Source organism: Apus apus, chromosome 10 (genome assembly GCF_020740795.1).
Source record: "Apus apus isolate bApuApu2 chromosome 10, bApuApu2.pri.cur, whole genome shotgun sequence".
NCBI classification, from domain to species: domain Eukaryota; kingdom Metazoa; phylum Chordata; class Aves; order Apodiformes; family Apodidae; genus Apus; species Apus apus.
The window spans coordinates 8076825-8331495 of record NC_067291.1 but is presented as its reverse complement, the minus strand read 5'-3'; the positions used below and the strand labels follow the sequence as shown (position 1 = coordinate 8331495).

General features: G+C 39.0%; 8 protein-coding genes across 19 annotated transcripts; 2 read left to right on the top strand and 6 right to left on the bottom strand.

The window, feature by feature from the left end:
- Window positions 1-53959: 53959 nt before the first annotated feature.
- RSL24D1 (ribosomal L24 domain containing 1) lies at window positions 53960-61380 on the bottom strand. Its single transcript, XM_051628449.1, has 6 exons — window positions 61258-61380; window positions 58872-58985; window positions 56366-56438; window positions 55857-55920; window positions 55301-55386; window positions 53960-54365 (listed from the first exon to the last, which is right to left on the bottom strand). Exons 1-6 carry the CDS (start codon window positions 61336-61338, stop codon window positions 54292-54294), a joined length of 492 nt encoding a protein of 163 aa, XP_051484409.1. The 5' UTR covers window positions 61339-61380; the 3' UTR covers window positions 53960-54291.
- A 4363-nt stretch (window positions 61381-65743) lies between these two features.
- Window positions 65744-95902, bottom strand: RAB27A (RAB27A, member RAS oncogene family). Of its 7 annotated transcripts, none has more exons than XM_051628813.1 (9): window positions 95792-95902; window positions 85484-85610; window positions 74272-74386; window positions 73848-73882; window positions 71868-72040; window positions 70686-70771; window positions 69871-69974; window positions 69030-69153; window positions 65744-68454 (listed from the first exon to the last, which is right to left on the bottom strand). In XM_051628813.1, the coding sequence occupies exons 5-9, from the start codon at window positions 72018-72020 to the stop codon at window positions 68256-68258; spliced, it is 666 nt and encodes a 221-aa protein (XP_051484773.1). In that variant the 5' UTR covers window positions 72021-72040; window positions 73848-73882; window positions 74272-74386; window positions 85484-85610; window positions 95792-95902; the 3' UTR covers window positions 65744-68255. The 7 variants fall into 7 exon arrangements, with proteins under 7 accessions (XP_051484773.1, XP_051484774.1, XP_051484776.1 ...); XM_051628814.1 differs by lacking the exon at window positions 95792-95902 and adding an exon at window positions 95021-95555; XM_051628816.1 differs by lacking the exon at window positions 74272-74386.
- Window positions 95903-97897: 1995 nt separating this feature from the next.
- Window positions 97898-107798, top strand: PIGB (phosphatidylinositol glycan anchor biosynthesis class B). 3 transcript variants are annotated; one of them, XM_051628810.1, is made up of 12 exons: window positions 97898-98034; window positions 98106-98241; window positions 98337-98454; window positions 99841-99945; window positions 100116-100246; window positions 100851-100991; window positions 101403-101454; window positions 101866-102077; window positions 103264-103328; window positions 105631-105841; window positions 106610-106790; window positions 107306-107798. In XM_051628810.1, exons 1-12 carry the CDS (start codon window positions 97926-97928, stop codon window positions 107420-107422), a joined length of 1578 nt encoding a protein of 525 aa, XP_051484770.1. In that variant the 5' UTR covers window positions 97898-97925; the 3' UTR covers window positions 107423-107798. The 3 variants fall into 3 exon arrangements, with proteins under 3 accessions (XP_051484770.1, XP_051484769.1, XP_051484771.1); XM_051628809.1 differs by having other exon boundaries at window positions 98106-98454; XM_051628811.1 differs by lacking the exons at window positions 103264-103328; window positions 106610-106790; window positions 107306-107798 and having other exon boundaries at window positions 98106-98454; window positions 105631-105921.
- On the bottom strand, window positions 102203-131447 carry CCPG1 (cell cycle progression 1). 4 transcript variants are annotated; one of them, XM_051628807.1, is made up of 11 exons: window positions 131349-131447; window positions 126759-126830; window positions 121994-122108; window positions 121144-121223; window positions 120746-120953; window positions 119665-119760; window positions 116373-116627; window positions 112891-113012; window positions 110446-111848; window positions 108463-108551; window positions 102203-104603 (listed from the first exon to the last, which is right to left on the bottom strand). In XM_051628807.1, exons 2-11 carry the CDS (start codon window positions 126816-126818, stop codon window positions 104587-104589), a joined length of 2445 nt encoding a protein of 814 aa, XP_051484767.1. In that variant the 5' UTR covers window positions 126819-126830; window positions 131349-131447; the 3' UTR covers window positions 102203-104586. The 4 variants fall into 4 exon arrangements, with proteins under 4 accessions (XP_051484767.1, XP_051484766.1, XP_051484765.1 ...); XM_051628806.1 differs by lacking the exon at window positions 102203-104603 and adding an exon at window positions 106025-107181; XM_051628805.1 differs by lacking the exon at window positions 102203-104603 and having other exon boundaries at window positions 106025-108551.
- A 145-nt stretch (window positions 131448-131592) lies between these two features.
- PIERCE2 (piercer of microtubule wall 2) lies at window positions 131593-133417 on the top strand. The gene is made up of 3 exons (XM_051628607.1): window positions 131593-131635; window positions 132099-132176; window positions 133050-133417. The coding sequence occupies exon 3, from the start codon at window positions 133062-133064 to the stop codon at window positions 133413-133415; it is 354 nt and encodes a 117-aa protein (XP_051484567.1). The 5' UTR covers window positions 131593-131635; window positions 132099-132176; window positions 133050-133061; the 3' UTR covers window positions 133416-133417.
- A 246-nt stretch (window positions 133418-133663) lies between these two features.
- On the bottom strand, window positions 133664-143016 carry DNAAF4 (dynein axonemal assembly factor 4). The gene is made up of 9 exons (XM_051628606.1): window positions 142862-143016; window positions 142153-142300; window positions 141610-141743; window positions 140164-140404; window positions 138837-138982; window positions 138085-138194; window positions 137232-137385; window positions 136158-136263; window positions 133664-135744 (listed from the first exon to the last, which is right to left on the bottom strand). The coding sequence occupies exons 1-9, from the start codon at window positions 142982-142984 to the stop codon at window positions 135635-135637; spliced, it is 1272 nt and encodes a 423-aa protein (XP_051484566.1). The 5' UTR covers window positions 142985-143016; the 3' UTR covers window positions 133664-135634.
- Window positions 143017-148824: 5808 nt separating this feature from the next.
- Window positions 148825-158182, bottom strand: PYGO1 (pygopus family PHD finger 1). Its single transcript, XM_051628610.1, has 3 exons — window positions 158068-158182; window positions 155006-155091; window positions 148825-153287 (listed from the first exon to the last, which is right to left on the bottom strand). The coding sequence occupies exons 1-3, from the start codon at window positions 158114-158116 to the stop codon at window positions 152166-152168; spliced, it is 1257 nt and encodes a 418-aa protein (XP_051484570.1). The 5' UTR covers window positions 158117-158182; the 3' UTR covers window positions 148825-152165.
- A 16899-nt stretch (window positions 158183-175081) lies between these two features.
- Window positions 175082-254317, bottom strand: PRTG (protogenin). The gene is given in 20 exon segments (XM_051628622.1): window positions 175082-175647; window positions 176711-176815; window positions 177728-177893; window positions 178817-178937; window positions 180035-180217; window positions 182982-183152; window positions 183909-184036; window positions 185588-185774; window positions 186338-186433; window positions 211104-211292; window positions 212463-212768; window positions 213716-213880; window positions 217699-217946; window positions 218558-218717; window positions 219332-219490; window positions 220619-220756; window positions 221083-221216; window positions 222206-222350; window positions 253224-253526; window positions 254242-254317. Coding segments are annotated over 20 exon segments (3570 nt in total). The 3' UTR covers window positions 175082-175257.
- Window positions 254318-254671: the final 354 nt, after the last annotated feature.

The following is a 254671-nucleotide window of genomic DNA, read 5'->3' as shown; positions in this document are numbered from 1 at the left end:
GAATTAGGCACTCCAACTTATCACAGCACTAATAAATGAAGATGACAAATTTCTCAGTTGTTTGCAGTTGTGCTTCACTAGATGCTCATTACCTCTTATGAGGCTGGACAAAATAGTTTTGGAAAGATCACATAGGTCAATATCTGATCTTTCCCTTGGGATGTTTCTGCTATTTAGTTTTGAGGCAATCCTCATACTTAATTACATTTGCCAGAAGACATTTAGATTGGTATACCTTAACCCATACATATTAAAAACATAAATAGGAAAACACTGCAGCATTCTCTGTGTCGTCCAGCCTCTTATGCCTCTTTATTGCCTTCTGTAATTCAGTATTTGCTACTGTTAAATGTTCCCATGTGGACTGCAGTTTTCCTCCTAAATATTCCAGCATCAACTAATGTCCTAGACTTTCAGTGGTTCATCCGCTGATGCTTGAATTAAATATAATTTATGTTTCTTAAAAGCACTTGCTTCATGGGAACATTCTTATTCTATAATTTCCAACACAGAAAGAAAAGCCAGTTCAAGAAAAACTTAGAAAGTTCAAAAAGCAAAATCCATCAGAAAAAACAAAACTGCATTTTGTACACAACCTGACAATAAGAATATAAAAGCTAAATATGAAACTTAAATAGTTCCTACATCATTATAGAATTATAGAATCATTTTTGTTGGAAATACTTTTAAGATCATCAAGTCCGGCCTTTAACCTAGCACACTGCCAAGTCTGTCACTAAACCACGTCCCTAAGCACTGTATCTACGAGACTTTTAAACACATTCGGGGATGGTGACTCCACCACCTCCCTGGGCAACTTGCTCCAGTGCCTGACAACCCTTTCAGTAAAGAATTTTTTCTTAATGTCTAATCTAAACCTCCCCTAGCACAACTTGAGGCCATTTTCTCTTGTTTTTTCACTTGTTACTTTGGAGAAGAGACTGACCCTCACCTCACTACAACCTCCTTTCAGGTAGTTGTAGAGGGTGATGAGGTCTCCCCTCAGCCTCCTTTTCTCAACTGAACCACCCCAGTTCCCTCAGACACTCCTCATAAGACTCTTTCTCCAGATGCTTCTGCAGCTTTGTTGCCCTTCTCTGGACATGCTTCAGCACCTTGTTCTCTTTCTTGTAGTGAGGGGCCCAAAACTGAACACAGTACAGAAGGTGTGGCCTCACGAGTGCAGAGCACAGGGGGACAATCACTTCCCTTGTCTTAGGGAACTTAGGGAATACTACTTAGAATTACTGAGTTTTATTGTTGAAGAAAATGGTCCATAAAACATGAATATGGATCATTAATTTCTCTCACATGGACTGTAGTTCTCATTATTATTTCTGATTCCCAGACAGGAACTATTACAGCAGTTGGGTATCAAGCTGCATGTAAAAATCCATGTCCATATTTGCCAGTCACAGCAAAATCTAGAGAAATTATAATTAATTGGTTTTGATGAATCAACAAATCAGTAACATTTCATGCAGCAGAACATTCCGGTTCACTGGTTGTTGGCACAAGATACCTGAACTAGGAAGCTGGAAAAGCAACTAAAGGTAATGTGGAAACTCCAGATAAACCAGACAAATACTTTCAATTATGTGTTTGAATTCTAGTTTGCTTACTGTCTCCAGAACTGGAAGTTAATGCCAGTGTTGTAGATGAAATAAACAGTGGCATATCTTAGCTGCTAAGCTAACTTCATTAAAGCCAATTAGTTAAACTAATCTGAGTTTGCTCCAAGGCTTTAGCACTCCAGTCTTGTCTTTTTTAATAAATCAAACATTATTAGAGAGAGAATCCATTGAAGTTACAGTGGGGTTATTTGGGATATATTTAAACAAACTTTGTGTGATACCAACAGGTAACAGCTCAGAAGTTTGCTCTTGCATTTTAAAAATGCATAAAATCCTCCAACCAATGAAATAGAGAAGAAAAAAGAAAGGATAATTTGCTACATTTATAAAATAGATTTTATGCACACAGTACTATGTGGAATTAAGATTATTGGATTAATTGAATTAGTTCACACAGCAAAAAAAGTTGTAAGGTTATGATTCTGAAAAACTTCAAAATATAAAGTATTAGTAAAATTAATATTTTTGTTCAGTCAGTTACAGACTGATTATTTCTATTCCTTCCCATACATTAAATAGGGGGAAAAAATCCACCTGAAAAAAATCACCTTGAAAATGACACAAACATTCAAATAGGTAGAACCTCCTGGAAGTATAATTCTCCCAGACTGAAGGGTGCTGAGCTGTTACTTCATATGCTTTCCTCTAGCAAAATTTTAGTGATGGGGGAGTGTTTGAAGATTATTTTGCAGATTCTATGCAGCAATAATAAATTTCCTTATGTACCACATCACCAATTATATAAACTGCTATTTCAGTTTGACAGTTTGGTTGACTCTTCAAACCTCACACCCACAAAAGGGATAACTAGAGAATGGTGTCTCTCCTCTGCTCCTTTTCCATGTCTCTGCAAGTAACTTGAGTACAGTCAGTGTGGACACAAATGGAAATCCTAACTAATGGTCATTAAAAGATTAACTGTCTTCAACTGTTATTTCTAAGTTTTAGTGAGATTTTCCAGTTCAAGTTTTTATTACTGTTCTTAAACTGTAAGAAATCAATTGAAAGGGAAAATTCAAACACAAGGTCTTTGACCCAAAATGCTTGAAAGTACTTAAGGTGCTTTGGATATCAAAAGTCCACAATAATGGACACAGTACTATTCCTTTCAAAGAGTACATGATGTTTGACATTGCTCACAGCTCTAACAGTGTGTGGACTCTAATACTGCTTTTAAGACTGCCATGCTTAGTACTATCATAGGAGCAGGCAGGGAGGATAGAGCTTAAATAAGCATTTAGTTGCAATGAATAGCAATGAGTTTGGTACCTCCTACAGACAGACAAGCTCATTAGTCAGAAGAGCTCAGCAAAGCAACGCTGTTTTGAAGTTCGGTGACTCTGAGGAATGGTCAAAGCAATGTGGAATCAGCACAATAACAAAGAAAGATGGCCTGATTTAAGCATGCCTAGACAACATTTTGAGGTTCTGAACCTCTTCTAGCTCACCCACCCGGACAAGCTAACTGCACTGCCAAGAGGCCCAAAGCTAGCCAAGGGCAGCAGCCTTTCCCACAGAGGGGCTGTTAAATATCTGCAGATCTAAGCATCTTAGCCCAAGCATTACTGATATTTTATTTCTTTTCTTCTGAAAACAACTGGAAGTTGGAATTACTTTGCTCATTAATTTATAACTTCTAGTAATGCCTTCAATTAAGATCTTTCATTTATAATAATTGTAGTTTTCATGCTCTCAACCCAGAGAATAAAATTGTGATTTCTTAGGAGCCATTTTCACCTCCATGTTTTCATTAACAGCCTCCATTGGGAGCAGAAAGTTTTCAGTAGATCTACTGTGAAAACAGGGTGTGGGCAACACTTTCCTCCTAATTATCTAAAACAGTTTCATGCAGGAGCCAAAACTAATATTATTAAAGTATAATAATATCTTTATCTGAATAGATTCTGTGTTTCCTATTTGCTCCCCATACAGGTACTCTTTTCCCACACCAATAGTTCCATAAGGATGCACATAATGCCATTCAGTGATGTCTCACTGTCCTTTCTTTCCTGCATTAACTTCTCCTAGTTTAGTCTGCATGTTCATATGCCAAAACACCGAGGAGATGTGCAGTAGTGACTATAAATAGCCATTTCCAATTATCCTTTCTCTGACCTTTCTGTCTTTCATTCTTGCCAATTGTCCCTCTCAGGGCAGCCAAATGACAATTTTGTCAGAAGTATTTTGGATGTGTACTCTCTTCTCTCACTTATACTCTTCTTTTTTTCCTATGCTGAAAACCTCAGTAAACCTTTCCAATTAAATTATACAGCTTTTTTTTCTTATCAAGAACTAGTGCTTCACACAGTTTTCAAATTACAGCTTTTATACACACCTACTGTATGCAGCCACACACAGTTCCTCCATCTTTGCTCTTTTTCCACCCTGCTACACTCTTATTTCCTACCTTCCTGTCCCTGACCACAAGAAATCCAAGACTCCTCTGTAACACTTTAAAGTTTAATTTCATTAACCACTGTTAGTTTATGCTGGGTTTTTTTTTAAATGTCCTCCACTTGGTTTTCTAAGAAAAAATACAAGTGCATAGGACCTGGAGTGCATTAAAAAAAAAAAATCAGTGAAAATCACTATCCCTCCAGCTCTTGCAAGACAATCTCGAGTAAGTAAAAGACCTGGAAACCATAGCTTGCAATTAGAAGTGTACTACTTGGAAAAATTCAGTACATAGAAAATCTTGAAATAAACCACTGTTTTCCACTGCAAGCACTGCCTGATCTGTTTTCTCACTTCAGCACAAATAAAAGTAACAATGCAATGTTCTTGAATAAGAGCGTAAGTTATTTGCAAATGTTTATACATCAAGCTATAAAGTGTAGCTCTTGCAAACGTAACCATCAAAACACGTCTCTGCTATAAAAATATAATACACACAGTCATCTTCTTTCATGGACAGCTTATTCAACATTTGAAGCATGAAGGAGACATCCATTTTGAACCACTTGATGTGTTTGGAACAGGCTAAGGAAGCAGAAGCCAGAAATATGCACTGTAGATTATACTGGGTGCAGACAACTGATGTGAGGATAAGGAAGCTTGCAGGTTTATCTTGGAAAAGTTGAGTAAAGATTTACTTAGTGATTCCCTCATTCTTTTATGAATCCATAAATGCTGCACACACTCATACAAACAACTGGTAAACATTCCTATCCATCCAATCAAGGATGGTATACATCCTAGAGAGGCTTCTGTAACCCTGAGGTTTTAATATTGTGGTCTGTGCACCCCTAGCAGTGGAGCAGAAAGCCCATTATCAGTAGGTTTAAAGTTGCAGTGCAAGAAACCAAAGTTGCACTTTAAAAACATAAGTGGTCCATACATGGAAAAAGGTTGGAAGTCACAAATACACTGGACAAGACTCACAACGTGGATTAAAATCCACCAAATATAACATTACTTTTTCCATTAATATTATGACCATAGCCTGTGAGGAGATAGTAGATTAGCATTTGACTACAAGATTGTCCTGATTCTTTGTCAATACGTGCTGAGCATCTCACATGACATCAACCACATCCTAGACTCTATTACTTTTCTTTAAATATTTATCTGCTCTGCAGACTGAATACATGATGTAGTTACCATACTTGTCATGCTTCTTAGAAGAAAAATTGCTTCTAGCATTATTCAGAGAGCATATTTTTTCCCCAAGGACCATAGAGAATAATGGATTATGACCTTTTTTACAGTAACACTGCACATCAAGTCTACTGGTAGAAGATACAACAGGAAATTCAGAAATGGCTTCTCTTCTCAGCTGATCAACAAATACAGCAGGCTGACAGTTTACAGAGCCACATTCTAGTGAACACCACAAGGATTTAAGCTTTCTGCAAAACTGTTCTAAGGCTACTTTATAATGAAGGCAACTCCCAGATTTCTTCACTTTTGCAAGACTTTTAAATTCACATAGCTTTCTTGTACACGTTTTTTTAAACATGAGTTCAAGTCCTATAGTAGTGAAATTATCCAAATGGGAGACCTTCCACAAAACCAGAGGTATTACAAGAGTTTAGGCTAGCAATAAATAGGAAAGGTCCCTTTTATTGGGAGAGCAAATAGCCCAACAAAACCTCCAGGAATACATACAAGAGATTACATTCTGCACAAGGAGTAAAGTCTGAGGCCTTGGCACATTTTCTCATCATGAAGATTTCATTGAGCCATTTGTAAAACTCAGGAACACCAGTCCGTGCATGCTGGCCTAGCTCCAAATTTTATAATTACTCCTTGACAGCTTAAATTCCCTTTGACTTTGAAATGTCTTTCTGTTCTTTGTGCAGAATCCTTATCACTTTCTCTTTGCTTAGTTTCTCTGCTTTTTGTGGAGCTTCAGCCATGTATACCTTGATTTCAAGATAAAAAATAAGCTTTTTTGCTTTGTATCCCTTTCTTTACTGAAAAATCATAATGTCTGTTATAACCTGCATAACCGGCTCTGGTTTCTCACTACAGGTTGGCCCATGGAGTGCCAATGAAACCAAAAGATGATCTGAGTCACACTCAGATTATTTCCATTAAAGCAGTGGATTTACTCCTAATATTTCAGTCCAGGGAAGCAGGACCCTAAACTGCTGATAAAAGAAGCCATAGGAAAACAAAGCATCTGAAATTTTTGAAGCTTAATTGCTAGAGCATGAACACATAGAAAGAAGGACTTGAGGACTTGGGCTCAAAAGCAGAAGGAGAAAGGACTGACCTTCTGTTCAGTCCCTGTCCACAATGATTCAAATGGGCTTGTAGAGAAGAAAATAATGTTCTAATAAATGTTAATAGGTGAACTCAAATTACAAATAATAGGTTACTAGTATAACCTGTAAGATTTTAATTTGCAGATAGTAAATTTGGAGCTGCTTAGCTTTGATGCTAAACACTCTACTGGTCAAACACTTCCACTGAGATCTGGAAGTCACCTTCTCCACACAGCAATAACCCACTGTGCTATAACAATAGCCCTTACAGTTATGAGATGTTCAGTTAATCTATAGCAACTTTGCCAAGGAAATAAATGTTTTACAGACAAAATTATAGTAAAATTAGTAAAGAACAAACTCCACAGTTTCTCATAGTTTGTAGAGTCTTCTCTGCAGTCATCAGAATTACTCCCAGCATAAGGAATAGTCTGAACTTGAGGCTGGCCAAGGTCATACAGGACACCTGTGACCAAAACAGGCAGACAGCCCAAACGTCTTCTAATGCCTGATTCCTATGCCTTAATTTTCGAACTGTGCCTCCCTATAACCTTCAAAGTCTTCAGAGCTCTTTAAAATATTGATAGAGTACATTAATTTATAATATTTGGGATAATGCATATTCTACAATGGTATGCATACAAAATATGAGTCATAACAAGAAGATAGAAAGGCCATTCACCGGGGCACTGGAGTTAGAAGCAGTAACACTGCATAACAAGTAGCTTTGTGTCACGGTTACCTTAGTGCTCTGCCAAGCCATTTGAACAAAAAAGTGAACTCCAGAAGGACTGCAGAGCATACAGCAAGGGTCCATGCAGCCTTCCCAGAAGCCTGGGAAACACAAACACATTCACAGGTACAGTATTTGCAATATGCAACTCAGGAGTCTCTGTACAGTCACAAATTAATTTTAAAGTGTCCTTGTCGACTTACTGTTTTCTCAGATGTATACATTTACAAAGAATGATAAAGACAAATCCTTAAATACTTTTTTAATGCTCCTTCTTGACCACACACTTTGGGGCTATCTAATGCTAGAAACATACTAACTTGTTCCCCCTGAAACACCAGTCTATCTATTGCAGTCTGATGCTTTGGCTGGTGACCAGAACGCTTCTGCCAGCTGCATCCACTGTTCACATTTCAGCTTTTCACCTTTTAGCTTCACTTCTTCTCCTGCACCAAGAACCTTAAACAACACTTTTTTCTGTGACATCTAATGCTGAAATAATCTTGAGCTTTCTTGCAACTTTTCACCTGGAGCAAGTATGTCCCACAGCACCTCACCTTTGATGCTGTTGGACAGCAACATCAAGGCAGAATTGTAACAGCCCAGATACCTGCTTCTGATCACTGCAGGCAAGAGGTAAAGACCTCACAAACAATGTATTTCTGTTCTGGGTGTACTGCTCACTTGATTTCATGTCCTATCTGCCCTTCTGACTCAACAAGATGAAGACAGTACCATGAGGCCCATCCCCACACAACAGCACATAAGACTGTGTATTTCAAGAACATCTCACTCAAGGACTTAGTTACCAGAAGTTATTTTCTTCTACAGCCTTATAGAGGTGACAATTTCTTTCAATTGAAGTCCAGTTAAAAGGTACAGTCTACATCAGTTTGTTTCTGTCTCAAATAGTGCATTCTAACATACAAACCAGAATAAAAGACAATATATCAGCGGCACTGACCAGCAGGACTGACAGAGGGAGGTATAACTAAAATAACACTGATTTGGTATTGTTAATTTTACTTACAAACATAATTGCAACTAATCAATTACACAGTGAATCAGATACCTTCACAACCAGGCTCAGTAAGGGTCCTCTTAATTATCTTTGGCATCTGCAGAAAACAGCTCTGCACTACGTGTTCCTCATTCCCGTCAGTGTAACCTTATATCCTTTTGGCCTTCATAAAACTAAAGTTACTAAGTCAGCATCTCTGTGAAGAACAAAGTGAGCTAGCTTGCAGCACCAGGAGACAAGAGTAAATCCTCCTGGAGACAGTGTCAGCAGGGTTCACTTCAGCCATGCAGCCAGCTCACCAGAGTGTCTCCCTTGATTACAACTGGTTTATTTCAGAAAATCGTCAATGGAGACTATTCTAACTCACTCGCTAAAAGAAAGTGCATTTAAAATAAATAAATAATGAAATCATGTATTTAATCATTATTCAGAACACAAAGAGAATCAAAAGTTCATTAAATTAAAATTGAATTTGGTTTCATTCTTCCATACAGAATACCCTGGTTGTTGGCTATGTTTAACATCACAATTCATTACACTCATTATTAATTTAATAAATTCCCAATAACAGTCTCAGAGTGGATAAAAGCCAGTAATTTAGCAACTAAATTTGAGCTACAATTAAGCAAAACAATGAAATGCCACAGTTCAGAGAAAAAGTCTGTCTGTCTTGCACTGAAGTGAACTCCCAGGGCTGGGCCAGACACCCTGCATTCTGGGAATGTCACCATGTGCCACTGCAGCTCACTCTCCTGCTGGCACAAACCCACCAGAAGGAACCTCGGGGGAAAATCCAGTCACGATGAACACACACGATCCCTAATTACATATTTTTTCTGTTGCAGACTTCTAGACCTTTGGAACATTATCACTCTTTTTGAGTAATCTGCAGTCTGCCACAGCATATTAAGGTATTGTAAGTTGAAGTAATTGTCCTCAGAAAATAGGCCTGTTTCTATTACTTTAATTTTCTTTTTGAATATTTATAACTTCGCCACTAGTGCACTGTAGTGCAGATGAATGATCTGTATTTCATATTGATCTTAGGAAACAGCAAAGGCTTTTTAGTCTATAATTAAAAATTAAAACCTTTAGGGGAGCTATTCATCTGACAGTCAGTTTTCTGCCTGCTGCCCTCTGCCAGTAATTAAGTCCTGCTAGCAATTTCAATTCTTATAAGGACTTGTTTTATTATAATTTTCTTAAATTTGTTGCCACAAAACACTAGAGGCTCATGTGACTACAGTTCCAATTTAAAAAAACCCTGTACAGTAATACTGATAATGCATTTAAAGTGTTAGGTGTTACCAAGCTGTATTCTATGAAAATCTGTACTGCATATCCACCTGTCTTTATGTTACACATATGACAGGTAAAAGCTACAGTCTGCAGAAAGACAAATTAACATTTCACCATTTTGAGTTCATTTTCGTAGCTTTAAACTGCCTGGTTTTACTTAGTAAATTCAATCTACCTGACTGGTAATGAGAAAGGACCAATACCACAAGACAACTCCTAGTTATCACTTTTCAGTCAGACATGGGCTGATCAAGTCTCAATTTGTTTTGTGCAAGAGTATTCCTTCTGTGCTGCTCCAGTGGCGTTAATGCTGATCTTTTTATTAACCACAACACTTTTCACCCAAAGAGCTCATAGCACTTGTCTAGGGCTGAGCATAACTGTCCCCATTTCCCAGGTGGGCCAAGCACTCCCACAACCAACCTGAGACCCAACTCTAAAGACACAAATATTTCTGTAGTTTTTGACCAAACCTTTTCACATTAGATTAGTTAATATGCAGAAACACCACCAGCAAAATGCCTCAGCAATGTCAAACAAGCAAGGTATTGAACCCTCTTGCTGCCTAAGAAATATTTTGCTTTCATCTCTGCTTGTCAAATCAGAAATCATTAGTTTACAATAGAGACATCTGGCACTGGGCACTTTCCTTATTAGAATGGGAGCTCAGGAGGAAAACATGGTAGGAACAGCTCTGCAGCAGCACTGCCCTGTGATTAGGATCATGGCATGTGGTGCTTTACACTTGCAAGTCTCGCTACAAGGGAAAACTACAAAGCAACTACCAGCCTTCCCCAAACCTGCCAGTAATTGTAACCACAGGACTTAAAAAATTAATAGTAAAGATTGGATCTGAATAACCTCCTGCTGTCTTACACAGTTTCTCCAAAAGCTTCTCAATCACTTGCCTGCAAATTCTATAGGAGAGACACAAATGATTTTAGTTAAACAGCCAGGGAAACAGAAAGATTCGTAGCTAAAGCAATCAAACCACTGCAGTGCTGCGCTTCACCGAGCATTTAGAATTTCAGCCCACACTACCTTTTCTTTTGTCAGTACAGATAAAGAAACATTAAGGAGTTTAGATTTTAGCCAGATTTAGAGTGTCAAACCCTGGAGCTAAAATGTTCACTGTCATCAACATTCTTCCCACTTCTATAACGTTTATTCAAATGCAAAGCAAAGCTAAAGGTTCTAACAGGCACTCAAGCAAAATACAGTAGGTATTTAGAAAAAGTCACTAGCATGCCTTTTCATTACATAATAAGAGGTTAAATAAATGTCCATGGGTACCATAATGAGTCAAAATAATTCTAATATAAAGTAGATCAATTTCTCTTTGATCTTAGCCAGAAGAACATGGAACTCAATGTGTGTTATCCAGAAGGGAAGGCTGTAAATTTAAAATGTGGGTGTGCGGAAGTAAAACTGATATATTTGGTGCCAGCATTACCCCCAGCAGTTACTTAGTTTATCAGTTCCAACTTTAAACCACACAGTTGTGAATATAATTAAAGACATTTGAATTTCTTATTAAATGAAATTAGAACATGCAAACAAAACAGCCAAGTAATCTCAGCACAAACCCAAATCCTGTGAAATATACGATGCCCTAAGGATCATGCCAATAGTTTATAAAAAAAAATCACATTTTTGCAGATACAGTGCTTCTCTGTTTTGAATCCTACCCTAGCATATTTAGGAAGTCCAAGGAGGAAATCAGGAATCTGCTTTATAGGACGGGAACAGGTAAATGGGGTACTGGGCCTGCTTAATTGATCTGGGATAGGAGGATTAAAGGAAAACATTCCAGTAATCTGACAGTCTGTGTTCACTGACTATTCGAGTTACAGTATTTAGACACATTTAACTTTCAAAAAAGAGAATTACATATGCCAAAACTCTGTTTCTATGGTTTTTCCCTCTGAGATCTCTTGCATTGTGCTACCTCTTATTTTTCCAAACTGAAGCAGTAAGACTGTCTTAGATCCTCCCACTAGCATATGCCAGAACAAAATTAGAAAGATGTTAGATATTTTGGTTGTTCGGGGCTTTTTACCAGAAGCTGTTTTTCTTCTTCATCATTCTTTTTTTCAAATGTGAATTTCTAAATTGCTGGGCATATTAGGATATATATTCTTCTCCTTTGATTGCCATATATGACAAGAACCAGAACTGGCCAGTACCTGAGGGTGGAACTGCTTCACCACTTTGAAGCCAAAAAGCACCAGAGGCTTCCAACATGCAAAGCCACGTTTCATTAAAATGAAACATATGGAAAACTATACCAAGGTTACCTTTTAATGCAAGAAAACATAGGCCTGCTGGGATGGACAAACTAAAATTAAATTACCTGAGAATAAATCTCTTTTTCCCTTACTACCTTGCATAACGCTTCTTTGCATAGCGTGCACTGTTTCCTGCAGGCTGTGCCTCTCACAGTGGCTGCTTGCCTGACTGGCCTGCATAAGCTCAGTCTCCTTTCCTCCACAACCCTGAACACCCTTCAGCACAGGGCCACAACAGGGTGGACAGGTTGCCCACTCCCTACCACCCAGCTGAAGCACCTGAGCAGAACAAAGTACCGCATCGTAAAAGGAGCTCCGACATTCCTCGCACCTTAAAAAAAGTATTAGCTCTTTTTGACCCAGCATATTCCCAAGTCATCCAGTGAAGGAGCCCTCTCTACCTGCTAAGATGCCAATAGAAAAGCTAAACTTACCCTCTGCACCCCTCATAGCTTTAGCCCAGGGAAGGGACCAGACCTGCACAGCCACATGAAAACATGCCACGCCGGAAAAGAAAGAAGGCAGCAACCAGTTCTGTACAGGCCACATGTTCACAAAGGAATTAACAAAAGCTGTGTAAAAGGCATTATTGCATCAAAAGCAATGCAGTCCTCAGCCTCAATTACAGCAAGCATCATTCTACTCTGCCAATTTATATTTACGCATGAAAAATGCACATTTCCATTTTTTGCTTTGTTTCAGTACCTGACCAAGCAGCCTTCATGAAGAAATTACACTGAAGCAGCAAAGGACAATGCATGTGTTGCCCTTGTGAATGAGAGGAAAGTAAATCTCCATGGTTTTCTTTTGCTTCTAGAGAATTTCTACATTCTTCTGCTTCAATGTCTCTTTGCATGACTCAATGCTTTTTGATCCCAAAGGGACAAAGTTTGGAAACTTTATTTTCTGTTGCTTCCTTGTTTTCTATTAGCTATTAGACATTGGATTTTTTCTTTGATCTGTCAGAAGAAAATCAATCTTTCTGAAGAAAAACAAGCGGAGAACTGTCTACAGACAGTCACTGTACATTTTACTTTTTCTTATTATTTGGGAGGCAGCAAATGCCTCATTCTACTGTAACACTACTTGTATTAATACCAAGTATTCTCCAAGGTTTTCCATTTTATTATTTAAGCTAGAAGATTTCTATTTCTGTTAGATCAGGCTCTGCAGTGGTCACACCATATGTGAAAGCAAATATTGCAGATTTTCTGTCCAGTGATTAAAACATGACTAAGCTATAAATCAAACTTCAGACAGAGTGGAGCAGAAAATCTTTATTAGAGAAAAGGTTTTAAAAAACAATAAACTTCAGAGTTGCATCTTTTTTCAAACTCGACCATTTGCACATCCCCCAGAATGGAATCTGACCCAGGAACCTGCTGTGACTATGTGGCACAGGTGAGCTGTGCATGGGCAGTAAATCCAATGTTTCTGATACGTACTGTGTTTGCTAGCTGGGCCCATATGGATGAGCAGGCCACTTTGGCAGAGCAGTGGGTTGTACAGCCTGTTGTTATGCTTGGAGCACAAATGGTTGAGAAATGAGCAGAGGAGACTCTCCTAAAATTCTAGCTTTCTGCTTTTTCCAAGCAAAGTTTTCAAATCTTCATTTTCTTCCTGTTAGATTGCTACTACTCATTAGTAAGCATTGTCAAATAAGTTAGAAAACACAGGAAAATATTTTCATCTGGTTAATAACTCAAATTTCAATTCAAAAATTTGGAAAATCATCTGAGGTAAAGTAAACCATGACATAAAAAAGTAATTTGCACTAGAAAATTTGCAGAAACCAATATATTGTCAGTAAGTGTCTTCACATGAATATGCAAAGCTCTTATTAAATTAAGGAGGGAGAAACAACATCAGCAACTAAGTCTATGAAGATTAGTTATATTCAATCATCATGGTATATATTTGCTTTTTCCCCCCATGGTTTAACCATAAAGTTGAACCTAAAATTTTGTTCATCTGTCTATTTTAAAAGGGTTCATCAAAAAAAACTTGATCTCCCTCAAATACAAACCCTTTTGGTAGGCTCTCTGAAGAGTAGAATGGAAGGCATTATAACTGACATGTCAACAATACTGGAAATGGCTTTTCATACTTCAGAATTGACAAGGATGTAATTGAAATTCCGTGCTTAAAAGACAAGATAAAGGAAGCAAGACAGCTGCTGTAACTAGATCTGATAAAAATAAATAAATAAGAGACAGACAGACAAACAAATAGAAGCAACTTTCCTGAGAAATGGGATGCACGACCGCACATGGCAAGAGGTGGCTTCTTTAATGGTGGCAACAGTGTTACAGAGAAGTTACAATGGCTACGGTTCAGGCATTTCCACAGTGAAGTCACAAAACATAAGCTCAACAAAATGGACCAATATATTAGTCTGTCTCTAGCTTAGTCCATTCAAGAACCAAGTGAGAATAGTTCTAGATTTTATAGTTGGGAAATGCTGAGACTACCCTAGTTTCCTGGAGTGGACTCCCAGGGTCTCGATGGAGGATACCACATTCCCTTCACTAAGGAGTCCATGTCAGAGACCACTGTGCTGCCCCACTGAAGCAGCCTGCCCTGACCCTGTAACCCTACTCTCCAAGGAGCATAGAAAGTGAGGTGACAAAACCAGCCTGGAAGGGAAAGTGATCTTTGTTCAAAGGTGGTTCTGTTCCTTAATAGATATAGACAAAAATTTTCCATCAGAAAAATGCCAATCCAGCAAAATTCTGCAAGGACAAGTCAGTTGAGTCAACTCTAATGAGTGAAGCTTTTTGGCTTCCTGCCCACTCCTCTGTCTCCTTGCCATCTCTTCTGTCCCAGCTCTTCCTAGTTTCCTGCAATAAAACTGGCAGCCTGGAAGTGCCACCCTGAGCTGAGACTCCCAGGGTGTCATCCCTGTAATGCTGCAAGAAGGGCAGACATCAGGGGGGGCATCTATTATTATTATTGTTCTTATTTTAATAGAAACATACTTTCAGAAGAGCCAATGAGGAGCACGCTGAGCATCCAGGTGTCTTCAGTAATGTTTCTGTCTCTCATTACATTAAAACCAAGAGTCCCAATATAAGCAGTCAAGGGAACAGGTCCCCTCATGAATATAATTTATTTCCTCATGAGACACATGTTTATAATTAGAAGACATGTTTACAGCCTAATTAGCTACTGTCAGGACTTCATAGAATCCTAGGAATCATAGAATCCTAGGGGTTGGAAGGGACCTCGAAAGATCATCTAGTCCAACCCCCTTCATTAACCACTGTCAAAAGCAAACACAGAAGTGTTTTGTAAAGTGATTTCTACATATTTTCTTTCATGGGAAAGAAACTTTTTTCCAGCTAGATGAGAAGGAGAAACACAACTGAATAAAAGGAGAGGATTTAATTCAGAGAAAGAAAGTAGAGCTTTTTGCCCCATAAATATACGTTTTATTATTGTCACAAGAATTAGGGCAGGTTTTACTACAGATACAATCTGTATGTTAACTTCATTCTACTTCAAGTAAGATTTTGCCTAGCAGTAGGAAATGAAGAATTTCACTGTGCCTCCTGTAAGAGCAGGGAATCAGGATGAAATGCAGCCAGAATAGAGCACTCTGGATGGCTGCGGCAGCTTACACAACTCCTTCCTCATTCTCAGCGGTGACTGATTAAAGGAAGAGTATTTTAAGTTCCTCTTAGCTAAGGTACTAGCTTGACAGTGAGACCATTTCACTGGTTTTCATTGTTACTCAGCTCATTACAGCCACAGATACCTGCTTTCACTCAGCTCTTCAGGCTTGGGGTCTCTGCACTGATGAGATAAAACTGACAGCTGATATTTTGACTTTCTGTACATTGTGCAAAACATCAAAACTGAAGAATATTCCAATACTTCCCTGCAAAATTTAAGACCTAATAATATTCAGTTCTTGTTGAATTCCAGCAGGAAAAAACTTTTGGAATCTATGACCTTCTGCAATAGAAAAATGTGTTTTGGAGAAAAGGTCTACATGTCTAGTTCACTTTCTTGCTTAAAGCAGGGCTAGCAGTAATGTGTTTGTTTTATTTCTTGAGACACTAACTTATATTAAATTACATAGGCACATATAACAAGGATGAAGTCCCCAGAAATGTCAGAAATGGGGAGAGGGCTGGGGGGGGGGGGAGGATGCATGTGAGAAATTAAACAAAACATACTTAAAGATCAGCTATTCAAGCATGAATATCCATATTTTCATGGAAATTAAATTATCCAGTTTACATAAATTTCCCTTTGAATACTAAGTTTGTTCTCCACAAGCACAGCTATGAGTAGTTGCTTTCCCTAAGGAGGATTTTTCCAGGAAAATAGGGTCTTGCATTGGAATTTCTTCTGAAAAAAAAAAAAAATCACACCATTTTATTAACTGTTCTTCCTCCAGTATGTAGGGAGATTAAAGCATGCTTTGATACAAAACCTAATTAGATAACTACATTAATAGAGCCACTTAGTCTCTCATTTCTTTCAGAAGCTGCTAATGTTTATAGCACTTCAGTGGTTGCACAAAATGTACAAAAAGGACCTAAGGATATTCTAGTGCAACTATTTATTTGCCTTGCTACAGACTTTCCATTACTTTGGGAAACTGATTTATGTTGAAAGGGCTATTTTCCTTGTAAGAACTGCAAACCCTCTGAGAGTAGCCAGGTTGTTTGTTCAGTGAATGAGATGCTGACAGCCTCACCAACATCAGGACCAAGATTTCTCTAGGAGTGAGAGCAGAACCCAGACTATTTAATCAAAAATAGTGCTATTATACTAGTGCAAGACAAACATCAATTGCAGTGATTTATAGAACGTCTATGCTGTCACCGTGCCTCTCACGAAAGAGACATCAATTACTCAATAGCAGTTTAAAAAAAATAACTTCTAGCTTAAATGCAAATACATGTTAAACATTCTCTGAATCCAGCCACTTGAAGCTTTCTAGCATAAATTTTCACTTAGTTAGTTTTTCATCTGATGATGAGAAATCAGTGTACAAACCTTAGTGTTTTCCCAACGCTGCTATAAGTTGAGTCTCATTATCACCTCACAAACATACGCTAATGAAGTAGCAGCAGCAAAGACTGAGGTCTAACACATCACCTGATTAAACATCAGTTTATTTGCAAGCACGATTGCTTCAGCATAAAAGAAGGCTCTTCTCCTGATTTATTATCAGGTTTCTCTCACTCATAGTAATTAAATATATTTTAAATTCTGCTTTTAATAGCTATTAAATCATAACAAATAAGGAAAATAAAATTTACAGCATTACTCTGTACTTTATATCTCAATTTAAGCCTTTTATCTTCAAGTTATCCAGACTGCAGAGCTTTATTTTTCATCTTCTCTCAAATATGAAACAACTTATAATTTATAGCAAAAAGCAACAGCTAAATATAAAATATTCAGTGCAAATATTAAATTCAATCCTTAGAAGAAATGGAGGAAATCCCCATAAATATTTCCAGCATTCTTAAAATTTTTAGTCACAGTTGTTTGCAGTTACATAATTTCAGAAGCACATCTTCAGTGGAAGATGAAAAGCTAATGTATATTGCACAGACAGGGACAACTAACATTTGTATAACACAGAGCTTAGCTCAGCAGATATGTATATACATATGTAAAACTCAAAAGAAAAGGCTCAAAGCAATAAGATCTGCAAGAGAGAGAACCACACAGTCCTCTCTGGATTTCACCATCTGGATTTTATCTGTATCCTCTTAAAAAGTAAAAGGCTTTTCCCCATCTGGGATTGCACAAGACTGTTCCATAACCGGCTTTTTAGAGAAATGTGTCTCTACTTGACAAAATAAACAAAACAAAAAAAAAAAAGTGAACCAAGTTGATTTTGTATTCATGTGATCTCAGTGAGATGCATGGTCCTTTAGGAAGAAGGGACTGGTGAAGCACTCTGGAGGAAGGGGGAGACAGGACAACAGAAGCAGAGTGATGTGTGGGGCAGGAGAATGGGTCAGAGGCCCAAGCAGAAGTACAGAAACAAACAGGGAAGAAAGCTGCTCAGGGTAAAGCTTCCCAGGGAGTAACAAGAACTGAGCTGAGTTTGCTGGCACGAGAATTTGTCGAGTCAGACAAAAAAAACTTTAGCACATAGCCTCACCTGCAAGGTCAGCGGGCTGGAGAACCATGTAGAACCTCTAACTCCTATGCCATCCTCTCTGAGTGTTTCGGATTTTTTGTTTTAAACATTAAATCTTTGAGTTTAATTTTAATAAAATGTTTTACAAGGGCATAGTTTACAACTTTTTGGGTGTTCTGGGCACCTCACTTATCAGACTCTCTACATCAGTCCACTTCAAAGCTCTGTCTGCATTGGTGCCAAATCACACTAAAAATGAAATAAAGTTGTCTTATTTTTCTTACTTGAATGTATATCTGCTAGTAAATGTAAATGAAGAATGTCAGTTTTATCAATATGTTGATTTTCAATATTTATTTATTCCTCACAAAGCCTTTTCTTCTTGACCCTCACTCTCCACAAACATAGCCCTTTTGGTGTGGCAGTTACAATCTGATGAGAAGAGTTTGCAGCCAGAAAAAGAGTTAGATAGGAAATGACAGCCAGGCCAACAGGGTACACATAAAGGAATTGGCCTTGCTGCTGTAAGGTGGTATTGATGGAAGCCAGAATGCAAGGAAAATTACTGAAGGAGAACTCAGAGCTGTAGCAGGTCACAGAAAAGTATTGGATTTGTTTAAGTTAGCCTGGCCCAGAGCCACTCTGCTAATTGTTACTTCTGTGAGCACCCACTATTTCTCCTATTACTGCTGTTTGGGAATAAAAGTCCAAGGCTGTGTGAACTGCAATCACAGCAGCTGCTCTGACCATTCAGAAAACGACACTAAAATATAGACTGGGGATCTGTCACAAACACTGACTTTTCCCTGAACTAGTTTTTATATCAACTTACAATTGTCAGTGCTGAATCTTTATGTTTATACAAGAATAATTTCAGATATTTAATATTACAAAAATTATGGCTTGCTGGAGTCCTTCATTCAAAATCACACCCCTGGCCAAAGCTGAGTTTTTTCTTCCTTAAAGCACAGTACCTAGCATTAGTACAGCCTGCATTATGTATAGCTGTCCCTAGCAACATTTTAGCCCAACTAGATACAGTCACAAGCTTGAAAAATACAGTAGAGAATTGTTTCAGAATTTAAATTTTAAGTGTTTGGGGTGGTGGATAAAAAGCTCTCTCTTGACTGTCATTCAATTAACCCCAAACTAAAACATCTATCATCTTCTTTGATTCCATTTACTTTTACATTCTGCTTCACCAGGGAAAAAAAAAAAAAAAAAAAAATCCTAACTGGTTTTAGTTGTTGGGGTTATGTCAGATTATTTGTAACTGATGTAATTTGACAAAATTGCAAACTAATAGCTGCAATTTGTATTGTGACTGAGCATTAGGAACTCCCTGGAGTACAAACTAGGTAAAGATCATTTGTGATAAGATACCTTTTCTGGAGTAGAAAAATTATTTTCATTTCATTCATTCTCTATCTTTGAGGGAAAATATAAAATCTCCTTGACTTTGTAGCATAATATTTATTTTCTTTTGCAATGGGAGAAAAGATGGAGAGGAAGAGCTCAAGGCTTAGGACTTCAGCATTTAACAAAATATGAACAAACACGTCACAACACATTGAAACTTTGGAGAGACCAAAGGAAAAATTTTTGAAGTGATTTGGGTGTCTCTGTCTCCACCCTTCAGCTAAACTGCTAGACTGCCATAGCCACTTACATAACAGCAGGCTATAACACCTGTTACTAACCTAAAGGAGGTGCAAAACAGTTCATCACTGAGGATGCTGATCCAACCAGACTGACCTCACTTTCATGCATACAATGCCCAGCTGGAGAAAAAGCACCTAAGAAAAATGAATTATTAGTCAATATGTAGTTCCAATGCTCCATCAGAAAAGACTGATTCACTGACGGCCTGCCTTCCAGGCAGCACAAAACATGTCTGTCTGCAGCTATTCAAAAGCTCGAGGAGATGTTATAATTACTGCACCCCTGGCCAAATCTCCATTTTTCACAGGCCAAATGAATTCCAGCACCAGTTTGGGCTCTCTTCTGCCATGAGTCATTACTTCAATCCATTACAGTAACAGTGGAATAAAGACATTATTTTGAGGTAACCAAAGGTTATAAAGTAAGAGTGTGTCATAAAATTGCGAGAAAACTTCAGCTGAGCTGAAATTTGTCCCTAAAAATTGTTACACATAAAGTAATTGTAGTTTACTGCAAAATGAACAAAGAGGAGTTATTTAAGTATTTGCTGTGCGACTCTCTCTGCTTATATTATGGTTTATGTAGAATTTTTCTCAAATGCACACTTTGAACCAGGTGAAAAAGAGATTCCCAAGCTCTGGGCTAGAGAGAAATGCCACACTGTAGAGAGCTTGCTGGTGTCTACTGAGAAATTATAGATTAGATTTGTTAGCTTCCCTATTTTGATCATAAACAGAACTAAAAAGCAGATATTGGAAAAAGTATTTAATTACTTTCTACACATAGAATTGCCAAAGTTGAAGTACAACTGAGAAAATGTCAGGAACTTCAAGAATGTGCAGCACAGCCTCTGAACTTCCTTTTCATATCATAACAGAAACACTGGGGAAACAAATCTCAGAAGGTTATTCAGTCAGATCTCACTGTCTGTATATATATATATATATAATTTTTTTTTTTTTTTTTGCTTGTTGTTGTTTTTTTTTTAATAAAATAGTAATACAAGCTTCATTCTCTTCAGGTCACACCTTTGTGGTTTCAGAAAAGCCTTCCTCCTTGTCTGAAGCTCTATTATTTAATCTTTTCTGGAAGTGACAAGATTATTGGAGATGCACATAAATGTCGTCATTGAATACTTTTGGGTTTAGTGTAGAAAGCCAAGTGGTTAACATATACATCTCAGAAATACCCTAAATCATTTAAAATGCAGCTACAGAAAGGAAGGGGTAAAGGCAAGTAAGCAAACAGCTTGACATTTTGTGTGGTTTTGAAAAGATTTGATAAGAGCAAATAGAGGTATTTTCCTAAACCTTACCAGATCACACTCAGTCTACAGTAACAGGATTTCTACTTAATAGTAGGAGCCAGCCTGCACCACATAGTAGCTAAGAAAGCTTTAGTAAATTTTAATTTGTTTAATTCACAACAGAAGGACAGAAACAAACTACAGTTCTGAATGCATTCCTTTATACTATAGTAAAGGGCAAATTACTAATTAGCTAACTATATACATCTTTATAAGGCTACTCTTGATGCAGCTCCCAAGATCACCATTGTAAATTCTTTCTTCAATATGAATTTCAATGCAAGACAAAATTATTTTCTTTCTAATTAGAATACCTATAAGCATCAGGAAAAGTAAGAATATTCTTGATAAAGTACACACAAATTCTGTTTACCCTGGTAGAAAATGCTGTGTACAAGGAACAGTGAAAGCTAAGGGTTACATGTGCAACTATAGATTAAATGATGTTAGACAATCAAATCTTTCAAAGACTCTGACATGGTCGAGCTGATTGGACTTAAAATTCAGTATACTTCAGAATAAAAGATAGAAAACTGAAGAAAACTTCAGTATAATACCATTAAGATTGGTAGGAGAAAAAAATTGGAATTTGTTTTGAAAAGAGAGAGAAAATTATATGTAAAAGTATCAGCTGCTTTTCACCTTATAAGGGTTTAAAAAATAAATTTAAACAAAACACCAAAGCTACAAGAAGCCAAGACAGAGGTTTTTCATTTCAACATTTTATGGATAAAAAAAATCCAGGATGTAATACACTACAAACTAGATTGCAGGAACTTCACATAAGGTGCATCAAATGCACTGGTTACCAGTCCTGCCCAGACTGTTGCTGCTTAGTAAATGCTTTAACAATCTGTGCTGGGTACTTGGAAATAGAAGTCTGAGATGAGATCAAGTTGGCCAGACCTTTCTGCTGGAACCAGTTATACCTTCAGGAAAGAAAAATCAACAAAGAGAAGACTCTTACACTAACAGATGGAACTCAACTCAGATGAGAAGACAAAGGATCTGCAGACAAGACTGCTCCTTTCCCTATCCTGGCAAGTGGTCTTTGTCTCTAGGCTTGCCACTTCACAAGTTTCTGAGCTGCAGCAAACTTCCCAGTTCTCTTTGGTCCCCAGGAAGCTCTGTCTGTCCTTTTCCTAGACCTGGCAGGTTGCTCCCTGCTCCTCCTTGCAGGTTCTTTGCACAAGGCACAGACATCCTGTTCCCAGCCATGCCTACTTCACCTGCTCTGCAGTCTCCAAAGCCACCTCTTCCCCAGGAAAAGGGCCAACAAGCCTCAAAGGTTATCATTTCCAAAAAAAATAGAGGCCAGAAAAATACAGATCAAGGACCCAGGCCATTACAACAGAACTGTTCAAATAGTCGTTTACTGATATTACTGCTAGTTTTTTCTTGATGGTCATACAAGCACTGTCCACGCTAGCATCAGTCTGCACACAATGTTTTATAAAGCACATTCCAAACCACAAAATCCATGGAAGGACTGAAAGGGAAGCTGTCATCATACTAACTTAAAGCTACTTAGTAAAATAAACTGTGAATATTTTTGCTGAATCTCTTAACAAGACTGTATGAATATATTGGATAAACATAGTTTCTTTCTGTACTCTCTAGATACGATTTATAAGTCAAAGCATTTGGAGTGACAGAAGAAGCAAATACATGAGGAAAGAGTCAGAACGTTGCATTTAAAGGTGAAGATTTCTAATTTGTAATTATGGCCTTGGACGAGACTAAATGAGCCAAACCTCGTGGAGAAAAAATAATAAATAATCATTGTAACAAGATTAATATTTTTCAGAGGCCTAGAGGAAATTGTGATCCCATGTGATTGCTATACACTCAGATGGTTTAGGAGCAAGCTGAGACAGATGCAAACAGCACATAGAAAACCAGAACCAGTCTCTGAAAATTGGGTTGCTCTGCATTTCTTTGTATGTCAGTTAGCAGAAAAGTAGTTGACAGACTAGTGCATACACCTCTAATTTGGTGCTACACTATCCATATTCCCAGCAGGTTTCTATACTGTTTGATATTTCAAAAAGTCACATTATACTCATGAGGTGAAATTTACTGTACTAAAAATCTCTTCAGAAAAGTAATGATCACTGTTTACTGAGACAGTCTCCCTCATGCAACAACACAGAAGAGATAAACATGTTTGCCTTCCTCTAATCTGCTTTAAATTGCCATGTAGTCAGCTGCATAAATTGAAACACCCTAACAGACAATAACTGGTTTTTACTTTAACATACAGAGAACGATGAATGCACAGCAGCCTTGTTACTGCTTATTAGGAGCACTATTTGCAGTACTACAGTTAAGAATCTCTCAGATAGTTCAGCAGAAAAACCTGTTTCCGGAGGTTTATAACTATATGGCAGAAATTGTCTTCAGGGTACAACACAGCATAAAAAGTTTCAGATGTGTTTTTTGGGGGCTTAAAATAAATAAAAATAATAATGATTTTTAAAAGAGCAAATAATTTTGCTGCATCAGAAACAGCATGATAACAGCTGAGTGTTCTGTCTTCACAAACTTTGGTATCTCAGACAAGGGCAGCAACCCAGAGTATTCATAATCGTTACAGATTCTATGGCATGTTATATTATGGTTTAAGAAGTGCTGATGTTGGTGACGTGCTCTGACATGCTCTAGTTCTGATCAAAGAAATTATTTCTTGCTCATACAATCTTTCTGGACAGTTTCATTTGGACAGAGTTCATCCTTACTTAGCATTGTGGACTTTATTAACAAGCCACAGTGGTGCACTCCAGAGACAGCTGCTCCTTAGCAAGTTAAATTATTTTTATATGTGGTTATTTTTAGAAAGCCATGGCAAATTTATCTGTCCTCTCCTGTTTCTACATTCAGATGAGAACACTGCACACAGAGGCTGTCCATACCACAGGACAGCTGACTGCCATTGACCTGGAGTATGGCCTCGGGGAAGAGCTGGGCAGGCAGAGACCTGTGCTAAAGTTTACAGGAGTCCTCAAGTGCTGCTAGATCCGGGGCAGTGGCATAAGCTACCTATAACTTGGTGTAGGAGAGTTTAATGAGAAAGCCTGCATGTCTTCACTTTAATCACAATGTGTACGTAGTGCAAGAGAAAGAATGTTCAAAAATAGGAGCACACCTGAATCTTGACTTGAGAGGACCAAAGGCAGCACAGACTGTTCAGGTAATTTAATCTTTAATATCTGTGCTGTCTTTGTCGGCCAGGATAGCAAACCACAGCAACTATGTGATAGGTTTTTTTTCAACTCCTCACTCACTCTGCTATCAGGGTGAGATGCTCTCTGGACTTAGCACAAAGCAAAACCAAATACACGTTATTGCCATTCAGGTCTCAGAGAGTAATTCCTTTCAGGCAATAGTCAGTGAGGGCTTTGAAAGGGCTATTGAAAAGCCCTTTCATTAAAGCCCTAGGTCATCTTCTGAGTGATCTGAACAAATGTGTCTTCTCCAAGTGCTTTAGTACTGCCTTGCCTTCTACCAGAGGTGAATTAAATGTGCTCTTTTGCAGGGGAAATGCAAAGCTTTGCAGAGTTCTTAGTCACCCATTCTGCAGAGCTGCTAATTCCTTTCCCTCTCACAATATCAAGCAGGAACTTGGAGACATAAAGCAGGCATGAAAGAGACAGGGTCCACAGACAGGAATAAAAAAAATAAAAAAATAATTTTAAAAAAGGACTTTTTGCATTTTCTTTGCTGCCATACTTGCTACTTCTACAATGCCAAAGGGCCTTTGGGTACTGCCAGGACCTATAGCCTTTTCCATGACTTTACAGCTCACCTTGCTCTAACTTAATTCTACAGATCAAGAACAGTTAGATAACATCATTTGGCATCACAGACAAAAATTGATTTTTCAGTATTTCAGATTTAATTTTTGTAACAATTTCTCCCTGTTCTGGCAAGCCTAGCCATGTGGTACTAAGGAAATCACTAGAGTCCCAATGCAAGTCCCAGTGAGCATGGAAGCAGAGAACCAAACTACAGACTTGGTATCAGGTCTCCTTGTTATTCAGATACTGGTGCCTCCCAGGTCCCTGCCGTACAATGATTAACATGTTTTTTAACACAATTTTCAAGTGCCAACTTGCAAGTCCCATCAGAAAATCAAAGTCCCCTTCACTAAGTAGTGCCAGCCCAATGAACCTTAGAAGACTTGAACAGAAACTATCTTCTGCCAAATAGATTTTCTTGATGGCTGAATAATTCTATTAAATCAGGGAAGAGGAATCTGTTTGCCTGTCTTGCATCCCCTTGATAGTAATGCATAAGGACAGTAGTGGTTTTTAAATGCTGAGTTGCAGGAGGGTCCGATCACATGGCACATATCAGCTTTCCTTCTGCACACTAGGAGGGGCTTTCAGATAGGTGCTAAGAGGTGAAGGAAGAAAGTTTGGCCACAAGCCTGAAAAATGAAAATCATTTGTAATCCTTTTAAAGCAAGATTTAAATTAAGATTACATAGCTTCTCTCAGACTGCCCTCTCTGCCCCCCCTGCACAGCACTACCTTTGCCTGATTTTGCAGATGGAAAAAACTGGTAAACTGCAGTGGAAATAGAAGGTGGCCAGACACAGAGCCTCTGGAATGCCTGTCTCACATATCACACAACATCCCCCAATTAGAGAATTAGAAAACAGATAGTTCAAGATACTAAAATCTTGAAGACCCAAGATAAAAATCAAGGCAAATTAGCATTTTAGTTTTTTAGCTGAGCACTTCACAAGCTGTGAAAGTCCTTGTCATTATTCCCCGTTCTCTATAAAGCATTGCTTTGTAACAAGGGCAAATCTTGAGATCTGTTTTATAGTCCAGCTCTCAAAACAAAAAATAAATAATTTGAAAGCAACAAGCCTTTTTGTGAACAAGGCATGTGAAGAGACTAAAATCAGATTTAGCATATAATAATACCTAAAAAAAATTACTATATTTCAGAAACAAAACTAAACACTAGTGAAAATGAAACTAGGAAGCAAATTCTATTACAATTACCTGCTGAAGAAAAACAAGACAGACTATTGCAATGCTGGGGCACCAGCTGGCTCAAAGAGAAATCCTTAATCTAAACAAAGATGTCAAGAAGACTTGAAATTTTTTGCAATACTTGTGGTCTGTATTTTAAAATCACTAAAACTTAACTTAAATCCACTTTGCAAGTACTCAGTGGGACAGAACATTTTGATGATCACCTTTCTATAACCATCAAAAGTACTCAACAGAGTTGAGCTACGCTTAATCTCTGGAAGACCACAGTCAACAGAAATTTCCATTCAGGAATCATGTTTTACAGTATTGTACCATCCTCCTGATGAGGAGGGAGAGCTCAGACCTAAAATCTGAGTCCTACTTTAGACAGATGGAAGTGAATTTTGCACACTTTCCATCAGTGTTTTTCAGACCTTCTGTTCTGACACGTGACAATTTCAGGATCTACCCTAATAAGTTTCAACATTAACTTCCCAAGCACTTGCACAGCTGAAATGTTCAGCTAATCACTGGTGAAGAAAGGAAGGCAAGGGCAAGAATTACATTGAAAACATGACATCATATTTCTGGTTTATACTCTTTCATCTCCAAGACATAAGAAACAGAGATTTTCATCCTTATGCCCAATCTGTAATTCCACTTGTCACTGCACAGATGAAAAAATATTTTTCTCATTGTAATCTTACCAAAATGCAGAAACCCAGAAAATCCTGCATCCTCATTGAGTCGGAAGGCTTTCAAATTCATCTAAGACAATGCAGTGCCCTCTGCGGGTTTTCCTCTTATATTACAACTCCAGGAAGTTGACGTCTTACAGCATCTTCACAACGGAAAAAGAAACTCGGTTTTTGTCATGAATTTCTGTCTGCTAATCTTTGAAAGAACAGTGTGAGCTGAAAAGAAGATATAAACTAAATAGAAATAGTATCTTCTTAAAATAATAATAATGCTGTTAATTTATCTAAAAACCTTGGAATTATAATATATGATAATATGCATTTCTAAATTTTTTGCTACTTATGTGACAGAACTGAATGAAAGCATAGAAAATACGTAACTGCTACCTAAGCATGTATTCTCAAGCAAAGTCTGCTAATAGCTTTTATAGGAATTCCACTTGTTTTAATTGTTATCCCTTGTAGCAGAAGTAATTACCATTACAAACTCAATCAGCACTTAGAAAGTCAGAAAGGAGATTAAATCCCACTGTACCAATTTCTATGAAGCTCTTCTTCCCTTAGAACCTGGACACATACAAGCTAAAATCTTAAAGCCATAGTCACTTTGGCCATTCAAATGGCCACTTAAACACACAGCCATAAACTCTGAGAAGGTAACATATGAAGCAGTAAAACTTACTGAACTTCAGTACTTACATTACAGATGTGCTACAGTAATATATCACAGTTAATTTTGCCAGGAAACAGACTGATGACAGTAAAACGAGTTAGTTTCTTTCTGGATGCTTAAAGTCCAGACAGAAAATCAGATGTTTTTATCTGAGGAAGCAAAGGAAAAGATTAATAACATTGTCCTTTTCCTTCCTTTGTATACAGTATGATTCAGTGGCATGAAAACCACTTTTAAATATGTTACTGAGCAAGGGGAAATGTCATAGCAATAAAATCTAATTTCAAGGCTGTAAAAATTATTTTTTGTAGAGGTAGCATCAGAAGCATGGCAAACAGACACATGAAACTTATACCTGTGTGCATGCACATGTAATAAACAAATATGTGATGGTCACTTTGCTTTGTGTAGCAATTTTGGGGGGCTATTGAAGAGCAAAATTCTAGATATACATGCAAACCATCTCACTAGAATTTCACAATTCAGGCAGACCACAGCAGATATCTGCTAGTTCGTCAGATATGACCACAAACAAAACAGACAACCTGACAAGCAACAGAGCAAAAGAGCACTAATAACCCAAGAGGCAGTGCTCCAGAAGCAAACCTGGTGAGTCTGTTTATAAACTCCCAAGAATATTAGCAGATTCTAGCTTTGTGGACAAGATTAAAGGAAATACTGTGGTTACTAATATGCAGTCTTTTGATGTTTTCAACACTAATAGGAATTATATTAATATTTTAGCCATCTAGATTTTTTCCCTAGTATGCAATAGCATTTTCTGCTAAGAGAAAACAACTGATTTTTCCACCTTTTCACCAAATACTTAATGCCCTCAGCAATCCTGGGTCTCTAGCAATCCATGGTTTATCTCCCTTGCCTTTGCTAATATGATGGGAAGAACAAGGAAGAAATCTTAAAGGATATCTCATCACTACCTGGGTGCTGCAAACTGCTCTGAGCATAAAAGTCTAAAAATTGTCAATGCCCCAAGACTCTGAGACACACCAGAAGTTCACCACTGATGACTAGTAGGGAAGCTGCAACCTCATTGTCTTTTGAGAGGACACGCAACCACACAAGAGTGTGTTATGAATACTGTATCACTTTTCTGGTGGCTGCCCTCGCTCAGCCAGAGTCAGCAGGAGAAGGGCAAGTCATGTCCATGACTGCACTCTGCTGCACAAAGCCAAAAAAAAAAAGAAAAAAAAAAAAAGAAAAAAAAAGAAAAGCAGCGTCAGCCTCATTATCCCACTGAATAAAATTATGCCAGGATGAGAGGAATGAGAAGAAAATTGCTAGCTCATGTGAGAGAATACACTTCTCACATGGTGTGTCCTCTTGAGAGGAGGCTGCAGCACAGGCTGGCCCTTTGCAGCTCTAAGAGGATTCAGCTTCAACAGCAAAATAAACCCAGGTTACACAGTGATGTGTCTGCAGTGCTGCTGATGAGGAGCAGGCTTCAGGCTGCATTACAGTAGAAAAGTGAGTGACACTTCACCCAAAACTTCCTGGTATAAAATGGCATGTTTTGATTTTAGCTATTCATTAAGCAGGAAGTTACCCATTACATAAATGAAACAGCGACACAGTTCAGCCTTCCTTCTGTGTTGCCATTGCTGCTTCCTGGCCTTCACCAGGTTATTTCAGGGTAGTAGCTGTCTTCTGTGATGACAGTTTACTGCAGGGGAGATACCTCGCAGGGAGTAAGTGACAAGGAGCAAGATTCAATAATTAAGCAACTATTCTGATGCTCAGGTTGATGCTTATAGGGAAGGCAGGTTTTCCTGCTTTACTTCAAAGCAGGCTTTCATTATTTTGTTAGCACAGCATGTATTGAGCTATGTGGCCCCAGGTCCTTGGCTTTCACTTCATAATGTAGTGTTAAAGAAAAACCAATATCTTACCCTCTAGCTTTCAAAATCTGGACACAGCAACCCAGATATACCTCAGGGAATTGCATTATTATGTTCCCACGAGTGTATGTCTATAATTAGAAGCACATTTCTGTAATTTACCAAGTGAATGGCTCAAAGTTGATTTCTCCATTGCAGCCAACTAATATTCTCAGCCAAGTCCCTGGTCACAGGAGGAATTTCAAAATTGTTGATCAGATAGCAGCCAAAAAATTACAATTAGTTGGGTTCCAAGTTCATCAGGAATTAGCCATGTTTTAGAAAACAGACCTAAATCCATTTGAAAATGAAATTAGTCCTTTAATTCCTGATTATCTGTGAAATCCAGTATTCTGTTGGAACTGCAGGTTTATGTGGGGTTTTTTATGCATCTTTGATGATCTCTGCATTGTTAATTGAGCACAGAGGTGCACAACCTCAGTGCAGCTGCTACAGATGCAACAGAGGCGACTGTTCCCTGTGGCCCACACTGTCTGCAGACTCTGGGTAAAGGCAGGTGAGCATCAGAGCACCTCAGTCCATCTGTCACAGCACTGACTTTGAGGGACTCTCCCAATATTGCCCTTCTCCATTTTTCTCCTCACAATAGACAAGAGCTGAACCCTTTCTCAAAACAAGCAGGACCTGACAGAGAAACACAACAGCCAGCACTCACATACCAATATCACACATTTAACAGAAACTCTTTTATCATAATAAGGCCAGTTTTCTTTGAGGCATCTTGACATACAAGCCACTTTTGCCTCTTTGAGACCATGAGTATTACCATTCCAAATTTTCCCAACAGGGAAAGAGAAAATTACTTTCCACCACCACTGAGCACCCAGTGTAAGGCAGAATGCCAGGAAGAGATCCCAACACTGCTCTACAGTTGCTGAAAACCTCACGGGCATGGTGACAAATGGTCCTGTCAATAATGCAGTGTGGGGATCACCACAATTCTGTTCAAAGCCTCCCTAGGGCTCTTCTTGCTTCTTTTGCTTGTTTTAAGTTTTCTCCATTCTATTTACCCTTCCCTCACTCCCTTGACTCTTTGCCAAATTCACACTAGATTTAAGCACACAGATTACATACTTTTCCTCTAGAATTTAGAATTAAAACAGTGCTCATTAGAAAAGCCATATGGCCTGTTGATATGCCTTCTGCAATGCCCACCAGCATGAAGTCATCTTGATCTTAAGTTTAAGACGAGCTTTTGAACAGAATCCACCTCATTATTATTTTTTTAAATCAAAATAAAGGAAACAGATTTTAAAAGGCTTCAATTACAGCTGCTTGTATTCTTCTTCCAGGCTACACATCAGGCAGTTGCTGGAAGTATTTCCTTTAGGGTACCATTCACTGATACTACAGGGACACAGACAGCATACAGCTGTGCATCATGCAAAACTTCTTACCATGTACTAGATGAAGCGTTCGATTAACATGTTATATAGGACTTGAGAAGCCAAACATTTAGTCTTTATGCTGATGAGACCCACATGCTCACTCATGTATCCAAGTTTTTTTTACTCCAGCGCTACTGTAACTCAAGAAGTATCTGAATGATTGAAAGGAAAAAGTATTTCTTCTAGATTTCACCTTGAAGATTTGTGCAGTCTCAAGTACTTTGTAGAAAGACCATTTTATCTTTTTGTGACACTGATGCCTGGAACGGGAAGGGCAGATGTAGCTGTCACAAGGAAATGAAATTGAGAGGAGCAAAGAAAATCATGGTATCGGAGGAGAGAGAAGTATGGAGACTTTGATCTAGAGATTGTAGAAATGCAGGTAAGGAGAAGGAGAGCTTCTTGCAAAATGCTTGAGCACAGAGAGCTTTGGTGAGCAGCCTGTCCAAGGAGTAGAATAGGGATGCACAAACTGCACCACAGTTACTAAAATCCAGCAATGACCACAAAGCAATACAGCAGCAAAGGATGTCATTTTTGTCTTATTCACTAGTGAAGATGGACATTGTGGAATATTAGTTAAGCTCAATATTTATAAGAAAAATGATCTTCAAATCTACACTATTATAAGACAGAGCTGCATCTCACTTCTACAATCTCCCAAGCAAAGGAAAATCCAGACTGAAGCCTGGAACTTTTGAAATTTTTTGGTGTAAATGGAGATTTGCTGCCTCACATGTGCCTGCTGAATCTGGATGTGGATAGGGAAAAACATAAAAAGCTAGTCTTTGAAATTACACTTTTAGTAAGCTGAATCACAGTTTCTTCTCTGTGTCAGAATGCAACAGACAGTCAGGCAGCAGTTGACATGCAAATACAAAAAGCAACTCAGAACAGCAAGACAAAGCAGAAGACAGCTTGCTTGTGTCTACACTGCTAAGGAAGCATAAAACAGGTAACTCACTCCCAGAATCCTGTCCTGCAACTCTGAGCTCTTCTATGCCACAATTACTCATAACACTTCTGTGCCTTAAGCAGCCAAGAGCTGAATGTCTCCAGGCACTCAGTATTTGAAATACAGGAATCCCATAAATGCCAGCATAAAGCAACTGCTGCAGTTTCCAGCCAAAACCAGCGGACTCTAAAGAAGAGTCTATGTTTATGCTTTCCTTTGGGTACACTCAACACCAGATTTTGAAGCCTGATTTTGCAATTGGATGCTGACAGCATCCACTGATAGGAAAGCAAATCCAAGTGCCCTCCTGAGAAGCACAGTGTTACTAGTTATTGATGAAAATCTGTTTTGCCCTGGCACAAAGTTGTATTTTGTGTGTACTGTTCACCAGTAACCACCTCTGAACCTAAACATGACATTTAGGCTAATGGCTGGTCCACAAAATGAGTCACACTATTCTAAAGTACATTAAATTATATTTTAACCAAGTTAATTATTTCAGTATAGAAGGATAAAAAGAGTTTAGTGTTCTTATTATTATTCAGATACAATTTTATTTTAGAAGTCAGTTAGGAATATGCTCATACTAAACTGAAAATGACAGTATCAAACAAAGGAGTTTCAACCAAATAAAATAAATCAAAGTAAGTTTATATATAGTTAGGCCTATAAAGGCCCAACTTAAGATAATAATTTACTTCAATTATTTTAGCAAAAGTAGCAATTTCACACTAACTATAGTTTTAGATGTACTTTAGAGGATCATGAATAGTTTATATTCAAGTGTTATTTATCCTACCCAAGGCCTGAATATTAGCAGAGTGACTCATGAAAAGCTTAATTAAATATCTTTTTCAGAAATTCACCATATTTTCTCACATACGAAACTTCATTTCATCTAAAAAATCAGATTTGCTTCTGCAGCTTTAATTATAAATTAAGCCCAAGTTGTAAGCTAAGGCAAATCTATTTTTAAGGCTAAGATCACTAGCACGCAGAAGAGCCCCTAGCCTGTCTCCCCAGGCAGATGAACACAGTTGATACTCTGCTTGTGACAAGTCGTTTCATAAACCCTCAATTTTTGGTTCAATGTGTTCCAATTAACACAGTATCCTGATATAATGAGAAGAGCACTTAGAATTTAAATAAATCATTCTTTAGTGTGTTATCAGGGGCAAAATGCTACTGCAACACTAAGGAGAAAAAAGCAACAAAAGCAGCCAGTTTGCTGACTCTTGGCTCTCTGAATGAGAAGAAAGCCATAAAATCCATATTTGAGTATTTCTTAGATGAAAATACCTAGGTCTACATCAAGAGTTCACATCTAACTAAAAGCATTTAATTTTTTTTCATTTAGTTTTAAATGCCAGAGTTAATATTCCAAAATTTTTCAACATATTAAAAAGTAGGTATCTCACCAGTCAGTGAAAAAGGGCTGATGAAAATCGCACATCCTTTTCCCAAAATTTAAATATTTATTTATTGTAAGGCAAGTAATTCCCTCTGCAGATTCCTGGTGTACTAACTAGCAAGAAGGGATAGAGATATATTCGTTGCTATTGGCTCCCATGTAGAAGTAACAACTTACGTTCACAAGATAGGAAAGCTTAACTCTTGAACAGCCTAAATCTTGCATCATAACATTTTCTCTTGTGATGACAACAGTCGGAATGTGATGGGACTCTTGTATGTTTTATGCAGCTTTCAACAGAAAATTTCTTTAGTTCCTGTTATTCCTCTCACTTTAGCAGTTCCATATGTAGTCATTTTCACAAGATATTAAAAGTTATCAGAAATTACAGGAAGCTTGAATTTCTGAACACCAGGTTAAAAGGTTGGTCTCTACTATCTACTGAGCATTTAATCAACACCAGAAAGAAATGTGTAGGGGGGAAATAAATTATTTGACAAAGAAACAAGTGAGAAAATTAAAATTTTCAAGATAGATAAAGACTTCATCAAATGGCTGAAACCAGGAGTGACACAAGTGAGAAGAGTTAGGCATTAGTACCATGGCGATGGTCTGTAGCACCCTCACATGCTTGATCCTGTTGTTTGGTCATGAGAAAACAAAAGATTTTGCCATAGACAATTACAGAGTATCTACTTTTCTACCACTAATGCCAAGAATGTCACCAGCAAGCTGTTAAAAAAGCAATCACAGTAGAATATCTTCTCTCCTTGCCAGAGCAATTTTAGCTGCTGGGGCAACCGCGTATGAATGTTGCCCTTTACTAAGAATGGTCATAACAGTGGCACGTCCCCCCAGATTGCAGGAGTACAGGCCCCCCTCAGCTGGAGAAGGCTTTAGCCAGATGTGGTTTGCAGCATCATGAAACATCATCCAAAGATGAACTTTTGTTCAGCTGTTCACCCAGATCGCTCATACTTTCCAACACACTCTTCACAATCATCAGATAATTTGAATTATTTGGATAACTAACCTTCACACAGCCTCATAAAGCATCACAAATTCAGAATAGAAAATGGGAAGTGTTTCTATATTTTTAATGATATTCTGATTTTGAAGTTAATCTTTAAGAAGGTGTTTAACTGTTTTCTCTGGATTTTTTCTATATTCACTACATAACAAAGAAAAATCATTACACTAACAGTACCAATGGTTGTTCCGTGGTTACTTTTTCTTTCCTTCTGTTACATTTACCCAGTCTGAGCTTACAAAAATGACCCAGAATAATTTGCAAATTAAGTGCACTGGACTGAGGTGCTTCCTGGTATCAACTCCAACAATTTGTTATCATGCTTACTTCAGAGAATAATTTCTTAAACTAAAAGACTTGCTCTTCAACTCCCCTTATGGTTTTGCTAGAGATACATTGTCCAAGAGTTTTCTTTTTCTGACAGTTAGGAACTTTACTTCCAGTCCAAATTTATTCACTGCCAGTTTATTCCCATTACTTGAACCAATACTTATGTTGCAAAACTCTTTCCCTGGAGTTTGTTCTTAAGGCATATATATACATATATATAGTAACACATCCATACTCACATTTTGCTTTCCTGAGCAACCAAAGCTTCCTCACAATATATTTTCTGTTCCCTGGTGAGCCTTGCAATTCCTACTGCACCTACTCCAGTCTGCACTGAAAGGGCCATACATACTTGCACTGTTAAGGGCTTAACAGGGCACTGAGCAATGGCCCTCAGAGCCACTTGCCCTCACTCTGGGTGAGAGGAGAAGCAGCAGCATAATGCCAGCCTGTGGGATGCTTGGACAGCACAGGAGCAGCAGGTGAGTATCCCACACCTGGGGCCCCACCATGGACATGAGCAGGGCTCTGCTGGAACTACACGCTGTTAGAGCACCCACACAATACCAGCTGGACATTGAGCCAGCTGGCATCCAGCAGAGCTGGCACTGGGCATAAAACTAAATCACTCACATCTGACTGGTTCACTTAGCTCAAACCTGCCATGGGAGTTGTATGGCCAAGTCCTGGCAAGGCAGGGCCACAGCTGACAGGCCCCATCAGGGCCAAGCTGGATCCATACAGTGCTCAGCCAGGCATTCCTGACAGTGTGACCCCAGCCACCTGCAGCTGAGGTGATTCATAAATAAATAACAGAAGGTCAGCTGCATGCCCCTCCAGAAACACCTCTGTATACATTTATGACTCCTTCACACAAATGCCTCATATCCTGGGCTGCTACAGTGCAGAAATCAAAACCAGTCATAGTCTGCATTTCCTGTGGGAGATGATCAGGGGTTCATTCCTTCATTGGTTTATCAATAGAGAGAAGGAAAAAAAAAAGAAAAAAAAAAGTAAGGTTTGTCAAAAAAACTCCCTTCTACTCAACTATTGATTCTTCAAGATGGTTGCTTCTGGACAGTAGGCAGCACCACAGGACAATGGCCAAAAAGGTTTGAGATGGGTGCCAGCAGGCACATCTTCCATGTCCCCTCTATACTGGAAATGGAAGAGTAGCACAGTTCAGCTGGAAGGAGACCTTCTCACTGCAATCCAAATCTGCTAGACTCCAAAAGTCTAATACAGTTATCTCAGTTATGTTCTTATGCTGTATCAATCATTGTCTGCCATTTGCACTGTCACAAATACAGACAATACACTACACAAGCTGCAGTCTGCAAGCCAGATTTTGAAACCCTTTAGCAGCTGCTTCAGTTGACAATAATGCCATCATGCACTGGGGTGTTGAAACATTGTGTGTACCTATATGTCCCTCTGGCAACACCCATCTGGTGTGACATTTGCTTGCTGCATCTTTCAGTCTAGGAGAAAAACCATTCACTCAGTCACACTGTGTGCAGTAAAAGCTGTGCTGCAGGAACTAAACCATCAGAGGCAAAAGGAAAGACAGAAAGTAAGAAGCTTAAACTAGCTACCTGCTGCACATAGCTCCTGGCCTTAACAAAAGTCACGAATAGAGTCTGCCCCTCTGCAGGGACAGATCAGTTGGAAGGTATCCTGGGTAAAGGAAGGAGGTAGCACCCCAGTGATGGAGGAGAGAGGAGAATACAGAAAGGAAACAGGAGAACTGGGACTCAGATAACAATAGGAAAAAATGAGGGGGAGGAAAGCAAAGAAAAGAACATGGAAGACAAAGAAAAATTACTTTACAAGCAAAGAGAATGAGTCAGAAAAGACTCCTGGTTTCATTTTCAGGCAGTTCATTTGAAGAATAATTGCTTACAAAGCTGAGCTGGTTTTAGCAGCTGTGCAGCTTGAGATCACAGGCCTCACAGGTGGCAAAGGGAACAGGAAACTTTGCATACTATTGAAACAAGGTGATGGAGATTTGCAAAAGGGGAGCTGAGACTCTATTCCACAGAGCTACATGCACTTGAGTTTCCCCCATTCCTGGGTGTAGTGGGGAAGAGATCCTTTGCCATGTCTCAAGAACAAGGCAACTTTTTTTATTTTATTTTTTTTTCAGGAAGAAAGTTGTGTTTGAAGAAGTCTCAAAATTCAGAAAATGAAAGTTGAGTGCAAAACCTCAGGAGGTTATCCAGGATCTGATCTGTGGAGTAAGATGTAGGTGCCTCACTGGAGATTTCACCTGCTTGACTTCTTCTGTCACAAACAAGTGGAGTGCAAACAAGAGGCTGTCTCTTGGGAAATCTTTCTATTTTTCCTACTGGTGGCATTTATCCTCTTGCTCTAATGACATTTGCAAATCAGTAAAAGAATTATACTATAAAGTATCTTAACTTTAACCCAGAGTTACCCAGAGAGTAAAACAAAATCATGTGATGAAGTATGTATTTACTTCAGAGCTGCATCACTACACAAAAGATGCAAACATGTCCCTAAACATATCACGATACTAAGTTCTGCTTTGCAATCAAACTCACTTTAAAACTGTGTTTCAGCTACACATGAGAATAACAGTTTGTACGTGAAATTGCCCACAGAACTGCAGTTTCCATCCCTCTCAAACCCCTCTCCATGAAAATGTTCATTCCTCTCCCTCTGTATTCTTCTGGCTGTGTTCTTACTCTTCCTTCAACAAGATTATCAGCATCTTTTTCTAAGGTGAGATAAATGAGAAGGATTGCTCTGTCCTAGAAAAGGTCCACCAGCAATCACACTATCTTTTAAATCAAAATCACCAGTCAACCAATGTGTGCTTCTAATGAAATTGCACTTTTCTTTGATAAACCTCTTTCTATTATTTTTAACGATGTTTTCCTCACAGCTGATTTTGGCTGATAGGCTTGTAACTGACAACTTGACAGAAGTCAGTGTCTCTTCTGAATACTAACCAGATGGTCTACTCCCTAGTTCCTTAGAAATGTACTGCTAAAAGCTAATTCTTTTTTTTCTCTCTCTCAAAACTCAGGAATATGGTGTCATGATTTTTAAGCCTGATTTGCAGCAGCAGTATTACTAATCTTCTCTAATCCTTACCTTAAGTAGGAAAATCACCCACCAGTATAGCCATGAGGGGGTAACACTGGATAGTTTTGGACAGCAGGACCAGGCTCCCAAAGATTACTCACATTTTCCACATTTACCATTAACTTACATCAATATTTTCTCTCAAGACACAAAAGAAATTGCTTTTTTTCTCTAGCTACTTGCCTTCTTGGCAGGTGAGATCACTCCTTATATGGGCAGAATTCCCAGGGTCAATGGAAGACTTTACAGAGCGTATGAAACCAGGTATCACTAAAGACAAAATATCAGAGCAGTTCGGGATTGCACATCCCCAGTTCCTATTTATCAGAGGATTGGTTCTCTCTTCTCATGCTGCAGTATACTTTCAGCAGTGTATTGTAAGCAACCAGCCAGGGCTTTTTTTTGGCTATGTAATTAGAAGCCATTGCTTCTCTGTTTAATTTCTCCTTCTGTAAGTATAGCTCCCAGTCATTACCAGATGGCTATTGTTACTCTTATTACTGACTCTGCTGTCTAGATGCCTACTTACACTTATTATCCTCTCTTGTGTTTCCAAATAGGGACCTTAATGGGGTCATTATCCCTACAAATGTGTATTAAATATTTCAACTTTAAAATTCAGATTGTAAGCAGTGAGAGAGCATATGTTCAGAAATATTTTTTAAAACATCTCCTTTATTTCATTGTCAAATGATTCAACCTAATGATATTTTTCTAGTCACTAGAATGCTGTAGCTTTATAACCTCTACCTTATTTATTTTTCAAGGTTTATTTCCTTGGATTTGCTCCAAAATAGCTTTTGGCTGTTCAACAAATTAAAAATATGTTGTTGGGGAAAAAAAAAAAAATCTTCAGCTTTTTCCTTAAAGTTTGTTATACCCCTTGACTATAATTAAAATTCTATACAAGCTGTATTTTTCTTCTCCTACAAGCTCCTCTTAAAGATTTCCTGATCTTTCTGTCATGGTAATGGGGATGCAGAGGATCCCAAACAAAACAAATCACCTCATTACTTTCAGTGTCCATGACTTCCATCCAAGTTGTTCCTGCTGTGTCAGCCAAAAGAAATGCAACATTTCTCCCCATGCACCAGCACCATCCATCCCCTTTCTGCCATGCTTGGTTTGTTTGCCTGTCCCTCTGGTAAACATTGCACTTCAGCATTTTAACAGCGGAAGGTGGCTCTGAAGAGCTTGATACTGAGCAAACCTACCAGGCAGCATGGCAGGAGGGCAGGTAAGGCAGCCCCTCAGCACACCCTGCTAGGACTGGGCCCTGCGTTGGGATGGCCCTGGGAGGCCATCCCCGTAGTCATACAGACACATACCTGATGAACAGAAGTGTCTGATCTTTCAGGGAAAAAACACTTCATTTAAGTGGATGATCTGCTTTTGTAGCAACTCACTACCAACTGTCATTCAACAATGCACCAACATGAGCTGAAAGCTGTAATTCTGTGTGTATTCTCAAAGCTCCGGACACAAAGCTCAAGACTACATAGCAAAAATGAGTGAGGTTTGTAGGGGCCATACTCACAAACATGCACAAGTTTTAGTGATATATAAAAGCATATCATTAACATGTGCACAGCCTGAATGAGTATGCTGTGCTAGTAATATGAATATTGGATATATCTAGGGAGGGGATTAATCATTTTTCTTCAATTCTTAAATCAGATATTCCTAGCAAAAAAAAACCATTCAACATATCCTGGCCTTTCATATACAGGGGAACATAACAGAAATACATTAAAATAACCAAATTGCATTTGTTACAGATTTCAGTCAGCAAGTACTAACAAGCACCATTTTCTGCTTTGCACAGAGCCTCCCCTCAGCGTTGGCCTGGAGAACTTGAGAGATAATTGATTTTCGTGTCGACCAGAGCCAACACTGGGATATTCTAATTAGTTATGAAGACACAAATGTCTAAGCCCTAGGATCACCTTGTACAGGCCACTGTACAGCAGAGTGAAATCACTTGAAGGCAGCTCATTTGAAACTTACATTAGCAACACAGATGAATCACACAATCATACAGTCGTATCGGCTGGAAAAGACCTTTAAGATCATTGAGCCTACCCATGAAAGTACAGACAACACTGTCAACGATGCCTGACATTATCCATGAAATTTACACTTCCACACTTCTAGAAGTGCACCACTTATTTTAGCTAAAAGTCACAATTCATCAGAATTGCACATTATCTCAAGACACCCTCAAATTCTCCTCCCACACCCCCATTTAACTTAAATTGCTTATATACTGTGCATCACTAGCAGCTACACAACTTCTGTATTTTTTTCTTCAGCAGCCAAGGTATTTACTAGCATCACACCAGGACATGCCATGAATACTTGTGAAAGATTTATTAACTTAAATAGGTACATTTATAGATAAATTTGTTTTTGTCAAAACAATTTGTACTGTTCATTCTAATTCCTAACCTGGATGACTCAGAAGCCTGCTTTTGCAATGCCTTTCCAACTGGTACCATGCTGAAAATGCATGTCTTGCATCAAAAACTGAAGAAAGGTCCCAAAACAATCAACTCCCCTAATTTTATTGACATTTCTCCAACAAGCTACCCTTGAATCAGCCAAGAACAGTGCTTTCACTGAGAATTAGCAAGTACGTTCCTATCTCAGTAGCATTGCAAAGATGCTCTCAGCTACAAAGCAAACAAGTCAGTAACAATCAGGGAATTTAAAGTACATGACGACTGGCTCTGACAACAGGGCTGTAATCAAGCAAGATTAGAGATCCGATGACTCAGCAAATTACATTTCCTTAAGGTTTTGGTTTCGTTGGCTATATTTACATGAAGAGAAGAGAAAATCTCAGAAGTCATAACATGGATTAGTGTAGCTTAATGAAGCACACAACAGAGGGTAAGTCAAGTGAACAGCACATCTTCTATTTTCCTTCTTTTAGCCAGTCATTTGATTAATCAGTGAGTCAACAGCATGCTTGGGAAAAATCATCAGGATGAAGTATTTGCACTGGGTGCACACACAGGAACTGCCATTGAACAGGAAGCCACACAGAGCAGAAGCCAACATGTGGGCAGCACACAAGGACTTTACAGGCTGCACTGACAAACACAGGGTATCAGTCGTGCTTTGGGACCAGGGCCTATCCCCACACCTCCAGCAGTTCCCTCAGGGTGCAGGAAACCAAGCATCTCCCTCCTCTTTGTGGGAGGCCCAGGGCAAGCAGCACCCACCAGGCATGCACAGAACACCTGCAGCCATCCCACAGCTCAGGCCGGGAAGAAAGTTGATTTACAGCTTCATTCAGAACCAGAAGTGGCAGAAATAAGATGAAAGGGAACACAAACTCAATTTTTTGTGCTATTTTTTAAATTTCTGCCATGATGCCATGGTACAAGTCCAAGTTCTTTAGAAAAAGACACCCCTGATTAAAAACACTCCAGTTAGGTGAGCCACGGCTGAAATGAAAAACACTAGCCAGGACAGTTTAAGACTTGTGAAAGGTTCCAGCTCATCAATCTAACCTCTTGCTAGAATGTCATGCCCAACTGAGTAATAGCCATGCTTCAAAAGCCAGAAGCAGAGCAATCCTCTTCCCCAAGCTCAGTGTATGGTGGTGGGGCTGTATCACCTTCCTGCAATTGAAGGCCCCCATCCTGAGCCAGTCCTGACAACGAGCAGCACTAGCAGCACTCTCAGGTGACCTGGACCCAGCAAGGGTGCTTACAAGCTGCCTTGTTGCCTAGAGATGGCATTGCCTCCTTATATATAAATCATTCTACACCCAGTTTGCTCACAGTAATTATAAGGGAAAAATAAATCCCCCATAGTCCACCTCCAGACTAGTCTTCAATTATGTAGTCACAAGGCTGTAAACAGGCTCTGCTCTTTGATCTTCTGTTTAGTGCTGCCATAGATGTTCTTAATCCCCCTTTTTTTTTATTCCAAGCACAGACATAAAGGGACAGAAAGGAGAATAAAGCAGAACGAGTTCCTGTTGAAGCTTAGGGCTTTTTTGTCCCAAACAAATAGCAGACCTGCTTTGGAGCTTCTGGGGCCTCTTCCCTCCTGTCTCCTTTGATGAAATGTGGAGACTGGATGAGCAAGCACCCAGCAACCTGTTGGTGCAAAATGGCCTGAAGATTGTCTGCATCTAACAGGCAGAGATTATATACACCTAATCTCTTCATTTTCAGTTTCAAAGTGCCCTATCCTGAATAATAATGAATGGAAAATAGAGGAAGCAATTATTTATATGGGCTTTCTCATTTATCAAAGCTAAAAGCTGAAGGTTCAGCACACATTAGGTCAGAAGGCAGACTGCAGGTAGCTTTCAGCTTCATCCAGCTACCAAACTCATCATCAGATTAACTCTCTGGCCACTCACACAGCTGGGCACCTATCAATCACAACCCTCTCCAGGATGTCCCCTTACCTCAGCTTATCTCTGAAGAGCAGTTATGCATGCACAACAGTAGCCACTTCTGGTAGACTGCATGCTGTTAGCAGCCTGAGAGACACAACCACTGTCTGAGCAATAATCACTCACAGTTCAGTCCCCCACCACTCCCATCCTGCCTGTATAATTAAAAATCTGTTACCTTCTCTGGGTTGGCTAGCAATTGGAAGCTTTCTCAAAATAGTGCTCAGCAGACATAGGGCTTTAACAGATGGAAAGACAATGACACTGTTCAAAATCTAAATGTGATGCCACAAGATCAGACCAGTACAGATTTGGTAACAAACAAAATTAAAAGCATGACAACTGTGGGATCAGTAAGACACAGATAAAAAAATAAATTAAATGCATGTCATACAGTAGGGAGTAGGTGTAATTTGTTGAAGGACAAAAATTACAAGCTTACTTTTATGGTATGTTGCAGTACCTGTAGAACCTCTTTATGTTTCCCGTTTCCCTACTAATGATGCAGCAAAGCAATATTAACCAACCAAAATAGCTCTTCATACTAAGCACCCAGGCACTGAGAATTAATAGATGTAGCAACAAGATTTCATTCAAGTAGTTATGCTGTACATCAGCTGTTTATTATTAAGGTAATGTACCACAACCAGAAATAAGGACTGAAACTGCCTTAAACATGCCCTGATTTTGTGCCTAACTGCTTTGCTGAAAGTAAAAGCATGTGTAAAAAGATAAAGTAATTGGATCTTCTGTTTTCATTTATCACCATCAATATTCAGAGAAAACAGGCTGAAACAAAGAGACTAGGGAACATCTGAGATCAAAATAGGATAACCCAAAAGAAATGCTAAAAATTGACATGAAAAAGAATGTCAAGAATTTCTTCTCTTATTTTTGATTTTGTTAACTTTTAGTCAAAAGAGTTTAAAATACCAGCATCTCACACCTGTGCTTCCTTTGTATCAACCTACATGAAATTATGACTTTGGTTCTTGAACATTTTGATAAACAACCGGTATACCACATGATGGATTAATACCTAAACACAATGTGAAAGATTCCCATAAAAACACAGAAAATACATTACATATTTCAGTACTTAAACCATATATCAGGCCTCCCCTTCATCTGAAATCGGAGGCAAAGAGCACCACAGCAATTATTTCACACCTTGGGGCCTACTGTGTTCTGCTGCTACCTGTCACCATCTGAGAGAGGCAATTAAATCATCCAGATCATGGAACAGTAAGAAAGTTATCATGTAGGATTTGTTACCTGGTGCCCTCTTAAGAGATTTCTGGGCTGCCAACATGTGAGGTAACTGAGTAAGACTGCAAATGTAGAGACACAGGTAAGTAGAGCACTGTGCCCTTGCCCCAGGGGAAAGACACAAATGTAATTTTAGGTAATTTTAGTTCATTCAGAAAATGAATATGCTTCCTTGGAATAAAAAATTCAGGTCAGGAATCTTGGACTTGTGTTTCACTTGAACACTTTACGTAGAGCTTCCAAAATGCAGCTGAAGTGTTGATTGTGTGATGCTATTTCCACTATGTGTTTATGATAACAGTGTCTATGGACGAAGAAAGGATCAGACACTGCCATGCAAGGGGACAAAGGACAAGTACGGAGCAAGCTGCAAGGGAAGATGTGCCATCATCCTTCACAAGAGAAAAAACTTACTGTTAATGCAGCCTACACAAAGGCTGCTGCAAAGTCAGTCTCCCTTGAATAAGGAATGCCCTCAGATCCAGTTTGCCTCTTTCTAGGCAAGGTACAATACATCCAAGACAGACTAGATGTTATCCTTGCAAAATATTAAGCTATAATATTACAGACAGAGGAACAGCAGCAGCAGCAAGGAATCCTTGTTGCACAGAAACCCTGCAGCTCCAGTGCTCAAGGTATCAAACAGCGCTTAACACCCCCTCCGTGTGCTTCCACACAAGCCCACTGATTCCAACCAAGAGTACTACTGATTTTCAGGATCTTGAAACTCATTTCAAAAAACTGATGGTGCCCCCGGAGGTACTGAGTTTAACCAGGCCACTCTGACTCACTTTAGGTCCATGCACTCTGAAGGATTTTATTAAGTTACATTGTATCTTCCCTATCTCCTTGCACCTGGACACCCAGATTCCCTCCCCAGGAAAATCAACCTTTGCCAGAGGATCCTTCTACAGCGCTGTAAACCCAGTTAAACTGCAGAACAAGTAATTGAAATAGATTCTTCAAAGCACTGAAAAATCAATCCTTAACTACAGATTGGCAACCTGAAAAAGGCACAAGATGGAGGAAGGTAAAACAGCCTCACTGAAAAGTCCTAAAAATATTAGAGGGGTAAAAAAAAAAATAAAAAAAAATTGGACTGGAAGAGATTCTGTCAAAATAGACCTAGATCCTCACAGAATAAAATCTAAGACAGTTGATGCTATAACTGCCTGTAGTTCATCAGGTATTGACTCTAGCTTTTTTGGAGCTCTTCATCCTCACATCCACCCATATTATGTCCAGAATTAAAATTTGTTCTGAAAACTCTACACCCATGGAACAAAAGTTTTTTCAGGGCATTATCCCAAACATATCACAAAGATGATTTGCATCCTCTTCCCTGCAGAATCCTTAGAAAATTACAAAGAATAAACTACAGAAAAAAAAAACAAATATGCATCTGATTAAAAAGAAAGGGGAATTCTTCATTAAGTTCCACATTCAAAAAAGCACCTAAATATGTGACTAAATTCAGGAGAAAAGAGGGACTTGAGTAGTGATTCCAAGTCTTCCCTGAATCGAGGTTCTGCACACACAGATTTCTTCTTCTTCCCTTTCAGAAGTTTAAGTGATTTTCTGAAGCTACATGAGCCTCTTTAAACAAGTATTCAGCAGAAAAGATTCTGATCACAAGACAAGATGAAATAGCATCAGTAAGCTCAAGCTTTTGATAATGTTTACCTCTATTTCATTTTCAAAGTACACAGAATGCCAAATGTTCCTTGCTTTTCATATGCAGTTAATCCCAACAAAATCCTTTGGGAATACTTCTGAAAATAAAATGAGCAGGATTTAGTTTATAATCCAACACCAACATGGAAAAAAATGATATAGTGTTTTATCCCTAACAAAGAACCCTGGCACTAAATCCTCACAGGCGAGTAGAGCGTCAGTGCATATTCCACAGCTAATCTGGCAACTGGGCAATTTCCTGTTTGTAATTTATATTTTTGTCCAAATGACTGTATAGAGACAGATGGTTACACCAAAGGAGAACAGTTCTGGAAAGAAATCTCCTTCCCTCTGGAATACTTCACAAGATCAGTTTGGGGACTGCCAAAGCAAGATCTTTTGCCAGGCAAAGAAAACACAATACACTGAGAACGTTCTTCAGGTTCTGGCCTCTGTATCAAATTCTGACCATGGAATAAATATAATGGTGAGGAAAGAACAGCAAAAATACATTTCCATGACTGGCTAGGGCTTTGAATGCTAATGACTGGATGTTGAGACTCAAGTTTTTATCATCCAAGAAAAGAAAGCTTTTCTGACTGCATTTTTTACATCCTTAGGAGTATGCCCTAGGTTACTGATTATCTGGGATCCCATCATCAAGTTTTCAAGAAAGATACTCATTCTCTTCAGGCTGCAATGGCCCAAGCAGATCAAGTTTCTAAAACATAGGCCATACAAATCTTAATTCAACCAAGGGCTTTATTCTCCTCCATCATTTCCTGACACCAAATTAACTTGTTGTGTTTTAGAGAGAAAACAGGGAATTCTAAGAATTATCTGTGAAAATACAGTTAGTATAGCAACCCTTATAATCTTCATTTGAGTGGTGAACCTGCCCTTCTCTGAATTTTCAACATGCCAGAAAGATTTTGATCATCAACTTCAGTTAAAAAACCTACAGGGTTGTCAGGTAGTAAGAGTGATTTTTTTGATATTGAGATTAAATCAAATGCTGCTGTGATCAACAAGCTGGAAAGTTGCTAGTTTTTATTTCATTTAACAGAAGTTTCAGAATTAAAACCAGATTTACAACAGTGGAAATCTGTCTCACCTATCTGTTTTGCTTGACTGCAGACTGAATAAGACATAACTTCTTTAAGGTATTCATACTTGGCTGAGATACATTCTTTATAAGCTTGAGGGCTAAGGAAAAAAATTGAAATTCCATTTTAAAATACTGGATTAAATTTCACGTTATAAACAATAAAATCTGCAACCCTGGGATCACAAAATACACGTGACTAAAGCCTTAGTGAATAGTTTAGGAATATTTCAGCTCTTTCATGCAGAGATTTCAGTGCTAAACTTGGTTACTTACTAGACTTATGCTGGTTTATTAGGATTTCCAAATTGCATCAGCAGAGTTTCTGAGGCACGACTTAAGGGACAATCATTATCGAGTACAAAGTGTTTCTAGACAGAAGAACTATTAGAGTTTCCCATTACTTATCTTCAGCAGAAGAAGCAGAAATAAGTAAGATGTCCCACACCCGTAGGCATTCATCTAGTAAAGTCAACATTTTGTTTACATGGGAACTTCTTTATTCCCAGTTGTCTGGAGGCAGACCAACAGAGTAATTACTGAATGGCACCATGTCTGACTCGTATCAGGGTAACAGTCCCATCTGACATCCACAGCAGCCACTAAAACTGTCTCGTGACTGAACACAGCCCTAGAAACCCCAGTTGGTGACACAAACCTATCAAAAAAAGAGATGGACAGGATGAATGAAAGGAACACTGTTTCAGAGCTGGGAAAGTAAGATTCTAATAACAAAAAATGTCCTGTACACGTCAAAAATAAAATTAACTGCTGGGCTAAGTCCAACTTCAGTCCCTTACTATGCATGAAAAAGTGGAAAGACAGGGAATGTACTCCTTGGGATCAGGTAGACCTTTTTAGACTAGACAGAAAAGCTGAGCAACTTGAATAAAATTACAGAGAAAAGCAGAACCAGGAACACAATTCAGGTCTGCTGACTTGTAGCTGTCTACTCACTGTTCAGTTATTGCATGTAATGTGTGGGAATGGAAACATCATACTGTATTTACTCCTATAATGGTAAATTATTCATAAAAATCCATACGAGTGAACACTTCCCTGCATTTATGATCAACAATGCTCAAGCGTTTAAGACAACAACATCACCATACACTTCCAAGTCATAGTTCTCATGAACAAAGAGCATCCAAGGTGATATTCTTGGCTTGCTAATAGCAGCAGATGCCCATCTGTTGAGATCTGTTTTGACACAGTTTAGTCCCTCTGCAGTTCTTCTTTGTGCACCTGTTTATTTTTTTATAATGTTGTCTATCTCTCTTCTGTTAAAAGCAAAATCCTAACCATGATGTCTGTGACATTCAGGTAGCCATGGACCTGTCTGGTCACTTAAGATTCAGAAAGATATAAACATAGTGAATCTAAGATTGCCTCCTGTGTTCACAGCTGTATGTTTTTAAGCAGAACCTGCATTCTTTATATCTGCTGTAGAAAGCCTTCAGCAGCCAGTAAGAGCAGTTCTCAGAGAGCCATCTCCTTCCCTTTTGAAACAAATGAATCTACATCAGCTGTGAGAAGTGAAAAACACATCCTGTCACCTTTGTATCACAGCTGACAGTGACAAAATCTGGCACACAAATCTCCTCCCAAGTCAACACCACACACGGAGGTAGATATCTATGGAGGAAAAAAGCACAAGTTCTTTAAAAGCAGCATTACAATTCCTGATATCCAGGGGGATCCTCTATATGAAACATCCCAAGCAGTGGCAAGGCCACGCCTTAAAGAAATCTGGTTTAGAGCATGCTTTGTACATAGATAACTCTAAATTTATCCCTAGCAACTAACCAAACTGAGAAGATGGGAGCAGCCCAGGGGGCCAGCCTGGCTGGTTCTTTCTGACTTCCAAACCCAGCACTAGTTTGTAAGGCTTGTTAGAAGAAAAAGCTGTCTGCACAGTTGTGTTTGAAGACTGCTGGGTTCAGGTCTGCCACCCTTATGGATCAAGCTAAACCTGTATGGCCTGTACTATTCTGTCCCCAAATTTTGTGTCAGGAAGCATATGCAAAGCCTGAATACATGGGGATTTGAAGTGCAATCTGAACTTGCTCAGTGATGGGAATGGCAGGAAACAGACATCATAAGAGAGAAAACTGTTTGGTCTTACTACTACTCACCTCACCCAGTACTGCTTTTTAGAGTCAATTTCTGCAGTCAGGCTAAAAGAACGAAAACATCACACTCAGCAACATCTTGCACAAACCAAGATACTATAACCAATGCTAACTTCAATACAAGAGAATTTCTGACAGCTTTTTATTTAGTCAAATACTAAGAAACATCTGAAATTCTCCACTCAGCAATAACTGCAGTCGAAGTGGATTACCAAAGCAATTCTCTTCATCAGCAAGTTTAACGCACAGTGGCACCTTACAGAAAACTGCTCATATAACTGTAAACAAGAATTTATTTTCAATTATGCAGAGACCCCTTCCTGCATTCCAGGTGATAAGCAGTGCACGCACGATACCAATGCCTTATAAATAACACTTCTATTTCCATTCAAGAGTCAGTTCCCTGCACTGAAACAAGCAAACCGCTTGTAAAGCGAGTATCAATATCCCCCTTTCCTCAGTACATACCTCTACTGCCGTATATATACAAAAAAATAAGAAAAACATTCTCTCTACACAAAACATCACTGCAAAATATACCTCAGTGCATGTCAGTATCAGGGATCATATCACACCTACAGCTCTCAAGCAGCGCTTATCATTGATAAACCACATATTGACAACTCAAATGAGCTGCACAGCAGCATATTGCATACGCTGAAACTTCAGAAGTGCAGGACGTTCATGAACCACCCAGCTCCAGCAAACAGCTGCTGAGAACCCACTTGCTATAAACATGTTTCTCACTGTTATACACATGCATTTCTCATTGTTCCTGCCAACTACAGGTGCCCTTCTCCACCAGCTTTCTGAAATCCATGGGAAAAGATAACAGCATGGATGTATGGCTTGAGACCATGTTGGGCACCATGAATCTGTCTCGGTTTTAACTCTGGGCCAGCAATTAAACAGATTGCTCTCCATTAATCCCCCTCCCTCACCTGATACAGAAGACAGGGAATAAGGGAGAGACACCCTTACAGGTTGGAACCAAAACCACACAACTTTAATGAAAATGTAGTGATGAGAAGGAAAAATAATGAAATATATACAAATATGCACAAAAGCACTATCACACTCTCCCCCCACCCACATCACCACTGAGGCTGTAGGGCAGGCCCTGGAAAAGTCTCAGACTCACAGACCTGAAGTCAGTGGCAGACAGGAGCTGGGGTGCAGGAACGCAGGGATCAGGATCAAAGGCAGATGAACGGACAGGATCCTCCCAGAACACCAGCCACAGACAAAGAGAGTGAGAGCTTAGCCCTCATGATCCCTCAAATTTATATGCAGTATCAGGTGCATGGGATGGGAGACTTCGTTTGGTTAATTTTGGCCACCTGTCTGATCCCCTCCTCCCCAGACTAGAGTCTCAGGTGTGACTCCTTTAGTCAATTCTGGTTCCAGAATATGAGAAATTTTTTTAGTATTTTTTTTTCCAGAACCAAGCAGTGGCCTTAGTTTTACATATAAACATCAAGTGTTATCAGTTCTAGAGGCAGACACTGACTGGAAAATATGCTGTTAATTTCAGCAACTGCAGCTAGTTAGAAGGGACATAACTGAAAAGTAAAAATCACAAAAAAGAAAATTAGTTCTATCCTGGCTCAAACCAGGACTGGCGAGAATCAGGCCAATTCAATTAGGTCACAATTAAGAAAAAAACTTCTTGTTTTCAGCAAACACCAAAGACTGATTATTACCGATACCAATAAAAATCTTAAGCATTCTCTGCATAAAGCCTTTTAAAAATGAGATCTAAAAATAGGGAAGACAACAAGCAGACTTAAACAATTTTATCTGTGGCTGATTTATTTCAGCTTTCTGCTTTCCCTGGTCGCAGTTCAGTGCAACCTATAAATAAGTTAGGCCGGTGAAGGAGATTGAATTTTTGAGGCCAGAACAGTAATTGAGGAGTTGAACAGCAATTGAGGAGTTGAACAGCCTGGAGGTTGAAATACCATCTCCTGGGACATAAGCCTTTGGACCTATTAGCAGCTATCTATATTGCTTTTCCAGCCATTGACACATATGACCATGTCAACATATTGAACTGATTTATGTTTCTTTGTGTCACAGGACAGATTGCATACATGTTCTGGGAAAATGTCAACATTTTCCTGCAAACTACAAGATTCCAGTCACCACCAAGTTTCTCTGAGGAGCTCTTTTTCAGTATTTAAAAGGCATTCAACTAAACCTAGTATTTAGAAGGCTAGAAAACAAATCTCAAAGATTTTTCCTTGTCAAGTGCTCAATAGTCAGATCTTTCAAAAACGTGGAAAGGCCCAATTTTCTGTAAAGAAAACCTGTACCGGTTCAGCACAGTTCAGTTATACAGAGCACAGTAATTTTTACTTTTTTCACACTGTATTTGTCAGCACTTGCAAAGACTGAAAGAGAAACCTAAGAATGTTTTTGCTTTTTTTTTTCTTCTTAAAAACAAACAAAACAAAAAACCCCACCACTTCTTTTCGGTTATTCTCTCAGGATCGTAATTTCACAAGAAAACAAGAGACTCCACAAACAACCGAAGAAACAAGCAATGGATTGCAAAACCAAGCCATGAACCAAAGACAGAGAAGTATTTCCAGGCCTTACTAGGTATGAAAAAGTGCAGATTACCTCAGCACAAGCGCAGACCAGCAGAAGGCACCTGAGCTCTCCGTGGGGCCCAGCGGCTGTCTCAGGGAAGCTGAGGAGGCTTTTTTACCTCAGGAAGGTGCCCTCAGGAAAGGGCAGCCACTCCCTCGCTGCTCCTCCATCCTGGCTACAAATGCACCTTTGAATCACAGATGGATAGGTGGAAATACGTGCTTCTTTCCCTCCCTTACTGATTTGGCATCTCACAAAACCCGAAGCCAACTTTCTAAGATGGCGTCGCTCAGCAGGGGCCGCAGGCCGCCCCGCGTGACAGAAATGGCCCAGAGAGCACCCCTGAGCAGCCGGGCTCTGGAGAGCTGTTCTGACAATCGCATGCCAAAAGAGAACGCAACTTGACAAAAGATCTACAAGGCATCCATCCCTGGGGTCTCAGGCACAGGCCTGCTCAGGGCTCTGCAGCGTGAGGTGAGGCAGCAGTGAAAACATGCAAGCACGAGGCTAACCTGAAAACAAAGCCAGTGTTGAACTTGAAATCCTTGAAGTGATGGATTAAAAAGGAAAAGGGGAAATATGATACAAACACTTCATAAATTACTATTAAAATCCACATTTCCACCTTTTGCAGTCTCTAAAAAAATTAAAAAATTAAAAAATACATCTCTTGTAAGAAAAGATGACAGCACCTAAAACTAAAAAGCATTTATTCAAAATAATCACATTTGTTCTGATCAAGCCCATTCTAGTTTGTTTTGAAGAAAGCCAAGTTTCTTGGATCTAGTAAGTGCCAAGCAACCTAGACTGTATACTGGAATAAAGCACTACCAGTTATTAATAAATACATTTTTTTCTCATCAAATATTTAATCAAATGGACACACTATCATCTGCCATGTAACAGACAGTATTTACAGCACCTTGTTCTCCACTCCTACAAGGTCTGGATACAGACAGGATCAGTGATTTGGGCATATGACACTACAACAGAGATCTCTAATTAATAAATATGTGTTTCTTATTAAATACTATCTCTCCAACTTGCTATTAAAGAGGGAGCTGATGGCACATCCCACCTTCCCTAAGGACTGGGCACTGCTCAGTCCCACGGTCAGGAGGCAGACGAGGGCTCACAGTTTGCAGTCCTCTGCAAGCCAGCGTCTCAGCTAGAGCTGTTCCAAGTGGAAAGAGAAATGCTTTTCCTTCCTGATACTTGGCAGTATTTCTCCATGATGACCAGACAGTTTCTCTCCAAGTCTTGTAAACAAAATACAAAATATAAAGGAATTTTCAGTCAGCTTTGGCTTGGTTGAAAATTTTCATCATAACCAAGCAAAGAGAACAACAGCTCTTCACCAAAATGTCTTTGAATAACCATTCCTATTAGAAATATGGTTTGACAGCCAGGCCCCAAAAAGAAAGAAAAATCACACTCCTCTACAGCTCAGCAGGCACTCCAGAAGGTCTCTGCATACAGTGGGGAGTGCAGACACATGTGGGATGGAAGATCACAAGCCTCATGTTGCTCTTTAGCTGCAGTTGTTCCCGCCTCACCATGTGCTGTCTCAGCAGCATCCTACTCCAGCTGACACAAAAAGGAGAACAGGACACCATAGTAGTTAATTTAAAAGGAAAAAAAAAAATAATAATCACAAGGGCACCTTTGGAACAAGTGCTGCAAGTATATTATAACTAGTTTTTAAAATCAACTACCTCCTATGTACTCAAAAGGTATACAAAACAGCAGGCTACAAGTCTGCTTCAGAAGGAAGCAGCACACCTGTGCAATGATGGACAACTTCAGTATTGATTTTGAAATTGCCCCTGCTTGCAATTAAGAGTATTACACAGAGTGCAAAGGAAAAGCAGCTCATACAACCGGCTGGATGTTTAGGATTTATGGTTTTAGTGTACTCCCGAAGGGCTCTTCTCAGCTGCTGCTTCACTTACAGACCCTCTACAGGAATGGGTTAAGAATCCCATGGAGAGACTTTCAGACAGGACCCAAACAACTTAAGAGTTGCAGTTCATTTAAAGATACGTGGACAGAAAACTACAGATACTATGTATTATATATTATTTAATGCTAAAAAAAACTCACATAAAGTAAGATTGTCTACAAATACTGCATAACACCCAATGGGACTGATCACCTTTCTCTTCTTTACATAGATTCACTCCATGGCTTTTAGAGAAAACTAAAACTTGGCACTCACTGAACACTGCATCTTGAAAACACAGTAAGCAAAAAAAAAAACTGTAATAAGATTTTTAGGGTTAAAGTATCCTATCTCAAGGATTAAATACTATGCAGAAGGCCAATCAAAAACCATATTCCCCGAGCTGAAATCCTGAGTTAACTTGTGTAGTCACTCATAAACCTACTAATTACCATTCCCTGAAGGTCTCCCATCACCAGGTCCAAGGATTATACTATAGCATCTTAATGATTTCATCTCATTGAAATATGTTTCCTGGTCAACCTAATGTGAGTTTTTGAGATATTACTTATATTACAGTTGACAGGGGAAATACTGATATTGTACATCTGAAATACTTACCAGCTATCACCTTATCAGCAAATTTTCAGTTATAGCTAAATTTTAATTTCATGAAAATATGAAATAATCACATATTTTTATTACTAGGATTCAGTTATTTTTATCTTACTAAAACATAATAGTTTTCTAAATATCTAAGCATAATTCATAAATCAAGAGCTGAAAAACTGAGTACAGTCTCTGTTTATTTCACACACTCCCCACTGTCCCTTTTTACATGTTCAAATATGACTCTTCCCTGAACCACACAGTACACATGTAGGTGGTAGGTATGATGGAGTTTTGCAGTGCTTGATACAGCACATACTCCTTTGGAATAGAACTAGAAAGTACTTTTTTTCTGAGTAACAGCACTGACACAAGCAAATACTATTTAAAATGCCTTTGAAGGCTTCTCTGATCACACGGTTGTAGATAAACTGCTGACAGTTTAAAAAAGCAGAGTACTAATCTTAGGACTGATGACACTTTGAATAAAGATAAAACCCACCACAATATGGAAAAAGCCTACACTTCAACCTGATCTTCTTTCTATCAAAATAATCCTGAGCATTAAGTAAAAACAGTCCAAAGTATGATTTATTGAGCATCTAAATCAGCCTGATTATATGTCAGATTTGACTGGCAGGTCCAACACCAGACTGGATATTATCACCATTACTATTCTCCAGCCAGCAATAGGTCCTACATCATTGTTAGCTTTGTCAGGCTTAGGTGTCAACTGGAACATAATCCCAGGGAAACTGACTTAAAAAGGAGATAAACCAAACACTGTAGGCAGAACAAACTGAAAATTTTTCCCTGTACTGAGAGTGAAAATAAGTCAGGACTGCAGTGGACTGAAGAGAAAGAACACATTCTGCACCACTTTGCAACCATTAAGAGACTTCGTTATCTGCTTCTACCAGCATAAAAGAACACTAGACAAAATAGCAAAAGCTCAGGGCCAACCTTGTTTTATTCCTTGAATTACCAGGGAAAAGTTATCCAGAAATAAAATATAACTTTCCAAGGAGAACAGTGTCTCAAACAACACGGCTTATTCTTCTCTCTGCTATCAAGGTTTTCTCAAATTACATCACTTAAATTACTGCCCAAACCAGTATCCACCTTACTATTTTTTTATAAAAAGCAAAGTATTCAAACAGTAAATGGCCACTATTCATTAAAATAGACTTTTCTTCAACTGTAAGCACAGTTCTGAATGATGTCAGGTGAGGCAATAAGTAACTGTTAACTGCTGAAAAGATATAAATAGAAAATAAAAGCTTTTTAAGAATCTTCTTCCATAGCCACATCCTCTTGTAGCTTCTGCACCATTTTCTCCTCCAGCTGTTTTGGTGTTCCTTCAAGGCAAACAAAAAATGAAATTCAAGATGTCTCTCTAAACCCAAATGATCCTTTTTCTTTGAACAACATATGCATCTATGCTAAGTAAAACAGCCTAAATATATTATTTAAAGGGTTTAGGAGAAAACTCATCAAGCTTACAAGTATTTATTACTAACCTTCATCACCACCTAGAACTACTGAAGAATTGTTTTAACAGAAAAGCTGATGCTGTTTTTATGCAAGATCTAAAATGCAGTCAACATATATTTTCAATAGTTTGAACTTTGACATAGGTGGTAATACCTAGCAAAACCTTGCAGAGGGCTATAAAAATGCATTACTCCCAACAGATCAGTGGCCTTCACACATGAATTTTCATGTAACAAGCCCTCCCGAATGTTGTGTTGGGGGGCAATAGGGCCAGGTCTCAATAAGACTACCAAAAAGAAAGAAAAAAAAAATTCCAGGATTGACATTTCACTCTGCTCTCTTTAAGGCCCAGCAGGAACTGCTAAAGACTGAAGAGGCAGCTGTTTCCATGTGGCTAACAAATTAAAAAAGTAGAGCTTAATTACTGTATTTCGTATCAATCAGTGGCACAGTCTGTTGAGTTCAAATAATCAATTCAAAGAGAGAACCTAGATAAATGTGTTGGTTAACAAACATGCAGTTCAGAGAGTACCAGGTATTGAGTGCAGTTTAAAATATTCAAATAAGGAAAAGGATGAATGCAGGACTAGATAAATAAAAATGTATCTTGGATTCAGAATAAAGATACTGTTTACATTTAGTGGCAAGAGCTACTATCCATTGAACAGACAAATTAACTGTAAGAAAAATATGCAGGACTATTGATCTGAAGAATTAGTCATACAAGAAAAAATCACTATTAATCATAAAATAGTATACACCATTTAATCTAAGCAGACCAGGCAAAGCAAGTTCTTACCTGCATGTGGAGCACGAAGAAGGTGGATATTCTGTTTGACTTCTTTGATGTCTTCTGCCTTCTGCAACTCTTTGCTCTTCTTTAATCTGGGGAGGAGGATAATTAAACTTAATTACCTTAAGAGAGAGGATGTATGTTTTCATTTTAATGCATGACACACATCTTTAGCTAAATATCTATAAACTGTAAGTAACTTTGATTATAAGGAAATGAAGGTTAAAGATATGTGAAAACTAATTCAAGAGAGACAAACCAGAAAAAAAGCCAGCACAATAACAACTTTTACCAGAAATTTAAATCTAAGACTCCGTATTACAAACAAGGAAATATAATTATTACCATTGAGTGTTCAAAAGACACATTTCATTGCACAGCCAATAAAGCACAGCAGTTTGGTAGCATAGTAGAACCCACACAAACCATTTTACCCCACTGCTTGGACAATTAGATATGTACAAAGCAATTAACTATTTAAAGCTTTTGATCTCTGCTTCTCTGGAAAGACTATCCAGCACAGATTTGCAAAAGCTCCCATAACAGAAATGCTTCTCCTCACCTGTTCATAATAAATCTAGCTTGTCGTTTTTGCTTTATTTCCTCCACTCTCTTCATTGCATCAACTGAAATAAAGCAGAAGTTGTTTTAAAATGTGCTTACATACCTACAGTTGAAAACGCAGGCTATTCTGCACAGCAACACTACCAGTATTCCATAATACCTCTATCTCAAAGGTAATTGTTACACTATCTAGAGGAACTTACTCCTTCTTCAAAGAACAGAGTAGGGGAATAATCTGTGTACAAATTATGATTAACTGTATTTTAAAACTTATTTAGGTTTTTGTGGAACTATCCAGTTCCTGAAAAGAAAATAATCAAGTGAAACTTCGCACTTGCTCACAACTCAAACCTCCTCCGCATGTAAGAATCTGGTCATGATTCCAGTTATTCAAACACAATCACTACAAAATGTCAGTATTGTAAGCAGTCTTCTGAAAACATGATCATGTAGAGTAAAAGTTTACTTTCAATAGACCACCTTTTTTTTTTTTCTGAAATTACTCACCAGTCTTGTTCCACAACTCTCTCTGATATTTCACTGGTTCATTTCTACGTTTTTCAAACTCAAATGAATTATCCTATATTAAGGAAAAGTAAACATAGATTATATAAAGAAGCATATTTAGATCAATACATTCTTACTGTATCACTCTTGTAACTTAATACTTTGTGATTTTTTTTTCCTTTTTAGAACCTCAGTTCCTACACTTTAAAAGCTTTTAGAGATTACTAAACTAGAAGGAAATAGAGTGGAGTGTTTGACCTCATAGTGTCAGAAGCCAGTGATTTGTCTGAAGAGAACAATTTACCAAAACATCTCCCTCAGCTATTTTCTTTTTAGCAAGACAAAATGAACAGAGAAGACCAATGTCACGTAGGAAATACAGAGTAGATTAGACAGGTGGAAGGCAAAATTGAAAACAAGTAGAGTCAAAAGCATTTAATGCAAGTCAATTAAGTTCTACTCAACAGCTTGTAATTCTGAAAAGGTTAAAAAAACAAAAACACAACACACAATATTTTATTTGAAGAATACTGAAACAATATAAAATTCTGATTCATGACATATTTCAGCTGATGACATTGTGGTGTTTGGGGCAGCTGGGAGTGTTAATTTTCATTGTTTTGTTGTTTGTCTTTTTTCCAACAGTTTAAGATATAAAAACCATTTCCTGGTTTGTTGTGGTTTTTTTCCTAGGAATACTTAGCTTTATACTGACTTTATCTGAGGACTTTTCCCAGCCCACAGATGTTTTCTTGTAGTGGTAAAGCACAGTTATTAGATCAGCTGCTCATCTTGGGTTCCAATAAGAAAAACTATATAGAATAGCAAGAAATGGAATGTAGCCACTCCCAAGCCATGCTACTCTGGCAGACAAGTATCAGTTTTTACCATGGGATACCATCAAGCAAAATACCCAAAACCCAAGCTGAAGAGCACACTGTATGAAAACATCTACATGCTATTCTTCACCTTAAAAAACAATCAAAAAAAAACCCTAAAATTCCTTTTTTGCCAAGGGTGACACAGCACCACATCAACTGACTACAGTTTATCCTAAACTGTGACTGCTTTTATGTATCTGTAATATACAGCATTGTTTTTTAACATGAAAACACACCGCAAACAGCAAAACAAAGTCTCCTGAGAGTACAGGTGCTCAAAGTGCCATAGTCTCCTAGCCTACATGCACAGGGATAAAACTGCAACTGCCTCATAATGGCCAACGGATCTTTCAGATTCCAAACATGAGGGAACAGAATGACCAACTCCTGTGTCACTCTGATTGAGAGAGTCAGACACTTCAGAAATAGCTTGTAAAAACCACCTAGGAAGATTATGTCCTTCTTAATTTTTTGTCATTTTATTAAAAAAACAAAAACAAAAAAAAAAAAAACCCCAAACCCAAAAGAACCACAAAACACCAATGATTTTGCACCCAGGAAAACAAGTAAATATATTTAACCTCTATCCAGTGTACCTGCTTAAAGCAGCAAGAACTGTCACTTTCTTACAAACTACAGTATTTCCCACTGTCACAAGCCTATTTAGATACTCTCCCCAGAGCTGGCTTATGAAAGAATGGTAACAACCAAACTGCAACAAAGCACTGTGTTTATATATAGGTTTAATACTTAACATAAGTAGATGTGTATCAAAGTAGGACCATATTGTCACCTATTTAGACATGCATAAAGGAATTTAAAATTAAGATCTTACATTATTTTCAAAATGGTAATTCAACTTAGCCAGAAACAATTTGAAAGCAAGAAATACAATTACAGAAGATGCTTATTAATCATGGCTTCCTAGAGTCAGATTAAAAAGTAAAATGAAATAAAATCATACATTTCCCCTTGGAAGATACACAGAAGGCAGCAAATCAGTGTGTCAAAATACTCCCTAAATTGTTAGCATTCTGTCAAAAAACAGGTAATTAAGTAAGCTGCAGTAATTCTTATTTAAGGACTGTTCCACCAACTATAAGCTTTTAGTATTTTTACACTGAAGTAACCTTGTCTTTAAATTGTCTGTAAGCTCTCATAGGCTATTTCTGAAACATTCCTATCTATGCCAGGACTCTTCCTGTATACCGTGTGCTTTGAGGTGACTTCAAAAGGTATCTATCTCATGTGTTTACACAGAGAGATTTCTTAGGATACCCAGATGATCTGCACAGGAATACAACTACCAAATGTTTATGTACAGAGAGCAAGAGATTTATAGACAGAGGAAAAAAAAATGCCTTGACAAGAGAACCATCATGTTTTACCAATGCAGACTCCTGATACACTGGTTGTAATCAATCTAATTAACAGCTTACTCTCCAGAAAACTCTCCCATCCTCTTCCACAATCCCTTTTCTCTACTTACCCCATCTCTCATATTCATTTAATTAAATGATAATGCATTAAGCTAGCTAACCTAGCCTGTTCTAGCTATTGGAAGTGGCCAGATTTCTGCCTCTTTAGTGAACTAATGTAAAGCATGAACCGGTTCAACCTCTTACCACTGTCAACTCCTTGCCAGCTGCTTTCCGGAATGCTTTGGTCCATCTCATCTTCCTGGGATTTCGTTTCTTTTTAAAGTTTCTGTGGCATTTTGACTTGCAGAATCGAAATATCTTAAAGAAAAAAGGAAAAAAAAGCTTAGTGTTAAATCATGTTAGTTCTGCTCCATTGCAAACATGATATCAAACCCTGAAGTTTCCCTAAGAGTGAACTAAAATATTGACATTTAAAAGATTTATGTCATTTTCAAATGTAGCTATTAACAAACAGAATTTGAAGCACTGTTCTTGTTTCTCGTTATAAAGTAATTTTCACAGCTGTCAGGGACATGCACAAATACAACTAAGGTGATTATAAATAAAATAAACTAGGGTTGTGAGAATTATCATCTGCAAAAATAACCATAAAACCAAAACTGCACTATGAATAAACAATTTGTTACACCTGTCAGCACTTTTTAGATACAGTGCCACCCTGACAACAACAAAAAATCCTCACACCTCTCATATAACATTTTCCAATGCAACACACATATTCCCCCACCAAAAAAAAAAGGACAATCTTCTGGAATGTGTCTTTCAGCCTTAAATGTTACCCTGCAGCAGGAGTCCTAAGCACATTACTTAAGTCCTGGACTGAATTTACTGAAAGCTGCTAAGGCACATACCAAAACATTCTAATTGAGCTTCCCCACATCATTTTTCTACACATTCTACAAAAAGCTGGACTGATTTAAGGCATCTGCCACTGCCAGCCACGGAAAAGCTCCATGTTCATCCAGGTGATGTTTTCAGACCCATTAGAGATGCAGAAAAGAAGTTTCACTATCCATACTTGAAAATTTTGTTTAATTAGTATTGGAATTATACGTCACTAACATCCAAGCTAAAGAACAAGCCCTGTCCCAAACTCTCCCAAATCCACAGACATTTTCCAGTCAAAATTACTATGCAGCAAGATGGCAGTAAGATGAAAAGGCAGTGAGAGAAGAGACATAATCCTATCCCTATCTACACCTCTTAATCTTCCCTAAATTTGTGCATCACCTTGAACTATCCTGGGCTGTGTAGTATTCAGAGCAGAGCTAAAACTTTGCATAAGAATATTCAAATTACATTTGTTATTCATTAGTTTTTGAAAACTCTAGTGTTTTCAAACCATACTCTCCTTGCCATCTAATACTAATTTCTAAAGAAAAATAATAGGTGGAAACTGTAGTAAAGATAATAATCTTCAAATATTTTCTTGTTTTATTTTTCTACCATGTTTTTTCACCTTAACTCAGCCAAATCTTCCACTGTATTTTGCTCTTTCATAGGTTATCTGTCACAACTAACGTGCCATTTTGCAACTTTAAAAAACAAAAACCCAACAAACAAACCTGCACAGACCTTGTGGCCATTTTCTAGTGAATGGAACTGTGCCAACCTACATCTACCTCTAAATTCCCAAAAGCTGTGACTCCGATGAACAATACAGTTGAGCCAGTACTTGTTTTGACATGTGAACATCAGAAGGAAGCTGAGCAAGCTTCATTTGACACCAGGGTCTCCAATGCCCTACAGGAGTGGTAAGGAGTACAGCAGAGGCTGGGAAACAACACACAATGTTTTATGTACAAAATTGTCACCATAAGGTAGAGCCCAGAGTGCTATGTACATCCTGTTATGACAGCCTCAATTGGGTAAGTCACATCAGATTTCTGAGTTACTACTTCTAGTAGGGTACCATGACAGACACAGACGATTAGCTTCACCATACAGTGTCTGTGACCCAGATTGTTCAAAGCTTTCCAGTCACCTGCCTTTAATCTGAAACCCCTACTTCTCCAAATCATAAAATTAAAAAATTAAAAAAATTTATTGCTCTGTAAGGAGCAGAATTTCTTAGCAACAACCGAAACCAAAGAATTCAGCCCATGCTTTTCCCAACAGCCAGAACAGTTGCCAAAGTACAGCAACACCCCCGTTAACGGCTCCCACACAGCAAACGAATCCGGGCGGCGGATGATGCCACCCAGCCCCACCTCCCGGCTGGCGGGCAGAGGCCCCGGGGCTCCAGCAGAACGAGGGGAAGGCTGCCTGCCGCCCCGCCGCGGCCCCAGGCCTGCCCAGCCCTCCCCAGACCGCAGGAAGCGGCTGCCCCAGCCCGGGACCGGGGCTCTCGGGCCTTGGCAACGTCTGTAACCGAACCGCGCGAGAAGCGGACACACGGTGCGCGGGGTAGAGCCTCCCACCCCCGCAGGGCAGGTGCCTTCGGGGCCCCCACGCCCCGCACACGGCCGGGCCAGGCCCAGCCGGGCAAGCTGCGAGCGGGCCCGGGCCCCGATCCCCGATCCCCGCCGCTGACAGGCGCCATCCGCGCCCTCCCCCCGGCGGCCGGTACCTTGCAGTCGTTCCGCACGAACATGACGCCGTGCCCCGGGTAGATGGGCCCGGAGCAGAAGTAGCACTTCTCGATGCGCATCGTCGGGCCGGGCCGCGCCGCAGGCCCCGCCGGAAGGGCGCGCTCAGCTGACCGGAGGCGGCGGCGCCGCGCCGGGGAGCGGCCACAGCGCCCCCTGCCGGCCCCGCCGCGCCCCAGCCCGCTGGCACCGCACCCGGAGGCGCCGCGCGGCGGGGTCCGCACGGGCTGTCACCTCCACCTCCGCACGGGCTGTCACCTCCGCACGGGGTGTCACCTCTGTCTCCTCACAGCGGTGTCACAGCTCCTCACCGGCTACTCGCTGGAAAACAGCGCTTCCAGTTGTACCCGGGGCTGGGGAAGCCCCTCCCCGCGCCCACCAGCAGTGCTGCAGGGTCACAGACTGCAGCCATACGAGACCCACCTGTGAAGAAGCCGGCAGCTCCAAATAAAAGGATACCCCCAAAGGTCTGTAAAGAGGGTCTCGTGAAGCCCACCTGAAAAACTAAGAGCTCCTTTTTCTGAGCACGGTTGAAGAGACCAGACGTTGCCCCTCCTTCTGATGGGGTCTCTGCCAGGCCAAACTGGAAATGGGAAAGGGCTCCAGCTGGACATAATCCCCTTTCAGCAGGACACGGGACTGACCCTCCACCTCACCAGAACAGGCATAGTCATTACCACAGTCCTTCCAAAGGAAAGTGATTCTTCCTTTGTGTCATTCTTCAGGAATTTGGGGTTGGTTTTAACTCTCAATAGTGGAGTAGCCTAAGTTTTTCAGATAGGTCTTCACTTCTTTGGCAGGCTGTAACCATCATGAAGTCAGGGAGGACCGTGACAGTTGTGTCTTAGCAAGATCTCGTAATAAAAATAAAACAGTTCAGTCATATAGAAAGAGTGGAGGAGATTATTGCTCCAAAAACGAGAAACTGGGCCACCAGGCCACCACATGAACAGTGCTGAGACTAGAGTCTATGTGGAAGTTCTCACTGCTGTACTTTGACACTCTAAGAAAGCTCCACTTATTGGCCGATTTGAGCCACAATTTCTAAATCATCACACAAACAGGTTACTGGGGGGAAAGGGTGAGAAGCCTATCTACAAAAGCAGTAGTATGCCAAAAAGCACAAACACACTACATTTACTCCCTGGATAGACACATCAGGTACACGCATGCTAACTGCAAACCATTATGTTAAGAGCATGATCTGTCCTTTAATTCTACCAGAGAGAATCCTGTTGAAAGCTGAGAGATACTCACACTCATAAAAGTATTTAAAAAAACCCCAAACCAACCAAAAACCAAAACAACAACCCATACACACAAAGTAGGAAGGAACTATTAGACAATACTGCATCTTCAAAAGCAAGCTGAATTCTCTCTGTTCCAAATGACTTTCTGCTTTCCCTGAAATATACATTCATATCTTAGTATGTAAATTTAATACAAATTAAAAGATTTCTGCGATGATCTTGTGTTTGATCCCCCCTGGCTTTTTGTTATAAATGTAAAATTTTGTTCTAAGTGTGAGAAAATGAATGAAGCTGAAATGGCTCAGTATTAACGTAAGGATAGAGACAGTAACCCAAGGAAAGGAAAGGGAGTCAGGCATAGGTTTTTAAATCTATAGTTGATGTGCTCTAGAATTCAGGCAAATCACTTTCTGCTCCACTACCATATTTGTAAGATCCAAGTTTTCTACAAGGGAATCAGTTTTTAAAGCAAAATGTGAAGTACTGTGTAAAACTGATGGGTCTGCACACATTACAGAACCTGATTACTCCTGTTCCTCCCCTCATCCCAAGTTAGCTGTTTATTGTGAAAGGACCTAACTGCCTGGCCCTGTACCTTCCTAAGTTGCTTGGAACTGGAGAGGGTCTTCTCCCTGTTTTTCAGTCTTCGGACGTCCCAGCTCAGAGTCTGAAATCTTCCTCATTAGATAAGGCTTTACCATCACAATTCCTGCTTCTCCATTTAAAAAAAAAAAATAATAAAAAGTTAACTGAGCATTTGGTGAGAAATTAGTGTGCTGAATTGCATTTGCCTTAGGACAGTTTTTGCTTTCTGGTTTCCAGAACAAGAAAAAAGGCAGTCAGCTCAGGGCTGTATTAAGATGAAACGAATAAAAAAAAACTGCTTTCACACAGTAGAGTCACTAACCTTATCAGCACAGAACTTGTCTCCAATCTTTTTATAAACCAGACCTCAGCCACATCCTATTGCAGGAGACACAGGCTGGAGCATAGGACGGGTGACTAGTAGTCACCACCAACAGCTCCTGACTCGACAGAGAGCAAGATGGGGCTGCACAGGGTGTTAGTCTCACGCTGCCTGCTGGAGGAAAGGCTCTGTGACTGCGACAGGAGATGGCAACCCAGGAAGCAGCAGACACACATACATAAAGCAATTTTATGAGGGAAGCTACGAAGACACCAAGTTTACAACTAGAGGCAAAATAAATAGTAAACAAGTTTGCTTAGGTCTAGGGCTGCTGTGCCTCAGCATATGCAATTGCAATCCTTCTTTTTCAGTTTTGTTACTTTGAGTTTCCTGCCCATGTGACATTTTTTTTCCCCACGGCAGTATTTATTTCACTGAAGACAGCTTTTTTTCCTGGCAGAGTACTATATTGTGAAGTCTTTGGTGGCTTCTACAATTCAAACAGTGTGGATTACAGACTGTCACCAACGCCTCCAGCAGACAGATGGGATGTGAGAGCAGCGATACTACAAGCATTTACAGTTGGATTTCTCCCCGGTCCTCTCCTTTTTTCATATCGAGGCATAATCTCTTCAAGTACAGGCCATTCTGCTGTGGATTTGAAGTGCTTATTCCTGATCTAAAAGGCAATATAGATTGAAGGTTCCTGGAGCCAGAATACCAATTATTATCAAAATAGAATATATACGTCTACTCCTTTAACAGTTATTCATGGACAGAATTAGGTATTCAGCTGAAAAACAGTCTTGCTGGAAGAAGAGGTTTTTGCAACAAACTGAGTAGCTCATTTGCTTGATTTTTTACACAGATTACCACAGCAAGAATTATTTCATCAAACAACTCAGTACCTTAAGCTCATAGCAAAGCTCTGATCTGCAAATATTCACACAATTGTACAAGTTTTCTAATAAAACAGAACTGTCATATACAGTTCATATAAGCTACCATATACAGTCATATAAAATGACTGTTGACATGACAACTGTTGGGCATGTGCATTTGTAGGATCAGGTTCATAGAGCATTTAATTGTATCGGTTGGAAAACACTTCTGGAAGTCCTCTAGGCCAAAGTTCTGCTCAAAGCAGGGTAGATTAACACCAGGTGACTCAGGACCACACCCAGTTGAGATTTTTTAGCATTTTCAAGAGATTCCCCAAAACCTTCCTTGGCTTATTCCAATTTCTGACCACTTGTTCAGGGATAATTTTTGCTGTGTCTATGCAGAATGTTCTATACTTTTCTCTGTTGCCTCTTTCCTATCCCTGTGCCTCTGAGAAGGGTTTGGCTCAATCTTTGGTATATCCTCCCATTAGATAGTTCAAGACAGCAGAAAACTCTTCCTTAGCTCTCTCTTCTTTACGCTAAACAAATCCAGTTCTCTCCTCTCCCTCATGCACCAGCCCTCTGATTTTGGTGGCATCTGCTGCACTCACTCCAGTGTGTCAATGTCTATGTCTTTCTTTTACTGGGGTGTCCAAAACAGGACACCACTCCAGATTCAACCTTATAACTACTCAATATAAGGGAAGACTTACTCCCTCAGTCTGCTGGGCTTCATTTTACTAATGCAGCCCCAGATGCAGATGGCCTTCTTTGCCAAAGGGGCACACTTCTGGCTCCTAGTCAACCTGCTTTTGAATAGGATACCCATCCCCTTTTCTGTAAAATATTTTTTCAGCCAGTACCACTGCATGGGGTTATCTGAACCCAAATGGAACTCCCAGTCATACTTGCCCTCCTTAAACTTTATGAGGTTTAGTTCAGCTCATTTCTCTTGCCCATCAAGGAACGTCTGAATAGCAGCTGTGTCCTCTAGTTTATCATAGCCTACCTGTTAATCTACACTGCTTTTGATGGAAGCAGCTATTCTGAAAAATCAGGCTCTTACCCTTGTAGAAGCAATAGACTTTACATGTATTGCTTGATTCACTTTGCTCTGAACATGCTACACACTACCATTAGCAACTTTCTGAATGTCTTAGGAGTACAGAAGTGTTGCCTCTATTTCCTTCTATAGGTTTGAGCTCCTTCTGGCATCACCCAGGAAGCATCAGGCCCCCATTTGACTGATTTGTTCAGTGCAAGAGTGGAACATCAAGAAGTACCTAGGCCACAGAAGAGAACTTAGACACAGTTGAACTAAAAACACCACAATGCACAAGGACAGTGCAGAAGGACAAAGACTGAATTGCACTGAGGCAAGAGGAAATGTTGCAAATCAGTTCAACAAATGCTGACAAGGTTCACATCAGGAATGTTTAACTGTTTTATATTAATAAGAAATCCTGGGACAAAACATCATAATGGAAATAATTTCCAAAACTTTGTTCCACGAGAGATCTACATTTTCATCTGACACTGGATGGAAACAATTCTTCTTGAAATAACAGTTTCTCATCACATGAGAATTCTCCTTTGTTTCTTTGTTAAAACTAGTGCTAGACTAATAAGAATAATATAATCCACTGTCAAGAAGCATTTCCCATGACTTCTCATGAGACCTAAAAAGGGAACAAAAGTTTTGCCACTGAATAATTCAAACAGATAAATCTTATGGCACATTTCAAAGGCTGACATCAAAGCAATTTTATGTAGACTCTCTTTATACAGTAAATAGTTACATATAATATGCATGACAAAAATATGACAGTTCCATTTAATATTTAATATCCAATCTAAACGTAAGTATTCAAAAGGAAGTATTTTCACACCATTTCAGTAGTCACTTAGCTCAGTAGCTGGCTGCAATAATCCTCACTGTTTGCAGGAACGGGATGGAGCACAAAAACTCCCATTAAAGTTAATGCTTTACAAAGTCCCACTGCAACCCCCTGGAAAGCAAAGAGTTACAGTAAAGAATTCGGACACCAAATTACATTGAAATGTATTGTGTCCTAGAGCAGAGTCTGATACTCTGCTGGTCAGAAACACCATGGGAACTTCAAAAGGCACTCTGAGTTAAACTACAGTAACTCCGGTCCACAACCAGTTTAGAATCTTGGTATTGTACAGTAGAAAAAACCCTATATTTATTGAATATAAATCATTTTAATCTCTGTCCTAGTCCCAGAGCAGTCAAATTATATTGCACTTGAAAAATATTCTGTATAGGCTGTGATAAAAATCTAGTATTTACATATTGTGTTTGTTTAAGAACAACGCATTACTTTGCAAAATCTTTTAAGAACCAAGTTTTAACACTTATTCTTGCATTATTAATATAACCAGAGTCTACATCAAATATATTTTTTGTTAGTGCCTATTTTAGAAACATTTTTGGTCCTTCAAAAAATTTGTTATGCTGCAATTCATGTCCACAAGTGCTATCTATCACTGTTTGCCTGAAATTGCAGTAGTTAGACTATTTAAATAAATAAATACATCATTTCTAAAGAAGTAAGAGCTTTGGAGTTTTGTAAACAAACTGCTGTGGAAAGTCTGTAAAAAGAATTAATTTGGCATGTTATTACTTCAATTGGCAATACTTTACAGTGACACAGTTTAGAAAATTGATTGGTAGGCACATCTTACAAATCAGTCTGGAAAAAAGACCCAAAAATACTGATTATTCCTTAGGTTGTTTGAATAAATAAAAATTACCAAAGAGTAACATGATCCACTGAAACCAAAACTGGCATTTAGGTGATCTGTAGAAGGAATAAAAGAGGAGCAACTCTATTCTTTTTTAAATACAACCTAAAGGAAATGAACAAGCCATAAATGAATATATGATAACTAAGATGAACAGGACACAAAGGCTGGCAGAATAAAATTAGCAATATAAATTTATAGAAATACTGATCTAGACAGAATTGGTATCTTAGCTGCATTTCATCAGAAGACAATCACAATTCATTTTTCAATCCAGGTTTGAAGAAACATTCCAAATCTGTGTTCAGTAAAGCAAATTCAGTGCAAAGCACTACCTCTGATGAAATTTTGCTGACATCTAAGTTGCCCTACATTCCTGTTAAAACGTGAGTGGTAACATAAAAGTAACACAACAACTGATGTACAGTTATGCCATTTACATATAAATACACACATATGCATGTTCTAGAAATTCAAATTATGTCAGGAGGTCTCAATGGCTGTGTTGGATATATTTTATATAGTACAGTTGTAGCTTACCTGTTCACTTTGATGACATATCCAAAGTGCCCTACATATGCACCCTTGTGTTTCTCTGTAGTTTTTTTATTCCATATAGAAAGGCTTTATTTTGGTTTTCATCTCTGAAAACTAATGGTTTGAGAGAGGAAGGAAAAGCTACATGCAGCCTTTTGTTGAAAACACAGGATTTGCTCTTCAAGATTGTTATTGATTGGTGAAATGATTAAATGTTTCTGTTCAAAACCAAGGACCATGCTGGTAAACTTGCTGTTAGTAGAGACTAACAGAAGTCCCAATATCTAATCTAAATGCCTAGTCTGTGTAGTTAATGGAGCCTTCAAAGGGCAATTGCCCATACAGAGAGATGCTTTAAATCTGGTATGACAATTCCTCCCCTTCCCTCCAAGGTAGAGAATTAGACGAATATCCAGTGCTACACCAAATTAGACTTCTGTCCCATCACTCATAAACTGCATACCTTGTAAGCAAAGGCCAATGCTGTTTGAGAGGAAAAAAACAAAGAATTAGTATCAAGAATGAATATAGCTCATTAAATAACTACAAAATGTGATTTGTCCGTAAGTTAAACAGTTAAGCTGCAACTGTACTATACTTTAGAATAGACACTAGATGTAATTGCAACTGAGCTAACAGCTGCATTTGCCTTTTTCTTGCTCCTCGTTCAGTTGCTCCGTAGAGCTGTGCCCGTTGGAGCGCACCACCCCTTCTGGGATCCAGGATTTATCCACACACCGCTCCATGCGCTTCATGATGAGATCAAGCAGGGTTTCAATGGCTTTGCTTACATTATTCCCATTGGCTGCACTGGTTTCAAAATATGGAATTCTGCAGAAGACAGAAACCACAAACTTGCATCACAGTTTATATTAACAGGAGCAAAACCAATACATGGTTACTGCCACTTAGAAATCACACAAATGCTGTTACTGCTACTTCACTAAGAAAGACACTGAGTGTCCAGAGGTTTGAAATGCAAAACAAATTAATGGAATGACTGACTCTGTAGGTAGGGCAGAAGGATAAGCTTTCATTTTCGTCATTGAGTCCACAATTTACAGAGGCACTTGTCAGAATGAGTTCCCAAAGTTATGCTCAGGCACAGGCAAGAGCACAGAATTAGACCTCCCTGCCTCTCCAGCTAAATTCTCTCTCTTTTCCAGACTGTTTACAAAAATCTACTTTCCTGCCAAGGAGAGAAGATTAACCAATCTCCAGTGAAAAATTATTGCAATACTAAGTAGGAATTTTTAGACAATGCAGAAAACATTAATCTCTAATCATACCAGACAGTTAAGCATTCTAAAATGCTTATTCTCACAGAAACCTTTCACTAAACAGAAAAGGCATTACATTCTGCTTTAAACACAGCAATAACTAGAAGGAAGTTGGAAGTTATGTACCCATATTTTTCTGCAAGTTCCTTAGCCTCTTCTTCTTTCACCACTCTTTGGTCTTCCAGATCACTCTTGTTTCCACATAATACAATGTCAGGGTTTTCACAATATGCATGCATTTGTAGCTGACCTGTCAGCAAGATGGAGAGGGGTCACAACTTATTGTCAAACACAAAGCTCACTAAGAATAATACCACCTTTCAGGGGACACAAACTCCTTCAGAACTTTGAAAGACAGAAAACAAGTATGTTCTCTGTTATCTCACAGAGGAGCCAGAGGACAGATGGACATCCACCATGATGTACCCAGGGAAAAAGCCAGGGGGGCAGAAGCCTGACAAAGCTAACACTGAAGCTGTGTACTTGTATCTTAAGGAATTATGCTCACCAAGCATCTTCAGTGATCTGCCAGGAAAGGATATACTTCCCTCTCCTGACAGAGAGTTTGGGAACTCCTTTGCCTAGATACACCAGCCTTGTAAGAGTTGCCTTCCATTACGTTTTGCTGAGAGAGCTTCAGGTGATTCAAAACAGAGTTTTGCATAGGCTTTCCACATGCATAAATTACTGCATATCACCAGAGCCAGGGATGGGATATGTCTTTCAGCTTGCCTTTATATAGGTTAAGATTCAAGTTCAGTAGGCAAAGCTGAATTTCAGCTAAGCAGTAGAAGCCACCACTAGCAGCTATTACGAGTGCAACATTTACTTCTTTTCCTGAGAAAGGTATTAAAAAACCCAGTATTTTCAGTTCTATTTCTCATCAAGACTCCCTACTTACAAATATAGCCCCTCCCTACCTGTGCAAGGAAAGAAAGGAAAAAGAAAAAGTAAAGAAATGTCATACTTATCCAGTTCCTGACGTTCAGAAAGCTTTGCTCATTTGTCAGATCAAAGAGTAGAAGAAACCCCATGGCATCTCTGAAGAAAGCTGTTGTCAAGCTGCGAAACCTAGGCCAGCAAAGTTAAATTAGTTGGCTCATCTGAAAAGTTACTTGGAAAATATAATTGCATACAGTCATAAAACTGAGGTAACTTAACTAGAATGAAATATTCATCAGAATTGTTTTGCTGATGCTAGGGACTGTATAACCAGAATTGCTAACATTACTATGGCCTACTCAAGGCTGAGGGAAGTCAAGGAGACATTTCACTCAAGCATGACAGTCTTCTGCTACAAAGCATGATTTGATCAAGATTTAGAAATTAAAGTAAAAATCAAATTCAACCCTTGAACAGAAATTTGTCCCCTTTTTGCATAATTTCTTCATTTTTAAGACTATCAACCACTAGATTGCTACTCTTTTGGTAGACAAATAGAAAAGAATCCTTTGAGGTGATTTCACTTGTCTGATTTTCCCAAGATCTCAACGTATTTATAGAAATGTAAGGAAAACTGAAAGAAGAAAAAGCTTTAAAAGCATCTATATGCATTATCTATTAAAAAAACAAATTGAAATATTCCAAAACACAAAAAGCCAGTTGTGATTTAATGGGTATTCATAGGAAACCTCACACCACTGTTAAAGTAAGCACATTTTCCTATCTTAAGTCATACAATTAAAATGCAGCAATCAATAAAAAGAATTCATGTACTTGGTTCCATTTGCATCTAAGCTTGACGACAACTACCTTACTTGCTAGGATGGGGGTGGAACATACCTTTCCTGCCCTGCAGTATCCCAGAGCTGAAGATGTATCCTCTGTCCTCTGCCACCAATGCCATCTGGCCCATTGGGTCTATACACCTGTAAAAGGTGAATTTGCAAGACTGAGTGTCAGCAGTCCAGCCTCTATAGAACATAAAATAACTGACATTTAAAGTCATTAAATACAACAGAACTAGTGTTGCAGATGCAAAGTTCCCAACAACAATTCAATTCTTCTGCTTTTTAAGACAAAAGTAATAGGGGTTGCATTTTAATTTTGCATTTGGTTGAATGTTTTGATTTTCTTCTTTTTGCTATTATCTTGTATCATGTTCAAATTAAAATATTACTATAAGAAAGCAGCAATCTGATCGTGCAATCTGGCAATATATTTGTACAACTAACAGAACCTTACTGGCAAACAATATACTCATAAAGATAGTGACATCTCTTCTTAGCTGCCAAAAGATTTCTGAAAAAAAATTGAGGGTAGATCTTATCATCTCATAGCTTAAAAAGCAGAAATTGGATGATAATAATAAAAGCTGAAGAGTTTACTCATAGTGAAAATATAGATAAGGACATCTGTTTTCTTTGGAAGGATCAGATAAAAATAGATTCACTAGTTCAGAATACTTCACATTAGATCATCATCTTTACCTTCAACTGTCATTGTACTGAGTATCAGAGTTACAAACATTATCTTTAGAGATGCACAAACTTGCTGAACTTGTGGGAGCCAGTTCAGCTCCATGTATCATTCCATCCCATTTCATTCACGTTTTAAAATAGCTTCAAATCAACATTGCAGTCTTTGTTCACTAGCCAAACAGCAAAAACGTTTTAGTACAGCCCAATCGTCCCTTGTGAAGAGTTCAACAAGAAAAGTGCTACTCCAGGTACCATGTGCATAACTCACGGAGAAGGTGCACTCATCAACATTTGCTAAGCAGTAAGAAATGGTTGCTTAGAATCAGCTCATCTTTCTTTAACTTTGGAGAAAATAGGGGGGACTCACAACAATGACAAAAATAACAAGGTAAAATGAGACCATTTCCTTGTCACCAGATTAAGTACACAGTAACTATTGACTGCATGCCTGTACACAAGGACCAGCAGGTCAGATTTTTAAAAAAACAGATTCTAGTCACCACCAAGACAGATACTATTTTGAAGTAGCACCACGAAGACTCACCACTCTCTTTTCCCGAAAGTCAATGCCCACTGTTGTGATAAATTTAGAATTAAATTTGCCATCCGTATATTGGTAAAGAAGGCTGGTCTTTCCTACTCCAGAATCACCAAGTGCTAGAAATTTTATGAGGTAATCATAGTCCCCATCAGACATAGTGAGAATTCAGGAGACACCTTAAAAAGCAAAGCAAAAAGGATTAGTTATTCAACAACTCTACCAAGGTTTCTTGGCTTCCTTTGACAAACGTTTAAAATACAAATCAGTATTTGAACTACAAAGCACGGGACCAGTTCTTCATTCTTTCACACTGGATTCACCTTAAACTCCCCATTATACCGATTTTCAATATCAAATTCAGCTGTGCCTGAAAAAAACTGCATAGTTAATTTTATTACATTCCTCTTACTAGAAAAAAGAAGGCAACGCAATTTTATCTTCTTCAGGAAAGACTGAAAATCAAGATGAAAGAATCTGGAACATGAACTGCAGAACTGTTTTTAATCTGCATTTAGGTCAGCAAAAGCCCACTGTATTTAGATAAAAACAATACTTTTCTATTAATAGCTATTTTTCAGTGTTGGAGAAGTGTTTTTTTTTTATGAGAAGGAAAAATAACCAAGTGACATTTGATTGATTTTGTTGCAATTTTTATTTTGTCCAGAGCACAATTTTTTAAAGTTTTTATCATTATGCTTGTTAATAATTTAAACTAAATCTTGACCCTTAATTGCCTTTAAACAACACATGTTTCCCAGTGGCCAGTACACACTGAATAAATTTCTCTCAGTTCTTTTTGAACCTTTGAAAAAATAACCGTATTAGATACAGCCTGACCAAAGTTCAGTAACTGCTGGGATGTGTAACAAAAATCACTGGCAAATTTCAGGTATACTAGAAAGGCTGATACAAGTGCACTGGTACTTTCCTGTTGAGTAGCTGCTGAGCCTCTCTTACCCCAAAACAAACAGTAAAGAGCCGCTTAATGTTGTGTTCAAAGACATGCACACACACACACAAGTTTAATATAACTATCCTAAAAGCAACACAAAACTGGCGTTAAATCACCTCCTATGAAGGAAGGAAATTGACATCAAATCACAAAAAATTAGATAGATTATGAAATATTTTTAAAAAGTTAAATCTTCTGTAGCTTGAACTAGGTAAGATTATTCATTTCAAGTCATGTGCTGCAGTAGTTTGCATCAATGGCAAAACACCAATTCATTTCTTGAATATCAACTCACAGCTTGATGTTTGGAACAAACTCGTACCTCAAGTATCTGGGCATAAATCACCACCATTAAGCTAAAACCGTAACTATCTTTAAAACTTCACCCTTATGCCAGTACTGCTCTTAGTTATAAGACAGAACTGTGATTATTTGACTCAGCCATAAGTCATGGACTTCCCATGATCAAACACAGACAATGGTAGATCAACACCCAGATACTCTCCGAGGAGGCAGTGGAAAGTATCTGACACTTTCTTGCTATTTCCAGTTTTGAAGTCTCCCTTTCCTCAGCCAACGCATATTCTACATGATGCCATCAAGGACAGTAAAACCTTGCAGGAAAAGGATTTTAGGTGACAGAGTTTACATTTACTGCCATGCTACAGCCAGCTAATTCATTTCCACTGTTGGGTTTTAATACAAAGTTTTGCAATAGAAGACTGAAACAAACAAACAAAGAGAAACACAGCACCCCACAGTAATAGTTATCAGTGAGCTTTTTACATAAACACACCACAACTGCAGGAATGCATCCACAAAGCAGGTCTCAAGGAGCAGCATATTCAAGTAAGCAAGTTCAACGGGCAGCCACACACTGACATAAAACATTTTTGGAAGAATTAAAAGCCCTGATCCATTAGACACAATCTCACATACCAGAAGAAGGCTTTTTTGGGTTTTGTTTTGTTTTTTAAATCCTCTCCCTCTTTGGAGAAGGGGGAAAAAAAAAGTAAAATCAGATTGCCTACCTTGTAGCTCTACAAAGCCTTTTCATTGAAATGCACTAGAAGAAAGGGAAAAATATTTTAAAAATCAAACAAGGAGGCTTTGATTTAAACTTCCATCTCGTATATGGTATTTCTTTTGCCCTCAGATTTTCTCCAAGGGCAAAGGGCTACATAAGCTCCCCCTCTACTCAAGTTCTTTCAGCTTAAATACCCCTAAATTAATTGTTGCTTAAAAGGCTTAAACGCAAATCTTAAAGCTAGTATATCATCAAAAGACAAGCTACCTTCATGTATTTTAGTCTCCCACCTGTACCGAAGTATTTGCCTTGTTGGCATTTTGTTAGCTAGCTATATAGGTACTTAGAACATATTTTTTAATAACAGCTACAAATGATAGTGCCACCTAATCACTGCTAAATTGTATTGTAAAAAGAAGCTAATTTACCTTGCCCTCTGTGCAAGACCTTACAGAGGAAGAAAGGGTGGTACAGCTTTCACTTGAAGCAGAAAGAAACTTATGCTTCAGCTGCACCTTTCCACTGGACAGAGCTGGGTGAGAGCTGGTTAAAACAGAAAGGTCAAGGTAAGACCTCAGGGCAGTAAAACCTAAAGGCATCCCTAGCATCATACCTGATTTGTAGAGTTGGACAAACATGTCACAGCATTTCAATTACTTAACCCTCAGTTTTCCATGTGGCTGATAAGAAATACAATTTGCAAGTGACCGATAGAGGACTAGGAGCCCAAAGGGAAGGGCACAAAAACGCCTTCTACAGGATTTGCTTAAGAAGGAAATTTTCTCCTTGGGCTTTTGAAATGCACACACCTTTCACTGCACCCCATAATGTCAATCTATTATTCAAGTATCTTGAGGGAGTGGCTCTTGTGAAACCCTGCACAGTTAACCTACCCTTGGAGACATGCAAAGGGCTATTTTCATAGCAGTTTCAAGCCTTGTCCTCCTCCCTGTACAAATATTTAAAAAGTGATCTCCACCCTCACTTCCAAGACCTGCAGTCCTAGTGACCAGACACATCCAGCTCCACACAACAGAAATAAAAATATATCCACAGCAAAGTATATTCATAGCTGTGCTGGTTTGGTTTTGGGGTCCTAACCCAACAATAGCAAAAGCTGCTGTGGCCTTTTTTAAAGACATAGCCCTGTTACTAAAATCCCATCCCATTTTTTCCTTCCAATTTTGCTTTTTTTATAAAAAACTAGGCTTTCTAGCTTCAAACCTTCCGTTCTAAACCTTGTATATAGAGAGAGTGGAAGGTAGAAAAGGAAGAATCAAGTGAAAATTTATGATACAATTAGAATTCATAAGGTCAACAAAAGAAAAATAATCTGAATTTTTTTCACAATGATCATTCCTAAATCTTGCTTGTAAGAGCAAGAGCTCCTTTGCTGAAGAAATTCACAGATGGACAGTTTCAAGCTCAAATCAAGCCCTAGAGGGTTTTTGCCTTTTGTAAACCTCCTTAAATCCCATTCCTCTTTAGCACTGCACTCTGCCTAGCATGCAGATGGACAGGGGCTATAAGCAAGTGCTGGGAAAACTCCACTGGCCTTTTCCTTTGCTGACAGGAGCCCCAGAGCCATCACTTCAGCTGTGCCTGTACAGCTGCCACTCTGGAGCCTCCACATACGCACAGGACCAGATCATGGCTTGCCAAGAAGGGATGCTCTGCTAAGCAAGTGAGGTTCTGGTTCTGTGGATTTCCTACTCTGAGGTACTTTCACATTAAAAGGCATCCAAGCATCAACATTAAAAGGTTTGTATTTTTGCCTCCAGGACATAAATATCACAACCCTGTTGTGTGATAAATAATTCAAGACTGTAGCAGCGTTGCTCCTGTATAAATTAAAAAAAAAATAAAATTACTTGGCATGCAGGATTTCCCCTGAGCAGCATGGGGACAGGGAGTATGTTTTCTGAACTGTCCTTTCTCAGGACTCGTGTGCTGCTACAGAGCTGATGGAAGGGAGAAGGAAAAATGCAGAAGGCACAAAGAGACAAATGAAAACACAAGCCAAAAAAAAAAAAAAGGACTGAGCTGTAAATAAAAATGTGTACAGACACACAAGCACAGTGTAAAATTCAGGAAATCTGAACATGCTCATAATCAGACAGTCCTCAAGCACATCAATTCAAAGTAAAGTATACCACTTACCCCAAACTTTGCTAAAGGAACAGGTAGGGCACACTGGAGGTAGTACTTCCAGTAGAAGTATTTTTCTAGCACCACCTCTTTAGCACACAGCCAAGAGGCTTACGTGTCACCTGTTTGCCTTCATGTTGATGGGTGCTCAGAGATAACAAGGAGTGCCTCCTATCTCCATGTCTAAGGAGGGTGCTGCCTGACATCATGGCTGGTAAGCAATTACACAGTTCACACATCCCCTTTATTCCTTAGATGCACACAGCTTTTTAGAAGAGATTTGTGCATGACCTACCTAGGAGCAAATCTAAAGTATCTGCTAAATCACCTACACACTTTAATACATGTAATTTTTCCTAACAAGTGCTTTCATACAAAAATTTATTAATGATGAAGTGAAGTGTATGGATCACAGGTGTATAGTTCTGTTCATAGCTTACATCCTTCTCTCTGGGGTGCCAGGAGGATACAGCAGTTTCTAATGCAAACTGCTCTTTTCTTTCATTCTTTCTCCTTTCCCCAGACTCAAGGACACTATGCTGCCCCATGGGTACCATGGTGAAAGCCATCTTCAGCACAGATTTCTAAAGAAGAGAAAAACTACTCTTTGGCAAAGACTAGAGCATCAGGTAATATGTCTGTCACGACTTCAGACCACACCTGCACCACCACCCATTTCACAGAGAAGCAATACATATTTAACAGAGGAAGCTTTTGAGGGGTGGGGAGAGTGGGCCAAAATACCACTGTTCTGTATGAAACTACTCAAATAAAATCATTTGTTTGGCTCAACCCACTCTTCCTCCTCATACCAAGTGAAATGACTCTCTGTACAACTCAGACATCACCCCAGCATCCTGGATCTGCAGTCTAGCCAGCAATAAAGCCAGTGATCAGCATGGTAGGATATACTACACAGCTATAAAGAAACATACTAATTCAAATTTGCCAAAACATAGATATTAGACCAATAATTAACTTGTATTTTAAGATACCACAGGTTGTCCTTTTGGGGATGGACAGCAGGTGCTCCAGTGTTACAGTTAATTTTAACAGTATGCATCTTCTATAGGTGTCACTTAGCTTTCAGGTAGATCTTACAAAGACAGATGAGTTGTCTTGGCTTTGCCTTCTTTGCTCAGGAGAACCAGACCCTACTGGAATAGTGGGACATTCACTAGGCTGTGTCCTAAAGGTAGGAGCCAAACAGCAGTTAAGTCTGCATATCCCCCTGCAATGGAGGCCCAGCCCTAAAGATGGAGGGAGCAACAGTGAACAGTTACACCCCTGTCACAGCAAGAGCAGTTTGTGATAGCCAAAACAGCTGGAATCTGCTTAAGAAGGTTCCACTGTATTAATATATAATAGAGCCATATTTGTAAATATACCATGAAAAACTCAGTGCTGCTTAGAGTTCAGAAATACTTTGCAAATGAAGGTTTCCCCAAATATGGCTTTATTTTTAAAAAGCAGTCGAGGCTGCATGCTTATGATTAAAGAGGGCATTGGAGGAAGAGAAATCAAAATCCAACACAGACAGAAAAGGAAGATACTGCAGGTCTCTTGATGGACAATGTGTAAATACAAGGTAATAATGCATTTGTGCAGGTTTGATCACTCTGCAAGTGCAAATAAATTCATACTAAATAAGCTTCTCACGTAGGCACTACAGAGACAAACTTCAATATCTGTTTTATGTGTCACCTGATCTGTTACAGCAGAAGCACTGAGAAAGTGATGTGGACCTCAGAGGAATACGTTCACTAATCCAGTCCTACCAGCATTCCCATCACACTGCAGCAATCCCCACGCTCCTGCCCAGCCTGAGGGAAGCGCAGAAAAAGGCCTCACCCTGCTCTGGGACTCCAGTAGCACCTCAGCGCTTGCAAAACTGGTCCCCCCCAGATGCTTGGCAGCTGTGTTGAAACAATGGACAGGGAGTTAAACACTGCTCCAACACAGTCAACACTTCATTAGAAGCGCTTTTGGATAAAAGCTGCCAGATATGTACAAATGTAATAGAAATAAATTATTACAACAATTTGTTATAAACTCAAGTAACTGCTACACTGAGGGAACAGAGTCAATAAATAAGCACTTTACTGAAGTATTCTGAGCTGCATTATTTTTTTCTGGGGAAAATATATTACCTGGCTTGCTTTAATTTTGGCCAAAATGACACTTTCCGTGACTTCCGAGACTTTTCTGTAACAAATAATAAGAAGGAAAATACCACTTCCTCTCACAAATAAGAGGAAGAGATTCAGTTGCTCTGAGCATTTATCTTTTGGTTAGTCTCACTGGCTTTACCTGATATCTCGCTGCTCTGACCTTTTTAGTTTCATTTATAGAGGAATTCTAAAGAACTGTAGGATTAACATCTAAGGATTGCTTCTTTCTTGGAAGGATCTAAGTCATTTTAAGGGTTCTCAAGATATGCGTAAGAGGCTTCAAAGATACAGGCAAGAAAAAGCAGTCTAGGAGGCTTTAGCTTCCAATAGCTGATGTCACTTCTGTCTCAGCTGAAGATGCTCTAGGACACTTTGTCAGCTGTCAGTATTACTAGAACTGCAGAATTTTGCAGAGCAAGAAGAAATGACAGGCACACAAAGCACTCATTCTCAGAGTTATAATGGGAGATGCCAGGCGTAAAATCATGATCCTACCCAGAAAGGCAGAACAAAAGGGGTAAGTGAAGCAACAGGTCTGCAGATGTGGTGACATCCTTGCACAACAGGCTGTGCAAGGTAACAGCAGATTCTGGATTTCATTTCCAAAAAGTTAGGAGAACACAGAAGCCAGGAAAGGAAACAACAGTTAGTTTTGCAACTAACTCTGCATTTCAACATGACCAAACCAATGAAAAGGAGGCTGAATTTCAAAGAATGACTCAGTTTCATAAGGGATGAAAGGCAGCACGGAACTGTAAAAAAAAAAAAAAAAAAAAGGAAAATAAAACCAGGAACGTTGCAGGCAATACTCCAACATCACACACATGGAAGGATCTCTACAATTTCAACTTCTCTGCAAAGGGAACATCACCATCTATACAGTTTCTAACATCTTCATACTTTGTGGTAAGAAAATACTGTAGATAAAGATTTGCAGTAGCATCTGATGAAAGCAGTTTAACTCTCTCAGAGGACCTGTCTCCCTCCTGGGAACGAGAGCTTTTGTCTCCCAAGTTACATCTTTGAATTCTAATCAGAAATTGCTTTTAAGTTGTAGCAGTGAAGCAAACATTTGTACCATGTGAATAAACTCCAGAGTAGACTGGGGAAATAATTATTATTATTGTTGTTGTTATTATTATTATTATTTTATTAAAAAAGCTCCATACTACTTACTCCTTCTTCAACCATTTAACTGTTCCTCTAATATAAATACATGAAGCCACAATGCCTTACAAGTTAACGTGCCATGCTTTTTCACCAGCTCATGAACAGGAACTTCAGAGTGATACCCAGCATCCTTCCTTGATGTGACAATTCTGACCACTTTGGGATGCAGCTCAAATCTTACCCACAGCCTGACCTTAACATCTGTAACAGTCCTGACAGTAGCATGGAATTATGAATGACAGTCATACACAGATTTACAGTTTCCAATGCTTTCAGTCAACACAAGAGTCACCAGAATTTCACTCAAAAAGCTGAAAGGCATTCAAAGAAGAAGGGAAATATTCAGAACTTTGCCCAATCACTCATTCAGCAACACTTCCAACTCCAGAAGGCTAAGGAAAGAGTATACTTCTATTTCTGCCCTCAGAAATAGCCAATGAAAGATAAAGGAAGAAATAATAAAAACCACATAGGATCATTAAGAATTGAGCATTTCTTTAAGGAATGGGTTGGTTTTCCTGGAGATAACAAAAATCTCCAGCTAGAGTAAGAAGACACATGAAAAGGAGGTAAAAAAAAATACTGAAAAACTGAAAAAAAGAAGCAATTTCATATATGCAGTTGGAATATGAGTGAAGTGACATGTCAAGGAAAACATGTGCATGCATTCATGCTAAAGAAAATATCATACTTTATGCTCTGCCTATGTGGACAATTCACTAGGCTACAATACACATTAGTCAAGCCAGGTTCTTTGTTTAAGCTCATTAAAGCACACACTATAAACTGCCAGAGAGAAAGATCTGCAACTTCTTTAAAAATACTTTTTTTTTTTTTTTTTTTCTTCTCTCCTCAAGGGCAAGAAATTTCTCAGCTGTTTTCTCCCTCATTTTGAAAAACATACACCTGGAACACAGATAACAATTCTCCAAAAGGTCACCACCAAGCTTATGAAGGACACAAGATACATGCCGCATTAGAGATAAATACTCTGGCAAAAAGAAATTTCCATGATTAGGTCAATTACAATTTATAGCGGTCTGGCTACAGACAACCTTAAGACACCTAGTTGCTACTAGATACAGGTGAAACTACCACAAGTATGATACAAATGGGACTATAAAAGTTCGTCTAACATGACGTAGGCAAGCAAACAAAGGGGTGAGGCCGGAAAGAATTTCAGTGCAGAATTTAATCCACCTTTTTATCCTTTTGATTGGGAAAGATCTGCTTCTCTTGCTTTTCATAGAAGGTAAACTCTGTTCCTTGCTAGCTCTGTTTTTTTAATTGGAAAATGCAATACAAGTTACATTTTTGCAGCCGCTACCATTCTTTAGCATTATTGCTTTCCTGTAATGTTATGATCTGTCATTTTTTGTGCAATTTACTTGATTTCGTTCAACAACAACTAATGGGGGAGAAAGGGAAAGTAGTACAGCATTTCTTACAGTTTGTTTTGGCTACTTATTCCTCAGGAAGTTACGTTTTCTGATTATTTAGATGACATTGGAATACCAAAGACTTTTAAGTTCATCAAAAATTAGTCTGTCTACATTGGCCAAGTGAAAACAGAGAACCACAAAGCAGCTTTTGGAGCAGGACTGGTGTGTGTGATCACATGTCCAGCCACCAGTGAAAACACCCTGTTCCTCCGAAAAATTCCTGGTCATTAAAGTTATTGACTGAAAAGCTAATCAACACCCACTTAAAGGAAGCTGGAAAAGCTCTATTATCCATAATTTTTTCTGGAAAAATTTAATTAGAAGGGTTTCTTAAATAGATCTAGTAAAAGGGCAAAATAAATTTATATTTATCTGTGGGAAAGCAAGGGAAACTGTCAGATGAGAAAAACCCTGTCCAGAACCTAGAAAGGTTATTCCTTCCTCTCCTTAATTTTTAATTCAATGTGATTGGACTTGAAATACTCATAAAATCTTGACAGAAGCTTCCTTGCAGGTGCTGATCTCACTAGGCCTGCTCTAAGTCATGCTGGCAAGCTCTGCAGTGTGGAGACAGTGAGAGCAGGGCAGGCTGGCAGCATGACACTTGAAAGAAATTCACATGGGTCAGTCATGAATAATCTGCTCTTAAGAGGTCTCAGAAAGGAACTGAGCCTTTGATTTCAGAGCCTGTAATAGCTACAGCCAGAGAGAGAGATTTTCAGCCAGTATCAGGCAGGATTTTTTAATAAACATGTCTGGAAACAGTAAGCATATGTGATGCTTCCATGTTTTATAACTGCTATGAAAAAGTAAGAAATAAGTTGCTGAGAATACTTTGGGCATGATTTAACTTGTCCATTACATGTGAAACCAACACTTTTGCCTGATATAGAGCCAGGAGTATTGAATAGGCCATGACCTGTTCTCTTCAGGAAGTTACTAACATGTGACAGCAAAGCAGAAATCTTGATGTGTGACATCAAGACACAGCCATTTTGGAGCATGCTTGTGGCTCAAAAGCATCACTCTCAAATTCTTCTAACAAAGCAAAGTTAAACCTCCAGGTGGGTTTGGGTTTTTTGCAAGAATTGAAAAATAAGCCCATACTTTCAACAACTCACCAAATCTTGCACTTGAACAGCTCCAGAACTGCACCATGTATTAATACAGTCCAGGCTTTCTGTCTGCAAAAATATTCAGACAGTGCTTTGGCAAAATGTTTGTTTCAATTTGTATCCTAGCACAGCTTCTTTTCTAGAGCCTCAGGGAAAGGATAATTCCAAAGAAGCATCGATTAAGCAGGATGAACTGCACCACACAAAGCTTCAATTCAAAAAGCCTGCTGTTTTTCAACATGAGTTGCCAACATTATTTATCTTACTGCCCTGTTCAGAATCCCATAAAACAGCATGAATTATAGTAAAATCTTGACATACAGCAAAGACTGCTCAGATAAATTGCACAGCAAACTAGAATTTCTGACACTAATTCTTGTCACGGAGGTATGCACAGCCCTGCAAGCCAAGCAAAAAGAATTGGAAGTCTAATGGCACAGTTTGCCCATACTATTAACTTTACTTATTCCTGGATTGAACAAGGGCCCCAGGATGGTTGTAGAGTAACACACATGGCTGAAACTTAGCAGCTGTTGCCAGCTTTTCATTCTGTAGATACCTTCCTACAGAATTCTCTCTTAACATTTCAAGCAGACATAGTGTCCTCAAGTTTCACTTCAACTGAACAACAATAAAAGGCAATATCCTATCTCCCCCTTCAGAAGTCTTCAATTGAAACTATTATTTAGAATGCTTCTGCTATAGCTAATAAATGATTTAGCAGCAGTGAGCTTACAGAACAACCACCTCTGTAACCCAAGTTCCAGAAAAAATATACAAAGTTCTAAGAAAATAAATTGCCAGTCAGACTGCTCTAATTGATCCAAGCAAGGCAAGTTCTCTGTAGAAAAATGCATCAAGGAAATGCATAAGTAGTTTCCATAACACAGTGGATTCAGATTGTGCTTTCTTGACTTAACATTAAATATAAAACTTGGCATAGTTGTGTGAAGAATCCAAAAATTTCATGCAAATTATCAAACCAATTTCATATGATTTGCAATTTTTTATGTCTACAGGACGACTGAGAAAGACGTCAAATCTCTGAAATGAAAAATGGGATATAAAGTGTAAGCAGATATGAAAGAATCTATGCAGCTACACACTTCTTGTGCACAAGTCACAAGAAGCTGGGAGTATGTAATGGTACTGCCCAACAAGAACTTCTATTTGACAAGGATCATTAAAGTAGGCACTGCTGTTTCATCTTCTATTAGAAGACAGAGTTTGGCTTGCAGTGATTGGTTTGATTTTAAACCAGTGCATATTTTTTCCTACAGAAGGAAATAAAAATCCAGTAATGAGATTCCAGTAAAAACAAAGTGACTATGTGAAAAAGGAAGATCTCAGTTAGTACTAATCAGTATAGCTGCAGTGACTACAGCGGAGCTGTGCTTACATACACCAACCTCACCACTCCCAGAGAATTCCCACCTCACCAAGATCCCAGTTCTGGTTGTGTTTATACCAACAGTTGCACCATAATGCATCAAAACAGAAAATTTAAAATAAACTTTATCGTTTATTTAAACTAAATCTGGAAGCAGAAACTATATTATTGCCTAGTTGGGAAGTAAAAACATTTTAGACCAAAGAAAAGTTACTCTTAACTTTTTCTCCTTAAAAAGTTATTTCTGCTTCCCTTTGACTAGAGCTTATTCCCCACATTTCACCAGGGTATGTTCAAAGTGTTTTTCCATTAACTGCTTTTAAGAGTTTTTTGGAGTTCATTCTTTAAGTTTTTAATAGTTTCAGAATTTTTGTTGGTCGTCTTCTTTTCATGTTTTTTTCCCAAGGCAGAAGAATGCTCAATTTCTCTTTTATGCCATTCTTAGTCACAGGTTGAAAGAATTCCAGCTGAATTACATTCCTAGTTTGTCTTTACCAGGATTAATTACTACGGGCGTTCTGTTTAAGATAGTATTGTAAATGATATACATGCTGGAAAAAAGCAAATATATCAAAACCCACTGGAAGTATGGTGAGGAAAAGGGGGGCAGCACTGCGTGCTAGAATATTGGTTTGGTCTATACAACAGAATCCCAACATTATCAAAATGTAATCCTCAAATAACTTAGGTTATTACAAATCACTACCCTAAAATGTGCTACAAAATATTTCCGTAACACATGCAAAATATGCACATAATGCAGTAATTGAAAACTATTATGTAACAGTAAATTACAATGAAGCAACTATGTCAACCAATCCATCCAGCACAGCACAGGAAAGAAAGACTAAATCAAGCCTCAAAGTTTACGAAAATCCTTTCTCCCAAATCTTTTCTATGAGCTTTTTCATACACTGAGGATGTGTATAAGAAAACAGCAGGAAAATATATTTAACTACATTTATGAATTTGTCACTTCTTTCTCATGAACACAAGTCAAGGGTGATGATCAGGACTATAAAAATCATCTTAAGATACTCTATAGTAGACATCAATTAAAACCCTGGGAAAGCCTTGTGACCTTCCCACAGAAATGGAAAAGAATACTGTTTTCCATTCTTTGAACAACTCCTCCTTGGTTATTTACAGTCTACAAAAACTGGAGTTTTGGTCCATGATTAGAAAAACACTGGCAGACACATGGGCTAGAAGAGTCGCCTGACTACAGGTTCATGCTTGGGGTGGCAAGGAATGTCTTAGTCAGATGAGCACATGCATTTCTGATTTCTCCAGAGGAGATACAAAGCACTGTAATGAGAACCCCACCCCCATATTGCCTTTACCAGCATTAATTTTAAGATTGAAAGCATTATTATGCAATTGAACAAGGAATGTGAACTAGATGAGCTCTTATGGCTCCTTGCAGTCCAATTTCTTTTGCTACTTAAAAATAACAGAGTGTGAAGCATACCATTTTTATTCCTTTTATCATCAATACATTTAGTAAACATGAGAGCAAACACATTGGTACACAAACCATTTAAAAAAACAAAAAGCAACCCACCACTCTAAAGGATTGTTTTAATAATTATAATTTATCTTTATATGTTAATGAGAACACCAGACTAAATAAAGGGGAGAAAAGTTCAAGCAATACAACATCTTAAAATACTGTGTTACTTTGTTCTGTATTATTGGACATTATTTGTGCAATAAATGTTACTATCAAAGGTCTAATTCTGCCTTCTAACTGTAGAACAAGTTTGACCTAACACAGAAGGAAATCCAGGCTGATGCCTTGAGACCAGAGAGGGCATCTTATGGTTACTGAACCCAGACACTGGCCAGTGCAGTCATTTAATCTTACTGATAAACTTAGCCAAGCTTGTTTTAAAATCTGACTGATTTCTTTGTAATAAGCAATGACCAAAGACGTACCTTAGAGCTGCAGTTTTGTCATTTAAACCCAAAGCCTATGTTTTACATAAACCAGTATACTTCCTAGTTTTATTTTTCCCTCTAGAACATGAGGATGCAGCCCTGCTGAACTGCCTCTCAAAATCTGAAATATTTCAAGCAGTTGTCAAATGCACTGCAACATTGTTTCAAAGCTCTTAACACAGCAACAGTTGGCACTCAACAACTCTCAGCTCAAGAAAACAATGTAATAAATCTTGTGGAAATAAATAAAAGTGTTTACATACCTATGATTAACAGCAGCAAATGGATCTGTAGTTTTCCAACGGTCCTTCAGTGACGAGATTCCTGACACAGCTCAGATCTCTTGAATATCATGGTCATGCAAAAAGAGCCATTTCTCATCTACAGGTACTATCAGCAAGAAAGAAAATAAACCCAAATAGCGTAGCTCAGAAAAATAGCTCTAAAATTCAAACTGACATGCAAAGCTGCCAGCCCCACACAACCACCCTGCCCACCTAATTACATTCAGCTGCTTGTCATGTGGTCTTGCTGACGGATCAAGTGATCTCTTTTCCTCCTTTTAAAACTAAGCAACGTAGTTAACTAGATCTCCCTAAACCAGGTAACAAACATCAAGCCTGTGCTTAAACTGCTGACCCTCCTTATTGTCATAGGAAGAGGAAGTTGCCATATGTTTCATTAAAGAAAAAAAAACCACCAACAACAAACAAAACAAAATAAACCACAGCAAACACAATAGGCTACTGTAACAAAACTCAGTGAGCAACAAACACTCCCAAAACCTAATGGAGAATTTCAGTCTTGAGCCTCGTTTTATTTTAAGCCTTTATAGATGGCAGAAAAAAAAGTTACTAATAACAAAATTGGAACAGACATGAGAGTGAAACCACGTGAGAAGGATTTGGTAGGGCAGTGGCAGCAGCAATACCTGGGGCTTTGTCGGCATCCACATCCAGCTCCTTCTGCTGAACCACTTCTAATGGCAACAAGCTCCAAGAAAAGACCAGAGTTAGGATGCTGCTAAAAACTTTCTGAACAATTGCAGCTAAATCTGCAAGTTTCTCCCCAGCCCAGTCCTGAGACACATGCAGACATTTTAAACATGTAAATATTTTCAAGGAAGTAAAGTTACAGATTTAACACGTAAAGCAATTTTTCTCAACAACGAGCCCGTTCATTGGGACTTGCTAAGCCAGGCACCCAACAGGCAGGATTCACGTGCCCAGCCGGCACATTGGTGTCTGCACCAAGGCCTTTGCTGGAGGGAGGTCCCTGTGCTGGGTCCAAGGATGACAGAGGAATTACACAGCCACCTGCAGTCACCACAAGGACTCACCCCCCTCTCACAGTGCCCTTGTCATTAGAAATGTCAACAGTAAAGGACTGAAAGGTGTGAACAAAGCGAGTTTTGCATGTAAGATTTAGCAGATGTGAGCTTTTACAGAAGGTGGCTCACCTTGCACAACCCTTTCTAGTCTCCATTTCGTTCTTCACAGTGTTTCAAGAGCAGAGAAGAAAGGAAATCAAGAAGGTTTATACTACTCTCCAGTCTTGTAATTTAAGAATTGATGCAGACGGCATGCTACAACATTTAACATATCCTTAATGTTTTTGTCTACCAGTAATGAAGACAATTCCACAAGCTCCTTCATTCACTTGTTCAGTGTTCAACTACCTTGTCTCCTTTCCTGTGAATCAAGGCAATTTTTATTGCCTGTTCTCCAGTGAACAACTAAATTCTGTTATACGTTGCTGACAAACAACTATCTGTGATGGAACACTTTATCATGCCCTGCCTTAGCATTTTTCCAGGTTTAACTAAAATCCATTTAAAATTTTGTTACAGGTTATAATTTTTAAAACTAGTCATTCTTGGCTCATTCCAATCTTCCATAAATTTCACCAGTCTCAGAAGAAGTCTCTTATTTGCTCCCATATGGAATAAAAACATTTGTGTTCCATCTATAGCAACATTAACATTTTTAATAACTGCTACCCTGATCGATACCAGCACATTTGTTCATTGTGAAGAAACACTCAAACCATAAACACCGGAGAATTTCCGGTAACTGCTCCAGAGTGCAGAAGGAGGAACAGGATAAGAAGTGTTGACAAAGCAACAACTCTTTTGCCGTGTTGCAAACAGCCCTCGGGAGTGGCTTCACATGCTGAACACAAACTGCCTGTCTGGAAGTCTCAACCAGCAATGCAAATTGAGTTCAAACTTTTCCATGCAGTCAGATTATTGCCATCATTAAGGAGAGAGCAATTAATACATAATTCCCAGGCTCCAGCTTTGGATTTCAGGATGAAGTGAGGCTGCTTAACTTTCCTCTTACACACTTGGTATGAGGTATACCAACTAGTTTTCCCTTCCCCAATCCCAGGAAAAAGTTTTATCCAAAACAGTAAGACTTTGCTAAGCAGGCAGAGCTGAAAAAAAGCTTCTTTTCTGAGGGTGAAGTGATATTGATTTCAAGCTGCAGAGTTAGGACCAAAACAGAGGACTTCAGTTTACAAACTGGGAGGACATAAATGTTTGATTATTTAAAGTCTCTGTTTTCAAGCAAACACATTTGCAGCTCTCAGCAAATGCTGCACAAACAGCTGGGCCAACCCTCCTGCGGTGGCAGGAAGCGCACGCAAACAGTGCAGCAGCAGCTGGAACAGGAACCACTGCAGCCAGCCCAAGGTAAGCCTTCCTCTCACTGCTACCCGAATCTCAGTGGCTCAGAAGAGCTTGGACATTTTGTAAGTTTATGCAGGGGATCAAAATTACACCAGTAAAGTCCTGAAACTGTGAAATGTAGTTTTGAAGCCAACCCACACTCAGAAGACTGGCTTTCACACCAGAAATGTAATAGCTGAACTTTGCCAGCATCAGCTTCAGTGATTAAAATGAAAGTAGGTCAGGGCAGGCCTTCCTGCTACTGAAAAGACATGTCTGCTAAACATTTAGTAATACTATTGATAAAAGTAAAACTTTCATGTTTTGTTCTTTGAACTATAAGCCAATATAGGCAGTTTCCAGCAATGGTACAAAGATGGAGTATTGGTATGTTTAAAGTCAGTAGCGTTTTACACAGAAAAAAGTTTCTTAAAAATAGTCCCCTTCAAGAGAAGCTCTAAATTACTAACTTGTAAGAGCTACCAGCTCTCTTCAACTATTAAAAAAGTTAACACCAACATAACTGGCAAATTAAAAGCATTGATTTTGTTTTCATGGAACACCATAGTGCTCAAAGACAAATTCTTCCCAACAACTGGGCAGTCACCATCAGCACTTGGGAAAACTTTAGACTGAACCCTGCCATCTTTTTCACAGGAAAAACAACAAAAGACTGCTTCCCCAAATAAAACTTACTTTTTTGAAGAAGCTGTTAGTATCTCAGAAAAGACTAGTAAAATTATCCCAAACAAGCAGAAAGAATTGGTTTGTCAGTTCTGCTGAACTATGAGTTTACTGCCTTCACATCACTCTCTATTAATGTCAGTGTAGGCACAGTTTATCCTTATGCAAGGCCAGGAGTGCAGGTGCTTGCCCAGTTCTGAATGAAAAGGCAAAGAAAAAAAAATAATTCCTGAATCAGGTTCTCTTTCTCTTATGAAAGTTCTGAAATATCAGAAAGGAAATAATAGGAAAAAACCCCACAGTATCCACATACAAGGTGCTAAGAGACCAAGAAATGGGGAATAAAAAATTCTGTATTTAAAACTGCAATAAAACGTACTAGTGTAAGAATGAACATGATTATTCATCAAATTAACAAATTTGGTCCTTTTGCATGTAAGAAAGGGTATTTTGGCAACATTCACACTATTTAAATTATATTACCTGTACTTGAAAGAGGAATATTTAGCCTAAAGATGGATTAATTACTCAAGATGCTACATCTCTTCCGGAAGACTTATGCTGGTTCCACATTTTCTGGAACAGCTGCACATTGCAATTGCACAAAGAGAGCACGTAGAACAGTAAGGCATGCAGATAGAAATGCCCCTGCATTTTGGTCAGAAGCTGTAAAAGCATGCTAATAATCTCATGTCTCTATCTTCAGTCTGAAGAGTTACAAATCTAATTTTAGATTAATGATCTTTATCTACATATTTAAAAGGTTGATGACTGAGTGTATTTTTTTCATTAAAAACATAGTAGCTTTGCAGGAAGCTGTTCCACCAATGTAAAGCAACATGTGCCCTACAGCTTCCTTACAAAGGATTTTCAGTGTTTTTACACTATAGTATAAATACAGTTTTGAAAGTTGCCTTGATATTTTTTATTCATGGTTAAGATTAACTGACATACATTTGTTCTCTGCACTCCCTGATCCAATATGTCATTGCCAAGTAAAAGACACTGCTTTTTAAAATGGATCTCAGTGGAGATCCAATTCGGACACAGATGGGTTTTCTTTCCAGCACAAGAAGACCCTGTTCACATCTTTTGTAAATTTACTTAAGAGGACAAGTGGTCCTTCATTCTCCTAAGCTGACAATCTTGTCTTTTACACTTTAAATTTGCTCTCAGGAGGAAAGATTGAAAAGCCACTTATTTGCACTGTTTGACAGATACAGAAGTATGCCTCTTCTGAGCCTCAACAAAGTATTCCTTGTGTCCTATAATATTGTTTGATCTCCCATGCAATGAAGCATATAAAACTAACTGAACACCAGTGATGCCTATTTTGATCCTCTACTATTTCTTAAACCATAAACATCATTAACATTAGAGCTCCTTCATTTTCACAATTATTCAGTGACTCTCTTAAGTACAACTAACCTGACCGGTTGGTCTTACTTCCTTCAGTGTGCAAGAGGAATGGCTGGGCTTATAAAGGTGGTGATTCTGGAGTAGCTGTTTCAGTTCCAACAACCTTGTTTCACTCCTGGTGTGACTTCCAATTACAAAAAATGTTACTGCTCCCATTCCTCATGATCTCTCAGGATGCTGGGTGGAAGAAAAATTCCCTAAGGCTCAACACACTACGCTTGAGATTGCGAGTGCACATCTCCAAATTTGCAATGCAAAAACCAAAGCTGAAATGAAGACATGCCTCTTAGCCTGTCTTCCCAAGGGAATAACGCTTGCTAGAGAGAGGGGCAGAGACAATGAATTTCTGTCATTTCTCCCCTCTGCCCCAGCATTAGAATCTGTTGATCAGTTTTAACATTCCTTCACAGAGGGGAAGAAGCCACAAAGATATGAAGTTCCCATACGCTTTGTGAAAAATTGGCAGCTGGATAAGGGAGAGAGTGAGATGCAAACCTCCATGGAAAGCTGGCAGTTACAGTTTTTCAGTTCTATAAGGGGCATCCACCAGCTGCCCAAGCTGTACACACATTGCTCCAGATTAGCTGCTGCACATACTGTGTCAATCATTCAATTTTACATTTACTTTCAATTTGAATTTAAAGACATTTTCTAGTAAAAAGCAAATTAAATTTAAGCACATCTATTATTAAAAACAAAAAGTTAACAGAATAAAAACTAGTTGAGTTGCACTCTACTAGCAGTTCAAATTTTGGGGGGTTTTGTGTTTTGGTTTGGTTTTAATCTACTAGAAAGGATGATTCTACTTGTGCAACATGTTGTTTTCAAAGCTCTTTCAAAGCCTCCACCTTTCTTCTACTCACATGCAGCAGGATCTCATGTCCATCCTGTGCACTGGGTGCCACATCCAAACAGTCCTAGAAAACTGTCAAATAAAGATTTATAGTCACCTCTTCTACTTCATAGCTAAATAACATTTAATAAATCCACTTTTTTAACTCCAACTTAGGGCTGCATTTATCCAAACTAAAATTATGGGAGCTTTGCTCTCAAATCCAAAATAAATACAATCAAACTCAGACAGTGCTGTCTTCAAACTTGGATGATATCATCCCTGTACAGAGATGTCTATCCAGACACCACTGTATTGCAGGAAAGAATATGGAAAAATTAAGTATAGCCAGACAGTTCATGCCCCAGCAGAAAAGACGCGTCAAGTTGAATCATTGTCAGGGGAGAAAGCCAGTGGAGCATGTGGTGTTATGTGCACAGGGTCTTAAAGTGTGGGATGAGAAACACTTTGTTGCAAATGGATGATACCAGCAGGGCTACAATTTAACCCAATACCTGTAATTTGGGTCACATTCAGTCATGCATAAAGTCTGGTTTGGAACAAACAAGAGGGGGAATTATGATTAACATTTGCAATTAAAAAAAAAAACTATCCTACTTTATGCCATAATCCACATCCTGAATGTTAGCTTGGCTTCAAAGTAGATTTGGAAAGCACCACCCCCTGGTAATAACTATAACAGCAATTCATCTCTAAAGCAAACCTTGCATAAAACAGTTTCACAGCAAAAGCAAGTCCCACAGCTACTAGCTTTGACTGATACCCTGAAGTTTTCAAAATGTATCACACCTACAAGACTGGCAGAGACACACAAGAAAACCAGAAAAGCTGCTTTTAAAAAAAAAAGAGAAATGAATCAACTTTTATTTCCCTGCTACCCAGCATACATGCTTTATTAGTCCTTACCAGTACTAGCAGCCCTCAGTCTAGTCCAAAACATCTCCATTCCCCAAGCATGTATTGGAAAGAATTATTTTCTTTCTTTTCAGTTCATAGAGTAACCTTCTTCCTTACAGCTCTTGGACTGAGCAGCCAAGGGAACCAAATAAAATACCCAACAGGTATGAAAATAGTGAGGTAGGCCCTCTGAGTGAAACTTGGTTGCCTCTGAAGAGCACATGCTGTTCACTTTCAGAGCTGTATTGCAGCTGCCATGACAGCACTGCCATTTTTAAGTGTTTCATTAGAAATGGGAGGATGCCTTTAAAACACTAGTATTTCTGCAAAAGAACCTTCATCACTTTCTAATGACATACACTGCCCTGTGGGTTAATGTTTAATAGAACTACTATAAAAATCACCTATCAATTATCTTCCCATTTTGTTTCATATTCTGCTGTTTCTAATTCAAACTGGAAAGCTGATCACAAACCTGGAAGCTCACTTGCCCTTCCCAACAACGTAAGTTGGTCTAATAAAAAGCATTACGTCTACCTATGGAGCCACCCTACCTGAAAGGAAAAAAAACCCTGAATCTTAAGTAATACTTAACTGGTTTGCTATTTGTTCCTCTATCACCTTTTCAACTGATAACCGTACACACAAGCAGTAAGATGGCCAGCCACAAAACTGAAATCACTAACTCCCAAGTTAATCTGGAATCAACAACTTGATGTGTGTAACAGTTGTCCTTATACTCATCCTGTGCTTTATTTGCATATAAAATATTTCAGCTAGGTATACTCCTTATAGTTCTTCCATTCACATACCTCCTTTACACGAAGAATCACTGTGGAAGTGTAGAGTGATTTTCAAAAGAGTACTTGCAAGCACCCATAAAGTTAGCTTTTAATTTAAAAACACTGCTCATGTATATACCAACTCCTTTTTTTCCACTGCAAACCACAAATTTCTGAAAAGCTGTACTTCTCTTCCTAAGTTTGTACCTTCACTGCTGCTTCCTGCCTCTTTCCTACCTTACTACCAGCCTTCACATTGCCTTCCAGAAGTGCCTTTAGCTAACATGGTCTAGTCTTACCCATTTCTCACAGAGAAAGGGAATAGCTAGGGAAAACGGGTTTGCAAATTCAGGAGAATAGCACTGCATTGATTTACACTTTGATATTATCTTCTGAGCTGTAAAAGCAAGGACATTTTTTCCTTTTTTTTTCCCTGCAGCAGCTTAGTAGTTTAAAATACTGAAGAACTTGTCACGTCAGCTCCAAATTGCTGACCAGTATATGAAAAGAATTCCAACACCCAGCACTATGCAAAACTGTCATACAAGTATCAGAGTATTTTCAACTCCTTGAAGCCACAGCAACATCACAGGTGCTGCTTATATGTCATATTTTCATTTATATGCCATAACTTAATCTTCAAAGCTTATTAGATTGGAAAACAAATCACAGACATTGAGACTACTGATTACAATAATCAAAAGTAAATTCTCTTGTATTATGTATGAAAACAAAATAATAAAAGGATGCTCCAGGAAACAAATTAGGGGCTAGGACTTCTCATTCACTATGGTTTTTTACCTTCACTGGAGATAAAAGGGTATGATCTCAGCTGCTTTAATGTGGTTCAAGTTAGTTGGGCCTCCTGAGAGGGATGCAGTTTTCAGACTAAGATGACCAAAAAAGAAATGAGGAAATGAAATCTAATAACCAGATGCTATTTCCAGAAGAAGTCTATTTGGGAATACATTTGTATAAATAGGGGGGGGGGGAAAAAAAAAAAAAAAGTGCTTCTGTTATCAAAAATCTGCCTTTTAGATAAGCATTTCTTAAACCATGCTGTACTCAGCCATGTCTGAAGTCATTTCTGTAAACATGATTGTATCTCCAGCATGAGTGGTACATGCAAGACAAGAGGAGCCACAGCAAGTTCCTGAGCACTTGACATGCCCAGCCTAGCAAATGCTTAGCTCCAAGTATGTCAGTAACCCTTTGAAATTACTGAAAACAAACTTAACTATCTGCAGGATCATACATGTGCAGTGGAGTGCAATAAAGCAACTTTAACACAGAAGAGAGTATTTGATTATTAACTATTTAAACTGTAAGTTTAATACAACTCAAAAGCACCTTGTTATAATTATTTGCTGAGACACTAACAGGGAAGAAAAAGAGTTGTCATTTCTTATATTCCATCTCTAGTGCTGATTTTGCCTGTTCAAAATTCAATTCTTACCAACCCACTGCTGACTATGACAAGACTGCTCTTAGTAATGGTATTGATTGGCAAGTCCAGGGTTATGCTGGGAACTGACACATTATGCCAGCACAGCAGATACCTAACAGTAACAGAGCAAGCAAGAGTCCAAAGAAGACACACAAGGATTAATGTTCATAATACTCATTTCTGTAAATCCCAGAAGCTACTTAAAAATTATTCTGTCTCACCAATCTTCTCTTAGAAAGAAGAGGAAATGTGTAGTCAAGTGATAAAATAATGTGTTCCCATGTTTAACGACAGTGGTGAAAACAAAGTTACAGTTTGGTTTTAGATATCTGGTTGCAGATGAGAAATTTTATTAACTGTAAAAATAAAACAGTGTAAATTGTAGCACATTTCCCCCACCCTGAACTCTTCTGTGCAAGAGACTAAGTAGATGTAAAGTTAGAACCCTGAACTAGAAACACAGGAACATGCTGTTCTTTTGTCCATCCTTTTAACCATGCTTTTGAGACATTCACTTAGCATCACAAATACTATTCCTAGAATTATGTATCAACATTTGAAATGCATATGGCATGATATACTTTTCCCTGGCTGGAAAGTATTTGGAACAGTCACAAAAGCAGTACAGGTGTATGAAAAGAAACAAGGGCTGAGAAGACAAGTTTCTGTAAGAATAAATTTCCAAGAAATGGCAGGCAGAATAGATTTTAGAAACAGATTAGTGCTGCTAATGCATTTTATGCATCAAAATCAATTAACTTTTTGTAGAGTTTCAATAAAAAGTAGAGAGAAACACTACCTTGCTAAAAACACCTAGCAGAACTCCTAACTCCAAACGTGTTATCCTGATGAAAAACTCACAAGCAATAATCAGGGGAAGTGTTTGGGGAGTCATATGATCAGAAAGTTGAAAATACAACTGATGCATCTCCAAGGAAAGATAAAAATTAAAGTTGGGTGGATCTGACAGCTCTAGGCATGTCCTTTATACTTGGCTAGCACCATAAAAAAATACTGCTTAGGTATTAATTCAGTCTCGTAACTTACAGAGCTAGAAAAGCCAAGATGTTTTGCAGATGGATCTAGCTTTCTTCAGATCCAAGATCATCAAAGCATTAGTTTAGCCCAAGCATTGCAAATCAGGTTGAAGAGACTTTCCTGAACCATCTCAGCAAGCAGACTGACAAACAACGCAGGCAGCGTTCAGGAAGAACCCACAGATCTGTCGATACTCAGAACACAAGATGTAAGTTCTGGCTAAACAGATAAAACTCACTTTATATTGCTCCCTCAACTATTTGCTATTTTGGAATTAATCTCCTTTTAAAACCAGACATGCAACCCCCTTTTTCACAAAAGAAACGCAGGTTTTGAGCTGTGGGAAACCTGCAGGTCCTACAGCTGCTACATGCAAAGGCTGAGAGGGATTAATAGTGAAGACGTGTTCACGGCAGCAGTGGTAAAGTTAAGCACATGCTTGGGCAGCTGCGGGGCCCAGGCTTTAGGCTTTTTTCCTTTTAATCTCCCGAAGGAGACCTCTTGTTAAAGCCTCAGGTAGCTGGACGAGGGCAGCGCCCGGGGGTTCCGAAGCCCACCGGCCCGCTGCCAGGCTCTGCAGCGCAGGAAAGCACCTTGCTTCCCAGGGTTTGGAGTCGCCTGCCCAAACCACTCGCCCCGAGATGAACGCCGCTCGCAGCGGAGACGTTCCATCCCCAGCCCTCCTCCCCCGCCGCGTCCCGCAGCTGCAGCCCCCTCGGAGGCCGACCGGGCAGAGACCCCGGCCCCGCCGCCCCTCGGCCCGGCTCGCCGCCCTCCTACCTGCTCGCTTCCCCCGGGGCTCCCGCCGCCGCGTCCCTCCGCACCTGCCCTTTTTTGGGCTGCAAGCGTGCGTTTTCCGTCAAGGCAACATCACTTCCCGTCAGGCGCAAGGCAGGGGCGGGCACGGCCCCTCCCGGCCCGGCCAGCACCGCCCCGGCCCCGGCTCCGCGCCGTGTTTAATTCAGCGGGCGGGCTCTTCAGCCCTTCTGAAAGAGCACGCACCGCTTGATGAAAATCCCTAGGAGGCAAAACAGGCTCTGAGGAGAAAACCGGCGGCGCCAGGGCCGCGGCGGATTTCCTGGGCGGTCTGTGCCGCCCGCTGGCTGCCTTCCCTCGCCGGGGGAAGGTACCTTCTGCTCTCCCGGCAGCTGCTCGGTGCTCCCACCTTAAATGCAGCGGTCTCCAGAACTCAGCAAGGACAGTCTTAAGCTCGGTCACATCAATAACCCCTCCTGGCTGCATCACTTCATACATCCTCTTTCTTGAGACTTTTCAAAATCGACTGCTGTTTTTATTGACAAGCTCCCAGCAACTATGCTTCCAAAGTTACTAGACTTCAGTTACACCTTTTTAAAAGCACCTTTTCAATAGATAATGGTCTTGTAAAGAAAGGAAGCTGCCGGAGATACCACAGTAGTCCTCCTGTGTTTGCACTCATCAGAGACAAAAGACAGAGGCATTTCCTCATGTCCAAACTAGACTTCATATGCATTCAGCTTCACTTCTCAGTCCATTTTCTAGTGCTATCCTCTAATCTTAGCTTCGGTACCCTAGCCACTGTCTCCAGCTGTCACATTGTTACTGGCTTTAAACAAGGCACATCCACGGAAAGGAATTCTCCCTGCACGCTGACCAAACAAGATTCTGTGTTAAAAGCCATAAAGTTCCTCCCAAGATGTGCAGGTTTGGGTTTCTTTTCAGATTTACTGAAGTTTTGAAATATCTACTGGTCTCGCTTCCCTGAGTCTGAGAGTCTGTTCTCATTGCCAGACTGATCCACACCCACTGCAAAATTAATCCTGTCCTGCTGAGCTACAGGCTGAAGCACTTCTCCAAGTACACCCTGACTGTCAGGCAACTTCAGTGATTAAAAAGCCTCATTCACTCTACCCGTATTCAGTCAGGGGTGAAAGGTGTGTGTGTGGTACGTGTGTGCATGTCTATACACACAGGTAGGAATACAAGCCAAGGACACCACAGGCAGGTGACGTTCCCTTCTCAGCCATCAGTCCAGCTGCATTCCCAAAAAAATGAGGTATTAACTGAAACCGTAATAAGTAGATATAAATTGTATTTATCACTTGGAGGATCAGATCAGAGGCAATCCAAGAAAACCACATGAAGAGTAACTGTACAACAACGACTTTCTCTTTTTCCAGCTCCCTGATGGGGACGTAAAGACACACCTTTAAACATCATTTTATACAAGTTTTAACATTCGCGCCCCTACAGGCTGGTGCCAAAGAAAGAGTTACATCTTCTGGCGGCGGATTGCTTCGGAGCAGGGCCCGGCTGCAGAGGAGGCCGCCGGGACCGCCACGCTGGGCCGGAGGGACCTTCCCGGGCAGGCGACGAACGCTCCGGCTTCGCGAGAGGTTTGGGCGCCATTTCCTCCGACGGGCGGCACGGAGGTCAGGTCTGCGAGGCGGCGCCGGGGAAAGGCGCCGGGGCAGCAGCGAGGCTTACAAGTGTCTCTCACAGCCTCTTCTCCGGCACGGCGCCCGCCGGCGGCCCCGCCGCGCCCTGGGGAGGCTGCTGGGGCGGCTGGAAGAGCGGCCGGTAGATGTAGAGGCCGCTGAACACGCCGAGCGCCACGGCCAGAGCCACCTGCGGCAGCGGCAGCCGCCCCGCCATGGCGAGAGGGGGCGCTGCCGCCCCGGCGCCCGCGGGAGGCGCCTTCAGCCCCGGCGGGCAGAGGGAGCGGGCAGGGGCGCGGCGCTCCTGCCGGGACAGCCTCGCCCCGCGGCCCGAGCAGCGCCCGCCGGGCCGGGCGCCCCTCACCTGCAGGACGGGAGATCACCCAGGGGACGGCTCCGGTTCCGCGCACCGACCGGAAGGAAGAGCGAGCGCTGCCGGGCGCGCATGCGCGGCCCCCCGAGTCCCGCCCCGCGGATGGGGGGGAGGGCAGGGCGGGATGGAGGCGGCCGCGGGGCTGCTGCGGGGGCCGCGGGCCGTGCGGCTGCGGCAGCGGCGGTCGGTGCTGTACAGCCAGCCCCGCGGGGCCGCCGGGCAGCGGGCCGCCGGTGAGCGGGGCGGGGCGGGGCGGGGGGTGGACCCTCCGGAGGGGCCCTGACCGACCTTGCCCGTCTCGCAGGCGCTGCCGCCGGGCCCGCCCCGCTGCTGGCGCTGAGCCTGGCGCTGCGGGCGCTCAACTGCTTCCTGGTCCAGACCAGCTTCGTCCCGGACGAGTACTGGCAGTCGCTGGAGGTGGCACACCGCATGGTCTTCCAATATCCTTGTCCGCGGCTGCCGTCCCCGCCCCGTTCAGGATCGGAAGCGGGGCCGTAACTTTCTGTTGTTCATGGTCTATCCTTAATGTTAATAATTATGGCTACCTGACCTGGGAATGGGCACATGGGCTACGGGGCTATTCCTACCCCCTGATCTTTGCAAGCATCTACAAAGCTTTACAGCTGCTGGCTAAGGATGATGTTCAGCTGCTGGTGAGTATAACCAAAGAATGTATCTGGTGCTAACATTCAGTTTAAAAGCACTGTATTTAGATGCAGTGTGTTTCTGTCATTGTCCACTCAAAGCCTTGTGTTTGGCAATTGGAGCTGTATGAGCAGAGACCTCACTGAGCATTGTGCGTGGGTGCAGGAGTCATTCATAGGTCCCCAGTCACAGTATCCTAGAATCACAGAATGTTGCAGGTTGAAAGGGACCTCTGGAGATCTTTCTAGAGCAGGAGCACCTAGGGCACGTCACTCAGAAACACAGCCAGGCAGGTCTTGAAAGTCTCCAGAGTAGGAGACTCCACAAGTGCTCTGAGCAGCCTGTTCCAGCGCTCTGTAACCTACAGTAGTTTTTCCTCATGTTGAGATGGAATTTCCTGTGCTCTAGTTTGCATCCACTACCCCTTGTCCTATGACAGGGCATGACTGAAAAGAGACTGGGCCCTCCTTGACACCCACTCTTAAGATATTTATAGACATCAATAAGATCCCCTCTCGGTCTTCTCTTCCCTAGACTAGACTTTCCTAGCCCCAGGCTTTTCTCCTAAGACAGGTGGTCCAGTCCCTTAATCATCCTCCTAGCCTCCGTTGGACTCTCTCCAGTAAATCCCTGTCCCTCTTGAACTGAGGAGCCCAGAACTGGACACAGTACTCCAGGTGGGATCTCACTAGGGCAGAGTAGAGTGGTAGGAAACTCCCTCAACCTGTTGGACATGCTCTTCTTACTGCACCCCAGGATACCATTGGCCTTCTTGGCCACAAGGGCACATCGCTCATCCATGGATAATGTGTTATTCACCAGGAGTGCAAGGTCATTCTCCATGGAACTGCCTGTAGAAGGTCAGCTCCTAATCTGTGCTGTGCAAGGTGTTATTCCTCCCCAGGTGTTATTCCTCCGCATTTATTCTTGTTGAACCTCATTAGGTTCCTGTTTGCCCAGCTCTCCAGTCTGTCCAAATCTTGTACTGATGCCCATGGCTGTGGAGGATTATTCTTGGCCTCCATCAGTCTTGAGTGTCATACTGATAGTGTTCGCCCCTACATCATCATTGCTCAGTGGGTCAGCTCTCTGAAGTGTTTAATAATATATATTTGTACTGAACTCAGTAGCAACAGCCCCTTTTGACTTTTGTTGGAGATAAATAGTAAAGAATTCTGCTTCCAATTTCTGAAAACTTTCAGTTGAACTTCAGAGAGTCTTTGTTTTGGCAAAAATATTAGACTTACCAAAGAACCTTATCTTAAAAAGCTATAGAGAATATTCACTAATTGGCTTACTTTTTTATGTCTAAAGTCACTAATTCAGCAGTGCTCTCTGGGAATTTGAAATATAACAGGCTTGTTTCAAGTAAAATTTTCTCTCTACTTACATAGATATGGGTCCCTAGACTTGCACAGGCAGTGCTGGCAGCTTTTGCTGATGTGAAACTTTACTCATTAGTGCAACACCTTGAAAATGCAGAAACAGCAAAGTGTGTGGTAAGTCTCGGCCTTTAAAAAATTATGCTTGTTAATAAACACTATTGCAGTGTAAATAACAGTAAAATGATAGTAAGTTACACACTGAATAATTAACACCTTCATTTAAAAGTACAGAATTTGCTTTCACTTTTCTCTCTGTGCATCCTGTTTTTCATCATTATTTTCAGTACTTCTGCCAGCTGTGTTCCTGGTTTACATGGTATTCCTGTACCAGAACTCTAACAAACACCATGGAAACTCTTCTTACCATTTTTGCTCTTTCCTACTATCCGATAAAAGGTTCCAAGATGGGGAGCAGGTGAGAAACTTTCTACTAACAGTACATGTTATTTTTTGGCTTGGGATAACACCAATCTACTGATATGGGTAAAAATACTAACTTTTACCTTAAAATAAAAGGCAATCAAAACCACCTCATTCATGTTTCAAGAGCTCCAGATCTTGGAAGGAACAGCATTGTGGTTATTTCCTCTAAATTTTTTTTTTAAGCCATGATATAGCTGGTATGATATATAAGCCATGATATATAGGTAGATAAAGTTACTATTCTCCAGTTCCCTTATGCAAAGTATCACTTTATGGGAAACTTTAGTTTAAACTTCAAAGGACTGGAATTTGTGGTCAACTAGGAAAAGATAATAAAAACTGATCTGGCTTCAGACATAAGTGAATTTGCAGATACAACTTTTTTACCAGCTATATATTTAAAAGCAAGTATGTGCTTCTAGTTAGCAGCTCCACTGCTAATAAAGCAGTTCCATAGTTGGCAGCTTTCCAGGCAAAACAGCATCTGCACTGAGAATCAAATTATCCGCAGTACAAAAAAAGTAAAAAAATGTCATTCTGCAAAGTAACTGACTGAACCTTTTCATAAACTCTTTCATTATGTTCCCTCATTCTAGCTGCAAATATTTAGCTTTGATAGCACTTGCAGTTGTTGTTCGTCCCACTGCTGTTATCCCATGGATACCTTTATTCTTTAGTCACTTTTTGCAAGAGCAGAGGAAAACAGACCTTATGCTACACCACTGCATTCCAATTGGGTAAGTTCTTTCTGAATTTGAACTATGACAGTTCATAGCTATATCTCAAGATTTATTTTACCACTGGAAAGGCAGAAAAGCCAAAAAAAACTGATTTCATGTCAAAACCAAGGAAAAAGTGAGTCCTTTTGCAAAGTTTAAAGAATGGGCATGCTTCCTTTAACATGCAGCAAAAAAGCACTAAGATTTCATGAGGATGAGACATGAACAGCATTCCATCTTAATCTGGGATTGTGCCAAGGATACTGGGTGATGGCAACTGGCCCCTGTAGAATGGCCATGATATGGATCATCTCAAAAAAGAACAGGACTACCTATTCAGGGAGTTTTGACAGCTGTTTGGAGAAGAACAGCATCTGATGCAAAAGCAATGCAGGCAATATCAGTGCAACCAACTTTCCATTTTTGCAGATTGGTCACAGTAGGAACATCTTTAATAATTGACCGTGTGTTTTTTGGTGAGGTAAGTTGCTTTAAACTTGACTTATGAGAAGAAGATTGGGTTTTAGCATTTCAACATGGATGGATGTTTCAGACTTCTCCAAATGCTGTTATTTCTGTGACTGTGTCCAGCCTATGATCTCTAAATAGGTCCTAAGCTATAAACCCTTCAACACTGACTTATCAGTTATTTTAAATTACAGATTGTTACTTAAAATCAGTATGCTCAGCTCTCAGTAAATCTCTAGTTATGAGCAAATGACAATACTTGCACACTTGTGTTTAATTGCTAAATATAAGAAGTCTGTGAGAAGTCTGAAAAAACATAAGAATGAATGAAGATGATGTATCATTTAAGGCCAGTCATTCAATTTAGCTGTTTTCACTTTGCATTTGTATTTAACTTTTTCTCCTCCTCCCCTAAATGTCCCAGTGGGTACTGGTTCAGCTGAACTTCTTGAAATTCAACGTGCTGCAAAATCTGGGGACATTTTATGGATCTCATCCTTGGCACTGGTACTTCACTCAGGGACTACCAGTCATCTTGGGTACCCATCTGCCTTTCTTTATTCATGGCTGTGTGCTGGCACCAAAAAGGTATCGCATCTTTCTAGTGGCAGTGATTTGGACAGTGCTGGTGTACAGGTAATTGCTCCTAAGTGTTACTGCTATCTTTCACTGGCTGTGTTCTTTTCAAAGCTTATATTCTCCTCTAGAACAAAGCAGCATAGTGTTACGTTTAAGTGATAGAAAACTTAAAACTATTCAGATCCAAGAAATACAGTAATTTTTACATGAGTTTTTATAATTTCAAGTAATACTTCTTGCATTGTTACCAAACATGTATTTTTCAAATTTATTAGACCCTTAAAGAACAAAATCGTTCAGCATGAAGTTCAATGGAAAATGGAAAAAAAAAAATCAAACAATCACCTAACAGGTGATTAAGCAATAATAAGTAGAAAACTGTTTACTAGATGTCTGTTAATGTTTGGTTCTTTAATACATCCCCAGTAAGAAGAGAGATTCTTAAAGCATCTAAAACTTGCACCATTCACAAGTCTATGTTCAGCTTTTTAACATTTATCATAGAACTACATGTCTCCTTTTTAAGTTAAGAAGTGGAAGAGAGGATAAATAGTTTCTAAAGCATCAGAATTAATGGTAGATTAAACAGGAGACACTTTCAGGCAAGACGTGGTACAGCAAATTAATAAATACTAAGTAATAAATTATATTGGACTACAGTAGTAACAATACAGCAAAACAGCAGTAAGACCACAAATACCATCCATTCTTTCAGTCCAGCTCAAAACTGGATGTAGCTCTATTGCTTTTAAGCCTTTTTTCTCTTCCTTAATCCTATAGGAACCTGTTTGGTGCCCATGACAAGCCTTGTAGTAAAAATGCCCCAAAAGTTGGCATGGGAAATTATGTGAAGCTGTATTAGCAAAGGTGAATGTTACTTTGGTGAATGTTACTTTGTTAGATACAAATGTGTACTTGAATGTTAGCTTACCACCTACACTTTTTATTGTGTTTTAGTACAGAACACAAATTGGTGAAGTACGACCTAAGTTACATTTATTAGTCATACAATCAGACCACTTAAATGCTAGATTAGTAGCCAGGTACTTTTATTAGTGCTTGGTTTAAACTTATAATCTTAATTCAAATGTACTTTCATTCTTAAAAAGTGACAATTTGCATTTTTACTCTAAACTGCTTAAATGCCAAAAGATTTTAGTACATGCAGGTGCTTTTCTTACAGGCCTCCATGCTCTAAAACATATTTTGTCAATAGAACTGATGCACTTCAATTTTATTGCAGCATGCTGAGCCATAAAGAATTCAGGTTCATCTATCCAGTATTGCCATTTTGCATGGTTTTTTGTGGTAAGCATCGATTTCAAATGTCTTGAAACCCTCCCTGGGTTTAATTTTTACCTAAAAGAGAGACTGCTAATAGTCAATGTAGGTATTTGACAAAGGATTCTTAGAACTGGCCTCACCTTTTCTTACCGCTGGGGGGGGTGGGGGGGGGGGGAAGTATGAGAAACAGCAAATTACTTAGAAATACAGATGGAGAATCCCTAGCATGGATAAAAGTACTTCCTGTAAAAAAATTATAATTGCCTCAATGGCTCCTAAACTTTTAGCAATGCCACCTTTACAGTGAATTTTGTTCCTTGGCTCCTTTGTATTATTTGTCCACCTGCATCTCTCAAATATGCCTGAGAAATGCCTTTGAGCATGCAACAAAAAAACCTGAAGTATCCAAAGCCTCAAATTATCCTTTTCTAGATTAAGGAGTGTTAGTAGATGATGCTAGCTTTCTGTCTGCTCTTGACCAACCATCAGCTGGAGAGCACTTCCCAGAGAAGTTTTAGAGCAGTTTATGTGGTAGCTTTTTCCTTCTGGCGTAGTAAGGTGAATTTGTTAAAAATGGATTAAAGTCCCTAAACTAATGTTATCTTAAAAACTAACTAAGGATAATCTGTCCACAGTTTAACCTGGAAAGTATACTGCTTTTGCTGACTAAAATGTCTCTGGTACTTTAACAAAAACTTGGAAGTATTAATTTATCTTTTTTCCCTGGTTTGTTTTTTCTTTTAAACACAGAAAAGAGCCTAAAATAAAGAAGTATTTCATCTTTTATAAAACTAGGTATTGGCTACACTAGAGTATCTATAGGAAAAGTAAAATAATGATGTAAAGTCCAGTATGCTGAAAAGTTACAAAGGAAAGATGGAAACTTCTGGAGCATGAAGCTGTATAGCTTTAGTTTAAATACAAGTTAAAACAGATGAATCAATGAAAATTGCAATTTTCTTTAACCTGTTTTACTAGTCTAAACAAAAGTAAATCTTATTTCAACAGTTTTTCTCTTTGCTGAGATGAATTAGGTGGTATGTCTTTAGTTCAATGTTCAGTTCAGTAGCAGATTTAAGATGAACCAGTTGTACCTCATGGGCAGAAAAATTCCAGTAAGACCACTGTTGTCTCTCAATATCCCTCTTAACTTTCATGTATGTAAGGGAATGAGATGATCTCAATTTATCAAAAGTTAATTATCATCTGGTTTAATACTTTAGTAAAGGAAAAAAAAAAAATAAAACTTATTTCTGGTAACTCAGTGATTACAAAGAGGTCTTTACATTGCTCCAAATACTGCAAATAAAAGCAGAAAAAAAAAAAAACACACATGAGTTTCAAAGTAATTTCCAAGCACATTGAAAGATAAGCTAAAAGCATTTCACAAAATCAGTAAAAAAAAATGCCTGTCATAGAATTTTTCCAGTTGTGTTTCAACCACAGACTAATTAGTGGACCTTGTTTTCATCTGAGATAAATATGTGCAATCTGTCAGAACAAGCCACCCAAAGACTAATTTAACTTACTTGTTACTGACTTCTGAAACAGGCCTATTCTAACTTGTTTCATCTGACTCAGTGAAGGTGGTCACAGAGCAAGGCTATATAAAGAATTTTTATCTCCTAATACTGACAAGTACTTAATAAGGGTTTCCAGACTGCTTGCAACGTGAAGCTGTCTTCAGTGCCAGGTTAATGTAAGTTGTGGTTGTGAGAAACAGGTTTATACAGCTATCTCCCAGCAGGAGAAATGTCTTCCTATTACTAGCCCCTTCAAGAAAAGATCAGAGATGAGAAAAGATGGGATGAGTAAGCTTTTCCATGGATAGTAGCTCAAAAATTAATAACAATAAGGGAATGCTGTAACTTTTAGCTTGTTGGAGAAAAAGAATACCACAGCCATACCAAAGCACTTGTGGTTACCATTTATTGTGGCTCCACTTGGACATGTGTGAATCAGAACACATCAGTAAGTCACCACATACCATTCATCCAGGCTACTGAACAGACTATTTTTTCCCACAAGAAATTAAAATTAAGCTCTAAAGATATAAAGCACTGGCTTTGAAATCCTACTTCTGTCCTTCAAAAGACAGGCATGGATTTAACATTTACACTGTTAAATCCAAAAGTAAATAAGGGCAAAGTCTAACCTTTCAATTTCCATTGAAAGAGCAAAGACTGAAAGAACACTGTACTAAATACCTCAAAGCAAGGTATTGTTATCAACTGAGTAATGATTTTCCAGGTGAGTTACAGTACTTTCAAAATTTCTGTGTGGAATTATTAGTATTTATCTCCAAATTTTACTCACATTTCTCTAGGGTATTCTTTGAAACACCTGAAAGCATGGAAGAAATCTGCAGCAAGTTTCCTGCTTATATCAAATTTGCTGCCAGCCCTGTACACAGGCTTGATTCACCAGCGAGGCTCTCTGGATGTTATGAGTCACATACAGCAGCTCTGTAGTAACTCTCATCAGTCACAAGCTTTTGTCTTCATCATGATGCCATGTCACTCTACTCCATTTTACAGGTATTAACATAGTTAACAGTGTACTATGTTAAAATCCATAAAATTCAACAAAAATTAAGATTTTTTTTTTTCCCTAGACTTAATAAATTGAGATGGGTAGATGTATATAGGAACAGTTTTGATTTTTCATGCTGTTAATATAGAATGAGTAGGGGAAATAAGCCAAATGCTTAAACCACAGAATAAAATTCAACCTCTAAACTTTATTCAGTTTTCTGTAAAACAGTTTTGTATGAGGATATGCAGCAAGAAGTCTTGTGACTTCTGAAACTAATTCTTCATTATGGTAACTTCTGTAGCAAAACGAAAAAGTAATTGTTACAGTCAAAAGGGATTAATTTTACCTTTACTTATGCTGCTAGAGAGTAAAGAAATGTAATTAAAACATACAGTGAAGTCACTATTCCAGAAAGTTTGCAATAGATTGTGGCCAGTAAACACAACATTAAAGCAGATATAAACTGTGACACTGATACAGAAAATTATCTTTTTAAGAAACTGGTGTTATGCTGATGGTATTTTTATTAATACAAATCTGCTTTCTGTGAACTGCTAACAAAATAGTCACAGCAGTTTGGAGCCAAAACCACTTGTTCTACTTTTGCTTTTATATGAAGTATAGAAGGGAAGAAAACATAACGGGGAGGGGGAGGCGGCAGAATTATTAAAATTTAGTTTTGACTGAGGTATCTTTTGAGTATTGAGTCATTACAAATCATAGATAGGAGTCAATTTATCCTGAAGTGTTTGTTTTGGTTTTCTCCCTAGCCATGTTCACTGTCCTCTAAAAATGAGATTCCTTGAGTGTCCCCCAGACCTAATGGGAAATGAGAGCTACACTGATGAAGCAGATCTGTTTTACTCTGATCCTCTTGGGTGGCTTAATAAGGAATTTTACAATGACACATTATTACCCAGTCACTTGATCTTCTTCAATGTGCTAGAACAGGTATGGTAACTGCATGATGACACAAACTGAATTTTTTTAAGTGTTGTCCATAACTTTTTTAAACGCAGCTTAACTGAAAGTTGAACCCCCCTAGTCAACAACGCAGTATAGATACCATTCCAGCCATACATGCTTAGGATTCATTTATGCCTCTGTGAATTCTACATGCCGTAAAGTAAATTCACCTTAAGCCGTATTAAAACAAATGCGCAGTCTGTCCCTGGAACCATACACTTTTAAGTAAGCAACAGTGACAAGCAAAAGTGCCTGCAGAGTGCCATTTCCTCTCAGTTCTGCTATGAAGTCCATGTATTCAAACAAGAGTGTCTGGTGAATATCGACTCCGGACAGGATCAAACAGGAGAGGTACCTCTTTTTCTAGCAGTCTTTCCTAGAATAAAGGATAAAGCTTCCAGGGGACAGTTGAACTGATAGTTTTCAGAAGACTTTGGAACTGTTCTGATCCTCCCAACTACACTTTCTGACTGTGGAAACTAATGTATGTTCACTTACAGGAAATATCATCATTTCTAGCTTCAAGGGGCTTTGAGAAAACAGCCACCGTCTTTCACACTCATCTACCTCAAGGACGAGTTGGAAGCCACATCTATGTCTACAGGAGAAAAACCTGAAATTAATCAAACCTGAAGATCAGTTTCTAGACTTAAGACCTAATGAGATCAGTTTTGCATAGCAGTACTATGCTTAGAAGACCTTATACTGCAGAAAGGAGATAGTAGAGAGTCTGAAACCGGGTAAGTCGAATGGGGAAGTCTGATTAGCCAGCCACTGGCTGTGTAACACACTAACTAACCTCTCCTGAGGGCAGCCTCAGTGGCCCTAAGGCAGGGTGGGGGTGTTGGCCTATCTTACAGCACTAGAAAATATCAGGAAGAAAAAAAAATTACCATACAACTACTTAATAAGAAATTAGACAAGACTGGACCATTTTTATAGAACTGTACACCTATGCTAGGTTTGTTTTGTAAATAAAGACTTTTACCCACAGTGGCTCTTTATTTTTCTTCTACAATATGCAGATATGCAAGACATTTCAAGTGCCCAAATCAGCAAGCTGATTAGAATGCAGCACAGCAAATTCTTCACAATTCAACAGGCTTTTGAACACACCCACCCCCCCACCTCCCCCAAAGACAAGAAGCAAGTATAAGATTACAAAACACTAACAAACACATTACCATAATGTAGACCTATTTTTTGAAGGCTGAGATGAAGTTAGTATATCAAACACTGGAATTAATTATTGGTACATTATGCCTGACTCCAGCTTGAACTACACTAATGGAATGCAATTAAGCATATTTTTCACACACAAGTCATTGCATGCCCAGTTTCTGCAATAATACTGCTGGCACCCAAACTATCATCACTTTCAAAGAACAGTTAAAGCAACAGTACAGAATATGCAAATTAGAAAGCTTGACCTTCTGCCTTTTAGTAAAAATGTGTAAAAATAAAATCAGAGGAAGAACTTGTATCTTGCTGCTTTGTTGGAAAACAATTAGTTTTCAGAGAGCATATGAATTATTAATTCTAATCTTATATTAACCATAAATTACTCAATATTTTGGATCAAAGGGCAACTGGCCTAGTTCTATTTCAAGATTTGCCATGTGTCTTCCATTAGTGCGACCATGTTTATGCCATTTACCTTCTCTTTTATTACGGTGGTGGTACTTCTGAGCTTGTTTTTCATGTCTGGAATTTTCAGTTTGTGTGAAAGGTGGCCTTTTAGGTCGACTGCAAGGAGTAAACAAAAGCTCATTACTTCTCTTAAAGCATCTCTCTAGAAGCATTTTGAAACACAATTACATTGTCAAGAACACCTTTTAGCATGCTAAGGTTGACTGAAAAGAACAAAATTGGTATTAAGTAGTAGTTCTTTCTTTTGTAAGCAAAATGGTGGGGTATTTGTTTAATCCATCAGTAAGATGGTATATTTAAAAGAAATCCTTTCTAAAAATAAAAATGCCCTGCAGCAAGTTGCCTAAAGTTCTTTTTAGAATAAAGCCAGGTAAACAGCTGTTTGATTATCCCTACTGTGACACTTTAATGAGGCCTCAATCTATTTTTCAGTTATTCTGTTACATTCTACTCTATAAAAACAGTGAAAAGTGTACAGACCCTTAGGGAAAGCATGCTTTGTGTCAACACAGGCACTTCAGAGGTTTTCATGTACAGTAAGTACATTTATACAGACAGAGGGGGCACTGACCTGTTGCTCACCTGTTGCAGTTTTTGATAGTCCCATTACACTACATGCTGTTATATGACTTGTGTCTCTATCCTGCAAAGCTAAGGCTATTTTCATCCTCAGTCTCATACAAACTTCTGTACAGTACTATCACTAAATGGATCTGAAGTTGTGCTTTTCTGCAAATGGAATTAAAGTGCTCAACAATTAAGTAATTAAAAATTAAGTTAATTTTAATAATAAATTATTAAGAAGTACTGGGACCATAAATAAAAACGTAAAATTTGTGTTTGCCAAAACTACACATGAAAAAAAACTATTTAGTAGGTGATAATAGGAGTATCATCCGCATGGTTCAACTTCGTAAGAGAAAGCACTACCTCACATAGTATTTAGTAACCCCAAGTATTCAGACTTGCTGCTGCAATGAAACACGAAATAATTAAAAAAATTTAAGTCCAAAAGAGCAATCTGACTGAAGAACTGCACCTTGATCTAAATACAAAATGTGCTTTGCACTGAAACCAGCACAGGGAAAAGTTCTGTTACATCTCCAAGGACAACTTCTTGTGTACTAGAAATTAGTTAATATATCACATTTTTTCTTACCTGATGGAGAATAAGACTTAGTACAAGAAACTATATAGCAAACTTACATTATATATTAAGACTGCTTACTTAATTTTCTTTCACGAAAGCCTCTGCAATAGAACCAGCCCACCGTATCTAGCTCCATGAGGCCAGCCAGGAGCAATACCACAACTGCCCTCTAGAAGCCCTGAGAACACTATGAGACACAGTAGTTATTGTAGGACCTTTATCCCAAGGACCTTGTAAGCAAGTCTGAAAAAAATGTAGCCACGATCAGGATTGGAACTACAGCCTGCCTTCTGAGAAGCTCTGCTCTGGGCATACAGACTAACTCAGTATTATCCTAAGCTACAAGACAGTGAAATTTCTGAAAGGCCAGCAGGGAATAAATACACCTGCTGGAACAGGACTTTGAGGCTGCTTAACTATAACCAAAAACTTTCTTATTCAGGGAAGGGCAACAAGTCCAAGTTAATGCTTCTTCTGAGCTAGTTGTTCATTCCATCAGAAAGGCAATCATAGGTGTTCAGTCCCAAGTAATCCTACTTACACAATTTTCTAAAGAACTCAGTAGAAATATTAGATAGTGCTATGTGCAGTGGATCTGTAATGCTTCTCAAACTAGCATCAGACACAGAGAACGTGCACATATAATTTATTAGAGATCCACTTTATATTACACAACCTAGTATTTCCATTCAGTCCTTCAGAAAGTCTACCTGTCTGCATGTACATACACACAGGTACATACATACATGGTAGATGACCACCCATTAGGACAAGGACTCTAGTTGTCTTTACAAAGACTACTTCATTGGGTTAAAATGTTCAGGAAACATGGAAACAAACCTGGGTCCATACTGGGGTGAATTATCATAATGAAAGTAGTATCTGTAGATGTATTTGTCCAAATCCTCAAAAACCTTTTCATTATTATTTTGGTATTCCTTCATATCTTCCAGGTAATCCTTGACATCATTAACAAAATCAGTGAACAGCATCTGGTCATGTATAAAAACTCCATTATGAAAAAATTTATCAATGAAATTTTCTAATTCTCTCCAGTGATGAAAGTTATGTACAACTTGTTGCAAATACTTTCTCATTAGCCGATTAAATTCATCCACCCTGATAGGATCTGATACTCTGTTAAAGAGACTAATGAATTCTTGATGAGCACATTCAAAAATACCAGAGCAGCCCTTTAAGACAAACGGATGTTTTCTATTACACGAAGGGTCATTGAGGCATTTCTGTGAATCTGTATCTTTTTCAAATGTTGTAAACTGAGGTTTTCTTCCATCTCTGAATTCTTTTCCCGTGTGAGGTCCCCTGTAATGCATGTGCTTCAGATTCTCGTAAGAGTTATGTTCTCGGTAAAAGGTTCGAGCTTTCTTGTTCGCCTCATGTCTTTTGTCATTTGCCTTCTCCTTTTCATCAAAAATGTTTTTTGTGGTATCTTTGAAGTGTCTGAATGTAGACTTTACAGAATCAGAAAATTTTTTCAGGTTTTCTTTCACTGCTTCCTTAGCCTGCTTAATCTTCTCTTTATGGTGTCTTACAAACTCTTTCGTGGAATTTTTCATAGCATCAAAAGTTTCTTTAACTGAACCAAAAAATGATTCCTTTGATTTCTTTTTAGTCCTACTTTGCCCTTTGGTGCCCTTTTTTTGTCCCTTTTCATTTATTTCTTGTTTTTCACTTTGGTCTTTTGCTTCAACATACAGCTTCTCCCATAAGTCAGAACGCTGCTGCTCAAAGTTTAGCTTTTTTTCTAGCTCTACTAGTCTTCCTCGCAGAGTTTCTATTTCTTCGTTCTCTCTTAACGTATCATCATCAGCAGCACTGTCAGATGTTTGATGAGAACTTAATTGTTCTAGTTCTTTTTTGAGAGCTTCTGTGACATGACGTTCTTTGTCCAGTTCTCTCCTTAACATCTGTGCCTCTGCAAAGAGTGTTTCCTTTTGCCTAAGAAAGTTGTGGTTTCTTTGTTTTTCCTCTTCCAAATGTTCTCTTAGTTTCTGATTTTCCATTACAATAGACTCAGTGCTAGTACCTTTATCTTCTAAGTTTCTAATTTGTTGTCTTAGCTTCCTTAATTCTTCCTGAAGTGAGGCCAAAGCTTTTTCTTCCTTCTCTAGAGATTCTCTTAAGTGCTGATTTTCTGCAGTAAGACTTTTTTTTTGAGATTCAAAGGATTTCTTCACCACTTCAGTAGAGGTCAGACACGTGGCAAGATCCCCCTTGAGTGACTAATGCAAACAAAAAGAAAACAAGCAAAAATACTGGAATTAAAATTGTTAAAATTTCAGCTAGAAAGATGAAAGACCAAGGTAGCCTTGGCAGAGCTTACTTGTCATTTTGGATGCAGTGACAAGTTGCAGCACGATGCAAAAATAGAGCAGGTTTATTTATTTCAGACACACAAACACTTTCTTGGCAACAAAGATCATGTGAGAGGCTGCCCTTCCAACCAGAGGTCATCACCTCACTTGTGTTGGTTTAACTAGCTGCAGGATAGTAAACTGGGTACATTAACTGATCCATCTTAAAAATAAATTAAAATGTCTGGGTTTGCTGTTGATTTATGTTCAGCAAACTGTGTTTACAGGTTACAAACCCAAATACATTAGCAGAAGCAAGGGCATTCAACAGCTGGGGCAGAAATTCAGGAACTGATTTTTAACCAAAATTTGTTACTGAAAATGTGTTCATGTAACTATATCCTAACACAAAAGAATCTCCCCAGTCTCTAGGCATCCTTTACAAACTAGAATTAAATTGAATTGTGTGTAAAATCAGCAACATAAAATTTTACAAAAACCAAAGGAAGACACATGCACAATAAGCACTCCCTCATCTTCTCTCTGTATCATCTAACAGTAAAAAACTAAAAGGACAGATTAAGTATTTAAAAAAATTAATAACCACTGTCAATTTAGAAAGCAAATTCACAAAACCTGTAGGTCCAGCCTGTAATCAGTTTATACCAACATATTCTACTTCAGTTGTCTTCATTCATTACGAGCTTGCACTATGTCATAGGAGAGAGTCTGTGTCCAGGTAACTCCTAGTCTATATATAAAAATCAGTATGTTTGAACACATTTCAAAACCAAATTTGATCAAAATACAAAAAAATCAAAAATTCAAGGGAAAGAAAAATTACATTCCCAGAAAGAACTTAGTAAATAAAAATTAAAAATTAATGATATTGTGATAAATTAATTTCACTTTGTGTAAACTATACACATGACAGAGTAATCCAAAGACTCACAGCTAAACTCCTACCTACCCCCACTTTATGTTGCACTTTATCTCCTTGCTCTTGTTGGCACTGGTAAAGGTCATCTTTCATATCCTTTAATTCACGTGTCTTTGTCACCAGCTGCTGACGTTTCTGGATCTGTATTGTACCTACAAAAAAACCAAAACAAAACCCCACAACCTTATTTTGATAGTCTGACTTACATTAAGTAGTTAGAGGAACAAATGAACTTAAAGACCATCTTAATTTTCTCTGCAAAATCAAAAGCATTCCTACCTTGCAATTTCTGCCCAGTACTTACTAGCAGCTGTTTAGCTGTTACAAAATAAAAGATTATAAAACCAGATTGTTACATTTTTATTCAATTTCTTCCCATAAGAAGCTATTTCTCAAACAGATTTAAAAATTTTGCCATTACAGTCTTTCATTTCATGATAACAAATGAAGGAATTTTGGAACACCACTCAGAAATTAGAAATTAATCAACAAAAGTTACACAAGAAAGGATATGTGTGATTTTTGTTGGTTTTTTTTAGTAACATGCAAGTCAATCAGGATAAAAGGGAGACCATTAGTCCATGTATTATTCATTTTAGAACTACAACTTCTGCTGTTAACTTACACGAATAAGAGGATATTAGCACAGTACTTAAATTTTCATGCAGAAATACAATTCACACTGCTCACAAAGCAACAAACACCTGCAGGCCCTATCTTGTCATTCTTATCCTTGAGGGAAGGCTGAAAAGTAAGCAAATATCCTATCTTTCATTGTCAGATAAAGGCTGAGACACACTTTTTTCCTGAAAAAATATCTTCACTGAATTAGCCACCAATCTTTTCTTTCAAGTGAGACTTCTTTTCTGGTATTTCCCTACCTATACACTGTAAATCATAACACATCGTTTTTGTTTCTACAAATACTATTAAAATTCTACAAATACTATTAAACTGAGCAATTTCTTGTGCCGTCAATTTCTATTTAATTTATTGTCAAGTATGAAGTTAAAGGCACAGTGCTTTTGTAAACCAAGTTGAATTTCAATAATTCAGTTCAGCTAAGGGAAAGCAATGCTTTTACAGCAATGATTTAAGTTTGCAGAGTTTTGCACTTACTGAAGTATAGATCCTTGCATAAGTGGATTCAAGTGTACTGACAGTAAATTTGGTTTTTATCTTTATATTTTATAGACACTTATGAAGAAATCCATTGATCCAAAGAAGCTGAAGATTGCCTTGAAAAATCATCATTTAGTGTAAAGGGCTCATGTTTAGAGGAACCTGAATTACAGAAAAACTGTTTTTTAAAACTTGAGAGCTATTTCTCTCCTTACCAAGAATCCTAAGTTAGATACAGTAAGCAAAAATTATGTTTAGTAAGACAAAAACGGTAGCAAAGACACTGAAAATGCATGTGATGAGGTACTATTCCTCAGTACTACTCCTGTTTCCAGCTTTTAAGATGCTCTTAAATCACAGTATCCTTCAGATTCTTTAAGTAATCTATCCAAAACCCTAGCTACCTCAATATTCCCTTCTACAGATACTGGTTAAAGAAAAAATTAAATATCTGTATGTCAATAAGGAGACACTGCTGGCAAGGGCTTCCTAACTTCAGCTTTTTCAATTACCTGTTTTCCTGGAAAGCTTGCCCTCTTTCAGAGCTCCTTCCTAGAGCATCATAAAGCCAGCTAATTCAGTTTAATACTGATTAGGATACAGTTACTGATTAAAATCTAATCCTAGCTGCTTTATACACCTTGAGAAGTCTCAAAGGGGTCCTCAAGCCCTAGCTAAAGGAAAAATGCTATCCTAATATTGACACCACTTCCTTCCTAACACCATCCCCCCTCTCCCTCCAAAAAAAAAAAAAAAGTTATTTCACTAAAAGTAACCCCTCCCAGTCCTCTCACACAATTAGTCTAGCATTGGAAGACTGCTGTGGAAAACATCCATCCCAAGCTGTTCCACAAAAATGCACAATAGTCCTTTAGGGAGATGGATTTCTCACTACAAATTTGAGCTTAAAAGAAACAAAAACCAGGAAGATGGAAAGCAGGGTTTGATTTCCTTCCTAGCGGTAGAAAGATTAGTTATCACACAGCAAAACCTGAAGGCACATAGAGCTGCCTTCTTTCTGCTGACAATGCTGCCATCACTGTCATCAATAACAACAACTTCCATTTAGATTCAATGAATGAACAAATCAAAGTGAATCCCTTGATAAAGATATGACCCTGAGTACACTTCCAAAACTATTTCTCATCCACAGATCTCAAAGTTCTTTAAAAGGACAGTATTTATCACTGACCCCAATTTAAACACAGTAAAATGATTAACAGAATTGAAACCTCAAGTTACCACCACAAAGCACTACCAAAGATTGGTCTAGTCATCATGTTCCTTCCTCTCTGCCTCTAGCATGTCAATTGGTATCAATTCATTTTTACACCAGCTACTACCAGCAGCAGCTGCTAAATGAAAAATATTTTACACTACTGGGTTAGTCCTCCCTATAATCCTATGTACATTAAAAAAATTAAGTCTTAAGAATTACTAATATAAGTATGAATACATATATGGACATGTGTACATGCACACAATTTAAAAAGGGAATCTGACTGCAAGCACAGCACCCACCATACATTACTCAAGGGTCTTACCTTCAGGTATTCCTAAGACCAAAAAAAAAAAAAATCAGGGTCAAGTGAAAATCAGTACAAATCTTAAATGTCAAAATTTAGACCCCTAACAATTAGTCAAAATCAAATTCAACTAGAGTAATATTCCCAGTCTCAACTGAATCACAAGTCTCCTTATGAGGGCACATCTTCATATAAAACAAGAATTGTGCAGGAAACATTACTGTTAAAAATAAATGCCCTCTATCATTTTTATCATAACACATGTATTTCAGAAGATCAGGATGGCATTATGTAGATTTAGAACTGTAATGAGTTCTGCTGTTTTGTGGTAATGATCTATGTAATGTTTTACTTCAGGCAATGCACAGAAAATCTGCTGCTACCCTTAATTCTCTAAACCACTCTGGAATTGCAAGGACAACTACAGTGTATTTTTCTCCACTAGAGAGAGAAAACTATTGATACTATGAATTCATGTAAAAAATATGCCTGTCTGTTACATTAACTGGATAAGTACATACGAACAGAAGCCTGAAATAACTCTGAATGCTGTTGGGAATGAAAAGCACTACCACAAATTTATATCAAAAGAAAGGAGGCGGAAAAGGAAGGGGACAATTTCTACCCGGTAGGGCAATGAAAAATTTGTTTCTTTTTTTATTTAATTTTGCAGTAGGGTGTATTAAATACAACTGCAGTTCTGAAGGGCCTCCCTGTATTACCCACGTATTCACAGTTGCTTTTTCTCTTGTATAGGCCCAGATTGTCAGCAGAGAGCAAGGAAAAAAAAAAAATCAGTCACAATAAAACTGGTTTTGAGATGCAAGATGTTGATTCTATGTATTTTCTTTTCTATAAACTCACCATAGAAATGGCCAAAGCCCATGCTGATTGCAATCACCAAAGCCAGTATGATGCATCTGTTAAGGCCACTGCTGAACTGGCGCTTGAGCTGCTCTTCTCGGGGCGGTTCCGACTCCGGCTCAGCAGGTGACCCACCCTCAGCCTCGGAGCCAGACGTCACCCTCTTCTTAGCCCGACGTTTTCGTACTGTAGGACTGGACTGACTGCTGGTTTCATCACTACTTGATTCATCATTGCTAGCCTGAGATGAAAAAACTGAAAACCAACAAAGAGCAGTCTTAAAAAATGCGTGAGTTGTTGCTTTAAAAATCAATTTGAGTATCAAAATCCATCCTTATTATGCAAAATGTATTTGGCATTTATCTTTGAGAACACTGATAAAACACAATAAAAATTCTCAAGGTGACAGCTTATGCTGGATAGCAGGTAAGGAATGCTTGACCTCCAAAGTTAAAAAAAATATTTTTTTAAAAGAAAAGATATAGTATCAAGAAATCCTCAGCAAAAAAATGTACAGCACCTCCCACACCTTATCATGCACTCATCAGGAAGCATTTCTTACAGCCAGCCCTGCCATGTTACTGTCTCTGCAAATGCTTGTGATGTAGAACGGTTAAGAATTTAGTTTTCCTTCTCTTACAGATATTGAAATTTAACAACAAAAGAGCGATAAAAAGGCTTGCTACAAGGAATGATGCTAATAGAAAGCCTCCTCAAACACATGGATTTATTGTATTCTCTCAAAAAACTTCATTTTGGGACATACACGTAGCTGCAGACAAAATTCCATTGAAGTTCCACTAATATAGGCATTATAGATACCCAAAGAAAGCTTAACATCTTTGCATAAATTTATTTACATATGTAATTTTGTTTAGTTTCAGTACCTACCCTATACTACTTATTAACATCTTTACCCACCTTTCAAAGACATTGTTTTCAACCACTACTGCAGAAGAAAAGACAAGGACTCCTGTGTTTAACCCTTCCTAACACTCTGAACCCAAAACACTTCTATTAGCTGACTGATGTTTTGGAAAATTGAATCAGGCAAGATCTGAAAACCATAAAAAAATATCTTTGATAGTATTTTTGTAAAATGGTATTTATGATACCATTTGTATGTTCATGTTCCTATGTCCCAAAAGCCATATATTATAAGTGGGAAAATAACAACCGGAGCTGTAAATGCTTCTTCTATTAGCAGTACAAATGCTCACTGCACGTACTGTGAATACATTTCTATTATCCAGTATATAAGTAATGATTATTTAAGCTGCCTCCTTTGGAAGCATAATTTTCAAGTGTAGGACAAATATCACAGGGGAAGCAGCAGCAGGGTGAAAAAGCAGCTCTCCAATACCTATATTAATGTACCAAATTCATATGCCTGAAATAGATTCGATGTGATCAATGAAGCCTGCAGCACACGGCAAAGTGTTCCTGCTCAGACACTAAATTTGATGCCTGCAATTAAATGATGCTAATGCCCCTTCTAGAAATACGGTTGTTCATTTTTGTATCAGAGATCATCACTCAAATATAAGAATATAAATACAGAGTTACTGTACTTGAACATTTCACAACTGAAAACCATTTGAGCCAAGCCATGCACACATCACTGAACAGACAAGAATGCCAAGCAGTGCTAGCCATTATCTATAAAAAGCATTGCCAATTAAGAGTCTTTCCTGAAAATAAATTTCAACTTAACAGAAGTCATTTCATCAACCCCCAAACCATCACCAATTAGTATCTGGAATACATGTCTATTTTCTGACTCCATGGACAAGCAATGTATCAGATAATAAAGGATAACTTCCCTTCTTACTAAAAACATCATTTTTAGTCAATTAGTCAAACCAGACTGACCAAGCAGACACTGCAATAAAGACAAGTAACTTTAACAGCTATCTGACATGCAGATTCTTAAATTAATTTATATAACTTGGCAGAAAAGGACACTATTTTAGAATCAGTCATTTAAGCAGATGCGTAACTCCCCAAACCTGGACAATAAAGAGAAGCATTCAGAAATTAGTCAGGAGAGATCTGTTATTACAATAACATGAAGGTCAGACATTATAAGGGATTATACAGGACATACTTCACACGACAGGTATTATTACTTATTTGTGGTTTTTCAAGGATTCAAGAAGCTTACACATAGGGAATACTGAAGTGTTTAAGGAAGAAGCTGCTTCTAGCCAAATGGGCAATTTTTTTTTTATACACTGGACAAAGATATATAGGAAAGGAAAAAAAAAAAGAGACTATCATAAAGCAAAGGGGAAAAGCTGTAAGACAGTTTGAGACATTCATAAGCACTTAATGGGAAGTTGTTAACAGCACTATACTTTCAGGCAAGAATGACATTGCCTTACAGTTGCTGTAAGAACTGGGTACAAAGCTGTACTTTAACATTCACAGGATGAAAAGGAGTATAAACGAGACAAAGTGTGACCACAGCAGCAGTCCAAAATGCTAGCTTCTCCTATGATTTTGAACTGTCAGATCTGCACTAGAAACCAGACCAAGTAACAACATCAGTTAAGAATGTGATTTTCTTCCACATTTCTGCAGACATATCTCAAGCAGACGTGTAGTTTATTTCAGTATATGAGCACTTCTCCTACTTAACTGGATTCACGAGGCCATTCTCAAATGTTTCTGTTGGCATAGTGAACACAGTCTAGGCAGGAATTGGTTTGCAAGTAAGAGTGGCAGAAAATCCTTGAAGAATGTTTTAGTATCTACATTAGGAAAATCTGAAGCTCATCTGTTTCCAACACAACAGAAAACTCAAAAAGAAGTAGATGGTAAACATTTCCATTGCAAATAAGTGGTATGGAAATTTTGACTGCTAAAACTTTGGCATTTAAAAAAATGCAAAAGTACTCCAGACATTTCCTATAATACTTGGTCAAACAAATGTGCAGCACTAAAGATCATGCTGAAACCAGCCTCCGTTAGAAGGAAGAAATTTTTTTTTGCTAGTCACATGTATATTTGGAATCCAACAAGAACCATCCATTTAAATGGTCAAGCATACATATTAAAACATATCACAAAGCTTACTGACGCCTACTCCAAATTTACATGCGAGTTTAACATTTCTCAAAAAAAATGCTGAAAAGCTTAGCCAAATTCTTCAATAAGGACTGGCTTTCAGTATCTGTTTGGAACACCACTACCAAAAGATCAGATCAGATGGCTACTGAATTTGAAGAACACTCCATGCAAGCCATAAGCAATCAGCTTTACACAAGCTGATCAAGTTTAATCACACCACCTTGGAAAGGAAGACTGCGAGAGACATGCTCTTTCACCTCATTTCCCCATCCCCTTACACAATCAGGAATCTTCCTCAGCTTCTCCAGCCAACTGACTATTGCATACAAAAACATGAGGGAAGAAAAAACAAAACATTTTTAGAACCCAGCCCGAAAAGAAAAAAAAGTGTCAACTAAATTTTAATTTAAAAATCAAGTCAAGTAGTCCAGAAGACAAAGAAGGCAACAGCTTTGTACAAATCACCACTGATCATAATTCGGTGCTAGCTGTCATTTTCTGATTCCAGTGGATACTGTACAGATACATGAAGCTTTAACAATGCTTTATTCCATTTCTAAGACAAAAAACAGCATTTTAAGAAAAATCCTGCTTTTGCAATAAACTTACTGAAAGGTAAAAATCACTTACACAACAGTGTTGTAGAGAATAAAGAGAAAAGATGCAGCCAAATGAGCGGCCAAAAAGAATTTAAAAGACTAGAGAAATAGAGTAACACAACAGCAAGGTTTTTTTGTTTGCATTTGTTGGCTTTTTGTCTATTGTGGGGTTTTTTAATTGGCCAAATATTAATATCCTTCCTTCTGAATATCACGTGATGCACTTCTGCAAAGTACTGGGAGTATCTTAAAAATATATATATTCTACATAGCTACGAAGGTAAGCAAAAAAGTTACTCTAGTGATGATGCCCCAAAAAACAATGCTCTCCCAGTTGCTAGTTGTTTCTGCAGATTCTGTAATAGCAAAAGAAAATAAGGAAGAGAAAACCTACAATTTTTCTGTCAACTAAAATTCATTTTGATTCTCAAAAATATGCTAGAAATTTGTATTTAAAACTAGTGAAAACTTAATCGGAGAGAACACTTTCAAATAAAAAGACTGCAGGCATAATTTTAGACAATGTTTCTTAGGACAATCAGAGTCGTCCTAGAGACTGCATATACTTGGACACGTACTCCACAAGACCAATTTTTTTTCCCCACTTTCCACACTAAGAAGATTCCCTACGCAAAGATTTCCCCCCCCGCCCCCCCCGGTGACATTTTTGCACACAGTCTCTTAGCAATTAATCGTTCTTACCAGTTTCTACATGGGAAAATGCATATTGACTGCTAGAAGAGGAACCCATGTTAAAATCCTCTGAACTTGGAGCTTCTTCACCATCAGCTGGAGGTTCCTCCTGATTTTGAGTTTCCTCTGGTTTTGGAGCTTCAAGAGTAACAATGTCAGAATCATCACTAATAGTTCCAATACAGGACCCATCATCAGGGATTTTTTCTTTCTTTCCCTGGGGAAATGGACAAGGTAAAAATCATTCAGATACATGCAATATGAAGTAATTTTTTAAAATAGCAAGAATTTATAATGCCTTTAAAAAAGGGAAAAAAACAGTATATTAATTTTAATGCCTTCAAAACACTGCTTGACATTGTCAAACAGGCCTTACAGAAGCTTCCGAATAAGGTAACATCATTTACCTCTGGAACTGTCTGTGCTTCCTCAAAAGCAGAGAGAGTACTGTCTACCTCTGGTATGTCTCCATCACTGTTGCACTGAGCTATATAAATAAAAAGAGGAAAAAACAAACCAGTGTGGGATTAAAACAGTTCCACAAGATTAAAATCAGTAACTCCACAAATTATGCCCATTCCCATATAATATTAAAATATATATAATTGTGACAGATTTCTGTTATCTACTCATAAAAGGGAAGGTTTTCTAAAAATACACTGAATCTCAATTTGTCATTATGTAATACAATGAGAAGTTATGAATTTGAAAACACTGCTAAATTCAAATATAGTCAACTGCACACTGAACCTGTCAAGTTCTCATACCAGTATTAATAAACCAAGTGTTAAATTTAGTAATTAAAATAAGTTGAAGGATTTTCATTCATTGAGTGTGCACCAGACTTCCAACTCCAGAAATGCTAACACGGTGCCACAACGTTATTTTTAGGTGTAAAAGCATTTATTGTTTCTCCCAAAATTACTCTTGATCAAGAACGTGATTAAGGAATGTTTAATATAGTAAAAATATTTTATCAATAGCACTTCTCTAAACTATCTTCTGGCAACACCTGTGCATACTATTCTAATAACAATTCCAAAGTATTGACAAAATTAAGGCTTTCTACTAATTTTACATATTTCAAGGAAAAATACTTTTATAAAGTTGAAGACTGGATATTTTCCATAATACTGATGAAGCAAGTGCTTTGATTGAGACCTTCAAAATATACAAACTCTATTAAAAATACTAATTTTGTGCCAATCCTGCAACAGACACCTATTTTATGGAACTGCTCCTCTTTTAATATCTTACCTTGCAAATCAATTGGTTGCTCCTCTTCTTGCAAAGAAACATACTCTTCTGAAACAAACTCAGGGTTACCATTTGTGCTTCCGTTTTCTGAAGTCACTGTCTCTATGTCAGAACCCTGGAGTTGAAGAATTTGAAATTAAAATTACAGGTAGAGTTTTCAGAAGTAAAACAGAGGGAAAGGGTTATAAAAGAGTCAGAACATTAATAATAAAAACAGAGGAATAATAATCTTTAAAAAACAAAGATTTTAAGTGAAGAAAAGCAAGAGAACTACCAAGTAACTAATGAGAAGGAAACGACTACTAGTGTTTAATATTTATGACCATGATTGAAAAAAGGCAGAGGAGGATGAGTCTAGGAGAAAAATAAAAAGCATTTCAGGCATTAATTAACACCTATGCTAAGTATTTTAAACAATCATATTAGCTTTATTACACCTAAATATTAAACAGAATTTAGAGAAACAGAGGTTCTAAATGAGTTTTGAAAACGGATTCCAATTCTTGCACACATGTCCATGTATTGTATGTAAATACACACACACTTCCAAAAAGTGGAGATTCAAGAGTACCACCATAAACTCTAATCAGTACAAGTACCAGGAAAAAAATATGTAAAAATCTACCCCATCTCAATTTCTGTCAGCAAATTTGAATGGCTGTTCTCACAGTACATCATTGATACCAGGAAAACAAATATTTACACAAACTCTAAATTGGATTTCTACTTTAATCCAGAAAGGGGCCTTAGTTATTAGTCAGCTGCCACTCTGGAACAAAACAGGAACTGAAGACAAACAAGGCTCAGAGGCTGCAGGGCACTGCAGGCAAGGAATATGGTTCACAAGTTAAAATATTTAAACTTTATATTGTAATGTTTGTTGAAAAGAATTGATAGAACACAAGTAAGGTTATTACAAAACTAAAAACGTGCAAAACATGACTGAAAAATACTAAGTCATTCTGATCCATAAATAACTTGAGCTGTTTTTGTAAACAGAGATAGTTATTTTTACAACAGCAAGTGTGAAATTACAGTAGTAGTAATACTTCCAGATCAGTTTCCCTAGATGCCTCATCTCAGGACTTGAGCAATCATGTATGCTTTTGTTTTTAAGATGAGACTGTACTTCAGGAATATTAGACACCTCAAAAAGAGTTGTATAAGCTATGTTCTACAATCACATTACAAAGTGATTACAAAGTAAAAGGCTAAAAAAATTAACTGCTTTAGTACCTTGATAAATATTTTGCATTTCCTTTCCTTTTGACTACAAAAGTGTCATAATTTTCATCTCCAATGTTTTGCAAAAATTTGTCACTCAATTGTATGCAACTTCCTAAAATTTTAGTGAAATATCAGGAAAGAAATCACAAAATTATTTGAGTTTTTTGGCTTGGTTGGGTTTTATAGGTAGGTATATAGATTTATTATGTGACAATTGTTATCTCGTGTGATAGAACCATTACTTTAATTTCTTCAGTTGTGAAGAAAAAGAGTAACAAAAATTAGTTTGCTCAGGCTCTACAACAAGGCAAACATCAGGGATACACCTTAAAGCAGATTAAAACCTTAGCGAAAATACCAAGAAAGTGGACTAGCTGAGTACCAGGTGAGCCACCCTTTTTTAAACATGTGCTGTCTGGTGTGGATGTCTAAACTGACTTTGATTCACTTCACCTGTTGCCAGACCTCCGTCACCCTTCCACGCCACCAACAGCAAAGAGGTTAAGAAACTACACTCCTACACAAAAATAAATTGTTCTGTAAACATCAATACAGGTCACAGTCACAAATGGGAAAGTAATACTACACTATTCCAAACTGGTCTAATCCTTAGCTCTATCCCTTTCTTAAATACCCAAATCACTTCCCCAAAGTATACAGTAGTCTACATGTCACCCCTTCCCTGGAGAATGAGTATTTGAAGGCTATCAAGCCATCCCACTCATTTTACTTTCTTCATGCTCAGATTCAAAGCTGTCTTGTCATAAGAAAGTCAATAATGGGAGCTCTTAAACACCAGTGTTTTCCCACCTCTAACAGAATTATTTTATTTCCTTTTATCAGGGAATAGTAACTGGGAACAGAAATTCTCTACACCACAGAAATCTGTTCTGCTTTAGCCAGACAAAAATTCCTGTCTTCCTATAATCTTGTAGAATGTTAATTTATTTAGACTGTGTAACACATTTTCAGTTACAGTGTAAAATAACCATCCCAAGTATGAAAATAAAGTCTGCAATTCACATCTGGGTAATCCAGCTGCTGTAGCCAGCTCCTAAATCCTTTAACTTTTAGTAGAAGTCTAAAGTCCAGCAGCTCATGCACCCCTGTACCCCTCTTGGTCTTGAGGACTGGAGTGGGTGCGTTTTCTGTTTCGCTTTTGGTGACAGGATTCCTGACTTGTCATCCAACCCAAAACAAGGAAAAGAAGCTTTGATTATCTCTTAAATACCATCTTGCTGCCAACAGCAGTGAAATCATGGCCCAGCATTTATAAGCCATAAACTGTATTTCTTGCTTTTGAAATTTAATGGAACTTTCAAAACTTGAGTACAATCACAAGCTTGCAATGGTTTGCCTTTCAAATTACCCAGATTTTAATTACAATCTGCAGATAGAGGAGTGTGCAGTGAAGAAACAGCTGATCGCTACCCATAATTTCTTCCCATTATTTCCTGTTTTCCTCCTATGAATGAAATAACTCAAGCACTGTGCCCTGAAAATGTTTTGGGACAACAAGATGACACAGCCAGCCAATATGTAATTGTCATTCCAGGAAAATAGTTAACACATTTGCCCTGAGGATTGTGGCCCAATAACCTGTTCAGTTTACAAAACAAGGCTAAATACTTAAAAAGCAAAACAAACAAGCAAAACCCCCACATACTACAGCAATACACCAACCTAGAAACCAACATCAGATTCAGACACCTACTCTGCAGGCACCTAGGCAGCAACAAATCCCAGCCCAACAGAACTGCAACTGCTTCACTTTTTGTTTTCCTTTGTCTCAAGCTTTACTCTACTAAGAATTAAAAGTTAGGGTTTTTTTAATAAAGCAATTGTCACTTTACACAACTAGTCAAACGTCAGCATAGGAACACAAACAAATTAAACTAGGGCTACACAGACATAATAGTGACTTTACAAATATCTACACCCCAAGACTTGACCAAAGAATGAGGGAATTCTGGCATTTCATCCCCAATAAAAGTATGCCTAATATATTAAGCTAAATCAGGGTTCAAAAGATGACCAAAGAAACAGAACTGAAGCCATACAAATTTGACAAAGCTCCACACATCAAATTAATAGGTTTTAAAAGACAAATATTTTGAAACAAGAACAGGTTTTTTGCCTTGCACACAGTCTGCTAGCTCCTTCCATCTGCTGCCACACAACCTACCATCAGAACTTCTTTAACAACTACTAGGTTGCTTTTGCTTATTTCCTTAGGGAAGATACCTCTTTGGTGACAGTTTACCTAACTGAAAAAAAAAACCAACCACAACATTCTCGTTTGCTGCCACTAGCTGAGTCCTGCACTGCCACATTAATTCCTCCTCCCTAAGGTGCCAATATCCAGGTTATTTATACATATTTTATGCCTTGTGCTCTCCTGCCTGAACAACAGGAAACCCAGAATTCCAGCACAAATTGCAAAGAATTCATGTTACAAGCTGCTCTGAGTCCCTGGAAAACACAAAAGAAAGTCACTTCAAAACTCAAACCTCCTCACTGAGGATGTCTTACCATCCTCAAGGTTCTTTCAGGCTGTATAGATTTTAAGATCCTCCAAGCTAGGTATGGCAGCCCTCCCCAGTCATCACTTCAAGCTCCGGGAAGTTTACATTTCTCATTTCTGACCTTACAAAACAGATGTATGGAGAGCTGTCCTGCCCTCCCACCACCTTCATTTCCTAATTAACCTAAGAAAATGTTGGCATTCCTTTATTCACTGCAGTTTCTCCCAGATTTCACTCGAGGCAAGACAGCTTGGGAAAACTTCAGCATCTTGGGTATGGAATATACAGTTACACACTCTCTGGAACATAACCCTCTCCGAGGGATTTCCAACCAGTCTTAACAACACTGTTGACTTCTGGCAACCCCAGACCTTCTCAACACCTCACACATCTGTCCTTCTCAATGCAGAACAGCATTCCACACAAATGAAAATGCTTAAAAGTGTGCAGACAAGACCCAGCAGGCCTAGGCACATTTTTCTCCAAACTGGGCATTCTGTAAGCAGAGTGAGGCAATACAGAAGACTAGAGGCAGCTCAGCCTCCTGAGTTCAGAGGCTCAAATTAAAGATAGATCAACCCAGTTAGCAACAAAACTACACGACCCTTGAAAATGTCTTCTGCTAATGTTCTAGTAACTGAGCACAAACTTGTCTCTATCCTGTTATTCATAGTAAAGAAGAAATATATAGCAATGCAGACAAGTTACATAGAAAGTCAATGTTTCCAGAAAAGCAGGAACAAATGAGAATCTCAGCAAAATTCTAGAAATTCTTAAAAGAAAAATCTTTGAAGAAAAATAAGATTTTACATAACACAACTTGTATCAGCTATAGTAAAGGATGCACATATTTAAATAGCAGTTTCCTGTTTTCTTATTTATAAATCTCTCTTCTGTATGCTCTGCTGATATACAGTATCATCACAAAACAGAAATTATAAAGTTGAAGTAACAATTTACTGCATATGGCTAGTCTTAAATTGACAGAACTTTATTAATTTGAGAATGGGTACCTCATGATTGATGACGGTCCAGCCACAAGATGAATCACTGTCACTGGAATTTTCAGACATTTTCAAAGCACACTGCAAGTAAAAGTGGACTTTTTAACATGCAAGATAAGCAATTTCACCGCTTTCTTGAAAAAAAATAAAGGAAACAGAAGAATCCAAATCCTGATGTCACAGACCACACTAAATCACAAATTGTTATTCTGGGGAGGGGCGGGGGCGAAGACTGAATAAAAGTTTAGAGAGAAAGTATATTAATTTGTACATATTTCTTATTATCTTTTTTATACTTGGAGCACATAGGGCTTTGCTAGGTACGTACCTCTTTTAGCCAGCCAAAAAGCTCTTGGGCTACCCAAAACCACACACAGAAGACTAGCCAACAAACCATAATTAAATATAAAATTTGTCTGTAGCATCATTTTAAGTTTAAGTCATGTTTCAGTAGGTGAAGTCATTTCTGAATTGAGGCATGCACATGAACCAGTTTGCTCAAGAAAAACACTTTTTTTTGAAGACACAAATTTGGACCTTTTCCCCATTTCTTCCACTCCTTTCAAGTACTCTTAAAAATACTGTGAAAATTAAGAATTAAAAGAGCACTTGAAAAGTACAAAAACCAAATGAAAAAACCTGAAGTACAAATTTTACTTGTTACAATACTAACAGATGCCTTTGGTAGTTATTTTCAAAAGAGAGTTCAGTTGCCTGTTTATTTTTTTCCTGTACCAGGAATACAGAGTTCATTATTGTTACATATTCAGATTACTTTTTTTAATTCCTAACTAACAGAAAGACTTTTACAAGAAATAGAATGCATTTCTTGTTCCTTAAAATAAAATTATATCAAGTTGTTAAATAATATAAATTTATATTGGTGAAAAAAAAACTTCCCAGAAATTGCAAATTTTCCATTAATTGTGCATTATGTTATGCATCCAATGCAATAAACCAGCAAAATAAATTATGGTTCAAAAAAACCTGTTAATATGAATGTCATTTTACAGAAAAGTAGAGTTCTGAGAGCTCCAGACATCTGCCTTATTTCCCACACTTAAGTACTTTCGGTAAGAACACAAAGAAAATAACCTATTTGTTTAAAATTATTTACTCTCTACTTTATCATCAACCCTGTCTTTACTCCCTGTTTTTTAACACAGAAAATATACACAAACCTTGAATTAGAACATCTACATAGGCCAGCGTGGCTAGAAATCTGCACAACAGAATATATAAATTCTAATTCCGTTTAGGTTTCTTTAAAAATACAGTAAACACTTGTCTGATATCTCTGCATTATGGCAGTTAACATATGTTTTTCTAATATGATACTTTTTCCTTGTCATCCTCAACTATTTTATGTGGGGTTCCTCTGTAAAAAAGGCAGTGGTGAGAATTACAACCACAGTTTATAAAGCAAAAAAAACTGACTAAGAATCAACTTGGATATCAAACGTAGAGAAACTTGATTTCCATTTATCATAAAGCCTTACTTTGAATATGGTTGTCATTTTCCTTAGATCTTTTTCTTCCTTCATTAGTGCTCTTCCTGGAATCTCAGGTAGGAAACACCAGGGCATGTTTTATTTTGGGTTGGTTGATTTTGTTGGATTTTTTAGAATCATATTCAATCAACATTTTTTTATTTTATTGTGTTTTTTTTTTAATCATACTTCTTCAATCATCAAAATAACCAGTGCACAAATGGCAAAGACTGCATTCCAAAGTTCTCATAATACAGTCACATCTGCTTGCTGTCATTAAATTATTTTTAATTTGAGCAGGCATTTAGCAGCAGCATTCCTTTCAGAGGAGGGTTAACTACCAGCACCAGAACTTGCCATCTATCAGAAACCTGGCCACCTTGCAAAAATTGTACTGGTGATCTGAAACTGTCTTTTAAGAATTCTCTTCAGTATAAAAACATTCTCATTTATTTTTCTACAGTTCAGTGAGGAGAAAGATAAGAGTATCAAACTTACTGTCAGTGAAAACCAAACATTTTGTGTAACCACAAAAAATACAGTTTGGGGCAAATATAGAACAGGCTACTCAGTCCTTTCTAATGAGCCTGATCTCCACTGTGGAAGAAATTCAGGCTGTGGTTTCATAACATGGAAATTCCAGTTTTAGTGCTAGAGATGAAAACAATGAAGTCACATAATGCAAATCCTTTAACAGCCTAGAAAAAAATAATCTGTTGATTCAAGTGCATTTTCAAATTTTGAAAGGGCAAGTTTTAACAGCAGACTCTGTGCTGGACATGGTAACATCTGTCCTCCTCCAGCTAACTCAGCATTTCATCATGGCTAACAGCATCAACACTACTGTGCTCTCCATCTAGACCAGAGAGGGACAGGTAACTGAGCACTGCTAAAACCAACCAAGGCCCCACAGAGAACCAAACGTCTGCCCTTCCCAAACAAAAGCTTCAGGACCCAACTATCTGAGTACTCGCATAATCAAAAAATATTTTTAAAAAACACCACATAGAAACAAGCAGACCAACAATCATCATTTTCTGTTACTTGTGGGCCTCGATAAATGGCCTTGAGTTACAAGTGACTTACATAGTATTCAACTAGAATATTATACTAATTGATCATAAAAGTTCTTAATATAAAGAAAAATAATGGAATAAAAAAGAATAATTATAAAATCATTTAGGTTGATGGGTAGAACCGCTAAATTAACTGAAATTATTAAAAATTGATAGATAGCATGACATCAGAATGAAGGGCACTTCCAGGGTTGCTAGACCCCTCCGGCACATTCAGCAAACATACGTGTATAAAACATGTATGAGAGTAAAGCATGTTATTAATTACAAACAGCTAGCTCTAAAAGAGCAAAAAAACACCTAGGTACAGTGTTCCTAAACCTCAATCATCAGCTACAGTAAACAGCTTATTTCTATTAAAGATTACTAAAACACATATAGTCATAACTAAATCTGGGGTCAGATCCAATCCCATAAGTAAAAGTGAAACAGGGAAGAGTAACTTGAGCACAATGGCAATACTGACCTACTCAAAAAAAAAAAACAAACAACAACCTTCACTGGCTTGTGTTATCCACCACCAAATGACAAAGACCAACTAAGAATCAGTACACTTCTACCAGCCCCAAGGTGCTGGATATGGCTGGCACATTCTTCCCAAATGCAAGCTATCTTAAAAATGTAGCTGTGGGCAGGAATCAGGCACGAAGCCTGCAGACCTCCCAATGCATCGAGATGATGTGAACGGGTGCTAGGCCTGTAACAGCAGAGGTAACTGGAGGATAGAGTATTCCACAGCTCCTGTATGTCAGGCCAAGGTGGAAGGATAAAAACAGTCCCCACACACAGCTTCACTGGTTTGGCTTCTCACTAAATGCCTTAATCACCACTGTTTTCCAAAAGAAAGTTACAGTTCTTCTATACTCCAGTTTAAACTATGAAACTGATTTGAGGCCCAAAAATGTCCTACACTCTCGGTGATGTCAACTTTTAGCTTTATATTTAGACAAAATAAATACTCATTATATTCAGGGTTCAACCTCTATGCATTTTTGTTGGGTCAGGGCAGGGGAACAGAGAATCAGAAGTGTGAACTACTTTTCTAACTTTAGTGAAATGCAAATCAGAAGCGTAAGGTGTAAAAGTTTACAGCCCATATGCATTGTTAATGATGTAATACCATGTTATCCTATATAGCCATATAAAAATAAAGGACATGCCACATCATATTTATCTGCTGTGAGGCAGAATAAACACCAGTGTCAGAAAAAATAACCATTCCAGCCTAAACAAACCCCTAACAGCTTCCAACCCCCTAAAGAGGATTTCCTAAACTACAAAAAAAAACCTCAGTAAGCGCCGACAAAGAAAAAAAGATTAATAACAAAGCACCACTAAGAATTAGTGTTCTCTACAGTTTGTTGTGCAGTCATTCCAAGTACAAACTCATAGTTCCCTTCTACAGTAGCTTCTTTGTTGCTCAGCAGAAATAAAACTATGCTGAAGTGGTATCACACTTTGGGGTTGTCATGCAAGTTTTTTATTTCTACTAAGCAGTGTCATTTCCTCCCCAAAATAAGGTTCTTTTCACGACTGTATTTCGCAGCCCCTGAAGCCCATTCCCTCGCTGTCACTTCCAGCAGGGCAGAAGCGGCTCCCAAGAGGCAGCAAAGCCCAGCCCAGCGCCCGCTGCTCCTCACAGGTGTGACGGGATCACCTGCAGCTGCCCGCGGCGCGGAGCCAGCACAGCCAGAGCCACAAGAGCACCGTTTATGAAACCCAGCACCTTGCATCAGCCACAGCAACACGGGCAGACGATGGCAGAGAAGGAAGTTGGCACCCGCCGGCGCCCAGGGCCAGGGCCGGCGCGGCGGGGCACGCTGCCCGCTCGGCCCCCGCACAGGCGCGGCCGCCCCGCAGCGCCCGGGGACTCGCTCCGTGCGACCAACAGCGGCTGCCCCGACCCCCGCGGGCTCTGCCGCGCTCCGGGCAGCCCCTCCGCGCCCCCCGCGAGGCTGGCACCGGGAGCCTGGCACCGGGAGGCGGGCACCGGGAGGCGGGCAGTCCCCCCGCGGGCCGGTCCCGCCGCCTACCTGAGCGCGGCCCCGGACGGGGCCCGGCACAGACGAGGGGCCGCCGGCTGCAGCCGCCCGTGACGCCGTCAAAAACAACACCGACCGACCCGCCCGGGCCGGCGCCTGCGCGCGGCGCCCCGCCCCGCAGCACCCTGGGCAGCGCAGTCCGGCCCCGCCGCGGCCCCTGGGCCCGAGCGCCCGGCGAACTACAGGGCCCGGCCTGCACCGCGGGGAGGCCCGGCCCGCCGCCCCGGCTCCCGCTGCCATGGCAACCGCACCGCCGGGACCGGGCCCAGCGGCAGCGGGTAGGGCCGGGCCGGGCCGGGCCGGGCCGGGCCGGGCTTGGGCCGGCGCGGAGGGAGCGCTGAGGGAGGAGGCGGCTGGAGAGGGGCGAGGGCAGCAGGGCGGGCTTGCGGGCCGCCCGGTCCTGCTGTTGGTCCTGGGGAGGGATCGCGGGGGCACCTGCTGCAGGGGGAGCGTTCGTTAGATGTAATCCCGGGATAACCAGGCAGAGCGACAGCCCGCTCTGCCTTTATTACGTGCGAAAATTGCCCGAACTAAGGTTAGGAAACGAACAGCAAAAGGAAAACCAACCAACCAGCAACCCACACACAAAGAGGCCCAGCACAGAACACCCCGCCAACCAGACTGAAAAAAAGCACAGAACCACACAGTATGTGGACTGGAAATAATGGATCCTTCTAGTCTTGGGCAGGTGGAAAAACACAGATACCTGTGAATTAACTAATTTGGAAAGTCTCCCCACAGCACAGGCTTGGACTAGGACACCTGCGGCCACGCGGCTCCGGGAGCGGCTGCCCCCCAGAGCCACCTGCAGCGGGGCAGGTAAGGCAGCTCCCCCCGCCACACACCCAGACCCCAGCTCATCCCTGGGCACAGGACAGAGCTGATCCTAAAGCCCAGCAATTAAGGCCTCGGCAGGGCTCTCATATTGGCGCAAGACCCGAAAGGCAGACAACAGGCCTCGTTAATAAACAACGTAAAGGAAAAGTCAGAATTTCTTACTTTAATTTTATCTAAGCTAGCAATTTAAATGTTGTTTTCATTGCTTACATGACTGAGAAACAAAAAAGATTTCATGGCACCCCTGAGGAACAGCAGGCTTTGAATGGCCTCCTGAGGGAGGTACTTTGCTCAGTGCAGTTGCCCTACATGCTCATCAATGCAGTATTAGAGCACTTTCCATTAACGTGCTAAAAAGTATCTGTCATATGTTAATTCACTCCCTACCAAAATTAGGAAAAATGCATGCACGTGAACATGAGCAAGGAAGTATAGTCATATGGAGGTTTGTTCAGGGCTTTGTTTTAGCATACATGTTTCTATATATTAGAAAAGTCAAAACCAGTTCAAACCATCTACAAAGCCTTGCTATATTCTTACTTTCATATTTTTATTATCCATACCAATTAGTTCTGCTGCACATAAAGATACTTTCTATGCTCAAGATTATCGCTAATGCAGAAGTTGATGCAAATTCCATTTTTTACTATACTTCATAGACAACATGAGTCCATTTATCACTGTCCACAGTTTACTAAATAAGGTCAAAAGTCAGCAGTGTTCAGTTCCTCACTCTCCACTGTGCACGTATTTCAATAAGTCTTGAGCAACATTTGCTCTGACCACAAACACTTAACAACTTTGAAATACTTTGCCCTGTTACTTAAAAGACCGAATTAAAACCCATGTCCTTAGCAGGGAAAGAAGATGACTTCTGCTGAGGACCTGCCATCAAGTCTGACCACTGAGCAAAACCCATCTCCTCCTCTGCCACTCTGCGCAAATCCTGGCAATCCAGTGTTCTCCTGTATGCTGGACCCCAAAACACTCATGACCAATGGTTCTGTGACAAAGCCTCAGGTTTTACTGTTTAAAACAACTTCAAGTGAATATGGTGCTATACCAGTTGTCTCACAGATGGTACCCTGTACTTACCATCCAGTGAATCACACCTTTTCAAAACACTTACTCACTTGTGGGTTTTTTGAAAATAACTCTTTAAACACTGCCATTGACAGAAACAGGGTATGTGATGACATGAATTTCCAGAACACTCTGTAAAAGTGCATGTCCATCTTTTTGTCATAGACCTAGACTAGACACGTAGCTGTAAGAAAACAAATCTGACTGACTTCAGTCATTTTGGGAATAACTGCCAATATCCGATTTATTTTGGTTTTGCTGGTTTGAATAAGATGTATCAAAAAGGATGTAGTCCATTTGATGATACAGTTTTCTCAATCAGACCTAAGCCCATAAAAATAAAACTTTTGGAACTGGTATCATAAATGTGGATCTCTAATTTTATTGAAAGAGTTAAGCGCAAGAGGTGTTGACATGAATGTTTCTTTGGTTTAAAGTATTTTCTGGTTTTAAAACTTAAAGTCAGTTGCCACATTTCTATTTCTCAGGACACTAATGCCAACATAATGCATATGACTTTGTATGGTGTACACACCATCAGCTCAGGTCAGAAGTTTAACATCCATTTGCTCCCAACATAATCAGATGAAACAGGCAGATACTGTTCATGCCACCGAGCACATTTAGTTCCCTACCCTTTAAAGAAAGCACTGTTTCTATTTCATAGCAGGAGAAAAAGGTGTTTGTCTACATCAAAAAGAGCCTTAATTAGCTGTAACAAATCAGTCCAACACAAATAGCATATATAGATGTATACAGATTGTTCTGGATCCAAAACAGAAGATCAGAAACTTCAAAGGAGTGTCTGCTTCTTCGCATTTACTTTTTCCCATTGCCAGTGTCTCTCCTCCTTAGCCCTCACTTCCCCTCACTAATTACATTAAAGAAAATAGCCATATTTTGGCAAGTACACCATTACACTCAACTGAGGCACTAAAGCTCCTGCACTGTCCTTCTTCCAGCTGCTATAAAGGAAGCATTTTCACCCCCTTCCATTGCAAAGCAGTAGGTATCTGTAGGAAAGAAGGAACATTTCTGACTCACCTCAGCACTCTAGGCTCTAAGGAAAAGCAAGTGGAAGCAACACCTGCCACCTTCTCCCTGTTTCAACAGTGTAAAATTTACACAGAATAACATATACCTGCATAACACATTTTCTGCTAAAGACAGAAATCAGTCATAAATGGTATTTAGTGCTACTGAAAGGAGTGTAGTTGAAACGGTCCCAATTTGGATAGAATGCTCAACAAAACAGAACCACTTCAAGTCCAGTGTTTCAGACTGTCACAGTAACACAAAGGCTAACACATCTCTACAAACAATACAATTCTAAATTACATTTTTCCGCTATTCAAAACGGGCAGGACTTCAAAGCATGGTGTCATGTTTCATGTAATTTTACAACATTTGTAACCTTACCAGGATGTTCCCTTTTCTGAGACTCTTTAATCACAACAACATCCCCGAGATACAGCCGATATCAACGAAGCACAAATTAAAATACTAGCTCAAGAAAAAAATATATTCTCAAGTAAGTAACAATTGTTTTTGTTTTAGAATATGCTTTCCAGTTACAGTTTAAGATTGCTAATTGTAGTAAGATGGAAGAAGTCATATTCATTGATAGGACAATTTTTCACAGGATTAATTTACTACTATACTACAATACAACACTAAAAATGTATAATTTTTCCAATGACCTTGTTTGGTCAGCCGAAAAGTTGCTTCAAAGTAGTCTGAAAATATTCAATGTACATCACTTAATGTTAAAAAGCATGTTCTGCTTGACATAAAACCTACCTCTATGCTCCCAGGTGGAGGTTTTCCAAATTAGATGCCTGAATTAGAGTATCTAAATTCCCTGTCTTAGTTTCAGATGTGCCAAACACTATGAACAACAGGAAGAAAGCATATAACCATAACCATGCAACACACAACTGTTCCAGCTTTAGTGGAGAACAGAATGATAAGAAGTTAACAGATGTTGACTATATGGAGCTACTGAAGTTGTTTGAAAGCCATTATCTAGATTCAGTAGATATTTCCAGAAAAATATTTAATTTAGCTATGAGTAACTTTAAATCAAGTACCAAAAGCATTTTAATATTCAACTCACTAGTATTTCACAGAAAGCAAAAATGTATCAAATACATATAAAACATATTTAATCTTATTTGTTATAATACTGTACTTTCAAAAAATAGTTATTCATATATCCAGACTTTTACCAATTCTGTAGGTGTTCTGAATGAAACAGAAAAATGTCTAGTTAACAACATACTGAAGAGAACTCACATTCTTTCTCATACCCTCCAAAAAGCCTCCCTGTCAAAATGTTCCTTTTCTTTTAATACATATTAAGAATCTTGTTTTGTTCCACGAAGTAGGTGTCGAATCTTCTCAGCATCTTTTTCTATAGTTTTATTTTTAGGATCAATCTTGAGAGCTGCTTCATAATCCTGGAGACCTATTATAGATACATTAATAACAATGTCAATCAATAATGCAAGAGCATCTTCTTCAGCAACTAACTGCAAAGAACTGCTCCCTTGTCAAATGCATAAGTTATTGATCTTGAGTTTTACTGTTGGGCAAGATGGAATGAGAATTACACTAGGTTTAACTTCTGACAGTAAATAAATTTAAATTTTGTTTCTGTTATTTTATGAGACATTTTAGTGGAAACACCCTGCTGCACAAACATTTCCAGGTGCTGAAACATGAAAACAGAGCCTCTTCATTCACATACGCACACACACACTTACATATGTGTGTGTGCATGAGGGGAGTGTTCAAAGTGTGCTGCAGAACAGCTAAATAGAAATTACTTGCATGTCACTATAAATCCATGTGCATTTTTTCACAAAATCAAGGTCTCACCTTCAGTATATAATTCCAGCTGACAAAATGCTGTTCCTCGTCTTACATATGCTTTTACTCGAGCACTCTCGTTATCAGGAACTGGTGGTGTCAGCAGTTCTAGTGCCTTTACAAATGAAAACACCCAAAATACTCAGAGGCAGATTTTCCAAAACTGTTTTTTTCTCATTTAAACACAATTATCTTACCTAATTACTATTACTATACAGTAACATAATAACTATTCAAATAGAAATAGAAAACAACTCTTCACATTTAACTATACGGTCTGCACGTCAAGTCATTAAGAATTGTATCTGTCACCCCATGGTTTGCTAAATACAGTTTAATTGCCATAGCAAAAAACTTACAAATACTATTTTAAATATTTATTGCAGTCAAATATTAAATTCTGTCTTCATACATATTACATACCATGCTACCAAAAAAAAAAAAAAAAGCAGCCCTAAAAGAGCACATATGTTGTAGCAGGAGCTACTAGAAAAAACAAGTTTCAAGCTTCAAGTACTTAATAGATCAAAAAATAATAATTCTGGGAAGACTTTCTCCAGATTATTCAGGTGCCATACTTCTCTCTCACTGCACAAAAAATGGCTACTAAAACATGTCTGGTTTGATGGGTGCTTTTTTTAAGGCATCCTCCTCATCAATATAAACGTGTTTGGTTTTTTCTTTCCTATCAAATGAAAAACACCCAAACATACACAAAAGGTATCTGTGTATTTTTTTTTTTTTTTCTGCTAGAAGTTATCTTTTTCTCAAGTGTATATATTGCTGCAATATTTTACCTGTCAACAAACATGTCCTGAGTTAACATATTTGTCCCAAATGTGTGGGAGCATGGTTTGAGCTGGTTTTGGTTGTTGTTTTGTTTTTTATCTAAATTTCTGGAAGTTCATTAATCAACCACTGTCAAATCTTAATATTTCACTAAAGCTTCATTATATCAATTTTGAATTTAAAATTTTTGAATCACTCTAATAATTATTTACAGATCTGCTTGAAACAGAAGCATGACAGTTACAAATCACACTCATGTACAAGACGACAGTCTGAGAACCTATAGACTTATACCTTTGAGGAATCTTCAATAGCTTTATGTAAGTTTCTCAGTTTGAGGTGGCAAGCAGCACGATTCAGATACAGCAGGGGAAGCTGATTGTTTAGCTGCACTGCAAGGTTGTAAGCATTTACAGCAGCAAGATAGTTTCCTGTTGCAAACATTTTGCTAAGGAGAAAACAAAAAGTGAAACACGCACTTTAAACAAGGTAATATGTCACAACATCAGCATCTACTTACTGTTAACAATTCATTCTCAAATTTTTGAAGTTTTAGCAGCTTTTCCTTGGAAATTGCCATTTCTAGCCTTTTCTGAGAACAACATAGCTGCAGTTCAGTCAAAGTTTATGCTGACAACATAGCACACAGACACACAACAAAACCAGCCACTGCTTAAAAACAATGAAGAACAGTAAGAGTGGACACATCTGTGCAAGACAGGACTAACTGAAAGCTATGTATCTGGTTATGACTGCCTCATCAAACCTTTCTGTGTAACACAGCTATATAAAGTACCAATAATTTTATTAAACTTCCTAAGTTTGTTTTAGACAGATATTTAACCTCTCAATAAGAAGTACAAATGAAAGAAAATCCACTTAGGTATAACACTGCACTGACTTAACTGTCCTCATACAAGAATATGCGTTATGTGTTGACAATGATTTTGTCTATCAAGAGCTTCAGCAGTTACATCTCATGACTTGATCAGATTCAAACCCTGTGAGCTGTCAATAAATTCTCTGCTATGTAGACATTCACCATCTGCTTTGAGGATAAACAGAAAATATCAAAACTAAACAAATGACACACACTATATAACTAATATTTCATTTTAAATACACATTCAAGTGGAATCTGTCTTACTTTCCTTTGTCCTTTAACCAATCTGGGTTCTTCTCCTCTTCTTTTAAATCTTCCAGCTCAGATAAATCAGCACTTAAGGTTCTTCGAGCTTCTGCTTGTTTACGTAGCCACTGTAAATACACAATGTGCAAGTACTCTTTCTGAAGGAAAACTCAAATCCAAAAAAGGATTTTGCTTTCATATCATCACTCACCCCTACCAAAAGAATTCTATTTGCCACTTATTTTGGACAGAGAGAAATATTTAATAATGTCAAATATAAAGAACTTCCAAGTTTCCCCAAGTATTTTATTACTATGTGAGAAGTAAGGTTACTGCATGACTAATACATTTTTGTTTGATTTGGAACTCCCCAAATTACTCTGTGTGTTCATTTAATAGAGCTCAAAAGAGCTAACTGTGAACTTCTTTTTAAGAAGACAGAACTTAAAGAATCTTAAATATAAGAGTAAAGACATTTCAAATTAGGTACTTCAGGGAAAAAAATTAATATTGCTGCTTTGTTTTGTTTTGTTTTCTCTCCCAAAAAAAGGAACATGCCATTTATTACTTTGCACAATCACATGCTTGGTGAAAATAATTTTTATAAGTGCTTATTTAAATCTTAATTTAAATAAGACTGCCTTACTTGGAAGATAAAAGTATTGTACAGGTTACATTCCTTGGACAGGTAACATTCAGGTAACTGAATACACAGTAAATAATAGGAAGCCAGTTAGAAGCATGATACTAAAACAGGGAGCAATCCTTACCTCCTCCTCTTCTGCAACACGAGATTCTCGCAGAGCTGTAGGAAAAACTCGTGCTGTAAAGTTGACTTCAATTGTAGCAGCAGATCGAGGAGCTGGTAACTGTTCTTCCTTTAAATTGTCTGAAAACATGCTGCAGGAACCATGACCTGGGAAAATAATTGGAGTACTGGAAATGAAAAATGAAGCAAAAGAGATTTTTCTGGCTTTCTACCAAAGTCCAAAGTATACCTAACTTAGAAATTCTGCACATTAGAACTAAGGCTCTAACAGCTCAAGAAATGTTTAGACTTGTTCTTTTGAAGGGGACATTCAAGAAAATGTTTGTTCCTGCTGTATCATGTCATCTTTTTACTGGGTACATTATCATCTGTCACAAATTAACTTAAGCTCCTCTTGCACCACCATCTCTGTCACTTACATGATTCTCTGACAAGGCGACTGCAAAAGCTAAAAATAACCTTACCAAAACAAACAAACAAAACAAAAATGAAGTATTTTCTGATGGTTTAGTCCCCGGAATTTTGTCTCTGTGGAGCCAAGTCATGGGATAGAGGGAGCAAAAGGAGAGGGCAGATTTCTAGGAAATCCAGCAGTTAGATTACCTCAGGTAACATGAACTCCACCCTCAAAGAGTCTGCATTACACCGTCAGAAAGGCTTTCTGGTTTACTTTTCTAAAGCTTAGAAAAAAACCTGCCCTTGTGTTTCCGAAGACTTCAAACAAGGGCTAAGTACTCACTTGCTTTAGCTCAATAAAGTGCCTGAAAATAAAGACACAAAAATAACTGCAAACTAAAATAATCAATTTAGTATTATGAGGAAAGACTAAGAGACCTGGGGCTTTTCAGTCTAGAGAGAAGAAGACTGAGGGGGAATCTAATTAATCTCTATAAATACATGAGGGCTTCAAGAAGGCAGGGACAAGCTCTTTTCACTTATGCGCTGTGATAGGACAAGGGGCAATGGACTTAAACTTGAGAACAGGAAGTTACATCTCAACATGAGGAAGAACTTCTCTACTGTGAGGGTTACAGAGCACTGGAACAGGTTCCCCTGAGAGTTTGTGGAGTCTCCTTCTCTGGAGACTTTCAAGACCTGTCTGGATGCCTTTCTGAGTGACCTGACCTTTTTGGTTGGTTTGTTTGGTTTGGTTTTGGTTTTGGTCCTGCTCTGGCAGGGGTGTTAGACTCAATGATTTCGGAGGTCCCTTCCAACCCCTAATATTCTGTGATTCTGTGAAAGAATGATAAATGATGAATTAGAAACATCCAGGAATAAAGTTAGACCCACACTTCCAAGAATTACAAAATATACTCCAATAATACAACCTTTAGTATGTTTAAGCCTGGTCTTAGAAGTTCCTTCATTAGGAATCCTAGTTTCATTATTTTTTTCCTTTTTCTTCTCCTTCAATTGCTCTACTTCTTGATGCAGTTCCTCTTCTTTTTGTACTCTCTTTTGTTTCTCAGCATCTTTTTGCTTTTTTTCCCATAACTCCAACTCCTCAGTGACCTTCTGCCGCTCCTTTTCTTTCAGAGCTTCAATTCTTCTTCTTTCTGCTTCTTCTAGCTGTTTGAATTATAAACCAATGAGATATGTAACATCTGACAATAACAGGATGACTAAGTAAAAGTTACCCTTACCAGTTTCATGTCCCAAGCATAGTGTCATCATTAATGTGATTGAACGGAGTTAGTAAAGATGCTTAAAAATGATGGGGAGAGTAAAGATTTCTGATGAGTTTTAGAAGTCATCTCTTGTAACCATCTTGCTACCACTACCCAGGTATGATCCAGACACATTCAGAAATAAATTTTACATGTAAACAGTGAAAATCCTAGCCATATTCCAATCCAGATCTCTGCAATATACAGAAATGTAAAGTATATGGCTTAATTTTAATACACTGTTTCATATTTCCCCTCTTCGAGACTGAATGGATACAACAGTGCTACTAAAAGTCAATCACTACAGCTCATTTTGGTCCAAATTTTTGCAATCTTAAAATATCACTGTACTTTTAAAAAAACCTTTTAAAGAAAAATGAAGTGACCAGACTATACACATCAAAATGTTGAAGAATGTATCTCAAAATACACATAAAGGGCAGAACGACAAAGATACACACACACAGAAGGCAACACAGCAAGTCTAATGCAAAATATAACTATGAATATGTCAGAATATTTTTTTATAAATCAGTTATTTTGACAGTGCCAAATGACTAAACACGTGCACTGATGCAAAGGCCACAAAAATTTAGTTCTGCAACATTAATGTAGTTTCCTTTCAACTGACAAAAATCTGAGTTCCTCACCAAAAAAAATAAATTGTTAGTATTACTAATGGAAAATAGCAATTTGTAAGTAATAGAATTGAATCATAGAATCATCCTGGTTGGAAGGGACCTTGAAGATCACCAAGTCCAACCATACGCTAAATCCCCCTACCATAACCTAATTTACAGGTTCAGTGCTTAAATCATGTCACTAAGCACTATATCTACATTGCTATTAAACACTTCCAGGGATGGTAACTCCACCACCTCCCTGGGCAGCCTGTTCCGCTGTCCAACCACTCATTTTTCTGTATCATTCTCATATTTGGTAGTAGGTATGTTTTAAGTTCAAAGAAATAACAATGTTCAGCACCACTGTAAAAAAAAAAAAAAATGGTACTTTTCATATTTTTAAGGGACATCTAGCTAAGCAGCTGCCAGATTAGTTGGTCATTGCTTACATGTATGTGTCTTGTAGAGTTCCTTCTACACTTACCTTCATTGTGGCCTCCAAGGCATATTTTCTGTGTTTCTGTCTTGTAACTTGTTTTGCTTCTGCCTCCTCTTTTGCCTTTTCATGGGCTTTTAAAACAGCATTCTCTCTTATACATTGCAGTTCCTCCTTGCTAGCTTAAAAAACAAGTTATAACTATTTTAATGATTTAGGCCTGAAGTTCTACAGTTATGTACCATATTAAAAAAAAAAACGATTCCTTTTGTTACTTTGCCTGGGAAAATGCAACACAGTTCAAATTCCATAAAACAGTCCCTATCAAGCCCATCTTTACAAAAGAAAAACTAAGATTTGCTTACACAAAAAACATAAGTTTCACAAGAAACATTGTTTTCTTTTGTGCCCACTACAGCACCTAGTTGTTCTTTGTTTTCATACACTTTCTATTTTTGGCAATGAACAACAAGATTTAATTTAGCAGATATTAAGCAGTAGAAGTTTCTCATTCCCTATAATAGTTTGCAAAGTTTCTGGCACAGTTTGGGTTTCTTCCATGCAACCTACTTTTCACAGGAGAGAACTTACCATTCACTAGAGTTAGGGAATCCCACATGGCCACTTCTTTTTTATACAAGGTGAAGAAAATGATTCCATTTTCAATCTTTGCTGTGCTATTTGTGTCATCAATAGGTGCATATAAAATGGCTTCAAATAAATAGGGAGGGATGCTTACCTATAAAAATATAATTCATGCTTACTAATATTTACCATTTGAAATTAAATCTTATCTGTTCAAAATGCTCAGAACCAGGACACAGTAAGCCTCATAAACACATGCTACTGATAAAACTAATTTGCTTATTATGCAGTATGGAGGTCATATATTTTATTAGACCAGATAAAAGCAATTGAAAAAGTTGGTTTTTCAGCACTGCAACAGACACCGTGGGCCTCAAATTTATAATTATTATGTATCAGGAGATGTGTATAATTCAGGCAGTTTATGAGAGAAGAGGCAGCTGGCACCTACTGAGCAGCAAGGGCATTAGTACCAAGAAGAACGAACCGTGGCAAAGCTGTTATCTCTAGTGCGACAGGTATTTAACAACCTGCAGTGTACAAAGGGAGATTATAGATTAAATATTATAAAAGATAACAAACTTGACAGCGCTGCCGGGGTGTATTAGGCGTGGGATTTAACAGAGCTATCAAATAAGGCCCAGCCACAGGCCCGGGGCCCAACACCGCCCTCACGGCGGCGACACAAGCGCGGCGAGACAAGCGAGGGCCCCACCTTCAAGTACCGTTCGGTGCAGAAGATGTTGGCGGGGGTGGCCCGCAGGCCGCGCAGCGGCAGCGAGAGGTAGAGGGCGGCGGGGCTCTGCCGCCAGCTGCAGCCCCGCAGCCACACCGGCATCGCCGTTGCCACGGCCGCTCACGGGTTGCTAGGGGCCGCGCCGCTTCCGGTGCCCTCTCGCCACACTTCCGGCCCCGCTGCCCCCGGAGCTGCAGCGGCAGGAAGGGGTGCCCACCGGTCTGGGAGCTTCTAGTAAGAACTGTTACAGTTGTGGAGTAATTTAGCGACACACCGAAACCTGCAAATCTCCTCTAAAAGCAGTAAGGTCCTACTGGCAGCTTCACGCCTTTGCCTCGCAATACAGTCCGCTTTGTTGCCAGAACTCGGGAGGCAGCTGCACGTGGCTGCTCCGCCTTCCGCAAACACACGGATCTGCCCCCGTAGAGTCCAGTGTACAGAAAGCAACTGCTTCCAGGGAATATGGATTGAAAGGCAAGCCCAACACATCTGGATAAACGCTGAGGTACATTTAAGCTCCTCAAAAGTATATATATATATATATATATAATTACTTAGAACTATCTGGAAAAAATCCTGAACCAGAAAGTCTAGTTTTACTCCTTTTCTTTCTTTTAAAATATAATAGAGAAGAAAGAGTTGAACATCACACACATTAGCTAAGATTTCTGATGTGTACCACTGAAGATGTAATTTTCATGTTCTACTATCTAGATTGCAAAGTAATGTTCAAATAGCAGTGGTTACTAGGTTACTATTAAGGTGTGTGTGTATATGTACATATGTGTGTCTGTATATATAGATATATGAGTAGATACCACAGAGGTTTAAAACTTTCAAAGCAAGATATCCATCATAACTGACAGGATTTGATTTCTGGGTTATTCTCCACACTCAGTCACCCACACCAGCACCATCTGGATAAATGCTTGCATGGACTGGGATCTAAGAACTGAATTAAATTCCTCATTCCAAGAGCATTCAAACGTCCAAGTGGAAAGAGATTTAACTGAAAGTCAAAAATGTGTTAGGGATTTTTAGCATGTGTAACTACTTTTTTTTAAATAAAAACACAAAGCAGGATTGATATTTGCAGACTTACAGTGGGATCTGCACCATGGCATGAGGAGTGTTGCTGTCAGTGGCGGCAGGCGAGACCTCTGTGGTTTATAGCTCTGAACCTGGACTGAAACCATGATGTCTCCATACACAGACTATTAGTCTAAGAAACTAAGAGAAAATAAAAATGCAAAAAAAATAAACCTGAGGAAAGATTCTCCTGTGAGAACACAACTGTTTGTTTTGAACCTGTCTTATGTTACCTCAATTTAGTATCTTTTAGTTGTCCATACTGAAGACAAACTTCACTCAAGTGCAGACAAGGATAAAACAAGGAAGTTAAAAGCACCCTTCTGTGCCATTCCATTTTGTATAGACCTTTCTCCATACCAAGATACATTCTTTTTTTTCCTAGAAAGACTCTTAGCTTACTTACATTTATTTTACATACCTTTATCTCCCTTGCTGACCTTTGAAGCTTTCCCACTTCTACTATATTGAAAAGGAGAGGCTGAAGCTACACACAGTAGTCAAAATCCTATTTGCCTGCTTCCTAGATGAAATAATAGAAGAGTTGGGGGTTGGAAGGGGTTGTGTTTTGGTTTAAATCAGGAGTTAGAATGGCAGCATTACATAACAGTAACTCAAATCCTACCAATCCAGAGTGCAGCTGGTGTCATCCAGAATACATCCTTCACTTTTGGAGAGGTCATTCCTGGACACTAAAAGCCTTAGATTTTTTGAGTGCTGGTCTTCTGCTAATGCCTTGGTCATCCAGGTGTCATTTTTAATTTAATCACAGAGAATATACTGAAATGAAGCAGCTTATTATTTATTCCTGCCAGAACATACTATGTGTACACACTTTACAAGACAGGACACAGTTCTGGTTACTTGTATTTGGTGTTCTCAAGTTACACAAAATAGCTCCAACACATTAACAAAAAAGTCTTATTTACTTAAAAGCTAGAGCTCCAATGGAAAGGTATGTATTTAACTTGCAAAAGACACAGTAAATGTCACTAACATTTCTCTAAGTCAAAGTAGGAGATTTAGCTGCTGAAAGACACAGAAGGAACCGAGCAAGGTCTTGGGTCAACTTTAAAGGTGTGGTACTAACATGTATCTGCAGAACACCACCTGTGCCACACACATTCCATGCTGCTAGCTTCCTTGGACAAATGAGTGAGCTCTCACTATGACACTTTTGCAAAATAAACCGGCAGAGAGGTCCACTCAGGATCCTTCTTTTGTTGGCACTAACTTATCAGTCAAAAGTGCAAGAAACTTTGTACTGAAAGTGGAGAATATTTTCACTGGAAAACTTTATTAATAAACTATTACCTCCTGTACTACAAAGGATGGAGATTCATATTTCAGTCAAATCTTAATAATACTTCTAATACTCTGGACCTTCCAGTTGTTAATACATACATATATCTCTTCCAGGGGTTATTTTATTTCCAATGGCTTCAGAGGAGGGAAAACAATCCTTTAAATAGTTTACATTTTCTTATCTTTAACATAATAACCTTTTTTTCTCCCATCCTGTCTAAATTCTCCTTCATTTCTCTCATTCCTCTGTATTTTTTAGGAAGAGCAGGAACAATTTATGAGATGCTACTTATTCCAACAAACTGTTCTGCATGTGTGGATTGGGATCACCCACATCAGTGGCTTTTAAAAATTACTGTTAAGGCACTGATTTGGTATTGGTTATTTCTAGCATTTCAACACACAGGAATAGCTTAGTAATAATCCTATAAATTAGAATAAATAATTCTTTGCACAATCTCTTTCCAAGTGCAGAAAGCTCTTAAAAATAATGCATACAAATACCTGTTCAGCCAAATGGTGCCTGACCCTTCCCTCCCATCCTGTATGCAAGAAATGTGGTTTATGTGCAAGACCTCTTCTAATCTGCTTTTAAGTTACTTCAGGCTGATGCCCTTACAGAACAGAGGACCTCTCCAAAAGAGCCAGGAGCTGTCTTTTCTGATCAACACAACCTCATACTGTTTCTTGCAGGATTATGCTTATCCATGGCATTCTCACAGGCAAAACATTAGAAGAGTGAATCTAGACATTCTAACATCTTCATAAAATGAACAGGCAACTTCCCCACAAAAATTATCTTTATTTTAAAATAAACTGAAACCAGACAACAGAAAGCAACAAAGTTACATACAGTACTGGACAAAATCTACCATACACATTTTCCAGGAACACTTGAATCAGATTCTGATATATGTTCTTCTAAAAAGTAAAATATCACATTGTTATTAACAAAAAAAAAGTAAATGTCAACAATCTTAATCAGCTTATATTTTGCATTGCTTGGATGGCAATAGATTGGTAACTTGGCTCTTTAGACTCATCTTTACACTGAAAGGAGAATGTGGGCAAAAATTCCAGGTCAGAAGGCCCTAAAAACACAGTGTCTGTTTTAAAGGCCATATACAAAAGCTTGGAGAAGAGACTGGCTTTTAAGTAAAAATTCATCAACTCCATATTATTTCAAATAAAAAAAAAAAAAAAAAAGGCAAAAAAGAGAATAAATATACTAAAAGCTTGCCCTCCTTAAATTATATGGAAGTTCAGACTTAGACCATCCTTCAGAAGTTGAGCATCTAGGAACCAACACAACCACCTCTCATGACTCCAATCCCAAACTGTCCTCAACACAGCAATTCCTGAATTACAGTGCACAAACCTCAGAGTAAAAAGGTGGTGTTGGATCACAGAGCATTTTGAGACAGAAAGTTTTTTTGACCATGAAAAGGAAAATTAATCGCATAGGGCAAACAATACAAAAATAGGTATTCCCTGTGACGTTGGGATAAGCCATTTCTGAACCAGGAAATTAAGGGCAACATTGAAGACTTTAAGCTATAGGCAGCACCTCTAAGGGGCTGAACACCATTCAGAATTAATTACCCCAGAACTGATGACACGTAACACTAGGACACTAAAGGGTCCTTTTATTTCCATATAAAGCATAAACCAACAAGAAATCTGAGGAGTTCCATACAAAGAAGTGAATGTGCGTAACTCAAGATGTAGTGTAGGATAGTTATATTGCCTTAAGAGTTCTGCTAAGTACACTTAGTTTTCCAGTTTTAAGGAAGAGTCTATTCTAATATAGAAAGCTTCAGACAAAACTCAGTAACTGCAGAATAACTTTAAAATACATCCAGTTCTACATCCTTCTGCATGTATCTAATCACATTCAATAGATAAAAAAGTTCCATGTTTTGTAAACCAAGCAAAGAGCGTTAGGATAGAATTTTCACACCCATGAGCTTATTATCAGATGTTCAACCATTTGTCAGTGGATAATATTAATAAATTCATACTAACAGTTATGGCAACAGGATGACAATGCACGTAAGTGCTGTGTGTTCTAAAAGATCGTAATTTTTAATTACCATTAATTGCTACCATCTATCATAGCTCATTCTATGCAAGATACCACAGCAGCTACCAATCCATAAACAATAATGTTTCATATACTTCATAGAGTAGCTTAAAACACATCATGATATGAAATAATTTGTATTACATAGTAATTTAATCCCTGGCCACAGGGTTAATGTTGGACAAAGTCTGGAAACTTTTTTCCAATTTGAATTACATACATTAACTTTGCCACACACCACAGCACCAATGCATGTATTACTTCAGACATGCTCTAATTTAAAAGCTAAACAAAAAGAGTTGTTGCAAAAATACATGTCACCAATGTGGAACACATTCAAGATTGTATAAAAAGTACTGAACTGATATCCCAAAACAGGTATATTTAAGCAGTACATAAGGAAAGATTAGTTTTAATATGAAACAGTCATTTAAGTCACATACAACATGATAAGAAGCATGACTTCTTTTTTTTTTTAAATGTTACACCAATACTTTTACTGGCAGGCAATGTTTATTTATAAAATGAAAGGGTTATTTTAATGCAGATGTGTTATTGTACTAAGCTGGCATAAAGACAAATGTTAAAAAGGTGCTACATTTGAACACCATCGACTTTGTAAAAATCTCAAACCATAAAAAGCATTTCACTTGCAAACATCATAGGCCCCAAACTGCAAACACTTTGAAAGGATCTTGACTGTGTGCTTGAAGTTCCACTGACTTTGTTAATTCTCACAGGCTTGAAGTTAAGCCTGAAAAATGTGATTACGAAACTGGTTCTTAGAAGAAAAAATCCAGAGGTCACAAAGTAAATTATTCTTTTAGCAGGCCCTACAATCATAATTTTGTTTTAAATACAGGAAACTATTACTTTCCTTTATTTTAATCTGAAGGTCTCAAATAATAACTAAACTTCTAAATACCCTTGGAAAGTAAGTGTTAGTTTGATCACCTGAAAGAAGAGATTGTGGCACAGTTAACCTCCTTGTCTCAAGTTGCAGAAGGGATCAGTAAAGAGCCAGAAACAGGATTCTTGATACCCAGCCTCTAGCCTATATGCAGCACTGTCACCCTGACACAAGTAAAACAAGTATTTTAAAGAGAAAATTACATACTTCCTCATTAAAACTGGTCTCTGGCAAAAAAAAAAACAACAAAACCACTAAGTATTAAGGTCAGTTCTATACAGTATATACCTATTTATTTCAGCCTAGGGGGGGAAAAGAAAAAAAAGAATAAAAGGAGCTATTTAAAAAGGACAAAAGGACACAGCCATCTCCCACAAAACCGTTAAGGTTTGTAAGATTTACAAAATCTTTGCAATATTTTTGGTGTGCAGCACCAGTACAGTCTAAATCACTAGTAATGAAAGAAGCACGTGATAGTTCAATACAAATTGGTTTATGTAGAGTACTACAAAAAACCTCACCTATTCTAATCAACCCTCCCTCCCACCCACCTTCTATAACTAATTTCTAAATCTAACCAGCTGATATTTTCCTAGTAGCTCACTAACAAGACATGATTGTTGTTCTTCCTGTGCATACTTGAACTACTACTACTCAACACATTCAGAGAAAAACAAAGTATAACCCTCTCTCTAGATAAAGAGTCCAGGTATGCCAAGAGCATAGGGCAAGCATATTGGCTGGGTGATTTTCTGAGATCCTAATTAGTCATATCTCTATGACCAGTGTGATAACATTTGGTTTTGTTGTTAATTTGTTTTTATTTGATACAACTGACATTTGCTGATGCCTTGAATATGTAGATTAATAAAAGTAGAAAAATTACTAGGCTACAAACCAAACATAGTACCAGTTTAGAAAAACTGAAATACATTGTTAGAGTAAGTTTCACAAATACACAATTGAAGGCCTTAAAAAATGATACTCCAGTTGATTTTAAGTTTGTAAGAACACAAATTCTGATGTCTTGCTAATATAAAAAGCACTTGGCTAACTTCATGTAGGGTTGAGGAAGAGACTAAGAAATACGTGGCTATATTAAATACAACAACTGCTCCAAAATATTAAAACATTCGCTGGACTTCTGAGAACAAATGCCCCCAACACCTTCTCACAACAGAAAGAGGGTGTGGGAGTGGGAAAGCTATTGTGAAGAGCACATCTGGGTAACAGTATCATCATTGGAGCTTTTGTTGAATTTTCACCAAGCAAAATTTTTTATTTAACTTATGTTGCTCCAAGTCTCAATCAGCTCCACTACCTTCACAGTGCAAATTGTTGCAAGGATGAAATTGATTCCTAGAGGAACAAATCTATCTCAACAAGGTTTGGTATAATTTCTACTTTAGAGACCAAAAGCAAATTCTAATAGTCAGTCGTTAGGAAAACTACTGAATAATAAATCTCTCTAACAGAGGTTGTTGCTTAGCTATTTTTTTGTTGTTTGTTTTTAAATATCACATGTCTAACAAAACAATAATAGAATCATAGAATGTCTTGTGTTGGAAGGGACCTCTAAAGGTCATCTAGTCCAACCTCCCTACAATAAGCAGGGACATCTCACACTAGACCAGACTGCTCAGAGCCCCATCAAGCCTGACCTTGAATGTGTCCAGGGATGGGGTCTCCACCGCCTCTCTAGGCAACCTGTTCCAGTGATTCACCACCCTCATATTAAATAACTTTTTCCTCATGTCCAACCTAAATCTACCCTTTTCTAGCTTAAAACCATTAGCCCTCGTCCTATCATTACATGCACTTGTGAACAGATCTTCCCCAGCCTTCTTACAGGCCTCTTTCAGGTACTGGAAAACAAGATTAAGTTCAGTCTCTGTACTAAATAAAGCAAATAGTGATGAAAACAAAAGACCTGGATCTGCCTTAGACTTTCTCCACATCTCCATACAGGAAATCCTCAAGATATGAACTGTGTCTTTTACACTTAAGATATTATTTCCTTTTTCCTGATGAGAGGCAAGACAAAAAACCTGGGCAACACAGGACTTTTTCAGTAAAGAAGTCTATCAAACTTTTAAAACATGGACAGTTACGTAGATCTGCACAGTATTTTCTAGGGAAGTATGACAGTAGAGCACACTTAAAACCCAATGCAATGGTGAACTAGCAAACAGGCCTTACTTTTTATTCATTAGCATAGCTTACCGTAAAAACAACCTCTTTATATAAATTACTGTAGCCTATATAGGCCCCTACATCACTCATCACCACAGACCTGAACAATTTATCATATTAAGGAACATGACTATTACCTACAATGCGTGACATATGATTTCATTGCTGATCAAGAACTAAGTTTCCATCACAGTGGTATTACAAACAGAATCTGTTATTGCAGTGCCACCTTTTATTAAAACACTTCTCTCTGCAGAAACACTAATTTTCAGTTGCATATGCAACTTTATCACATTGCTAAGGCTGAAGTCTTCAAGGCTAGATGTTTCCCCACATTAAAAAAAGGGGAGGATTATTTCTAAGATAAAGAGGAAATTAGCCATATTATAACAGATTTCTTAGCATCACACATGAAGCTCTAGTACCATTCATATTTGTCAGTAGGATAAAAAGGTTAGCAAAAAAGCTAAACTTCTGATCACTTGCTCCTGTTCTGAGCTAAATTTAACTGATGTGAGAGCTATGTTTTTCTTCACCCTAGACTTCTCATGCCCTCACTGCAAGGCTGGCTGAGGTGGAAATTCAGTTTTAAGACTTTGTTGGCCAAAATTAACTTGCAATTCAGAGCTTGTGCTGAGTATCCTCCATTGCCTTGCACCCTCCTCCATGCCAAGCAGACTGTGTAAACTCAGGAGGATCGAGCAGGCTCTAGTTGAGAGCCCCAGAAGATGGGCATGGCTTTCCCTCCACGGGGTCATTCCCAATTCCCAGGCAGCACTGAGGCAGGAGGCTAGAACATCAGTGAGACAGGATGAGAAGTGCAGGACTGCACAACCGTGACAGAAGCAGGGACTGTATCCTAATGTATGTGCTAAGATAAATGAATTAAGGTTACATATCCAACCCTACTTTTGGTATTCTCTAGATTTAAAAGCACTGGACTTCATAAACTGGATGTATTCTTTCTCCAATGTAGTAACATTTTGTAACTATCTCTAAGTATTGCAAAGACCTAAAAGTCTTCAGGAAGTAAGCATCTGCTAAGAAGTCAAAAGAGATCATTGCCTTTTCAAGGAAATATAGATGTGTCAGAGTTAGCGGGTTTCATTGTGTTACTAAGCATGAAGTCATCAATTCTTGAATAGTGTGCTAATGCTTTACTTCAAGAATGGGAAAAAGCACATGTTAAATCCTCTGCATTTACCCTAAAATAAACACTATTAGTGCTGCACATTGCTCCATGTCATCTCCATTATATTCAAAGAAAGGACAGCAAGAACATCAGTAATGGATATTCACCCAAAAAATAAAAATGTAATGAGTACTTGCAAATATAGTACCATTAAAAAAGAGCACTAAATGCTAGTGTTAGCTAACACATTAACACTAGCAAATCAGGGGCTATTCATGCAGGCACATTTTTGCCTTCAATAACATTGTCAATGTACATCCTACTTCTGACCAGTTGTCAGCTATGATTTGCAGTTTAATCAGAAAAATAATTAATCCATCCTGTAAAACATTTGCACAGATAACACTAAGAGTACAAAAGCTGAGATGGAAGTTCATGAATGAAAACAGATTATGGAAAAACAAAGATGACAGCAATCAAACACAACTGATTGTCTGCAGAAAGTGAAGTACTCAATTTGTAAGCAGATCTTGATAGCAAGTATTTCAGCCACCACGACCAATCCAGGTAGTTAGCCATCCGTATTCAAGGCAGGTGGTCCTGCAGTCTCTCTGGTACGCATTAACTGGACATCTTTGTCAGCCATGCAGGTATCACAACCCCACACTGCTGATGCTTCTGCTGTAAGAAGGCCATAAGCTGACTCAGTCATGCCTGTACAGATCCGATGAAACCACTTTTGACAAGAGGCTTCACACAGGATGGCATCCTGGTCATCATTAACTTCATGTGTACAAATTCCACATGGATAGACAGGTTCAGAGGACGAGTGACCATGGCGACTGGGATGAAGGGGTATTTTGCTGCTCTTTTCAGAGTTGCATCCTTCAGCAGTACCTCGAGGCTGGCGGGACTTACTCTGAGTCCCATTTGAATGACCAGCATTTGTGTTTTCAGCACTATTAGAATGGCTGTTATCCTGATTTACCACATTGTTTCGAGAAACATTTTTTAGGTCACTGTTACCTTGACTCACAATGTCCTCTGTCCTGTGATGATGCTGATGAGCAGCAGTGTTCTGGCTGGATGCTTTGATTGCACCTTGACTAAAGTCTTGCTTTTGTGCTGATGATTTCATCTGGTTGTACGTGTTTGGTGGAGGAACAAAAGAATGGTTTGACTCTAGCTGAGAACTTGGGAAATTGGGATTGTTTCCAGGACCAAAGTTAGATGGCACATCAGGGTGAGGTATCTGACCAGAATGACCAAAGTTCTCACCCGGATTTGGTCTAAAGTGCTGACCAGGCATATTGACATTTTGATTTATTTGACCGCTACTATAAGGTGGTTGATTCCCAAAAGCTGGGTTATCATGTGGACCAAAACTGAAAGAGTGAGGTCGACTAAAACCCATTCCCACGGGGTTTTGAGGAATTGGATGCGGCTGATTTCTGAGGGAATAAGAACCACCATATGGCGAGGACACTCTGGGCAGCATGTGAGGTGGCATTCTAAAAGTGTTATAACCTCCAAAGCCAGGATAACCAGGATTACTAAAATATGGATTTCCTGAAGGTAGTGGTTTATAAGACACAGTATTATAGTTGTCATCAAATGGGTTTGCAGCTACAAGGTGGTCAGAGCTTGGATTCGGTGGTGGAGCATATTCAGACGGAGGAGGAAATGATGATCCCTAAAAATATTTTAAATACAACATTTAAATTAGTTTTTGTATTTCCCTGCAAGACAGACCAACCACAAAGGTCCTGGATTAGTAGCACTACTGCTAAAAGAATTGCTCAGCTGTTGTGTAAAGATCACCCCCTGTACCGTGCCAGGCTGTCTGAAATTTCAGTACAGAGGCAAGAGAGGAGTCTGGGCTCCAGATAACACGGTGACTTATAGTAATCCCAGTGTTTTAAAAACTGCAGTTGCACAACCATGCTTCTGAAAATACTACCTGATATGAGACTTGACTTCTATTTCTTAGGAAAAGCAATAAAACAGAAAGCCATGTGTCACTTCAACACGTGCACAAAGTATTTCCAAATGTTGAAAAGCAGATCCTAAGCATTTCCTTAGATTCCTTTTGGGTTCATTTTAATGAATATACATCTCTTAAGACACCCACTTCTATGAGGATATATAAACCTAATCTTACTATAACGCTGACAAACGGTATATAAAACATAGGAGCTGTCATGTAGGAATCTTGCATATTCTCTACCAAAACAGAAATGTCCCTTATTAGCATTCAGTGACTGTGGACAGTCTGCAAAGCACAGCCATTAGGTACAAAACACAAGGATTTCTGGTTACAGAGCATAATCAAGTGTTTAATGGAGCCCAGAGGCTGTTTAAATGCCATCTGAGTGGCTATACAATTGAATTGCATCCTAGACTGGCCTGTAGGGAGCATACAGCTGGTTCACACTCATGCTAACTGTGCCCAAAGACAGCATTTCTTCCTAAATACTAATAAACTTAGACTGAACAATTAAAAAAAAAAAAATATTTTTGCTGTGCTGCAGATTTTGAACCTTGTAAGAAAAGAGAATAAACTCTTCTGCATACCCTCGACAGTTACCACCATTCTAGAACACAAGGAAAGCTCCACCAAGAAAGAGGTCTGAAACCCTTAACAAAATATTTCTCAGAGCAAGCTTCACCGTACCTACTTTAAAACAAAACAAAAATTAAGAAAACCAATACACATCTCAATGGAATCTGGACAGGCCTAATGGAGAGTGACTGTTTGACCTGCATAAATAAAACTACTCTCACTGGGCAGTACCAAATTAACAGATAACTCTCATTCAAAGCTGGATGAACACACAAAGAAAAATTCTGCAATACAGATACTTAAATGCTTTAAATGCTTTGTATTCAGGCTTTCTTTTCTGGAAACAGAAACTGTATAGAAATGTCAAATTTCAGGGATTCACTGGAAAGGAGCCAAACCTGCCTCACAGCTTTTGCCTGAAAATCACTTGGGGAATATGCCACGAGTTTGGTCAAAGCATTAACAAACTGTACTGATCCAACAGCCCACAAACTTACACACATAAGACTAATATTAAGAAGAAAAGTAGTCTCATAGAAACTGCTCATGCTGTACAGATTTCTAACAATGGCTACAAAGTCATTAAGAGAAAGTCTGTCTCAGAATCAAATCCATATGGTAAAATACCTCTTTATAGGTCTTTGGCAAGCTACAGAGTTCAAAGTAACTTCAATGAGAGTAACTAGCATTATGAAGATTTCAGCCTCGCAGTACAACTGAAATATTTTTATGTAGCTGCTATTTGTGAGAGTAGATTAATATTCTGAGCAATGCAAGATAGTCATAACAGCAAACAACATCTGAGTGTGTTATTTATTTAGAAATCAAAGGAACCAAAGGGAATTTACCTGTGTATTTGCTTTGCGCTTTTTCTTATCAGGACTTCCAAGTTGTACTCCTGGTCCTCCTAACCCATCCAATCCACTGTCACCACCTAAAAAATTTCAATCAGTGCAATACTGCATTAATTTTCTTACAGATTGTATTTTAAGTTTGCCTCTATCTGTCATAGCAACAGGTGACTGTTAAAAATACTTCTGGTCCCTTACATTGCAAGTCCTTAATGAGCACATAGTTGATATACAGCTATCTTTCCCTATTACCACCTTAATGTCCAATTCATGCTCATTACAGTTGGAATAAACATTTCCATTTATTTTATCTTTATCTGTCCCTTGGTTTGTAACATCTCTACTTCACCAGTTAGAAGTATTTCTTGCTTGCGTAATGCATAAAACTTTCAAAATAACTGCTTAAAACAATGCCCAAGATTCACCTTCTATTTAACTTACACAGACACAGCTTTTATCAAACACTCTGTACCAATATAAAACAGTACATTACAATATGCCATGAAAGAAAAAGCAAACAGGAGTAGATCCATGATGAAAACCACTGAAAACCTGCCATGATGTTTAGACAGATTTCCAGGTTATCAGACCTCCATTTCACTAAATGCAAGACTTAATCAAACAAAAATACACCTGCCAAAAATGAGAGGAGTTCTAAGTGAACCTGCCCTACTCTGTGTAATGCTCACAAAATAACTGAGCACAGCTGCTCGGGCACAAAGAGACATCAAGAATGTTCATTTTATTGATCACTCAGACTTTATTCTGATCAATACAAAGACACACCTCTGATCATGGTCCTGTATTCTTAATACATAAACATCATTAACCACTGATATATTACAAATATCCAGATTTCTTTTAATAAAGTCAACAATTAGCAGCACCTATTAGTAACCCTGAGATCAAGTAGACTACTGATGATCATACACAAGTACTGTTTTAGTGTAGCATAAGATAAACTTTATAAAATTATGTATAAATTCCCTCTTTGGGATACCAGTCTTCAAAAACATAAGCATATGGGTATCAGAATTCCAGTAACAAGTTCCACCAATTTCTGTGTGAATTAATCAGAGGTGAAGCCATTCATATGCCTAGGTTTGCAGGACTGAGTCATACATCTGGAAAGGTACAAAGCTTTTATATTTTCAGTTCTCACTGTGTGAGGCCAATGACTTAATTTAGCCCTACGAATTTGTATTTTCCATGTGGAATTTATAATGATTTAATTTATACATGAAAGGAAACAGAACGTTAGTCCTAGCATACCTCCAAAAAAACATGAATAAGGGTCATTTTCAAGCAGCCAAAATAAACTTTCCTGAAAGTCACTTTTGCTACCTACCACATAGACTTTCATTAAAAGGTGTACTAAGAATTTTGGAACATTGCACTGAGGGTGCAAAAATTATTTCATTGCTTCAGACTAATTATCCAGGGAAAAATACAATCCTTTTGACTGGGACATCATATATGTAATGGATCTAGAGATACAAATACATATCTGATAATCTATTCCCTTATTAAATATCAGATAAAAGTATTTCAGCCATTTACATTTATGAAAAGAAGAGATAACTTCTGTATTCTTTTTTACATCACACTTACACAAGATAGACATTTTCAGTGTTAGGAGAACTCCAACTCGTAGTTTGGTTTCTACCTTAAGGGATTATGACCTTGCATGTAATTTATGCCATACAAGATACTGCAAATACACTATGGATTATTTCCATACTCACTGATACATCTATGTCTAGGTTTTTGCAGGATGAATGCCAGAGTCTTTTTAAACAGTGCTTTAATTCAGTAAAAAAAAAAAAAAACACGTTTTCCCAATAAACCTAAGTGGCTGGATAAACTTTTCATTATGGACAGAAAACAAAAAAGAGTCTAATTTCAACCAGATCTGGTGAGCCTATTCTGTAGCCCTGATACTGTAAACAGCTTTGGTATTAAGCAGTAATCACATGGAACTCAGTGGGTAACTCAGGCATGTGAAACTGTATGTACTTAAATATTTGCAGAAACAGGGATTGAGAGTGAGGGAGTCTAATGAATCCCAGTGTCCTTTGTAACATTGCTGCATATTTTGATTCTCAAGGTTGCAATCCAGCTGTTACTAGAGCAGTTTTGGAAAAGCACACTGTAAATCAATGACAATCTGCAAAGCAGAATCCACACTTTACCCCACTTACCCAACCATAAAAAAAGCTTAAAACATCAAGAACAATAGAATTCCAGGGGCAAATCAGGAGATGAAGAAAAGAGATGCAATAAACGGAAGATCTTTTTATTCTGCCGTGTTTTTCACCCAACTTGGTCACCCTACTGTCTTCCATTATTTCATTCAGAAACACATTTCTGTTTTTAAGGACTACAAGGGCACAAGCACCGCTGCACAGACTGATGTGCTACTGCCATTGAAGTCAGCCGCGCAGCCCAAGTCAGAAGCGATTTCTATCCTTCTCCTTACACATTTCAAAGCAAAGCACACTTCAGACCTCACTAAAGCCATGCAACGGTGCTAGTATTAAACAATATTTCGACAGATTTTTCATCTCCCAGAAAAACAAACCCCAAACTAGAATCAAGCACAAGAGCAAGACCAGGAGTAGAAGAGTGAACACTCAAGTGTAATTTATGGGCTCCGCATCAACACTTCACTCGGACATGTGGCATTGCCGACGTCTTCCCTTGCACCAACAGTATGCACGCTGCATACTAATGGGCAGCACATCCAGAAAAACACAACAGGCATAACCACGCACCCGCACGCCTCCACTCGCGGGCCACATCTGCGCGCAGAGCGAGCCCCGAGTTTTGCCGTATCAAGGCCCGGAGGCTGCGGGAGCCCGCGGGGCCCGGCCGGGCCTCACCCTGCAAACTTCAGGCGGCCCCCGCACCGCCCGAGCCCGCCGCAGCCGCAGGGAGAGACGGCGGCGGGGCCCGGGCTGGCTGGGAGCCCGGCGGGCAGCGCATCCCGCGGCGCCGCCCGCTCCCCTCCCGGGGGTTAGGCCCCGGCAGCGGCACCCCCAGCCCAGCCTCGGCCGTACCTCGGGATCTCTTCAGCGCGATCGGGTCCTTCTCTTGTTCCGCTGACATTACAGACAGCAGAGCATGGCTCCCAGGGCGACAGGAATCGGGGCTCTTTGATGCTGCTGCCGCCGCCGCCGCCGGCCCGCACCCCGCCCCCTCCGCCCCCGCCTCCTCCGCCGCCGCCCCCGCCCGCTGCCGCCGTAGCCGCCGCCGCCGCCCCAGCCGCGGAGCTGCCAGACTTTGCAAAGTTTGGGCGCGGGAGGGTTCCGCGGCGGCCCGCGGCGGGGGCCTGGCGAGGCGGGCCCCGGCGAGCGGAGAACCGCTGCCCGGGAGCTGCCCGGGGGCCCGCGGAGCGCCGAGCCGCGCCGGGCAGAGCCCCCCTGGGTTGCGGGCGCCCGCCTCGCTCGGCGCCCGCCGGCGGGGCTGCCAGGCCCCGCGGCCCCGCACAGCGCCCCCCCCGGCCACCAGCGCCGCTCACCGCGCCGTGCCCCGGCCGCCCGTGCCCGCCGGCTCCCAGACCCCCAGCGGCAGCGGCTCCCGTGGCGGCGGGACGCTCTGCGCACCTCCCGGCGCTCCCGCCATCCGCGCGCTGGGGCGCGGCCCTTCCCGCGGGCCTCCCGGCCGCGCCCCCGGCCGGCGGCTGCCGTCGGGAACAAAGACGCCGGCGCCGGGGCGGGCTCCGCCGCCGCCTCCCGCGGGCGGGCCGGGTCTGGCCCGGGACAGCGCGGGAGCGGGGTCGGGCTGAGGGGCCGCGAGGCCGTCGCGCGCGCGGCCGTTGGGCCGTTATGGCACGTGGGGGCGGGAGGCAGCGCACGAGCCGCCTCTGTCCTGACAGGACCGGGCGGGAGCGACCGCTGCGGGCGGCGCGCGGCGGCCCCCTCGGAGCCCGGTCACCTCAGGAGCCCTGAGGTACCTGCTGCTCAGATCGCGGCCTGGGCTGTGCCCCCCGGGCGTTCAGTGGCTTCTTCGCTTACCTCTCATGCGACACGTGCTCAGCGCCTTCTCATCCCCAGGCGGCAGCTGCAGTTCCAGCCCACACGGGCATTTATCTGGAGTGCTGAAGCGCCGTGCACCAGCGGCTCGCTGGCAGGTAGGACCCTCTTGGAGGAGGGTGACACCTCCAAGCCGGTGCCACCCTCCAGCCTGGTCCCGGCCCTGAGGGCCGTATAGAGGAGACACAGCCCGCTGGGCCCCGCTGGTGGCCCTCGCGCTGTCAGTTAATCCTGCTGAACCCTTGAAAAGCACAAGATGATGGGTAAATAGTCACTGCCAGTGTCACTGATTTTGTGGAAACACGCATTCTGCCTCAGTGACCTGTCCTCTGAAATGGCTGCATTTCAAAGGTGTTACATGTGAGAGTCCCAGTCCTTGATCAGAACTGCTAATTAGCTGTATTAAAAATAATTATATTTTCAATAAGGATTTATTCTCCTTTAAGTGGAATAAAGATGTCCAGCAGTAAGATACAGATATTGCTTACCTGCCTTATTTCACAATACCTGGCAGTGCTATTTCTCTACATACCTTCTTGTTAGATGTTTGTACTTTTCTAGTATGTGGAACAGTTCTGAGGGGAAAAAAATATTTTTGTGTAAAGGATAGGATATTACTATGTTTTTTGCTTTTAGGTTTTGCATGTCTAAATAAAATAAAGTCATTCCATTTTTATGTTGATTTCTGTCCTTCCCTATACCTAATTTTTATTTGTCCCCAGTCTCTTCTTTGCAGTAAGTATACCTTGAAGTATACAATATTGTCAATATTCTTGTGGGATCTGCTTGTTAATTTTATGTAATCTTGCTCAAGAGGAGATTAGCCTGTTATTAGCAGGGTGGGTGTGAGCTAGTCTGTATTTAGAGGAAGATGTGTCTTCTCTGTGAATAGATCTGCATTTTCTCTGATGGAGCTCACTGTAGGCCTAGGTGATTCTCCCAGGACTGCATGAGCTTTTGTGCCAGGCTGCCTTGTAATAGCACGTAGACTGTAATTATGGATGTGCAGATTGATGTCACTGGGTCTATAAAGGTTCCTAGGGGGAGACTGTCTGCATCAGAAATGTGAGCAGGGAATTCAGATTTAACCCAGTGCTCTAGTTGCAAAAAAATCGTTTGTTTTGCTGTTCTTCCAAATTCAGCTTTCCCTTGTACTCCGGTCTTTAGCGAGTGGTCTGTGAGAATCCTGTTGGACTGACTTTGCACTTTTAATCCTACATTGGAAATGGATGATGCCATGCCTGAAGGGAATTCAGGTTGTTGTTCAGGTGCCCATACCAGCATCTCAAATATTACCAAAAAGTCTCTGAAACTCCACATTATCACACACCATTCAACACCTCATAGCCTCACTGCTCATTGCTTGTCCTTAAAATTGCTCCCAGTGTTTCTTCCTCTGAAAAGCTGGCATTAATAAAGAAAGCTTAGGGGTACCTAGTAGCAACCTTCCAGCACCTAAGTGGAGGTTACAAAGAAGAGAGAGACAGGTTTGTTACTGAAGTGCATAACAGGAAAATGAGACTCAGTTTGAAACAAGGTTCCAAACGGCTACGATGGGCAGGGTGGAAGGAATTGTTCTGAGGCTAAGGAAGCACTGTCCATTTTGACAACTTATGAACATATGCAAATATGCTAATGGAAAAAACATAAAGCCTCTGAGAAAATATACTGACACTTAAGGGATTCACAAAAGGAAAAAAGTGAAGTATTTGTCCTGTGTGATTTTATGGGGGCCAAGATTTCATCCTAGAGAAATAAAAATAGGAAGGAAATAAGAAAGCATAACATCAGAAAGAAAAAAGCTGGAAGCTGGCTGAACTGTGTAACCTCTGCCACTTTTAGTACCAGGGAGAAATACAAAAGTTTTTTTCTCATGTAAGCTGTAAATAAAGCACACACAGCTTCAACCTGTCGAGTTAGTGCAATTTCTCAACTCATCACAGATTTCTTAGACAGGGAGGCAGAAATGAATCCCTGTGCCATGGACATGGGCCCAAGAGTCCAGCAGGCTCATGGGCAGTACATCTATCCTGGATGGCACCCACCATGCTCCAGCAGCAACTATGTAGGTTTTCTGGCATGTGGACACAGAAGCCAAGCAGTCAGTAGTCTTTGTCCCACCTGGACAGAAAGTGTTGAGCTAGAAAAAAGGGATACATAGAAGGCAGTTTGGCTTGTGATAACCTCAGCTCATAACAGTCTTCTAGCATTAGTACATTTGATTGCCCCACCTGCTATGAGGGAAAAAAATAAAATCAATAATTCATTTTGCTAAAAGGCCCTTTTTCATGTTATACAAAATAAAGTGCTAGTTCTACAAACTTGTACATGTTTCACAATACTACTGTGATAAATAGGACTATTTATCAAGGCTAAAGGGAGTTTCTGTCAGGCCCGAGACAACACAAAATATCTGGTTTTGTTGTTATGCTAGTTACATCTCTTCCTCCTGACTCGTTTTTCTCCTCTGCATCACCCTGTTTCAGGATAGTAAAACTAAACGTGCATGTTTCTAAGTTACAGAGATATGCCTTTTTAGTTTACCTGGTATGCAGCTGGTCTTGTTCTGAAAAATGTTGACCAGGTCCCTTCTGGATGTATCAGATGTAGAGCATTTCTCTGCCAATCTTGGGCGTTGTAACTGTAACTGAAACACTTTGAGCACAAGTCATTGAGTGCAAGCTGTTTGCCTACTGGTGAATGCTACATCTGTTATGGTGATGTAAACCAGGTCTCATGAGCCCACATCTGTTTCATTTCTGCTTTTCATCAGCAAAAATTAAGACTGTCTAAACTTCCCCATTAACCATTAATCTACATATGATAAAGTACAAAACAAAAAATCATTGTCTGTTCATGTTTCAACTTTAATCTGAAATTAATACAAAATTACTTATAGGGGAAAAGTGTAGAACAGATTGCTTTACAGGTTAGTCCATGAAAGAATGTAAGATTTGTTTTCTGTAGTCCATTGCAGTATTCTTCCATAAGATGCTTGATATGTCTTGAAACCAAGTAAAAAGCCTGAGAATGATGATGCCTTTGTCTAATCACGTAGCAAATCATTGGCTGATGAAACACGTTTCTAAATTTTACAAGACAAGTTATTAGTGAACCAATCAAAAACTGTCTCAGAAATGTGTACAAAGGGTACTCTAGTGTCATATCTATACTGGGACAAAATTTTTAAAGTTCAAAGCAAGCTCCTAGTTCTGAAAATCAGCAAGACTAATTGATTTATTTGAGTGCACACTTACCTTTTCAACTTACAGTTAAAATTCAGCCTTGCTCAAGTATTTCAAGGAAGAAAAAACTTTGACGCACTCAGATACTCTTGTCAACACGACTTACAAAGTTTAAACCTACAATTTGCCAAGAGTTTTAAACTATAAAATTTTATAGCTGATACGTAAAAAAAGTATAGCACCTAAACATTTAAAATATGAAGCCGATTATCTAGGAACTTAAGTTTAATTATGGTATTTATTTATATACCAAACTACTAAAGTTTTTATAAGAAAACCAATGTGTGTGTATACATATGCATTAAAAACCCCTAATTTGATCTTCAAGTCACGAAGATATATAAGATTTCTTTCCACTTTATCTCTAAGCTAAAGAAAATAGAACTTTCAGTTTGCCATGTTAACATTATCAATATAATAAACGTTTAAAGGAGACAAATATGTGTCTAACAAACCTTTGTGGGCTCCTCTGCAAAATGGACTACTACTTACTGGAAGTGATTGCCTGTTGAGCAGTGAGTAGTGAAATGGGGACACTCTGTGGGGAAATGAAAGAAACGCAATTTCTTGTGCATTGTGGCTTATCATGTTTCATCCTTTAGCTTTTCCTGTTTATCATTATTTGACTAAAAGAGAGGCAAGCATTTAGTTCCTGCACTTACTCAGTTCTCTCAAGAGCCCTTTATAGTTTTCTGCAAAGGCCACACTGATCTTCACAGTAATTGGTTATGAATCTGCTTTTGGATCCAGACCATCAATGACTTTGCTGAGAGTCAAAGTTAAAAAGTCTGTATGCTGTAAAAACCTGAGAAAGCCTTGTTCCAGGCTGTTCTATGCATAACTGCATTCGTAATTAAGTAATTACATTTAGGCAAAGACTCTTTTGGGATTTGCATTGCAGAATTGCCAAAGTGAAATCTTTGCCATAAAACTAAAGGAGTGGTAACACTAACGCTAGAGGTAACAGAGCCTCTCACAGAAAAAACTCCAGGCTTAGAGCAGGTGCATGGATATTGTCTCATCTCACCCCTGTGCCTCAGGAGGAGCCTTGGGCAGGCACAGAGCTTCCTGACCACACCTACCTGTCTGCTGGCACTAAAGCCACTCTTCCTGGATACACTGACAATTTCTTTACATAGTTCTGCAAGTCATATTCATTTGACAAGATCTATGTATCATAGAAACTTACACACACAAAAATGCATTTGTTTTGGTTTATGGTCTGCTTTTTATGGCTTTGGAGAGTGTAGATCAAAGGGCACTGGCTCTGGCATGGATCAGACCTATTGAACATTGCCAAATGAAGTCTTTGAATTTCAAGCACTAGAACCGCTTGTCCAGTCACAGTTAAGTAGATGTGGAAACTGCAGCACAGAGAGATGGGCAGAGTACCTGAGAGAACAACAGAGCTTCCCTCAGTACCTCTGTAGACTGTTCTGGATAACATGATACAAATATATGCTACTTCCAGCCACCCCATAGTTTCTCTAGCCCTGGTTACAGATGGATAAATAACAGTTTTCTGCTCTAAGAGAATCAGTACCTCATTGCTATAGTCAAAGAGCACATAAAAGAATAAATAGAACCAATTGTATTAGTAGTGAGACAAAATACAGATGCTCAGCTTGTGGCTACCAAACTCCCAAGTCAGATTTAGAGGCCAGCTGGTTTTTATGTTACTGTACTAGTTTCTCTTTGGAAGACTCTTTGGGCCTATGGTGTATATCTGATGTCTCTAGGAAGCTTATGGATATAGCCAAGAACAGGAACAGATTTTAGCAAGAATATATCTGTCAAGAGAAACAATTAATTTTACAGACATCTCTGTCAAATTATATCACTTGCCCTTCCCTCCATCCAGATCAGTAGCTGAGTTTTTCAACTATAATTATGTTTCTTTGAAATTAAGAGTAGAATGCTTGGAAGCCAGGTCTATATTGAACAGTAAGCAGGACCAAAATCTTAGTACAAGCATATCATTAATGTTTGTATTGCGTGTAGGTGGCATGGTTTTGGTAGCAGGGGGAGCTACAGTGGTGGTCTCTGTGAGAACAGACCAGGACCAATAAATGAATCTTCCCCAAGTCTTTATCTTGACCCATGAGCTTTTTCATTTTATTTTCTCCCCATTCTGTTGAGGAGGGGGAGTGAGAGAGCAGGTTGGTGGGCATCTGGCAGCTAGCCAAGATTAACCCACCATAATGTCACAGAGCTTCTTACAGTAAGACCTCATGTATTTGCAGCAATTACCAAGCATTTCCACAATTAGCAAGTAACAAGGAAATGTAGTTACAAGACAATCAAGGGGCTGCTTACATGACAGGATGTACTATGTTTTGGTTTTTGTGGAGTTTTTTGGCAACTGCAGCTTACTCTTAATTTTTTAAGGAACATATTTACTGGAATGCAGTAACAAAACTTCTATTTTGAACAAGCAATTATGTCTGAGTAACAGATCTGCCGAGAAGCAGGAACCAATTAGTGCCTGAATTTGGGGGTTTGTTGACTTGGAACGGAAAATGTGGCTGAAGAAGCAAGGAAAAAATAAAAATGAAAGAAAAGATATCACAAACATACCACTGTTAGTAAATGCCATAAAAAACCCCACTATGACATTTCAGAATTCTGCCATTCTGTAAGAGGAGATAACAAATCAAACTTAGTTACATCTTTTATTGTGCAACAAAAGTAGGGAAGAACACAAAAAAAGAAAACTAAATATGCCCAAGTACACTGTGACCTAGTTACATAGATGCTGCACCCACCCATTACATCTGAGAGCAGCTTCCCTCATCCCCAGGCTAAAATTCACATGAAATCCAGGATTTCAATAAAAGAATGTGGAACTAATTATTTTAAATATATGCACTATCTGTCCGCAAACACCATGATGGATTAAATTGCTTGACATGTATTATGCTAGAGGGTAGATTGAAAATCTGAAATTTACAGAGAGATGTTTTAGGGTGCTATACATCTGCAACTGCAGGGCTTGGCCGTAAATTTTGGCCCAGCTGAGCTACAGAAGAGAAACATCTTCACAAACTCATAAAACCCTTTTGAATACTAAACCAAGTTGTGGAGTGCTCCTATTAAAAGACTGTTTCCAGTCAACCCAACTACAAATGGCAACCTTGTCAGTCAGGCTGAGACTTTTGAATACTCGGATATGATCCAAGCCAGCAGTCTGATGGGTGCCAGGGTGCTTATTCCTTCTCTAGCCAGTTCTCAAGAGCTAATAACAGAGGTAGTCCAGGCTCACATGAACCTCTGAGCCTTTACAACAGTAGAAGTGGACTTTTTGGGTATTGGCAGTGATTCTAGGCTGTGCTACAATGTCTTCTAATATGCAGGCCATTTTCAGTGATTTTATCTTATGTAGATTGCAAAGCTAGAGATGCAGCATATAAAAAAGAATAGGGTGTTTCCCTCTTTAATATAGCCACTTTTCTATAAAATGCTCCAAAACCCAGTATGAGAATTCTTTCCCATTATTAAGAGGTTGCCTTGCTTTTTATTTTTATTTAATTTTAAGAATTTTAATTGAAATACTTAGAACTTAAGCTTGGAGTTAACTTCTACTTTTAAGCTGGCAATCTTGGTCTCAAGGGATTCATTCTGCTTTGACTGTGGGTTTTGTGTAAAGCAAAGCCATATTGTTTTATTTGGTAGAAACCAAGCAAGCTGTTACTGACCTTTAAATATTCAGGATCTATTCCAAAGCATGACGGTTGCTAACATGAATTATATAATTTTTAATGGAAATTAATTTTATTTTTATTTTACAGTCTGTGCTGTAAACTGTCTTACTTCCAGTTTCAATTGCATGACATAATATAAGAAAGGTTATGAGCAAGTATTTCAGTGGGACTGTTTAAGCTAACATGACTGATAGGTAGGGAAAGGCAGAGAGAATAAAGGAGAGAGACTTTCCAGATTGAAAACTAAACTAGACAGCTTTAATTAAATATTAATGATAAAAGAAATATGTACAAATATATTCAAGTATGTGCAAGAATGTGCAAAACCTTATTGCCCCCCCCCCCCACCCAGCAACTCCCACAGCATTTCCTGAGTTGTGAGCATTTCTGAAATGTCCCAGACTGCTGGAGATAGTGGCAGATCAGACAGGGACTGAGGGGAGAGTTACAAGGGTCAGGAATGGGCCTAGGGATCAACAGTGATGGATAGACAAGAGTCCTCCCCAGAAGCTGGCCCTGTACAAAAGAGAAGAAGCAGGATGGGGTTTGACTTCTGTGATCCCTGACTTTTACCAAGTCTTACGTGTATATATGTATGGAACATCTCTGGCTGATCTTGCCGTCCGTCTAGTCAGCTCCTCCCTACAGGAGGGTTGCAGATACGACTCTTCTGCTCCTTTAGCATCTGAAACTGAAGCAGAGCAAAGTGTCCTTGGTCTCTCAGCAGTAACATAAACATTCCAGGGTTATCAGTCCACTAGCTGGAAAACTTGCTGCTTAAAAGAGCACCAAAGCAAAAAAAAAAATCAGTAAAAAGGAAAGTGACTTCATCCTGGCTCAAACCAGGACAATTACACTCTGCCACTCCTCCCCTGGTGACAGCTTTCAGCAAACCAGAGGGCTTAATTTACTAGACCAGCACACCAAAATGCAAACTGTTAAAGGCTGTAGTGAGCTATGGTGTGAGCAACACTTTTCCTGCCTTTGTGTGGTGCAACAACTGCCTGGCAGCCTAGCCAGAAACTGCTGGTTTCCTCACTAAAGTCTCTTTTTTCCCAGTGTATTGCCATACAGATAAAAGGAAATACAAAACCATTCTATTACCATGATCTCTGGGGAGCCCCCAGTCTACTAAAGCAGAATCCAGTGTTTTGGGCACTGATATAAAATTTCCCATGGAGCAGTATAATAAGAAACATACCTTCAATTGCCCACAGAAATGAACTTTCATCTTTCAGAACTTCAGATGATTACATTATCTTGCATCCCCTGGACTCACCTGGTATTTTGGTCAACTTCCAGTGATGCTTGAGCCATGTATCCAGAGAACCCCTGAGGAACTTGGACCACTTTGCAGCACTGCCAGAAAACCATCTCCAGTCAATCCTACTGGTATGAAATGCTATGCATCCCCAAAGAGAAAACTCAACTGGATTTCCTTGTAAAGACAAATAACTTAAGGAATGAACGGAAGGAAAGCACCTGTATTAACCAGCAGTAATGTAATCAGGAACTGCAGCTGGTTTCTGTTCTTGTCTATAGAAAGAACAGCATCTTCTGGTGGACTATATTGGTAGAACTTTTGTATCATTGGATACGCCAAGACTCACTGCTCCCTAAGTATTTGAAATTATTTGTTATCTTTAAAAATGTATTTACAATACTTAAGATTTATTATTTTTTTGCAAATACTCTGTAATAATACTTATCTTTCAGCATTAGTCTAATTTTCAAGAATAACAAGATTTTACTGTTCCTATAGTTAAACATAAGGAATAAAGAATTTGGGATTAGAGTTTGTTTTCTAAATAGTCACCACAGCTGGTGCTCCAGTACTCCCAGGGATAAATGTTGCATAAGTTACCCAATTAGGCAGAACTGTTTGAAAAGCAGACTCTGCAGGTAAGAACAGCTATGGTTCATAAAGAAGCATGATGAGGCTTTTCAGACTTCCTTTGTCTTCTAAGAACTCAAAAGGAAAGAAAGACACTATGGTTCTCTGCTGTAGAACCCAGGCAACCTGATTCATCAGCACCAGATGCTGCTAGAGCAGAAGGGCTCTGTCTCCTAGGGGTGTACACAGTGTGCCCTCTCTCTTAGGGGTGCCTGTAAGTGACAGGGCACTTGCCTCAGACAGGGTCAAAATCAGAAGTAAAAATAATTGTATTCTGAAGTAGTCATTTCCTGGACATAGAAAGAAGTTAATGAACATTTACTGCAAGTCTTCAATTCTCACTACTGTGATTTCAAAGCTTTGAAATACCTGTGAAATATCTTTTCTTTCCCATTAAGTATATTCAGTGCCAGTGAAGAGTTCCAGTCTTTTAGGGAACAATGTAGATGAAAAACCAAAGTCAAACCTACCTAAGTATTGTGAGAGTTCAGATTCCATTGCTGTTTTGTTTTTATTCTCCCTAGAGACCCTGTGAACAACAGCAGTAATTACTGTTTCCAGTAGTGTAAGATTTGCATAGGCACCGCTACTCTAAATCCAACTGTACTACCACCTGGCCAGTTGCTTTCAGTGATGATCAATAATTGAACTGCTAGCAATAAAAACCTTTTATTCCCTATAGATCATAATTCCCTCACTAAGTAACCTTGACTGACTTTCATCTAGAATGTTGTCCTTTGTAAGAACAGCAGTCTTCCTTTCACAGAATCACAAAATCATTCTGGTTGGAAAAGACCTTTAGCATCAAGTCCAGCCATAACCTAGCTCTACCAACCATGGACCTAACTCTACCAAGTCCAGTGCTTAAACCATATTCCTAAGCACCACATCAGTATGTCTGTTAAACACCTCCAGGGATGGTAATTCAACACCTCCCTGGGCAGCCTGTTCCAGTGTTTAATGATCTTTTCAAGTGAAGAAGTTTCTTCTAATATCCAAGCTAAACTTCCCCTGGCACAACTTGAGCCCATTTGCTCTTGTTCTGTTGCTTGTCTCTAGGGAGACGAGATGGACATCCACCCCACCTGGCTACAACCTCCTTTCAGGTAGTTGTAGAGAGTGATAATGTCTCCCCTCAGCCTCCTTTTCTCCAGACTGAACAACCCAAGTTCCCTCAGACGCACCTCATAAGTCTTGCACTCTAGACCCTTCTACAACTTTGTTGCCCAACAGCAACTGCATTTTCATAGTCTTGTTATACTTGAAGTATCAGGTTCAACAATTAACAGGTGTAAAAATGCTGAAAAAAACTGTCTTGTAGCCTTGTCAGCAGCATTCCAGACTCTTGAGAACAACTGTGCTGAGAACTGCATCTTCAACACCCAATGAAAATAAACCAAAACAGAAATCTCACATAGGTGTTTGACAGCAGTGGGACACAGAGGGTAGTTGTTAGGTGGGAAATAATTCCAGGAACATAAATGATATATGAATAAATGTTTGGGAAAGTTCTGTGACTTTCAGTGAACAGCATGGGCAGTTTACTGTCTACCTCTTTTTATGACTTGAAGTGCCATCATCTCCCCAGCCTGAAATGAGACACTGTAACTGGATCATCCTGTTTTAAGCCACTCATTGGAGACACCAAAAAGAAAGTATTTTTCGAGTAGTACTTTTACTAAGGAAAACTTTTATTTCAACTGTGCAATCAATCAGTATTTAGACAGCAGTTTCATAAACATTTGGCATTTAAACTTCTATTACTTTTTTGGCATGACCTTGGGATAGTATATAAACAACCCTGGAGGGGAAAAATGAACCAACACACTAGGTAACATTTACTAGAATGCTAGAAAAACAAATCCACATTATTAAACAAAATAGTTTAAAAAAAACATTAAAAAGTTACATTCAAATCAGGGCAAACATTAGCTTCCCTCATGCAATGGAATTCACAGAGCTGATCCCCTGAGACAAATATAAAATTAATACAATTCAGCTCCATCCTCCATTAGCCAGTCAGCCATTGCTGCCCTTAGAAGAAAATGGCACACGGAGTGAAAGGATCCAGAACACCACAATATGAGATACACACCTGGCTCCCACACTGGCAATTCATTCACTTTGAAAAAAACCAAAAGCCAAACAATCAAAAAGCAACATCTGTGTAAGTCAGATTTTCATATACAGTCAGTCTTTACTGAAAACACGTCAGGCAGATGCAATGTGGGTGTATGCAACTATGAAAAGATGAAAACTTCCAGGAGGAGCACAGCTCGCAATGGAATGAGGGGGCCCAACACAGCAAAACCTTAACATTACGTTTACATCCCTTTTGAGTCAGTTAGGACCGGTCTCGGTTTATATACAGGAATTCCAAAGAAATAAACATGCTCATTTGAGCCAAGTTGAATTTGTGTTCTTATCATATGGGCATCTATTAACAGAAAGTGATTGGGTTTTGGACTTGTATTGAAGAACAGTGTTTTGTGAGACATGTGTTCCAAAATACAGTTGCATAAAGAATATATCTTTAACTTCTGTTATTACAGAAAGTATCAGTATTTCCTGCAGATTCCTCCAGTTCAGAAGCTGCTTGCTATTAGAGAGATGCAGCTGCAGAAACTACTAAGTGTGTAACAATTGTTCAACCTGAGAACAACCTCTTCAGCAATTACTAGGCGTAATTCTGCTTTCAATTTTACCAGAATAACTTCAGTAAATTGATTTATATGAAACACCATCAGAGTTACACCTGTGTAGCTCTCTATCCAGTTTTGGCTAAATATGGAGAGCCCTACAAAACCTACCAACTTTCCCCATGCTAGGAGACAGGGTTTTCCCTGCATGAACTTCGTTCTGTAAGAAACAAAATGAGCAAGAGCTCCTGGTCTTGGGGCTTCAAGTTTGCTCAGAGTAACATGTCACTGAGATCCAGAAAACCATGGTAACTATTCTTGTGTATACTCAGGTTGCAGTAAATGGTAAGTCATTCAAGTTGATTTAGTTTGCAATGAAAAGAGGTAAACTGATATGAAATACTCAGTACTTACTACAGGCTGATACTGGGAGCATGGAGAGTGGCAGTGGACCTCTCTGATGCATGGTAAATTACTGCTTTACAGAAACCCATTTGCCAGTGGGAGTTTTTACCACATAAGAATCCTGTCAAAAAAAACACTGTAAGGATTTTTAAAATGAACAAAAAAGTGCTGATTTTGTCCATCCAGACCATGCAAACTGAAATCAAAATTAATTCTCCCATTGACTTAAAAATAAACAGGATGAGGACCCTGATTTGACTAAGGCAAACGAGATTTACTTCATAGTCTAAAAGCAATGGAATAAAACCAGAGGTAATGAACTATGAAAAATAATTAAAAACAGGTAAATAAATCTCTTGATACTCCTGTTAAAATCTCATCATTTATGCAGAAAATGCACAGGCACTACAGGAAATTATTTATGTGTAGATTTTTCAAGCTTCTTTCACAAAATCAGAGCTATTAAAAAAAATAACCAACTGATAGGCCCTGTTTTTTTTTTTTTCCAATTCTCCCAAGTAACTCCTGAAATACGATAATACTTTCTATTTGTTAAATATAAAGAAAGTACACAAGTGTAAAGGTGGGCAGATCAAGCGTTTGGTTTTGGACCCAGGTCCTGCAGAACAGGCTTTGCTATTGCAACTGAAAAACAGAGTCCTCATTTGGAAATAGAACTAGCACGGTCAGCCAGTTTCAGTATTACTTCAGTAAATTTTGATGCTTTTCAAGTCACAACTGTAATATTTTTGCTTTTTTGGTAAAGTACAAGGGTTGCATATACACTCATTACACCAGCCATGGCTCTTTAGTTCTTAATACACTTAAAACAAAAATCAATTTACATAGTGTAACACTAAATTCCACATTTATGTTCATCTTCCAGAACATATTTGATAAAATTCATAATTAAAAAATTATTTTTTTTTTTTCTCCAGGACCCAGTTTCTACAGACACATCCAAGAATAAAAAAACACTGGAAAACTCAAAACTATTCTGCCAGCTCTTTCTAGGCAAATGGAATGAACAAAGTTTACATATGAAAAACTTACTTCCTTAGAAAGCCACACATATGAACCTTTAAGAAAATTAGTATCTGTAATTACATACATTGGCTTCGACGTTAGGAAGCATATAAACTTTGAGCTCAATTTTGCACTGTTAAAACCATGAAGAATTGACTCTGCTATTGAGTTCAACATAGAAAGTATCCACTTCTACAGAATTTTTCTGGAGCTTCCTTTGCTTCCAGTGGTAGAGTTTTCAATCATAAGACAAATTTTCTCTCACAAAATGTTGTGACATGACTAATAGACCATGAATTTTGACGAGAATCTATTTTTTGTTCCATAGTAATCATGACTATGTGGCAAAGTAAAGGAAAGCACATGAATGTAGACTAGGTTCTGGAGAAATATTTTATTTGGTTAACATAAAAATAAAGAAAAAGACAGAATAATTAATGTCTAACTAAGTTTGCTTATATGCTGAGGTAACCTTAAATATCTTTGGTTTTCTTTATTTGCTGATAAAAAGTACCTTAATAAAACATTAAGTGATGAATAGAATTCTGGATGCACTGCTCTCTAATACACTGATTTTAATCTCTTTGGTTATTGAAGTTAGATCATCTATATTAGACTGACAAGTTTTATATGAAGTCTCTTTTTCTCATATTATCCATGGGTTAAACTATGGAGTGGGTCTCTGGAAGAAGAAGTTTAGGATTTAAATTATTTTTCTGTAATGAAGGTCATGAAATTACTTTTGATTATCAGTACTTACAGCAAATAAGTCTTTGGAGAAGCAGTTACCATCTGCATATCAGCTCTTTCTGAATGAAACTAAGAAAAGAGGCTACTCTGAAAGATGAAGTGTGAAACTTCATGCTACAGTTACACATTCTTAATCTAGTTTTGATTAATTCACACTTTACCTAACTAGAAACAGTACTCTGCTGTACACTAAACATTCTGCCTGCCTAGACCAAAAATAAATCTTTGGTGAAAAGGTTCTCTTTTTCTTCAGCAAGTAGATAAAAAACTGTTAAAAAATATTTTTTTAATACTGTATTGTTGATCAACTACATGCTGGAGAAAAAAATTACACTTGGAAGTCTTTGGAGATACCTGCTGGTAGTATTATAACTTTCTTTAAAGGCTCTTGTAAGAACAAGGTAGTTAAAATTGTAGAAGCGTACAACTCATCTATGCAATTAACTACTACAATCAAGAAGCCCTATTGTTTTTTGTTAGTAACTACTTATACAACAAAATGTATTCAGCTCTTCAAACCTATAGCTTTTAACTAGTTCAATTCTTTTGGGTCAGTATGTGGCTTCCTTCTCTTCTACAGAAAAATCTTTGGTACAAGATAATTTTTTAAGCATTTGAATCAACACTGTTATGAAAAGGTGAATGTGTACTGTCTGGTTCAGAACTAGCAAACAGTTACAAGGTAAAGAACAGTAGGTGATTCATCAACACAAAACAGACAGAACAGTAGGGCTTACTGATGACTTCTGACCACCTTTTGATACATAAGGAACAATACAAAAGTCAGCCTGGCCTACCTTAAGTGTGACACCTTGGCCCCAGTCAAGTCCGCGGGAGTTCTGACAGACTTAAGTAGAGCCAGGCGTTCCTATGGTTGCTTTCTCACAACATGACATTTTAAACTTCTTTTTTTTTTCAGTAAAAACATATGCCTTTTTTTTTCTTTTTTCCTTTTTTTAAAGTAAAACAGGGAAAGAAGAGAAGTGGAGGACTGGATATAGATACAGGCAAGCTTATAATATTGGATGATTCCAACCTCCTCCCTCTTTCTCCTATTAAAAAACAAAACACGATACCCTGTCAGTTTGCTTCACATTTCCGTGAGGCAGCTCAAAAGTAACAAACTGTTCCCTGAGTACAGGAAAAAACAACAACAACAAACCCCAAAAAAACACTAGAATAACTTTTAAAGGAGGTAGTATAAAACAGGAATTGCATGGGTTCAAGGCAGTAGCAGTACTCACCTCTTTCAACAGACTCTTCAACTAAAGCTCTGGCTTGTTTATTTGTCATGGTAGCCCAATCAGAGTTTCAGACTGGCATGTGGGTGAAGTCACTCCCTGAGCTAAAATTCCTGGCTAATAGCACACTAGGCAAAGGCAAGGAGCAGGGCTGCATCCTAACAACAGTTGAGACATACTACCATGCTAGCAGTGCTTATCAGCACTAAGCTCGGTAAAAATGAACTATAAACTCATGACACAGTTTATTTATAACACCTAAGAAGCATTTAAGGCATCCTTCTGTACTCCAAAGCAACTTTATGAATACTAAAAAGGCATAAGGCAAATCAGTAATTTCATAATACATAATGCAAGGCACCATTGCTAAGAAGTACTGTGATATGGGGATACTCAGCATTATTATCTATTCCATGACTCTCCGGCAGAGCCAAACTGTTTGGAAATGCTGAATACTTTTTCATTATGCCATGCTTTTTAGCATTAACTGTCAACAAAGGGACTACATTTGTCACTGTGGGGAACCCAACATGTCCCAGAGCCCTAAGGATATAGCATATATCCTGTTCACAGTCACTGGCACAAGTTTCTGGGGGAAAGGCACTGTCCTAGGCTTAATGGGGTTATGAGAAATCAAGAGGTACAAAAGATTTCATGTGGTTGTATACATGGAGGCACCAACTCCAGTTTTCAACATCCTCTGTGTCAACCACATTAAATCATTACATTTTATACTCTGAGGTTTCCTTCTTTTTATAAGACAGAGCTTCAGCTAAACAATCTTGTTCACCTACCATACAACTCCCTGATCACTGCGCATACACACATGCACACAAACACACATACACACACATATTCTACACACAACTGAAAACAAACCCAAAAAAAGAAACCCAGAATAAAACAACACTACTAGGAAGTATCATCAGTTCCATAGCTGAGACCAACTAGAACACAAATGAGGTAAAGCAGTCGTCATTCAGAGTTCACCACTCGGCAAACTGAGGTAGATAGTCAGCAAAAGGGCCAACAGCCTTCCCTTTGCTCCAGTGACACATTTTTAACTTTAGTCAGAAATCTTCACTGTCCTTTCACATCTGTTGACCACTGGACATTCAAAATGAGTGAGTTTTTTAAAAAAACAATCAAACCAAACAAACAAAAGAAAAAAAAAGAAAAAAAAAAAACATTCAACAGAAATATGGGATCACCTGCTAGGTTAGTCAGGCTTTCCACAATAAAACTTTGGCTCCCTGTTCATTGTCCTTCGAACAGACATACGCTGCAAGAATGTCTGGCACGGCCCTAAGGATGTCAGTTTTGCACAGCAGAGTGTATCTGGAGAGGTGAGGTACGAGTCTGGTCAGTAGCAAACGGCAGAGGAGGCTCTGTGCAGTTACTTACAGCAGTGCTCACCATGTTCATACCCAAGTCACTGCTTACAAAAGGACTGGCAGTGGGAGGGGTGCCACTTGTCACAGAGGAGAGGAGTATCTCGTCGTTGGACTCGTGAGAAAATCTTCCAGAATCACCAGTCTCGTGGCTTCCTTCACTGTTGGCTGAATGCTCCGTATCAGCAACGACACTGAAAGGCACCTGGAAATTAGACTGCTGGCCAGGAGAGCTGGGGGAGTCATCCTCACTGATCAGCACAGTGGTGCCTGGCTGGTACAGACACACTGCCTGGGCAAATCTTCTCTGAGGCTACATAAAAAGCAGAGAGAAAAAAGTGGTTCAGCCTCTGCAAAGCTGAGCCATAATTTGAATTTTTACAGCATTTCCTATCTCTGGTTCCACCAGAGTGCCCCTAACAGCATTGGCTCAGAACAATCTGAGGCTTCTCAAGTCTTGCTCATACTTTTCCATAACAGATGAAATAATCCCTTCTAGCTAAGCATGGCTAATCAAGAATGATTTCACAGGGAGACCTGAATGGTATTTTAAATACATGCTTGGTAAAGCTCTCTCCTATGCATATTCTTTATGCATATTCATGCATATTCTTTAAGCATTACTCCTTGAGTGGTAGCAAATATTTTGCTTATAGAAGCATCAGAAATATGCAGCTGCTTCTGGAAATATTTTGGAATTTACAATGTGGATATCAAGACTTCTTATTCTTGAAATATACAAAAGCACAATACAAGTTACAATGCAATAAACATTAGTTAGATGCCACATAGGTATAAATTTGCATGATAATGTTCAGGATTTGGTTGAACACTTCAGTTTTAAACTGTTATTTTTCTCATCCAAATAGGAAATGTTCCCAGAGAAACAATTTCAGAAGACAGACAGTTCTAGCTCAGATCCTTAATTTCTTCACTACTTTGGGCAAATAATTTTATTTTGGTTTCTCTTCAGCAAACAAGATTTTAGCTGTCAGGGTAGGAGGGAATTATTTGTATTTTTATATTACTGTTATTTATAAATACATATTTAATTTGTATTTATATCTATACAAAGTCTCTGCAGATGTAGTACTGTAGATGTTATGCACAGACCCACAGAAATTCTTTTGCTCACAGATAAAAGGGCACAGCCTAGAAAGCAATCCAATAACTGTAAAGAGTTACAGTATCTGACAACTTGGGATGGAAAATAAAACTTACAGGAAACTTGACTACAAGGTAGAACACCATCAACCTTAACACAACTGAAACTATCCAATTAAAACTAATTATGCTTTTCCATAAATAGGAAACTACTTATCTTTCTTCGCAAAAACAGGGTAAGATTGTGCATCTCTGCACATTAGACCAGTTACCTCCTCAGTCTTCATCTTCTTAGTATCTTGGAAGAACAGCCACCTTTTCTTGCAGTTAGCCTTTGTGACAGGCCCATAGCTGTTAATGATCAGATCAGAACCCCCCTATAATAGAGGAAGAGACACAGACATTTATTTTAACTCAATTTCTAAGATATTTGGGCTCCATATGGAAAAGGAAGACAAATGAAATCTTAAAGATCAGTCATGGTTTTGTGGTCTGCTATTGATCTGCTGCTTGAAACAAGTCAAGACCAGATCCACCAAATCTGTTGAGCCCAGAGGCCAAACCCAACAGCTACTGCAAACACACAGCAAAATATTTCAGCCACTGCTCTTGCTCTACTACTTTGAATGTGACCATTCACAGCCATAGTGTCTGTGCCTGTACTGGGGTCCATTTCCCATAGAGAGCAGCTCCATGCAAGTCTGCAGGGTGTACAGAACAAGCCTTTATTTAGCACGTCCACATGTGGAAGTTAAGACCAATGTGGTTTTGTCACACCCCACTCCTGAACTGTTAAGACTCCACACATCCACTGATACATCCTGCAATCTAGATTAATTTATAAATTGACCAAATATGAGTTTGTAAAATTTGACATTGTCCTACCATAAATGTAAGATTTTCTTTAATAGCTGCTTACTATCATACTTGACTAGACCATGCACAGGCACTGACTGAACTAGGTGCTGACAGGGACTCTCCTACCTCCTTGGACAAGCAGAGGCTGCCTGGCAGCCCTAACTCTATGGAGCTTTTGACCTTTGATGCTGTGCCAGAGACAAACTGCAGACTACAGTGTAATAAAAGTATATTGAATCAGATCTCTAGGTAAACTTTAAGATAAATCTTGAAAATATGATCCTGGATTGCCAAACCTGTGCTTGTCCCATTAAAAATAAACCTGCTGTGGATTTGTAGTATACATATTTTACTTTTGATAAGGACTCAGATGTTATAGCAATGAATTCTAAAGAGACTTCTTTTTTGGGAGTGAGTAAAGCTCACAGTACCTTAGCATCAATGAAGCTGTTTCCCACTATCACTGGCAATAAGGTTTCTTCATTCTCTGCAATTCCTTCAATACTCTTCTCCACCTCATTAGCACTGGCTAATGAGATGCTAGTATGTGACAGTTGGTCAGTACTTTGCTGCACAGGTTTAGGAGCAGATGTTTTCCTACACAATGTTAGAGAAGGAATAAAATTCACCCACAGGAAGAAAATTATAATTTAAAAAAAGGATAAATTTCAAAGCTATTGTTAATCAAGTACTGGTATATTCTCGGCATTTACATTTTGTTATATGATACTCCTACCTTTCATGGAATTTACATATTATTTGTGATAAAAATAACATCTGCTTCCAGTTAATCATACACAGTGGGCTGCAAGCTTATGGGCAGACAGGAATTGTCATCGTTAGTAATCTTACTTGGAGGAAGTGACCACTAATGATATTAAGACCTTTCTACCATGCTACACAGGGCCTGTCTCCAAATCCGTATTTTTTTCTGCATATATGCTAAAATGCCCTTGTTACTAAAATGTATTTTCAGACAGTTTTTTAATTAATTATTTCAAGTAACTTATGTTTGTTCTGATCCCAAAGTTATGGGCAGAGTCACTGGGTCAATTCACACCCCTTAGCAGCTGATGACATGACAGACAGCTGGTGTCTTACACCACTGCAAAGAAACTGCATAATGAAACTGCTTTACGTCAGAGTTCCTCTTGTCCAGCAATAGCAGAGTGTTAAAGCCTTGGAAACCAGGTCTGGACAGACTGGAAGATGAAGCAGGAAGATCAGATGATGTAGAGCAGCACATTTATCTGATTCAAAAAGATCTTTTGATTTGGAAACACACCTCTTGCTTAGTTGTCAAAGCACCACTGACTTACTCTGTGGGTTCTTCCTTCTTTTTAACGGAGAAGAGCCTCAGGTAGAGTAGGAAGAACCAACAAATTGCTTTGTTTCCACTGTTGGTAGGAACAGGTGAAGAGCCAGAGTACTTCAGAGAACTTAGCACTCTTTGAGAAGAAGGTATGTCCCAAGAATCAGTGCACTGAGAAAGAGCTCAGTCTTTACGAACAAAAACATACCTGGCTTTACTGCGATAAATTAAGATCAGGATGCAGATAAGGATGCAGGTCAAAGCAATGCAAACCCCAACAACAATGCCAGTCATAGATTTCTGGTCCAGATGGTAATAGTCAGAATAAGCTAAAGCACAAAAAGAACACAGAAAGGCTCAGTAAAGGAGAGTCACTCCCTGTTCCTATCAAGAAATTAACAGAGTTACAATCACAACCACAAATGCTTCCTTTTAATGAGATTCCCAGACCTTCTCTGTCATACATTTTGACACTTTTGAAAATAAAACTTGTAGACACCACAGCCTCTTGGGTGATCTACAGCATGAAGCAGAGGAGTTCTCTCCAACCCTTTCCTTAAAGGGTGCTCGTAGACAACAAAGGGAAAAGGCTTGGAGAATTCCAGCTTTGGTTTATGCTTTTACCTCGTATGTCTGTTAACCTAATCCTGAGGGCATAAGTCTATTTGCTTATTCAGACGTAAAATATAACTGAATTCCAGGAAGGGAGAAAATGCGTGCACAAAAAATCCCTACGTTTTAATCACAACTCAATATGTAGGAACAAGGAAAGGTTAAAAGGTTCCTGTACCTGAATACTAGCTCTTGGCTGCCCAAATAACTTTAAAAGCTGTAACAAGTCGCAAAGATAAAACATCTTCTATTGCAGACAATGTGTTTTTCTATTCAAACCACTGATGTTACCTTAATTTCTGCAAGGTAACACATTTTCCCGAAAGAGCTGCAGTTGGGACTGACTTCTTTGGTGAAAATATATGCTGGTATATCACTGACAGGTTGATTGGGTTGCTGGAATACCAGGAACCAGCAAATTTCAACAGATTTATTCAAGATACCATCTCATCTCTGCTGGGCTGTCTGGTTCTATCTGACCCAGGGCTACTGGTATCTCAAGCCAAACAAAAGACTTAAGGGAACTGCCTTAAAAGAGTGGCTGCAAAGTTGATATTGGTGTAAAATTCAAATAGTTATGTATTCTCCTTTGAAAGGCAAACTTCCAACTTCCGAGCAAAAGAATTAAAACTGTTCTGAGTTTAACTGAGGTAAAAATACCAAAATTGTTTCATTTAGAAGAAAACTCTACCCTGTTAGGACTGCCCCACATAAAACAGAATGGTTTACCCAGAAAGCAGTTACCAGCTATAACACACAGAGATCTTTTTTCCTGGTACTTGTGACAGCAGTAATCAAAAACATTGCTACTTGCCTGTGGAATCTCCCGAATCCAAGCGTTTAGGTCTCTGATTGGACTCTGATGTCTCCTTTGACAGAACGGCTAGTTCTACTGCATTTGAGAAGGGTCCTTCTCCCACTTCATTGGAGGCTGCTATTTTGACCAAGTAGACATTTCCTGCTACAAGGTTTTCCAGCAAAGCCATGGTCATTGCTCCTATAAAAAGATTTTATAAACAGTTCCAGTTAGACAAAATCTGTGGTAACAGACTGAGATTTAGTCATTGGGACCTACACTTTCTTTCCAATCTTTTTTGCAGACTGTGATCACTTTCATACATTCTAACCTGTATATACAGGGTGCAGAATCAACGCTGGGGTTGCCTGCTTGTCCCTTCTGTCCTTTCTCTCCATACTGCTTGAACACAGCATGCTGTGAAGTCTCAGTATAGTTCAAAACCAAGAGCCAAGGACTGGCTATGATGCACAGCATAATTCTAAATCTAGTGCTGGCTGCATTCCAGCATGATGGAGTTTTGTTACGATCCTATCTGTGAGAAGAGGCTCCAAGCATTAACCAGACCTCCAGGCAGAGAAAGCGGTGTTAGGCCTCTCTCATAAACTAATCTATGTGTTACACTAATCGTGTAACAACCCTCTCCTAGACCCACTGCACCATAAATGTGAATGAAAATTGTCATAGCAAAGTAATTCAGATTATGTTTATCACATTTCAGGTCTAGTTGGTAAAATGAACAGGACAGATTTGGAAGAGTACCTTATACCATGCTTTAAAAATAAAGTTAAATCCTATTTAGACCTGTGTAGGCTTCCTTGATTACTGTGCATCTAAGCTGTGCTACTGAAAATATTACAGAAAATGTCTCTCTCACATGCTAAGGAATCATTTCCTAAGGTCCCTGAAGGCAGAAAAAACAGATTAAAAACATAAATAGGATTCACTTGCATCACCCTTAGACAGGAAAAACTCCTATCAAAGTCAATGAGAGCTTTGCCAGTCCAGGGACTACAGACTGCTGCTTAAAATTCAATTCCTTTCTAAAATGCCTGTGTTTCTTCCTACCATAGAAATATATTGTTTTTCTTTCCCTAAGTAGTGGCAGTTACAGGATGAAATCTATGCCGTGTTCTCTTTCACATATTCCATTCATTTTCTCAGACTGAAGTCTAAATTTCAACCTTTCAAATCAGTTTCATAAGTCAGAATTTACAGTATCATGGAAGCATAAAAAATATGTTGTTGTGTTGACAGAAAAGATTATACATTTGGCAAAAGAGGAGCTACTTCAAAAGCTATTTCAGCTCTTCCATAAAAAGCACCCGTTAGCTGAAAGCATTTGAAGTAAAATGTGAGGAATCTGTAAGCAAAGGAGCTACAATATTTGGCACCAGCAAGGGCAAAAGGTCACATTTCAATATTACAGGCTCTTTTCCACCAGCTCCTTTCAAATCTGCTGCATCACTGAAGCAAGAAAGCACTTTGTGCTGATTTACTGCACAGCAAGTGTGTAAAGGCTGTAACTTCTGTGATCCACCTGAAGAGAAGTAGGGAGATGAGGGGAGGTGGCTGGAAGATAACCCTAACCATGAGCCAGCAACAAACTGCAGTTGTATTTTCTAATTCTGCATGGATAACAAAAGCTCAGTAAAATGACAGGGATGTGTTTTAAGTTGATGGATGGGTAGAAATTTACATGCATAGATTAAAGTCCATGCAAGGACTTCTATAGGTGGTAGGGTTGGCTTGTGGCTTTTGGTTTGGTGGGGTTTTAATCTTTTCAACTATTTTTTTTTGGGAGGTGTCCTGGGAGGAAGTATGGGAAAGGAACAAGTTTCTTCTGCAGAACAAGTTTAAATGTCAAGACAAAACAATGCTATTTATTGCATTGGGTTAGCTAACCTCATCAGAATGAATGCATAAAAAACCCCAAACCCTGCTCCTGCATCACATCACCTATAAAAGGACTGTCATGGGACTATCACAGTATTTGCCCAGTTTTACCTGTACATACTCATTTTCTTTCATGGGCCTTTTCATCTGTACTTTAACTAAGAGCACTACAGATTGTCCTAACATGTCAAGATGCTGAATCTAATACCATGCTTCAAACCTCAATATTTCTGTCAAAATTCAAAATTAGTGATTCTAACATTGATGGGACACTGTAATACACTGAGATTTATACCCCTCCATTTCCTTATTTTCTCCAGCACTTTCAGTATGGGAACACATGAGAATGTTTACAGTTACTAACCCAAATACTTATGATAAAAGATGCTCTTCAGTTTCAGAGTCATGGCTGAGCTGAAGTGCACACCTGAAAGCAATGCAGTCACTTTGCTGTATACCACAAATACAGCCTATTCTTACCAGAATGAGGAGATCTATTCTTCAAATAGAAGCCCTCTGAAAATTTAAAATCGCTGGGTTTTTTAGTAAGTAAAAATTAATATTAAATTGGTCCTTAATATTACAACTTTACATCACTGATTCTTTCAGCTATTTAATGGTTCAACTTAGTATGACTGATTCCTAACTGGATTGGCAATGATTGAAAGAAACATATAAACCCACATAGCCACATTTAAAGTTTATTTCTGGAGAGAGAGGCATCTTTGAGACTGAAGATTTGAAAGAGTGCATTTACAAAATGAAACCCTCACATTCATGGTTACAACACAACTAAGACAGATGTATTTAGATTTATGAGACATTTTGGTTCACATGCACACACTGAGCTCCAGAGCTACACAGACAGTCCCTCTCCCCTCACCTTTGGATTGTTTTTTAACATATTTTCATCACAACCATGAGAATAATTCTATAATAATAATAACTTTTATGTGAACATTTATACAAATTTATTTCTTATTGTAGTCCAAGGGAGCTGAAAGTAACAAAGTATTTTATGAGTAGCATCACTGTTTGTCCAGTTCACTGGTTTATGATTTTAGTTTACCTTCTCTGTGCAACACTTGCCATTCTCCAGCAATCCAAGACTTCCTGGATGCATAGAGGATAGTGTATCGTGTAACAACTGTTTCAGGACCATCAGGTGGCTTCCAGGAAACCAAAGCAGTATCATCCTCTATCAAAGTCACCTTCACCCCTACTGGAGGGCCAGATGGTGCTGTGAGAACAGTAACACAATGCTATTAGGCTAACCTAATTTACATGCAATTACATTGCTCTGAAAGAAACTGATGTGCAGTCCTAATGGCTACTGCTACATCCTAGATAAACAACATATAAATAAACACATATTGCTCCTCTAGAACAAAATCTCCTCTTAGCTCTGATCTTGTCAATAGCTTAGATTTTGTAAAAGCAGATTTCATATTTTTCCTTCAACTCCAGAAGGAAACAGTTACTGACAAAACCCCACATCATTACCCTGTGAAAACCTACATCCCAAACACTGTAATGCTGAGACCATGAAACTGAAGGTTTTTTATTTTCATTGACCACACTGACAAAAAAGCAAACCAGCAGCTAGGGCAGTAGATGTGTAATATTCTTGCAGTTTCTAAAAGTTCTAGCTTTGAAAAGATGTTTTCATAATGTCTGTGAATCAAGCATGCCTCTTCAATACATATTTAATTTTTTATTTCCGTTCAGTGGTTGTTTATGATTTGAGTATAATAATATTTTATATTAAAATTCTCACTGATTTTAGATAGATTTTGAAAAATAATTTCAAAGTTCCAAATGAAAGACCTTCCTGACAGCATTTTTCTGCTTCTCAACAAGAAGAGTAAGATCTGTATCTCAGAGGAAAGTATTTCTCTCTCCTACAGTCAGCTTAAAATTAATAAGCAATTTTTCAGGCCATTTGGTTTTCAGAGCCTTCCTTTTAGAACCCTGTGGTCTTCTCCTAGTGGCTTACCTTCTGGAAGGGTAGTATGGTAGACTACGGGACTCCAGGGACTGGAGAGCTGGTCCACATGCAGCCGAACTGCAAATTCATACATGGTTTTTGGCTCAAGACCTTGAACTAACATGTGAGTCTCTGACCTGTAGAGATGAATAAATAAAATACATTTCACAGCAGCAGTTGACTTGAAGATCCCAAACTGTCTCTCAGTCACTGTGAGTAAATCCTCACTGTCAGTTCAACAGAATACAAACTGGTTCAAGCCCAGACACATGGTCCATCTGCACTGTCTACCTGAAAATGTAATTGCACTAACCCTGGAGCTGGCTGGAAGATATTCTGTCTGCTGTCAGTTGACTTGAGCTCAAGTTTTTATTAAGGTTGTTTGGACAGGTGATGCACAAGCAAGTCCAAGAATATTATTGCCCAGATCACCAGTATGTATCCCAAACTCAGCTCTTTCCACATTTGTCCATAGGACACTATGCTTCCAGCTGGAGTAACACTTAAACTACAACCAGCACCACAGCTGAAAAGCACATGTTGTTGGCTCCATGGGCTTTTCCTGGACCTGATTCTCCATCCACAGAACAGACACAGGTTATGAGTGCAACTTCCCCTTCCACTTATGGCCTCTATCACCTCACGTTTAGGGGATCTCTGTAGAATATGAATGTCCCCTACTTATCTTGTAGTAGTATTTGGTAATTTATGAAATTTAAATTTCATTATATGAATTATAATATTGGAATTTACTATTAGATCACCAAGTCAATTGTAGACATTCTGCTTTATTTTGATTCTGGGGTGGGTATCTTTCATATATACCATGGTTAATGCCAGGTGATAATACCTGAGCTGAGATTAAATCTCAATTTAACATGGGGTTACCCTTCAGATTCTGCTTTATGAAATCTCATTTAGTATTCAATCTATACTGCAAAGGCAGTCACCGATATTTGCAATAGTTTCATCCTATCACGGAAAGCAAAACCATCAATATTAGGATGGAAACTATCTTTCAAGACAGCATTTTTCTTACTTAGAAGGCTTGAGTAAACCCAAGTATCGAGGGAGCTGCGCATGTATGGATGTGCTCAACAGCACCACGGGCAGTCACAATGGAGCAAAGTCTGCTCCTACACCACCTGGCAGAGGGTTGACCACCAAACCCAGGCAGAATTTCTTCCCTGTCCTGCTATTATGTGGCTCATGTATTTCTTCTCTGAAAAGCAGGCTGTACTACTCAGCTTTCTCTCCACAGGGGGCCACACACTCAGGAATGTGGCATGCCCAGCACAACATGTTCAGTCCCTCAAAACTCAAACATTTTTGTTTCCAGTCTTAAAATCAGACACTGGACTAAGTCTCATCTTTGCCCAGACAAGAGGTAGAAAATTTATTTTGTTTGGCTGAAGAAGAGCTTAAAATTAAATTCAACTTAGCTAAAAAGCCATTAAAAATTCAAGATCTTGTCTAGGGATTCAGCATAAGATCAGAGGTAGAAAATTATGCAGACACATCTTAAATAACCCAAGAAACAGAATTAGCAGCCACTGGGCAAAACACACAGTCCTCTAAAGGAGACAAAATCTGTTACAGTTAAGAGAGGGCAGGAAGAATAGAGTAGAAACTGAGTGGGAAGGATCTGGAAATGAGAAACCAATACTCATGAGTAGAGCTGCACTTACGTTTGAAGGTAGAGCACCAGAGAAGCATTCTGCAGCCCCACTGGGTTGCAGCGGACTGTGTAGTTGATGAGCTGTGCAGATGTGAAGGCAGGCTTTCCCCAGTGCAGGTAGATAGAAGATGAGGTGTTTGCTTTGGCATAGAGGTGGTGAGGGGGTGGTGGCGGTGGCACCATGCGATCACGGACAGCTGTTTCAAGCAAAAAAGGAGCATTAATTATTTAATGAACTGTATACAGATCCTGGCAAGATTAAGCGACAGGTCTGAGCACACAGGTTTAGATTCAAATCTGCCCCTACCCAGCACAACCTGGTAGTCAGACCCAGGAATATGGTTCAAGCTATTAAGATCCCTTCTAACCCAACACATATTACACATTAGTTCTGTAGTCACACTCGTTTAGTCAAAAACAAAGTCAACACTATAAACAGAGACCAGGGAGAGAGATAAATCTCTCATAAGGTACATGATACGTTGTCACTGGCTGGATGATGCAGACAATCCAATAGAGGAGGAAAACATGCTTGGTAACTATCTTGCTTCCTGAGCTGCAGTTCATGAACACAGGAGACTGTATAAGATGTGGGATGACCAGATATTAGATGTGACCGTACTTGCCACAGATATGATCTTTCTGGTTCTCTGTTTTACACTGAATTAATTCATTATTTATAGGTTTAAAAATACAGAGCTGCTGGGACCTTGAAACAGCTCAGCTCTTAGTAAATTCTTTGTGCACCTACAACACTTACAGACACATCCTGGAGTGCTGACTGTTTGGTCTGCCTGATAACCTTCTTCCATACTGTTATATGCCAGCAGCCTTACATGATACTTTCTTCTAGGATCTGCAAAAAGAGAAAAGGAATAATTAGACTCAAGAAAAAAAATAAGGTTTTTCAGACTTCCACAGATTGAGAGAGAACTTGATTCTCCTGCAAGTTTGGTGCAAATATTGTCCACTACAATCATAGAATGTCTTGGGTTAGAAGGGACCTCTCAAGGTTATCTAGTCCATCCCACCTACAGTAAGCAGGGATGTGTCACACTAGACCAAATTGCTCAGAGCTCCATCAAGCCCGACCTTGAATGTCTCCAGGAATGGGGCCCCCACCACCTCTCTAGGCAACTTGTTCCAGTGATCCACCACCCACACATTAAAGAACCTGGAAGCCTGTTTTTTCTCCAGCCCTGTGAATTTCCATGAATCTTTGCCCAAAGTGCAATACAATCAGTAACGTATCTCCCTGTCTTGCTTCCTATAGCCTGAAAGAGAATTTTTTAACAGAAATCAGTGGGAAAGAACAAATATCACATTTCTATCTGTAATTAAATCACACCTTCACAGCTAGCTTTAATAGTATTATTCACAGTGTTGAAAGTGCTTTCAGTCTCTAATAAAGACTTGTTAAAACAAACAGCATGAGGTCCACAGAAATCAGTATTTATTTCTGGATAAGCAGACTGTAATGAAACAGGTTAATCAAAGCAAAGTAGAAAGAGAAGATCCAGCAAAGAGATGGGAAATATTTTGAGTCCAGGTTCCTAGAGGAGATACACTGTGAAACTATGGTTAATAATGCCCTTGCCTAACTTCCACTTCCATGAATTTCTTGAAAGCTGGTTCTGACACTCCTAAAAGGGTCACAGTTCCTACCTGAGGGGTCTCCCTATTTCCCTTTTTCTGGCCATGTCTTTGGGGACCCATATTGTAGTTTGCTGCTTCTCTCAGTCCTGTCAACAACATGCTGGCCTTGATCCAAGTGAAAAATCATTAACGAGAAATGAGTTAGAAAGGGACCTTAAGCTTTCCTGTAAGTGGAGATGGTGTGGGGTGCTCACAAGAGTGCAGACCACCAGGACAGCTGCACTGCTGCTCTGCAGTACCCTCCCTTGCCATGGTATTTGCAACAAATCCCTTCCATGCAATGATGATTTGCAAGGCAGTAGTGTTCACTACAGGTGCATATGAGCTCTTCTGGGTTCAGCTAAACTACACCCCAGTACTCATGTAGGTATTAGGACATTTTCCTCATCTATTAGCATGAAGCTATTCTTTCTATTAAGCTTTTCAGAAGGTCTAGATAGATGTTTTAGAACTGGGCTGATCTTTCTTTGTTTCCTTGCCCTAAAATAAAACAGTATCATCCCTTCTCAAAATAAGCTACTCTTTCTCATTTTAGCTGAGATTTGACATGGCCTCTCTCAGGAAATAAACAGGAACACAAATCCCTGAGTTTCTTCACCACAAACAGGACTTCAGTTTACATCAGATCATGAGCTCCCTCTGCAGTCTCGGCACCAGCGATACAATCTTAACTGATGATTCCATAAAAACAGCATAGTCATTTCATAATAATGCAATTTGTAACATCTTCTCACATTTATTTTGAAATAGATGATCTTTCTGCACTGTAGTTACCAACATCAACTTTAAATGAGGCAACATTAGGAAGAGCTTACTCCTCTATGTACATTTATTTTTAAGAGACTGTTTCACCAAAATCTAAGTATAAAGAAAAAGGGGCTCTTAAATTTTGTATTAGAGTATTTTTTTGATGAGTTTAATACTAATGGTAGAATAGGCAGAAGGAGCCCATTTCCATTTTTCAAATAGACTCAACATCACAAGCAGACAATATAAGTAACAAAATGTCAAAAAATGAATTTTTTATTAGAGTAAAATTCGCATTTGCTTTTAAGGTTTTTTTTTCACTTTACAATATCACTTTAACAACAAACATTAGTTGTTCCTACCCAACAAAATATAATTATAGAAAAGAAGGGAGATGGACACAAACACACAGAATAACCTGAAGCATGTGATAAAAGAAAATACTGAATTTTAATATTGAAAATTCAGAAGGCTAGTAAGATATAAGTAAATCATTGCAATCTCTTAAAAACCTATAAAAAACAAAAGACATGTGAAGGGAAGATACATTTTAAAATACTGAGTCCAACCAAAAAGATAATTGCACTTCAAAAGTACCACGTGATTTGAACACACCAAAATCAAGTTATGGTGACTTGCTGAGGTGGATTACAGCAGGCACCTCAGAAAAGCAGAAATACATACCTTCCCAGGCTTCTTAACCTGTGGTCAGAATACATATGGTCAGTGTAAAACTGAAATGTTCAAAAACAAAGCCAAAATTTACAGAAGAGGCCACCAAGACATCTTTAAGATCTCATTAGGATTATGCTTTGGAGGCTGTTACAGTAATCAATTCTCCCATCCATTTCTAGAAAAAAAGCTTGAGTTCAGGTACCATTTCACGACCCCTGAACAGATTCCACACACACAGTCAGCATCCAACCAGCCAAGTGTCACAGTCCATCTTTTTCTTTACAAGTCCCTCCAGAAGAGACCCCCGCTGCACTTCCGCAGGCACAGGATGACAGACACAGCCATTTATCATCCTGCCAAGCACCTTCAAAAACTCCGTGCCCTTTGAAAGTGGTCACCCAGAACTCATCATCTTCACTGTGAAATGAAGAATAGCTAAGGTCTAGTGCCCTGCTGAGCTGAATGAGGAGCCTGTGAGGTCTGTTTATCCTCATGGCTTTTTTCTTTTCTTTTTTTTTTTTTTTTTTTTTAAACCTGAATTCCTCATTAACACTTGATTGGGGAGGAAAGAATAATGGGATGTGGAAGAAACGCAAAAATGTAACTCCCACAAGAAACAAAACAGAAACAACCAAAAAAACTCAAAAAAACCAAACCTGCAACATCTTTGCAAAAAAACACATTTTAAAAATCTTATTTTTAAGTGTCTTTAACACTCTACATTTAGAAATATCAAATACCATTCATCTTACTCTTGTTTCATGCAAGATGTTTTAAAAATAATTGTCTTTATATAGAAGACCCTGTTTAAAAATGAAGTGTCTCACCTAGCCTCTACCATCTTAAACAAGGTTATTTCCAATCCAGGACACAACCAGTTAGTTCAATCAAAATGTGACATTGGAACTTTTAAGCTCTCACACTTTACTGCTTCTGTGGTTGAAAAACCATCTGCTGGCATCTGTAATTGAAACAGCAAGTGAGGAGGGCTGCATCATGTACTGACCTAGAAAAGCCTAAATGTTAAAAGTAATCTAAAAAGAAGAATACAGAAGAATTTTCAAGACAGTAGATTTTGAGAAGAGATGAATGTGAAACTTGCTTCACAGATGACATGTATAACAGTAGCAAAGACCAATTCAAAATACCTACTGAGATGCTGTTCCATGTTGATCAGAGCTTCATCATACACAAAACAAGCTAACCAACAACCAAAGATCTGCCTCCAGTTCTAAAAGATACTTGTACACTATTTGTTTTCTGAAGTGGTGAAAAATACTGTTCTGTCCCAAGAAGGGTCTGTTTAGAGCATTTTAAACAATTTTTAGTTTCGTTTACAAACTTATATTGTGACTTACTCCTCAACAGCTATCCCAGTACAAACATGGCATACACTCTTTCATCTAGCAGTTCATTTGCTGGACCAAACATTCAAAGCCAGACATATCCTTGGAGAGAAAAACTTCAGGAACTTTCTTATCTTTAGGTACTCTGAATAACTCACACATAAATCACTGATAAAAGATGGGGGATGGCATGGCCACCTGGGGGGCTGACAGTCTCACATTCAGCGTACGCCATCCCAGCCCTGGAGGCTGGAGAGCCTCAGAAATCAGGGAAGTGAGGACTGAAGTCATCAGTCATGCTCTGAACAGACCCAGGAGTAACACATCTTTCCACAGGAGATCACTGCTATTCAGAAACAAATTAGGCACAGTGATTAACTCAACCTATTAAACACATAAATTCTGTTTAAGTAAAAAAACTTCACATCAAGATTTCACCTCTGCATTTTCAAAATTTCTCTGAACAGCTGGTAACACTGAGTCCTTTCAATTCATTCTACTGCAACTGCAGTTGCCAGCATTTGGGTAGTGGCTGAAGGCTTGTTCCCAGACCTAAGGTAAATTTTGTAGCCTATTTACCAACTAACTATTCTTTAATGTTAATTTGCTTCTGGTGAATGCAGTTTAGTTTGGTTTGGTTTTTTTCAGTGCTGCTGGTATTAGGTTGTTGTAAAATTATCACAGCACCTACTGCTTTTAATGGGCATTTTTATTGTTTTTACTTGAATCAGCTGGTGGAAAGGACATAAAAACTACACTGTTTATACAAATCAAGAGGCTGGCTCTGATGTTGATATAAACATGCTAGAACTAATTAATAAATCTTATTACAAGAGTGCCTCTGGAGTACACACAGACTGCCTGAAAAGACATTATAGGCTGGATGTGATAAGCTTCACACAGTACCATTTTTATATAACCAAAACCTACTAAAACCACGAGTAATAGTTCACTCAAAGGCACAAGTTTCACTTCTGACAATTATACTCCTATAAAACAAAGTAGGAAACGCTAAATCTGCCTTATATTAATTTCCATTTATCAAAATAGATAGTATCCCAAAAGTCACTGTTTTTCAGTTTATGTAGGATCAGTCTCATTTTCCTATGGCAGTTTTTGTAGGGAGGTCACGGCTCCCTGGTGATTCTCCTCTGGAATCCCATATCCTGTCACTCACTCTCCCGTAAAAACCTGCAGTGAGCCCAGCAGATTCACCCCGATTGGTCTCTCAGCAGCAAGACACACGGGGGAGCCTTCTCTTTGTTTTGCCAGCCCATTTATAGGTTCTACACCTTACAGTAAAACTATGGCAAAGCTAAATACTGCAAGCATGAGCAAAACAATTAGGTTGAACTATCATGTAAAACATGGATTGTAACTTAGAAAAAACACTATATAATTCAGAAGCTGGAGCTTGGTAAGAGTTCAGATGACCATGATTTACTTGTGTATTTTTCTGTCTTACTACATCCCTGAGATATAATTTTAGAGATTATGCCCAGCTTCTCAGCAGACAGGAAGCTCATAGCAGTTACTGGTGTTAATGCTGTAAAAACAGATTTTTCAAAAAAAAACCATTACAGTGCACTCAGATGCCTGAACCCTGTTTTTTTGACAAGTAATTTGATTTCCCAGCATAGAGCTAGAACCACAGCTGTTTATCTGTCTGGACACGAGAACCTGAGAGAAGCTGCAAAAAAACCACAAAGAATTCAGACATGACTTATTAGCAGTTCTATTGCTCTACAGTTCATTGGAACATCCACATTTTATTGCACCAGCTCAGAGTTATTCAGTATCCTTGACTACTGCCATTAGCCTTGCTTCTACATAAATCTTCCATTTCTCTTTCAGTAAGCTACTACTACAAAGCAGCTGTCAGTCAGAAATACTCATATTCAGATTTTTCCTCTTTCTCTTCCAAAACTTGAAATTGTAATATGTTCAAGTTATATCTATTTATTAGTTAAATATGGATTGAACATACAGAGCCCAGTTTCCAAAGCTCACAAAAATTTAAATGACCTAGTAAATACATACACAATGGTAGGCAAAAGCAACTGCAGAGTTGGTATCTTCTCACACCAGAATGTATGTTCCTGTATTCCATGGCATTCCATTGAGCTAATGTCTCAAACTCAGTTCTTCTAAAACATTGAGACAAATACATGAAACCATCTGGCATTGTTCCACAATAGAGTAAATGGTGCTTCTGTTGACCTTTACTGGTTTCTGAAATATATCCACTGAAAACCTGGGTTTTGTTGGGATGACTGTTGTAGCAGTGACCATTATTTGGAGGAAGGGGGAGGGGGAAATGTCCTCTGTTTTGAAGACATTTCCCTAGTGAAAAAGGTGGCATGGGGAGAGGAAGGAGCATCCCTCCAACTAACGCGGGTTAGTTAGTTCCATCTGGTATTGTTATACCTCATTACTGCCAGATGGTGTCCTCATGCACTTCCAATGAACACAGTTGGAAAAACTACAGGCATCAAGGACTCAATGCCTGTATTAGAAGTTAAACAACTAGTAACAAAAATGTGCTTCTAATCACTTGGCAGCTGGCGAAGTACTTTTTAATGCAACTACCTCCTTCTTCAATGACAAAGATTGCAGAAACTGAACTTCTAGGAAATGTTACTAAGAACTAAAAAGTCATTTCCAGTCACACTGGAACAAAAATTCCATTCTCAATCCATTCTATCACATAACTAAAACCCTCTAAGCTTAAGGCAGCACAACATCAACAACATAGCCAATGGAAAATCCTAATCCGTATATAATTTCATCCTCTCATCTCAAATGAATACACAGAAATGCATATGTCCTGATTACTTTTTAATACTATGTTCAAATCAGTTTTCTGTGCTACACCAAACTGTGTTGATCCCATTCAGATTTTGGTAATTTGTCTTCATAAGATTCTTCTGTTCCAGGTGAATTCATAGCTTTACAGATAAATTTAAAACCAGTAACAGCAGGTTCCATGACCACATTGTACACACAAGACATGCTAGAACTGTTAATTCAGCCAAAGCTTATACTGAATACAAAATGAAGAGTCCTAAATTAAGAGTGTTACAGAGCCATGTTTGCTGATTCCAACATAGCCAAAATTTTTGTTTTCTGGCAAATGCTTCATAGAAAGCATCTGTTTACAGGCTACTTAGCCAAGGTTACAAGAGAGTGTAATATTGCAACCTCTAAAAGCCCTGTCATTGTTTCTTTCAGCTGCTGCATGTTTGTGAAGCTCCAAAGGCCTTGAAAGGAGCCAGAGCAGAGCCAACAGGTCAGGGCTAGATAAAATTAAGAAAGAATCTGAGGTCAGACCATGAAAGAACTTTTTTTTCCCCCACCCCTCCAGAAGAGTGAGCCCACCTCCAGCAGCCTTTCATTTAGTCCTGATAAGAAGAGACAGCACCCCAAAATCTAAATTTCAGACTTTCTAAAACCTCTTTGGGGAGAGGAAAAGATAAGGAAGCCCAAAGAAAATGGACATTTTATTATCTACTGGTGACTCATTAAGTCTGGATAATGAACATACTTTCATACCTGTTTTGAACATCCCCATTCTCAGTACTTTAGAAGGAGAATATTGATAGAAACACAAGTACTGGGAGGGTTATTCTTGTTTCTAAAAGAACTAGGATTACACAGAATTTCTAGAACAAAAAAAAAGTTCAGTGGTTTGATGTTCTGAGTTGAGTTCAGCAACCAAAAACATAGAAACAACTTCTGAACCTACATCCAGTATGATGATTCTAACAGTTGGGAGAAGGGGATAAGAAAGATATTTCAGTTTTATTCTAGCTTACAAAATTGTAAATAATACATTCTTCCTTTCAATTCAAGGTATCAAAACCACACTATACTGAGAAGGCTGGAAAAAAAATGGTTGTTTTAAGGACAAAACTCCTGTGGCCAAATGTCCATTTTTAATTTAATCTTTTGTGGTGTTGGATTTTTTGTGTAACCTATGGGTCCATTGTTGGGTTGTGGTCCGGCTGGATAGCTCATTGGTCTGGTTTGCCAGGGTGACTGCGCTGCCCCCAAGCCCGTCCCCTCAACACAATAAACTCCAGATAATTATTCAAAGCAGAGGCCAGCAGCATGGGCTGCTCTGACATCAGGTCATGGCCTTTGACATCGAATCTGGGGCTAGCCAAAGTCTGCTCCAAGCAACAGAGGTCCAGGGGAATTATTAAGGGGGAAGGGTGGGAAAGGAAGAGCACTGAGAAATACTATCCTTAAAAATGTACTTTTGAAGCAATGTAATGTAAATACAGCAGAAACTTATTAGGAAAATAAGCAAATACATTTCAAATATACTAGACAAAAGAGACAGAGAAGTGCATCAAGCCAAACAGCAACATAAAGCTGGGAAGCAGAAAGATGATATCCAGGTCTGTTCCTCTCAAAAGCAGGTATTCCCACTCAGATTTTCAGTTCTGGGTTTTATTTCTCTTTTCTAAAAGTGTCCTTTTACCTTGCTCAAGTACATATGATTAGGCAAATAAACACATTTTGGCAATCCTGTTCTACTATTGTTTTAAAATCTTGTCAAGGATCTGGATATGTAATTTCTAAGCATTCTGACTAGCTTCAGATAATAATATTTAATTATTTCTGTTTTTAAAGGAGTTGGCATTTCAATTGATCGCACATTTTAAATAACAACCTTGGTTAATATTAGACTAAAATAGTTTGAGGCAGCAAATTGCCAACATTTTACATCTCATGGTCTCTTTTTCACTGTAAAGGTAACTTTGAACAGTTAGGTGGAACAAAGACTGCCTGTGATACTCATGTTTTCCTTTGCAAACCAAATAACTGAAGTAGAAACTAAGCAATTTGTTCTTTGTACAACATTGTAAAAGTTTATTTTGGTAGAAACTAGAACATATGACATATGTGAACTGATCCAGCTAAATGGTCTGGCTTTCCACGGCTTTGGATGGCTCTGGCTTATTTGTCTAAATCTGAAAAGGGTCTGTATCCCTTTTGTAGCTTTGCACTATCCCCTTGGAGGGCCCCAGGACAAACAACACCTCACACCCCCTTGCAGTAAAAACATCACCTCTCCTACTGCCCACCATCAGCAAGAGCAGCTTTATACAAAAAAAAAAAAAAGGGTGGGGGTGGGGAGGTCTGGAGGGGCAGGATGAATTCCCAGCAGTTTGGCCTTTTGGAGACAACTGAAACGGGAGAACTACCTAAATGTCTCTAATCTTTTTTGAAGAAGTGAAGCAAATCCCCAGGATTTTAAGTTTGCTTGATTTCCTTAATCGTAACTATGCCTGAAACGTTTTCAATCAGTCCCTGTTTCTCTTGCTCTTTAGGGAAATGTTAAATTGCACACAGAAAACACTCTCTTCCAATATTATTCTAACATCACACTCTAAAACTAGCAGACACCCTTATGTTAACTAGCCTGGCTCACCACTTTCCAAGTGAGCTCTCCAAAGCTATCTTGAAAGCAATACCAGAGGCCTGGACAAACACATAATTTTGATCTTTTGTGTTGGTCTTTTCTTCTGAGGGACCTTTTCTTTTGTTGCTGCCCAGTGGAAAGCACATAGCTCATTGGTCCTGCTTTGAAAGATGAGAGCACTGCCCCTCAGCCCACCCCTCACAGCACAATCACTTTAATGGAATTATGTAGAGAGGCCATCTCTGGAAGAAGAAAGGGAGAGCGAGGGGGGAGGGAAAGAGTGTCGGAAGGAGCCGGTAGAGCCCTTTAATTACCCCAGTTACTAACACAGATATGTCCACTGAGAATTCACGCAGTGGTCCAAATAGATGTGCCACCACACGAGGTGCCAGCCCATGTAAGGTTCCCTTACATACAGCAGCTGGCCCCATGCACGAGTGACAGAAAACAGTTAGTAAATCAAACATTACAGTAAAGGATAAAGGGGGGGGGGACACCACAGCAAAAAAAGGAAATAAAAACCCCAAAACCACTCAAATGCTGCTGTTATCCTCAAAACAGGAGTGTGCTATAAAGGGTTATTTTCTGTAAGATGGAAGAGACTAAATAGATGATCTAGTCAGTAAAGACCAGTATTTCTGGGTTGCAGATAGGAAGAAGTTCAGACAGTTTGTCTCACCTTCATGCTAAGATGAATGCTTCCAGAAAAATGCATCTAAACACAATGCAACGAACACTCTATCAAGTTTGGTTTAACATCTGTTTAGGTATCAAGCCCTATCATACATTAGCACTGACTGCCTGACGTCCAGCATCACCTCACAAACAACACATTTTTACACAATGACAAAAGCAATCTGTTCACAGCACCTAAACTTTCCCCTGAAGCTATGAAATAAATTTTCTTTCAGAACCAACATTTTCTGCTGGTCTGTCATGGACTCCCCATGCCATTTTGACCCTTTCGTGCAGCAAAATGAAAACAATATCTATCATTACTGGCACTACAGTGACTTTCTAGAAGGTGCACAATTTCATTGCAAAAACATCTGTGGTTGGTGACTCTTCTCAGATCTCAGGCTTTAGGAGTTGTGCTGTTGCAAGCATGACTGCAAGATGCAAAGGTTTCAGGTAGGGCAACTAACCAGTCTGTCTCTCTCCTCCTTGAAAGGGCAACAAGGAATTGCACTAAAACACGTTCAAATTGCTAGATGTAAAACAAGTCAGTCCTGACAGGAAAACAAACAAAGTACATGCAAGTAGAAACCACCACTGTATTTTTCTTAAGGCAAGTGTTGGCTACGTAGCTTATATCCAGCTGCATCTATAATTAGGGCCCAAACTTCAGTGGGACATTCTGTTATTGCAGGTGTTATGGGCCACATGTGCTCCTGCTCACACAGCAATCCCTTTTTTGTCAGACACCAGGTTGTGGTGGTGCACCTACTAGACAGAGACGCTGCACACCCTGTGTCCACAGGCTTGCTGGCATGCAGAGCTGTATGAGCGCTGAACTATTATTATCAGACACTTTGCAGATGTAAATAAAGTGACTGCTTAATGAAGCTCAAAATTTGGCACTCATTTGTTGAATACTGGGTGGAGGGTCAGTTAACCTTGCAGGCTGGTAAGTTTTTCAGTGAATCTACTAAACTGACATTTGCCTTAGTCTGCCAGTTAGTCTGATACATATTTACTGCTTCTAACATGAAAACTCTCATACTTAATCTGCTGAAGTTAAATCCAGATTCATTAAAAAGGCTGGCATCAAGTTTCCTTTGTACACTACTTGTCATGCAAAGCATTCATTGAAAACTCATCATATTCCAATTGCACAGGTTAATGAACCAGAAAACAGGGAAAACAGCAAACAGCCCTTGTAAAGAGTTAAATTCAAATGCCTGAGCTAAGCAGGTAATTTCACCTGAAGTGTGGTTGCATGAGGACACAGGTCTCTTCATCTTCATGCATGAAAAGCATTGCAGTATCTCTCTCCACACATGAATGTGATGTTAATTTTCCCTCACTGTCTTCTTAGATGCCCCATTCTCTACAGCCTCGCTGACTGGTTGTATATCTGTGACATTTAGCTAAGGTTTTCAATTTAACTACATTTAGCTTATGCTGAAAAACCTCCCTAGGGGTTTGGTAGAGCAGTGTTATTTTTAGTCTTTACATTTTCATGCAGAACAGGCTGCCCAGAGAGGTTGTGGAGTCTCCTCCTCTGGAAACTTTCAAGACCTGTCTGGATGCGTTTCTGACCTGCCCTAGGTGGTCCTGCTGTGGCAGGAGGGTTGGACTGGATGATCTCTAGAGGTCTGTTCCAACCCCTAACATTCTATGATTCTATGATACTCCTAAGCCATGCCCTAAAGAAAACTTCCATTTCTAATGATAATAAAAATATCTGGGACCCTACAACATCCTTTGCTCTAATATGCACTGCTGTGATACTCAGTGGCACACTGGCATTAACTGTTCCTAATGAGTTTTGTGGTAGGAATTTGCACAGAAAAGTTTATTAAAAGAACATAGTAAGTGATGGTTTGTCACCAGGCAATGAAGCCTGATATGCTACATACTTATATTCCATCTTGAATGCTTTCAGTGAGGTTAAATTTGGTACAAATACCCATCTAGAAGGCCAGGAGAATTTGCTTCTCTGTCAAAATTTTACCAGCTTTTCATCTCCTCACTGATTCCACCTAAGGCCTTATCTCAGTGGCATCTTGTGTTTGTGCCTTTCCAGGCCAGGACTCTGCTCTTTTCAGATAATTCACCAGAAGGATTACCCAGACTCTATTAGTGCCAGCAGCTGTGCAAGTTAATGTTGTTATTGCTTTTAGTTAAATAGATGTTAAGGGCTGATTTGAAGACTACTTAATTAAGACCAAATTTCTGGAACTGTATTCTTGAAAACACCATAGACAGACCCTGCAGGTGATGTAAAAGAGGCCAACATGTGCAATCTGAATTTGGACCTAATACACTCAGGAGCTCAAATCCTTTATTCAGCGTAATTCTTCATGTTCTGAGCACTAATGCCCTTCCACAGAAATGCTGTTTCATGTCCATACAAAGAAGCACCTAAGCAGGAAGAGCAGCTTGAAAGATTTCAGGCTTCCTGAAACTTCTGAAAATCTTAAGCTCTTCTGGCTGACACCTACTATTTCTTTTACTTTTGTGGTGTTTTGTAAAACAGAAGTGTATTTTTACTCCCACTTGGAAATGGATTACAACATTTTTTACTGTAAATACTACTTACTAAAGGTAAATCCTATGCACCTTAAAGGATGCTCAGAATAGCACAGAATAGCAATAACAATGTGGAAAAGTAAATTACAACTTTGCAGAACATGGGATAGAATTTCACAGATTGTCTCCCTTTTTCCAAGAATGCTTTTTATGAGTGTAAAGTATTTTCCACAATTCTATAAATGGGAATTTGGTCTGGCTTAAAATTTTCTTTCAAAATATTTTTCTTTAACTTCTTTATTAATGAACAAAATCACTCCACATGGGTAGCTATGCTGCTGTTGTCAAAATGTTTGACCACAGAGCAGTTTAAATTTCAATCCTTCACCATACCTGCTGTATTTTTAATTAGTTTTGTAAAGAACAAGCATTGGATATATGTCAAACATTGTATTAACAAGCTGAAAGGTACAGAGTAAATACAGGAGGTTACTCATAATCAAGGCTATTTTTGTTATCTTTCTTAGTGCATTCAAGATTTAAATCCAAGCTATATTACTATCTTGATTGAAAAAGGGAGAACAAAATTATCTTGATGTAAATCCTCTGCATATGAAGTTTATACAACACTTAGAAAATGGAAAGCAGTCTGACTGATTGATTACTTAAGTAAAATAAACACACAGCTACTTAACTCTTAGCTAGCTATCTTCCTTTGTACAATTAAAAGGGTTTCCCACCATTAACTCAGTTTTACAAATGCTATGTTGAGCCTGCAGTCTGATGAGCATTTTAAACCAGCATGAGCCAACACTGCTGCCGAAGGCAGCCAGCCTGCTTCCCCTCACCCTGCAGCAGCTCCCTCCTGCTACAACCTTCCTTTGCCGAGTTATTTTTCATCCAGGCCAACCTCCCACTCTGTCCCTGGGCAACCACACAAGTGTTAATGCAAGCCCAGAGAGGAACAGCACCCAGCAGAGGCACACAAGGAATGTGACGTGCTTTCTTCTACAAGTGCCAATTTTTGCTACTTTACTGTGCTCCAAGTGGCACTTGGATGAACTCTGGGACCCAAAGGACATTCCAAGGTGACAGAGCAAGCTGCTGGCAGAACCAGCTAGTGATTCCCAGCTGTGGCCAGCTGGTTAGGACACAACACAGCACCACAGGTTTGTTTCATCTCATGCAGTCTGCTGAAATAATGAACCTCAAACCTATCCACACAAAACCGCCACTGACAGAACAGTGATGTTAAGGATTTATTAATAAAAGAGGTTTCCCTCAAGGGGGAGCTGTTTTCTAATAGACTGAATGAAAACTGGAAATGTGCAGCTCCGATCCCTCACCCACTTGTGGGATATCATAACACACTTGATCTAAACCATCAGTACCTCAGCAACTCCATGAAATGGCCCTTCTCTTCCTTACATTTCAGGCACCCAGTTTGTAAGGTGGGCAGTGAACACTTCCACCTGCAAAACTCATTGGAATGACAAACAACTGAAAGAATGCAGCATGTGTTATTAGCAGAAATAACAAACGAAAGTGGAAATATGAATAAAGTGGATTTTCGTTGCAGCACTCCAAGCAGCATGCTTCAGGGAAAAGACAGGCTCTGGAGTCCCACTGGGGAGACTCCTCCTGGCTTCAACAAGAGGGAAGATGACCATCCAGAGGCAGATCTTCCAACAGGGAGGCTCAAGCAAAAGAGAGAGGTATAGGCACTGCTGGGCCAGCCGGAGTACTCTGGACTCATGCCTGTCCTCTGAATCATGCTAAGCAATTAGCTTTTCTGTCCCACAACCTGACAGTACTTTGGTGCTTTTATTCAGGTACTTTATTGGGTTGATTGAAAGTATGATCTGGTTCTCATTTCTGAAGGACAAGGATGATTATCATGGCATAAATGACAGGGCTCTGCCAGTCACAGCGTATGCATACCTATCTGCTCTGCCTGGATAACGTACACAGATTTAATACATTCCAGCCACCCCTGAGCGAAGTTTTCCAGCACAAGTAACTGGTAGGGAGTGCTACAGCTATGGGTTTTCCAAGCAAAGTGTCTCTGAGGCATCAAGGACTAACAGTAAGAGGTATGCATCTCATAGAGAAATTCTGGACCAAGACAAAGAGCATCATGAAGCCAGAAGATACCCTGTTTTTCTCCCAACAGCTTCTATATACACATGTAAATATAGACACACAGATACAGAACTAGGCAACAGGCTGTGAGCACATCTGTCCCTGCATCTTAAATATACAAAGAAAAAGTGGGGAGTTGATGGCTAAACGGACACAAGGCACAGCAGTGAAACATCTACCCATCTGCCTCTCTTCCCCTATACCCTGTACTACCCTGCTGCTTCTAAACATCTCCAGTTCAACTGCCTTAAAAAAAAAGACCTGGGATCTGATAGACAGCCCACATTTCCAGTATGTATTTGCATACAGTATTTTATGTCTCCTTTGTCTGAATATACAAATGTGTCAGTTGCACAAAGAGCCACAGTAAGCACAACCAGATACAGTCAACAGGCAGAAATCATCTTAAACTGATCTACCAAACAGCATCAAGAATTTATTTCTCTGTCCCAGCTTCTACAACCATGATCAGTAACAAGTATTTTTGTTTAGTGATGATAACCAGCTTGAGTCAGGGTACAACATTCAGCTGTGATAATGGTAAAAACACCATGAAAGCCAGTATAAATGCTGGAATACACTTTTCATGCAAAACTTATTTCTACTAAACTTTTTTTCTCAGATGCAAAAAAATGTCACAAGTTTGGAGGAGAAATTTCACAGCACAAGCTGCTTCTCCCAACACAAGATTGGCTTCCTCCCTGTGTCCCACATGCCCTCCCCTTCATTTGCCACAAAAATGTGACTCCAGGCAGCCTGGGGAGGACAAAAAAAAAAAAAGTCTTTTCCTCAATTGCATCTTTTCCCAAAATAGAAAAATGCTTCTGTTAGCAACAATGCCTTCATGGCAAATGTGTAACCAAGGTGTTACTCAAGGCAGAAAAGCTACCAGAAAACATGTTAGCTCAGCTTTAGAAGTGCATTTACTTATCACTAACACAGAATTTGCAAAGAGCCCCTCTATTACCTTTCCCATACAACTATCACAAGTGGTAACATGATCCCAAAAATGCTAATTTAAAAAAACTCAGGAGAAATTAGGTTAACATTTTGATCACAAAATCTGGATTGTTATTTAACAAAGGAAGAAAATAATAAGATTTATTTTTAAAAAAAAAAAAAGGGGGGGGGGGGAGGGGGAAGAAATGTAACTAGCCCTGTACAGCAAATGTTTTCTTCTGTCCACTCTGAAGTCTCTTTCATGTGCTAATGGTGGCATTTTTTTAAACTCTTCCCCTTTGACTTACTCAGACCTTTAAGGACCTCACACATCTAATGGTTCCTCACATTTACCAAGAACAATCGAGAGAGGTCTGGGGGTTGACATGCAGTATGATTAATGGACAATGTTGATTTAATTTCCTACAACAGGAGTTTTCTCTAAGCTTTCTCCAAGGAGCAGTTTCTTTGCAATCCAGGACCTAAGTATTTTACTAATGAAGTCCAATAAATAGCAAATCAAATAATGCTGTCTCCCAGAGACAAATTCTCTCATTTCAGGAAAAAAGACGAAAAAAACCAACCCAAACCAACAATCACCCTATTTAAAGTTCTGTTTAAATATTAAAAAAGGTTGTATAGCAGAAATTGAAATAGTTTTGCAGTGTTTAGGTGGGTTTTTTTGTTGTTTATTTTGTTGTTTTGTTTAAGAAACTTGAACAATTATCTGGTCATTCCTGCACTGCTTGTTCTTTTTTCCCTCTTTTAAACAGGAGTACACATTTAGCTTAATTTCCACCTCCAAGAAATTAGTCTGTATTCACTCTTACATTATAGCTATTACATGTATAATACTACTACGTAGTCCTTGAAATACTTATAAACATTTCAAAAGCAACTTTGAGGAGTTTTATTTTAAATAATTTACAACTTTCTTGATGTAAAGAGTGATCAGTATGTCCTTTTCATGAAGCAAATTTTAACCTTCAGCTCCAGCAAATGAACAATGAAACACTATTTGTATACATCTTAACTGTTACTCAATCAACATGACACAATCTCCCAACTGAATTCCCACACAGGTTTAAGCTTTAAATGGTGGAATTTCTGCCCTGAGAACGCAGAGCAGCAGAGGGCACTTCCTGCAAGATTCTAATTACTTTCCCACCACTGAAAATTTTACCTTTAGACACTTGAAGATGACACATTTTGCCTTACTATAGGCTGGCAAGTTATCTTGCCACAGTTCAAAAAAACCTCCTCCTACTTCCAAGGCTTTGCAGCACCCTTGATTCCAGTTCTTCAAATTGCGACACAAGGAGTCTGATGCTCCAAAAGAAACATCGGCATTTGAGTTATGAGAGTTGATAGAGAGACAGAAAGTCTCTAAAAAACAGTCAACAACTCTCCATGATACTCAAGTGGACTCATGAAACATAATCTCTCCTGTTGCCTTAGTAAAGCCTGTATCTTTACATTTTTACATCCAAAATTGCTACAAGGCATTGTCCCATGAAATAATGAAACTTCCCTCATCCTGACAGCTCCCACTATTGCTTTAGAGAGCCAGGCTTAACTGGTTTTAGCACTCTATTTTTTTAAGTATTTCAGTCTTTATTGAATCTTTATCATTCAATCTTTATTCTGCACTTGGGTATCTCCTCCCTTACACCATATCCTTCCTCTTTAAAGAGCCACTAGCTTGGGAACTTAGAACAAATTACTGCAAAAGTCAGGGCATGTTTAAATGAGGATGTCAGGACGATTTTCCCAGATAAACGGGTTCAAACTGGAACAGTTCAGAGAGCATGTTCAAGAAGGTTACATGAAAATATACTGGACAATCCTCCCAACACACCATCTACCTGTTCCTGAAAGATCCTGACTAAGAGAGCAAGAATGCATCCTTCTGATACATGATTAAGTGCTTAGCACATAGAGAAATTAGTATTTTACCATTATTTTTAGAACCATTTCATGACTCTGCAGTTAATTCAAAGAAAGCCTAGAGATTCCTCTTCAAGTGTCTGTCATATGGAACATTTTAATCAACAGCAAAACCAGCTATGCAGCTAATGCAGATGTTACAATTTCAGTATTCTGGCACCTACTGAAGTTGATTACTGGCTAAATCAGTAATCTATTGAGAGGCCTAATGGCAAAATTCAAAATTTACAAATATGTTAAGCATTAATTAAAGCTTTCCACTACAAATGAACATCTACTTTAAAAAAAAAAAAAAAAAAAAGGAAAACATGGACAGAAGCCACTGTGATGTTACTTTAAAAAGAATTGACAAATCCAGTTTCTTTAATAGAGGCAAATTTAAATGCTGTCAGAAATAATAGATTACTTAGTAATTTTTTTTAAAGAACAAAAATAAAAGTGAAAATATGTAATTATGATACAAATCTGCAACATCGCACAGTGCAAGAGAAAAAACTGCAGAACTACACAGGAAGGAAAGCACTACATTTTTAGAGATGTGGCACTTGAACTGCATAATAACTGTGTGGCATTAGCAGCTGATAGTTCACTGGCCTCTCCTCGGCAAATCTGCTCTGAACAAGCTGATATTTATCTCGGATTCCCGCTCAGTCGTGTGTAAGAGTGCTTAAATAAAGCAGAGCCAAAGACACAGTTGCTGGAATGGATGCCATGCTAATAAGCACCAACAAAGGGCCACAGTTCAATTCCAGCTTCAGTTTTTCTCAGTAAGAATTCAATTTACAACCTGAGTGAATCAACCTTTCAGAGCAGTGTAGTATTTTTCTTCCATAAGGGAGGCATGAACCAGTGGGTGAGTCTGCAAATCAGTTTCTCTGGTCAGCTCATGTCAGTATATTTGCACTGTGCATCCTCCTGATAGCCTCTGCTGGCTTGTCCTGGTACACATCAAGCTGCACATGGACCCACAAGTGCATAATCAGAAATGCTGGACAAGACAGAAGTTTGATTCCTCTCCTGACCCTGCCACCCAACCTAGTTCTTGCACAAGCAAGAACAGGAAATCCGAATCTAAAAGGAGCTCTCTGCTACAAACATAAATGGAGAAATTACTAGCACTGACATATATTTGAAACAAAACGTGACAGTTTGTAACGTCCAACAACAAAACAGAACAAAAATCAGTTTGATCTCTATTTACACTTACAGGCTGTAAAAGCAATAAGGTTTCTTATATAAAAGTGGTAAAAGTTTATAAAAAGCAGCATTTGCTTTGATATTTTGCAGGTAAAATAAGCCTCAGAGTAATAAAGCCCCCTCCTTTCTCTCTTTTAATCTACAAGGGCTTCTCCCCTTCCAGTTTTAAACCCTGAAAGAAAAAAAACAAGGAAAACAAGATATGCAGAGATGCCACATCTGGATTTGGCAGACAGGCTCATTCAGAGTGATCACAGGTCTGCCTTTCGTGATTATGAAGCAAGGAATGTGTGTCTCTTGTTTATTGACATGTAGTAGAAGCAGACTATCCTATCAGGACTAGGCAAGAGCTGGGGTTGTTAAATACAAATATACATAAACTGCCATGTCTGCAAAAGAGAAAGAGGTCACAGTTGGCTGAGGAAGAGCTTGCTTTTAAACATGCCCAGCCTGCTTCTAACGGGCTTGGGTTTATTAGTGTGCAATATGACCAATTCCTCCTCCCCTCTCTCAGCAAATCCCTCATGTTTTGGCTGATAAGTAGTAGTAGCAAGCCTGTTCCACACAATCAGGAGAACTGACAGATAAGAGGTTTAGTTTAAGGATGTAATCAGCATGAGTAAACACTAGACTGACCCAGCTGTAAACAGTGGAAATAAATGATAATATTTGTCCTGGTCACCTACTGAGCTATTAGACACTTTTCACCATGTTACAATGTAAATATAATGGCTACAGTATATACAGCATACAGTGCTATCCTCTGGTTTTCCAGGCTAGAAAACTGGGTTTAGTTGACCTTTATCAAGAACTAAAGCAATTTCTGATTTATTTTTTTAAACATAGATGAGGTTTGTTGAAATCAACATTTCATTAACTGTGAACATCTGATCTGATATAAAATACCTCAAACAGAAATTAAGTGTACCTGTAATACTGGATTGTATTTTATTGAATGCCATTAGAGAACAGTTAACTATGATATAAAATTTTTAAAAAGAGCGTTGAGAAAGAAAATCTGTGTTTCTTTCACAACATTTCATGAAACTGTAAGAATGCCTGGCTCTTGAATCTGTATGGGAATCCCAAGCTATATTTCAATAGTAACTTATAACCAAAAACCAGTATTAATTCCCACAATCACAATTTTGGACAATTATGAGAGACTACATTTTGACACCAACAAAACCTGAGATAAAACTGAAATTACAGCCCAAGCTATCAGAAATAACTCCATTAACACATTTAATGCTCTTACACTATTCCTTCTCAATATTGCACCATTTGCAATTCTTAATGACAAAGATGTCATCAAAGCTGTCAAAGATGTCATTAAGTTTTTAAAATTTACATTTTTCTAGCACATCCACTTGCAATATGGTGCAAATGATACCACTGTGTCGTGTCTGACTGTCATATATACTGCTTTATGAAACTTCATAAGCACTTCTACAGAATTACTAGAAAATACTTCAGTGACATGCATCAGGCAGTTTAATTGGAGAAATTCTTTGCATTGACTCTTCCTACACACCTTTATTCAATTTCTATTGACTGTAGAATCACCTTGTCATCTTTGCTGCCCTGGTCTGAAGCTTTGCTATAATCATGGTTGTAAAGCAACATAAATAGATCCAAGGGAATTTAAATGACTGAAGGCCAAGTCTCTGGGGAAATGCTAAGTGTGGCAGGTACTCAGCTAATTCTTCAGTGCAAGCCCTCATTTCAGAGGAGAGGGCCATGCAGGGCCACAAAATATGTCTGTGTCATTTAGACTTTGACTAATTCTTCACCTTGCCAAAGTCAAGGAGAGCAGGGAAATGCACTTTTCATTATTTCTCCTCTCACAAACTGGAAAGAGGCAGGACATGGAAGAGCTTTCAGGCAGGGGATTTTTTCTGATTAAGATCAAACTTTTTGGAGTAAATCATAAAAATGAGTCTGACAGAATTTCATTATTTTTTCAAAAGAAATAGACTGTGGGAGGGAAAATGCCACTGAGCAATGTAAAAGTGGAACACCTGGAGAAGCAGCAAGGGCTTGTGATGCCCCTCATGCTGAACAGCTTAGATGACCCTAATCAGCATAGAAGCAGATTTTTCAGAGCTTCAGCAGAATAACCAACCTTTTTAAAAAAAAAAAAAATTATTTAGTTTTTTAAATTTTTGAAGCAGATGCACTCCATTTCATGGCCACCAAATTACTTCTGCCCAGTGCCCTGCAGCCTCCAAGTGCCCCAGGGCCTGGGGAGCCTTCAGTGCTCCTGAGGGCTACAGGCTCTCTCGGGGAGGGGCCTCCACCAGGGAAAGGCCAAGGTCTGTGGGCTCCCACGCTCAAGGCCTCAAGGCCTTCTCACCAAAGCTAACAGACCAGTTTTTCCATCCCCTGAGGTGTCTGCTTATTTACTGCAGTATCATCTTGTATGCAACAGAAACGAAGAGCACCTAAAGGGCACACATCCCTGCCACAGCCTGCTTGCCTCAGGGCTTCGTGTGCACTTACGGAGACCCCAGGTTAGCCCTGTCATCCAAGTGCATCCTCACTGTAACTACCATCGCTCAAGGTGGTACAACTCCCAACAGCAGTTATCACAGGGTGAATTAAGAGAGTGAATTCTTGCCTTCTTCCCTTCCTCCAAGTGTAGAAGGTGTTAATGGCACAATAACATATTGCAAGAAGCAGTGGAACTCATTTAATTAATTACTAGCATGATAAGAACTGAAAAGAAAAAGAAGTTCAGATTTGGAGCCTTCCAGGTAGCTTGAAGAACAGTGGTCTTGTGCTACAGCCTCAGAATCGATCATGCTTTCTTGAGTTTGTTAACCAAGAAGCTGAATTTTATTTTATTCTCCCTAGATGCAGATTCCAGGTGAGATTACAGGCATTACAACCAAGTTATGAAGAGTTCCTGGCTGTGAGAAGCCAGGTGGCAGACTGCTGAGTTGCTGCCCTTCTTGCATAGGTTCAACCTTCCTACCTGCCATGTAGCTGCAAACAGTGAGCTGTGACAGGCAAACAGTCCACCTAGCACAGCACTGAGTACCAGCAACACTGAGGCAGAGATGCGTATGTGCATGCGTAAAATACTCGCTTATTCTGAAACATTGGAGAATCAGAACCTGAATCAGCAGACTCAACAAATCTCACAATGAAAGACTTTCTTTTGGGAAAACCTTCTAGAGCAGGAGGAAGCAAAGGAAGAATTAAAAATAGAGGCAAAAATGCATGGTATGCACCCAAGGGTCTGTTCCTGTGGCAAATTCAAGTGATAATGGAATTTTACACTGGACTAGGAAACTGCCTGCTGTTGAAAAATAAATGCCAAGACCTTTAACACAAACAAGTGTCTATGTGAAACTGTGGATATTTGTTTTGAGAATGGCAGTCCTGACTCCAAACGGATAATTTAATTCTATTTACATAGTGAATATCATGCTAAATAGCCCAGTTTAAAAATACACAGAAGTAACTGTGTAGACCAACACTGAAGGGGCCAGTTTTCAAAAAACAAGTAGTAACAAGAGATTAGTATTTATCTTGCTGTATGTCATGTTCAGTTACTGCAACCTATTTTACACTAGCATTGCTGATTCTGCTTCACCTATCACACGTGCCTTCATCAAGTCCCAACAACACTTGCAAATCATTAACTGTAGTTATATCCATGCTATCAACAACCAATGCAATCAACAGTTCTTATAATATCAATGCTAATGTTCTCTTTGATTAAAGAGTATTATAAATTCTTATTTTGTCACGCACTTCAATTGCTACAGAGTAAGTGAACTGTCTTCTTTAAATACACAGATTGTGCACAATTGGCAGTTGTACCAACATCTGCAGAAAATTCCATGGAGAGATGTCACTAGAAGTCTATTTGCAGTTTATCACTATGCAAGAGAACAGGGAATGGTCCAACAGCCTTAGGTCACGACAAACTAAGACATGATGAGGGAGTGTTTGGAAGTCATGTAACTTCCATGACAACCAATAATGCTTGAGAAACTACTCCTTTGCCACTGGGAAGTACCTAATACTGTTAGCGTATTCTTCCAAATTAGGAATAACCTTTTCATTTGACCATTTTATCCAACATATATGAAACCAAAAATCTTAAAACACACCTTTCCACTTCAGGTTTCATACCTGCAGTATTCTACTAATTCCTGTAGCTTATAATGAAGACATTTATTTTAAAGAGGCTGTCAATAAATCAGTAGTTTAGTGTTCTCAGGAGAGGCAGATGGATGGCAGAACATTAGTCCACAAAGCTTCTCTCCAGTTTATGAAGACTGTTTACCAGAGTCACAACACTTAAGAGTGGTGGCTCATCTATAAGAAGTAATTTAGCATGCACAAATATTTCAGACAGGCAGCTTCTCAATAGGCAAACAGAGCAGTCAGACAGATACTGTCACTACAAAAAGTCTATATGAACTTTCCAGGCTTCAACATATGTAATCTTAGCAGTGGAAAATCATGACCTAATCAAATTTTTCTGTGCCAAGGGAGGTTTTTTTTGTACCTGTAGCAATGAATGCCTTTTTCTGTAAATGTTACAAAGCACACAAAAATAAGAAACCTACAAAGGAAAACTTCCCATATTTGATATACACTTAAAATAACTTAATACAAAAAATGTTAAAATAAATAAATTTAGTTCTACTGAAGTTATTTGAAAAAAATACACTTCAGTGGATTTAACCTATGGCAGTAGAAATTGGCAGTGTATGGGAAAAATAGAAGTTATGGAAATTAGATTATATGGAAGAAATCATGTTTTGGTCACCATATGTAGATACTCAGAATTTGTGATAAAGAACAAACACTGAACACATCAGGTGCACCCATGACTGAATGTTTAACTCAAGCACATTAATTCTTCCATGCCCGCACTTGTCATTCAGCTAGCAAAGTGACCCTGTGAAAGTTGTGATTTCCCAAACTCACTTTGCTTTTGTTTTCTCCTCTGTCCACATGCTGCCTGGAAATACAAACTGAAAAAACCACACAGATAATATACATTCAAACAAAATTTGGTAAAATAGTGTTTTATTCTGAAGAGGATTAATGTATTGAGAGCATCCACATAACGTGGATCACACAGTTAATAAGTTAGTAAGTTTGCATGTATCTGAAATTACCACTTTTCAACTGCATAACAAGAAGCCAAAAAAAAAAAAAAAAATAAAAGCACTTATGTCCTAGGACACAGACACCACATCCTTTCAACCCACTGCTCTTTTGTCTCACAGCTCTGTTAAACAGTTGGCTGCTGCCAGATGCTCTGCCTAGAAATGGTCACAGATGGTCAGTTGTCCAGTTAACAGACCAGAATGCTCTCCTCAAATCTCCCCTAAAATAGTATCTCAACTGTATGCAGCAGATGAGAAAAGCTGAGCATGGTCAAGAGGCCATTCGACCTAGTTAAGATGGCAGGTCAATGTTGATAATTTGGTCAAGATTAATTCTCCACACTACCCCTAAGTAAACTATCTCAACACACTTCAAACACTACATGTCAAGTCCTATATTACTTTTGCTGATTACATTATAGATCACATCTTTCAATGCAATAAATTCTCCATTCTATACATAAACACCTTCCACCTTGGGATGACATCAGCACACTTGCACTGCTACACAACAGAAGAGCTACAGGAAGGAACAGAGTCAGGTGATCAGTGAAAAGACTCCAGTGAGACTCAGCAAGTTATGTGCCCTTATGTTTGTGATCAGTCCTCACCAGCATTTCTGAAAAGTATTAACAGGATAACAACATGAACAAGGGCTATTTGCTACTACAGTGAGCAAGCAGTGCTTTTTGTGCAATATAGCTGTGACAAAGACTACAAATAACAGAAACAGGCTAGAAATATTAGAGACAAACCTTTGGTATTTTGTATTAATATTTCACAGTTACAAGATCAGGCATAAACATAGAAAAGCTGAAAAAACTGCATATTTATACTTGCAGTATTTACTAGCCATAAGTTCTGTATCTTGTCATAAGCAGTTGGGAGTCCTTTTTCAAACTTACTCAAGACAGACAAGATCTGGTTATCTAAGTGTTGTGCAACACATATTTTGGGAGAGGATTATGCCATCAGCAGCATTACTCAAGCTTGCAAAGCTTATTGCTGACAAAATGGATGGGCAAACCTAACATTGCTGCCCTACAGGCAGCTCTCCAAGATGTCTTTTGACTTTGCTATGTTCCAGAACAGTTAAGAAGTATTTTATATACTCACCTAAACCACTGACAGTGTACTCAAGATCACTGGCATCCAACAGAATTGGTCCACTCTCCTGCTGGCCTTCTTCCTTGTAATACAGCTTGTACCCTTGAATAGCTGCAGTGTCCTCAGAGTCCTGCTGCCACTGTACTGTGATGGTTGTGCAGTTTATTGGCTCCAAATGCAGCTCAGGAGACTTTGGTGCTGGTTTTAGAGAAATACATAGAATATTCTTATGTTCTAGAAACAACTAATTTTCACGCAAAAATCTGTGTGCCCATCAGGCAAAGTTCACTCAAGACTTTGATTCTAGCTCATCTGTGTACTCACATAATTGTTTCTTTATTATGACTCCCCCCTATAAGCTAATCAAACAAGTTAATTTAGGATAAATCAGAAATGAAACACTTTTTAATTCTGCACCTTAATAAAGAAATTAATTGTACACAGAAGTTATTTTCAAAGAAAAATTTAAATCCTCCAAAGACAGTTTTAGATTTACCTCCTTTTTTTTAAAGTGAGCCACAGCAAATGTTATTAACAGTAACACCACACTTCATCAAGTGCTAATAATTCACTCTAGTAGTCAAAACTGAATGAAATCTAAAGTGGATGGACATGGATTACAGCTAAGAGATAAAGTTACGAATTCAAATCTACATATTTTTCAAGATACTAATGCACAGTTGAATCCTTTGCTGCATGATATTACTAAATAATAATGAAATCCAAAGTTCAATTATAACAACATAAATAAGACTTCAAATATCAAGTCAATTTGCATATTCAAAATGCGCATTTTGTTTCTAATCAGACACACATGCATCAACACAGATCCCTTAAGTACTTGTACACACTGCTAATGTGTAACATCCCACTTAGCAGAAAGGTATTTTACAATGGGATTTAGGGTTGGTGGATTTTTGAAAAATTACATAGAAAATAATACAACTTATCATTGGAAACAAGCCCAGAAGATAAAACATTTGAGCAGCTCACAAAATGAATTAGTTTTCTGCCACCATGTGAAATACGTCAAAATCAACACATGGAAACAATCAAAGACTGACACCAGAATAATTAGCTTTTCCTTCTGCTTTCACATATAAGGCCTTTCATGAGACAGATTAGGTCATCTTCAACTTTTGAGCCTGAAACTATGTATTATCTGCATTTAATTTATTAAAGGAATCATAAGGTTTTGAAGATTATGCACAAAAATATGTTTATTTTCTAAATTAGAAGAAGAACAAGAACACATAATGGGAAAACCTATTTCATATCCTTGCACTACCTGTCAGAAAAAAACCTGTAGCTTTCTGCTGAAGCCTGCAACTGACCCCATCTCCAGCTGATGGTAATGTTAAGAATTACCTTTCACACTTGTAGCTTTGGGAGTCCGGTGGGAAGTCCACAAAGATGCCTCTCCCCAGCCAATCCTTGTTGCAGCAGTGATACGAACCAAGTACACACTGTCAGGTCTCAAGCCTTCGAGGAGATACTCATCTGAAGTCCCTGGAAGCTCCAAGACTTGAATTTTGGTCTCTGTGCTGAGGCGGAAGGACAGGCGGTACAGCACCACCTGACCTCTCCTGTACTTGGCAGGAATTGGTAGCCAAGAAATGAGAATATCTGTGGGACTCTTGCTTGTCAAACTAATTTCAGGAGCTCTCAAGGGAACTAAAATGGAAAAGACAAAGCTTTTTTGCTCAGGGAAGAGAGATAGAAAATTCTCATCTGACACCTTAGCCTATGATGAGTAAATCATCCACCACGCTTTGTAGGTTGTTTATTTTAAGGGTAACCTGACACTGCTCATACTTCCCACCTCTTACATGCAGTACAGCCTTAACATGCTCCTTTCTGCAAGGCCCTCAAAGTCTTCTCTTATTGCTGCCAGCAGTAATCAAAGGCAGTCAGCACCTTACTGTCTGATAAACTGATAGCACATCAAGATAGATGCAGCAGCTTAAACTGAGAGTCTAGACAACAACCTGTGCTGTTGAGGACTCAGTGCATGTTTTCTTCTGCCCATTATGTAATAAGGGTTGCAACTCCTGGCAAAGTGACAGGCAGACAACTGGAACTGGCAATGTTCCATGCTGCCAAAGCTTAACCCTGTCAGGATTTATTTATCAGTCCTAATGAACTACACTAAACAGTTTGTTGTTGCCATGATGTTCAGTTCAATTAAATCACTGCACAGAAATAAGTCAGTAGGGTCTTTTTTTTCTCCAAAATTTGAAAAAGATGCAGTAGGTGTGCAGTTCAATTCACATTTCAGATGCCCAAGATAAAGTCATAGAGACTGAATCCTAAATCCTAGGCTATCATCAAAATCTCAACACTGAGGAAGTTCTTAAAAGATCTGGAATAGTTATTTACAAGAGTTAATGAAACATCTTTCAACAGAGAAAGACACCATGTAATATACAATTTTACCTTGTCAGAATGTTATTTGATTCTCATACTTTCATTATCTGGCTCAGTCTTACATTGCATATATCCAGAAGTCTCACTGATGACAATGGAAATTTGGGATCCTCAAAAGCTGTTAGCACTGGGACCGCACGCTTCCATTCAGTGCAAATAAAAACGTTCACCTAAACCAGAGGTATTTGTCTTACCATCTTCAAGGGTGTGCTGAGTCACGTGATCTGACATCTGACTGGCTCCCAGGGGCATATAAGCTACAATATAGAAGGTGTAGTTGCTGGCTGGTTCCAAGTCATCAATAATGTAATGGGTTGTATCATTTCCAATAACCACTTGGTACTCTTCGTTATTTAAACCTGACATAAAACAAAGGTTAGACAAACAAAATTTCCTGGCAATCCCTAAACATAACAGTATCTTGGCTTTAAGATTTTACAAAGTTATTTCATGCTCTTCCTCAGCCTACCTCTATTTCTTCAGCCCTAAGTAAAAGCTCTTTCATGCACAGGAGTAACTGTGTCTTGCTGTGGTGCAGATTATGGTATTTCAGGATTTTCCTGAATAACGGATGCTGAATGCAATTCTAAACCCTATTTAGAATTAGTCACAACAAACTGTGCCCAATGTACAGTAACACAACAGACAAGCTCTAATAGCCTTATCATTCATACTGAGCTCCTAAATCTATTTGTTTAGAGACAGGAAGGTTTTTTCCAAAACCTATTTACAGAGCCTTTCTATAGCAGACTGCAAGGAATGCGAGAACTCCACTCCATTAAAAACAAAACAAACACCCCCAAAAAAAGAAACAAACAGAAAGAATTTATTCAGCAAAAGGATCTCATTTTAGCCCTGTGAATTCTATTACATTTGATTGACACGTTTTTTTCTTTAATTTGGAGAAAGGCCAATAAGAACAGACCAGAATAAGCTTCAAAAATGTTTGGGTCCTTAGTGAGCTGTTAAAAATAAAAAAATAAAAAAAAAATTCAGCAATTCACATTAAAATATGCATAGCAATGCATGCAGCAGTCCTTGTCTTTGTTGTGCTTTATTCCTATAGAGGAAGGCTATAAAGTGGAATAAGTTTGGTGAAAGCTGCTGTGTTAACGAACAATTCACTCCAAGTGCATGTCAACTTAATCAAAACTCTGTAAGAGCCAGCTCCTTCTCTTCACAACTGAATTTATAAACAAAACGAAAGGCAAATTCCACCATTAAGTTTTCCCACATTTATGAATTAACTTGATAGCATTTTAATTAGACAAGATTACGAGCATCTCACAACAGACTAGTTAATGGCTTGTTAATTAGGAATTGCAAGGCACGATTTCTGACCTGCTAAACAAGATCCTTGGGCTCAAATTAAAAGGACTTGTTCTCTCATTGAATGGATTGCTAGGCCTCATGCAGAGGCCCTAATGAAACAGCCATAATAGAGAACAAGGCTTGCCTTCCACCACAATCAGTGTTCCCTTTGTGCCTTTTCTAAATCACTAACAAGGAATTAACACACTCCAGCATGCACGCTCATCAGACCCTTATTCTTCTTGCTACTATGACCCCGATTTGAATGTAAAGTATTCTGCTTAAAGAAACAAAAAACAAAAACACAAAAACCCCACCTGTTAGTTTCTTCAACTAACTTGATTAAAACACTAACCTTTTTTTTTTTTTTTTTTTTTTTATAGTACAGAAGAGGACCTGAACCTGTTTTTACAGTGAAACATCAGAATACTCAAGTTGTGAAATTAAACAAGGAGTGCTGGAATCTTTTGTATTCAAAGCACCTACCACATTGTGAAGCCTAACGGAAAAAAATCTACAAAACTGCATAGGATTACTATGTAGTTTTAGTATTATCCCATTTTCCTTTCTGTTTAAAGTTTAAGGAATCATAAACATCAGTATCACTTAGGAGACTTAGAAAGCCCTGTTTTTCTTTAGAAATAAAACGTTCCTTACTCACTCTCAGAAATGTGGTTCCAAACTAAAATAGGAGAGCAAAATATTATCATAAATGTATAAAGTAAAAGGTTACACATGATAAGCTTGAATCAGGTCAGATATACTCTTGCTAAGTCAGACACATCTGAGGTAATTTTCATTAGGGTCTGAAACAGAATGTGAGGGTGGACTGGGTAAATACAGGCCGGAAAGAATAATGAAAGCAAAACATTAATACAATTTACATTAATACATAATTATCCAGAAGTCTTATACGGTAAACAAGGTGTTAACAATGCCAACAGTCTATGTTAGCATCTCTGTGGCCTCATATGGTGTGAAATGTCATCAAAAGACTTTCCTTAATATTTAATTTGCATTTATTTAAATATAGTTGTTGCTATATTTAATTAGACTGTGATGTGATACTTTCTCACAAAGGCATTTTCTTAGGTTTTTAATAATGCCTCTGATACGTGGGCAACATCCTCAGGAAGGTTTACAAACTATCAGTCAGAAAGCAATTCTTTTTACAGAAGTGCAGTCCACCAGCTTTGAAACTTAACATTTTTCTACAAAATTAGACATAAGTATTTTATGTCTTGACATAGATCTTCTGATAATTCCCAATCGTGTTATCAAAGAAAAAATGCACACAGAGCATCTACTTTTTTATTCCCACCACTGTAATTATTCCTCTCAGCACAGCCCTCTCTACTTTCCCTGAGTGGATTTCTTCACTAATGAGCAAGGATGCACAACAGCATCACATTAAATAAATAATACAAAACAGTCTGGAAAGATGAAAAAAATGGGTATTTTTGAAAGCAAGGTCAAATAAATAAGTTTTTTGGTTGCTTAATTTTCTTTTGTTTTGGTTTTTAAAACAAGACAAGCTACAATCTCCTTTCACAAGATAAAACCTTTGCATAAGCAAGTAAATGAAGCAGATTGCAAAACAGTTTTGCAGATAACACATTTCAGAAAATACCTCCTTTCACTAGTGTGCAAGGGTATTTCCTGCACAATTACACACTTCCCTAGGGACACTTTTCTTTGAAGTTACCCAGTCTCTGCTCTCTACACTGACACTGGACATGCAATTACCCAGATAACTTATCTATGGTGACTTTATTCGTATTAGCTTTAGGAAGGGGCTGTGAGCACAATACCTCAGTGACTCAAAGTGTAAGGGGTAATTTCCCATACCTCTTGTCCTCATTATCTTTTAAAACTCCTGCCTTCCTTCAGACAAAATTCTCTAGTGTCCTGAAATACCCCACTTACAACAGCAAAGGCAGCTATTCCTGCATCAGTATTAGAGTAATAAGCTGTCCTTCCTGGCTTCTGCTGAGCAGATGGCAGACTGTTATTCCACACAGAGCTGAGCATCTGCAGTCCTGTCCTTGAATAAACCACTTACTGAATAAAAATGGAAAAAGAAATCACTCCTAGCAAAGAGAGCTGCATTGCAGCTTCGTTTAAGCCATGCACCTAACAAACTTGCAAGTCATTTGGCAATTTCTGCTGCTTATGAAAAATTCCTGTTTTCTACCACATTAACAATTACCTTAACTTAAAGCAATTTCATAATACTAGGGGGGTTTTAAATGCCTGATTACTAATTTTTATTCTAACTATCCATTCCCCTTTATATATTATTTATATATCATTTATATATCATTTCAGAGACTAGGCTAAACCATTCATGGCTAGTTTGACTGTACTTTATAGGAGACCAAGAGCAGATTTTACCATTCAGCCAACATTCGTTCCAATGAAGTATCAGCTATTCTACTCCAAAATATAAGGAAGCCACTAAAGTCACAAGAATTTGAGGATCTAGACAAAAGAGCTGTCTCTGGTGAAAAGTTCAACCCTGTAGCCCTCCAGGATCCTTTTGTTTGCTGTATTCTTCCCTGCCAAGCCACCCAAGGAAGAGAGTAGGCAGAAGCTCCTGCTGAGGACAGAGGTAAACCCAGAGAGCTCTTACGGAGGCCCAGGTTTTAAAGTCCATTCCTAACTCCAAAGTCAGTCCCACAAATGAGATGATGAGGCAAAAGCATTTCTCCCCAAGCATACCTGTTGATCACGATATGCATTTATATGCTGGTATGCTCTGATGCAGCCCTGCTTATGAACCATTAAAATCTGGCAGTCTTTGCAAGGGCATTCAAGTTCTTAGCAGACAGAAGTAATTAAGTAGTATTTAAAATAAACTGCTTACCTTCTGCCTTCATGTAATGCACGGAGTATGCAATCACTTTGTCTGAATTATACAGTGGCCTCTCCCATGCTAGCAGGATCGCTGAGCTTGACATGGTTTCAGCATGAACATTGTAAGGTGCACTGGGTCTGTCTTCTGACATAACTACAGTAAGTCTGGCCCTGGAGAGAATAGATCCCTGGCTATTCTCAGCCATGCACTGATAAATGGCATCATCTTCAGGAATGATCTGGTTAATCACCAATTTACTGAATCCAAAAAGAAAGAAAAGGAGAAAAAAAGTTTAACTTGGATACATTTTGCTCAACTTAATGCAACAACAGTTGCTTGCCTCTGCTTCATGAGTTTAGTATTACACACCAACTCTAATAGAAGAGTGGATGTGGAAATGGAGCTATGAAAGTTGGCAACTAGAAGTGTTCCTCAAAACCTGACACCTTTATGTTTTTGCCTGCAAATCCAGGCACAGTGAAAACAATCCTGTAAATCTATTCCCTGCCTGCAAAAACCAAAACTTTAGGGTTGTAATTTATTAACCACCTCTTTAAGATGATCTGTTCACTCTACAGTACTGACACTGAGCCTCAAACAACTAGCAAGATTCTGGTCTCTGCTACACTACTGTAAATCTAGAGCAACTCCTCCCCAGGTAAGGTAGTGATCTCAAAAGCTTGGCTGAGGATTTTAAGTCCTGACTAATCTGCATTCCTACTGCCAAAGAAATGTCCATAACTACATTTAACATCCAATTTCATGTTTACTTTACAAGCTATCTTGCTTGGCTATATTTAGTTACTGGAATGTCATCCTTTGGTAGCACATCACTAGCACAGCTCTCATACAGCAATTGTACTCTTACCTGTTGTACATTTTTATTCTACCATTGGAGTGTATTCTCCTTCCATTTTTTAACCATGAAATTTTGGGGGCAGGATTTCCTTCTGCCTGACAGGCAAAACGAGCAGTACCAGCTCTAGGCCTGGTTAAACTTTCTGGCCATTCCACAAATGAAGGTGGAGCTACAGAAAAGTAACAAGGGGAAAGAAAAAAGAAAAACAAACAAAAAAATCAAGCCTCCAAAAACGCAAGGATGGTGAGAATAATAGTGATTTTTCCAAACAGAAACCTCTCTCCTTAGGCCACTCAAATACACACCCATGCAGAGAGCAAGTTCCATGTAAACAAAGCACACCCGTTTAAAGATACATGCTGTTTCCACAGATAGCAACATTTCTATACATCGTTGTTCATGCATTATATGAATATAAACAAATCCTAAACTTCAGCCTATGGCATACCACTCACAATATACATATGTGTTACATATTTCTACTTTGTTCCAGGTCTCTTTTCTACGTTGAAAGCCTACCTTCTCAGAGCAAACACTGCACCCGGAAATCTCCAAGTTCAAATGAACCTCTAGTTTATAACTCAAACGTTGAGTATCTGACACTTCTCATCTAAGTCAACAGACAGAAGAAGCAGCCACAGTTCTGTGACCTGTTTCGTCCTTGCAATCTCCCCACAGCCCTTGGTGCACTACGTTTGAGACCAACATTCAGCCCAGCGCACAGAACAGCTCACAACTGACCCAAGACACTAAAACCCACAGTGAAAGTCAAAGCAAGCTCACCCAGCACCGTGAGAGTTGCCATTGCTACCGTGAAGTTTCGTGTGCCTGGAATAGTGGCCCGACAGACGTACACGCCTGCGTGCTGCGCCTTTATGTCCGAGATCATGAGGTTCCCATTGCCCAGGACACGGGTATTGAAGACATCAATGGACTTATGGTCTGTTTGAGAGCAGGAGAAGAGTGGTTACATGGCTGATCAATGTGTTTAAATAACTTATCTAAACAGGGTTGCCTAGGCAGTAATGGCATAGATTAGAGTTTAAAAGTCAAAAGATGAAAGGGAAATCACAGATGAGCTTTCAGAGGTTCCCATTTTGCATTTGCTTTGCTCTTCACTCCAGTTATCTGACCATTCAGATGGCTGGGTCTCACCACTTGGTAAATTTCAGATACAAACCACTTACCATCCCAGCTTAAAAACTAAGGCCATTTTCCCAGTTAGCCTCCCCAGTTGCCTTGCACTGTGATTCAGTTAATCACTACCAACATCCACACCATCTCTACAAACAGGGATCATCTATCTCCTTCTGAATTATGCTGTGGGTAAAATGAGAATATTTGATTTCCATAGATTTTCTTCTATTTTCATAGCAAAAGCTCTATAGCTGTTAGGTAACTTTTTTCTTACGTGTTTGTCTATAACAGTTGCTGAATCAACAAAGAAAGGTATGCTTGGCTTCTCCCACTTTTAGAAATAAAAATTTAGGAAAACTTCTCATTGTTTGCTTTTACCAGTACAGTCCTGACTTTTGTATTTATGTACGTGTCAGAATAAAAACAGAAGTAGTTTTCATGGAAAGATGTGATGCACTGATAAATATTATTAGTCTTACTGCATTCTCTCTCTTCTCTCCTTCCAGGCAGACTATACCTATCCATAGTCCAAAGGGCCCATTAATACAAGGTCCAAATTACATTCACATTCTGCTTCTAATAAGCAGGGAGAAACATTTACAGGATGGTTTCATAGGATGCAACCACTCCAGCCTGCCCTAATTCACCACTGACTCTCCTCCGAGTCACAGATCCCTGGAGATGACCACCCTACCAGGCAGTGTGGGACTGACAGAAGGAGTGAAGAGTCCACAGCCTCAGAAAACCTGAGGGCTTCTCAACAGCAGTGTGGAAGTATGCAACTGAAAGTGTTTCACTTATCCTACCTAACCTTCTAATCGTTACCCATTACATGAAGCCTCAGAACAGCAACCTAATTGCTGAAATCCTTTCCTTCCAGTTTCACTTCCTCTCCACAGGCTGAAGGTCATATGCTGTAATTTTAAGACCTACCTAACCGGCTCCATGAGATGATTGGCTTTGGATTCCCTGTGGCTACACACTCCAGTATGACAGTTTGATGAAGAGATGCTGTAATGTTCTGAGGACCAGCTATTATAGATGGCTTGTGAAAAGGCTTCAAATCTGAGGCTTTGGAGGGGAAAAAAAAAAAGGGGGGGGGGGGGGGGGGGAAGAAAAATTAAACAAAAACTCAATTAAATACAAAATAAAACATGACTTTCTTTTAAGGATGCTTAAATTAAATTTACATCAAAGCCTTATTTCAGTTACTGTAGAAAATTACATTGAACAATATTTTAGGCACAAGATACAAGCAAGCAAAATTATTATTTGGATGAGTGGTTCAGAGGACAGTTACAGCTCTTCAACTTCTGTAACTCTGTTTTTGATATAATGTAAAATGAAAACAAAACCAAAACCCAACAACAATGCCACTGGAAAAAATCTCAGAGTACCTGGAATGACACTCAGCACTGCCTCAGTGCTCTTCCGTCTGTTGGCTATTGTTGTGGCAACACATCGGTAACTCCCAGCATCCTTCTGTTCAACACCGTAAATTTGAAGGACTCCTGTAGGCAGAGCAGTTATCCTGTCACAGGAACAAAAAAAAAGAAATGTAGATAAAACTTTCATTCGGTGAACACCATCATGGATTTAACTACTTGATTTACAAACAGCCATTGCTGCACTGACCTAGGAACAGCAGGCTGGAAGCTCAGAAACATTCCCTACACGTGACTCATCTCCCTGCATTTCTGAACCACATGCAAGATTCCCCCCAGCACCACAATGAGAGCTGAGGAATTTACTTTCAACAAGCAGACCTTTCTCACCCTCAGAAGCAACCATCCCAAGCTTCTTTAGCCAGCTACTACATTCACTGTTGAGGTTGGCAGCAATATCTGATATACTGGCATAACTAGCATATGGTTCCCAGAAACAAACATATGCTTTCAATTTTTATGTTTCTCCTTTTACCCTCCTTTGCATGCTAGCTATCTTAGATATGTTGAACAAAAGTTTTATGTCAAGAAGGATAGGAGTAGGTTCAACAAACACAACTTGGACATGGAAAGAATCTAGCAGGAAGCCTAGACTTCAAATTAATCAATTTAAGAGACAAGTCCCCCTGTGCACAATTTCCTTAGCATAAAGTGTTTTAACCCACTTGTCTGTACATATAATTCTTTATTGGCCCTCTAAAGAAAAGCAAGTTCAGCATAAATTCTTCTGTGAAAGAAATCCCGCTAGTTCAAACCACCCCCACAGTCAAAGCCTATCTATTCTCTATCCCACAGCAATTTCCGTTCCTGAAGATGACTTGCATACAAAATTCACCAATAACAATTCATAGGTCAGTGATTACAGTGTAGACAGCAGTGGGTGATTCTGGTCTGGACTCATAACACCTATTTAAAAATCATTAATGACTATTACTAGCTATTTTAATACTTAACATATTATACACATGGAATCTTATTTATGTAATAGCATTGCAAGTGCTCAGATTTTCTTCTTGTAGCAGGCTCAAAATTATCACAGGAAATAAATTACATTCTAAAATGTGTACCTACATACCTGTCCATGACTAAAGGTAAAGTTGTTCGATTCACTTCCCATGTCACAGTGGCAGGAGGGTTTGCTGTTATTTTACAGGCAAATCGAGCTACTCCACCTTCTTGGACCTCTGTTGAAAGTGGCTGGACTTCAAATGAAGAAATGGCTAAAGATACGAGAACATTGAATTTAAAAGACTGAAGTAAGGAAAAATTCCTCGCTAAACCAAACTCCAGATCATAGATCAACTTGGAAAAACACCCAGAAATACTCCAAATAGTCTAATGACCTTATCAGCTTTGCTCGATAGCATGGTTTTGTTGGTTGAATTCTTACTTAAAATAACTTTGCTTTAACCTAATTCAGCAAAAAAAAGTTTCAATGAAAATTACACTCTCAAATAGAATTAAGTGTCTGGGATGCAGCTGGAAAGCATGTCGATTACTAAACTAAAGCAGTTCATGTTAATTCAACTACTTTGGGACTAGCCCCACAATACTTTAAAACCCCAACTGACTGCAACAGAAAACTTCCAAAACAACATTTGGTTCCTGACAGTCATGTTTTAGTAAAAGCATTTGCAGATTTGTACAAATTCATGTTTGGTAAGAAAAATAAATGAAAAACAAACAAAAAAACCCTCAAAATAATGTTAATCATGTAAGAACACTTCCATCCCAACAGTCTGAGCGGTCACCAAGCAAATGCCTGATGCACAGAGCTTCAAGATAATTTTGAGCATTTACAACTTAAGGAGTTCACAAACACAAGCCAACTGAAGTGGCAGATGAATAAATACCTTCCACCTAACAGACACCTAAGAAATTGATCAGTACTTGGATTCCTTTGCCCAGAAAATCAAAGCCAAAGGAATACAAAACTCTCTGCCCCATGCCACTGACAAAATAATTAACCAAAAGAACAACTCTTCAGAGGCAATTCCTTTTGGATAACTCACAACACAAATAAGAAATCCACACACATTTCCACCCCTGAAACTGCAAAGGGATACAATCTCTGCATGAAGTCAATGGTGTGGACTTGTATTAAAAAAAATCAGATCTCAAATATATTTCTACTCTTGTATAAATTTTACAGAAACATGTTTTCAATAGATAAACCAGTATTAGTAAGTTAAACATCTCTCAACATTCAGGTTTTGTGTTAAAATAATTCCTCTATTTTACTTGTTTATTAACTGAAATATTTTTTTATCCTATTTACTCTAACATGTTCTCAACAATGCCCTCCTGCATCAACGACACGTGCAGTACTGATGTACACTCCCCTCTGTCACTTTAATACTTACTACTGCACAGCACCAACACATTAATATTGGAGTGGGAAGGAAATGTGACATCACCTGGCTGCTTTCCCCTCCACACACAAATTAATTCCTAACACAGGCCTAACTACATTACTTAAGATTTCTTTTACTCGTATACCTATTTCACTTCCTTTGTCAGAATAAATCCTCTTTTTGCACTGCATTCCTGTAGGTGCACCAGCACTGCAGGAATGAGGCTCCTAATCATACCAGCAGAGTTCAAGTGTTGCAGCTTTGTGAACAGACCTCCCAAAGCATAGACAAAGGCACAGACAGTAAGAAAAACACAAATCAAGCTAACCTGAGTTTTAGAGCCACCACATGGCACAGCTGCACCACACAGCCAGTGGCATAAGAAAGGACGTTTTACCAAGGCAGAAAGGTAACCATACAGTCCTATGTGTGCTCTTGCACATATTTAAGTTTCATTTCCATAGGAACTATAAAATCACACCTATAATTTTCTTACACAGGTATGATTATTTAAAGGAACAAGAGTGAGACAACAAAACCACAATCTTTGGTCTTCATCTATGTTTATAAAAAAGAATTATGTGTAAGCTGCTTCGCAGTTCTACAATGAAATTGAGGGAAACTGATCATTCATAGAACACAAAATGTCATAATAATAGCAAGCAAGAATGGATTCAAGCAAATCACTTAGAAAATCCAGTGCAAATTTTTAACTGAGGTTGGTATTTAAAGCACATCTTTCCAGCCAAGCAGGAACAACGTATTTCCTCAGAAAATTAATCTTTCAAGATAGTTGAAGTCAGAACTATGAAGAACTGCACAAAATCTTCAGAAAAACTCATTAACGTCACTAAATACAATTTTAAAAACAAATTTTTCCCATTCATCTAAATTTATACATTGCTTGCCAGTTTAGCTGAATACTTTCTTCTTCTGTATCTTGCTTCTTTACTCAAATCTCTGGCTTCTTCTTAATTCTGACTATGTGTTCCAGTAAAATCTGTTTTTACAAGTCTATTGCTGTCTCGTGAAACCTGACCTCTTTGTAACAGGCTTGTTTTCATGGCAAGCACTGATACCAGCTCAGAACCCCAAGAACAAGTCTTTAAAGCAGTGCTGTTAAGAGGTCAGAGCTCCATAAAATGGATAAGAAACAAAGTCTCAAGAGACGTACCTTGTTCCTGAAAACAACCCTGCAAAACACAATAAATGTAAGTGCCTTTTTATTTGAGTTATCCCTCTCTTCTCCAGTCCATTTAATTATTTTGCTTCCAGATTTGTAGCCAAAATAAATTAATGTTACTCTAAGAAGCTGCTACTCCCACCCTTTTTAATTTGCATGACAGCAAACACTGATCACAGAAGAAAAAAACAGCTAAAAAACATATTTACTTTCATAATTCCTGCAATTTATGTGATGGGAACATGTGTTTGCATAGATACTTCTGAGTATTAATACCTTTGACAGCATAAAACCCACAATTCTGTCCAATAGAGTTATCTATGCAGAGAGAAATCAGAGTTCAGTTCTGGTATGAGTTCCTTCATTTACCATTCAGGTAAATATCCACAGGCTCAAAATTCAAATTATTACTTGCTGTGACACACTGATTAAACATTAGAGAAACCCAGTTGGTGTCTTCTGCACCATACATACTTTGAACACTTTCCTGCATGCATGCAAAAATTTGTGTGCCTAAACTGCTTTACCTAGCTTTAAGTGCTAGGATACAAAAAAGTCTAACTTAAAAAGTTTGCTCCTCATGCCTTTTTGTTTTGTTTGTTTAAATACAACAGCAGTCTTTTACTCACTTTAATTAAAAAATAAATGAGAGAGAAACAAACAACTCCACAACACACCTACTTCATACCTGAAATGAAGTCCTGAAGCTTGTTCACATATCCAGGTGACTTGTTCCCTTACATGCTGCACTTTCTACTCATACACTGTGTTATTAAGTGATATTCTGAATGAGCTTGAGAAGCAAAAGAAATTCCAACAACCTACATGCTTATTATTGTTAAAGTTTGCTGGTTTCATCACAGCTGACACTAGGCAAAGACTGGACTGCAACTGTATAATAAAAATCCTGAAAGAATGTATGATAAAACCCCTGATCTGAAATCACTCCCTGAACTGAAACAGTAGCACATAATTGAGTTTCATCTAACCAGAATGAAGCAAATATTGGGAAACTATCCAGCACATGATACTGGCCTCTTAAGTATTTCTCAAGAGATAATGGCCTCTCAGAGAGATGAACTGCTCAGGTGGAAAGAACAAAAGTGCACCATGCCATTTGTAGAGCCTACGTGTTAATGCTCTTGAGAATTAAACAATAGCCCAAACCCTTCAAATGAAACAAAGATTCTCTTCTTTTTAATTCTCAGGTGAAGAGGTTTCACCTGAGAAAAGTAATCATGTTTGTTAAAGAAAAGCTATGTGTTGTTTTTTTTCCAAAGAACTGGATTTCAGGACAGTGCATGACAAATGTAATATTGAATTTCTCATCATAATTTAGTTTTCATTATGCTGTCTCTCTCTGAAGCAGTATTTTAAAAGGCAACAAATATATGTTCTAGATTTTGGCACCAAAGCCAACTTGCACATATTTTCCTTGAGTTTAAAGCAATTTTTCAGTCCTTGCAGGAGCAAGTCTTAACACAGATTATGGGAGGAGTTCTGCCATGCTTTTTGTTTATATGGACACCTCTTTCCAAATGATTTGCTACTCAAATGACATGCTCTGGTGTGGATCTCTATTGGGAATAACCTTTACATGAGAACTGACAGATCCAGACATGCAGCCAGACTACAGACACATAGCTATTCTCCCCAAATCTGGTTAAGCAGTTGGAGTACACAGAGCTGGAGCTGTCACCAAGTGATCTAATGGGTGGATCTTTGCCGAGTTTCCCAGGAGATGACAGCAAAAATTACAGTATTTCAGAGCTCAGGATCTGCTTAGTACATACAGTTCAGAGGTGAGTGTCACAAACGGAGCAACATGGGTAACATTTTTCATAACAATAAGTGAAAAGGGGTTACTCTGAATTTATGTTCTGTATGTGCTACCACAAGCACAGTGATTTCCTTAAAAAAAAATTTTATCAAGTGTTGTTTGACCTACAATTTTTATTTTTTTTTTTAAATGTGAGGTATAAAAATGAGAAAAATGAGAGGAAACACTGAAAATCTCTCCAGACAACTGTGAAGGCTTTCTAGGATTTCTAGGATGCTGGTAGACAACAGCTCTCGAAGCATTTAAAATGCCATGGTTTTAGTAAGCAGCTAAGGAAGGAAGATTACACATCAGTTCATGCAGAAGCACACTACTGAATTTCTTCCAGTGTCTAACTTTAAATCTTTCCTCTTCCAGTTTGGTGGGGTCTCACAAGAGCCAAGTAAAAGGGGAGAATCACCTCCCTTGTCCTGCTGGCCACTATTCTGTTGATGCAGCCCAGTACACAGTTTGCTTTCTGGGCTGCAGGTGCACATTACTGGCTCATGTTGAGCTTCTCATCAACCAGCACCTTCCAACCCAAATCATTACCTGATTCTATGATATGATTCTCCAGCTTTTCTTTGAAATGCAAGAGTACATGTTAGCTTGGGAACAAAACATTATTCCTCAAGTCTTCTTGACCACACCAGGGATCAGAAAGATTTGGTTTGGAACTACCGGCCTTTGGTAGTTCAGCTCATAAATGCAAGCATCTGCAAAGACTTTCTCTTCCTTCAGTCTCACTCATTATCTGCACTGGTATTTTCCACCTGCTAATGGCTACTATTTAAGGCAAACAACTGAGTTTGAGACAGAACTGAGTTCCATCTGTAAGAGGAAGTGATATCATCCAAAACACATTTGGCTCTTTCAGGCACAAAGGAAAAGTGTCAGTTCATTCTGACTCTTAGAGTGAAGAGAAAAAGACTGTAATTCAAACATCATACTGGTAATAGCATTCTTGTAAATCAGCAGAAATTCAGCTCTTCTAGTAAAATGCAAGGGTAGCTTTTTCCATAAAGCCAGCTGTTACTTAAATTTTTTGCCAGAGTGGTTGGAAAAATAAGCTTAAATAAAATACACTTTTTCCATATGCTTGCATTTTAAATAAATATTCTGCAATTGCATAATTTTATACTACTATTGCTTAAAATTTTAGTTTACTTGTTTTTTATTTATAACCAAGGATGTGTACAGTGCCAAAAGCCTGATACTTAAACTCAGCTGGAACAAAATTAGTCTTTTTTTTGTTTCCCAAAAAATCACGAGCACCACAAAATACATAAATAAAATAATCTAATAAATCATGCAAGCTGCTGACATCACTACCAAGATATTTAGAATCCCATGAAGATTCTAGATAAATGTTATCACACATTGGCATATTAATGAGCTGAGATAGCCCAGCAAAAAGCAACTGGCACCAACAGAACAACTAACCCATAGTTCTCCACAAATTCTAAAAAACAGGGAGGGGAATGTAGTATTCATGAGCTCATCCTATGTTTCTCCTCAGATTAATGAATTCATAAATTAGGGCTCTCAAGATAGTTGTTCTTCTCACTTGCACGCTTAAAAACACCTGTAGTAAGAAAGGGAGGAGTAAGAAAGGAAATGCTGTCTCAACTTCTCATACACATTGCATATGTTGCATATCCCTGCATACCTGCAGGTGAGATGAGCAAAATATTGCACATTATCCTTATCTAACACACAAGTAAGTCTTAATTACAGGTTGAATCTCTAACATTAGTATCCACAGATTTTTATGTCCTTGAACTAAGCTAAGCCTAACCACACCTTCATTCCAAGAAAAGCAGTATGGACCTACAAGTCCAACTGCCTTTCTTAATATCTAAAAAAAACCTTTACAGACCCTTTCACTCCCAAGGATAACATACATTGCAAAGGATTACTGAACCAGATCATCACGATTTTAAAATCCATACAGGTGTGTATGTATGTGTATATATATATATAGTATAACTAGGACAGTTAGAGAAAGCACAGTCTTTGAGCAGTCCCACTTTGTATCACTGGTATGTCAGGAATAGCTTTTCTAGAATGGCACCTTGCGCCCTCTAATCCCAAATTACACTAATTAACTTTAACGTGCAACAAGGAGAGTGTTGCTATTAGTCCCTGGATTTCAATGAAATACTAACACTGAACTATTAGACATGACTTAAAAATCAGTATTCATTTCAATTGTCTGGAAATGTGGTCATCCCAGTAAAAGAGCATTCATTTTACATTTCTGTTCTACTTTGCACCTTCATATTTTACCTTTAATTTCTGCCTCTCCTCTGTTCTATCAGGCTGGTTAAAAATTCACTCTTAGAAAGAAGACAGGATACAGACCTGAGATTACATCATAAACACACTAGTTTGCCATTAGTATGACATTTAATTTCTCAATATGAAAAATAAAACAATTTTCCTGGAAAACCTAGAGAACGCACATCAAAGATGGGGGAAGTGGAGGGAGAGGGGGAATAATAATAAAAAAAAAAAGGACCTAATTCAAATATCACATAACAGAAAAAAAATATTCTAAGGAAGAAAGAAAAACAAGGGAGAGATGGAATGGAACAAACATCAGTGATAAAAAGCAAGGCTTGGTTGGCACCTAAATTACTGTTTCTACATACAGAAACATTTCAGTACATTTCAGATTCTTTGTTAATACCTTGCTCCAGAAACAACTGAACATGCAAGTCAATAGCTAGCAGTGAGTCTTTTCACAAAACAAAAAAAAGCCCACATATCTACAAAACTATCATGCTGGAAGGATGAAAATTCTACAGAAAAACATAACTGCACATTTAGCCCTGTATCTCTACTGCCAATACCTCAGAAAATTTAGGAACTTTTCCTCCATAATACTTTTGAAAAATGCTTCTATAATCACTCCAAGTGACACTGCAACTTCCTTTATGTCTTGACTTACTGAAATTAAATCTGAGGAAGAAAAATCTTCCCTTTAGTAACTAAGAAAAAGGTTTAAGTTTAAATTCATCAAAACTTTTTCCATGAGAAACACTAGTCTGAGACAAAAATACGAATCTGGTAAAGAGTCATGTTTACTTTAGTCTACACTGAAATGAAAATTAGTCACAGAAGTGCAAATAATGATCCTCTTCCTAATAAATTCTGTGTTGTTCAGGAACACACAGATCAAAACCCCACAGCCTCCAGGGTATACTGAAACTAACAGCAAGCAGGATAACATTCAGTCTATCACTATGCTATTTGTGAAATAGATTACACTGTATTTTCACAGACACTTGAGTTAAATACATTTCTAGGATAAACCTAACACATTGTTCTCTTCCTAAAATTAAAACAAAAAGATAAAAAATGTTCCTCTATTATTTTACCAATATGAAGAAATTACTAGATTGTGACAGTATAAACATCATAGCAGCAGTTTTGAAGATGATAGTTCAGAATTGTATTGAACAAGGAAACAATCCCAGGTTATTACCTTAGAGCATAACAACTAAACAATCGGGAAGTTAAAGGAGACTGAAACTGTTGCATTTATTTGACACTTTCTAATAATTGATATGAGATACCTATGAATCTGTCTATTCCAACAATTCTTCTTAACCATTTGCCATTTAGAATCTCCTGGCAGGTATTTTAACATTTTAAAGAAGGTACACTGGAATTACAGCTTGCACAAAATGCAGTCATATTCTACAGTGATCATTATTATTATGATGCTTTGGAAAACCCTGCACAGTGAGAAATAACAGAGCTGCATTATTAGGAGCCACTAACCTAGCACTACAACTTGGCTTCCTCTTCCCTTCTTACCTTTTTTTCCCTAAGCCAAAGGATAGATTTTATCAAAATGGGATGACAGTTTGGGAGCTACTGGCATAGCTTATTGGCATCTTCATATTCACAAATCCAGAGAGTCTGAGAGACAGACATTTAAGACTTCAAATACATACTGCTTTATTTTTTCCAACCTGTTGACAAGTAGAAGTCTTACTTTGCATTTCAACAGGCTTTGAGTCAGGGCCTTACCTAGAGAGACAGGAGACCCATTATTGAGAAAATACTGTGCTTCCTCAATTCTCTAGATAATGTGTGTATTGCTACAGAACACTGGCATATGTTGGGGTCAGAAGGAGGGAAGAAGCAAGACTGGAAAAGAAGGGAGTTGTTCTGGTTTATTTTACTAATCCTTACAATTTTTTTTTTTTATATGAGTGTGAAATATGCCAATATTTCAACTGAAAACACTAACCTAAACAATAAAAAAAGGTATTTTTTAAAGGTCCAAATACTGCAAAAAGCAAACAAGATTAGAAACTCCATCTCTACAATGTGAAAGACATGTAAGCACACAGAATGAGCCACGTTTGCCCAAGAAATTCATCATTCCCTATAGACAAAACTGATTCTTCACACTATGTGCACCTCACGTTTCAGTTCACAGAACAGTACTGGCAGGTTGTAGGCAAGGAGCAAATCTTCCTGAGGCATTAGTGTGTGAGACGCTCTCAAAAATTTTGAGTTTTGGAGGCACCAGAAACTGTACTGCACATAGGGGTAATAACTGAAAGCTTTCACTGATAAATACTAAGGAGACCCCAGATGAGATAACGAGTGAGGATTCGAGCCATCTGCTCTTTCTGCTGTCCTCAATTCATTATCTCTGCTACAGACAAATCTTCTCCAGAGCACTGACTGCTAAAGCTGAAGAGTGAGGTCCTTTGCAGTGCTTACTGCAGTTTTGCCTCCAACAAACTGCCAGTCAATTATATCTGAGAAACAATCTGCTCTGCTAAAACTTACAGTCATCTTATTGCAAGAACATGTACTTGTAGCCTTTCATATACTTAGTTCCACCACTAAAAGTAAACAAAGAGAGGGAGTTGCAATAGATAATGGAATGGAAAAAGGCAGAAACAATGGTATATTTTAATTTTTCCTTTTCTCTCTTGTATTTTTGCCAACCTGCTGACAGATATCTAAGTAGTGCAATTTTTAGACAATTATTTCCAAACTAAGATGTAATTCATTAGGAATTATTCTCCAACCTCCAATAAGAAGATAGAAACTTAAATAAATAATTAGCTTCATATATAAAACCCACAATTCTAAAATACAAAACTATTGTGCATTAAAATCATGGCACCGCCATGTCAATGGCTGCCTCACGGGTAGCATTTGCCCAGTCACAAACTAGCCACTACTTTTTGGGTACTGAAGAATGCTATAATCTAAAGGCAATGAAATGGAGAAGCAAAGAGGTCAACAGCCTGAGCACCCTTGAACAAAAGTTCCCTTGGAGATGCCAGCTGCAATCTCATTTGTTTCCTCAAACACTTGCAGGTCTCCCTGATCCCTTCTGTAAAGCTCCTAATTCAGTGGCTGACAAATGATCTCTTTAAAAATCTCTGTGCAGGAATAACCAAGTCTGGATATGTGCCCAGAAGATCACTAAGCTCTCCATCATTTGGGTTGGGATTAGATTCTGTAAAAGAGCTTCTGGGCACACACACACTCATGCACACAAAGACATAGTTTTCACCACCAGCTTCTTGAAGTTAAGATCAGTCTGAAGTTTCATACGTAGCATTTTCTCTTCCTGAAAACTTGGAAGTAAAGTAAACTATCCTGGACTAGGTTTTTTGGGAAATGTACTTTCTTTCCTACAGTATCCTCAAAGTAGGGAAGTATATTGTCTTCTGCACACAGAGAATGAAAAATATTGAGAAGGAGTTTCTGATACATCCCAGTAAACAAAGTCAAGAAAAGAGGAGCACTCAAATGGATGCATGCTGAAAACAGCTGACAGGAAAGAAGAAACTTGACAAGATAAAGAAAAATTTTCCCCCTCCCAGGAAGAACTGAAATCAACCATTTCCTTGCACATCCTGACTTTCCCAAGTTTGTTTTTGTTTTCATTAAAAACAAAATAAAACTTTATTTCTCTCCTACAAGAGCTCTTTACAAGTGCAAAGTCTGAAGATGGGGTCTCAAAGATACGGTATCATATTTGGCTGCTCCAGAGAAAAAGCAACAGAAAAAAACCCAAATGACATGCATGGTTCTGAACAGCCTCCCTTTGGTGAAGCAGCAGAGGAAACACAATCCATTCCTATACTCACGGATACCATGGAAGGCAGAAGCAAGTCCTACCACTGCCATTTAACTACTGTCTCAAAGTTTTCAGACCTGTGAATGTTTGATTTTGAGGCACAGGATACATCAAATAGCATACCAGGCTCTCAACATTTAAATATGTGGCTGCCTGTCTAAGATTTCCTTCATGGCTAAAACTGTCAATTCAAAATTCTTAAAAGCATGACAATACACCAGAAGTCTCTATGATACTGATCCATTTTCTCAAGGATAACAGCAACCACTTCATCTCAAAATACGTACTTTATAAAGATGCTCTTTCCTTTTGCTAAACAGGCAACGTGTTTATTGTGTATTCTGGAAAGTGTTAACTTTAGCAACAGGAAGAAATTCATAATTAGCATGTCAGCTGTATGTTAAGAAAAAACATTAAAACAGAGAAAACTGGCTTCTCAGAAGGGGATAATCACCCTTCCAAAAGTTATCTTAAAGGCAGAAACATGCATTCAGGAACAGAAAGTACAACACCAAGTACAGAGACACCTTGACAGACTAGAGAGGTGGGACAGTGCCAACCTCATGAAGTTCAACAAGGCAAAGTGCAAGGTCCTGCATCTGGGTTGGCACAACCCCAGGCACAAATACAGGCTGGGGGAAGAATGGCTGGAGAGCAGCCCTGAGGAGATGGACTTGGAGGTGGTAGTTGATGAGAAGCTCGACATGAGCTACCAGTGTGTGCTGGAGCCCAGAGGGCCAACTGCATCTTGGGCTGCATCAAAAGAAGTGTGGCCTGCAGGGCCAGGGCGGGGATTCTGCCCCTCTACTCTGCTCTGGTGAGACCATACCTGGAATACTGTGTACAGTTCTGGGGCCCCCAGCACAAGAAAGATATGGACCTTCTTGGAAAGGGTCCAGAGAAGAGCCACCAAGATGATCAAATGCCTGGAGCACCTCTGCTATGAAGACAGGCTGAGAGAGTTGGGGCTGTTCAGCCTAGAGAAAAGAAGACTCCAGGAAAACTTACAGCACCTTCCAGTGCTTGAAAGGGGCCTACAGGAAAGCTGGGGAGGGGCTTTTCATCAGAGGAGATGGTGATAGGACAAGGGGAATAGTTTTAAACTGAGAGAGGGGAAATTTAGGTTAGATATTAGGAAGAAATTCTTCACTGTAAGGGTGGTGAGGAACTAGAATGGGTTGTCCAGGGAGGTTGTTGATGCCCCATCCCTGGAGGTTTTTAAGGCCAGGTTGGACACGGCTTTGTGCAACATGATCTAGTGGTAGGGTTCCCTGCTCATGGCAGGGGTGTTGGAACTTGATGATCTTTAAGGTCCTTTCCAACCTTAATGATTCTATGATTCTAAGATTCTAATTTGATAAGGTGACTATTAGACTGTACTGTGTCCTACTCACTTCTTTAGACCACTGGAACAGACACACAGCTTGTTACTCATGACATATTAAACATAACTGTGAAAATAGATGGAATCCTAGGCAGCACCAGTGTGCTAGAGAAAATAACAGGAAGATCCTAACTAGCAGAGGATGACCAACCCATGAGCGTCTTATTTTACTGTTCCTTCTCGGGCCCATCAGGTGCTCTTAGAGGCACACTGAGATTACAACCCAGGAGAACTGCAGTGCAGGGTCATGCATCAAAATTCCCAATCTGTGAAGGAAGAAAATACAGGATAATACACCCAAGTCTTTCTATTTTCTTTGGTATAAGCAGTTAATGATATTCTAACAACGGCACTTTCCAGCTCTTGCAGCTATGTGTAAGCTATTCAAATACGCACACATATTGCCTTACTACAACTCAGTAATTTAATAGGTGGCAAAAAATACACCACTACAACCCATCCCAATGAAAGCAGGGATACATACCACCTCAGGAACTACCAGTAGCACTATTTTAAAGGAAATAAAGGACCGAGGCTTAGAAATATGTGGTTCTATACATTTAGCCATTCACTGATGGTGTAACTAACTTAACCTACTGAATCATGTAACAAGCATGAGAGATTTGATCTTTTCACTTTTGAAGGTATTCCAGCTGGGGTTTTCTCTTCTCAGTCTATCTATCAGGTAAAAGTGTGTGGCCACAAAAGTGCACAATAAATGTTAATGCACTTACCTAGGAATTCCCCTCTGCTTTTCAGCAGACAAGAAATGTAGGAAATAGTACAGAAAAGGCACAGAGTAAGCCACATTAAGCAGCTTCAAAGCTGTTCTGCTTCTGTGGCTGCATGCATTCAGGAGAAAGAACACTCCCTTGCAAGGACCGCTTTCCTTCAGCAGTTTGCCAAGTGATTGCCTTCTGGTATCTATGCTCAATCCTACAGATGCCTTTCTTCGGACTTGTTGCCATTCTGTGAAGAATTAGTTCTGCTTAATAGCCCAATTGCTGCATGGGAAACATCCAGCACAGTTTTGCACTTTATAACTTGAAGAGAAGGATCAGAACACAAGCAGGATTGTGCAACAAAAATTGTATCCCTTCACAACTATCCTAATTTGGCATCCAAAAAAAATCAGAAATAAAAAATTAAAGATTGACTGCTATGACTCTAAGATTCCTCAATGAATGACCCCAAAATAAACAACGAAAATGTAATAATCACTCAGTGCCACACAGAAAAGACAATTTCAGAACCGTGCAACAAGAGCCTCCAGCACTGTAAGTGCTAAACCTGTCCCATTCTGATCAATGAATTTCACTGCAGATGCCAGCTGAAGGGCAAGACCTCTATTTATCAGTCATGTACCTTTAAAAATAAGTAAGTGCTACTCCTGGCTAAAACAAAACAAGATCCTAAGCTGGATGCAATACCCACTCTTCCCCTCACCCTGCCCAGCTCATCAATCAGAGGAAGCTCTGCAGAGCGCATCCTGGGACAGGGCCGGGGCCCCACACATTCCTCTGCCTGCCGCCCTCACATCTAGGAGGAGGCGGAGGAAGGGGTTTTGTTTCACCCAGTGGCAAACTGACACCATCCACACAGGAACGAGCGTGAGCTGATATGGCAGAGCTGTGAGTCTTCAGACTGCCAGAAATGCCATCCCTGAGAGACGAAAGCACTCTCCACTTTTTGCTCAGTGTTTCAGAATCAGCATCCTAGGATGAAAGACACAATTTCACTGCAAAACGCTGCGGAGAGGCGCTGGCAATTCAAGCCCTTCAGCCCCCTCTCCAAACGTGAACATTTTGACATTTCCATGGGGAAAGGAAAGAAGAGATGCCTCTGCTCTCAAGGGCCAAATGCCTGCAGCTCATTTCCCTGCCACCAAATGCCCCCCTACTGCATCACACAGGCCAGACATCTCTCCTTTCTTTCTACTGATGGTAGGAACTAACAGCAAAATTCTGAATGTCTTAAAGTTTGAGAGCAGCAGGCAGAAAAACAGAAACAAAATTGACACAAAAAACAAGTAACAATAGGCATTGTGAGTACTACATTATTATTATTATTATTATTATTATTATTATTATTATTATTATTATTATTATTATTATTATTATTATTACTGAAATATTCTAATTGGATGTTACTCTGAAAATTTCTGGAGATAAGGGAGGAGCACGAATTTACTACTCTTGCAATTCTCACACAAAACACATCAAAAGTGTGGCTTCCAGAAAAAATCATCTTGCCTTCAATGTCATCAAAATCCCTGTATTTCTCCCTAGGTATTTTTCTCTCACTCCCTTATGTATCTGGAAAATATCCTGCAAATTTATTCTGAACACACCATAAAAGCCTACACATCAAAGACAAAGTGAAGAAACCACAAATTTTTGTCTTTAGAGGCTGTTGACTGCTGGATGGAAGGCAACAGTTGGAATTCCAGTTTGCACAGTCATAGTGCAAGCAAATAACCATGTTCTACTAAGCAGGTAATATCTCTGGTTAGTAGATTACTACTATTCTCTAATACACAATGACAACCCAGTTTCCTCTTCTATCCTTTTGAAAAGTTAATAATTTATCTCCAGCTCAAGGCTGTGAACCAAAGGCACCAGGAAGGCACCAAGGGAAGCATTATCAGGAAAACAGAGAAACTGAAACTCCCATCTCAGACATCATGCTCCAGCTTGAAACAAGCAAGCTCTGAGAAAGGGGACTAATCCCCAGGAAATGTAACTGCAGACATGGAAAGGATACCACCAGGCCTCCATGAAAGAAGGAGGCCTATTCAACAGGTGTTGTATTTATCCTAGATTTTTGACACATGCATTGAGGTACAGTACAGAGAAGAGTTAAGCAAGGTTAGATTATCCCAGACTTCCTGCTTGTCATATGCTCTTAAAATAGTTAAACCACTCATTTATCTCAACAAATACAAAATTCTCACTTTTCCCTCCAAGAGAGGGAGAGAGAAGAATACAACAGGCCAAGTCTCACTGCATTTTCTTCTAAATGATGCACTTGTACTGCCATCTGCAGAAGTGTAACACCTTGGCCTGAAGCCAATCAGAAATCCCTCATAATGCGTTGAGTAAGCCAAATCAAAACAATACACAGCTTATGAGAGTGGGGTAAAGAAACTTGGCGGTCATATTTCATGTGGTGCAGCTCATCATGTTCATTCAAATGGAGGCACAAGGTTAACTGGCGGGATCTGCTCTTTAATGCCTGTTATTTCCAGTGGAAGGAGCTAAGCAACAACATTCTTTCCTCAGTACTTCACGAAGAGGATCAGCAAAAAAATTCTAATGCTAAGGGAACACAGCCCAGTTGAAGGGAAAGACGGAGACAGGACCCTGCCAACACAATGAAAAGGAAGCTCGTCCCCCTAGCGCAACTCAAAGTTTCTGGAGGCATTCATTATAAAATGGAAAACATTATTCAAGTTTCATAAAGCATGGAAACACCTTCCTCTTCTTTTAGAAAAAGGGATTCTAAACCAGTAGAAATATGGACAGATAGCACTCTTGTACATTTGGAAAATGCTGGGTTTGTGCAACAAACTTTTGTTCATCAAGTGAAAATGGGGACCGGAAAAAAAACACTACGTTCTACCCTTAGCTCTACAACAGTCTGTGCTGTCTGTAGGAAAGTAATTTATTCGTTTGATCCTGTAGAATTTATTCTCTTCTCAGTTTTCTCCACATCTAAAAGAGACGTAAACTACCAATCTTTTACTTACTCTAGGCTTTTCTGGATTGCTTAACAACATATATGAGAGCTAGTAGGAGCATTAATATTAATTTATCACACATTAAAACCAAAAGTGATATTAATACAAATTAATATTCTTAACACCCCATCATATCAACTAATCACAAAAATCTATGGATTTATTGGCAAGAAAATGGGGCAGGGGGGACAAATAATAGAAAGGAGGGGGCGAAACAACAAAAAACCCACAAAACAAAACAGCCCTATTGGACTGATGGAATTGAAATGATCTGTCCCTCTTCATGAGCACCACACTGTGCTGATAAACTAAATCTCTCTTTGATTGAAGGCCGAATTAAAACAGAGCAATGCAGGAACTCTTCTGACCCAAAAGTAATCCACTCAATCATATAATGCATCCCTTTCCTTTTAGTAAAATGAATAGCCCTCCACAGAACCTTTTTCTTCCTTGACAAGTCCTTGACAGAAGAATGTGAATCTGGACAGTTAAATGAATCAATCACCAGCTGCTAGTCTAGGGCCAAGATGGTGAGCCGAGGGGCCTGCCAGAGTTCACTGACCACTGGTCAAAGCAGGACAAAGGCTTTGCCTCTATGAATAGCCTGCTTCTGGGATCCAAAGGTCACTTAGCTGCCTTGGAAACGGTCCCCTTTGGTTATTTAAAGTTCTCAGGCTATTCTGCTGCAGATATTGTTTCAGGTGGTCACCATCTTTCCTCCTCACAAGTTTGTGAAAGGCCAGGCAACCATTATTTAGGTAAACACAAGACAATGGTGAACAACTAAATAGTAAGGAAAGGAACAATTACAATAAGTACAAACAACTCTTTACACTTCCTTGTAATTCGAGCTCCTAAATACGCCTGTGAAACATCCTCAGAGAAGGAAGCTCCCAGCATCCAGAGGACCCAACAAGATCCAGGTGCTTACCTTGCAGTGAAAGGAGGTGTTGAACACTTCACTGCCTTTGAGGTTCTTTATATAAAATGTGTCAGGAAAGAGAACAAAAAAAAAAGTATCAGGGATTTTCTCTAGTCATGACTGCTGGGCTGTATCTTCAGAAAGCTGTCCTTGTGCAAGGCAAGACCAAGAGCCTAACAAGGAAGTGGCACTCTAGGCTATGTGCTGGAGTAAACAAGTGAGAATAGACACAGAACAGATGAAGAAGGAGGTGAAACCCACAGATGCTCACTTCTCTGCCACACTGGAGCCCACAGCCTGCCCTGGCACCTACCTAATACCATACACCACAAAAAAACTCCTCTCCTGCAAACCACAATAAACCAAATCTCCTTTCAGTCAAGTCACAAAGACAGTGAAGTTTGCACTGACAAAACACAGAGAGTGTACAGATGAAAACTCACCTAAGCCCTGTCCACACACAAGCTTAAAATTGCTGTCAAAATATAAATTAAATGTGGGGTTTGTTAGTACTATGCTAAAATGGTTTCCTAAATCAGATTATGTCCTAACACTAACAACAGTTTTATAAATGTTGCTGCAGACCTTTACAGTATTATCACTGGTCAGTAAACCTTCACATACATAAAAAAAACAAATGATGATTATGATGATGATGATTATTATTATTATTATTGTTGTTGTTGTTGTTATTATTATATTGTTGTTGTTATGTTAAAGCTATTGCTAGATACCTACTTAGACAACTGCCCGTTTTGGTTTAATCAAAAAGCTCTGCTAAAGTTATCTAACCTGTCTGCAAAGTTGCTAGTGTTGCTCTGTTACAACTCCTTTTTTCCTGAGACCTTGCCTATATCAAAGTCTTAATACTTTCAAGCATATTTATTGCATTTTTTGCTGCATTACATAGATCATTAGATAAATGAAGCTAACCCCTATATCCTCCCACTAACACAGCATTCTGTATATCTACCTCCTACATGTGTGTATACACACACGAGACAAAAATTTCCAAACCTAAACGCTGAGAAGTTAGGAAATGGGAAAAATGCAGCTGATTATGTAACTGATTTGCTCTGTTTACTCACATGCATCAGGAAACAACCCAACTGCACAATCACACTTCCCTCACTATTCATAGTGCCAAATGAATGGTGCCCACATAATGAGCATCTACTTAATATTTTGTTTTCTCTTCTCTGTTAGTGTGTGGCCTCACGCCTTATTTATTACACTCTATTAAGCAGTGCCCTGCAGACAGAGTTATTAACTTCCCTACGGCTTTTCTGCAGGGTTCTGCACTACAGTTCTTCAAAAATGCAAATGCATTTACTCTCACAATACCTTAAGATGATATTCCATAATGTAATTATTTTAAATTTTACTGTTGGGTATTGTTGGGACAAGCAGTTGGATGGTGGCCCAAAACATTCACTAAATTTAGGTGTCCAAGATAAGACACAGATCGTTCATGGCACTCCATGTGTTGCAACCACAGCTCCAATTGCTCAAAACCTCATATCAAACACTGAGACCATAAGAAACATGTAAACACAGACTTCCCATGAAAAGTAAGGCCAACCTGACTAGTGTCACATATTGTAGAAGCTTCTGGCTGAAGCAGTGATGTAATTTGAATCCTCCAAAGCTCCTCTGACTGAGAGGTTAGTCTTTGTCCTTTCTAAGTTCCCACAGGAAATCCAGGACTCCTGAGTCCACGTTTAATGCCCTGAAAGATCAGCTGCTCTGATGGGCACACTCTTGAGTCAGTCTTTGCCAGCCCCTTGGTCCTCTCCAACTCCCAGCTTGTACTCATGGCAATCTCCAAACCGAGCCAATTCCAGATCTCATTCCACAAGCTTTTCCTTAGTACTAGCTGCTTCCCACCAACGCATTTTCTTTCCCTTCCTGACCTCTAGACACATGAAACCACTCACACCTCCACCTCACCGACTTCCCCTCCCAAACTTCCTCTCCAGGTAATTAGACCATTGTTTTCACTTACTTCAGCTTTCTTTCAATGCCAGCTGGTTTCTCCAGGCAGTGTTAGATCACACTTCAGCTCCTCATTAATTCAGAACAAGAAAAAAAGGCAAGTCCACAGCTGCCTAGGACTGCTCAGAGGGAAAGCCCAGCTCAGTATTCACAAGCAACATGGTCAGCACAAACATCTTGTGTGTCTCTAGCTAGTCAAGCTGAGAAAGTATGTGCTGAGCACGTGTCAACAACAAAAAGTTTTATATTTTTCCTCAAAACTTACAGGACAACCAAATTTGCAAATATATTCATAGCAACAGCAAAAGCTTCTACCAGACACAAAGAGTGCTTTCCCCAAAAATCCCCTCTCTGTTCCCTAAGTAGACATTCCAATGCTATTCTAGTGAAAAACACAAATACAGAAAGAGCAGTTCCATCTTGAGATTTGTTCTAGAGAACAGGATAAACAGTCCCACAGCAGTATACTGTCATTAAAAATAAATAAATAAATAAATAAAAATCTAAAAGCAGAGATGGATAATGACAAGCAGAACAGAAGTCTACCACTGGTATTTTTTGCAAGTATCATGATTAAAAGCATCAAAAGGCTTCATCCCTACTATGTAAAAATCAAATTTGGCAGCCAGTTCTCCTTGGGGTGGGTGATGGAAAGACTTTTTACATCTCAGAACAATCATAGGTTTTTTTCCCATTGATACAATCTCAGGCTTTCCTATTCCTTCAGAAACAGTCCTGCTAGCAGGACTATAGCCAGGCCCTGCTAACAGTTCAAACCTATTGCACCTAGAACAAATGTGTATTATTTTAAATCAATGTAACACTTGAGTGAAGACACCTTTACACTGATGTTTCTTGAGATGGTCAGAGCTAATCTACCAGTTAGTAGCTGCTAAGAAGTGAAGACAAATTCTTCCCATGTTGTTCCAAATCCCCACTACTCTTGCCTACCTACCTTCAGAGAGCTCTAGCACTTGTCAGATAATACAGAAAGCCAGTTCAAATCATCACCACTGAACTGCATTAGTTAGGTAACTATCTGGCTAAATAAAAAAAGCAACTTTTTCTTCCAGGCTATCAGAGATGGGCACAGATTGTGCAAGGGATATGGCATTAACTGCATTCTATTCTGCATCTTATTCTACATTTCCTAAATTTCAGAACTCCTTTCAGCCACTTTATTGCCCTCTTTTTGCAAACTAGTGGACGTATTAATCTTCTTTATATTCTACTGCAGTTTCTTCTTTAATAGCTTCATGTTTATGTCATCAGTGGACTTTCATATCTAGTATGCACCAAAAATCCCACAGGCTAATATTAATGAAGGGCATTAAAGAAAATTACAACATTATTAATGTTCATGTAAACACAAAGCACAGATTTTGAATGTGCTTCATTCTCTCAGTAGGATCTACTTCCAGTAATACCTCTGGTGCACACAGCATCATATACCTTTGGCAGCTCTAAAAGGAAAGAAATACTATTTCTAAATTGAGGTGTAATCAAATTATTCCTGAGAAATGTTACATTATTAAAACTGACCATTTTCAATAAAATCTGACCATAAAGAGCCTAATATACTACCCTGTATCTCACAATGATACCTATTACCAGATTAGATATGTCACCTTTTGTGCAGTTTCCTCCAGTTATTGAATTATTATAGTATGGGGGGGTATGGGTTGTGTTAATATTTTTATTATTGTTATTTATCTTAAATAAAGTCATGCAAACAGTAATTGTACTGGGAGGGAGGGAGAATAAGACACTGTGTGGATTTCAGGGACTCACCATCTAAAAGCTTTTATTCTTCCACAGTGAAGGAAAGTTATGACCTTTGACATGTGACCATGGTGCCAAAGAAACTGCTCATAAATGTGTGTCAGTAAAGAAGCAGAAATCAATAAATTCATTTAATCCAGTGAACTATTATGTACTGAGACACAATATATTTTAAAGAGCCACATGCTCTACTCTTTCGCTCAAAAGACAAAAATTTTATGCAATGGATTTCTGGATGTTCAATTTTTGAAGGGTTTTATAATCTGAACATTATCTTTGACCCACTAATAAGTATTTTAGTAAATTATGCCACAATTGTTTAAACATGTTCATTCCTGTTTCAAAGATCCCTAATACAGTTGGATTCAGGTAGCACAACAGGAACACAAGCAGGTGGGCAAATATCCTATTAACAACCTCTATCATTATTAGAGAGAGCTGTCCACAGGAATCAAACACAGGCAGGTGTTAAAAGTGCGTATTTTTTTTCCACAGTGGGTGCTCAAAAGCAGGACGGATGAGACATTTTTCATCTTTCCAAACGTAGTTTTAAAAGACCAAGCAAATCATGGTCTACAACATATATTATAAAGCCTTTCAACAAAGCATTTGGTCCTCTACCATATGTTTTATGAAAATCAGCAATAAGAAAAACCATGTAAAGATGATGACCATTAAAAACAAGAACTAAATGCCTTCTACTGGAAGCGTCACAGAACTCCCATCAATGGTTCCAAGAATTACAAAATTAATGTATTGTATGCTGTATCAATGCTTATCTCTCCTAGTGTTTAGTACAGTCAAGAATTCCAAATACAAGAAAACATCACTATTGCTAGAAATAAAGTTCACAAGCTCAAAAGGAAAAAGAAAAGAAAGCCAACCAATAAAACCATAACCAATTATATCTCCACTTCTTAAATAAATAAATAATTATTTTAAGAACATAGGATAATGCATCTGAATACAAACTCAGATGTACCTGCTCCACAAGCTACTGTGAACAGCACCATGGATCTGTGTTATGATAATTTTTACAATAGTTTGTTCATGTGATAAAATTGAGCTGCCTTCCTGGCCCAGACTGACTGAACTAATAAAGCAATATCCACTTGCAACCACTATTGAAGATCAATGATAAATCTGCTTGCAAACTGTGGGCCACAGGGTTGTTTGCATAAATAAGCATTTAAAGCAAGATGACAAAAGAGCTGGTCACATGCTCAGTTAGGCTTTTGGGGAGAGAGAGGAGAAGGAAGTTTCACCCCTGTGATCTGGGACACGCTGTGTAGAAAGTTTCTCTCTCCTCAGGCAAAATGAGAGTCATGCCAGAACTCCTAGAAAATATTTCCAGTTAACATCAATTTGCTGGATGTTACAGACAAGTTTAATGAACAAAATTATAAATGTCTGTCAATGGCTTTATAAAGTCAACGAATTCTCATTACAAAGAACATACATAATGCACAGATCTGCCTGAGGCACATGTTACAGTTATTAGAGGTTTACTAGATAACTTGATATGGACAATGAAATGGTAATTTAACAATTTACACTAGTTAATTTGCTGGTAAGTTATTTAAACTGTTATTAATATGCTAAAGATTGTACGAGGAGTAAGCAAAAATAATTTATTTAAGACTCTTCTGCATGTTCAAAGACCTTAAGATTATTTTTAAATTTTCCTTGAAAATAAAGTGTCTTATTTGAAAACTTCCAGTTGTAAAAAGCTGCAAAACAAAAAACAATACTGTATAACACTGAGCTGGTTTTATTGTACACTGTCATGGCTATCAAAACAGTTTTTTCATCATCATAATTATTATTTGATTTTGAAGTGACAGACCACTTGAGACAAGATGGCTGAATCACCTCTGTTGAATCATTTTTACCTCATCTAAATTTGGGGTCAAAACTGACATCAAAGTATGATACTTCCCTCCTTTGCCACAGCTGTGAAAATAAGCTCCACTAGAAAACAGTACCTCCTTCCAGTCATCAAGACAGGAATAAGAAAGGGGGGTCACCAGAAGCAGTTTTGCAAATCCAAAACAATTATATAACATACATGTGACAATTTATAATGAGAAAAAGGGAAAAAACCACAACTGACTACATGCAGCAAAATCAGTCTACACCTGACATGAGGAAGGAACATGGAAGAGGACACTAACGATGAGAAAATTTGAATATTAGAACAGATCAGCTAATAAATAAAAAGTTAATTCTGTTTAATGTCCCCCTCTCCATTTTATGATGTACAGGAAGTTAATGTCTCCCAATATGACTTAAAAGAACAGATAATCCCACTTAGTCAACAGGCTGATAAATGACTTATTTGATTCAAGTGGGAGAAGGCTGATCATTGCTACTCTCCACAAGAAACTCATGTTGCAAAGGCTGAGAAGAAATAGAAGAGTAAATTATTTTTGTAATCCTGTCATATGTTGTTTTGTCTTTAGTCTGAAATGGCCTAAAGCAGAATTAAAAAAAAAAAAAAAGAAAAAAATCAAAACTGAAAACCCTCCTAACTGGAAGAGAGAGATCTTTGATGTAAAGCAACATTTTAAAAGTGAGTCAGGTATCTATCAGGGTGTCCAAAGATGAGCTAGTGCAGATGTGGTAAAAGTACACTGATCAATTAAAAACCCAATTTTTTTTCTACTTTGATACCACTATGATACCAAGGTTGCACGAGAAATTCTGATCTTCTGAAATAAGACAACAATGTAACCAAGCAATATGAACAGGATTACTACCTGAAGATGCTGAAAATCAAATCTGAAGATACAGAGTTGCTTCTGTTCGCAGAATCCCCTCCAGTTTCCAACATTCATGCATCACTATACACAAGATACACATCACAAGCTGTAAAGACTTAGTCTAACTGCCCCCTAGCTATGTATTAAAAGAACATCAGATGACATGTCTAATGCTTGTAATAACTTTTACGTACCCCTTGCCCCTGCACCAACTCAGGTGATTATTTCTTTCAAAACTGTCTCTCATATGCAAGTCATTTAAAAATTAATTACTACACCTCAGAGCTGAAGAGAAATGTTCATCACATATACTTCTAAGACAAAGTAAATAATTTATATTATTTAATTCAGAATCATAATTTTAGCATGTTCTGAAGCTAGAGGACTAGGATAAGGCAAGTTTTGCTGCTTTGCCATCACTATATGACTCAGTGTAGGCTGTAAATAGAGGAAAACTGTAAGGTCTTGAGAGTAAAAGTGTTGATCATTATTGTCTATGGAAGGAACTGCAGAGATTTTTATTATCTTCTTTTTTCTTAATATTGAGCAGATGGCTCAACTGAATTTTCTCATGTAGCAATGTCCTTTAAAATGGCCATCAACAAAACAGTTTCATGTCTACTGAAGTATCCACACTTGCAGATTATTAAACATTGTACATTCATTAGTTTGAGTCAATGTCCAGATTTAGTGACAGGAAGAAATATCCCAGGTGAAAATATTAAAAGTTGCATTTCTTTTCTACTTTCATTTCTCAAGATCACCTGAGATAATTTTCATCAAACAAATCCCTTACAACCACAGAGTTGTAGGATGTGGGTGGAGCCTTGTGCCCTCACCCTCTTTTTCCACATGAACACCCTAGACAGTAAGGACAGGTTTCTAGAAGGAGCTGGTTCAGAGTGCACCCCATCCTGTGAGTGCCCCAAGCCTCCACACCCATGACTGCAGGAAACTCTACTCAATGAGGTTCCTACCTGTTTCCTAGTTTTATAAAAAACAGTTATGTCCTCAATTTTACTAAATGTTACTCAATTTGAAATCTTTAACCCACAAAATGCAAAGATTGCACTTCTGCCACTTTTGGGTTATGACAATAAGAATCTAAGTGAATTTCATGAGGATACAGCCGACGTATGTGTATCTGGGGGGATGTGATACCTAGATCCTGTTCCCCCAAGCTGCAGATGCACTGATGCATAAGAAACCTCCTACCAGTAGTGCAATGGAGATGGGCAATTGAGAAACAAGCACTTTGGAAAAGGGCCTTCAGATAGTAATTGTATTATCCAGATGCCACTTAGTTTATTTTGCATTTGTGAGTGTTCATGTTGTTAAAAAAAAACAACAAAAACACAACTTCCCCTTACCTAAGAAGATTAAATTGCATTTCACTGAGAAGAAGAAAAAAACCTAACCAGAATTACTGTTGAGTTATGAAACAAAATAAAACCAATAAAGTACATCTGTCTAGTACTGCTTACTGACATTTTCTTCTAGTATACTAGGAAGTCAACCTCCTTCCACAACTTTTACATAAAAAAAAAAGCAACACAGAAGAGGAGGTGACCATAATTTCATACAGTAAGTCAGACAAACTCTTCACACTCCAGTGGTTACACAACCATCTCCTTCTTATATCTGCTGTTTATCTCCACCTATTAAAAAAGCGACAATTTCATCCATAAAAACATAAAATGTTTCCAGTATAGATGTCGGTTTTGGAAGGCTGCCAGATTGATTTCTAACTCCCAACACAAACAATCTAGTGCTTTTCTTTCTTCTCTTCTAACTCAATTGCTGAGATAATCAACTGTAAAATGTAGATGCTCCTTGAAATGCAGCTGTAAAATGTAGATGCTGCTTAAAAGCTACATAGAGGTTGACCCTAGTAACTAATGTTGACCATACAACCCACACTTACTCAACAAAATGTGGAGACTTGACATTGTTGATTACTTTTTCACTTAGGTGGTGATTACCAGTTATAAAGACTGGAAGTAATCAATCCCAATTTAACAGCTGGGCCTATTGATGAAACAAAACGAAACAAAACAATAACAATGCAAAACTAAACAAAAGATTATGTACAAAATTCTGGAGATAGAATGTTGGAAAATATAAAAACCTGAGGAAAACACACCAAAACTAATCCCAAATTTGTCCAGCAACAGAAATTACCATATTTCTGTAGGAAAATGCTTAGTAACTTTTAAATTCTTCCTCCAAGACTCTCTTTTGTCATTGTCTTAAATTGTTCTGCAAAACATCAATAGCCACAGCTGTTAAATTGTGAAGACGTGACAACAAGTCTCTAGGCAAACAACTGCTCAGAGTGAGATCCTTTTCTTTAGGATAATCAGAGCTGGCTGACAAAAGGGGGCCTTGCTGAATGCCCTTTCAACAATTTCTACACCAAGAAATTCAGAGAGTGAGGGAGCTGAAAGAAAGGTGGGAGGGGGCAGGGAGCACCACACTGCAAGAACAGAACAGCATCCTTAGCAATCCTACACTGCTTTACAAATAGAAAATAAATCTCAATAGTTGAGTGCACAAACCTCACATAGAACTTGCACCAGGTAAGAACTGAATGCCTCTGAACAACAGCCCTGAACGAATTCTAGCATTGTACCATGTTCTCCTTCAACATGTCTCACATAGGGGAAGGTTTTATTAGCTAGAGTATACTGCCAATAAGACCAAGAATTCCTTTAAAAAAAGAAGCTGGTAAAAACTTCATACATTATAAAGTTAGGGTGTCAAAAACTAGTAAAAACCATAACAGCTTTGGCCTTACTATCTAGGGAGAAATGCAAGGGCTCAAAATGCCTCCACTTTGGCATTATGCTTGACACAAATTTGAAACTGAGGTGTTGAGGAAACCCATAAAAAGCTCACTTCTCTAGTGACATGGTAACGGAAACAAATACCATTCGTGTGCACTAAGTAAAGCTTTCTACATTTTTTTGTCCTGGCAATAACACAGAAGCCCAACCCTTACTCTGTGGAAGAGTTCTTACAAGCGCAGACCAGTGCTTGCTGAAAGAATAGGGAATGTCCTCGTGCCAAATAGAGTATTAAAAAAAGTAACTAGTAGTTAAGTCTTTAAAGGATGTTGACAGGTTCTTCTGTAAAGGTGTTGTAGGAGTTTAGGTCAAAATATGTCTGAGGGAGTTATAGAGGAAAATCTTACAGATTGATAAGTATTTGCAAGTTTCCTTATTTCTCCAGTGTGTCGCAGTTAAACAACAAAAATCGTACACTTCTTCACCATTATCAACTGACATTGGCAACTGAGACATTAAATGTCCCTCTCCTGCCTTAAATGCCTGAATGTAAATGCACTGAGGATCAGCCCTGTGCACTCTCAGCATAGAAATGGATCTCCTCTCAGAACACTCAGAACAGCTAATCAAAGCAATAGCAATAAGGCAGCACTTGTAAAACCCTAAGCTTCCTCCAGCTGTCTGTAACCACACCAGTTCTACAGCATTAGGACTTTGCTATCTCTTTCAATACAAGACCATTGCCTTCAACAACCATTTGCCATTTCACTTTCAGCCAAAAAACATTTCTGCCCCACTCTTTCATCTTAGAATTTGCTCCTCTCTCCACTACTGTTTAAAATAATTAAACATACCTTTGAGCTCTATGTGCTCTGTGATACCTGAAATGACAGATTCCATACAAAATGAAAATTACATTGCTAGACCACAGCTATTAACCCCTTCAACCAAGGCAAGATACTAAATTTAATTTTTAAAAAATCAGTAGCAGAAGGGCAAATTTTTGCTTACACGCACGTTCCATAAAGACGATAGATGGATGAATATTTATTTTTGCAACAGTCTAAGTTCCAGGAGCCCTCCCCTGACCTCACTAAGCCTTCCAACCTCCACATCATTCCTCTCAGGTATGCCAGTGCAATCCCTGTGTGTGGCTCCAAGACAAATCACATAAGGGAACCTGGTTGAGTTAAACACCATCTTTTGTTTTTAATTCTATTACTTTAACTCAGATCAGTTCCCCTTTCAGTTAGCTACAGATGCTGCTGTGCCCACACAACGAAAGGCACAATGCGAAAGTGGGAACAAACAGCTGGAACTGCTAAAAAAACATGTTTGTCACAGTACAGAATAAGGCTCAGCTGGATGCACTCTTAAGTACAAATATATAAGCAGAGCAGTAGAGGTTATTAGCATATTAAAACATAAACATTACCAATTATTGGCACAACAGTGGGACCAGAGTCACATCACTGCCCCAGCAAGTAAGCAAAATTACAACTCTCCACAAAGCCCAGCCTGCTTACATGTAAAAGGCCCAGCACCTCACAAACTGCAGTGCAGCCTGCACACACAGCTTCCCTCCAGGAGCATGTTTCCAGAAACCTTCTGCTTGCATAACCTTTCACTCTTGTGAAATGCACAAACCTGTACACAAACAATTTGGCTTACATTTCCTGTAATTCACAAACATTAAAATCAATACAGCCAAGTTACAGGAGCAGAAAGGCTCACCTAGGAATGCTCCTACCCAGCTGTTTATGTCCCATCCAACCATCTTAAGACTTCCATTTCCAATTTTTGTGAAAAGGAAATAAACCATGAGCATCCTGCCCAATCACTACCCAAAGCCCATGTAACTAGCTGCAGAACATGATTCTCCTTCTCCATTTTTTCTTAATACTATCTTATTGGAAGTCCACCTTTATCTTCAGATAGAATCTTGGTTAACTGCCGTTAAACAGTAGTAATTTAAAAACACAGGAATACAAAAAAATCTCAGCTTGTTTATTTTTGGCTGATTCAAATTTGTACCAAAAGTGCTTAGACCTTCTCCGCAATGTATATTCCTTTCATATTCTGTTTAAAGAGACCCCTCTTAGTAGCAGTGGCAGCAGTAAGTTGAATTTTGAGTAAGTCATACTCTTTACTATTAGCATTTTATCCCCACATGTTGCCTCACAAAGAACCACACAGGAACCTCCTCCTCTCTCCCCTCCACGTCAATTAGCCTGCTTTGGAAGCAACTATAAAAGCATGTACTTAAACTAGTATCCATTTTAATCTAAGCAATATCTCAGCCCCACAGTTTCCTTTAAAAATGCAGGGGGATCTCACCGAAAAAAACCCTAAATTAGTCAAATTCTTTTGTGCATGGATGAACAACAGGAAAGCAAAGCCTTGGGGCCTCTGGGGAGGAACCCTGTCCCTGCAGACCTACACTGATGTGCTAGGGAGATAAGGCTCCATAGTGACACTTAAGGAAAGGCCTGCTCACATTTGAATTTCTGCATTCCTCAGGAACAATTCGTGGCAATCACTAACTTTGCAGAGGAGCTACATGAAAGCTTTGGCCAATGAATGAGGGTCATCTGCTCTTTATCACAAGGGTAAACCTCATCCTGGCCAGTTTCTAACCTTTTAACCCTGTGAATTCTTAATTTGCACATGAATAATGGAATTCTTGCCAAGAGTGCAACCTTCAGCTTCCAGTTCCTAACTTTAGAAACCAAGACCTGATCTCCTTGTGTGTTCAAATCCTAAACTCTTGGACAGATTAAAGTTTTTGATTTCCAAATGCAACACTAAACATTACAATTCTGAAGCAAAAGATAAGCTTACTGGCAAAAGCTCTGACCAGGCAAAGTAAAAGAACATCCTCGCACCCTGCTGCTACCAGAGACTGAAGAGAGCATTTGCTTTTTTTCTCCAAAGAAAGAATGCCCATTTAATGCCTATTCTCCACCTGTTTAATATGTATAGTTCCTTCTGCACCCTCACCACAAGGTGATTTGCCTTCGCAGCTATCGACAACTGCTTCTAAACAAAATTATAAACCTGCAAAATCACCCACAAAACTTTAATTTATTTCACTTTAAACGTCTGCAAATTTCAGTCAACTCACAATAGGAGTCAGAAACACTGTAAAAACAAGTTACTAAAGCAATTTTGCACGTTTTATGGGATTCTAAATATAACATTACAAATTACCGCTTTATTTCACAGCTTTACAGTAAAGATTATATTCTGAAACCAGTCAGATTGGCATATGACCAGAGACTGCTAGATAGGATAACTGCATGTTTGGTCACTAGTTAACCACTTAATCGCTAAGTCAACACCACCTACTGTGATTATTATGGATCCACTATCTCTCCCAGTTTTCTCCAACAGCCATAGGAAACCTTTCAAGTATTCAATGAAGAAAAAGAAACCTTCTGTCACAGTCTTACATGGGAGGGGAGTTAAAAAAAAAAAAAAAAAAAAAAAAAAGCAGTTAAAAAAAGGGCTGCAAAACAAGAGTCTTGCTATCCAGCATGCAATCTACTGGTTCCCTCCTCCTTGATGCAAATCTCATTATCCAGAAAAATAAAACAAAATTAAACCATCTTTCTGGTGAAGTAACGTACATGCAGGAAACAAGCATTTATAAAAGTTCAGTACCACCTGAATGAAAGCAGACACTACAAGTAGATTACAATGCTGTACATCTTACTACAGTGCTCTGAAACATACCAGTTCTCTGATATTGCGTACAGAGCTCATCCTGCAAAGTCTCTATAAAAGGTTTTCTTCAGCTTGTTTATTACAGTGCTGACACTGTGAAACCTAATTATGTTATTTTAAATATTAACAATATTAATACTTCATTTTCCATCATTTTATAAAAACTATCCAAGAACTGCTTCATCTATTAATTCTGTATGTGAGTAAGATGTGATATAAAATATGAAATAGCCAGGTTTTCAAAATCAAGAGCTCACAAGAGCCTCTTGCAGCATGTGAAAAATGCAGCACTTACCTGGAGCCACCTACTTCTAGGCTGGTTTTCAACTGCCCAATTAGCTCACTGAACAAGGTATTTCACACTTTTCTGGGGTATCTTATGGACAGTTTTTATAACCAGAAGCAAATAGAAAAAATCTAACAAGTATTAACATTCAGATGTATTTTAACATAAGCTAATTGTATTAACTAGTTTCAGATTGGATTTGGTAAAACTTGAAATTTACATATATTGTCAAGTTTCCATAGAGGTGTCCGTGACAGTTTTGTGCAACTTGCTATGACAAACAGGGTTCAAATTGTCAAAGGAATCCTTCTCCTATTAGATAAAGTTCATCATATAAGTCCTATTATAGAGGGAACATGGGAAGTCCACATAAACTGCATAGTCTATGTATTGAACTTCCGTTTAAAAGTATTCTCCGTGTTCCCCTGGAAGGCAAAAAAGCTGGTGTTGTAGAACCAGCCTACAGGCAGAGTTCTGCACTGGCATGGAAAACCTGGCCTTCGGTTCCTAACATGCATCTCTAGCTCCGTACGTTTAAAGCTGCTAGGAAAACAGAGAACAAGATTGTTAGAGCCATAAAGGCACTTAAGACATATTATTTCCTTCACCATTCTTCCCGTGGCAGGGAGTCACCCTAGAAACGTGACTTTCACATCCTCATAGAACCACGTAACAAGCCTTTACGATCAGTTCCAGAGGACCCTGAAGCAGTTCCAAAAGAGACAGCATCTCCATCTCCTTGGCAGAACATACATGTCAGAAAAGCAAGGGCTTGGTAATTCAACCCTCGCCGTTGCCCCAGGAAGACTTAACACAACATCAGGCTATTGAACACGGAATAATACTTTTAAAATCAGTTCTGCTGATAACCCTTGCAAGGCTGCCTGTACAACACTTCAGAAGCAAGTTCCAGGACCTCTGCAGCAGGCTCTGCAGCACCACCTGCTCTGAAGCCAGCCACTCACACAAGGCAACACTGCCCATGAGGCCTCGTAGGTGGCTGTGCTGTCCCTGCCACATCAGGGAGGGACTCCAAGGGGGCCACCACAAGTTCTGCTCATAATTTTCACACATTTAAAAAGAAACATAAGGCTCTGCAGAATTTACTTCCTCTTTACTTTTGTAATGTGTCTCCTCAGGTACTCAACCAAAACAATAGGTTGTTGCGTACTGTTCAGGGAATGGCTGTCACAAACTCAGGAGCAGGTTAATAAGCAAGAGTTGGACTTACTTGCTAGTGTGAGGTGACTTTTTTGACTGAGAATGGCCCCGTATTTGTTCAGAGCTAAGCACTGGTAAAATCCTTCATCAGACAGTTCTCCTTTCTTTCCTTCCACCTCACTGATATATAACGAGCCATTGGATAAAGTGTAGATCCGTTCATTTTCAGGTACTTTGCCTCCATTTTTCAGCCATGTAATAGTTACAGGAGCTTCACCACGAGCCTGGCAGTCTAAAACCACCGGATCCTTCCTTGAGACAGTAACATCATGAGGCTCCTTCACAAAAAAGAGTTCACTAAAGCACCACAACCCTAAGAGAGAGAGAGAAAAAAAGGTTTTGCCTGTAAGTACAGACACGCAAATTGCCAAGCAGAGTTGCGAGCTGCAACTCATCACGCTGAGCCCACAGCAGGATGTAAAACTACCGTTATTACAGGCTCGGAGCGCTCCGAGCCCTCGGAACTCGGGAAACTCGGGGGAACCTGTGCTACTGACCCCCCTCGGGCACAGCGGTCTGCGCAGCACCCAGGCGTTTCCCTCACGGTTTGCCAGCGCACCGAGCCCCGCAGCCGGGCAGCAGGGCCTGCGGCTGCCCCGCAGGTGCGCCCGGGGCGGCGCCGCCCAGGGAGCCGCGGCGCCCGGGCCGCTCGCTAATTTTACGAGCCTGCCAAAGGAGCCGGAGCGGGGCGAGTCGTAAAAAAAGCTAATTTTACAAGAAACGGCTAGCGGGGGGTGCCCCGGGCCGGCGAGCCGCGCCGTGCCCCTCGGGGCGCTGCCCGCGCCCGCTGCCGCCTCACGGCCCCGCGCGGCCCGGCTCGCGGGGGCGCGAGCGCGTGGCTCGTTAACGGCCGCTGCCGCAGCCCCCGCGGCCCGCTCGCGCCCCCTGCCGGCGGGGCGCGCGGCGGCCCCTCCGCGCCGCCAACAAAGCCCGCGGCCGCTCCCGCTTCCCGCTCCCGCTCCGCCCGGCCCCGCCGGGTAAATAACGCCACGTGCGGCGGAGCGGGGCCGGAGCGCGGGCGGACTCACCTGGCAGCGGGAAGAGCAGCGCCCGCAGCAGCGCCCGTCGGCGGAGCGGCGCCATTCAGCGGGAGGCGGCTGGCATGCCCCGCCGGCCGCCGCCAGAGAGACCGGTCAGCGGGCGAGGGGAGGAGACAAGGGACGGACGGAGCGGCCCCGGCGCGCCCGTCCCGGCCCTACTCTCCGCATCTCGTCTCCATTGGCCTTTGGGGAGGAGAGGGGCGAGGGGCAGGGCCGGGCGGGGGGCGGAGGGAGGGACGCCGCTGGACGGGGCGGGCCGGCGAGGCGGACAATACGCCAGGGCGGGGAGGGGGGGCGGCCGGAGCCGCTGGCCCCGCACACGAGGGGCGGCAGGACCCGCCGGCCCCGCACACGAGGGCGGCGGGCTCGGCGCCATCTGGGCCGGTTGTGGCCGGGGGGCCGGGCCCGACCCCCGCCC

Excerpts from the sequence above, each read along its gene's own strand:
- RSL24D1 (XM_051628449.1), bottom strand. The coding sequence starts at position 61,338 with ATGCGCATCGAGAAGTGCTACTTCTGCTCCGGGCCCATCTACCCGGGG. Across the intron at positions 58,986-61,257 it reads TCGTGCGGAACGACTGCAAG|ATATTTCGATTCTGCAAGTC; the intron begins GTACCGGCCGCC and ends TTTTTCTTTAAG. Across the intron at positions 56,439-58,871 it reads CTGGCAAGGAGTTGACAGTG|GATAATTCATTTGAGTTTGA; the intron begins GTAAGAGGTTGA and ends TCCTTAATATAG.
- RAB27A (XM_051628813.1), bottom strand. The coding sequence starts at position 72,020 with ATGTCTGATGGGGACTATGATTACCTCATAAAATTTCTAGCACTTGGT. Across the intron at positions 69,975-70,685 it reads GATACTGCAGGGCAGGAAAG|GTTTCGCAGCTTGACAACAG; the intron begins GTATGTTCCACC and ends TTGCTGGCCTAG. Across the intron at positions 69,154-69,870 it reads GAACGTCAGGAACTGGATAA|GTCAGCTACAAATGCATGCA; the intron begins GTATGACATTTC and ends TCTTGCTGACAG.
- PIGB (XM_051628809.1), top strand. The coding sequence starts at position 97,904 with ATGGGGGGGAGGGCAGGGCGGGATGGAGGCGGCCGCGGGGCTGCTGCG. Across the intron at positions 99,946-100,115 it reads CAGAAACAGCAAAGTGTGTG|TACTTCTGCCAGCTGTGTTC; the intron begins GTAAGTCTCGGC and ends CATTATTTTCAG. Across the intron at positions 105,842-106,609 it reads CACTCTACTCCATTTTACAG|CCATGTTCACTGTCCTCTAA; the intron begins GTATTAACATAG and ends TTTTCTCCCTAG.
- CCPG1 (XM_051628805.1), bottom strand. The coding sequence starts at position 126,818 with ATGTCTGAAAATTCCAGTGACAGTGATTCATCTTGTGGCTGGACCGTC. Across the intron at positions 119,761-120,745 it reads ATTTTCCCATGTAGAAACTG|TCAGTTGGCTGGAGAAGCTG; the intron begins GTAAGAACGATT and ends TGTATGCAATAG. Across the intron at positions 116,628-119,664 it reads TCGCAGTCTTCCTTTCCAAG|TTTTTTCATCTCAGGCTAGC; the intron begins GTGGTGTGATTA and ends GTTGGTTTTCAG.
- PIERCE2 (XM_051628607.1), top strand. The coding sequence starts at position 133,062 with ATGACTTCTGCTGAGGACCTGCCATCAAGTCTGACCACTGAGCAAAAC.
- DNAAF4 (XM_051628606.1), bottom strand. The coding sequence starts at position 142,984 with ATGCCGGTGTGGCTGCGGGGCTGCAGCTGGCGGCAGAGCCCCGCCGCC. Across the intron at positions 140,405-141,609 it reads CCTTGGAGGCCACAATGAAG|CTAGAAGAAGCAGAAAGAAG; the intron begins GTAAGTGTAGAA and ends TAATTCAAACAG. Across the intron at positions 138,195-138,836 it reads GTGTTGCAGAAGAGGAGGAG|TGGCTACGTAAACAAGCAGA; the intron begins GTAAGGATTGCT and ends GTGTATTTACAG.
- PYGO1 (XM_051628610.1), bottom strand. The coding sequence starts at position 158,116 with ATGTCAGCGGAACAAGAGAAGGACCCGATCGCGCTGAAGAGATCCCGA. Across the intron at positions 155,092-158,067 it reads CGCGCTGAAGAGATCCCGAG|GTGGTGACAGTGGATTGGAT; the intron begins GTACGGCCGAGG and ends GAAATTTTTTAG. Across the intron at positions 153,288-155,005 it reads AGCGCAAAGCAAATACACAG|GGATCATCATTTCCTCCTCC; the intron begins GTAAATTCCCTT and ends AAATATTTTTAG.